At 40.9% G+C, this 288,358-nt stretch overlaps 2 protein-coding genes across 2 annotated transcripts; one reads left to right on the forward strand and one right to left on the reverse strand.

Annotated features, from left to right (window-relative positions):
• Positions 1-82,143: 82,143 nt before the first annotated feature.
• ADCYAP1R1 (ADCYAP receptor type I) lies at positions 82,144-227,656 on the forward strand. The gene is made up of 16 exons (XM_041408592.1): positions 82,144-82,242; positions 112,914-113,062; positions 140,755-140,860; positions 171,057-171,164; positions 184,590-184,625; positions 185,244-185,285; positions 187,039-187,142; positions 188,137-188,234; positions 188,696-188,828; positions 191,548-191,701; positions 196,587-196,647; positions 201,949-202,018; positions 204,584-204,675; positions 223,834-223,963; positions 224,552-224,593; positions 227,455-227,656. Exons 2-16 carry the CDS (start codon positions 112,979-112,981, stop codon positions 227,641-227,643), a joined length of 1,449 nt encoding a protein of 482 aa, XP_041264526.1. The 5' UTR covers positions 82,144-82,242; positions 112,914-112,978; the 3' UTR covers positions 227,644-227,656.
• Positions 227,657-241,213: 13,557 nt separating this feature from the next.
• LOC121338018 (vasoactive intestinal polypeptide receptor 1-like) lies at positions 241,214-273,652 on the reverse strand. The gene is made up of 14 exons (XM_041408562.1): positions 273,547-273,652; positions 267,787-267,942; positions 258,315-258,407; positions 254,796-254,903; positions 253,869-253,978; positions 251,527-251,624; positions 249,518-249,650; positions 248,944-249,097; positions 247,220-247,280; positions 246,322-246,391; positions 245,712-245,803; positions 244,990-245,119; positions 244,105-244,146; positions 241,214-241,402 (listed from the first exon to the last, which is right to left on the reverse strand). Exons 1-14 carry the CDS (start codon positions 273,650-273,652, stop codon positions 241,214-241,216), a joined length of 1,542 nt encoding a protein of 513 aa, XP_041264496.1.
• Positions 273,653-288,358: the final 14,706 nt, after the last annotated feature.

Here is a 288,358-nt window from a genome sequence, read left to right on the forward strand (position 1 = left end):
CCAGAACCCTCTTTGCTGAAATTTTTCTGTCTAGGCTAGAGGCTCCAGCATTTGGGTAATGTGATTTTCTTCTGATAGACACAGATGAGTTTAGCCAGTACAAAACTTAACTTGTGCCCCAATCATTGCAATGAGACTCTGCGTGCTCTCAGATATTTCAAAAGGCACGTGTAAATTTTTCTTTTTGCAGACACAGTTGCAAAGCAGCTGGGAAGAAAATCTGTCTTCCTAGAGTGTCTAGATTGTCGGATCAGAGAATGGTTTGGGTTGAAAAGTACCTTAAAGATCATCCAGTCCCACCCCTGCCATGGCAGGGACACCTTCCACTGTCCCAGGATGCTCTCCAACTTGGCCTTGGGCACTTCCAGGGATAGATTTGCTGTGGTCTGTGAGGTCACCACTGGGCATTCTAGTATCCCATGCTACGGGGAAACTCATAGACTGGTCAGTACTCTTCTTAGCTCTTGGAAGCTCAGTTGATATTCCTTAGGCTGCTCTTCCTTTTTAAAGGGTAAAGCATATTTCATAAATGCAGCTTTATGAGTGAAACATGTCATTTGATGTGCACAAGCAGTCAGACCTTGTGGTTCTGACAGTGCAACTTATTTCGGAAATTAAAATTCTTGCAGCACTGAGCTGCAGGGACAAAAAAGGACCCCACAGTTCAGTAACTAAAAAGCAGCAGCTTTGCAAAATTGCTGGAGAAAATTCCAGCCTCCACTTGGAAGGTGTGCTGACTTCCTTTGGCTGAGGTGCACAATAACAATAAAATAAGAATTTTCATCTTATACCAAGTTTCCCATCAGAGAATAAAACAGTGACCATACTGTTGCCCTTTGCTTTCTTTTTTTGCTTGATGTGATAACTGTGAGTGAGCAAGACCAACGTTTTCTCTGTGTTTTCTTACTTTTTACCTTCTCTCTGGTAGCAGAAAGATCTTGTTGCTGTGAGTTGCTTTTTTGCTGCCAGGTTGGTCATGATGATCTTGTATGCTGTGGGTCTGAATTGTCTTATGGAAAGCAGTCACACTTTGAAAAGTAGCTGATTTTAGCTGCCTGAAATTTAAGCAGACATCATTTACAGATCAGAAGTGCACTCTGAAAGTGACTCTCCCAATTCTCCATGGTTCCCATGCTGTCTTGTCACATCATGGAGCCATGTCAGAGTAAATCAGCTGAATTTCTTTTGGGTGCAAATTAACTGGAAGATGCAATTCTGACAAACATGTAAAATGCCAGTGGACAGTAGGATGGCATATTTCAAAATAAAACCTTCTGAAAAGCACACAGTGTGAACACCGACTCTTCAACACTAATTATTTTGCTCAACAGAGTTTCTCTCTCCAGAGCTGCAGGACTTGTTAAACTAGACACGGGCTGGAGAGAAAACATGTCAAGAGAAATGGTGGCAATTAAAGTGGAAACAGAGCAGTAAATTGAAGTGCTGTGCTTATAAAAGAATACCTGACTTAAAAACTTGCCAGCTGTACAAAAAGTGGCTGTGTGATTGACCTCTGCTGTAATCAGCAGATCCGATTAAGAATTTTTCACTGGACTTCTCATGTTGTCTTTGAAGACTTGGGCAAGATTATTCTTCTACTGAACTGAATCCCTGTCACCAGTCCAGAGAGGGAGGAAAAAAAAAAAAAAAAGACAATTACTTAGAGCTTTCACTAAAGATGAAAGGACTTAGAAGTATCTCTGTTATTCTGCTTTCAAAGGAACATTTCAGAAGAGCTGGGCTGATTTCTGGCTCTCAGTTTCACAGGGAAGTGAGCACATCTCAGCACGGAGTAGGGCTTGCCTGGCTTGGAGGTCATGAGTTACTTCTGAGTAAACTGAGTAAATAAAACAAATTACACAGCTGCCACTTTTTACACTTTTTTGCACTTTACACTGTGGCATTCACATTCTCTGAAAAATCTCTTTGCCTGGGATTTTTCTCCTGGGAAGCTGAGGAGCCTCAGAGGAAAAGGAAAACAATTCTTATCTCATTTGCTTTTCCTGTGTTTTGCTCATGTGGAATGTGTTTGGAGATTGTTTACCCACAGGTGATTGTTTCATTGGATTCTGCTGTGAGTTGTTTTGTCTTATTGGCCAATCAATGCCAAGTTGTGTCGGGACCCTGGAAAGAGTCCTGAGTTTTGTTATTATCTTTTTAGCAATCAGTAAGTATCCTTTCTGTATTCTTTAGTATAGTATAGTATTCTTTAATATGATATAGTATTATAAAATAATAAATTAGCCTTCTGAGAACATGGAGACAGATTCATTATTCCTCCCTGCCACGAGGGTCCCTGCAAATACAATATTACGCTGTTCAAGTCACCCTCGTGCTTATTGTGGCATCTGACAGCACAAGCCCACTGCCAACCTCAAGGGAAAAAAGCCCAGAAATTCCAGTTCTTTGAGCACTTGCCCTTTAGGATACACAAGGGCTGAGTGCCACTTGTGGGTGATGATACTTCAACCAGCCCAAGCACTTGCCCTTTGTGTTGAGAAGCAGGAGAAGCTTTGCTCATCTTGTTCAGCTGCTCAAGCATCTTTCAGAATTTCTCAGGTGCCATGTGGTTTGTGAATATGTGGGAGTGCCTTTCACAACCTGGAAACACCACTGAGGACAAAGGTAGAAAGCCTTGGCACACCCAAGCATAAGATCTTCTTCCCAGGAAATAGCACAGCTCTCAACAGCCTGGAAAAGTAACCCTGTGCTGTGGCTCATCACACTGAGACAACAAGTATTGATTAGACACAGCCTTACTAATTAGTTTAGTTTAGACCCTTTAGTCACTTAGGTGGCTTAAATGATCTTTTTCATCTTTAAAATCACTTGTATAATTTATTTTAAAAATCATGAGGCTATATTTTTAATATGATTTTTGCTCAAATTTCTTTTATTTCCATAAAAATTGGGTAAATCACTCTGAGACCCAGAGCTGCAGGACACAATGTCACTAATTCATTTTGTGAGAAAGTCACTTTCAATTAAATCGTGAGTCTTCAGCAACTTTGTGTTTGCAGCTTATTTCCCTCAAGCCCTATCCATGGTGCTGTTAATCTTTTTATGGCATTACTGATGTCTGCAAGTCAAAATGGACTTTTGAACAGCAAAAATCCTGATCCAGCTGCATTTATCACTTCAGTTCCCAGCTAAGAACAGAGAGAAGCCTATTTAAAAAAAAAAAATTGAAGTGTTTTGATTTTGCCAGTTTGATTATTAAAATGAGAGAAAAAAATGTCATGAAATATTGAGATCTGGCAGAATTGTGTTTAGAATTTGACTGGGAATGTGCAGCTCCAAAGTTCTGATACTTCTTGGCTGCACTGCCATGGCCTCTGTGCTGTGGGACACCTGATAAATCACAGTCAGTGCTGAGTATGTAAAAGTGGGATGTGTTCTGTGCTTTACACTGCCTTAATTACTCAAATTGTGCCTTTATTTCATTTAAATTGTCAGTTTAAAAAAAATTACTTAATTTGATTTTGCAAACACTTCTTTATTAGAGGAGGGAGGAGAAGAATGGGGAAGGAATACAGTGATATTTGCATCTAAACCTAGTCCCAAAAACAAAACAAGAAAAATCCCTTCATTTTTCTGCAAATAAATGACAATTTAGCCCTTTTTTTCTGGTGAGGAGGTATTACAGTTCTAGATTTCAAGACCTCAGTCTTAGGGTATATTGGGTTTCTTGATGCAAATTTCCCTGTGAATACTTTGGTCAGCATTTTCAAAGCTTTTCCTCGTCAGTTTAGGGATTCAGATTGTAAATGTAGTTGGATTTTCAATTTGAATACCCATTATCTATCGGTTATCTCATCCTTTTATCCCCAAAATGTTGCAGTGGATTCCACAACTTCCACAATTATTCCATAATTAAAATCTTACTGAGTAAATACACAGTAAAAGTGAGGTTTTACTGTCAGTTTTCTCCATTTTCAGTTTGGATAAGTAGGAACCATGTCCTGAGTCGAGGTGGACTGGTCTATTTATCCATAAATTCCTAATTTGTTCTTAATTGGTTACTTTCTTTTTCCTTTGAATTAGTTTTAACTCTTTGGCTGCTGTAGCTAATTTACCTGTCTAGATCCATTTTTTTTTTGTCTGTAGGATTCTTTTTCTCCCCAGGCCAGGACCTTGTAAATTCACCATTCCCTGCCTAGGATTTTCTGTGCTGAGATGAGCTCCTGCTAAGGGCAGTCAGGATCTTCAAAGACAGGGTGAGATCAAAGCCTCTCCCTTCCAGCCATTCCCAAATCCTCTCTGATGAGTTTGGCTGCCCAAGAGGAACAAAATCCTTCAGATTCTGTCCCTGAGCTCTCTGGAAGGGCGTGGAGGACAGGACCACTGGAGCAATAACCCCAAGGGAATCTGCTGCTTGTGGGTTCTTCCTCCACAGAAATCCTGGTCAAACTCATAACTAATAATATTCAAACTGAAAGTTTTGGGTTTAGTGTGAAAGTTTTAACAAAATCTTTTGTTATTCACTGCCTTGACTTCTGGTTTCTTTGAAAAAGATCCTAAGAGGTGCTTTGAGAGCTCTGCTAACACCTCAAATAAATCACACTGAGCTGCAGAAGAGCTTGACAAGGAGGGTGTTGGAGAGAGGGGGGACCTGAGCTTCAGGCAGGACTTGAACGAGCCCCTGGTTTTATTCACATTAACAGCTGGTCCACTGAGCTGCAGAAGAGCTTGACAAGGAGGGTCTTTGAGAGAGGGGGGGAACCTGAACTTCAGGCAGGACTTGAATGAGCCCCTGCTTTTATTCACATTAACAGCTGGTTCAGAATGAGCTTTCATTCCAGCTAGAGAGAAAGATTTCACATTTTTCCACTTTCAGTTTGCATATTTCAATGATTTCCTCGTGTGTGTGTATGTATACACATATACACATGAAATTTGAAAAGTGTATGAAATTATATATAAACATAAAATAGTATATTAATATATGAAAACAAACACATTGTTTTGTTTCTATATAAATAATATATTTTATATCTCTTATATATTTGTTTGTTTACATATAAACAAAGGTGTTTTATTTACCACTATAATTTCAGTAGACTTTCAGTAGCCTTGAGGCTTCTGTTTCCAAATCAGAAGCAGATGTAGGTCTTTATCTTTCCTATACAACTCATTAAAGCAGATTTGGGAACTAAAAAATTCCAAACACACCATTTTTGAAACACAGTCCCTTGGGATTTTTTTAACTCAGTTATCTGAGTTTTTGTTGGTTTTTTTTCTATCCAGACAGTATAAAGATACTGAAATCGGTGTCTTGAGTCTGGAGTATTTAATGACAGATACTGTGAGACAAGTCTTAAATAGGTTCAAAAACTTCCTCCAAGCTTCAGAAATTTTAATTTTCTTATTAGCAATTTTCAACCTAAGTAAGAACCTGTAGCAGATTTTGTTTGGTGTATGTGGGACAGGCTGAGGGATTTCTCCTCTCCACCAGTAAAGCGTTTTGCTCTTGGGTTTTCATCCTTGTTGTGTGATTGTGTTTGTGAAAAGCCATTTCTTTGTGCTTTTTTGCATTGTCTCAAGCACTCTGGAGCTGCCTGAGCACATGGTGATCCAGTGTTCCTCGGGCTGCCATGAAAACATCCCATTATCCCAAAGGAAAAGCTGCTCTTGCAGGGGTGCCAGAGTTCAGTGCAACCTTTAATGCGCATTTCAGGCCCAAGGGTTCTCCTGCTGCTGCTTTGAGGCCACACTGCGTTGATTTTGCAGCCGTTCCCCAAGCCCTGCAGGGCTCTGCTGTGCATTGTGTCTGCTGGGGATGAGCAGAATTATCTTTCTGATCCCTTAAATGGCTGTAGGAGCAGATGCAGCATGTGAGGGGTAATAGCAAATGTGGCTGATGTGAGCTCCTCTGATCTGCTCTGACAGCATGAAAGGGATGCTGGCAGTCTGGATGCTGTCCTGCATTTCCTCTGCTGGGGTAAACCAGCAGCCAAGGTGAATAGCATGGGAGCAATCAAAAAATTTCAAATATATATTGAAAATTTATGTTTTCAAAGAAATTAATTGTCAGGAAGTCGAGAGAGTTTGGTGATTGGGTTTGTGTTTTGTTTGCTTCTTTTTAATTGAAATGGAGGAGGTGAAAGAGACTCAGGTAAGAGTGCCTGCATTTGCTTTCACTATTAACTTGTTGCAGTAAGGTAGAAAAATCATAAAGAAAAGCTTCATAAAATCAAGCCTGCTCTCCTGGAATCAGTGGCTGGCCTTGTCAAAGCTGACATTTTGCAAATTCCCATGTGAAAGCAATCCTGGTGTGAGCAGTTCTTTAATATAATAATCTATTCCTGGGTAAAAAAATACAACTGGCACCTGTATAAACTGTTTTTACACCATTAGGTAGAGAAATAAAAACTATTTCTTACAAACAACTGTCCCTGCACATAGACACCAAGAGTGTGAGTGACCAATCAATACAGAATAACAACTTGTAAAAGTAATTGGCAATAAAACTACTGACCAACTGGAGTCCCACATGAGGTCTGAAAAACTGAATAAAAAGGAGTTATTTGAATAAAGAAGGGGCTTTTCCCACCATGAATAAAATGGAGTTTTGTGTGATTTTAATATTAACTTATTATTTGGAAAGCTGTGCAATGAATCTGTGTGTACAGAGTTTGGTGATTGGGTTTGTGTTTTGTTTGCTTCTTTTAAATTTAAATGGAGGAGGTGAAAGAGACTCAGGTAAGAGTGCCTGCATTTGCTTTCACTATTAACTTGTTGCAGTAAGGTAGAAAAATCATAAAGAAAAGCTTCATAAAATCAAGCCTGCTCTCCTGGAATCAGTGGCTGGCCTTGTCAAAGCTGGCATTTTGCAAATTCCCATGTGAAAGCAATCCTGGTGTGAGCAGTTCTTTAATATAACAATCTATTCCTGGGTAAAAAAAATACAACTGGCACCTGTATAAACTGTTTTTACACCATTAGGTAGAGAAATAAAAACTATTTCTTACAAACAACTGTCCCTGCACATAGACACCAAGAGTGTGAGTGACCAATCAATACAGAATAACAACTTGTAAAAGTAATTGGCAATAAAACTACTGACCAACTGGAGTCCCACATGAGGTCTGAAAAACTGAATAAAAAGGAGTTATTTGAATAAAGAAGGGGCTTTTTCCACCATGAATAAAATGGAGTTTTGTGTGATTTTAATATTAACTTATTATTTGGAAAGCTGTGCAATGAATATTCTCTTTCTGTGTGTATAGGCACAGAAACACAAAGAATCAGCCTGTGCTCAACATGAACCATAAACTTAATTCATAAGGACCAAAGCTTTCTTTTTTTAAATCATATTTCTCTTGTCCTGTGCTCTCTTCTGCCCTTTGTTTTCTGCAATGGCATGGAGACAAGAGCTAAGTCTAACCAAATACCCAACACTGCACTGCTCTGTGTCTTTCTAGTCTTCCAGAAAAATGGATGCACACAAAAGCTGAGTTTCTAAGGGAAGGTTTGTGCAGGTTGTATGTCATGGGAGAGGAAACATGCCTTGCTTTTCAAGACTCACCTTTTGTACCCTGAAACTGGGAGAAAGGCTGCCTCTGTGTGGCACGATGGAGTTAGCAAAATTCAGCACTGAGAGTGGGCTGCTGGTGTCAGGATCTTGGGTATTTTCACTGCCAAGCAGGAAACCTTAATTCCAAGTCTATCTTGGACACAGTTTGGGAAGCAAGGTTCCCTTCTGCTTAAATTCAGGAGGATTTTTGAAGGGACTGGAGAAAAGACCCTTTGCATTTCTGAACTGGGATACAAACAAAGAGCTTGGGTCATGGATCTGTTCTGAAACCAATAATCAAATTCTCTTGTTTGGGTGAGGGGATATTCCAGTATTAAAAACTTGACTTCTAGACATTAGTGTGTACTTTCAGTCATGGTGTCGGTGAAAGAAGTGCCCAGATCAGGCTCCAAGTGGCTGGGAAATGTATAGTGGATGTGAGAGATGACAGATTGCTGGTGTCTGGACAAATATTTTTTCCTTATGGTGAGAATTCTTTGTTTTACCTGCCCACCCTGCTCACCTTGTGAATGAACAGAGACAAGATAATATTATTAAATCATAGTCAATCTGAGAAAATTTTCTCCTGAGCACTGGAAAAAATCTCAACCAGTGCAGTTTGAGTATTTTATAATGTCTGTCTTGCTAATGTCTCTCTTTTCCCCTAAAAGATAATGGAAAAAAACTTGACTTGAAAATTATAATGAACATGTCCTGAGAACATCCTCAGTCCTAGACATGGGAGCTTTGTGTTTGCTCTTTTCCCTGAATATGACTGAGATTCATCCCTTAGGAATATTTGAGGCATCAAGTGGATGTGAGGGAAATGCAGGAGAGATCCTGAACTCGTTTTTGGGGTCCCTTTAAAGCAGGGCTGAGGAAATCTTCAGCTGATGTGCCAAAAACTGCACAATGCACAGTTCTCCTTTCCATTGCCTGTGACCCCATCAGAGCAAACATCACTTTCTTGACCTGCTTTTCTCATAGTGGAACAAGGCAGTAGCAGCTGAATTCTGAGAATTTTAGGAACAGAGCTGTAAAAATTCCTAGTCATTCTTGTCATGATGGTACAAATCAGTCAATGTATCTTGAAAAAGTGATCAGTTTCTCACCAGGGGATCAGAGACCATGAGTGATGCTGGTTTCTTGTTAAGGTTTGAGTAGTCTACTACTTGCAGTGGCAAACTCACACTTCTGAAAGTTTGTAGTTTCCCTTCCATGTACTTGCAAGATGATTTTAATCTCCTTGCAGCAATAGCTTCAAAATTTGTTTCAAGTTTATTCAAAAATATCTCCTCGTTTGATCCTCCCATCGCTCTCCAGCCCATACTGGGATCGATATAAATTTGGTTTACATTAAAAGCCAATATATAAATGATGGCTTTGTGTTCTCACTACTATTCTTTACCTTCTCCTTCTAGTGGAAAAAAATTTTCCAGTTTTGGAAATGTGACACCTGTAAGGATGATTGCTCAAACCAAAATGTTATATGACAACAGAAGATGTCCAGATATTTTTTTTTTTTAGTTAGATGAATACCTAATTGTTCACTTCTGAAGAGGATCATAAAATTTCTGCCTTAAAATACCCAGACCCGTATGGTTGTATTCAGTTTTACTAGTATTATGTTGCTAAGATTTCATTAAAACAATTTAAAGACAATCAAAATTCCTCTAAATTATGAAATACACAAGAACTGCTTGAGGTAGGTGCTACTACAGCTTTGCAAAGACTTGATATTTAATGATTGTTGTGTTGTCAGCCAGTCTGGGCACACACCTCAGCCTGGGCAGAGTTCATGAAAGGGAAACACCAAGGGTAGGATGAGCTGCAGGCCTAATCAGGACATGGAATCAGAGGGAAAATCTGGGGAAATCTGAGACCACAACAGGGCAAGAGGCTGGAAGACAACATCTGAAAGATCAGGTTTTGTAGAGCCTGGAAATGCCATGGGCAGCCTTCACAAGCCTCTTTATTTTAAACATCTCAGAACGTGTCACCCACTTCACACAGCCACTGTTTATGGAAAATTAAATCCTCGACTCCACTCTCCTCCAGCACAATGCAGGCCTTGCAACCCACCCAAACTGCAGATACATCTAACCCCTAATTAATTAATATCTCTTCTTGTTCATAATTTTTTTTCCTGGAGATGGAACATCCCCTACATGTTTAGGAGCAATGCTTTAAGGCAGACATGGCACAAAGGCAGCTCTGCCTCAGGTTTAGCTTTTATATTTTCAGATTCTGTGCTGCTTTAGTGTGTGGGTCTGGGCTTCACATCAGGGCATGGTGAGCTCTCTGCACAGAGCAGGGAGACAAAACAATTTCTGCTCCAGCTGGGCACCAAGGACAAATGATCCAAATCTCAGCCCAAGAGCACAAACCCCGTGGGCTGGAGAGAGAAAAACAAGCAGGATGGGAGTGCAGGGGCTGAGCTGGAATTGGACACTGAACTGCAATGTGCACATGGAGCAGAGCTGATCCCAGGGAGAGACCCCGTGAGCGCTCGTGCATTTTGGGACCATTTGGGTTCATCTTGGGTGCAGCCCTGGCTGGGCTCTTGTGCTGCCCAAGGTAGATCCATGGAGGAGATCCTTTGAATCAATCCCTGCTTTATTCTTTAGCTCTGTCCAGCCTCTGTTCTAGGTCAGCCTTCACAAGGCATCACCACTGGAATGGACACTGGCTTGTGTTGATTTCCTGATTAATCCCTTTTCCTTTGTGTCTGGTACTGATGGGAATGGCCCGAGGTTCATGGCTGAGACAGTCCCAGGCAGCCAAGGGGATCACTGCTGATCATTTTGTGTTAATCTCAGGAATTTCTCTCAATGAGCATGGGAACTCAAGGATCTTTACAGAAAAAAAACCCAAAATATTTACATCTTGTATTTAACACTGAAGCCAATCTTTCTCCCAACAAGGCATCCACAGAAATCCCCTTTCTTTTCACAAAGTAAATTCTTTTGTGCCCAAAGGGATGTAATAAACCTGGAGCTTTTATGGATGTGAAAACATCATATTGTGTGTGCATACACATTAATAAAATAGCATTCGTTTGACACATGAAAGCTCTTAGAATATTTAAAAAAATCCAAATCAAGGCTCCTTAGAAACCAGCCAGGAATTCAAACACAGAGAAATATTGAAAAAGTCAAGGACTCATGTTGGGAAAAAGGAATTGTAAAAAGGAAGTGACAAACATTATCATGCTCTTGAGTTTCAGCCTCTATACATCCTGGCCAAGAGAAAAATACTAATTTATTGTCTGTAATGCCTCTAATTTTCTTCAATATAGCAAAAATGAAACCACCAGCTTGTTACTGTCATTTGAGTCTTCACGCTCCTTTGAGCTCCTGAGTGTCTTTCTTGATGCTCACAGTGTCCCCTGGAGGACATCTGCAATTTCTGGAATCACCAGATATTGCAGACTTCCTGACTCAAAGTGCCATCCTGGAATTTGATCTTCACTTTGATTATTTCAGTCAAGCAGATTCTGAGCTTACCCACAGGATATTATCTTTTTGGGGACATGGAGCTGACTTTGTTCTTTGGCACAGTAAAAAGTGTAAAACCTCCCTTTTTTTCCAACAATAAACAAGGTCATTTCTGATGAAAACATTTGCTTTTCTTTCTGGTCACATGAAGCATCAATTTTTCTTCATTTTCAATTTTTAAATCATACTTCCCTTGTCTGTAAGGTTTATTAAGGTTATTGTTTATTTTCAAGGCGTATTAAATGTGTATAGTATGATCACAATTTTGCTTTTAATTTCAGCTACACACCTAATTAAGTCTTTCCCTGCATTTCTTGCCATATGATCACATTCTTTTCAATTCCTTCCCGTTTTCCTACCTGGGTGTTTGGAGGGCTCAGGAAGAAGAGGTTTTCCACCCTGCTCCTCCCCAGGCAAAGCTGTTCCAAAAATGACCTTTGAAGCCCAGAGGCTACTTCCTTTCATTTGCAATAAATGCTCCTTATTAAGGTCCTTCCTTTTCTGTTGCTCACAGCAACATTCTCAAAAAGGGAAAATGCAGAACATGGAAAACAGGGAGGCTTTGCCTTTGTTCCCTTTGATGCCTTGTGCAGGCTGACCTAGAACAGAGGCTGGACAGAGTTAAAGAATAAAGCAGGGATTGATTCAAAGGATCTCCTGCATGGATCCACCTTGGGCAGCACAAGAGCCCAGCCAGGGCTGCAGCCAAGATGAACCCAAATGGCCCCAAAATGCACGAGCGCTCACGGGGTCTCTCCCTGGGATCAGCTCTGCTCCATGTGCACATTGCAGTTCAGTGTCCAATTCCAGCTCAGCCCCTGCACTCCCATCCTGCTTGTTTTTCTCTCTCCAGCCCACGGGGTTTGTGCTCTTGGGCTGAGATTGGGATCATTTGTCCTTGGTGCCCAGCTGGAGCAGGATTTTTTTTTCTCCCTGCTCTGTGCACAGAGCTCACCATGCCCTGATGTGAAGCCCAGACCCACACACCAAAGCAGCACAGAATGTGAAAATAGAAAAGCTGAAACCTGAGGCATCACCTTCTTGGAGGGAGTTTGTTTCACAACGAGAATACAGAGATGCTCCAACCCCTCCAGTCATCATCCTCTCCCCTCTCCTCTTCCCAGGAGTTCTTTGAGTTCTTTGCCTGTCCTGACCTGGAGAGAGCCCAGAACTGGCCACAGGTCCAGGACAGAGCAGAGGGGCAGGGTCAGCTCCCCCCAGCTGCTGGTCACTCTTCCTGAAGAACCCCAGCATCCCAGTGACCTTCTTGTCCACATGGGCACACTGTTGGCTCATGACTGACCTGCTGGCCGCCACGACCCCCAAGTCCTTCTCCTGTTCTCCATCAGTTTATCCTCCAACCTGTTCTCATGCCTGGAGTTATTTCTCCCCAGGGACTGCACCTACAACAGGCACTAAGACAATGCAACAATCCCATTTATCAATTTTGCTTCATTTTCAATTTTTTTAAATCATTATTTCCTTGTCTCTAATGTTTATTAAGGTTATTGTTTCTTTTCAAGGCATATGAAATGTGTATGGTATGGTCATAATTTTGCTTTTAATTTCAGCTACACACCTAAAAAATATGGTTGCATTTATTTTTTCTTCCTTTTAATATGCATTCTGGTCAGTTAGAGTTACAAAAGGATTCTCAAGCTGTCTTCAGCATAACTAAATCTGTCAGAAAAATCCCTGAAAGTGAATGGTTTTTATTTGTACCTTCTTCTGGAATTAGCAGAAAAGGGATTTACATTGGTCCTCCAGTTTCCAGTCTTGTGAAGTCAATGAAGGGAAAGTAGAATAGCCCATGATCTAATGAGGAGTTGCTATTATTTCAAAATGCCAGATTATACACCTGATCGTTTTACAGCCTTAAAGGTGACAACAGTTAGAACCTATTTGGTGTGAAATGCACCTGTTGGAGCACAAAAGGCTGAAAACCAGATGCTTTTTGAAGCAACATGATCATGTGCAGCAAAATGCACTTTGAATTCTTAACAGTGCTGAGAATAAAACTGGCAGATTGAATCTTGATTGCGTTTTGTGCCATGCATAAATGCATCTTGTCGGCTTTTATTGTTAACAGATGTTTGCATCTGGGTCCTGGTTTTTTGGTTTTTTTTCTGAAGTTGCTATTTTAAGTGCATGGAGCTGCTGTCCATCTCTTGGGTAGATCTTATCCTGTTTTTTTTTTTTTTTTCTGAAGTTGCTATTTTGAGTACATGGAGCTGCTGTCCATCTCTTGGGTAGATCTTATCCTGCTGTTTTCACTCCTGAGAGCTAAAGCCTCCTTGGCATCATGTTTTGTAAATACCAGGTAATTTCCACAGCTCCACCCCTGCTGGGGGCTGTCTAGCTGCAATTTTAATCTGGTGGGATGTGCGTCACCCCTGAAGAACCCTGCTCAAAACCAGGTACCAATTTGTTCTCTTCATGCCTGCATCTCCAGTCTGCTGATCTGGTCTGTTTTCCAGCCACCTGGAAGTTCATTGGCAAAAAAAGAAAAAGTTTGTTTTTTGGGTTTTTTTTAATTTTTGTTCAGGATCCAGCAGTTTAATTTTAGGAGCCAAAGTTTAGCCACTAAAAATTCCCTGCCAAAAATTTTGAAGAGTTTCTCTCTCCAATCTGGAGCTTCCAACAATAGTGATACTCTCCAAAGGCATAGAATTGTCAGCAAAAAAAATGTTCTCCTCCACTCCAGGAGTGCAGCAGTACAGTGATAAATAGTAAACCTCCTTCCAGCTTTGTGACAGCCTCTTCTTCGTGGATAAGGGATTTAAAAGATGCTATCAAAGCTAATTTACAGAAAAATGAAGCTGACACCAGCCACACACTTTCCCCCAGTGTCTGACTTGCTGAATTCACCAGTGTGCTGGATACAATTTTTGGATGCTGGGTTGCTGATGTTGCTAGGCTACAGCCTGATGCAGAAGTTTGCATGTAAAATTCACATCATTGCCTCAATTGCTTTCCCCCCCCCAAAAAAAAAATCTCATAAAGGCCTTACAAAACATAAAGTTCTGCAGACATTGCCAGTCTATTTCCTTTTCCTTGCAAAGGGAATTGTGCCATGAAAATCAGATGGCACAATCTGCAAGGTGTCAGAGCTGTTTTCCTTCACTGGAGTAGCAATGTGGGCTGAAATGTCTTGTGTCTGAAAAACATCCATAAAACTGACTCTAATCTAAGTCTCTCCTCATTTAGTTTAAAACCACTAAAGCCAGGAGTCACAAAAGACAGTGGTTGTCCTGTTATCATTGGACAGGGAAACAACCCTGGAAAAGAAAGAATTTATCTATTTATTATTTGTCCTCCAAGTCTACACATGCATTACAAAATTTTGACACAATCACAGAATATTCTGAGCTGGAAGGAACACAAGAACCATCAAGTCCAACTCTTGCAATGGCCTGGGCAGGGATGGAACAGCAATCTTGGCATTTTTAAGTCCTAGGCTCCAACTGAGCTCAGTGACACCTCTGCCCCTTCCTCATGCCTTAGATTAGTTATAACAAATAAATTCTTCAATATGAGGGTGGTGAGGCACTGGAATAGGCTGCCTGTAAACACTGTGGGATGCCCCATCTCTGGAATTTTCCAAGACAAGGCTTTATGAAGCCCTCAGCAACCTGATCTGGTGGGTGGCATTCCTGACCACGGCAGGGGATTGGAACTGAATGATCTTTAAAGGTCTCCTCAAACCCAGCCATTCTGTGATTCTGTGATTTGGTACAGACTCACTCTTCCTCTTTAAGAGAGGAAATCTCTCTTCAGTTCTTGGACTTCTTGAAAAGGTACCTTTGTTGTACAGATTTGTGCAACATCCAATACCTCTGCAGATAATTCCTGTATGGACACCCCGTGCTACATATGTTGCATATTTCCACACTGGCATTTGTCACAAGCCTGGTGTGAGTATTAATTCCTGTATTTTTCACACCTGTGAATACACAACACATGGTTCAACTACAGCTGTCACTTCTATTAGAGTTTACAGTGATGTTTTCACTCTCTGTCCTATGGGGAATGAAACTGCAGTCCACATACAATCTTTTCCATCCAGTCCCACAGTAAAACACATTTTATGTCTTTCTCATGTCTGATTCTTGTTGTTTATCCCTGTCACTTTTTTTTTAAAAGGTTTTTAAGCAGCATCAGCTTTTTCCCATGTGCCACTCTCTTAGCAGGATCACATTCCTCGAGGTGAAGCAAAGGGAAGCTGGTGGAAAGAAGGAAACTTTCAGACAGAAAGTGTGGAAGTTTCTTTCTTCCTTATGAACCATTGAACATGGCCACTGAGACCTCACAGTCTGCGCCAGAAGTTCCAAAATCATGTTGCATAAAAACCAACTGATGCCCAGCCAGTCCCCAGGCAGTTATCCCTGGACAACCTTTCCCTGAGTTTTATTGCTGAGCATGATGCCACGTGGCCTGGATATCCCTTGGATCAGCTGGGGCCAGCTGTGCCAGCTGCTTCCCCTCCCAATTCCCTGTGCACCCCCAGCCCCATCCCTGGTGGGGTGCGTGAGAGGCACAAAAGGCTCTGTCCAAGCTCTGCTCAGCCACAACAAAACCATCCCAGAATATTCCACACCATTTCCAGCACAAACCCAAAACTTAGCCCCATATGAAGGAAATAAGCCATACCCAATGGTCCAATGTTTTTCCAGGATGTAGGCACTGATGTGCCTTCTCTAGAGGGGACATTGCTCAAGAGATGTGCATGATTTTGGGGAGAAAATCATGTCACCTCTTATGTTTGAAGTGTCACCAAGGAGCCTCTCACAAAGAAAACATGGTAGGTTTTCTTTCTGCCTTATATTCAGCCTGCCACTGGCTCTGCTTGCCTGACTGGGAGTAAAAAGCTTTTCCATTTATTTGAGAAACTCTGGATTTTAAACTTTTCTTTACTTCAGGGGCAGAAATCCAGCCCTAGGAGACAAAGCTGTCTCAGAACATGCACTTGCCATTTGACATGAATATTTTGGGGTTCCAGAGGGATTTTTTTTTTTGTCTTTCAGAAACCAGCTTCCACAAATCATCTTTTTCTTCTTCCATTTTCTTCCTGTGGCTCATTGAGCCAGTGGATCAATGCCATAGTCAGTACATTATAAATTATATTCTTCCAGATCAGCCTTGATGGACTGGAGATTATTCCTGTGGCAGCAGTCACTGGATGATTTTGGCAAACCTGTGGCTATATGGGACAGCAAAAAATGAGGCAGAACTGAAGGGTGAGGGCCAGATGGGCATTAATCCTAATTCTGACTTTGACAATGGCCATTCCTGTGACCTGAGGAATTTTCCACAGTTTCTTCCCTCATCTCCAAAGCAAGCACAGAAGTGAAAGCCTCATCTCCCAGCCCTCCTTCTGAGCTAGCATCCTCAGCCCCAAAAAGCAGCATATGCAGAGGAAAATCTGTTGGCAGCGCCTGCAACACTTGCTCTTTTCAGAGGTTTGTGTGTTGGGTATGGATCAGTCTCTCTGCCACGCCGTGCTCAGAGTAAAAGTTCAATTTTTTGTTTTTTGGCCAAGGTATAAATGAATCCCTTTGCACTCTTCATTCCAGTTCACCCCTGCTTTGCATCCCAGTGTATATTTTTCCCATTTTCTCCTCATGGCAATTTTTTGCTGTTCCCATCCTGACTCCCTTTGCTCAGCTCTTGATTGATTGTCATTTAGCTTCTCCTTCTGCACATCACTTTATTTTCCTTCCAATTTCCCAGCTGACAGCCTCTGCCTTCCCCTGCTACAGGAGGGTGACAGAGCCTGTGCTGAGCTTCACCAGCGAGTTTTTGCTTTGTCACTCTGCAGTGACAAGGTTAACTTTCCCCCAAAGCCAATTCAGCTTTTCAGAACACCCTTGTGCTGCGGAATTGATATGTGCACTTAGATATTTTCACTTTTAAAGTGTGGCTCCCAGCAGAGCTGTGCTAACGGGGTCAGCAGTCTTCAAATGCCTTGAATTCACAGGGGGAAAGAAAGATGCACAGGCTGAACACTGAGCATGGAGTGAAAACATGTTCATTTTTCTTTCTTTTTTTTTTTTTTTTTGGTGAGAGTATTCATGCTGTTGCCTAGGATTATTATTAACTAGCAATCTAAAAAAGCCATTAGACGCGACAAGGAGAACAAGTAAATTTTGAAGTGTTGGGAGTTGTTGTTATGGGATTCAGTGTGCTGTACAAGTGGATGGAATAATGAACCATGAAAGCCATTACAGCACAGCACAAAGTTTCAAATGGAGCTGATGAAAAAATAAAAGTACTGGAGGAATATCTGCAGTGTAATTTTCCAGGAGATGATTCCCGGCTGTCTGCAAGGGTGTTCTCAAGGCTTTCTAAGAAGCAGAGGATTCCATGAGGGAGACAAGTCTTTTCTAGTCCTAATACCTTGTCCAAGCAGTATCTGATGAGCAGGGAATGTGAAATGCAGGTCTTGGGAGGAGCATCCTCATGTTGTAGGATCCCCCTCTCTTTGGTTTGCTGTCTCCTACATATCAGGGAATATCCTGAGCTGGAAGAAACCCACCAGGATCATCACAGGCCAACTGCTGGCCCTGTACAGGTCAGCTCCAAGAATCACACCATGCATAAATTTATATATTAATATATATACAGTACCTTGAAAATATTTTTTTTTTCTTTTGCTTGGAAGAGGAGATCCAGGCAGGTGTAGTAGTTCCTGGACCTTCTCTATTACCCTCTAGAACCTCCTATTCCTTACCCACAGAGATGTGGATTGAGATGTGGAGCAGCACACAAACCAAACTGATTTCCCACCAAAGCTGGGAGAAGAGCAGCAGCTTGGTTTCACTGCCTCTGAAGGAATGCAAGGGGTAGGAATCAGGATCCTCATCAGTGCCCTCTGAAACACTGATTTCACTGAGTCTAGAAAAACACCACTTCATTCGTGCAGGAGACCAGGTTGCACTTACAACTGAGTTTGGCATAACTTTTAATTTAATTGTTAATTGTAATTTAATTGTTGTGCATACATTTTAATTTATCCATATATTCCTGCTCTGAAAAAGGCTTACAGAAGAGTCAGTGTATCTTGAAGGACAAAGTTGTTGAATGAGAGAAAGAGAATTTGGAAGATAAATTTTGTACCAGTATTTACTGCCCTTTTGCAGGACCCATGATATTATATCAACACAGAAATATGGAAATATAAAGCCTTTGATAGCAGGAATTTGATGACCATGTGCTGTGGAAGGAGCATTTATTATCCCACTATTTGAAAATTATCTTTAAGAAACTGCTTGTGGGAGTTCACTGATGGAGAAAATTACTTTAAAGGAGTGTTATTCCTTTCAGCTGGTGCTGAATGAAGATGAGCTCAAGCTCTTTGTATTCCCACAATTTGTATTGTGTGAATCAGTACCATGGAAGAGCTCTCAGGTAGAGGTGCACATTAGGAATTCAAACTGCAGCAGGACTCAGCAAGGTGGTGTGTCCAGAGTGGCCTTTATTTTATAGTTCTTACCCACCAAAACCTGCATATAGCTCAAACTAAAGTAGATTGTAAGAAAACTTTTTGTGTATTTTGTTCATTTTGTTTCAAGACAATGGAGATGCCCTTGTTCTTCTACCTCTCATTTCTCTTAAGAATAGACCTGATGTAAATTCAAGTTTCAATACATGAACCAGTCCTCAAGAAGCCTAAAATTAAATCATTAGCCAGTTTCTGAGCTTGCTCTGAGTCTTCAATGCTTTTAGAGCCTGAGGGGGAGAATTAATAGCCTCTAGTCTGTCCTCCTGTGTACAGTGGGTCACATCATTTTACCCAGCATTATAACTTTTATAAGACTTTGAAAAATGAATCAAGATTTCAAAATTACAAGGAAAAAAATGCTTGTAAAAGCATCTGTGATATCTCTGCCTATTACTTTAAGAAAATTCAAGTCTGGAGAATAGACTGATTATAGCAGAGAGGTTCTTGAGGATGAGGTAACTGGCAGGTTTGGAAATGGAGCCCTTATATTTGAAAAGCAAGTAGACTTGGATGGAATTTTTTTGTGCCACAAACTGCTCTCTAATGACAGTCACAGAGGGAGGTGGGAGGTATTTTTGCAAATGGCAGTGCTGTTACAGTGTGCACCCTACTTTCCTATCTCTTTTCTTCTTTTCCTTCTCACTAATGTGCAGGAGACGAGTGAAGTAAGAGGTGCATTTTGCGTAAAATAATCCTGAATGATGGGTGGCATTCACTGAGAGCACCTGGGCTCTCCTCTTGAAATGGAGTTGTTGATGTGATGTGCAGGCAGTGATGGATTAATGACTGGACTTGATGGTCTTAGAGGTCTTTTCCGACCTAAATTATTATCTCATTCTGTGTTCACCCCCTCTTTTTCCTTGCTGCTTCCAGCTCTGTTCCTTTGTAAAGCACAAAGAGAACAAAACACATGGGAAGAGTTTGATCTTGTTTAATTACACAAGTATGACATACAAATATGAAAGAAATTCCTTTCAGAAGCATTTTATTAGAAATAAAACTGGCTGAAGGGCCTTTAGGAGAGCTTGGGCACACAGAGCCTGGCCTAGAAAGTGAGACAGCGGTGCTCTGCAGAGGCTCAGTGTGACCTGTCACCTGCACAGGCAGGAGCACCTTTGAACATCACATGGCAGCAAGCTTTCGAACCCATTCTATGCAAACTTAGAGTTCTCTCTTAATTTATCTATTCTCTCTCACCTTTTGTCCCTCTTTGCACTCCTTATCTGATCTTCACACCCCAGTGACTTCAGTTCTGTAGCAATAGTACCTCAGTGGTTTGCTCAAGGTTTGGTTGAGTTTTCATTCTCCAGAATATTTTTTCGCCGCTTCAGCTGGATCCTGCTGTGATCCACAGGGGGCCAGAGCTGGGCACAGCACTCAAGGATGGTTCCTGTCTAAAAAGTCTGGGTTAGTGCAAGACAGGTGTTTTTCAGCAATACGACAAAACTGGATGGCATGGAAGATGGGAGACCCCAGTATCACCAGTGCAACCTCCAGGGAAAGTTTGCTGTGGGTTTTTTTCTAAGTTAGAGCTGCTGAAGATGGGATGATAAGGATTACGAAATCCCTGATTGAAAAAATAAATGCCTTTGAAAGCAGCAAATAAAATAGTCCTGTACACACTGCTCAGTAGTGATACTGATGTTGATCTCCCAATTTTGATGTTCCTGTGTGTGTGAGGGAACCAAAGTGGATCATCTCCTACAGACAGATAAAGACATTCACTACTCCTGGAAGTATTTAAAAGGCATGCAGGTGTGGTACTTAGGGACCTGGTTTAGTGGTGGACATGGCAGAGTTAGGTTAAACATTGGACTTGATCTTAAGGGTCTTTTCCAACATAAATTATTCCCTGACTCATTTCCCATGACCTCCTTGCATTGTTAGTGCTGAGATCATGACTTGATTAGAGAAGGAGCATTAGCCCTTGCTAGTTGGGATGTTTCTATCAGAATGGAAGAGGAACCTATGGAGAATATGCAAAATCCAGTGAAAACCTGGGTAATAATCTTTCTGGCACAAAATCCTACTGCAAATCTATCAAATATATTAGAAGTTAGTGAAAACCTGCATTAGATGGTAAATTATGCAATTCCTTCCCCTATCTTCTGATTTTAAGGTTCTGGTGTCTGGACAGAGCGAGATCATAACCCTAAAAGTCAAGTTCTCCTACCTTTCACTTTGTTCTGCAGGACTTTGGCAGCATGAAATTTTGCTCGTGGTTTTGGATGTTGCCTTTGGTATGAAATTGTCCTTGCAAAAGCTTTTCAGATGGCTGAAATTACTGGAACAGGGTCTCTATTTTCTTTATAGTGTTATTAAAATTGAGTCATTTGATAGCACAGCACCGTGATCTGTAATGAGCTCAATTATTGGCAGAATTAATGGGCCAGCAATTCTCTCACCTCTGATTTGATAATGGCTTTACCATCATGTCACTGAATATTCTGCTATGGACAAAAAGCTACTGTATGTGAGGCTCTTGACCATTTTCTCTTTGTGATCCAAAAAACCACTGGTGTGTCAAGATTTGCGGCAGCACTGCTCAGTACTGGCTTTGCAGATGAACCAGTTTATGTTCCATTTTGTTCCAAGGTATTTGCTTGGTATATATCTTCTATGATAATGAACTGAGTGAATGGGGATTCCCAGATTGCTAGGGCAGACTTGTGTGTGCAGGAGATGTCCAATAGCATCAAGCCTTTGTTTAGGCTGGTAAATCTGAAGGTATATTATTTTTTCAGTTCTCTCCACATCTGCCTGACTAGAGAATTATGTTAACCTAATCCTGATGCACTGACATCCCAGAAATTTTTTAGTCTTTTGAGCAACTCTATTGCCCATTATCCCCCCGAGGATTTATGTAACAGCATGAGGAATGAGGTAGCAGGATGGTTATCACAGTGTGAGCTGTCACCTTTCTGTTCATGGAAGTGGATGATGTTTGCATCCCGGGGTGCCTGAGCAATGATCCTGTTATCCCAGCTGACAGTAAACAACTGCACGACTTCTCTGCAAAAGCAGACGTGTTCCTACGTGTCAGCCTGTGCCTCCTGCTCCTTCACCCTCTCACACAGAGCTCAGCACTTCTGCTGCTGCTCTGCTGGTTGCTGGCTGCTTCCCACTGGAAAAATTGGAAGTTGCAGTCAGTGCATCAGGAAAAAAGGCAGGGGGAGTAAAAAGGCAAGGAGGGAGCTTCCAAAATGCTTGCAGAAGAAACAGATCTGTTTAACAGCTTGTCTCTCTTCAGTGAAAATTAGGAAAGGCTTTAGGAATGTTTTTACAAGTTGGAGGGGGTTTAATTAATTTTTTCATGCTGTTTTTATTTCATGCCATACCTGTGGTACCTGCTGAGCTGCAGCATTGCTGACTGCAGGGCTGGGTGGGGCAGGGAGAAATGCCTGGCATTAAAATTTGCTGTAGCAGAGCAGAGTTGTCATTCAACAGGAACCTCAGTCCTGTTTCTCTTGTCACCTGGCAGCTTGTATGAGTGATGTTCTCTTCAAATAGGAAAAGTTTCAGAGGAAGGTTTCACTTCAGAGGAAGTGCTGAGAACTGAGATGGAGTACTCAACATCATCGATGTGCTCACAGCCATACTTCACATTAAAGTGGTTTGCCAGGAGAAATTGTTATGGATCTGGAGAATCAGATGGAAAGCTGCTAAAAATCAAAGAGGAAATATCAGTGTGTGGCTAATAGGAAATTTTTCAGATGTTCTCTCATCCATGTGGCAAAAAACTTCCCTGGAAGACTTCGAAAGGTGTTTGGATGTGGCACTTGGGGACAGGGTTCAGTGGTGAACATGGCAACACTGGGTTAACTCTTGGAAAATCAATGATCTTGGAGGGCTTTTTGGATTCTATTACTCTAATCAGTTTTGGGATAATCCCTTCATGTGCTACACCCTTCACCTTTACACAGCATGGACTAGATTTTGTCCTGAACACCAGTGAAGTGCCTGACAAGTGGAAGTCAAGGATGTTTAGATGTGGTAAATACTCCTTAAAACTGACAGGACACACAGACTCCTTTGTTCTGTAGCTGAGGGATGTCGCTTGTAGGTGCCTTGTGTTTTGGGAGACCTTTCATAGAAAGATGTTCTTTAAAATTTTCCCAGTTTTATGAGGCTATGTTTGCTTTTACACTCAGAAGAAAAGGAAACCACTTTTATCCATGACTTCTATACACGTGGCTCTCTTGCTTGTAGAACTCCCCTGAGAGCAGACGCATCAGTGCCCAAATGCCCTTGAAAGGCATTTGCTCAGAACAGGGATTTTGACACAAACAAGATGTACTAAAGGAACCTGAAATCTTCCACTTAGTTTAATATGAATCTCACTGCCTGGGATATTCCCCAGCTGCCTCCCTGCTGCTTTCATAGTCCCACTGTGGAAGCCCAGAGCACTGGGAATATTTCTGTGTCTGCTCTGGGGTGCCCTGACCCCCAGGGGAGCACTGACTCTGACCCTCATTCATGGTGAAAGTTTCCTGGACTTCAAGATAGACCAGAACCCACAAAAGTGTGAAATAGATTATAGAGAGCAGTGTAGGTGTGTCACTTGGTGAGACATTTAGGTTTTGGGATTTTTAGTATGTTGTGGATGGAAGGAAGATGGAGGGCACAGGGTGTTGTCCTGGGTTTCTTCTTCATGCTGCTTCTTCCTTTTCTTCATGGGTTTGGGTGGCATTTTGTACTTGGGCAGAAAAGTCCACACTGGGGGCTCTTTGGGATCAGTTATTGGGTCAAAAGGGAAAATAATCTAAATGTTAGTTCTTAATTGGATAGTTTAGTCCTAAAAAGACTTGGAACAAGAGATTGTTGGCCATTTTTTGCTTTTCCAGCGCGCTGAGCCTGGTGTGGACAGCGTGCAAAACTCTAGATAAGATAACAATAAACAAGAACCTGAAGACTGAAAAAAATCCAGTGTGTCTCTCTTTCCTGACTCAAGACCACTCCAGGAGGGTCTCCCCTGACAGGGGAGCCCCAGGGAGGGCCCAGCCTGAGACCCAGAAGTCGAGGAATAGGCAACAGGTACCCGACATCCCACCAGAGAGCTGAGGAGCTCAGTGCCTACAGGAGCAGCTTCATTCCTTGCCAGAGCTGGTTTCTCACCTAGATCTAGCTCAGTGTGTGGAGGAGGCACCATCAGCCACTACCCTGTTCAATAAGCTCCAGCAGGATCAGGAGAGGTGGGGGATTCTTTGGAGCAGCTATTGATGTTTCCTAGGCAATGCTGACAAAACCACACTGCCTCTAATTGGCTCCACTACAAATATTTACAGCTGTGAAAAGAAGTTTGCTGATCCCATGACGGTAGCCATGGTTGCCTATCTTTTTAGCTGCTGTTGTGCTGGTGAGAAACATGAATAGGTTGCAAGAATCCCTCACTGGCTTTGTAGCAGGAACATTTGCTGACCCAAATGTAGAAGCCAATTAAGCTCTAAAGCTTCTGTGTGTTTTTCTGGTGAGCTTTGCCATTTGTTCTGTTTATTAGTGAAAAACCCAAAGCTAAAAACAACCAATGTGGTGAGGGCTTGCAACAAATTCAGGTCTTGTTACCATTTATATTGGTTGTGTTACCATTTTTGTTGGTTGTGTGGATATAAATAAAATGTTATGTTTAAACATCATATTAATGTATTACTCTGTGAATTTGAATTCCCATGCTGGTAGTGTCTGTTTGCAGCCCTCAATCAAACCCTTGAAGTAGAAATGTTGATGCAATATGTTCTAATATTTGTTCTGAAATTGCCTTTCAGATTGAATGTGTACTTACTTCTGTTGGGAGGAAGGGAAGAAAGTGGAGCCAGGCTCTTCCCAGTGGTGTTCAGTGACAGGACAAAAGGTAATAGGCACAAAAAGAAATACTGGGAATGGCTTTTAAATGCAAGAAAAGATTCCTTACTATGTGGGTGGTCTAAGACTGTGACAGGTTTCCCAGAGTGGTTCTGGAGTCCCCATCCTTGGAGACATTCAAAACCTTCCTGGACACTGTCCTGGAACAGCTGCTGTAGCTAATCCTGCTGGAGAAGAGTGGTTGGAGTAGGTTGGAGCAGGAAACCCTGCCAAGCTCAAATATTTCCTGAATATGAAGTGAAATCTATGTTTTCGGTTTGAGTCTTATTGTCTGTTTGGTTTGATGTGTGTCTCATTTTAAATAAATCATGGATCTATAAGTCCCACAGCAGGAACCTGCAGGCACAGGACGTACATTGACTACTTCTTCTAATGGAGAAGGGACGTGTTCAGGCTTTAAATTGCAAGAGAGCAGGTTGAGATTAGGTACTGGGAATAATATAGGTGAGGCCCTGGCACAGGGTGCCCAGAGAAGCCGTGGCTGCCCCTGGATCCCTGAAAGTGTCCAAGGCCAGGTTGGATGGGACTTGGAGCAACCTGGGATAGTGGAAATTGTCCCTGCCCTTGGCAGGGGTGGGACTGGATGATCTTTAGGGTCCCTTCCAACCCAAACCATTCCATGACCCCATAATTCTATGAAATTTTTCGTTCTGCTTTCAAGATTCTGAAATAACACCTCATTTTTCAACAGAGGAGTATCCCTGAGGGTTGCTATTCCTCCCATGCTTCAGGCTTCAGAAAAAAAAATCACTTTTTTTTTTTTTTTTTAAAATCCAGGCTGCAGAATTGCTTGGCAGACTTAAGAGCCTTGCTTGCTAATCAAGGACTGTTAGATTGAATGTTTACATGAGCTTGTCACAGGCACTGTGAAAGGCAAGACTTCACATTGCCACTCAGTACTGAACGTGTTTCCTTTCAGTCAGGTAAAATGTGGGCTGCTGCATTGTGCTGGTGTCTGTTCCCCCTTTCCCAGGTACTTCTTGAAAGCAGCTCATGAATTCACAGTGAATTATTTACTGTTTACTTCCAGCAGAGCTCCAGAAGTTTTTGGTGAGGTTTGTTCTTCCCTGCCCAATGTTGTGCTTGGATGGGCCCTGTTTTTGTGTCATTGCTGAGTCTTGAGCTGAGCCTGATGCTGCTGAAGCCTCCACACGTGACAGGATGAGAGTTTTCTGTAAATATTTGTTGTCCTCCCAGACAGCAAATGGAAGATTAAGGCCATGCATTGGTTTTGTATGGCAGCAATCTGTCAGGAGGGAGTTCAAGAGTGATTTAGGATGCATCTACTTGGGGAAATTGTGAGTTAGGGTTTAACTGGTGATGGATGATCCAAAAGCTGCCCGTGTGAGCAACCATGATTTTGGTGGTGACTCAGAGCGTGAACAAATGAGATCATAATGTTGGTTATCTCTTTGAGTAATTAACAAGATTGCACTCCATTTTTCCCTAGGCTTCTATTAATCTATTCATATGTCTAATGGCATTGGAACACTTGGGAGTTTTTCACAAAACCACAATTCTGCCTTGGCTATGTGGGGCTGCATTTACTTCTTTCCTTTGTCTCTTGGACTGTCAACCAGCAAGCAGAGGACTTCAGGGACTTAAAAAATTCATCATCCTCTTTATTATTTAATTTTTTTTCATTTTTATTGTGATCCCCCCCCCCCCCCCCCCCCCAATATTCCAGTTTCGTTGTTCCTCTGCCTTGAATTCATTCCATTCAAAATCAAGACTTAAATGATATCTTTGGCTTGAGGATCTCCAAATGATCCATGCTGCTGGAAGGCCTAACTCTTCCAGTGTAATTTAAATGGAAATAGAAACCAATTTTACTGGAGGGAGAATATGTCTTGATAACAATCTTTGCTGATCTTAAAATGGTTGTTGTACTTGCTGCTGTGGGAGAATGAGAAATCATGTTTTTTGGGTGTATTTGCATGTCCTTTGTGAGGAACATCCTATCTGTCTGCTAAAGGTGATCCCCTTTCTGTCCCATTATATTTGCTCTGGCTGAAGAATTTGCTTGATATTCGGTAATTCCCAATTTTGTTTAAGTATCTGCCACATGCTCAGCAGGTTTTTTGTTACAAAACAAATACAGAGAATGAGCTCAAAGTAGACTTTTAAAAGGTTAAAATAATGGGGATCGAACACAGCTTTAGATGCACACAAAGATCCATTATAGCAATGAAAGACCAATACATTTTGATTCAGACAATGTATAAAGAAAGCATCCTGATTGTGGAAGGAAGGAGAGAAGAAAAGCAGTGCAGATTTTCATATGTTGCAACTTGATATTTCTGTTGTGGTTGAGTTATGATTTTTGTCTTGAATTTAGATGTTAGGTACCTCTCAAATCTCACTGAGGCAAGACCACATGGAGGGATGGTGGAATTTAATACTTCATAGAGGAATTTAATAACATCTGAAGGCGATTCTGAATGATTCTGAGTTTGATGAAAATCACCTCATCTCACAACACCAGAAGTTCTCTGTCTTCATTTATAAAACAGACAATAAATACACTTCAGTGCACAATTGGATTTTAGCAGCTTTTCAAGCAAGGTGACTTCAGTGCTGGGAAATCACCTTTTTTTTCCCTTTTTTCTTCTTTTCTTCTGTAAGAAAACTCTGTGACTGGGCAATTGAAACTAAAACCTGTTGTGGGTCTTCAGAAAGCAGAGAGAAAAGCTTTTGAAAGGCCAATGCCAAGTGGAGGCATTCCACAGCAGCACAGAGAGGCCTTTGCAACAGAGCCTTGCTTCCTCCAGAGAGGCAATCCTGGGAACCAGGGAAAAGGAGAACGACTTACAAACCACAGGAGAGAAATCAATACATGAGAGGCAGCACGGTGAAAACCAACAGCAAATTTTTTCTGACTCGGTTGTCTGAGCAAGGCCAACAACAACATTATTGGAAAGGCAGGATGGCGTATGAACGGTTCATGGAAAGATGGGATTTTCCAAGTTGTGGAAGCAAACTGCTGCCTGCAGCTGAATTTCTACACGTGAAAAAAAAAAAAAAAAAAATCAGGCTGGTAGGAGAAGGCAGAGCCAGGACCTGGGCTTTTCAGAAGACATTGTTTTTTGGTACACAACTATAGCAGATATTACCAAATATCCGTTTTTAGAAAATTTAAAAATATTAATGAGTCTGTAAATACTTTTTCAGGTGCCGTTTTTACTTCTGCACTCATGGGGAAACACCAAATTATGCTTATTAACATTTTTTACAAAATATGTCAGAGTATACCCTTTTCTGACCCAGAGCTGGGGCAACTGAGAGGTGTTTTTAAAACTTTTATTCCATTTTCAGTCTCAGGTGAACGGTGGGACAATACAGATGTTATAATTCACACTAGCACAATCAGAAGCCAATTATTTCCTAATTACAATATATTATAAGTGTTTCTTGGCCTATCAGCTTTAGCCACACAGTGATGAAAATGCCTTAAAGACAATCATCTAAAATTACCCCTTGTGGGTGCTGCTACAATATGTTTTTCATTTTCTCTATTTTCTCTAGCTCTATTTCTCTAAAATATCTAATCTTATTTACAAAGCTATCCTCTAAAACTTGTTTCTAATTCAATTTCTCCCTCAACAATGTCTATCCTATTCCATAACATTTCTAAGTCAGCATTTTTTATCTCAAAATTTACATACAAATGCATACTATGCAAACCTTCTGTCAAAACTTTAAAATTTCTATAAATCCAGTTCCCACAGATAAGACCCTTAAGAACAGTGGCCATGCAGTATGAACAGCTTAATTAGGATAGAAATAATCCAGGTCTTGATCTTATCTTGGATACGTCTCTTTCTGTGCCCAGTGCTGGTGTCAGAAGTTTTGTTGCAGAGCTCTGCACAGATGTGGGGTAATTATTTCATTTGTGAATCTTTCAGTCTCATCGTTCAGACTAATCATCTCCCCAGCTATTTATAGATTTCAGCTGTCAACTGGAAAACCAGCAAAGATGGGAATGGGAGAGGAAAAAACATCTTTTCTTAAGTTCCTGTGGGCTGCAGCTGAATGCTTTAACTGATCTTGAGACAGAGGTAGCTGTTCCCTTGAAGCACAGTTTTCTTGCCAAAAAAGAGCTTGTGGTAACACCACAATAATCCCTACTGCAAAACACAATTTTGAAGTTATCCTTCCTTTAGTAATATATATTTCTTTACTCTTTCTCATGTAAGGACAATGTGCGATCAGAAAAGAATCACACAGAGGAGTAGTAGTTAAAGAAATTTCCTCTATCATTGCAGTTGATGGGAAAATGCAAACATAAAGATGGATGATTTTTTTTATTATGTTTCATAACTACACATTGTGTTTGCCAGGAAGGTAAGGGATTCATGCAGAAGTGCTACATCAAAATGCCTTTGTGTTATGTCCTTCCAAAGAAATTGGAAGGGAATGCTTTTGGGTTTTTTTGCTGTGGGAAATGATTTTCAGGACCAGCGTCTGAAAATTACCGTTTTTTCTTCAAAACATATCAAAATCATAGAATGACTTGGGTTGCAAGGGACCTTAAAGGTCACCTATTTACAAACCCTGCCATGGGCAGGGACACCTTCCATTATCCCAGGTTGCTCCCAGCCCCATCCAGCCTGGCCCTGGACACCTCCAGGGATCCAGAGGTGGATCAGTTTCTCTGGGCACCCTGTGCCAGGGCCTCAGCACCTTCACAGGAAAGAATTTGTTCCAAATATCCCATCTGTCCCTGCCCTCCTTCAGTTTGAAGCCATTCCCCCTTGACCTGTCACTCCAGACCCTTGTCCCCCAGTCCCTCTCCAGCTCTCTTTGAGCCCCTTTAGGCCCTGGAAGGGGCTCTAAGGTCCCCCCAGAGCCTTTTCCTCTCCGGGCTGAACAAACCAAGCTGACAATCCAGAATGCTGATTTTGAAGATTACCTTTTTGTGAAGGGCAGTGCTGCTGCACTGCCAGTCCGTGTCAGGACTTCTGAAATTCCTTGGCAAGTCTCAGAAGCTCTACCCGAAGCACTAAACCTAGACACTGTTATTTTGAACCTTTTCTTCCTCAACTGGAAGGAACAATCACCATAATTTCTTTTGTTTCTGTTCATACTTGAACAACTGGTACAGGAATCAGACTCAGTCCCTCTTCCTTCTTTGACTTTCCATTCCTTTCTTTGTTGTGTGACAAAGAAAGACATAACCAAATCTGCTCATACTTGCATTCAGTAGATCAGATCAAAAGAGGTTTAATATCTTCTAGAAACTTCTTTCCCTTACTGACACAAGTGTTTGGCACTAGGAGATAAATCTGTATTTATCTACCAGATAAGAGAGATAAGACTGAGCCTGGTTCTGGGACTGGGAAGAAAAACAGGAAAAATTTTTGGAGAGGCAGTCCAAGAGGGGAGATATATCTGCAAGAAATCAGCTGGTGGGGTTTTTGTTTTGGGTTTTGTCTGGTTTTTGGGGTTATTTTTGGGTGATGTCTTGCTTAAAGCAGAATTAAGGTTTCCCTGCTCTCTGCTTCTCCCAAAGAAATTGTCATGGTAGTAGGCAGGACTTATTTATTCCCATTCAATGTGGGCAGCTTCAGATCTCTGGTGGCATCACCACCATTTCTATTTTTACCTCGAGACACTACCACCAAGCTGATGAGTCAAACCAACAGAGAGGTGAACCAAACTCATCCAAAATCCAAACCAAATCCACCCGTGTGAGCCAAAATCTTGAACTTGGCCTTATAACCTGGCACTTCTCCCTGCTGTTGTTTTCATTTCTGCCTCTACAAGGTGCCTGTGGATGCTGGGCTGAATCAATCAATGGCTTTCTAGGCACTGACTAACGACCTCCTGCCTGGCTGTGAGGGGAGAAAGTCAATTATTTTGTTAAGTGGGAACTCAGTACCGTGTCACCACACCTGCTGTGTTCTTCCTTCTCTTAGGAGCTGTCCAGAAGTTCCCACAACTCTTGGGCTCAGTGTCTGACTATGTGACACGTAGGGTGGAATCAGTTTATCCCAAATTCAGGAACTTGAAAGTTAAATGCCAGTTTTAAAGTTCACTTTAGAGACAGATTTTTCTTTTTTTTTTTTTTTTTTTTTTTTTTTTTTTTGAGGAGGCAGTTTCTCTTCAAAACAGGTTTTGAAGAAATCCGCCAAATCAGCTCTAGCAGTAATTATTCCAGTGACTATAAATTAAGTCTCTATTGAAAATTCAATATCAACTAATAAACCAGCTGTGCTGTTGTTTTTTCTTGCTTGTCATGTCTGAATCCTTCAGGAAAAACTTGCAGACTAATAGCTTTTTTGCTTAAAAATACTTGTTAAGCAGTGAAGATACACATGCCTTTTGTTCGTTCCCTTTTTCAACAAAAGGGATGATGTTCATAATTTTAATCTACTGATGATAATTTTATCTGCTTTTGATCATAATTTTATCTATTCTTTCTGTAGATCACAACTCTGTCTCACAATTTATATTGGGAATACCACAGTGGGAGAAGAAGCAGATCTGACCAATTTCCTTGTGTGTCTGAAAACGGAATAGGATCCACAAGACTTAATGATGCTCTCAACATTTCTCTTCCTGTAGTGAGGCTCAGTACTTTGTTTCTTCATTGTTTATTCATAGCAAGGACCATGTGTTCAATGTGCAAAATAAAAAAATACATCAACGTATTTATAAATTTAATAATTAAATAAAATTTTAAAATAAGCAAAGAAAAAAAAAGTAAAAATCATAAAAAAAAAAAAACCAATGGCAAAATGTGTATTTATTTTTAAAGGTACTGTGGATCAATAGCCTTCACATAATACTGTTGCTGTGCCAACATATCAGGCCGCTAAAGATGCTGGTTTGTCTGCTTTAAATATTATTCCTGAGCTCCTATTAATAGCTGTACTCATCAGAGAGATGAGTTGAGTACCAACACAGGCAAGTGTGGGCTGGTTGTACAGTCAGGCAGGGGAATGAGCAGGGCACACACTCCCTGTGTTTCTCAGTCAGTAGAGGCTTGTTTGTGACACAAATGGGAAGGTGAAGATGCTCTCCTGTCTTGGTTTGAAAAGACAGGTGTCTGCCTTCAAGGCAGGAGCCTCCCTTGAAATGGAAAATGTAAACCCCCTCCCTCCGAATTATTTTAATTTTGAAATTAAGGGGCTCTCAGGCAAAGATATGGGAATAGGAATAACAGCTCTTTATTATGGAAGAAAATAAAAATAAAAATGCAGTAATACAGAACACCACAGCCAGAGTGAGAGCAGGAGCTGAGCCCTGTGGGTCAGGGTGGTGGCACAGTCCCATCCCATGGGGGCTCAGCCCTCCTGCAGTGCCAGCTGTGGTTCTGCTGGAGCAGGGATCCTGCACAAGGCTGCAGTTTTCCTCTGAAGCTCCAGGGCTGCTGGAGATGGGCCTGCTCTTCCTCTGGGAATGCAGGGCAGAAGAAAGCTGCTCCTCTGGGAATGCAGTGGGCAAAGGCTGCTGTGCTGTTCCAGGCTCAGATTGTATCCAGGTAGGAATGCTTGGCTCCTGCCCTGGGCGGAGCATCTCCCCATGGGATGCTGGAATTTGATCAGCCCTGTAGGGACACTCAGTGGCCATGGACAGCAGAGATCTCCTGGAGGGAGGATTGGCTGTGGGAGAGATAAAGAAAACTGCCCCATGAACAGCAGAGAACTGCCCCAGTGATGACAGATGGTAATTGAATACACACCCAGCTAAATCTGAGACATCTCCAAATAAATGAAGGCTCTCCCTGGAAGGATTGTCCACCTGGCATCCAACACTTCCCGGCCCTTAAAGCTGGCAACCATGCCCAAAGGATGTGCAAGTCCAGGGCAAGGTATGGCATCAAACTTAGGGATCCAGCTACCCTCAGCAGGTTTTTGAGCCTATAGGAGGTTGATTTTATTTTTCAGGATAGAGAGAAAACATCCACTCTTCACATCTCCACCATCCATGATATTCTGATCCATGAGCTTTCCACCCCGTGTCTGCCAAAAGCCTTCGCCAGGTGCCTGTGCTCATTGCTGAAGATCCAGTTTGTTCACTGCTTTATGGGGCCACTCAAGAGTGGGATTCACCTGAATGAAGGTAGATGTCCCTATCTCAGGTATCTGCAGTGGGTTCTTTCACAGCAAAGGACTGATCAGCATCACCAGTGATTTCCAGGGTGGGATTTTTCTCAGCTGTGTGGAGATGTAGAGAACTCAATACCATTTAAGTGTTCTTCAAGCCAGAGGTTCACACACTGTAAGTGAAGAGGCTTCTCTCTCCTTGTACATCTTCTTTGGGAATCTGTTTATAAATTCCAATGAAAAGGGCTTAGTGGGTTTGCTTTTCTCATTGATGAGAGTGCTTTTCTCAGCTAAACAAAAATTCCTCTGGGGAAACCTCTTTTGATGGCTGGGAAAGATAAGTTTGCCTTGTAAAGAAATTAGCATTGTAAACATGCTTATAAATGTTTGATATGTGATACAGCTAAAGAGGGATTGTAATGTGAACCAGCATTATGTCAGGATTTTCAATCTGGCTGCAGGCTCTGTGGGATGTGGGCTTGAAAAAGACCACCCAAGTTATGGCTGAGAAGTGCTGCACACGATTTGGGAATGACTCCTACAAACTAGTGTTTGAAGAAAAGCATTACATCCAGCAAGAAAAATACCAAAATTACTCCAAAAGTAACTCACTTGCTGCAGTGTGTTCAGGGAGGCCAGCAAGGGGATCTCCACCAGGGAGGAAGAACCAGATCTCGGAGATCTCCCTTTTAGAGAAGCTCCAGGGATTTATTTTTTGATCTCTTTCTTTGTGGCTTCATCCCTGCCTTAACCTCAGCGTTTTTTGCTTTATCTGTTTGTTTTTGTTTGTTTGTTTGTTTGTTTTTGTTTGGTTTGGATTTCTTTGTTGTTGTTGTTGTTTGGGTTTTTTGATGGTTTGGGAGGTTTTTTTGTGGCATTACATCCAGCAAGAAAAATACCAAAATTACTCCAAAAGTCACCCACTTGCTGCAGTGTGTTCAGGGAGACCAGCAAGGGGATCTCTACCAGGGAGGGAGAACCAGATCTCGGAGATCTCCCTTTTAGAGAAGTTCCAGGGATGTCTTTTTTGATCTCTTTGTGGCTTCATCCCTGCCTTAACCTCAGGGTTTTTTGCTTTGTCTGTTTGGGTTTTTTTGTTTGTTTGTTTTTGTTTCGTTTGGATTTTTTTTGTTGTTGTTGTTTGGGTTTTTTTTTTTTTTTATAGTTTGGGAGGTTTTTTTGTGCTTTTGTCAAAATTACTCCAAAAGTCACCCACTTGCTGCAGTGTGTTCAGGGAGACCAGCAAGGGGATCTCTACCAGGGAGGGAGAACCAGATCTCGGAGATCTCCCTTTTAGAGAAGCTCCAGGGATTTATTTTTTGATCTCTTTCTTTGTGGCTTCATCCCTGCCTTAACCTCAGCGTTTTTTGCTTTATCTGTTTGTTTTTGTTTGTTTGTTTGTTTGTTTTTGTTTGGTTTGGATTTCTTTGTTGTTGTTGTTGTTTGGGTTTTTTGATGGTTTGGGAGGTTTTTTTGTGCTTTTTTTTCCTTTTTCCCCTGTATTTGTGAAGGTTAGTCCTACTGTGGGCAACACAACACAGGATTGATTGACATCTAGTGACATATCTGACATATCTTCAGGGCATGATTAGCACATCAAGTGTTTCTTCCCCAGTCTATTCCAATTTTTCGTACCCTAGCTAAATTTCCCTATAATGCCTCACAAATTGTAGCTGCAGCAGGAGCTGATCTTTGTATTATTATTGTTAAAATGAAGCAAAAATAATTAGATAAATGCATCATACCAAGGCTAAGTTACTATGCTGGAAATGAAATTGGATCCCTTGTTCACTTTGGACATCATAAAGAATGGCTGTGGATCTGGAAATGAAAAGTATTTGGGGAGTGAAGCAAAAGCTGAAGGGAAGAATCTGCTGAGCTAATAACTGTGGTATGGTCCATAACCCAGATATCAATCCCAGTGGCTCAGTGCTTGGCTTAGGTGTGTGCTAACACAGCATGGAGGCTGAGGCTTTGTTTAGCAGGGAGCCCTAAGTCAGCCTGTTTGTGCCTGTTTGCATCCACATTCCCTTTACTCTCTGAATATTCTCCCTGCACAATTTCAGCACCACAAATGCCTTGCTGGTATTGAGCAGGGGAATGCAATCTGTCCCCATGCAAGAAACAAACAGAACAGGCTCACAGCAGAAAACAGCAGCACAGGGAAGAATAAACAAACCCGGGCACAATGACCCCACTTTATTCCCTCCCTGCCACTCCAAGGAGTTCTTCCTTCTCAGCTCATCCCAGGGACAGGCAGAATAAAAATACTGCTCCAGGAATATTGAAGTCAAGTTGTTCCCTTCTTCTGCTTCCTCTTTTGCACATTACTTGGAAGAGGAAAGGAGTTGGAACAGGGCCAGGTGTCACTGCAGAGAGGAGTCCTTAGCTGGCAGGGAGCCTGCAAAACATTTCCTACAACCTGTTTTTTTTGGTTTGATTTTTTTTTCTGATGGGATTCATCTTCCCTAACCTTCACCACCCAATAATTAGGCGTCTAATCCAAGCCCTTCATTATGTCTCTCTGGAGCTGATGCAGAGAGGTTGGATGAATTGCCCTCTGGGGTTACTTGTCTCTGTGTGTTGACAACAGAGACAGCCTAAAAGGCTGGCTCAGAACACACAGCAAACTTGTTGGCAGCTAAAATTAACTGGGATGAGTCCGAGCATCAGCTGCACCCCTGTGACTGGCAGACTGACTCAGAGCAAGGCACAGCTCACTACAGCACTGGAAATGCTCAACAGGAGCCTGTGTATGCCTGCCTCTGCCTCACTGTGTACATCCTCAGCTCTGCAAAGGCTGGATTTTACATACATTCTTTACATACACTGGCACGGTTTGTCCAGAGAAGCTCTGGCTGTCCCTGGATCCCTGGAAGTGTTCAAGGTCAGGTTGGATGGGGATGGGAGCAACCTGGGATAGAGGAAGGTGTTCCTGCCCATGGCAGGAAGGTTGGAACTGGATGGTCTTTAAGATCCTTTCTAACCCAAACCATTCTATGATTCTATTATTCTTTGATATTCAACTTTTTGGGGCAGCTGATCAGATCCAGGAGCAAATCAGCGAGCAAAGATTCAAGGACTATGACCATATGAACAGGGAATATAAATATACAGTGAGGTGGACTGAAAATGGGCTGAGATAGTGAGATCAAAGGGATGTGATCACAGCAGGAAGCTGGGCAGGAGGCAAGAGGAATGCAGCACCACAGGTGTTGGTTTTGGGATGGATACCGTGTAGTATTTTTATTAGCCTTATAAATGACTGGGACATCTGCAAGTCTGGAGAAAGTAACAATCCAGAGGGAGTGGTTGTTTTGCCATTCAGAGAACCCTGTTGATCTGGGGAAATGGGCAGAGAGGATTCTCATGAAGGTCACTGAAGGGAAATGCTGATCCTTCACCTGGGGAGGAATAAACTGGTGCAGTGGGCTGGCAAGCAGCTTTGCAGAGAAGCCCTGAGGGGTCCCAGGTGACCATAAAACAGCAGTATGTCCTCAGACCAAAGTAAATTACAAGCCCCTCAGGCTGCATTATGAATGACACCAGCAGCAGGCGGAGAGAAGGGATCCTTCCCCCTGCTCATCCCCACTGGGATGTTCCTGGGGTCTGTGCCCTGTGCTGGCTTAGAGGTGCAAACCAAGCATGGACAGCCTCAACTGAGGCTGCTGCAGTCCACAAAGGTGTTGAAAACCTCAGTCCCAGAGAGCTGGGCCAGTATAAAGAACAGAAGGGAATTTATTCCCATTTTATGAATGATATTTATTCCCATTTTATGAATGGGGATAAATATCTTCTGGGGGGAAGAAAGAAGACATAGCCAGGGTACTCTAAATAACACCAAGAGAAGAACAACCTGAACCTGCAAGAAGAGGAAATCCCATCTGATTTTTTTCCCAAAGCACATTTAATGTCAGAGAGATCAGTCACAGTTTGTCGAGAGAGGTGGTGCAGCATCCGTCCTGTGGAAGAGGTTTTAGAGTGACTTTTGTGAGCCAGAGAGCAGCTGGATAAGAGGATCCATGAATTTTTTCCCAAAGCACATTTAATGTCAGAGAGATCAGTCACAGTTTGTCCAGAGAGGTTGTGCAGCATCCATCCCGTGGAAGAGGTTTTACAGTGAGTTCTGTGAGCCAGAGAGAAGCTGGATAAGAGGATCTATGTTAACCCCTGAAAGAATTTTCCAGCAAGGTTGTTGACATAGGAACCAAGAAAGAAAGAGGGATAAATAGGAGAAACCTGCAACTGCCTGTTCCAATGAACACTTTGTTTGTCTCTTCTGACCAATGAGTAAAGTTTAAACTTAGGAATTTTTTAAGAATGTATAAAAAGCATGCATGCCAGCATAGAACCAGTTTTGAAACCTCCTGAAAATGGAGTGTGTTGGTTTGTTTGGTCTCCGTCTCAACTACGACACCATCCCTGGAGATATTCATAATCCAACTGGAAAAAATCCTGGACAACTGTTCTCTGAAGAGATGGGGTGACCTGGACGTTCTCCAGAAGTCCCTGACAATTTCAACCATCTCTGTCTGTCAAATATCCTTGCTGCATAAATCAGAATCCCAAAATGGTTTTGTTTGGAAGGGACCTTAAAGATCATCCAGTTCCAACCTCTGCCAGGGGCAGGGACACCTTGCACTCTGATGATTCTTCCATGAATGTTCACTTCCATGAACAAAGAATCAGCTGAATGGATCTGACATATTTCACACTTTGCAAAAAGTCAATTATTTTAATGCCAGTTTTATGGAGTGTGGATAAAAATATGCTCACAGCCACTGCTTCCTTTGGGTCCCTGCCTGATCTTCTCTAATTGTTCAAAGCTGGTACAGCACTGGGGCATGAAAACCTGATGCAGATGACAATGAAACTAATGAATCCCATCTAGAACACGATGCAAATGACATCACAGATATTTTGGCAGAGTTAATACCAGAACTTATTCTGACAGGTCCTTGTACATATTTTAAATGTTTTTCCTTTCAGCTCTGAAGTTTGTGATCCAGAAATTCCTGTCTGAATTAATTCATGCTACGAGGATATTTTTTTAAATTATTTTTTAACTAATCCTCTCCCAAATTGTTTATCTCAGCTTGTCATATATTTGCAGACAACACTTTTAGTGTTGTCTGCAAATATAAACCAAACTCCCTTCTAACCTAAACCATTCTATGATTCTGTTCTTCTCTTTCTGTTGGGTGTAGAATGCACCCCAAGACATTAGAGATGTAATATCTACAGTTTACTTCATTCAGTGATTCATTTAAGCCTTTAAACTCTGACCTGAGGGAGTTTTTCCCAAAACATTTTATTTCAAGACTCAGAAATGTTTCCTTTTCTCCTTCAGGGTTTAAGTATTCACTTAAACTCATTAAAGCACTTGTAGAAAAGATTATATGGAACAGGCTAATGGTGAATCATTTTTGGCTAAGGATAGCTGTGGCTCTAATGTTTGAATTCCTATTTTTAAATTGTAAGAACAGTTTTAATTCCATATTGCTGTATATATAATTTTAAGATAATTATATAATGAGTAGATTAGGCTCTTATTTGCTTATCGTGCCTGAAGTTGTCATTTAACAATTATTTAATACTCACCTAATGTAGAACTGCCTTATTAATTTGGTGCTGAGCAGAAAAAGACCTTTCATAAAAGAAAACATTCACAACTTTATGAAATAATAGAATTGTCAGAAGTGTGAAACACACAGTTTTTATCTATGACAAATTAGCTTGGTTTACTTAAAAAAAAAAAAAAAGAAAAAAAAAAGCATGTGATGTGTATTTATTGGTACTGAGGCTGACTAAAGGGATTGCAGAACCAATCCCTTCCCATTTTTATGGGGTGTGTGATATGTGAGCTCCCAGCCATAGCACAGAAACACCTCTGACACTGTCCAGGGGCAAGGAGTGACCAACTCTTTGCCCTTTGAACCATCCAAAAACTCCTCTCTGAAGGGCTTTTCCACTCATATAAGGAGCATAGAGACCAAGCAACAGCTTCCCTAGTAATCACCTAAGGAGAAGAAACCATCTGTCTTGGTTTGAAAAGACAGGTGTCTGCTAAGGAAGGCAGGAGCCTCCCTTAAAATGGAAAATGTAAACCCCCTCTCTTCAAATTATTTTAATTTTGAAATTAAGGGGCTCTCAGGCAAAGATATGGGAGTAGGAATAACAGTTCTTTATTAGGGAAAAAATAAAAATAAAAAAATGCAGTAATACAGAACATCACTGCCAGAGTGAGAACAGGAGCTGAGCCCTGTGTGTCAGGGTGGTGGCACAGTCCCATCCCATGGGGGCTCAGCCCTCCTGCAGTGCCAGCTGTGCTTCTGCTGGAGCAGGGATCCTGCACAAGGCTGCAGTTTTCCTCTGCAGCTCCAGGGCTGCTGGAGATGGGCCTGCTCTTCCTCTGGGAATGCAGGCCAGGAGAAAGCTGCTCCTCTGGGAATGCAGTGGGCAAAGGCTGCTGTGCTGTTCCAGGCTCAGATTGTATCCAGGTAGGAATGCTTGGCTCCTGCCCTGGGCAGAGCATCTCCCCATGGGATGCTGGAATTTGATCAGCCCTGCAGGGACACTCAGTGGCCATGGACAGCAGAGATCTCCTGGAGGGAGGATTGGCTGTGGGAGAGATAAAGAAAACTGCCCCATGAACAGAGGAGAACCGCCCCAGCTCTGACAGATGGAGATAGAATACACACCCCAGCCACATCTTGCAACCCAGGACATCATCTCAAGATTAATAAACACCCTTTTAGGGGAGGCAAACTCCAAATACACAAAAGGAGGTGATGCAGGTGATCAGGGCACTGCCATTTTCCCACTGCTGTTCCACAGATCAATATCTAATCTTCCTTCACGTTATCCTGCAGGCTGTGTCTGAAAGGTGCCTCCAAATCTCCCAAGGACTGGAGGGGGATGCAGTAAAGCAGGTGAATGGTATAAATTTCTAGGTGTTTATCCCTGGAGGATTAGTGCCTACTATGAAAAGAAAAGCAAACTGAAACCCTGGCGTATTTTTGAGGCATTGAATGCTCAAGAAATAAGCAGAATTTCACATCCTCTTTTTTGGGGGCTTTATGCCAGGTAGTCTATAGGTGAACAAAAGCACACTGTGATCAATAGAGTGCTCATGGCTCAGATTTTTTTTTTTTTTTTAAGTACATGGGCAAATTCTAGTCTGAGTGTTTCAGAATTTCAGTGATGTGAAGCATCCAAAGTTTTCCGTAAAATAGGGAGCTGTTTTTTGGGGTTTTTTTGTTTGTTTGTTTGTTTGTTTTGTTTTTGTGGGGGGTTTTTTGTGGTTTTTTTATGTTTTTTGTTTTTTGTTTTGTTTTGTTTTTTTTGTTTTTTTTTTTTTTTTTTTTAAGCCAGCCACTTCTATCAAAGAGCTCAAGTACATAAACTTAAAAAAAAAATCATTATTAGCACAAATAGGATGCAGATTTTGCACTTTAGTTGTGTTTTGGCTCTATACAATCCCAGATATGATAAACAGTCCTGACTTATTTTTAGGGCTTATTTACTTTTTCTGCAATTTAGATTGTTGAATGAATCCTTTAAGCAGATGACAGCTGTGAGGAAAGATCTACGAGCAGCAGGACTTTTCTTCTGATTACACTGGAGCCTGCAGTCCTGATTTGTGTTTTACATATAAGTAGTCTACTAAGCCACTATTCACTGACAGTGGCTAAAGGACTTAATTAACCAATTAATTCAAGTTTTTTTCTTTCAGAGAATAATTTAAATCCTGGTGATCTATGGCCATACCTCTAAACCTTGAACAAATAGCCATGCATCAGCACAAACCAGGCCTGTCCTGTTTCTTTCCTGCAGGCACAGGACTTGTTGACTCAGTTTTTTGTGCAGGCTAAGCCTCCCAAATCATGTTTTCTTGAAACAAAGAGGGCAACCCAAGCATTCAGAGCAGGAAGCACAAACTAATTTATAATAGGATTAACTTTGCTCCATCACCCTCCCTGTGGCATTGCTGGATTTTCTGCGCTGAGATCTCTCCTGCAGCTGCTCTGATTGCAATTCTGTCCATGTTGCCTCTCTCCTGCAAGGCAGGGGCTGTTTTTGTGTTTATTTGGGTTGCTTTGTTTACCCCACTGACCATACACAGCCACCTCTACAACAGATGAACGTCTCTTAGCAATGCTGGGGAAAATGGTGATATTCACACAGAGCTCCTTGGGAGGCACAAGTGATGCTCTCCTAATTTGCCATGCATGGCACTGAGTTCAGGGAGTTTCTCCACGCAGAGGAAATCCAGCCCTGGGAGCTGCTGAGGGTGTTGAGCTTGGATCTGCCTGCGTGACCCTAGAGGTACAACAAGTGTGGTGGGATTCAGCCAAAGACAAAAACAACTAAATTTAATTAAAGATTCACGTATTAGGTGCATGTATCCATTCTCTCTGTGCTCAGCAGACATCACAGTCTGATTTATTTGTTTCCATTTTTCTGTCTGTTTGTCATATCCTGCCCGAACTTCACTTGAATTTCAAGAGGACGTGGATCTTTCCTATCTGTGGTGGATCTGCCCCCTCTGTGGGGCTGTCTAATCTATCCCAGCCACAAAAGCTGGTATAAGTAAATAAACCTACACCCTGATCAGGGTAGTTCAGCTGCCCAAATTCCAGCCTTGCCAAGAGCAAAATTAAAAATTTAATTAAAAATTAAAAATAATCTCTTTGGTTGAAAAAATTCTTTGGTAAAATTTCAAAGTGCTGGCAAACATGGTCTTACTTCAGATCTTTTTTGATTTTGTCTGTTGGCTCATGAGAAATTATGACAAGGGAAGTATGGTTGCTACTTTTTTACTAACCAGGGATGAATTTTTGGTTCACCAAAAGTAAAAGCCTGTGAAATATCCTAAATTATCTTACATTGTGTGTGAATTTAGCAGTGGCATACAGCAGTTGTATGTAATATGGCATTTGGTGCCAGGGTTCAGTTGAGCTGTTGGGGCTGGGTTGGACTCGATGATCTTGAAGGTCTCCTCCAACCTGGTCATTCTGTGAATTCTGTGAATTCTGTAAGAGTTAACTCTTAGCAATACTGTTCTTCTGTAAAGGCCTTAGAAGAGTGAAAAATCTGTGTTAATAGAAAATATGCAAGTAAAGGCTTTGTTGGGGTTTTTGAGCACCACATCTCATCCTAACTCATGTCTCATCCCCACTTCATGATTGCTATAAAATGAATAAAGGGTTTCCATGGGCTTTTGCCACTGACACCGGTGTTTAAAGGATTTTTTGAGGCACTGTAGGAATATTTGCTCTGCTCAGATGGAAGTTCTGTCTAACTCAGCATTGTGTCTGACAAAGTTCTAAAGAAACAGGGTAAACATGACCTTGTCTTTGTGGTGTTCTTCAGATATTTAGGGAAGACGCCATGTGCTTTTATACAAGAAAATTGATTATTTGAAAGTATTGTTTGAATTCTGCAATTCAGAGCCTAAATAACCTTCCTCTGTCTGTAGCCTGAAAATGCATTTTCAGAGAAGAAAACTGAATTCCCCTTTTGTTATGTATTGAAACTACCAGGACACCAAAGAATCCAAGAAAATTCTAATGGCAAATGTTTAGTCTTTATTTTTTTTCCCTGAAAAATAACATAACAACTATGCCTGTCAATAACTGGTTATCATAGAAACATAGTTATTTTCATTGTACTTGTATCAACACTATCACTGTGAATCCACAGATTTTGTTCTTTCAGAATTTCTATTTAAAATGTAGCATGGATGGATCTTTAGTAACCTTTTAAATTTCTTTTTTTCCAGTACTGCAGCTAGAAACTAAACCAAAATTATTTCACTGAAGGACATGAACAGCACGTGGGCTCATCTCCTGGAGATATACTCCACCAATTCTCAGTCATAATTCTGGAGTAGGACTGATATAACCCTGCACAACTGTTCAATATTTGAGTTAGTATGATAGAATCATCTTACAGTTAAATAATCGCCAACAGAAAATATTTCAGGTCGTGCTAACCCGAGTACCAAAGACACCAACAGACTTTTAGGTACCCTACATATCTCCTTTTATTAATTAAAAGGGAGTCAGGAATCGTTATCCCTTAAATAGAGACATACCTTTTAGGAACCCACCTTGCAATAGCTAAATCTCATCTTTGGCAACATCACAATATGGAATTAAAAGAGCACTTTGACCACCTAATGTAGCAAAATGAGGGAGCCACCTGAGTGTAGGAGTGGAGATAATAAAAGGAAAAGTTTCTTGTCAGTCACTGTGCAGAGCGCATTAAGCAGAAAAGAGCCTTAAAGAGATTTTTTTTTTTTTCAAGGCAAGCAGAGCAAAAAAATCAAATAAAATTGACTTGAAGATGGGAAAAAAAGGGAGGGAGAGAATAAAAGGAAGGCTGGATCAGAGGAGAAGGTTTTAGAAATGCTTGAAGAACTGCCCATACTGATGAGGAATATAAGGCAGGAAAAACGCCTGCTCCTGGAATAAATTAATTTATCTTTTATACTACTTGAATGGAAGTAATTAGGCTTGGAATGAAGTGTGAAGTGCCATGCATGAACAACCTTAAATGTGTCTCCCACTGAAGTTTTGGGGATGGACAAGGTGAAACTTCACAGACTCGCAGAGGGGAGCCTTTGTTCTGTGGAGAAGCACGAAAAGGTTCATCATTACTGTTCTACAGCCTGGTCAGGCCCAAGGAATGTAGGAGGGGACAATAAAGAATCCCCATCACCACAAACCAGGACCATGGTTGAATTAGGAAAGCTCTGTTCTGGTTGTGTCCTCTTTTTGGGCAACTTCAGCTGCATTATCTCCCTGTGAGCCCACAGTTATCTCTGGCTGATGGCAGTGAATGTGAAAAATTACCATTATTATTGTGATAAAAACGCGTGTCTCTCTCTCTCAGTGAGCAGAGTTTCTTCTTTAATAATCTCTTTGGAGGAAGACATGCACATTCCACACCTTTAAAGCCTCCAAGTTTCATTTCAAATTCATGACCATAGCATCTGTCTGCCCAGCATCTCCTCCAGCTCCATTTGTAGGGTTGAAAAGGAGCAGACGCTCCAAGGAGATGCTGCCATGAGGGACAGCTTCTAAGATTTCTGCTGAGAGCTGGTTTTCTGCAGAATAAACACAGAGATATCACCATGCCAGCCACCAGCACCTGATCTCCTGACACCACAGCCACTGGCTCAGAATTTGAGGACACCAGGTGTTCCTCCTGCCAAACCATGGTCCCAGTGACAGACCAGGAGTCCTCTGCAGAACTGAGTCCTGATGTGTATGAAAAGCACGCACTGGAACATTTTAAAATTTCCCAAACAGGGATGAGTGGGAGATTCCTGCAATCTACAGCCATGGTCAGTGCAGCACATGGAAACAGTTAATTTCTTTTTGTACAGCAGAGACTGCCTTGTCAAATTCACTCTTTGCTGTGTTTCTAGGGCAACATCTCTGCTGCTGAGGCAAGGCATGAAGAACACAGCTCCTCCTGTTCCACAGGACTTTCCTTTTTAAAAGGTATTCTGGTTTGGGCCCTGAGGGTAATCCCAGAGTTACCCAAAATTAGTGATATATTCAAAAAAGGTTCTTTTAGTTGTTTCTTATTCTTTTTTATTGTCCATAAAACCTAGGAAGTTCTCTAGATTCAGCCTACCCACAGTGTCAGAGCTGCAGATCAGACCAAGCATGTCCTAGTGCTCATTAGTTTGAAAATGTGACAATGGATAGCAAAGCAAACCCAGTGCTCTGTCATCTGTGCTACCACAGTTCTCTGGGGCTATTTGAATAATGATCATATTTATTGGGCCACTTTTTGCAGCATTGCTTCAGCTGTTCTCCTTCAGCTCTGTTTTGACTGGTATAGCCTTGTACTCATTGAGAATAATGAAATTAATTTTAAATACCTCTTACAGAAACCTGGAATGGTTTGCATTGGAAGGAACCTTAGAGCTCATCTCATTCCAGCTTCCTGCCATGGACAGGGGCACCTTCCACTATCCCAGGCTTCTCCAAGTCCTGTCCAACCTGGCCTTGGACACTTCCAGGGATCCAGGGGCAGCCACAGCTTCTCTGGACAACACATTGAAGTACCTTCATCTGTGGATCTCAGGCAATTAACAAGTATAAAATATTCTCTTTTAATTCAGTGCTGTCTGTGAGACTAATTACCATAATGGCTCAAGAGAATCTTTTGATCACTGAAGGTGAGAAGGGACACCAATTTCTTATAATTCTGAAGGAATAAAGTACAACAAGCCCTCCACAAAATCAGACCTTTCAATTGCAAGACCAATATGCTGAAGTTCATTTGCCCCAGAGGGGTATTTTGTGACTTTTATTATTCAGAAAATACTTAAACAGATTCCTGAGATGGGAGACTTATAGTCAAATAACACTTTAATTTTTCTATTTCTCTTTCGGTTAATGAAATAGACATTTAAAATAATTTCTGAGAACCAAGAGATAAATGGATTGGAATTAAAATTTTAATATTTATTGTTCCTGGTAATTACTTTTAGCTGAGAATACAAAGCAGTCCGGGTTCTAAACACGATGAATGCAGTGGGTCAGGTAAATGATTCAGTAAATACTGAGGGTTTCATGTGGCAGCATGAGGAGCACAAGAGGACAGAGGCACCAAAGAATTTGTTTTACTCAGTCCATAAATAAGGGCTTATTTTTCATGTTCAGCTCAGTTCCCCTGGTGCCCCTTATCATCAATGTGTAAGGAAAGGCAGAATTTCAATCCCAAGATTTGCTCAAAAACAGTTGTGTACCAACAGAGCTCAGGTGGAAAAAGCAGACCGAGCAAGGAATGATGAATGGATGGATAAAACTGCAAACATCTGGACAGGTCTTGCAGTAGGATCTGCTTGGCAAGAGCAGCCCAATATTTATGTTCCTAGCACTGAAGGAAGATTATCCTTTGCTATCTTATCAAGGTGTATTGATCTCTTTGCTTCACACTTAATCACAACAACAGAGGCAAAGCAAAATCTAAACCTAAAAAATGATCAGAAAAACTATAACTGAGGCTGATACATCTTTTTTGTGATCTTTTTGAGAGAACTTTTCTGACAAATTCCAAGTTATTTGAGTGCTAAAAATTACCCTTGGGCTGGGAGTTTCTGAGCTTTGAAGCAGAATGTATGCAAATAACTTTTTGTGGCAGATTCTTTATCTGGAAAATTGATTTAATGATACTTTTTTTCTCTCTTTTCTTTCAGTTCTGGCATTGAAATGTTTACGTGATGGTTCATATTAAATCACTGGGACAGGATCAGGCCTCTTGAGATGTAAATAATAAGTCCTATGTCTTTACTAAGTGACCATGTCAGTGTGTTATCTTTCCTCCTGAATGATCTTCTAATTATTATTATTTTTTAAAACACACTTAATGGTAAAGGGGAACAAATGTTTCAGCCTTGGGATCTCATCTCAAGGTTGCACATTGCACAAAAGTGCATTATGAAAACCCTTTTGTACCAACTGTAATTAGAGATAATTGCCAGGAGCCTGGCTGTTCATTTTCAGGAACTAGGCACAGGTTATCTCTGCTCAAAATGCCCATTTCATTGTGCCTGCTCTTGTATTTTCATAGCAAGGACCTCTCCAGTTTTCCTTCAGGATGTGAAGGGATAATTTATAACCTGGATGAACACAGGGCACGTACAAATGTGCAGTGTGGAGAACCCACTCCAGCTCTGCTGCTTGGGCGGTGAGAGTGGTGCTGCTGCATAAAATCAGATTGTGCCTGATCAAATGAATCAAGCTATTGATTCTATTTTATGGGGGCTGTCCTGGGTTGTAAGATATGGTTTGGGGTGTGTATTCTGTTTGCTACCTGTCAGAGGTTACACACCTGTCTTTTCAAACCAAGACAGGGTCTCAGGAAAGGAACTTTTCTCTTTGTGTACCTTGAATAAAGCTACTCAATTTTGCCAGTATTAATTTGCATGCTGTGGAAAAGTCAGGTTGTACCTCCTGGACTTCTTGTGGGGATAATCGTAGTTGAGGATTTTGTGATGATGTTGATTAGGAGATAACATTGTGTAGTTATATAGTGATATATAACAATCATAACAACCTCCAGTAGAATATTATCTATTTTTCCTTCCAGTCTCTTTGGCATGCTATGAAAATAAAACAATAAACACAATGTGAAATTGCACATGTAAAATACATTTTTACCTGTTTTTACATCTCTGCCTGGGTATAGAATCATCGAATCCTGGAGTCATGAAAGTTGGAAAAACTCTCCAGCATCACTGAGCCCAGGCATTAACCTTGCCCTGCCAGGCCCTATCTCTAACCCATGTCTCTAAGTGCCACATCTAAAAATGTGGCAATATCTACTTAAAAACACAATACTACACCTCATCTTTCTGCTTTCACTGGATTTTCAATGTAATTAAATTTCAGATCAAGCTCTTACAGTTGTGAAAATGAAAAAAAGTAGCAACCTTAAAGAACAGCCAAATCATGTAGTCATTATTCTGGTTGATATTTGTTTGTTTTACTTTACAGGAGGAGGAACTCCTGTTTCCTGTGAGGTGTATTTTAAGCTAAGAAATCTAAAAAAAAAAAAGTTAAAAGTTAATAACAATAATTAATAAAATAATCTAAAATTATAAAAAAATCTTTGAAAATTAATCTAAAAAGTTAGACTGTTATCTTGAGAAAAAAATCTATTACAAATGTGTGCTCAGGAAATGAAGAGCTCAGCGACTGGAATGAGAAATGGAGACACAACCTGTGCCTTACGAGGTATTGGCAACAGAAAGGTGAAATTTCACATCCCTTTGTGAGTACCCTTTTATCTTTGCCCTTAGGAAAGATCAAAGGGAGTTCATATTATTTTATTCATGCTCACAGCTTTATAAGTTGTACAAATATTTTGCCTAATGCAGTGTTTGAGGCCTTTGGGAGCTGGACTGGGTCCACTCAACACATTGCTCATGATAATTTTGTCCATGCTTTTTAATCTTTTTATGAAACAGTTCTTGGTCCTCAGGACAAAATATTTACCATATTTTTGTACAGAGCCAGCAGCCAAGAAAAGCAGTAATTAAACAGAAGATGAGCACATTATTTAGAATTTATTTGCATAAGATTTTTAAAAAGTAAGAGCCTAAAAATCAATCCCCAAGATTCACATCTTGAGTATTGCAAGAGCTCTTGCCATCATGACTTTCAGAGTACAACACTCCTGGAAGCTTCTAAGACAAACAGGTCCTGATTCCTGTCTTTAATTAATTAAAGATCCTTAAATGAACTGCTTTCTGCTGGGAATGTCCTTGAGATTCATGCTGGTTCAACACTGACACTGGATACTTCAGTTTTTTGCAAGATGTTGCACAGCAAGGGGCAAAATGCAACCTGAAATTTCTAGTCCTTGCAGTCACAGAGAATCAGTAACATTTGTGCAAAGAAGCCAAAGAATCACATTTATTTAATATGTCAAATACTGCTAGAGCCAAATTATCTGTGTCTGCCTCCCTCTCCTGTGACATGGTGAACCTTTGGCTGCTCCACTGCTTTATTCTGCATTCCAGTCAGCCCAGCTATTCATTTGTGCTTGAAAAGGATTATTTTTGTCCATTAGCCCCCTTTATCTCCATGTGAGAAATATCAGATCTTGAAATCCCGTCCACCCTCGATACATGAAAAGGTTGCTTAATGAAAGCTTTAGTAAGACACTAATTATCCAGTTGGATTTCTAACTTGTGCTTGAAGTTCAGCTGCAGGAGGAAGTTGAAAACTGCAGCACAGAACAGAATTTGTGACTCTGGTTCAAAAGGAAGAATAATCTACTGAGCAAATGCTTAAAGTCTGGTTGTGCATTTGCTTGAGGCTGCACACAGGTTGTGGTGGCCTGAGGAATCACGTGTGGAAAACAATCCCTTCATCATTTAATTTCCTCATTCAGCCAAGTGAAATGTTTTCTGCATTCTTGTCACTGGAAAGAGCAGTTCAAAAAAATACACAATCATCTTTTTTTCTTTTAAAATTAAGAAATCCTCTGTTTAACAGAGAGGAGTTTTTATTATGTTAAGCAATGCAGTTAATTAAATTTATGGTAATTTTTACTTACATGACCACACTATTACCTTTCACACTAAAATATAAATTCATGGAAGAAATGGACTTCATGAAATTACTGAAAATGGCTTTCTTAATGATTTTCATTCCAAGTGTCTTTGAAAACAACCTTGATAGCATTTTGAATGGGTTTTAAATATTCCATAGCAATAATAGAAGACTTAGCCCTACACTGTAAAGAAAGGGGAGATTATGTAGTTAGAGAAAAAACGAGAACCTTTGAGGTAATTCTGGTTTCTGTGTCTATGCTGAAGGAGTGAATATTGTTAAGCTTTAAGTAACTGCTTCAGTTTAATGAAAGGAGGAATATAATATACTGACAAATTAAATGTATCTTGATGTGGTTTTAACAACTTTAGGGAACAGGGTAATTAAACACATAACTTTATTTATACAAAATGAAAAACAACAACAAGTTTAACCATAGAAATGTTCACCAGATTGTGCTGGTTGCCCAGGGGATTTAAAAAGAAAAGAATAAAGATCTCATTAGCAAAAGGCCTTGCAAAATCTGGTTTATTTTCCATTCTGAAGATTCTCTGGTGTCAAATATTATGATTAAAATCCTGAATATCCAATTCTTATAATTGCAACACCAGCTGTTGCCCATCTCCTCTTTCTTCCTAACCATCCTTAGCAGACTTTAATATCCTTGAAGCATTTACCCCTTGTCTAATGATGATTGAACCTGGCCAAGGTATTTGATGAATAGTGGGGACTGGCAGACATGAAGCAGGGTTGCAGAAACTTCCTTTCCCTTAGGAAACCAATTAAAAAATGATGAAGACTTTGTTTGTGCCTTGCCTTTTATGTGCTGGTGGTGCTGGGCAGGTGAAAATGGAACAGGAAGCAAAGTTTGTTACGGCATCTGAGAGAAAAGAGGGGTCCCAAGTTGTATGGAAGAGTTGGAGGCCAGCAACCTGGTCTAGGGGAAGGTGTCCTTGCCCAGGGCAGGGGGTGGGAACTGGGTGGTGTTTGAGGTCCCTTCCAACCCAAACCAGTCTGTATTTTCATGCCATGGCTCTCCTTCCAGGCCAACAAACACGAGGAGGTGCAGGGACTGACTAAAGTGTGTGTGCCTGCAAGAACACCTCACCTGAGCAAGAACCACTTCCTAAAGGCCAAGGGAGAGGATGGCTGAGAAGGCAGACAGGTTTTTAAAGTCTCTGCCAGCTCCTTTCAGCCATGGGAGCCCTGCAGGAACAGCTGCTGCTTTCAAGCCCTGACATTTCAGAGCTCACACAGCCCCGGTGCTGGGCAGCCCGAGAGCAGCTGCTCTGAGCAGCCTCCCCAGAGGCAGGAACACCTGCAGAAGGTTCTGTTTAACTGGCATAAAAAAGAGAAAAAAACCAGAACAAAACGGGGTGGAGAATCAAAACCTGTCAGACACATCTGCTCCTCAGCTACTGAACCCTTCTGCAGTTTCCTCTCTCTCATGTTGACCTTAATAGGTTGGCTTAAGAGGAGAAGAAAAATGGAAAGGTTTATCTGACATCCAGGTGGTTCCCATCATTTCAGCACGGAAACACACATCCTGGGATGTCTGTGAAGCAGCCATTCCATTAGAATTCCTATACTGCTGTCTCAAAAAACGTTTGTGTTTCCCTGTTTAGTCCATTCCTCGGGTGTGGAAATTGCTTCCGTTCCATTCCACTAAATAAAAAATCCCCAAAATATAAAGAGTTTGGTTCATGCCATAGCCAGAGATAAAGATTTCCTGCTGTTTGAGACTCTTTTTGCCACCTGCATGTAAACAACTGTAATGATCTTGAAGGGTTGATAGCTTAATCTCCTGGGAATAGTAAAGGTGAAAGGAAAATGTCAGGCTCTGACAGTAATTGCATAAGTATGATTAAGCTAAACTGCTGCCTACAAACTTTGATTGTGGTACAGCAAAGCAAAATGAAAATTATTTCCTGCTTCTGAGCAGCATGGAGGGAAAAATACATCCTAATTTTTAATATATCAAATGACAGAGGAATGATACCTCAGCAGTTTATTTCTACAAATCCATTTGGGGATTTAGAATCATTGCTCAAGGAGAGTATTTTCATTGTGCATTACCCAAAGCCATCAAGGCTATAATTTAATTTGGGAGAATGGATAGAAGAGGAAAATGTGGATTAAAGTGGTGCTGTGTGTGTAAATAAAGCAGTGCATAGTGCTAAATTACAGCAGTATTAGGAGTAAACCATGATTATTTTGGAAGCTGTGGAAAGACAGCAGAAACATGACCTGTTTTTCTTCTCTGTTCTGGAGGGCAGTGGGAATAGTTAGTTCAGTTCAGCAGTGTTTTCATCTGCCTGTGATTCAGCAGTGCTCTCATGTCCTTATCCTCTTCATCCAGATCCACAGCTCACATTAATCTGACCCAGCACCACTGACTTTACTGGAATCTCACCAATTTACTCTGAGAATTCGGCCTGCCCTGATTTCTTCTTCTTCCTGTAGCAGTTTGTGGTCTCTTGTTGCCTTGACTCTTTTTTTTTTTAAATTAAATATGTTCTTTCGCAGCTATTAAACTCTCTTTTTTTGCAAACATTTAAGGCAACAAAGGTTAATGTGTCAAATTTTTCTTCCTGATACAAGACTTTAGGCTTGACCATGGACACCAGGGAATTACTTTTACAAATTGCTCATTGTTTCTGTGAAAAAAACCTAATAACTTCAGAAGAATTCAGCTAATACATATCAAATAAATATCCCCATGGTAAAACAAATGGTTGATAAAAAAAACACAGAACACACTCTCTGCTGGAAGATGAAAATAGCTCATAGTTTTACCCAGTCTGATCAGCTTTGTGTGTGCTGGAATGCTCAGAATCAAATGTATCAGACAAAAGTGCAAGAAAATCTGAAGCTGACAAACGTAGCACAATTTCAATTGTTTAAAGAGGTCCTGACCTTTTTTCCTGGAACTCTGTTATCCATAAGTTTTCCTCAAAATTCTCAGCTCCTTATCCTGCAAAGGGCAGCTGGGTTGATAAAGAGCTGGGAAAGTGCAGAAGCATTTGCTAACTGATTTATATTACACCCAAATTACTGGTTTTAATTTTGCTTTTACAAGAAAGACAAATATCCATAGAAGAAGCTTGTAAAATGTGAATATAAATCCGAGAAAAATAAATCACAAAGCCTGATTCAAAAGGAAAAGGTCAAAATGTCTTTTTTGAGGGAGAGAAGAAGGAGAGAAGGAGACAATCCTGTCAGGGGAGAGAGGAGTCCTCCTTTTCCTTTCCTGAGCAGCTGAGGTTTGATCTGGAGCTTATTATTTCATTTGCATTTCCAAATGTCTTGGAATGAAATAATTACATCCTTGGCCCAATTTCTGTGTGTTGCAGCATTCAAAATAAGGCAATTTTATGACAGTGTCATATTCTGGTAGTTTTTTCCAGCAACCTTTGACAGGGCTTGGAGCAGCCTGGTCCAGTGGAAGGTGTCCCTGCCCATGGCAGGGGGTGGAACTGGATGATCCTGGAGCTCCCTTCCAACCAAACCATTCTGGGACTCCGTGAAACACGAGGCATGAGGAGAGGTGGTATCACATTTTTATCTTCTTTTTCTGCCTGGTCAGGGTTGGGATAAAAGCACTTGAGACAATATTTCATGTTGAGACTCAGATGTTTATTAGTTCTTATCTATATTACAGTCTTACAAAGGGTGAGTTCTACAGCATTTCACTAACAAGCTACAGAATGGCCTCATATCTATCTCTACAAGGTCTTCTAAGGATAAACTGCCCAATTAAGAAATAACACCTAAATTATTTTTAGTTTCAACCCAATAACCAACCACATGTGGCTGCAATGGGGACTTTTTTATCCAATTACACAAAACCACCCAAACCCATGGGGAAGAAGGTGAAGGAGAAGGACCAGCCTCTGCCCCAAAACCTCCATCTTGCTTTATCTATATTACTGTATTCTAAACCCCTAAACTCTGAGTTTCCCACCCTGTGATATCACACACTTCTATTCAAACTCCACAGCCACAATCCCAGTTCTGTCATTCCATTTTGGAAGCTTCTCCAGGGCCTCAGGTCAGTGCAGTGTTCTCTTGGGGGTCAGTGCCTGGCAGCACAGAAAGTCTGGAATTCTCAGCAGCCAGGGTTCCATCAAGGTGGCACTGATTAACCTGTTTTATAAAGTGTCAATTGCTTGGCCCTGCTCTCTTTCCCCTGGTGGGATTTTTCTCCCCTCTCCTCAGATGCCTGAGGCACAGATGTGGGTGGGAATTTCATCCCCCTGACCATCAGTGGACAAATCCAGGCAGTTTTTTAGCATGGCTTTTGTCACCTACCCTGGATGTCTAATTGAGGATGAGAGGATTGGATCTCACTGTGCATTGACTGAATTGATCAGAGTTTCTCAAGGAGCCCCTCGGGAGCAGCTCAGGCAGAAATATCTATTTTTTTCAGGTGCTTATGAATACTAAAACTAAATCCTTTGTGATAGATCTTGTCTCCTTTTTTTTTATCACACAGATACCCAAAATAAGCTTTTTAGCCCAGAACCTTCTGTTTGCTTATCTTTTTTTCCCCCATTTTTTCTCTCATTTTTTTAATTATTAAAAAAAATCTGTACACAAGACCTGTGTTACTCTGGGAATTTCTCTCTTTCTTTTCCATATCCCCACCTAGAATTGCCTTGTTTTTTTTTTTTTTTTTCCTCGAGGACTCATCATTATTTCCACAGCAACCAATGAAAATTCTCAAACAAAGTGTTGTTAAAATCAGCAGCAGAAGCAGATCCATGACTGCAGCAGCAAAGTCTGCTCTCCTTTTCAGTGTTTGAGCATCCCTTGTCCTGTTTTATTCAAAAGGTATGACTACAATGTCAGCCTGAGTGAATAAATGTTTTCTTACTTATCCTTGCAACTAAAATCTATAATTCAATAGACTCTGGGGGAAAAAAAGCTCTTAAATCCTAAAATATTAACTTGAAATTTAAATGTGGACTTCTTTTTCCCTTAAGCAAGAAAACTAAGGATAATCCTCCATCAGTATGGAATGGGTTTCATCCATTTTATTTTCTGATATGGTCTGGAAGGGGTAAGTTATGATGCTGGTGCCAAACATTTATTAGACATGAAAGGTCTAATAAAAAAATTAAAAAGATATCATTCTAACATTTCACCAGAATGACAATGAAGGAAAAATTGCTTGCCATGGGTGAGGAAACCAGAGTGTTCCCAGTTGTTGTGTTATTTATTAATTATAAGTCCTAGAAAGGAGAGTGAAATTAATTTCACTCAACTCCACAAAAGCATCCAAGCCACCTTCCTCAGCTCCCTCCATAGTCACTGAAAGAAAAAAGGCATCTCCAGGGTGTGATTTTACCTAGACACCTTATATATCATATAAATTTATCCTGTGATATGAAGGACTAAATTTAAATGAATGCCCAAATTATATTTTTTCCCTTTAAAAATCCAGTTCCTGTGTCAATATGAAGAGAGGAAAAAAAGAAAAAAACCCCTATAATTGAAAAGGAAAATAAAAATTTACCCCTTTCCTGATTGTCACAGGACAGCTTTAAAGCATGTTGTGATGTCTCTGTAGAAATTAAGAAGCAAAATCCAATGTTTTAATTGCTTTGAAGGTTTTAATATTTATTGACATCTGTGAGGGATTTCATACCAAGTAATTCAGATCCTAAGGAAAAAGTGATAGGACAAGAGGAAATGGCTTCAGTTTGGCCAGGGGAGGTTTAGATTGGATATTAGAAAAAAATTCTTCATGGAAAGGGTTGTCAAGTGTTGAAACAGGTGCCCAAGGAGTCATCAGCCTTGAGGGTATTTAAATGATGTGGCACTTGAGGACAGGGCTCAGTGGTGACCCCCACATCACTGGAGCAAACGCTTTTGACCAAGACACTCTTTCAACTCAAATTTACCAGATTTCTCCCAAAAAGTTTGCTCCTGGGATTTCCTGTCCAGCTGGCAGCGTGGTGACCTGGCTGGGGACATGAGTGGGGACACGAGTCCAGGATCGGGTGAAGGTTGGAGGGGGCACCCATTTTACGAGGAACAGCAATTATCTGTCCTTGTATGTCTGTGGTCGTTATTAAATGTGGCAAATTAAATAAAACAGCTGCTGAGATGCAGCTTTGCTGGAGCTTTGCCCAGGGTGAAATTTCATGTGGAGGGATGGTGGATGGATGCTTTGAGGCCAGAGCACCCCAAGTGTCTGTGGTTGGAGAAGTTTCCATGTTCTGTAGCACAGCTGGCTGTGCATGCTGTCACTCCAGTGATGTGCAGCCCAAATCGGCCACATCAGGACCAAAATGTCCCATTTTACTTTGAAATTCCAGGAATTAGGGCTGGACACGTCACCCATATTCACTCCTTGGCTGTTAAGGGGGTTCATCAGCTCAGATTTTGTGTGGGTCTGTGACGGGACACCATGGGCACTCCTCAGAGAATGGGATGTGCTCATTTCTCAGCTCCCACTCTTTCCATCCATGTTTCCATCCAAATTCATGAGCTTGACAGACCAAGCAAAAGACCCTTGAGAATCCCACACCTCTTCTTGATGCCTCAGGTATTAGCTTTTATATTTTTCAGATTCTGTACTGCTTCAGTTTGTAGTTCTGAGCTTCACATCAGGGGATGGTGAGCTCTGTGCACAGAGCAGGGAGACAAAACAATTCCTGCTCCAGCTGGGCACCAAGGACAAATGATCCAAATCTCAGCCCAAGAGCACAAACCCCGTGGGCTGCAGAGAGAAAAACAAGCAGGATGGGAGTGCAGGGGCTGAGCTGGAATTGGACAATGAACTGCAATGTGCACATGGAGCAGAGCTGATCCCAGGGAGAGACCCCGTGAGCGCTCATGCATTTTGGGACCATTTGGGTTCATCTTGGCTGCAGCCCTGGCTGGGGTCTTGGGCTGCCCAAGGTGGATCCATGGAGGAGATCCTTTGAATCAATCCCTGCTTTATTCTTTAGCTCTGTCCAGCCTCTGTTGTAGGCCTGCCTGCACAAGACATCATCCTGAGCTGCTGAAGGAAGTCTGGCAGAGTGGAAGCAGGGGGTGGTTTATTATAAAACACTCAAAATCTTCAAAAGAGTGAGGTCAAGGAGAAGGAAATCAAGAACAATGAGAAACAGAAACAGGTTCCCTCAGTGCTGCATTGTCCAATCTAAGACGGCAGCAATCAGGTGGCCAGACTGTGTTTCTTCTCATCACAGCTGCGTTTTGTAGCCTGTGCATATTTTAAGACAGGAGAACTTGGAGAAACATGCATTTCCCAGGAGGAGAGGGGTAAACTAGAACTGTGGAGCTCCTGGAGCAGGTCCAGAGGAGGAGTATGAAGGTGATGAAGGGGCTGGAGCATCTCTGTGGTGAGCAAAGGCTCAGACAACTGGGGCTGCTCAGAAGAAATGACTGAGAGGGACCCGTCCCTGTGTGTCCCTGTCTGCAGGGACCAGGCCCTGCTCTGTGGGGCCCAGCAATGGCACCAAAGGAATGGGCAGAGACTGATCCCAGAAACTTCCCCCTGGACATGAGGCAGAACTTCTTGTCTGGTGATCATGGGAGGGTTTGCTTCATTCCCAGGGATTGTGGTAAGTCAAGTGCCACACAGCTTCTGAACCCTCTTTAGGTTTTTTTTTTAATTTTATTTACGCTTGTCACACCTCTTTAGCACAGCAAACTTCCAGTGAGGATGGGAAGTGGCAGTATTTTGTCAGCCAGCTCCCTGCTGGATACATCCCATCCAGCTCCAGCACTTCTACATGTCCAATTTACCAGGAGCAGGGTTTTACTGTTTTACCCAGATCCTCAACCCAGTCCTTAAATGTCCTTCTCTCTGAGAAGAGAGACATTTTTTTTTGTTCCTCTCTGAATCCATCAACCTAATTATTATGAACAGCTACAGCTGAGGCAAACAGCATCTACAACATTTCAATTAATGCTCTATTGAAAACACTTAGGACTATATGTATCCACTCCAACCCTCCCATCCAGTCGCATTTTTCTCCTCCCAGCCTTCAAACAAGCCAGATGGAACAAAAAATTGTGTGCAGCAAAGCTCCAGGTCAGCACCGTGGGGCATGGAAAATGGATTGACATTGCACACAGCACAACAAAAGCTGATTTTGCTCATCTCTTTAGTCCCTACTGAGCAGCCAAATCTGTGCCTGACAGAAAACAGTTCATGGTCACAAGTGGCTTTGTCTCTCAGTGTGGCGTTGTTGTGATAAGGCACAAAATGATGACACAGACACTGCTGCTCTCGAGGGGAACAAAAAAGAAGAACCTTTATTTTCTGACTCCAACATTTATAGTTTTCCAAAGGTGACAGTGGATTGGAGGGTGACAGTGCCACCTCTCCAATGCCACTGGACAGACCAAGGGTCCATCAATTCTCTCCACCTCCATGAAAGAATGCAAAACATAGGTTATTTACAGAACTGTGTGTGAGAAAGTTTGTTGAAAGAATGCAAACATCAGAAGGCTTTACAAAGTCTTACAAAATCAGGGCGACATGGCTTGATGTTTAGCTCACCCTTGCTCAGTCCAAATATTTATTCAGAACCAGCAAGGATTGTGGATGCTGTTGTTGATGAAGATTTGAGGATTCCGTGAAATTTTCTAGTCCCAGCTGGCGTGTAGCCCTCAAAGGCTGTTGGAGACCCAAAAAAAGTCATGAAGTGCAGCTCAGCCTGGAAAGGGAGCTCCTCATCTTCCTGAAAGGAGGTTGGAATGATGTGGGATTGATCTCTTCTCCCAGGTAACAAGAGACAGAACGAGAGGAAATTATCTCAAGTTGCATCAGACGATGTTTAGTTTGGATTTTAGGAAATATTTCTTCACAGAAGGAGTGGTCAGACATTGGAACAGGCTGCCCATGGGAGTGATGAAGTCACCATCTCTGGAGGGATTTAAAAGATGTGTGGATGTGGCACTTGGGGAGAGGGTTTAGTGGTGGACTTGGCAGTGCTAGGTTAATATTTGAACTCAGTGATTTTATAGGTCCCTTCCAACTTAAATAATTCTTTGACTCCATGAAATCTCACCTTTTTTTTTTGGCTTGGGACATCGTGGAGAAAGCAACAACAATATTATTTCCTGATATGAAGGGAAAGAGAAGTACTGGAGCACAGCACATTTACTTCACTCCAGAAAATAACCTCCCTGAGGTGAAGAATTCTCAGATTAAGTGGCTTCATCCTCTGTGCCAAAGCTGCAGACTGAAAGGGCCAAAGCTAAAGAGGAATCTGCTCCATCACCAGATGATGTTTTGTACAGTTGGAAGTTGGGGATGAGCAGGATCCAGCTCAGTAAAAATTAACACTTACAGACATTTCATTCTGGGGTGGGCACCAGATTTAGGATAGGGTTCTCATTCCTAAACAAAATTTATTGTCCTGTCAGCTTCACAGCTGTGCTGCAGAAGGACATAAAATTCCTCCACATCCTGCCAGGTTTGCCAAGCCTCTGTGGATGCCTGGTACCCACAACAGGTGAGCATCTCCAATGCCAACAGGCACTTCCAAGAAGGTAAATAAATGGATTTCTCCCCTAAAGTCTGGCAAGATAAATCTTACCCATGTGGACTCATTCAGTCCCATTCCTGGCTGTGTTTTTATTCAGTCCCCACAGCGTTGGAATAAAATTCTTGTTTTGTCAGAAGAGACAAAAAAATTGCTCCTTGTTCAAGACATGACTTTATTCCATTCCCTAAATGAAAACAAGCTGAAAAATTAACAATGACAAATGTGAGTAATATGTTGGAAGAGCTGGTAGTTTTATTGTCCATTGGAAAAACTTTTTCATCCAAATAATGGAATGAATTTTGAAATACATTTTTGGTGAAAAATTAGTCGGTGGTACAGTTCTAACCAGCTTCCTTTTCCTTCCTAGAAACATTTTTTTTTCATAAAAAGGGGGGGGGGGAAGAGGGGAATTATTTGTTTCTTTGTCTTTCTAGTTCATAATTTCATATTTTTATAACACACTGAGTCATTTGCCTGTCATGGGAACGAGATATTAAGTGCATTACAAGAAAATGCTTGCAAGCAACATCTTACAATACTGGTTATTTACTTTAGTGAACTCCTTAGGAAAACCTCACAGGAAGATTAAATCAAACCTCCCAAGCAATTTGAACAAGGTTCCCTGATAAGCACAAAAAACAGACAACAGTAAAATTCACTTCTACTTAAGGACCCTATAAATACTACCAAACAACAGTTGGATTTTTATTCTTCATCCTTCAATTATTTCAAGAAGGGTCCTGATTTTTTTTTTTATTTTTAAATTGTGATGATGATGATGATCCCTAGTTCCATAGGGATCTACATCCCAAATAACCCAGGGTGCTGAAAAAACATTGGAATCTTGCATTAGGAACAAAGCTCTGTGATTTTAAAGTGTGTTAAATGTATTAAACTTTTAGAAAAAAAATGTTTGTTAGTCTAATAGAGAGCCTGATCAGAAGGGATTAAGAAAAAATAATAAAAACAAAATGTATGGAAAAGTTAAAAATTCAAAATTAGGTCAGGCTGGAAAACTATATTTAAAGAGGGTGTGCTCACGGGCTCTGTGTATTAGACAAACCTTTTGAAAATCTTATTTTCCTCCAGAACAGGACTTGAGTTTGACAAGAAGACACAAGTGAGAGGAAGGTCTTCAAGGGAAAGCAGCAACAACCTGCCACAAGGTAGAGATAGGAACCAAGGTGATGACGAAAACTTCCTGTACATGTGAAGAAGTTGGCAATATAAATGTTATTTATGGAGCACAGGGGTGTCTGGAGTGCTGACCATAATTAAGCACTGTGCTGTCAATTTATTGGCTTTTAATGAACAAAGTATGAAACCACAAAAGCCATTTCCTTCCAACAAACTTCCAGCTCATTTGATTTGATATCTATTCTGCACCTGTTTGTTCGCAATAAAAATGTTGTGCCCAGCATGGACTGAATAAAACCACTCACTTCTGGATGAGGTTTCCAACCTTCTCTGGTTAAAGTCACCTTTTCTTAAGCATAGAATCCTAAACACCAGAAAATATTTTCAGGTAAATTTTCCTTTTATTGGGAAATGGCCTTGAAAGCCATAATTTGAATTTTTCATGACAGAAAGATGTCTGATAAATTGAGAACATTCTGTAAAGGTATGACAACATTTTTTTTCTTTTTTAGACTAGGGAAAAATAGAGGAAGAAAGGGAGAGGAGAAATAATATGAGCAGAAGCTCTTGTTATATGGTCATAAGTATAAATCCAAACCTTGGGACAGTAAGGTCTTAAGATCCATCAACTTATTCTGCAAAAGGAGTGAAAAGTCTGGTTTTTGTAGGAAAAGAGTGAACTTGATCTCCAAAATTCACATGTGGAGGCCATCACCCAGAAATCTTCACAAAGATTTACAGTGACCTTCCCCTGTGATCTTTTGCTTGGGCTCTCCCTTGTGCTTGGAAAGAAGTTCTTGTAAGGATCCACAGTATCTCATTATCTTGCTATAAATGTTCATTTCACAGACACCTGCAAATATTTTGTTAGTCCAGTCAGCTGGGGATCATGACCCTTGCTGCTGATATTTACTATTGACTAATGACTTATGTAGAAATTAAATAATCTTCAAATAAGGTTTTCTCTGTGTTCCACTCTTTCCATCATACAGTCCTAAAACAGCAGTGTCATGGGAATGGAGGGGACCAGGCAGAGGCAGCCAAAGTCTGCATTTCTTGTTTTCACAGGAGTTTTAGTAAACACTCAGCTCTCAGCAGTGCAAAAAGCTGTAAAATATTCCTGCAGGCAAGGGACAGATAACCTTGTTTATGGTGATGTTAGAGTTTGCTGGATAATGGGACAGAACACACACATTCCTCTAACAAGGCTAATGGGTTTGACAAAATGGGAGAACCAGTCTTGTCAGACATGAGGCTGTGTTCCTAATTAATAATTTATAGCAGTTTAGAGGAGATTTTATAACACCAGCCAGCGACAGAAGGGAGAAGAAGTAGATGTTTCACTGAGACTTTGAGATATGTGTAAGTGGAATGGGCATTACCCAAACTGGGGGGTTTAATTAGTCAAAAATACTTTGTGGATCTCTGCAGCCTCTGAGGATTAATAGGTAATGCTGAGCTGTGAGCAGTACCAAAATTCCTTCCCTGAAGGTCAGGGAAGATGCAGAATGTGAGCTTCTGCTCCAGACTCAGTGAAGACACTGGTCCTAATCAGAGCAACAATCCCTAAAGCTTTGCCAGATTTTGTGGCAACCACTAAATCTGCCAAATACACAGCATGTAAAGTTCATATTTTGTATTGTCCTTTTAAAATGTGAACCATGTAGAGAATAAGAGCCTGCTTAGTGATTCACTTCTCTTTAAACCTACACTATAAAGTTTTTTATTTGCTTTTAGTTTCTTCTGAGCATTGTTACATTCCACGGTTTAATATATATATTTTTAAAAACTCCAAACCCAGAAATAAAAACAAATCAAAAATAAAACAACATGACAACTTCTTGTAAATGAAGAAAAAATATTTTCTATGAATAAGCAAAATGACCTGACCCATTTCTGTTACACACCATGTAAAGAAGAGAGAAGTATGAAAAAGAGCAAAAGTTGTGAAGAAAAACTCAATCTTCTTTATTTCAGGCAACAGTATTTGACAATGTTGAAGAAGAAATGTAACACTTTGGTTTTTAACCATGACTACAGGAGAACGACACAGAAGAAGGGGCTCAGGAGGGACCTTCTGGCTCTGCACAACTCCCTGACAGGAGGAGGCAGCCAGGGGTAGGTCAGGCTCTGCTCCCAGGGAACAAATGATAAAACAAAAGCAAATGGCCCCAAGTTGCACCAGGGAAGGTTTAGTTTGAATATTAGGAAAAATTTCTCCCTGGAAAGAGTTGTCATGCATTGGGAGAGGCTGCTCAGGGCACTGGTGGTGATGCCTCAGGTATTAGCTTTTATATTTTTCACATTCTGTGCTGCTTTAGTGTGTGGGTCTGAGCTTCACATCAGGGCATGGTGAGCTCTGTGCACAGAGCAGGGAGACAAAACAATTCCTGCTCCAGCTGGGCACCAAGGACAAATGATCCAAATCTCAGCCCAGGAGCACAAACCCCGTGGGCTGGAGAGAGAAAAACAAGCAGGATGGGAGTGCAGGGGCTGAGCTGGAATTGGACACTGAACTGCAATGTGCACATGGAGCAGAGCTGATCCCAGGGAGAGACCCCGTGAGCGCTCGCGCATTTTGGGACCATTTGGGTTCATCTTGGCTGCAGCCCTGGCTGGGCTCTTGTGCTGCCCAAGGGGGATCCATGGAGGAGATCCTTTGAATCAATCCCTGCTTTATTCTTTTGCTCTTTCCAATCTCGGTTCTAGGTCAGCCTGCACAAGCCATCAGATCCCTGGAGGGATTTGAGGAAGGTGTGGATGTGGCACTTGGAACACGGCTCTGTAATGGGCTTGGCACTGTTGAGTTCATGTCCAGCCTCAACAATCTTGGGGGTCTTCTCCAAACTTAGTAATTCTGTAATTCTCTGACATTGAACCCACGCTGAGCCTGTGCTCACTGATGTGTCCTGGCTGAAATATCTACTTCAGAAAGACATTCTATGTTTATCTGAAGGCATCAGAAAGGAAGAATATATGCCTCAACTTGGAGTTGTTTACTGAGTACTAAAAACATGCTTTATTTCTAATGTGAACTAATCTGGCTTCAACTTCCAGCTACTCCTCCTCTGTATTTTGCAATTAGGTCAAAGAGTTTATCAGGAGGCCTTATTTCCTTCCAAGATGTTATATTCATATATTATCTAACAATTATTAATCTGATCTAAGTCATGTTGTGATCACCAAAATGGATTTTTTTTTTTTTTTTGGTTTGTCTTTCAGACTATGATTTATACAACTAAATACAAATTTTTTAAAATAGAAATATCTCTACTGGAGTTATTCCCTCTTGACTCTTGGCAGCCACTGAAGAGCCACTGAAAAGAGTCAGTGGAAACAAGAACACAATTTATATCACCCTAAAATAAATATCTGAAATATGCCACGTGACTCACACCTGAAAAGGGCCTGTTCCTCCCTACTGACTATAAAATGAGCTGGGCCTGACCTGCTCAGCAGCAAATGCCAGTTTTGCAGACAAATAGTGCTAAACATGTTCCGTATCTTTAGTAATTTTTTTTTTCAGCAGCAGTGTACAACGACGTGCAGTTTTCCTGGATGAATTCCACAGGAACAGTATAGAGAGCAAAAATAACACATTATTCTCCTCTTCACACAGCCAATAACCACTCCCACTCTTTTTTTTTCTTGCACAGACAGACAAAGAGCCTTACAATGAATCTTCTCTCCCTCTGCAACCTTTTTTAAATAACTGCTTGTCAAAATGCACGCATACACACACACTCTTCTTCCATTCCTAATTCTCAGGTGTGGAACTCTCCAAATTACAAGGAACCATTGCACTGGTCCTCTTGGATTCAAGTGCCTCATTTACTGTTATTTGATTATTTGCTGGGAAAGAAACCACATTTAGAAGTAACTCTTCTTCCCTCTTTCCATGAAAGCCCAGATTTAATAATGGTCAGCATCATTGTTAATGCTGGTCATTAGAGTTATCTTGTTCCATCTGTCTCTGGGCCTGCATTTCATCTTCCATCAGCTCTTATCAGGATGCTGCAGCTGTCAATTAACCTCATTATCTGCCAGGGGAAGATAGACCCAGAACTGCTGGCTCATGAGATATCTGCAGTGGTGATTGAAAGAAGATTTGGCCATGTGAAAACAACTTTGTTTACAAGTCAAGAGTCTGCATTTTGTATTGCAGTGCTGAGCTCCCTCCCTAATCAATCCCTTTGTGTGAGGCTGGGGCTACCTCTGCACTCTTTGAAATCATGTCCACATTTATCATCAGTGAGAGGAGAGGAGCTTTCCAACCCTTCCTCTTCAAGCCCTTTTATTTGTTGGCTTATGAACCGAAATGCTTTCCACATCCTTAATCTCCTTTAATAGATTTTTAAGGCTGCCTGCTGCCAGTTAGGATAGACAGTTGCAGTATTTTAATATTTATTATATTTAGAAAAACCTCCCCATTTTGCTTTAATGGGAATGACGTCTTTGATTCCTTCCAGACGTCACCCTTACATCACTGGACCTCTAAACACAGCAAGTAAATGATGGTACTACTCATGAGTGATGTGAAAAAGGAAAAAAAAAACACCAGAACCACAAACCAAACCTGTCTGGGGCTTGGGGCCCCAGGCAGGACTTTGTGCCATCGTTGCTCTGCCCTTGCTCACGCTGAGCTGCACAGGCTCATGATGTGCAGCTCAGGGATGTGGCCAGGCAGAGATAACAAACCCAGCTTGAAACTGCCAGGAAGCAGACAAGCAAAACCCCCTGTAACAAATCCCAGGTGCTCAGGGACAGCCCAGCTTCCATTTGCTGTGTGTCAGAGCTGTTGGCTGTTCCAGAGTGGCTGCAGGGATAATTCCCTGGTTTTAGGGATGATGTTTTTCACAGTGAGGGTGGTGAGGCCCTGGCACAGGGTGTCCAGAGAAGCTGTGGCTGCCCCTGGATCCCTGGAAGTGTCCTAGGCCAGGTTGGAGCACCCTGGTCCAGTGGAGATGGTCCCTGCTCATGGCAAAGATTTGGATGAGATGATCCTCAAAGCACAAATTCTTCCATCATTTCCATTATTCTTTCTCCATCCATCAGCTGCCTGAGATAAAAGAGGCTTTTGTGATATTTGGCACATTTGCCAGGCCTTTGGAGGACAAATGGATATTTTTCATATTCTCCTGATGCAGATGCTGGTGCACATGTCCTTTGCTTACAGTCTCACCACTACCCACCTCAGGAAGGGTTTCGTTGTGGGTGAGGAGTTATTGCCCAGAAAAGCACAGCTGGATGTCACAAATTATTCTGCAAAATAAACTGGAAAGAGGTGAAGATTCTCAGGCCTGACTGCAAGATTGAAAAACTCCTTGAAAAATAAATTTGCCAGAGGGAGAGGTTTAGAATCATAGAAACATTGAGGTTGGAAGAGACCTCTGAGACCATCGAGTCCAATGGTTAATCCAACACCATATCCTGCACTAAACCCTGTCCCAAGTGCCACATCCACATGTTTTTTGAACACTTCTAGAAATGATGGCTCCACCACAGCCCTGGGCAGCCTGGTCCAATACCTGACCATCCTTTCAGAGAAGAAAATTTTCAGAATATCCAATTTAAACCTCCTGTGATGCAACTTGAGGCCATTTCCTCTCATCCTGCCACTTCTTACCTGGGAGAAGAGACTTGACTCCCACCTTATTACAACCTCCTTTCAGGTACATTATTAGATGCTAGGAAATTAAACCTATTTGATTGGCATTTCTTTGAGATCAGTATGTTCAGAATGCTCAGAAAACAGAGGCTGTAGGAAAATATGTTTGGAACGAGCTGTTTTTCCAATGAAGAGATGATGAAGAGATGAAGTTGGGTTCCTAAGTTACACTACTGAACAAATGTTACTTGATAAGACGCTTTTTTCCCCAGAGAAAATTTGCTATTCTCAAAAGCTGTCTCAAATGTTATGTATCCTCTCAATGACTTGGGTTCTGGAGTTTTCTCTCCCCCCACCACCTTTTAATTAGCTAATGTTCAGATTATGTTGCTCCTTCCTTCCAGTCTGAATGTGATTAATTTGAAAATGCAGCTTAATTGTCCCTTGGACACACCAGCCACAGCCATTACACTGAAGAGAGTGTGTTTGAGCCCAGAGGATTTGTTAGCATTGAGCCAGAAGGAAGGGAGTGATGTTCCTGATGCCTCCAGGGTCACCTCTGGTCCAGGAGATTATTGGAGCCCAGGCTTATACATCTGGAGGGCCAAATCTCTTGGTAAATCCTTTCTGTTATCTGGAGGAGGAAAAAAAGAAAGAAAAAACCAACCAGGCAGTCTTCCTCCCTCCTTTCCTGGCCTTCCTGATAATTTTTCCCTTGGAAAAAAAATGATACTCAGCTGTTTTGAAGGGGTGTTTTCCATGCACATGGACCTGAGACCCTTGAAGGACTGGCACAGGGGCTGGCACCATCATTTTCTCATCTAGTCTTCATCCCTTCCAACTTTTCCACTTATTAAATGATTGCTCCTTCCACTCTCCATGCAGCCACGAATATACAGTTCCCAATTTCCACACAAAACGTGACTTTGAACAGAGTTCAATCCATCTCTGGTTCGTTGGCACCCAAGGCCTCCCTGTCCTGAAGGTGGGGTTGGTATCATTGTACTCTTCCTTTCCTGCCTCTGCAGTTTTCCAGTGGCCTGGAAAGTAATAATTTTGAATTACTCTAAAATTACTTCCCACCCATTTTCCCTGATTGTGGCAATTACACAGCTGAGATGTTTTTTAGGCTTAAATTTGCTACATAGCACTGGAGAGGGAAAAAATTACCCAGGGGTTCACAGATGATCAGATACTGAAAATCACTGCTGAAAAAACACACAGAAGGAAACAAGAAAATTGGCAAACTGCTTTCTTGGGTTTTCTAGGCTCATTCCTGATGAAAATTAAACATGGGCAGCATTACGTCTGGTTTCCAAGGCCAGGCTACTTAGGAAATTCTAGGCCTCTAAATGCCTTTTCCAAAAGGAAATGGCCTCTTGGTTCAGGTGGGATTTCAGGGAGAATTTCTGCCTTGAAAAGGTGGCCAGGTACTGGAAGGGGCTGCCAGGGAAGGGGTGGAGTCCCCATCCCTGGAAGTGTTCAAGAAAACTGGACGTGGCACTCTGTGCTGTGGTTTGGTTGACAAGGGGGTGTTTGTTCAAAGACTGGGCTTGATTTTGGATGTCTTTTCCTAACTAAAAATTATATGAATCTTTGAAATAATTTTCTGATCATCAGCAATCTCAAATCCATCAAACACTGCCTTCTCTTGCTGTTTTCATTCTCTACCACATCAACATTTATACTCATCTGTGCAGGGAAGGTACTTTTCCTTTCAGAATGAATCAAAGCACAAAAGAAAGAGGGCGTGGGGCTGTCAGAGCTTCACCTTGACCCTCTATCCCTTCTCTAACACTGAATTATCCGTGTGCTGAAGTGCTGCTTGCAGCTTCTGTGCTTCTCTTCCCAGACAGAGAGCAGAACACAAACCCTGCTCTGGCTGCCTGAGGGCACTGCAGGGCTCTGTGCTGAGCCATCTCCCAGGCACTCAGGGTAATAATTATTATTTCACCAACACTTTGTTTGTTATTCAGGAATCCCCAGGCTGTTTTGCTTCCCCCATAGAGCCAATTCCCAATCTTATTGCAAATTTCTGCTTAGGATTTCTGAGGAGATGCTCTGAAGTGCTTCAAATGAGAATGATCGCTGGCAATTTTAGTGGGAGACAATTCCATGCAATTTAAATGATTGTGCTAAACCAGCCTGCTTGCCTGTCATGATTTGGAAAGCTGTTTAAAAAAAAAAAAAAGACCTGAAAGAGATGCCCACAAAAATTGCAGCTCTAAGGCTTATACTGGTTATTACCAGTGCTGACTTTTCTGATTGGTTTTTTCCTAGATTTCCAATCCTTGTTCATTCAGAGCATTTCATTATGGCCCTGAAGTGTAAGACAGTAGAATTGATACAATGATGATTTTTATTGCTCTTAAAAAAAGAACTAGAAATGAATAAAAGGAGCATTCAGAGGCTCAGTAGCTGGGTTGCGTTTCTGTAGCTCGTAGCTGAAAACTGGTTCCATGGTTTGTGGAAATATCTTCCAGGAGAGCAGATCCTTCAGAATTATCTGGGATAGTCACAAATATATAGAAAACCAACTTCAACTTTGGCCTCTCCATGCTGATGGTAAAGCCTTAATTAAATGTGGGTGACCCTGGGCTGAAGTGTCCTGGGAAAACATCTGGGGAAATGCATCCAGGGATTGTGCAGTTAAAAGTCACATGTGTGTCACCATCTGCTTCCAAGAGATGGAGGAAAAACACTCCGGAGTTCAGAGCTGTGTTGTTGGTGTTTTCCAGGGGAGACCAGTACCATGATTGCCATTTCCAAATGGGGAAACTGAGGAAGAGAAGGAGAAATGAGATCACACCATCACTGTCACAACTTCAGCTCAGGTTTTCTATTCACCAACACAGCTACCCCTGAGAAAAAAGAACAACCTCAGCTTAATTCTTAATGTATTTGCAGGGATTATATTTATTACTTTAAAAAAAAAAATCACATGGAGAAGTTGTTTTGAGAGATGAAATGGTGCTATAGCAATTTTGCAATATGTAAATTCCTGCTGCCTGTAGATCTAATGGTATTAAGTCTGCACGTACTTGGTGAAAAGCCAAGGATGTCATGGGAGACATCTGAGGGATGTACTTTATCTTTGGCTGTAAAAGCACTTAAAATCAGCATGAGCAATGTGTATTATTACAGGAATTATTGACCTTATTTGCACTGGGTGGATGTACATATGGAAGAGGAGGCTGTAGTGATAGTCCTTCCACATTTATAAATGTAAACATTTATACTGCAGACATCTTCGCTTGGTGGAATAAACTCATATTTTTACTTTCAGCAGAGACAAGATATTTTAAGAATCTCTTCACGAAGAGAAAATGGGTTGAATCCCAGACTTTTATCTTTGCCAACGTTTCTAAACCTTTCATTCACCACTTGTAAGGATGGAGTAAGTTTGCTCCTGAGGGTTGTGAGACACGCAGTTACCATGGAACCATAGAAATACAGAATGGTTTGGGTTGGAAGGGACCTGAAAAAACATTCAGTCCCACCATGAGCAGGGACACATTCCACCATCCCAAGCTGCTCCAAGCCCCATCCAGCCTGGCCTTGGACACTTCCAGGGATCCAGGGGCAGCCACAGCTTCCCTGGGCACCCTGTGCCAGGGCCTCCTCACTCTCCCAGGGAACAATTTATTCCTAATATTCCCATCTAAATCTACCCTATTTCAGTTTAAAATCATTCCACTTTATCACTATCTGCCCATGTAAAAAATCTGATTAAATGACAAAAGCAGCATCTTCAAAGCAGCAGCACAGGTGGGGAGAAGCCAGAGGAATGAAAAAGAGAAATGCAAACGGCTGCAATTGGATGAAGTGCAAAGATCAGAGCTGGTTTGAGAAAGGATGCTGCAACCTTTGTACAAGGGTTTAGACTAAATCGGGTAGGAGAGGAATTGGATTTTAAGGCAGGCATTAAATGAATTTGTGGTATGCTGATGGGATAAAATAAAAAGACAAAAAGTATTTGTCTCGGGCATAGGCAGATCTGACTCTTGCTAATCTTGCTAGTGCAGGGGGGAAAAAAAACACAACTCATAAACCACCAATTTTTAGGATGAGGATGTGTTATATCCACCTTCTGTTGTGTCAGCATCTTAGAATCAGACAATGCTTTGATTGAACAGAGAGCAGAAACAAAGCTGGTATTTAAAATAAGCAATATGTGAGGAACTGTTAATTTCAAATGTAAAATATGTGCAGAGTTACAGTGAATTCTGAGACAGTCTTGCTGTGACAAAAATACAAAAGAAGTTATATTAAACCCGTTGAATTTATTCACTGTTTATTGTAAGGCTATGTAAAGCAAGTATAAATGATTAATAGAAATGGAAGTGAGGCAGTTCCAAGATAAAAGAAAGTGCTAAAGAATCATTTTTGGGGAGTTTTCCCTGAAGTGACACTGCACCATGTCTTTCTGCCACGTGAAATATGAGGCCTTTTGTTCTGCATGACTTTGATTTTTGTAATTAACTCATTCTCTGATTTGCTTTCTGTAACAGGTATTTCTCTGTGTAACTCTAATAATGTTCCTTGTTCCTGTTGAAGAAATGCCAAAATCAGGTTATCCACCACCTGCTTTACAAAACCAAGAAACTCAAAAAGTGAAGTGATAAATTTCAAATTTCATAATAGAGTGGAAATCCAGATCCAAATAAGAAGAGAGGGTGGTGGTTTTGTTTATTTGCCTGTTTGAATATTAATGACCTCAAAAATTAGGATGAATGGATTTTCTTTTTAATATTTTTATAATATAGGATATTATTGAGAATATTTTGAGAGTATTCATCAGATCCTTTTCTTGTCTAATCCCATCTTCTCTTTGCCCAGAAAAGGTAAATTAGATTAAAAAGTAAGAATCTCACATCTAGGATAATATAATTTGTTATTTTTGCCTTGACCTTTAGCAATTGCAGACTGATTAAAGCTGTCAAGTTGTAACACACCCTACTAAATTTATTTCAATATTATTAATGTTTCCTCTGGATAATCTTGACTTTTAAAAGAAAATTTCCAGTTCCTTTGGCTTTAAACTGTACTCTTGCTCTCTGTCATTTTTTATGGAAATGTCTTCCATCACTGAAAATTGTCTCATGAAGTATTTCCCTTTATCAGGGTTAAGTTCCACACCTTCATATTCATCTGGCATTAGAAGCCATTACAGTTCATTCGTTTATTGAGGCCAGTGATTTATTTTTGAATAAAGCACATCTCCTTTAAGTGGTAAACAGACTTGTCTTGGAGATATCCAGAATGGGATTCCCCTCACCCACCTTTAGATGTTGACAACACAGGTTCCTTTAAAGGCAGTGCAGAAACAGCACTTTTAGGATATGATTTTTCTAGTTTATTTGGCATGCCTGCCTTAGGTTGATGCAATTCCTGCACTGGTTTCTGGTGACTATAAAGGAGATTTCTGTGGCTAGGAAGGAAACAAGGATTAGCTCAGCTGCAGGCACCTCCTCTGCAGATATATCCAACCTTTGATTAGGTGAATCCCTTAGCTATTACAAACCTTCCTCTTTCTCTGGTACTTTATTGCAGTGGTTACTTTTCCTACTTCTTTAAGAAGATTCTTCTTCTTAAGATTTTTTTATTTCTGAAATGCATTTGCTTGGCCCTTGTTTCATAACTTTGGCTTTTGCTTTTCTCTTCTAGGTTTGACAGAGACAGAGGAGAAAGTGTTCTCCTGTTGTGAATATTTTATCTAATTCCATGTTTTTGTTATGTTCATGTTAGAGGAGATGAAGACAGAAATTTTGGATGAACCTGCCTTTGGTTGTTTGCACAGATTTTTGTGGCTTCCCCATCCCTGGAAGTGTCCAAGCCCAGGCTGGACAGGGCTTGGAGCAGCCTGGGATAGTGGAAGGTGTCTGGCCATGACAGGAGGTGGAACTGGGTGATCCTTAATGTCCTTTCAAACCCCAAACATTCAGTAATTCTGTGATTTTCAGGCTCAAAGAAGGGAAGAGACGCCACAGTCTCCTGCAGGAGATCAGATTTTATATCAATGCAAAGGGTTTTGTGCAGCATGGGAACAGCAGAAGAGATCTCTACAAGAGAAGGAAAAATGATTTTTAGCTTTGTCATATTCCATTTAAGAAAACTGGCTTTCAGCCAAATGCAGGGGAAGAAAATTTGCACAGAAAATAAAAAAAAACACAGGGAAAAAGCAGGAGGAAAAAAAGAACATATCTGAATGCAATTAACAGTTACACTCCAGTGACAAAGCATATTCTTTATTTTGCAGTCTGGCTTACTAAATGATGATAAACTACCAGCAGCAGCAGACACAGCTACTCCCTTTGTGTAAGCACAAGTAGTAGATATTTTGTAATGGCTAAAGCTGCATTTTGAGACCCTGACTTATCTTGGAAGATGCTATTTCACATATAAATCCTAGATACATGCAGCACCCAGGACCCAAGGCAACATATTAAGGAAAAAAAATATATGTAATAAAAGGAGTAAGAAATTAAGACAATGAAGTTCTGAGAGAAATATGAAACAAAGACATTTTTCTCTCCAGATAAAAGATTATTCCCTCATTCCACATAAAGAATTGCAGCAGATTAAACAGCAGAGGCATCAGTTCCTCAAGAGAAAACTGCAAGAGTTGCATTTGCAAATGTAGCCACGAGCTCCTTCCATTTAAAGCTCTTCATGATGGCTTGGCTAACCCAGACTTGATGCCCAGGCCAATCACAAACTTTTGCAGTCCTCTCTGGAGACTCATTTGTTTCCATTTGAAGGAAAAGAGATTTTTTTGATCTTCTATAGCTGAAATTTTTTCCACTTGTCCTCCTTCAGCAGTGGAGAATCTCCCTCCAAAGTGTTTCATGCAAGAAGAGAAGACCAGATGTAAAACTGAAGGTATTTTGGGAATCAAAGACCTTGAGCTGTTGGATAATCCTCACCTCTCCAGGCATGCAGCAAGGAATGAACTCAAGACATCCTGTCAGAGAAATTAAAAGAAGAACACTTGACTGCAGGGTTAAGGGAGCAATCTGTCTGTGCCTGCAGATGAAGGAAGGCAGAACTGTCCCAAGTGGCAAAACCAGTTCATAAATCAAGAGAGTTCAGACGGGGAGCACGACCTTTGAATTTAGCCACAAGTTGGTCATTAGTAATTGTAGCAGCAACTGTCTAAGAAGGACGTACTGCATCTTCCAGCTGCTGAAGACAAGCCTGAAGACCCTTTAATTTTGCTTACAATGCATTATATACTTTTCGTTGCTGAGAATCTTAATACATAAGAACCAATCTATACCTTCATTTTTACCTATAGCCTATCACAACTACTATAATTATCATATTCATGTTACTGTTCTCCAATCATTAAAAGTTAGTACATTACAGTTTAAGCTAGAAGTTATTTGTCAGTTTTCTTGCAGTGGAAAATTCTGAGACCTTTTTTCTACTTGCAACATCAGCAGTCTTGTTTGCCTGTGTAATTATTTTGCTTGGTAAAAGCATCATATTTGAGGTGTGTTTATCCTTTGCTCTAAGCCATAAAAACCCCTTCTAACTCAAATACCCTTTGCCTTTTTAGTTATCCAGTAAGACTGGCTCAGCAATTCTTTTCTTCTAGATCAAAACTTGCTTCCATCTCTATTCCTTGTTCAGATTCTACATTCAAAATTCTTTCTGCAAAGCACACATATCTGTGAGACTTTCTTGTCAAACTTTCATCCTTCCCAACAAGCTGCTGAAAAACGTGGCTGGAAGATGAGGGAAGGCGTGTGAGTGAGTTGGAGATGGGAGCTGGAGAGATCAGTGACCTCTTCCTCAAATCTGCTTCATTACTGTCTTTATCGTGCTTTCATTGAGGAAAAATTGTCTCAGCCACAAACCCTCAGAGATCAATGTGCAGCACAAAAATTCTCAGGTGGAATCCCCTTCAATCATCTTCAAGCTTTGAAAGTGAGTATTTTATTGGGTGCCTTTTAAAGGAGGATTTAATAGATTCTGATAGACATCCACACTCTTTGGATAGATTAATGCACCTGCAAGGAGACTTCTGCTCATCAGTCACACTCAGATAAATATGCAGGAATGTCTGAATGCTTGGTGGAAGGATTTTTCCATGCTGGCTGGCAAGCAGGAACCACAGACAACTTTCAGCCTTCAAAGAACATTTATTTCTTCAAAAATTTCTAGTTTAAGCTCCTTATCTCACTACAATCAATATCCGTATCTCACTAAATCAATATCCATCTTTCTAAGAACTGATAAGGAGTACTGCTTAGGCCTGTATTTATTTATAGTTTCTTTTCTTTAGAAAAAATCACAAATTCTTATTAAACACAAAAGATTTATGTATATTGAACTTCTTTACAGTTGTAGGTGAGAATTCAGAGTAATCAATCAATCCTTTTGAAGATCACTCATTATTAATAAGTGATAAGGCACAGATTTGCATTCCTTGTTATTTTAATGCTGTTTTTTCCAATTCTTTCTACAGTGTCAAAAAACTTCTGTTGAGAAATGTATCGATGTAGTAGAACTTTTAGAGAAAAAAAAGGTTTTGAAATTCTGTTCTGAGAAATAACACACAATATTTTTTTTTATTTGGGGCTTTTATTTTATTTTAGGGGCTTTTAAAATTAAATATATGTTTGGGAATTTGGAAATATCCCTGATCAAATCACTGACTTTGGTGCTATTTAAGGACAAGCCTCTCATTTTTCTATTTCACCACTCCTCCTGCAACCACCAGCCCCTAACAAAAAAACAAGGCAAGAAAAACAAGAAGATATAATATTTCACTGGAAATGTCAATTTTCTCTTTCAAATGTCCTGCTGACCCTTAGAGGGACATAAGTGACAGCTCAGAGCTTGTCCCTTAGAGCTTCTCAGCACTTTGTTGTGCTTTCCATTCCTAGCCAGTGCTGACAACACCCAGATCTCCTCTGTGTTCCTACAGACTGCCCAGAAAAGTGGGAGAGCCCCCATTCCTGGAATTGTCCAAAACTCATGTGTACTGGCAACTGAGGACACAGTTCAGTGGAGAACACGGTGTTGTGTTGGTAACTGTGACTGATTTTGAAGGTCTTTTCCTACCTTAATGACTCCATGATTCCTAGAAAACTCCAGGCAGAAAACTTCGCTCAGCGGTGATTGTTTGTCCTTGGATGTGAATGGTTGGAGAATTGGACTTCCAGGAACAAAGCAGCTTTAGAGAAAGCAGTGGGCTGGCTCTCACCTCAGCTGTGGGAGTAGCTGGTGTCTTCCATGTGAAACCTGAATATCACTTCAGATATGACAACAGGAGGTCCACAGGCTCCTCATGACAAAATCCAGAGCCTCAGCTTTGGCTTGAAGTGCAGTTTGAACAGCAGACTCCTTCCACACTCCCATGGAACTGGAAGTTCTCATCATCAGCTTTATTTTCTGTCAGACATAAAGAACCTTTTTGTGCTCTTTGAGACTCTGCCTGCCTTTTCCTCCTGATAAAGAGGTGCTGTCAGATAACAATACACAATTCCTTCAGTGAGTGCCAAGTATGTAAACACAGTGTGAACATTGTTGGTCTCCCATCCAACTGCAGTTTTATCCAGGTTTTGGAAGTAGAGAAATTCCCAGATGTTTCTGAAACCCCTGATGGTCACAGGAGGGCTCAGTCCTCAGAAACAGAGGACATAGAACACAGAAATCCCTCAAAAATTCATCCATGTAAACATCTAACGTGTGGTAAGATGAATCTTGGCCATGTAGCAATAGAGGAGTTATAAGCAGAACTGAAAGAATTCTGCAGCTTTTGGCTCAGATCTAAACAGAAATTTATATAATAGATTACATAACACATATTTAAGGGTATATTAATAAAATGTATTCCTGTAAATTACATATTTATCTGACAGTCAAGTGAAGTCCTTGGTGAATGGGAAGTCCTTTGGAATGCGAAAATTTTTAAAAAAGGTAGAAAGGAGGACCCTGGGAACTCCTCACCTGTCAGCCTCACCTCTGTGCCTGGGAAGATCACGGAACAGATCCTCCTGGAAGCTGTGCTGAGGCTCCTGGAGAACAGGGAAGGGATTCAGGACAGCTTTGACAAAGGCAGATCATGCCTGACTAGCCCAGTGTCCTTCCCTGATGGGGTGACTCCATCAGTGGACAAGGGGAGGGCTGCAGACATCATTTATCTGTAATTCTGTAAATCATTTTATCTGTAATTCTGTAAAGCCTTTTGGCACATCTCCCCAACACCCTTCTCAGATAATAGCAAGAGGTGGATTTGATGAGTGGATAAGGAATTGATCACATCCAGAGGGTTGTGGTCAGTGGTTCAATGTTCTAATGGCCATCAGAGGTGTCCCCCAGTGGTTTTATTGGGGTCAGCACTGATGAAAATCTTCATTAATGACACAGACAGTGACACTGAGCACAGCCCCAGCTAATTTGCAGCTGGCACCAAGCTGAGGCTGCAGAGACCTTCCTGAAGGATGGGGCCATGCAGGGGGACCTGGAAAAGCTCACCCAGGCCAGCAGCCATTGGCCTCCTTGGCCACCAGGACACACCGATGTGACCCATGTGGACCTCATGAGGTCCAACAAGGCCAAGTGTAAGGTCCTGCAGGTGTTTGAGACAACCCCTGGTATCAATAGAGGCTGGCAGGAGAATGGATTAGGAGCAGCCCTGTGGAGAAGGATTCGGGAGTGCTGGTGGGTGACAAGGTGTGATAACACAAAATGTAGGAATGTCTGCTCTGAATTAGACCAGAAATCAGCAAGTCTAGCACAGTCCTACATAGAATATTATCAACGGAAAAGAATTAACATAGAACTGCCCTAAAATATCTCCCAGAATTTACTGAAGAGTGTTTCAGAAACTTTCTGAGCTGGAAGTGGTCTCATGATATTTAATTGCCTTTATGGACTTTTTCCTCCATGAAGTAGCTTTGAATTCTTGGAAGCTTATAACATCTGTCAGGTCATGTCACATTTTTAGTTTAAAACTTTTTTGTTGCTTTGAACCAGGCCTCCCTGATTTTTTTTCTTTTCTGGCATCTTTCCATCCTTGCATTAGGAAGGACAGTGGATGCCTTTTTCCTTATTTACCTTTTTATATGTTGACACCATTTTCTGTCTCAGTTGTCTCCATTGAAAGTTGAAGGCTCCTAATCCAGAACAGTTCCACAGGTATAATTCCACAATTATGGCCTTCTGATGTGTCTTGTGGATCACTGCTTTGCCTGGTTTTACTCTCTCAGAGGAGCTCACACACATTCTCTTCTGCTGACTCCCTTCAGTGGGGATGTATCTTCCATTGGAAGGATGATTCACACAATGTAATTTCTTTAAACAGCTGATCATGAATCACAAGGGGTTGTCAAAGGGCATCTGTAGCTTATTTACCTGAGAAGAGGAAAGAACAAATTCTGTCTTCATGCCAAGCTGGAGCTCCAGAAAGAGGAGGGAGGTCAGGTAGGGAAAAGAATTCTGAATTTATTGGTGACTGTACTCTTGACTTCAAGAGCAGTGGGACACTAGAGGCTTGTACCTGAACTATTCCCTCTTTCAGTAGATTTTTGTGGATCTAAAACATTCCTAGAGGAGATGCATAACTGTATACAGGGTTTTGTTTCAAATAAGTTCCTTTTGAGCGTATTGAGTTCAAGATCCTCACATCCATCCAGCTGGGATGAAATTTCCAGCATTCAGCTCTCACTGGTGGCTGCTCTGACACCTTCTAGCATCTGGATGTGCACAGCTTTTGCGGGATAAACTACTTTATCCAGCACTCAGCTCTCACTGGTGGCTGCTCTGACACCTTCCAGCATCTGGAGGTGCACAGCTCTGCGGGATAAACTACTTTACATTTGCTAAAAAGTAAAAGTAGTCACCCAACAGGATACCTGCTGCTCTTCAGGTTCAGGGTTTGAGGCACTGCCTTTTAATACAGTCTTTGTCTACCCACAAGGAACGTCCCAGGGGACCACAGCGGGTGAGGGATTTAGGATACTGCATCCCTCTGGATAGATTTCTAGGAGCTCCTAGTTCTAGGAGCAGAAATGTCATCAAACAGTGCAGCTCATTTACATGGCTAAACAGAGAACAAGTGACTGCACTGTCTGCGTAATCCTCCCAGCAGATCTTGTCCTCAGGAACCAGGAAATGTCTCTTTCTGACTGTTGGGAATCTTCTGGTTGGTGGGAAGTGACTGAAGAATAGCAGGCCACAGGGTCTCACCTGTCAAGAGGTATTTTTCAACCTCACACTGCACAAGAGAATTTTACTTTCCTCTGGGTTTCCTTTGCATGCCCAGCACAGCTCGGCCATCACAGCAGAGGATCTGCAGGCCAGTCAGGCCTGGCAGGAGGATCTCAGCATGGGTGGGAAGCTGTGGCACTCTTGGGGGCAGTTCTTGTCCCGCAGAGCAGAACAAGCCACCTGGGAGAGCCTCAACGTTCCAGGCTGGCCAAACCTGATAGTGAAAGAGGGATTAATCTCATTAACCCTCAGAGGTCTAGAGTGGAGAGAAACAGGCACATCTAGGACACAGCTCCTTGGAGCTGCTTCCAGCATCTCCTTGGGCTGGGATGGATAGATGGATGGATGGATGGAGGGATGGATGGATGATGGATGGATGGATGGATGGATGGATGATGCATGGATGGATGTCGAGGCCATCAGTAGGAACTCACACTTTGCCCTCAGGAAGCCTACTCCTGCCCCCCTCAGTGCTTGACACCAGCCAAAAATGGTTATTGTGCTTTGCACACACTTAAATAATAAAGACCTATTTAATAGACTGCTCAGGAGGATAACAATAAAACACCACTTGTCTGCAAGTGGCTTAATTGTTTTTCTACTCATAAAAATGGACTTCTTTGGGGAACAAAGTTCTTGGACAGCCTCTCGTCACTACTTCAGTAAGAAATCTGATACTAAAATCAGCTGAGATCATCTAAGGCAGTCCAACTGCTGCTGGATATGGGCCACTAGATGATTCTCTTGGCCCACTGCCCTTCTCCTGGGAAAGATAGGGAGCAGATGTTGGATCAGCACATAATAATTGAACACCTGGGAGTCTTCTTCCCTGCTTAGCAAGCTAAGGCAGCATCTCACTGTGGGGCTTTTGAGGTAGGACTGCCATAAATTCTGGACGTTTTGAGAGAACACAGATAGGGTTTTGTTTTTGTCTTCTTGGGAGTTTTTTTGAGCGGAGGAAGAGATTCTTTAAGTCCGAAGAATGAACACAGATGACTTTTTGTGGGAAGAACAAACATTTTGCTCTGAAGTTTTTTTCTGTCCTGTATCATCTAATGCCCTCATCATTATCGAGTGCATCCTCAGGAATTTGGCCAGTGACAGTGAGCTGGTGGTGTGGTGGACATGTAGGAGGGAAGGGATGGCTCCAAAGGGGCCTGGACAGGCTGGAGAGGTGGGGCTGTGCAAACCTTGTGGAGGGCAACAAGGCCAAGTGCAGGGTGCTGCACCAGGGTTGGGGCACTCCCAAACATAAAAACAAAAGGCTGGGCAGGGAATGGATTGGAAGCAGCCCTGAGAAGACCTGAGAAGTGGTGAGAGGCTGGACAGGACCAAAGCACTGAGCACTCTCAGCCCAGAAAGTCAGTCGTGCCCTGGCTGCATCAAAAGAAGAGTGGGCAGCAAGTCGAGGGAGGTGATTCTGTCCCTCCACTCGGCTCTGGAGAATCCCCACCTGGAGTTCTGGTTCCAGCTCTGGGATCTCCAACATAAGGAGGATGTGGACCTGTTGGAGAGAGTCCAGGGGAGCACACAAATTTGATCTAAGGGCTGAACACCCTCTGCTCTGAAACAGGCTGGGAGAGCTGGGGGTGTTCAACTGGAGAAGAGATGGATCCAGGGAGAGCTCAGAGCCCCTTCCAGGGCCTAAAGGGGCTCCAGGAGAGCTGGAGAGGGACTTTGGAAAACAACTGGAGTGACAGGACAAAGGGAATGGCTTTAAACTGAAAGAGGACAGGGTTAGAGGGGATATTGGGAAGAAATTTTTTACTATGGGGGGGATGAGGGCCTGGCACAGGGTGCCCAGAGAAGCTGGGGCTGCCCATGGATCCCTAAAGTGTCCAAGGCCAGGCTGGATGGGGCTTGGAGCAACTTGGGATAGTGGAAGTTGTCCCTGCCCATGGCAAGGAGGTGCAACAGGATGGTTTCTAAGGTCTCTTCCAGCACAAATCATTCTATTATTCTATAATCTTTAATTTATTGTCTTTGGGAGTTGTGACAAGAGAAGATGACAGACCTGCAGGAAAATCCACAAAGCAAAGCCTTGTTAGCTCTAGTTGATTCTTTAGCCTGTTCCATGGTGCTGGAACAAAACCAGAGCTGAGTGCATTCACAGCGTGTCTGTACAAGGTTTTCTCAGAGGAGGCATCTGTGCAGCCATGGGGCTGTGGCTATGCCAAGGCACTGCAGCAGGGCTGGCCGGGCTGCTGCTCTGCTGTGGGGCTGTGCCCCACGTGGGCTCAGAGCCACAGGGACAGTACAGCAACTGGGACAGGGCTTTTCATGCTGGACAGGTCATAGATTTAGTTCATTTTATTATAAAATTGCCTTTTTTTTTTTCCTCTCGTTTGTTTAAAGGAAGTAGGGTGTGTTGATTTTCTTATCTTTTACAGAGATAACTGAGAGGCATTTTAAAAGATTTTATTCTGTTATCACTCTCGATGAATAGTGAGACACAAGAGATGTAAAACTCAATGCCATTCTATCAATATCTGACTTATTTCTTGGTTACAATACCTTATAAATGTTTTTCAGCCTCTTACCTTTTGCTACACAATGCTGCCATTTCTTCTAACACCAATTATTTATATTTTTTCCCCACGCAGCCCTTCTACAATGCATCTTTCACAGTTCTAATTCTCTAAAATATCTGGTCTTTATACAAAGTCATATTCTGAAACTTGTTGAAACTTATTTCTAGTTCTCAATCTCTCTCTCAAAAATGTCATCTCTATTCCATAGTCTTCCTAAGTCAACACCTTGACTTAGGTGTTTACATACAGACGTACAAGACTGTGTGAAATTTCTGTCAAGTTTTAAAAATTCATTACAAATCCATTTCTCACAAGGGTGAAGGCAAGGAAGATTTGAAATTAATTTACATGCTATGGGAAATAGAGGATGGGAGATGCAGAAAATGAAGGGGAAGGGGTAAAAACCTGGAGAAAAGGAGGCTCAGGAGAAACCTTATCAGTCTCAAAAACTCGCTGAAAGAAGGTTGTAGCCAGGTGGAGATTGGTCTCTTCTCCCTGGCAACAAGCCCCTGGACAGGAGGAAAAGGCCTCAAGCTGTGCCAGGGCAGGCTGGACATCAGAAAGAATTTCTTCACTGAAAGGGTGGTCAAGCACTGGAATGGGCTGCCCAGAGGAGTGGTGGACTCTCCTTCCCTGGAGGTGTCCAAGGAATGACTGATGTGGTACTCAGTGCTGTTTGATTGACAAGGGGGTGTTTGGTCAGAGGTTGGCATCAGTGATCTTGAGATCTTTTCCAATCCCAGTTATTCTGTGATCCTATGAAAAGATAAGCAGAGGAAAGGGCTTCCACAGCTGGAAGAGCCTAGGCATATAGGTGTCATGGAATTTCAGGGTAATTAGAAGAACTTCATTAGCAGGCAGCTGCTCTTCCAGCACATCTCACAGGATTTGGGTAAGGATGTGGGCATTCAGCACCTCAAATTCTTGACAGGGATCTGTGGGGCCTGAGGGCAGCAAAATCAGCATGGGGCCAAGTGTCTCCATGGGACATCGTGGCAGAGGACTCCTCTGGGCCTGCTGTGGCTGTTCAGGCTCCTTTAGTGGTCATTTTCCAGGTCTGGAGAGCCTCCCCTCCAGCACTGTGCAGCACGGAGCAGTGTCTGGATGCTCTTGTGCAGGGGACAGGGGCCACCTTGCTCTTCTGCAGGTACTGGACACAGAACCACAGAATTCACAGAATTCCCAGAATAGCCAGGTTGGAAGACACCTTCAAGATCATTGAGTCCAACCCAGTCCCAACAGCTCAACTCAACCCTGGCCCCCAGTGCCACATCCAGGCTTTGTTAAACACACCCAGGGATGGTGACTGCACCACCTCCCCAGGCAGCCATTCCAGAACTTTATCACTCTTTCTGTAAAAACTTTTTCCCAATATCCAGCCTGTATTTCTCTTGACTCAGCTTGAGACTGGACACCCCTTCCCCTCTCTCCAACCCTCCCTGCAGCTCCTCTCCAGTCATTTTCCAGCAACAGGCGCCACTCCTGCAGGGCTGTTCCGGGGGTCCCGTGGCTCTGTGGCACTGCAGGACAGTGCAGGTGCTGCTGTTCTGTGCTGGCATTTCCCTCTTTACGTGTGCATCTCCCGTAGGAGATGAGAGAATCCTTTCCCCAAGCTCAGAGGGCTCAGCCCGGACACAGGCCACCAGCCCATCTGCACACGCCATCAGCAAAATGGTGTTTCCAGCTGAAATTCCTGCTCTGCTCCCCCTCAGTTCTCCTCCCTGACAACTCCAGCTACTTTATCGCTTCCCTTTGCAATCAACTCTGCAGGTCCGGGAGAAATTGGCTCCTTTCATCCTCCCTCGCACAGCCCCCTCTCCCTCCCAGCAGCGATGCCGTCCTCCCTCCCATCGCCGTGTGCTGCTGACCCTGCCACGGAAATAAAATAAGAAATTAAAATTTCTGTGACAACAAAAGCGGGGCTAAGGCGACAGGGAGAAGGCAGATTTGGGGTACGTGGGAAAAGGAAAGAGAAAAAAGGGAGAAAGGGTGTTCGATTCGGGAAATTTGATTTGAATAAATCCCTCCTCCCGCTCCTCCTCATTGGTTTCTTTTTCTCCTCCATATTAATGAGAGCAGCCAAGGAGAAGCTATTGGTTCCATATCGCTTTCCCTTTGCTCAGGCACTCGGGGGAGGAGGTGTTTGCATTTCTCCGCAGGACCAGCTCGCTTTGCAGAGCATTGTCTGGGTATGAGAGTCACACACAGGCACAGGGGAGCATCTCAGCCAGGCACAGCATCTCAGCCAGGCACAGCATCTCAGCCAGCCTGAGCACCCCTCTCATTCCCCGCCCCGCCCGAGCACCGACAACCCCCTTAAAAAAAAAACAAAAAACCAGAGAGGGGAGAAAAAAAGTTTTAAAATATCCCACCAAAAAAAACGCTTTTATTTTGTTGTTTTTGTTGTTTGGTTTTGGTTTTGGGTTTGTTAGGGGTTTTTTTTTTTAATTTTTTTTTATTTAGCGATGGCAAATTCCTTCACGGCCAGGAGCTGGCCTATCCCCTGAGCAAAGGCAGCCTGGACATGACCGGCAGGCGAGGGAGGAGGAATTTGGATTCCCTTGGGAGGCGCCGACCCCTCCTGCGGCCGGGGGGAGCGCGGCCGCGGCCGCTCGGAGCCAGCGCGGGCAGCGGGGCCGGCCCGCTCCCCCGGCCACTGAGCCCCCGCGCCCGCCCGCGGGCATGCGGCATCGCCAGCGCCGGGACGGAGCCCTGCTGCAATGGTGAGTCCTTCCCCGGCCTCCCCCAGCTCCTCCCGGGGCAGCCCCATCCCCCGAGCCCGGGGATGCCACAGCGGCGCTGCCGCAGCCGGCGAGGGGAGAGGAACCGGCGGCTTGTCTGCGAGTGACATTGATCGCTGGTTTAGCGGCTCGTCCCTCCGCGTCCCCGGGTCCTGGGGACACTTCTTCAGGGGGGAATCGCCTGCGGGCTTCCTGCCTTCGGCAGGCTCGGAGGATGCGTCCTCCAGATGGATTTGGTTCTCTGCAAACAAATCAATCTCCCTTTGCCGGCGGTGACAGGTTGAGGCGCTCGGTATGGCAATCACGTCTGGTTTTAACACAATATGGCTGGTAAATAAAACCTGATTGCTAACAGCCCCGCCGCTGCTGTCGGCGTTTCCGAGCCCAAGGCTCCCGATGCAGCTCTGCATCCTCACCTGCCGCAGAAACTCTGATCCACCCTCCGAGCAGCGCGGCAGGACTTGCTTGTTTTTACTGTGGGGTAGCAGGGAGAAACTGCGGTTCGTGTGCCTTTGACCTCTGCTCGTGTGCCTCTGGGCACTTCTTATCAGTGTTTGAACAGCTGGCTCTAATAATACCATCTTCATGCAGAGCACATCTCCAGTCAGGGGGATGGCACGCAGGACAGGCTCTTTCCCGCTGTGCTCTGAATTTAGGATGCGGAGCGTTCAGGTATGTGTTGGAATCTGAGGAGTTTGCAGCCAGGGAGAGAACGATAATGTGATAATGCAGCTTGCTGTGCAGAACTGGAAAATGCATGGAAAAAAAAGGGAGATTTGATTAGTGGCACAGTGGTGTTTATGGTTGCATGATCATCCCACTTACACAGCATCAGATCTGGAAGAACTCCCTGGAAGTCAGTGGATTTCTTCTGCGTCTGATCTGCAGGTAAACAGAATCTGGCCTTTAGCTTGAAGGATGCATTGGAGTAGCACTGGAGGTAGCTGTAATAAGGAGAAAATCTTAACTAAAGTGAATAAGGCAGCAAAGTGATATGATTCTTTCTCAGGGAATTATCAATTACCATCCGTCTGGTGCATGTTAATTACAGTGCGACTGGTGGACTGGTACAGCAGTATGTAACTGAAGCAGCTTGTTGGATTTTTTAATTTCATCTGCTGGAGTCAAAAACAACAAATGGATTTGCACTTGCTGTTTTTTGGGTACACAGCCCCCTCACTCCTCTGCTCAGCCTATGCAGCACTGGTCAGGTACAGCAGGGAAATGCTTCCGTGGCTAATCCAAGGGAATGTTTGATTACTGGAGGTTCGTGATAGCAGGGAGGCAAACTCCTAAAAGTGCTCCTGGTCTAGCTGCAGAGAAAGAACGTGTTATACAAGCATCTCTCTTTGGCTAATGCCAAACACCCTGGAGCTGGCTTGGAAGAAGTTGTCCTGTAGGATGGGTAAGGCAACATTGGAATTTGGTGAATAATTAAGGAGTGCTGGTCAAGGCAGTAAGGGGAGTTGGATTAGAGTTGATGTGTCTGCTTGGTCTTCCAGTTCTATTCCCACCTGTTTCCATGTGCTCTGGGCCAGGGTTGCTGCTTTGCTGTCATTCAGGACAGCTCCAATTGATCTTATTTTGTCCCGGGCATTTATCTCAAGATTTCCGCTGTTTTGTTCTCTCCAACCAAAGGCATGTGAATGGCTGGGAGGATAACCACAGCCTTCAAGGTCACGAGGAGGGGGCTTTTTGTGGGATACATACATTTATTTCTCTTTAAACAGGCTTTGCGTTCACTCCTCGGCTTTAGCTTTTCCATCATCCATGGGGGTCCCTGCAGGAAAACCGGAGGGCTCCTTCCTCACAGTGGGTTTAGGAATTCTGCTGCTGGGGCTCTTTCCTCACTGTGGGTTTAGGAATTCTGCTGCTGGGGCTCTTTCCTCACTGTGGGTTTAGGAATTCTGCTGCTGGCACAGTGGTGCCCCAGCCCCACGGAGCTGCCCAGACCTGCTGCTGCTGTTTGTGAGGCTCACAAACAGGGAAGCACGAGCTCTGTTGTAGGATGCTACCAGGGAGAGAGAAACTGAGATTTCTGAGCTGGTGGGCTGCACTGCTGAGCACATTCAGACCTTTGTTCATCACATCTCTCCTCGTTTGGCTGACTGAGACAGCATCCTGGAGATATTTTTTTCCTGGGGTTGAGTTCCATATGTGCCTGTGCCTTTGCTAAGTTGAGCCCCGTGTCCCTGAGCTGATTCATTCCAATGTAGCAGATTTTGTTTGCCTTTCCTTCCTTCTGAGCACACTTAGTACAAACAGTCTAATTCCTAAATTAGCTCAGATTATCTTTTAATGAAAGCAGAGTATCTGAGTTAAGAAGCGCTGAGAAAAAAGTGAACTCAGGGCAGAATCATGCTGCAGCTCATGCCTGGTGGAGAAACCTGCAGAAATATCAGGTCTTGCACTTAGTCCTGATTCAACAGAGAAATTGCTTATTTGCCACTGCTCCCAAGAGAGGAAAACTGATCTGAGGATGTGGAAGTCAGTGGAGATGCTCAATTTTATTTCACCCCCTTCCTTGGCCCAGAGAGTGTAGCCGCAATCTTTAAGTCAAGCAGGGGAATTTTTTTGTTGGCTTGTGTTTGCTTGTTTCCATTTCCTCTGCTCCTGTCACATCCAGCCAATCCCATACCATCTGTGCTTCAGCACACACTGCAGTCAACAGGATTTTGGAGTGAATTTTCCACATCAGGACAGAAGTGGAACAGCTCTGCTGAAAGGGAGGTAAATGCAGCAGTGAGGAACTCTCTCTTCTTTTGCTATCCACAACTTGAAAGTCATCTTTGCTGACAGTGTCTGGTCAGGGTGAGCTGTGGCATCGCTGAAAGAGGCTGCTCAGAGTATCCCTGAGGAGACTTTCCCAGTTCCCTTGGTGCTGAACTTGTTCTGTTCTTAGGGAATGCTTTGCATACAGAAAGGTGTTTGGTAGTTTTCCACAGCACTAACAAGTTCTAGAATTCCTGTGTCTGTTGTGGCTGCTGAAACGCTGTTTGGATTGTAATTGAGTGGGCACAAATATATGGGGAAAAAAGGCAGATTTTTTTTTCTTTTTTCAGGAGCTTTGTGGCAGAATGTCCACCCCTCACCCCATTGCTTTGCTGGTGTTTTATTCTCTGACCACCTTTTGCTCTCTCAATTTATGATCTGTCTCCTTAGGCTTGCACTTTTAGCTGCACAAGGCAAAGTAGGAATGAGTATAAAACTCGCTGGGTTGTTCAAGCCGTGTTTATGTAACTCACTGCAGCTCACTGATTGTGTTCCCCTGCAAGCTCATCTCCAGAGTAGCCAGATTAATAATTTCAGTGCTGAACTTCATGGGACAAGCAAAACCATTCCATCTCGTAAAGAAAAGGTGGAAGCATCACCACACAGAGGATTTAAAGGCAGAGTGGCTGTTCTGCTAAGGAATATTTCCTCAGAAGGGAAAATACACAGAAATACGCAGCTGCAGGGACTCTTGTTTGCTGCTCTGTTAAATACAAATCCTTCCATTTATCTGCCCTGGAGACACCCTGACTGTCTCATCCCTGCTCATTCAGATGTCATATCTTACTCCTTGATAGAGAGCTACAATCTGAAACTACATTGATCTGACTGCCATAGTTTGAGTTTGTTTTTTGTTTGGTTTTTTTTTTTTTTTTAAAGTTTTTAAAGGTGGAAAAACCTCTGCTTAATGGTATTGTTAAAAAAAAAACCCAAACTAAAACAAGCACCAAAATATTCAAAAAATGACTCAATAATTTTAATTTTTGTTAATGTAATTCATAATTCACTCTAAAACTGAGAGAAAAGGGGATGAGTATGTATATGGTCAAATTCTTCTTAATAATAATTATGGCTATAGCAATAATAATAATTTATTTTGTAACACATTGGGAGTATTGATGTCTAAGGGCTCCTTACTGAACATACATTAAACATCTGCCAGGTCTGTTTTCTGGTTTGTCCATTCAGTTTGAGGCATTTCACAAGACATGTGCCTCAATAACAGTGGCTTTTGCACCCCATTAGAGATGCTTGGGTCACGATTGCTCAGGAGCTGCAAATGGAAGGATAATTATGGTCTGTTATCTATGATTTGTTGCTTTGCTAAATGGAGCTGAGGGTTAGGGCAGGAAAAGATGTTTTAATCTGTGTGGTGGGTTAATAGCCTGGATTTTTTATTTTTATTCATTTGTGGCTCAGAATCAGGCAAATTTTGCTACTTTCTGTCCCTGCAAGGCACAGTGCATTGTCCAGTCTGATTCTGTGAGGATGCTTAAGGAGAAAAAAATGTGTTGAATGGAAATGTGACTGAATTAAGCAGGTGCATCATTAGGTCCATCTCTCAGGGGTGGAGGATGTATAAATTCACTCATTCTCAAGAGGAAACTTGTCCCCAAAGGATCCCCTGGCAAAACTATTGCTCATTTCTTGTGGCGGGAAGGCTTTCTCACTCGGAAGTGTTTGGCTGCCTGGGTGCTGCTCAACTACTCTCTGAAAGCATCTGAAAACTAAATTCTCACATCCAAGCCAATCACCCTAATTCACTGTGTGAGGGATGAGCAGAGTGCTTCATGCCATCCTGGAGGGGGCCAGGTGAATCAGCCCGTGGAGGTTCCTGCAGCAGCTGACTCAGACACACATCCACAATCAGCCTGATGGAGCCTCCCATGGTATCTCAGAGGCATCCCCAGGAGTGAAATGCCTTTTTCCTCATCTTTCTTTGGAGGGGAAGGCTGGTGATGTTTTGCTAGCTCACAAATTTTGATCGCTGGCAAGCTTTATGAAAAGCCCAAGTTTTATGGAAAGCCCAAGACTGCTGTGATGGGCTCCACATCTTCCTCACCCACATCTTCCTCACTCTCATCTTCCCTTTATTCCATGGAGGGCAGACACAGCTGCTGGAGAATTCATGCCACATGTCCCAGACAATATCCTACCTAGTTTTGTTTTGTTTGTTTGTTTGTTTTTTAATTATTCATTGATTTTTTGAAATTTGATAGGCTTCCTTGGTGTTATCAACACCTTCTTCCTTTGTCCAGTGACTCTGAGGGATTTGCCAGCTGAAGCTGGGATGTGATTTTGTGGTTACACCAGCACAGGGACACATCTAGGACAGTGACATGATTTTCTGCAGGCACACACAAGCTGGCTCTGCCTGTTCCCTGAGCCAGGCAGGAGCTGTGAAAGCTCCAGATTCATCTGCTCTACCCTGGGTGGGAATGGCTGCACTGGAAGTTGCACGGAGCTGGAGATGAATGCTGACCAGACCTCATTAGCTCAGGGCTGGCACCTTGTGAAATACATTTTGACCAGCTTGGCGCCCTTGTGCTCAGAACTAGGTGACCTAAAAGGCATCTTTTTGCCATGTATCAATAGCTCACTGCTCTTTTATTCTAATGCTTTCACCCTCTGTCCTAAGCCAACAAAGTCCACTCATAAATAGATTTAACTAACATCTTCCTCCTTCGCTATTGCCTTTAAAATTATTTACTGAAAATGAAATAATGCAGAAAATAAAAACATGAACCTCTCAGAACACATTGATACATAGACTGGAGGCAAATTGTAGCAGTAAGGGGTACATTTCTCCACAGCAGAAATAAATTATATATATTTGGAAAGGGAGTTTAAAATAGCTAAGATATCTTTAACTCTGAATTCCTTTTCCTGGAATGGAAAGACTTTATTAAATCACAACATTTCTGTTTCTGCTCTTACTGGCACATTTTTGAAGTAGGTTTAGAGAAGGTGCTTTTTGTTTCTAGTAAAAACACAAAATGACACAGTCATGGTCAAAAGTAAAAAAACCATTTCCTTCTAAAACAAAATATTTGTATTAATGACATTTTACATGCAACTGCATTCTTAAGTTGATGCAATTAGTACCAAAAGCCAAATATGAGCTTGGGCTTAATTTGCAATCTAAGATTTTGGACACACAACAGAACTTTCTCTTGGCCTAGAAACAAATTCTATAAAGAAGCCAGCACAAGTTAAAGTTAGTGAAGTTACTCATTTCCTGTGTTTTAGAGAGCTGGATCTTTGGATTCCTTCCAGGAGTTTTGTGCTCTAGCTTAAAATGCAGAGGAGATGAGAGAGCATCCGAAATACCGCAGATGCTTGAGCTCTTCATGACTAAGGCTGGGAATGTGTCACAGCTGTCACTGCAGCCTTGGATGGCACAAGCCCCGCTCATTCATTGGGGTTTCGTGGCTTCTGACAGCCTGGATGGGGTTTTTGTGCTGCTGAATGGGTTTGTGAGCCGAGATGATTACATACAGTGGGCGAACAGCTGGAATGAGCTTCATTAGAGAATAATTCTCGGTGGCTGCAGGGAGGGAGCAGAGTGGAAAGGCAATATTAGCCATGTGGAAGTTGTTTCTCTGCATCATCCAAGCCTCTGGATGCTGCTCTGTGCTCTCCAGCTCTTTGTTCTCTGGCTTGTTGCTTGTTCCACAGCTGGATGTAGCAATGATTGTCATAGAAAAAAAGGCTTCACAGGCTACCAAAGTCTGAATTTCATTCAGAAGAGGAGAAGAAAAACACATCACAGCCTTTTTGGTGCCTCTAGCAAGTGTATTCCTGGCAGATTTTCACCTCTAGTACTCAGATAATTCCCTTTTCTCTGTATGGAACTTGCAGGTCCCTTTTGCTACGACAATTTTTATGATGTTAACCCGAAATGGGATCCAGCTCTCAGATCAAGACGGGTTTTGAAGTGTCTGCTGTAACTGGGTGCAGAAACTCCTGTAAAATAAAAGGAGATTTAGGACATGATTCAGCCACTTAAACAGAGGTGTTAAGTGCCATTTGAGATCCCCTGGGGTGTCTAACATGCATCAGGGATTTGTCAGTGTGGTGTTTATCTACAGCACATCATTTCTTCTCTTCCTCAGGGCAGGTTAAATACCCTGGGGTGTTGCTGCACCAAACACCAGAGTTTCAGCTACTGATTCTGGCCTCTGGCCAGTGCCCAGTCAATGTGGATAAATACACTTATCTACTACAGACTGAGCTCTGTAGCTCTTTAGCCCAAAAAAATCTTCCATAAATGCCACTGAGATGGTTTCATCTGCTGTGTGAGTCCTGTCCTGGCTTTCTGATCCCTCCTGCTGGTGGTGTAGAATGAGACTGATCAAATCTTGGCCTCAGTGCTCTCACCAAACACACAAAGAATGGGTTGATTTTCATATACTCATGCAGGGCTTGAAAATACCATTTTGAATTTCTGTCTTGAATTACAGTTAATAAACTGGGGCAAAAGAAAAAAAAAACCCAAAAACCAAAACCAAAAACCCCAAACACCATATATATATATATATATATGGACACATTTTAGGTGTATCTATTAGCTCCAAATCATTCCTGGAATAATTTTTTCATGAGACAGCCTTGAGACTGCATTTGACTTTCTCCAGATTCAGCTACCACTGACAGCTCCTGGCTTTTGTTGCCCAGGTTGCTCTCTCAATCTAGGGTGAGAAAGAACTTCTGGAGTCTTTGAATGTTTGTGATTCACCAGCTCCACTCTGGAGTTTTTCTTTGCAACTCCTTTTCCCAACTTCCTTGAGATGTAGGTTCCATCTGCATATAGTTTTGCATTTTTAATGTGAAAAGACCTTTCTGTCCAGGTTCCAAAGTGCTGCTGGCTTTACTACCAGGTTGTTTCATTTTCTCCAAACTCTCCTGTTTGGAATGAACAACGTCAACTACACACTTTCTCTGGGGAAGGTTTGTGTGGCTTTTGTCTGCTTTCATTTTTTCTGGCATGTTCTCTGTCTCCAGAGAACACAGAGGTGGGTCCAAGGTGATTAAAGTAAAACATGGCCTATTTAGAGCAAAACTCTTCAAAGAACCAGGCTTTAATATTCTTCTGATAGACTCAGCATCTTCCAGATCCTCTGGGGAGCTTTATGTGCATCAGTTTGGAAAACAACTCTTGAAACTCTCCCTGAAAGAAAAATGGTTTTTTATCTTTCCAGGATCCATCTGGAAAAGTAAGTCTCACATCTTCATAGCAGAAATAAAAATGGTTTCTCCATACTAAAAGTCTCCTTTCTGACATAATATTATGTCAAATTATTAATATTTTTTCTCCTGATGGATCATGGCATCGACCTCTTGCTTTCCTTCCCATTGTCCCTACTGAATTAGAACAAGGACATAATTTAGTTACTCTGTTATTTCCAAAGAGCTTCTGAGGCAGACCTCAATAAATAGATTATGCATACTTTCATGTACTCTACATTATGCAGTACCATGGGTGTGACCCTTTGCCAAATCCATTCACAGCCAGAAGAAGTTTAGTCTGTAAAATGCCATGAAAAATATGGGTATGAAACCAGCAATATATCTCAACCAGACCACTTAGATCAGATAATTTGGAACTCAGAGTTATTTTCTAAAAGGGTGAGAAGGAAGTTCACCTGAACATTAACATGCAGCTCATTTCTTCACTGACTGCAGAAACTCTAACCTGATATTCTGCTTAATGAACTGACAGACTGTTCCATAATGAATGTCATTCACTGAAATGTCGAAGTTTAAAAATGCTTTCGTTTAAACCAGGGGTTGTCTGAATTTTCTGGCAATCATATGTAATTTTATGTAATTTCCTTTTTGCTTCTTTTATACCTGCTTACTGTAAAATGCAACCTTTTTATGTCTGCAGATGTCTGGGTGGAACTAAATGGTGTTTATTAAATGTTGTCTTTACAACAGTGGAACCTGTGGAATCCAGATTTAAATTCTTTTGATCCTAAATCAGGGTTCTAAAATAATTCATTGGGTTGGACATCCTTTTTACCTCCATTAACTATGGGGGAATACTGGGCAGTGAGTGCTGTCTGTGGAAGAGCCAGATAAGCCAGATATGATGATCTGAAAAAAGAAAAGTTAACAGATCTCCCCATTCCATGTAGACTGGCCAGACTGGAAGGAAATGCAGGCATGAGTGCATGGCCAGGATAATCCATATCACTCTCTTCAGCAGCATGTTCAAACTGGCATTTTATAAATCACCTCTGAGAGCTTTAACCCAAAATATTACAGCTTCTGATTCACGGGCTGGTTTCAACATGCCAAAATTTTCTGTACTTGTGCCACGTCCTTGCCATTTCCAAAATGCATCCCTGTAATGTGCTACTGCTTCTGTGTGACTGAAGAATCACCACCTCTAGTGGCTTTGTGTTTGCATATAGCCTGCAACAGACAGAAGATCAGACCACAAAGCAAGACCTGAATTTATCATTTTAGTGCATTTTTATCAGGAATGGCAAAGGTAAAGAAACAGACATGAGGGTGGCTGAGTCCACCTTGTTCTTGCACATCTCTGCAATTGCATTCAACATGGAATCAGAGAATCAGTCATAGAATCAGAGATTCAAGGAATGGTTTGGGCTGGAAGGGAGCTCAAAGCCCATCCAATCCCACCCCTATCATGGGCAGGGACACCTTCCACTGTCCCAGGTTGCTCCAAGCCCTGTCCAACCTGGCCTTGGACACTTCCAGAGAAAGGAAATCCATAACTCTGGGCAGCCTGTTCCAGTGTCCCACCATGCTCTGAGTAAAGAAGGCAATTAATCTCTAAGGATTTCCTAACTTAATGTAATAATTTCCATCTTTCCTCAAAATGCATCTCAGGACTTTGCTTCCTTTGCTGCTGGAGAAACATAAACCAGGGTGCTGTCCTGACATTCCCCTGCCTTTCTTTTCAGCCCTTCTAAACATTGTATTAATCTTTGAGGTAATTTTTTTCTCCTCTTAAGTTGAAGAAGGCTAAGAAAATCACGGATGTAAGGGAACATGAAGAAAGAAAAAAATACTAATGTGCTCTAAATGGGGCAGATCATATTGACACCATCTGAAGCTGAACTTAGCCTTCAACAAAATTCTAATCTCTAAGAAAGACGTAAACTCTTTCACTCGCAGCAAAAGGAACCACAGTGATTTGCCAGTCCATTTAATAATGAAATGTGCAAAAGAATAAAACAAACGCACGTTCCTCCAAGCGCTTTCCACTCCCCTCTGTGCCATCATCATCCTCTACCCTTTTATGCTGTGTTCCCTCTTTGTCCACTTGGGATTCAGGCTGTTCTTACCATGAACAGCCAGCCATCACCATGATCTCCATGGCTGGAAGCTCTGTGTTTTCAAGCCTGGTTTTATAAAATGTTCTATAGGATCCCACACTGGATTGCCTCTCTCAGCAGACTGCAGCCTTCAGTGACCCATGAATTACAATACGAAGCAGCAGGAGCACAGTGTGACCTACACCTTTCTCCATCTGCTCTTTTGAGTTTTCCCCTCTTGAGTTTCCTGTGAGCAGCTCCGGAAGAGCTCCTACTCGATGTTGTGCAATGAGCTCAGGGAAGGAACCCATGCTATTAATGTCAGCAGTGCTGAAATGTCTGTCAGGTGTATTTGTCCTGCTTGTTGCAACTTGGCCTTTCAACAATACTGTGGCATAAACAAGACATGACCCCAAGTTCTTAATATGTCTCTTAGCAAATATTCTACTGGCGTTCTTTGAATTCTTTTACAATAAATCATTTAGAGGAATCAGTCTAAGTATTGAAACTTGTTTGTTCATTTGGGGATTTATTCAATGTGCTGCTCCAGTAGCAATGAAGTTCCATTCAAAAACCACAACACCCGTCACAAGGCACCTGGAAAGCTACACTTTGAGTAAATTCTACAATATATCATTGTCCTGGAATCACAGAATGTTTTGGGTTGGAAGAGACCTTGAAGATCATCCCCTTACACCCCCTACCACAGGCTGGGACAAATTCCACTATCCCAGGCTGCTCCAAGCCCCATCCAGCCTGGCCTTGGACACTTCCAGGGATGGGACATCCACAACTTCTTTGAGAAACCTGTTCCAGCACCTCAGCACCCTCAAGGGAACAATGTCTTCCTGATAATCTGATTTCATTCCATTTAAAATCGTTCCCCCTTGTCCTAGCACTATGTGCCCTTGTAAATAGACTCTCTTCATCACATCTACATAGACATAAATTTCTACACTGTATCTAAGGAGTGTAAGAATATAAAGTTCAATTAATTTCTTTTTTCCTGAAGCAAAAATTTTAAATAAATCAGATGTCTTGTGCCGCATAATAGCTTCCTCCCCGCTTCCCCTCACCACTGTCCTTTACAGGAGTCTAAGATGACTTGGTTATCTATAAACATCCACAAAGTACATGTCTAAATCTACTGCAGGAAAATCCACTCTGTTTTGTAAAACACTCTCTTAACTCCCCTTATGGATTTACAAAACAAAGGCTTTCCATGTCAAGGATGGGACATAGGGTTAATAGATTTGAAGTAAAAAAAAAAAAAAAGATCAAAATATTTCCTTCAGAAGTTTATAGAATTTAAAAGCGAATACTTACTCTTCTCCCAGAAGATTTCTTAAAAGTGTCGCTGTCATTATCCTAAATTGGTAGTTAAGGAATTATCTGAGGGAAACTCACGTCAGAGTTCTTGTGTGCTCAGACAGGCACAGACTCGTCGTCAAATATTTTTCAGTTGCTTGGGTTTTGCATTTGTGCCTTTTTTATCTCCACGCTGCACAGTGACAGAAATTTCTGTTGTCTTCTCGAGATGAAATGAATCCCCCTAGATGAGGGGAAACTGTTTTCATTAAGATCTCTTCAGCAGAGGTGCTTTGGCTTGACAGCACTGGCATGAATACCAATGAGCCTGGAAATGGTGAGGAAGGCAGAAAATCATTTACAGGGCTCTGAAGGGAGGGAAACAGCAAGAATCTGCAGTAGCCTGGGACAATCTGATTTCCAAACTCTTTATGCAATATTTAAATAAGGTGTTTAACAAATGAAGGCAAATAGGAGCTGCAAACCTTGTGGCTCAGAGAGTGTTTTCGCAGGCACTTGGTATGAGGCTGTTCTGGTTGGTGGTGAAGCAGTTTATCAGAATGAACAAGAGCGATGGCAAAGGCATTATTTGACCTCAGGGCCAAGGAAGGTTCCAAACCTGGTGTATTTCATGTTGTAGTTACAATATTAAAGACATTTTCTTGCGTCTGCTATGAAACCACCACTGGTGGTTGTTGGCTACTCCCTTGAGCTCCCTCTTGTTCACAAAGAGGTAGCTGGGAAATCACTTCTGCTCCAAAGGTGGGTGATGAGTTTAACATAAAAGCAAAGGCTCCTTGCTGGCTGCACAGAGATTTTTACCCCGGTAGGGGATTGCTTCGTGGTTATTGATTTGTTGCCATTGACAGATGGATTCACTGAGGTCCAGCTGTTGGCTTGGACAGAACAGCTTTGCTTTTAGACTTTTAAGCACTTTTCGTCCACATAGCTCAGAAATGAGAGCCTTAAAGAGAGCCAGATTACTCTTTTACTCAAGGAGAAGGGGAATAGAAGACTAGAGACTGCAAGAAGATAAGGACACACTAGAAATGAACTTGTCTACAAAGACACGTTCTGCTTCTTGGATAAAAGTGCTTTAGTCCTCCAAGGAGCCTTTGAAGTCTGATCTGACAAGAACACCTGTCCATGGTAATGAGAAGATATTTTCAAACTTCAAATGGTCTGAAATGATTTTATATTAGTGAAGCCCTTACACGGATTCTATTTAACCAGTTTTCTTTACAACTTGTCTTAGTCTCCAGTAATTAAAAAAAATATTCTCTTCCTTAGTTGCTGCCTGTTCTGTGCTGTCTCTTCAATTCATTTAACCACTGTTTGCTCCTTAGTCTGCAGCAGAACTGGTGACAGGGAATATCTGCTCTGCGTCTCCTGTTGGAATGTATTTCAGCAGAATTTGTTATCAAGCTTTTTGGAATATGAGGAACTTCACAGTTCAGGAAAACATTGGCTGTGCTGATGCTGGGAAATTGAACACCACTAGGGAACATCGTAAACTCTGGAAATTTGGTCACTAAACTGTTATTAAATTATTATTAAATGAATGATAAATAATTTGCATGTTGAATGGGTTTGCAGGTGAGTTGAGATTCTTCTTTACAATGCCTGGGCTCAAATCAGAGATGATCCAATCTTGCACATCATTCCCAGCAGTCAGTGTGCAGATGGCCACGCTGCTTGAAGGGCTGAAGAGGTTAAACAATTCCTACAAACCCATTTGCCTCAATCCAAACCCAGCACACATCTCAGTCACTGTGTGTGTGGGGGTGTGTGTGAAGTGTGGCTGAAAAAAAACACCCCAAATGAACAGACAGAAAAAATTCTGCCTTGTGCCTCCCACATTCCCCAGCTCCTGTGCTATTCGAGCTCTCCTGGCAGTGCTGTTGGATTGCAGAAGTATCTTAAGGCAAAATCCCTCAGTTTAGTCGTGGCTCTGTGCTTTGATATTTTGTGTTGTGGCAAATCTGGATTATGGCTTTTCTGGAGCATCAGAGTTCAAACCCTGCACGAAGTGAGGCCTCAGCTGAGACAGGGCTGGAGAGATCTCCCTTGGTGGACAGACCTGATTCACCAGAGACTGAGAAGTGTGCTGGAAAGAGTGTTGGCTGCACATCAAAGAGCCTGTATCCTCAACTTGCAGATTCCTGGGAAGTTGTTTCCTTAGTGACAATAACAACAAGAGCAATTTTAGAGTATTTTCTTCATGTCTGTTTTTAGTGCTTTGGAGATGCTCAGAAGTCAGAGTACAACTGGCACTTCTCTTCAGAAGGGCGGTTTTTTTCACTCCATTGTCTTTCTTTTCTCTTTTTGTAGCTCACGTTGACATGCCAGAATTTTTGTTTATCATAGGGATCTGTCTTAAAACTGTTGGCATTTTTAAATCCACAGGCACCCTGGGAGCAGAAGGAACAGATCTTGCAGGAGTTTCAAAATGTCCAGTGAATGGTAGCAGGTTGGGAGGTTATCCCTGTGACATCAGTGCTGGGGGGCATGGAGGGTGGACACTCTTTAAAGCCAATCCCACTGCCATGGAAGGGACTCACCCACCCCCAAAACTAGGCTTGTAAAAGGAAAAATTAAGGAAATGAAATGGAAAAAAAAACCCAACATAAAATCATGCTTATGACACAGATCTTGACAAAAGTCATCAACCTCCATATTTGTCAACATCCACAGTAAATTTTGAAAAATAATTAATTTGTAACATGCTCTGGGGGGTGGAGGGAAGAAAATACCATAGAATCCCAGAATGGTGTGGGGTGAAAGGGACCTTAAAGTTCATCTCATGCCAAACCCCTGCCATGGGCGGGGACATCTCCCAGTGTCCCACTATCTCCAAGCTCTGTCCCACCTGGCATTGGACACTTCCAGGGGTGGGATGTCCTTGCAATGACCTGGAATGAGCTGAAAAATGGGACTGTTGTAGCAGTAAGACCAATTTCTCAGTCTTTTCTGAGGAAACCATGCAGGGTGAACACCACTCTTCATCCTGGCAATTAAAGATCCTGAGCACACTCACAGGAATTTAATTTTGATTTCCAAGAAACCAAGGCTGACTGAAACCCTCATGAAAATATGCAATCTGGAAGCTGGGAGAACATTTAGAGGTCACGACATGTTGTGAAACTGAGGTGGAACATGGAAAAAAAAGTCCAAACTCTATTATTTCTGAATTAGAAGGGCAGTCGGTACTGGCTTCATCTTTAAAAAACAGACCAAAGAGTGACTGAAGTCAAAATATGATTCATGCCACGGAGGTGTCAGGCTCTTTTTATTAACAGCAGAAAGAGACTAAAATATCTCTGCTTATAATTTAAATGCTAATAATTAACTGGGAAGAACTCTTTGTCCAGGAGCAGTACAGTCAATTCACTAACACCACACGATTCTTTCTTTGTTCAGGGCATCACATAATTCTCAATAAATTTCAATGTCGTGAGCAACTTGGTTTTCCCTTCCTCAGTCAGGGCAGGGAGTCTTAGAACATCGTGTGTGTGCACTTCCAAATGTGCTTTTAATTTCTGTTCAATTCTTAGACAGTAATTCTTAATTAAATTATGAATTGCTAGAAACTAAATCAGAATGAACCATATGGCATGGTCCAATGTGGAAAAATCAATGAAAAAATAGAAATTAGAATGTATATACACTTAAAATGTTCCTGAAATACCTTCACCAGTTATAAAAAAAAAAATTGCCAGGCTTAGTCTCCCAACTCAGTTATGATCAACCTTTCTTCAGGGTGGGGAAAACAAAAGCTATAAATGTAAATGACAAACAGAAATAGCATTTATGGTTAAATATAGATTGTCCATTTGCTATTTTAACACTTTCATTTGGATCATTAATTCAAATGGAGATCCCTAATAATGAAGCTGCAAGGTTAATTAAGTTCTAAGTTCTGCTTTGGACAGCTTGTGCTGGTGTCCACATTTCACACCAGTGCTTTGGAGCCAGATTTCAGTCTCTCTTGTGAACTGTTCCTTGCTGTTATGCAACTGCATTTTCTTCAGTATCTCACCATTATTAAGTGGTCCTTGCCTAGACTTGAATCTTTATCCCTTCATCAAAAACCTGATCAGGTTTGACTCAGCTCTGCAACACGTGGTTGATAAAATCTGAGATCACAAACTGTGCACTGCATGTGTATTTTACATTAAACCACTCGATAGTATCTGAGAAAATGAAAGTGATTTTTCTTAGCTCTAGCCTTCCGGGCTCTTTTCATGGGTGAATCTATTAGAGCAGAATACCGAATTAGGAATTAAAAGATTTACTAGGTTAAAGCAGAGAAATCCCACATGGGATGCAAAATGATACGTTGGTTATGTACTGGGGAGGGGGGAAGCAAGGAGGGGTGAAAACAAGTAGCAACACAAGAGTTGATCAAATTGAACTGACAGTGCACCATTTACTGAGCATGATGCGAACACATCGATTAAATGGCAAATTAAAGAGCAGGAGAATTTGATGCATATTTTATTACTGGAAAATGTTTCCAGTCAGAAAATTAGAATATATGCATTGCTAAGACCCAACTTCACCTGCTCTGTTAAGAGTGACAAAATGAATCTGCTGTTTGAGAGTTAAAATCATAAACATCAAGAGTAAGGAGTAGCACAAACAAGAAAAAAGGGGAAAAAAATTCCCACAGGATCATAGGAAGATCTTGGGTCTATGAGTTTTGAGATCCATGAAGTTGTTTTGGAGCCCTGCAGCTCCCTGAAGACACCAGGACCTCCAGCCAGCTGCACCATCTCATCATCACTTCTTGAATCTCCCCAGTGAGCTGCTGAGGAGAGTTCCTGACCCGATCGTATCGCACTGCCCGTGGCTGGCAAAGATTCATTAATTCATAGAATCACAGAAAGTTTTGGGTTGGAAGAGACCTTAAAGGTCATCCACTTCCACCTCCTGCCACGGGCAGGGACATCTCCCACTATCCCAGAGTGCTCCAAACCCATCCAGCCAAGCCTTGGACACTTCCAGGAATCCAGGGGCAGCCACAGCTTCTCTGGGCACCCTGTGCCAGGGCCTCAGCACCCTGACAGGGAATAATTTCTTCCTAATATCCAATCTAAATCAACCCAATATGTAAGCAAACTCACCTGGAGTGACCTGGGTGTCTTGGTCTGGAAAGACAGGTGTCTGCTAAGGAAGGCAGGAGCCTCCCTCCATGAACAGAGGAGAACTGCCCCACCTTTGACAGACGGTGACAGAATACACAGCCCCACTAACATCTTTCAACCTGAGACACTGGGTCAGGCAGTGATCCTGCAAGGAGTTTGATGTGCAGCACAGATTGGTGTCTCTAGGCTAACTGGGGGTAATGTCCTTTCCAGCACAGCCAGAGTTGGGGACAGGAGTGTCTATAGCCCCCTTGAGATCTTTGAAACATTCCTATGGAATTTGTACACAATGGTGGACACCTCATTTCTGCAGAGGGTCAGCAGAAGGAAAGAATCCACACCTTCTAACGAAGAAATTTCAGTTTTCCTCCCAGCTAATGAAAGCAAATGCCCTTAACTTAAAAATAGCTGAAAAGAAAAACACTGTGAAAGAGTAAAAAAGAGAATTTGGTGTTATTCCCTTTGCTGGTGATCAGAAGAGGTACAGCAGGTGCTTGGTGCTAAATTAATCCTGTGTGGATCTGTAATACTGAGTTTACCTAGATGTGAAGTACTCCATGTCCTCCTTTCTCACTCAAGGCACTCAGCAGAAGTTGCTGCTTTTGTCTTTAGAGATGAAGATTGCCTTGAGGAGGCCTCTACATGTGGAGAAAGCTGGGGAGTTTTGTTTGCTTTGGGAAACACATTAAAAACGCAGGAGAAAGAGAAGAACACATTAATTTCCATTTTAGAGAGATGCTAATCACGGCCTTTTGGACTGGAGCTGGATGACTGTCACTGAATTACTATTAGGTTTTTTGTCACCTGCTTATTTATGACCTGTGAGCCCTAATGTTCTGATTTGGGTTTGGGATTTGTTTATTAGTTTGTTTTGCTTTTTGGAAGGGTTGTTTTCATGTTATCCTACATTATTTTGGTTTACAAACTGTCATTATTTTCATTGCTGACTTGAAGATAACACAGAATACCACACTCCTTTGCAGAACATGAGCCAGAATTATTTTTATAAAAACCTGTGATTATTGTCCATCAAGGAGGATTTTGTGATCAATCAGAGTCAAGCAGTGCTGGATAGAATTAAACAATCCAAAAGATATCTAATCCATGCCACAACATTTTGGTTTCATCTAAGTTGGAGACCTACACACCCAAAATGTGCAAAGTATTACTGGAAAAATTATTCTCTGCCTCACACAGCATTTTCATTTCATGTCTGTTTCTGAATAAAACAATCTTCAATAAAATAACCAATTCTCTGGACATGTCTAATAGCAGCCAAGCTGTGCCCTGGAGAGTCCTCTGTGCACCATCCTATCCAGACTCCAGCACAAAATTTATTCTGCTTGTCCAAAACAGGCTCCCACTGTGCTGACTCCAGGTTATCACACATTTCGTTTTATTTGCTGAGAGAAGATCATTCTCTTCCTTTCCTTTCTGTGTCCCTACCCTGCTTTCCCCAGTGAGTTGCATGTTTCAGAAAAACATACAAACTCATCCCATGCCTCATTTGCTGCAGCTGGCAACAAACTCCAGGGACAGAAGTGAACTCTGGGATATGAGGGAGGAAATAGCATAAAATACTGATTCACCTTTTCTACTGCATGTAGAGGATTTGGTTGGGGTTTGTTTGTTTTGGGGTGGGGGTTTTTGGGGTTTTGGTTGTTTGTGGGGGGGGGGTTTTTTGGTTTGGTTTTTTTTTTTTTTTTTTTTTTCCCTTTTGGTTGGTTGGTCAGCTTTGGAGGTTTTATTTGAGTGGTGCCTTAAAAGAAAAGCTGGTCTTTGGTGCAGAATACATTCTCAGGGAAAAACAAAAAAAAAGACTGAGATGCCTGAACCAGAAAATATTGTGAATATAACTCAAAGCTGTTCTGTGCTACCAGTACCTAATTCCTAGGATTGCTTCCATGTTTAAACACAAGGATATTTCCAAGGTCAGCCAAAGAACGGATAAACCACTAAAATTTGCCCCAGGTTTTGCCAGCTACTCTCACATATCATTGATGGTTTCTCCTTTATTTTCTGGTCCTGGTCTACCTTTAATCCTCTCTTTAATCCTCTGTTTGGATGAGGAAGCCCAAGGAGGCCACTTGAATGCAGCTCTGTGCCATCTGCAGCCATGAGGGTCATCAATAATGCAGCCTGCAGAAATGAGGGCTTTGGGACAGCTGGATTTCTTGTCTTAATAAATTGCATCCTTTGGAGGCTGCTGAAGTGGATCTCCCAGTTCTGGAGATCAATTAAGCTCTCTCTTTCTTAGGTTGCTTTTCTTTAGATTGGATATTAGGAAGCATTCTGATAATTTTAAAAAGTTTTTGTCAGATGCAGACCAGCATGGGCAGATCCTGTGTTTCCATGAGAAACCAGCCTGGGAAGCTGTCCCTGTCTACAGCATGGTTCTTTGTAGTTATTCCAAGAGTTTAGAAGAAACCCCAACTCCACAGAATATCCATTGAAATAGGGGAATAATGTAGAACTGATAAATTATGCACCATGATGAAATTGTGAAATCTGTGGCCAAAATCCTTTGTCCTAAAGAATTTCTGAAGGATCAAACCTTCATTACCTGACATGCTTGAAAGGCACATGGTGATGATCACATTTTTTCAGTGCCATTTCAGCTGAGCTTAAAACATGTATTAAACTCAAGGTGGGTGCAAATGAAGACCTGAACAGAATTTACATTTGATCTGATGTGAGGAAAGTAAAAGGAGGAGGTTGGAGCAGCAAGAAAAAAAACTGTTGCTAAACATTATTTAACCTCAATTTGCTGCCCACTATAAGATGCTAGTCATCAGCTGAGTGTAGCTTTGGCAACTTTTAATGTTTGGACTGAATCTTTTAATGTTGTTTCTCAAATCCTTCTCTTTCTCTCCCTTCCTCCTGATAGAAAATATAGAGAAATAGGATGTAATTAATCTGTTGCTTTGAAATACATAATTTAGGATAATCTAACATATGCTGTGAACTCTATGGGATGTGCTGATTACATCTCAGGGACTATACAAGGAATCTGTGGAAATTATCTTGTGTTTAGAGGTACACATTTTAATGAGATAACTCTCACCCAGGGCTCTGAAGGACTCCCCGTGGGGAGGGAGGCATTTTCACAGTGTCTTTGAGACATGAGTCAGCTTATTTCAAACTGAGCAGTGGGCACGTTGGAGAAGAAGGGATTTCAGCTTGATTGGATTTACGTGTTTATATCCTGGGTTTTACTGGGGTGCATGACAATAAAATGACAAAGCTATCCAGTGGAAAGGAACAGCACTTTGATTGTTTTCTGGGCCACAGGGGATATTCCAGTTCCACGTGACACCTAAAGGGAAATGTGAATCATAGCAAGTTGGGTTGAGTCTGATCTGATGACCATCCTGTCAATTTGTAAACTTCCTCATCAGACAGCTTAATATCTGTGTATCTAATATCTATAATCAAGATTTCCAGCTTTCACTACAACAGACACATCCAAGAGAGGAAAATTACCCATTTCTTTAAGTTTCTGTTGTCTCCTGTTCACACAGGATCTCCTGTTCTACAGAATCTGTAGATATGATTGCTGCTGTAACAGCTTGGAATTTGACAGGAGTATTAACAATGCTATAATAGATCCAACTGACATCTTCTAGTTGTGTTTTGATGAGTTTCTTTTGGGGTTTTTTTGACATGTCTAGAATTGATGAAATAAGACATCATTTATTGGCCAATAAGTTCTGCACGTACTTGTATGTCTGTGTGTGTGTGTTCACATGAAATCTGTTTGATCCTGCATTGTTCTGACCTTAGGGCCATATTCTGCCACCCTATGGAGCACCATAGAGCCAGCTCATCTTCTAGAACTCTCATATGCAGATCCATGAGCAGATAATGAAGATGAATAGAGAGGTAGTCTTAATCACTGGCTGAAAAGATGATTGCATGGAAATGAATCACTTCTGTTCATTTGTATTTGGTATTTTTTTCTGGAAGTGGTAAAGCTACTTTATTCATAATAATAGTGAAGTGGTGATGTATGAATTAAGCTGAATATTTACATGATCTAGAGGGAGAAAAGGAAGGAAGGAAGGAAGGAAGGAAGGAAAAAGGAAGGAAAAAGGAAAAAATACAAAAGAAAAAAGAGAAAGAAAATTTTATCTAGACTCTTTTCTCTAGACAATCTTTTCTCTAGACTAATTTATTTTGGTGTCAGGCTATGACTGCCATTTGTGTCAGAGCTTTTAGAATCATAGAACCTTTTAGGCTGGAGAAGACCTCCAAGATCATTGAGTCCAATTATTAACTCAGCATCACAGGTTCATCACTAAACCCTGTCCTCAAGTGCCACATCCATACACCCTTGAAACACCTCCAGGGATGCAATTTTCCTCATCAATGTTTTCCTTATTGCAGGGACATGAGTTTACTCCATGCTTTAAGGTGAAAGGTGGGATCTGGCTCTGAGTCAGAGCCATGTGGTTGGGAATCTATATCTATTAACACTGCAGTGTCTCCATGTGTCAGAGAAATTGGTTTACAAAGTAATCACATTTTATGGAGTCCCCTCAAAATTCTAACTTTATTTTTACTTTCCTCCTCTCTCTGGAAGGCACTTACAGATCTTTTTTTCTGCTGATGGTCCAAAGCTTGCTTCTAATTAACCTCTTGACCCAACAGTGACTTTTAATTCAATCACTTTCCTTCCTCTTTAGTTTGATGCTTCTGCCCTTCTCAGGGCTGTGCCTATTCCACACAGGCAGTCCTGAGCTAATCAAACTGATTTGGTGCTTTATTACCCCTCTGTTTGCCAATATGAGCAGCACATTGTCCGGGAGCAAGGCAAAGCCATGCGCTGCTGAGGACAATTACTCGTTTTCCATTCACTGTGGAATCAGCTGAGAGGAGCCAGCGTGGATAGAGATGGTTCCTTTTCAGACAGCCAGATTTATGTGCTTTGGATTCCATCCCTGGTGTGGCAAGAACACGTGCTGTGGAAGGTCCTAATACTGTCCAAACGTAATGAGTTTATTAAGCACAATATGGGACACAGCTGGGAGCCCAGGCTGTCAGAAATGCAATAGGAAAGGAGGACAATAGGAATTGTGGAGAGGAAAAAAATTACTCAGTTTCTGAGTGCTCATGCAGTGTCTTAACCTTGTCTTTCAGTGTAGTAGAAAAGAGTGAAACTGTTACAATAAATGGGATTTTCACCTCCCTAAGGATGGAAGAGACAGGATTGTAGCCCCAGGCCTGCTCTGGGATACTTCTCCTTGACAATATTTGCTTCAGGAATCATAATAGTAGAGGTATCTTTTTCTCTGCCCAGTGAGAAGTTGGGAAACACATTTTATCTGTCCCTTTATCAAACTGGGCTGGAGTTTGGCCCTTGAAAGCTTTTGATGTTGGTTAGAAGTGGATGAAGGAGTGTGGATGATCATCTGGGCCCTCACCACAGATTGCCAGCTCAGAGTGCTCACTGAAGTCCAAGCTGTTGTGTTCAGAATGCCTCTGACTTTGCACTGGAAAATGACAAGGAATTGTACACCTGAGGCAAGGAAAGATCGTTTGATCATCCTCTCTGAACAACTTGGCAATTTCTCCACACTCCCAAGCACCCTTTTCTCAGTACCAAGGTTGTGTCAGACTGGTTTCTTTCACATACTGAAGAAACCAGTATGCCAAAGGAATACATATTCTCCACACTCCCAAGCACCCTTTTCTCAGTACCAAGGTTGTGTCAGACTGGTTTCTTCACACCATCTTGTATGTATTCCTTTGGCATCAGGAAATACAATTAGTTACTCATTGTATTCACCACCTTCCAAACCATTTCCTATTTTATTACTCGTTCCTGCTCTGAAACAGGAAGGGTAGTCTTTTTTCCCAGGGTTAATAAGAGTTTGCTGTGCTGTTGCTGGAGCTCCAAGACTGGAGTCAGTCTTGCCCTTGGGTCCAACACCAGCTCCAGGAACACTCCTGTGGAGTCTGCCCATGCTAAATAAAGAGTGGAATGTTTTCTTAAAGATACTTTTGGCTTTTCCTCACAGCTGAGAGCACCTTGCTTGGAGCCTGGCTCAGGTCTGGGAGCAATGGTGGCTTTATCGTGGCAGTTTGATCTTAAGATAACCAGCTCAGCACATCAGGAGGGCTAATTGTGGGTGTTAACAGTGGCATCACACTCTCATACATAGAATATTTTGAGTTTAGGAGTAGTTTTGAAGGTACTGTCTGAGACAATGGGAATAAAAGTCTTTGGTCCAGAGCTGAATTTTCTGCTCTGCTCTTACTCTTTGCCTGTGAGAGATGTCTGCTTCACATGTGCTGGGCAGGTTCAAAGCAGAGCCTGATGGACAGGTTACATCAAAACCAATATTTACGCCTACAACCAGGGAAGGAAACACAGACCGCCGGTCAAGGAAATCAGATTAATCAGGGAGCTCTTGCAAAGCGTTGATATGCTTGGTAGAGAATGTGTTTTCCTGGTTGTGGAGTAATAATTCTGAAGGCCCTCACCAAGCAGCACTTAAAGCCCTGCTGGAATGGAGCAGCACATCATTATCTTTATGATCCCAGTATTAATTTCATATTAGCAATGAAGTATCACATATAGCACAGATGCTTAAAAAGGATAATTGATCTGTCTTGTGGGAAAAGGGAATCTTTTTCCACTTTTTTTTTTTTTTTTTTTTTTTTTTTTTGCTTTGCCTAAGGCTTCCTGAATGTGTGGTAGTTTGCAATTATTTCCCTGCATTGGAGTGTCTGTGGTCTTTAGTTAAGAAGTTTTGTCATTTCACCAGTCCTCTGGGGACATCAATAACATAAGGGCACAATAAATCTGATGGATAATGCAATAGAGAAAATAATGCCAATCAAGGCAAGAATTTTATTGATGGTCTTATGTAGGAGACCTGCCACGAGAAGCAGTTCTCTGCCCAGGGAGGGATGAATTGAGCTCCATAGCCTCTCCTATCATGAGTCTATCACTGCAAAGATAAGCTAGAAAATCTTGATCTCTGGATGCATGATCCACTCATGTCCACTTGAATTTTCAGAGAGCCTGAAGCAACACCTCCATCAAACAGACATTCAAAGTTATTACAGTGTCAAAATACTCAGATATCCAGAACTGAGATGTCATTAACCTTCAATGTTTCATCGTATCTGTACTCTTGAAGCAGGATAATATGAAGAAGAATTTTTATATTGTGTGAATTTCTTTTATTTATAAAATTCAGGCATTTTAAATGGAGTTTGTTTAAAAAATATATCAAGTCTTGTTTAGTTTTATATTTATACCCCAGAAAAGTATAAACTTTCAAAGCTCAGGAAAGGCTGGGCTTTATGACCACACCTGTGAAGGGATGAGATAGAGAGGATTAGGACTTTCAAAGTTTTTGATAATTTGCAGATATTCAAGAAATTAATCAGATCTTCATATAGTGTAAATTTGGATATCTTTCTTGAACTGGCTGAGCAACACTTTGGAATAGCTTTAGATAGGTTTTTTTTTTTAATATGTTAGGAAAATTCTATAAAACTAGAGGACTACAAAATGCAGGAGCTGTCAGGTTATACAGAAGTGATAAAGAGTGTACTTTGTAAGGACAAATTATAATGCTCATATCTTCAGGGAATTTCAATTTAATTGAAACCACTCAAAAGGAAAATAATAAAACCAAAAACCAACACTCCACCAAAATTGTAATGGGGACAGCTGAAGTAAATCATACATGGGAGTTATTAGGCTGTGTTAATAAAAGGAACTAAGATAATACTGAAAGTAAGAAAAGGCAGCATCATAAAGGGAAGCCAGGGCTCTGTTTTGCTTACCATTAATGCTTTGGTGTCTTAAACTTTGGGAATGGAATTTTCTGTGTTTGCCCTCATCAGGCCTGAACAAACAGAGGAAAAGAAAACTGGTTCTTGCAAAGCAGTAATTCACTTTGTCCAGAATTAGGCATAGAGTCACAGAACCATAGAATGGTTTAAAGGGGAAGGGACCTTTCAAAAGTCACCCAGTCCCAGCCCCTGCCATGGCAGGGGCACTTTCCACTAGACCAGGTGCCTCCTATCTATATTTAGGATATAGAAATTGCTCCCTGAGCTTACCTACATCTCCCCTGACTGTAGAGAGAGCTGGGCTCAGCTATAAAGATCTTTTTGATGTGGCAATGCTGGTTAATGCTTTCACTAATGATCAGGATGATGGGACAGAGTGCACCTGCAAGAAGGTTGAAGGTTACACAAATTTAAGAGGAGTGGTTGATAGACCAAGAGGTTGATTGTGCTGCTGCTCAGAGGGAACCAGAGAGATTTGAGAAATAGGCAGAAAGATGATGAAGAAGAAGGAGACGTGCAAAGTCCTGAACTGGGAGAGGAATAATTCCATGCACAAGGGCAGGCTGGGAATCAGCTGCTGGGAAGCAGTTCTACAGAGAAGGACCTAAAGCTCTGGGTGGACACAAAGTTGATCCTGAGCCAGCCAAGTGCCCTTGCAGCGATGAAATCCAAAAGCATCATCAGCTGCACGAGGAAGAGCCTTGGCAGCATGTCAAGGGAGGTGATAATTCCTCTCTCTCAGCCCTGGAGTGCCTGGTCCAGGGCTGGGCTGCTGAGAGCATGAAAACAGTGGGCTCTGTGAGGAGCCACAAAGATTATTAAGGAATTACAAGAGATTTGGGGGGATTTTATCAATATGTAGAAATCCCTGATGAGAGGGTGCAGAAGAAATGGACCCAGGCTCTTCTCTGTGCTGACAAGAGGCAACAAGCACAGACACACAGGAAATTCAGCTGTAAGATAACACTTTGTTATTGTTAGAATGGTGAAATACTGAAAGGGGTTGATCAGATAAGTTGTTGAGTCCCAACATTTGAGATACTCAGAAACTGATTTGAGAATGGGTTTTGAATAATAGACAATCTGCAGAGGTCCTTCCTACCCCCAGTTCTGTGAATCCTCTTTAGCAGTCATTCTTCTTGCAAAACCACATTGCTTTGGTTTATTTCCTACTCAAGTCCTAGTGGAAGCAAATGAAATTGATAATTCTACTTCATATAGAAATATTTGGACACTTGAACTCTCGTTTGCATATGGGAGACTCAGCATCTGCAGTTTACAATTTCCTACTTTTCTAGTCACACCTTTATCTTCACTTTTAGAAAGGGAGTTCTAGTAAAATTCACAGGTGTTTTCTGAGTTTTATGCAAGGACAAAAATACCAAAATCCTATTCCTCCAGAAAGTAAAAGATTATTACTGAGTATTGCTAATAGACTTGGGTATTCATTATCTAGGCATATTCTTATATGCAGTTGAATCTCTTTCAAATATATCCATGCAAAATTGTTTTAGTGCTGTATCAGCTCCCTTTTAAATGTTGTTTTCTTAAGTAGCAGTTTTCCTGCACAGTGAAAAAACTGGATACCAACAGTCTGCCTGATTGTATCTGTAATGAATGGATATTTTTCAGCCTGTGATTCCCACACCAGCTCACATATTGGAACAATGGACAGCTTGCATCCATCCTTGTGGACCATTCTGTGAAAAAAATTCCACCTTGTTTGTTGACAACTCTTTCAGGCAAAGGTGTGCCATTTTTGGCACACCTCAAGACATTCATGTGCAGCTGAAAAGGGTTTTGTCCTCTGTAGCAGTAAATCCTGTCTGAAAATCCACTTCTTAGACCCCCTGATGTAGTGATCCTTTGAGTCCTGTTTTGTCTTTGACAACAGACTTGGTGAGTGGGAACAAGGACTTGGGGGACTTTCCCAATTAATTACATAAAGGGGGAATAAAAGTCTTGGTTTATAAAAGAAAGTAGATTCAGACCCTTGGCTGCTATGACCCTATGAAGAAGTTTTAATTGCAGCAAATTCAGAAAGTAGGTAAACAAAATCAACCCAAAATATTTAAATTTCAAAAAATAATAACTACTGTATTAAATATACTGGAAAGATCATTATGTTCTTTTCCTTTGCCTTAATAGAGTTGCTCTTTGTGGAGTATTTTCCATGGAAAGCTTTAGAGTTCTTGCTGTCTGGTATTCAATCTTCTTTTAGCTTTTCTGTTGCCATAAATATATCAGCATCAATTTATTGACACCCAAAATAATCCAATTCCTTCTCAATCCTTTGAGGTAGGTGACACTTCACTGTTTTGGGTTTCATATTGCTGATCCATACATTTCATACTGGAGGTGGGATTATTTTGTCCAGATTTAGATTCCCACAGTGGAGATGTCAACAAACAAGCTGGTTGCTCAGAATTCCTTTACACCCTGGGAGAGGAGCTGGAAGTTTAAAGGAGATGGTTAAAATAGGTCAGACAAAACACTTCCTTCACATGTCTGCTTCTCTCTGCTGATATAAAAAGAGACTTGACAATGAGCTCATGTGTGAGGATGTCTCTCCCAGGTTTCTAAAATTAGGAGACATGTCCTAGGTCACTGAGGGGTCAATTTCCTGATTCTGCTCATAGCTGGTGAGCATGAATGTGAGGAAGGGGCACTGTGCCTTTTCAATAAATGATGTAGCTGGAATACCACATTTAGGAACTTACAGGAGGAGAATAATAAAATGCAGTGTTTTACTGAAAGCCTAAAGATACAACAATATTGGGTGCATAATGAAAAGTGATCCAGCCCTCAGGAGAGCTGGTCAGAGAGGTGGAACACCTCTCCTGTGAATTCAGGCTGAGAGTTGGGACTGCACATCCTGGAGGAGAGAAGTCTCCAGGGAGACCTTAGGGCACCTTCCAGTGCCTAAAGAGGGGTTAAAAGAAGTCTGGAGAGGGACTTTTTGTGTCATGAAAGTCCAAGGGGGGATGGCCTTAAATTGAAGGAGGGTAGATTGAGATTAGATATTATGAAGAAATTCTTTGCTCTGATGTTGGGGAGGCACTGGAACAGGCTGCCCAGAGAGGTTGTGGTCTCCAAGGCCAGAAATCTGCTCTAGTGGAAGGTATCCCTGTCCATGGCAGGAGGTTGGAATGATCATCTTTAAAGTTCCTTCCAGCCCCAGGCCATTCTAGGATTTCATGATAATTACCTGTTCGTATATTTTGCACCCAGTAATTCTCCACCTGTGTTTATTCTTCATAGGGAAATGTCCTTCATGTCTCTAGGAAGCATTGGAGGAACTGTACATGGGGTGGTTGACTTTCCTGAAATGTATTCAGTCTACAAAACCTCAGTTTCTCTGCATGTTGTCAGAAGCTTTCAGATTTCCTCACCGGGGCAGGAGCTTGGTCATGGGGCAGGAAGAGGATGTGGTGCCTGGACACTGAAGTGAGATAATAAATTAAGTGATAAATTCCCATTTGTTCATCACTGGTCTAAACCATTGTGGGTCAGCTTTGAATTGTGTTGGTTTCCTTTCAAACCACTGGCACACGTCCCAGAGGACCACAGCAAGGAGCCCAGCAGATCAGGTGGTTTCTTTTGGGTGAGATCTCAGTAAGAACTTGTAACTGCCTTGGAAAGCCACAAAAAAATCCTCTTTCATTCATCAAAAAAATTCCTCAACTTCATTCATCCAGTGGGTGCACTCTGAGATGCTGTGTAACAATTTCACCCATATTTATTTTTGTGTTACTTTATATTTTATCTTTTTGAGCAGTGATTTATTACCTTTTTATGCCTCCCTGAGAGTAGTCCCATTGCACCTGGGAAGGTCTCACTGTGTGGTTTTGTTCATTGGTGGCATCAGATTGTGCACTTGGCACTTGTAGGTCTCTCGTGGAGGAATTGTCCTCACCAGCCTCCAGAGACCTTTTCAGATGGAGAAAGAAGTGGGGACTTGCAGCAGAACAAGTTTTGCCAGAGCTTTTCCAGCCTGTCCTTGAAGCAGCTCAGATGCTTTCATAAAGAATCTGCTGTGGCACTGAAAGTGTTTCCAGTGGACAAATTCACCTTCAGAGGGAATGAATTATTTTCTCAAGTCACTAGGTGACCAGAACAATGTTCTTTTTCTTTTTTCTTCTTCCTGTATATCAGCCATGCTTGAAATAAACCCCTGAAATCCATTCTGTTCTAGCAACAATCAGCTGATTTTCAGAGTCTCAGACACTTCTACTGCCCTTCTGTTTCACCAGAGATAACTGAAGATTATTTTGAGGAGCTGCTTATCCGTAATTGAAAGGTGCAACCCCTCTGTTATTGGCTCTTCTGACTTCACTAATTTTAATTACAGTGGCAGATGCAGATGAAACAACAACATGAGGCATCAGTAATGAAATTACAGCAGTTATCAACCAGTGACATCAGAAGAAAATATAATCATTCAAGCTTCCCTTCCAAATCCAATACTCATATAATTATTTCTTTTTCTCAGTACTGAATGGTAATGTTTATCAGCATTACCTATATATTTTTTAAAAGTTTCTTTTTCTACTATAACATAGCTGATAATAGTTATTTGGGAGATAGCTGGGCTTTAATTGGTGCTAGAGATAACTATCCTTTAATTGATAATAGAGATAAGTAGCACTTAAGTAGTAATAGGTAGACTCTGAATGTATGTATAACATACATGACAGGAACAGCTCAACAATATAAAAGGTTCTGCTGCAGGTCCAGGGCAGAAGTTCTGGTAGCTGTTATTCCCTAATAAACACTCCAGTCTCCCTGGATGACACGAAGGCCTCAGCCCAGTATTTGGTGCAGGTTTCCATGACTACCTTGAAGGCAAAAAATGAAGTAGATTCTTTTATTTTCCCCGCAATATGTGAGTGAAAAGCCATTAAATGGTTTGCAGATGTTCTTGTTGTCTCTTTAGAAGCTCCTTTGAAACTCAGACAAGACAGAAAACAGCCACCCTCCGCTTTCCAAACCTAGGGATTGCCAGGTTAAAGTAAAAAGAGTGTTCTAAAGGTCACCCCTTTTCCCCCAGGGAATCTGTATGTGTCCATCTCTTAGCCAGGCATCTCCCACCCTTCCACTGCAGTTTGATCATTTCCTGATGATCAGTGACAAGAATGAAAGGACAGAATCCAAGCTCCACACGCCTCTCTGGCTTTTCTGGACTGAGCTGCACACAGGAGTGCAAATGATCAGGAAATAATTTCAAATCCAAGGGCTGCTAACGCATCTGTCTGGTTTTGTCTTGCTGCTGTTAATGGAATTCCAAGTCCTCACGGCTGAATGTCACCAGGGATGTTTGCTGTCCTCCTCAGCTGAGATCTTATCACTGGCTCATTATTTGATAAACCATCACAAGTACAGTTAAGTAATTAAATTCAGTGCCAGAACAGAGCGTGAGCGACTGATCAAGTGAGGGTAGAAGAAAACAGATCAGTTTAGAGTGAATTTCATGAATCATTGTTCTCCCAAAATTTAGAGAGAGATTAATTTTTCTTTTTTTTATTTTTTGATTGAAAGACTCTCTCCTTTCTAGATGCTGATGTCCTGGCAGTGTGTTGCAGTCCATATAAAACTTGAGTGTCCTTTGGTTCTAAAAGTCCTTTTACAAATCATTCCTTTACAAATCAAAGTAGGATAATGAGAAATAAATCCAAATCTTAAGGCACATTCATTCCTCCCAGTCCTCAGTTATTTCAGGGCAGAGGTCAAGCAATGGAAGTCACAGATATGGATGACATTGTTGTTCGTACAAATAATTCCTGATTATGTCTTGGATGAATCTTTAGCCTGAGACTACAACTCCTTCTTTTGCCCCACTCCTGCCAAGTTCTCAGAAAGGTTATTAACAAGCCTATTAACAGGTTATTAACAAGCCTATTAAAATATTACTAACAAGTAATGGATTTTGTTATCTGGACAAACTATATTGGGAACCAGACCCCTAAAAAGATCCCATGAAATCATGAAAATTATGAAGTGTGAACCACAACTTCAGAGATGATGCAGAAAGGTCTTTTTTTTTGTTCAAAATAATCCACCCTTCCTCCTCCCCTGAGTACAATTCAGGTGTTTACAGCTGCAGTACCTGTTCCAGCATTTCTTTGACACAAGTTACTGATCACACAAAGTCCTTTGCCTTTAAATTAGATGTCCAAGACCACCTTTAAAACCTGCAGAAGCCTGGCTGATCTCTAACTAAAGTGCCAGTTGCAGTTCAAGTGTTGGGTTTTCTGTTTTCTGTCCATTTCTTTTTCATTCTCTCTGTGATTTACATATTTATAATAATTTTTCTCTTTTGTTGCAGAGATATTGATGTGAAGACCTCAAAATACCAGCAGAGCCTGTGATTCAGTCCTAATCTCAGTGTTAATGAGCAAAACTTGTCCAAAATTAGAAGAGAAGATGGCCATCAACTGGAAGGTCTGCTTCTTCAGCCTCGTATTGCTTCCTGTGGTAAGGAAAAATGATTTTATTTGCATTGTTCTGCTATAAATACATGTTCTCCAGGCCAGCACTTGCCAAGAGGGAAGGATCTGCTGCTGACACTGATTCTGGATTTTTCTGGGTGGTCTCGTAGTTTGGGTTGAGACTTTTCCAGCCTCCTTTGTTAATGAATTAGGACTGTGATCATTGCTCATCCTGAGAAGGGCAAGTCCATCCCTTGAGGGCATTTGTTCACTGTTTTTAACCGAGATTCAAAATAAAATAAAGTCATAATTAGAAAAAACCCCAGTGTGTCTTCTGTTTCAAATCCATTGGTTTAAAAATATTTTTTTTTTCCAGACAGAGGGATAAAATAAAAGATTCCCTTCATCCTCCCACCATGAAACCTAAACTTTGAGATATTCCAGGCAGTGCTTTTGGAGCCCTCCATTTTCAGAGGAGCAATTTTAAGAAGCAATACAAATGGGCCTCTAAAGATACTAAAGGCACTTCAAGTCATCCATCATCTTTCTGAAGATATTTGACTCTTTATGAAGATGACAGGGATTAATTTTCCCCACAAGTCTTTACCTAATTTACTTTACTTACTTTACTTTACTTTACTTACAATGTTCTCTTCCATTAATAACTCCATGTAAACGTGTTTGGGGATTGTAACTCCCTCTCCATTGTCCCTACACACAATGACTGCACATCTCCTCACATAACAGCCACAAAAACAATGAAAAAAGATCTTTTTTCCCCACTTTGTAGCTGTGAGGAGTCGCACACAAGCCCTGCAATAACCTCTTGTGGCATTCAGCACAATTCTGTGTGAAACCATTGCTCACAAATGTGTTTTTCAGCTCTTCTCCAGGAGCTTTGCTCACAGGGATGCATTGACAAACTGCACCAGGATTTCAATCCTCCAGCTCATTCCCCCAAAGAGCCTTCTACAACTTCCATGCAAATGCTTTACACTTGCTTCATACTCAGATATTTTCACATTAGTGCACTTTCATAGCCAGTATTTGAAAGAATTCGTGACATTTAGTTGGTTTTATTTTTAAATGGCAGCTGTTTATTGTGGTGGTGGTGTGACCAGAGCATCTTTTAGCACTTTTTGCAGTTTTTTGCTCTTTTGTATCAATTATGTGGCCTGTCTTCTACAATGCATAGCAGGAAGCACAGAGAAGTTGTTTTTACTTTGGCACACAAAAATACATATATTTTTTTCTTTTGGTTCTTATTTAGAGTCCATTTCACTGCACATCTGAAATGTGGAATAATTCAGCTAAATTCTGTAGAATTGGGTTGGAACTGGTACCATACTTGTGTTCATCCAAATTATACAGTCCTTTACATACAAATACATGGCCTTGGAATTTTTATCTAGAGCATGGCTCCTGTTACTCTTCCTTAGATTTCCTGCTCAGGTAGAAATGATTACTTATTAAAAAAACTGAGTATGTTTAATTTTTATAATACTTCTCTAAAAGTACTAATGAAAACTTCCTCTAAGCTAATGGGGAGGGGGAAAAGCCCCCAAATTTACCCTGATTTAGGTACTGTAAGTTTCCTGACTATAAAAGGAACTCAGCTCAAATTCAGATGCTGGTGTTTTGGACATAGAAGTGTTGATGACATGGATCCTGCCCTGGGAGAAACTGGAAAGCTGAATTCCTGGCTGTGCAAGCATATTTTTCAGACTGCAACCAAAATAATGAAATTATCATAAGACAAAAGGCATTTCTGTTAAATGACCAACAGCCTTCATTACTTCAAGATTTTTGGTGCTCAGCTCAAGACCCTTGAAAGGTGTCTTGTTATTTAGAGGTGAACAGTTTTTAATTAAGGGAAATAAATGAACAAATCTCTTGAGCTCTCAGATGGGTGACCTTCCTGGCAGATGGAGAAGGACAGAAAATTCCCAGTTGCTCACGTTTCAGGACATAACTGTGGTTGCTGAGCTGGATAATTAGTGATCAGCTCCAGCTTGTGGAAAGAACAGTTCTTAATGAAATACCAAATAGCAAACCAGAGCTAATAAGAAAAAAAAGTCTTTTTTTTTTTTTTCTGCTTCTGTGAAGTTTGTGATCTTCTTTATGATTATAAGGTTTTACTGCAGTCTTTTGCAGGAATCCAGACATAAAGTTACCCATTTAATACACATGAATTTGTGTGTTTGCACACACAGAGCCCACCACAGAGATGATACAATGATTTATGTATAAGTATTCATTTCACATTAAATCCCTACATTTCTTTTCACAGACCAAATTATTTATGTTTCTTCCCTTGCTGTCATTCTTTTGCAGTTCTTGTGGTAACACATTTCTCTCCACTGGGGCACTCCCTTTCCCTGTGAACCATCTGTAATGTGCTGTGCTGGTGACCTCAAATTGGCACTTTCCTGTCATGCAGATTTTCCAATTTTCTACCAAGGGGGTGGATGTGACTTTTAAAATAATTAAGAGTAATTGAAAGTCATCTTAGACTCCACAATGTTCCTGGAAAAAGCTGTTTATACACTGCTTTCCTACAAGCACATCTGGTCAGACCCATTTTACCCACAAAAGCCCCCAAACTGATGTCCACGCCCATAAACAAACCAAGAAAAGACAAAAAGAGAACCAAATATGAATGGGAAATTCCAGGTGGCTTCAAGTATAGGCTCCAACCAGACAACAACAATACAATATGCTAAGAAATAGTTAGAAATGAGCATTTTGAGCCAGTTCTAACTGTCAGAGTCAAGGGTGGTTCAGCTTTTCATGTGTTTTACAGGCTGCTCTGCATTAACCTAACCTCTGAATTCCTCAGGACTGAAGGCACCACGATGCCTGCAAGGCCTTTAGAGGAATTCTTGAGCTTTACTTTTTTTCTGCCATTTTAAGTGCTTTCCTGGATTTAAATACCTGTGTTGCTATTTTAGCTGGTTTTAACTGATTTCTTCTGGCTGAGCTCTTCCCAGTAATTTCCATTCTTTGCTTTGGATGAAACTCTGCACAGCCTGGGGTAGTGGGAGGAGTCCCTGTCCATGGCAGGGGGTTGGAACAGGATGATCTTTGAGGTCTCTTCCAACCCAAACCTTTCTAGGATTCCATGATGTCTTTTTTTTTTTTTTTTTTGGCCATTTTGATTTTTCTGACTGGCATTTTGATTGACTTTGCATTCCATCCATCTGTGATAACACTGGGTTATGTGTTGTTTTTTTTTTTTTTTTAAATGGAAAATATTAACAAAAGTCATCATAAAATTATGGAGAAGAAAGGATCCTAAACCACCATTCCTTTGTCTGGTTCCAAATGTACTTGAGAAACAATGAGTTTCATGACTCACAAAGTTGGCTTGGTGTATGAACTGAATTTTAAATGTAACTGCAATGCAGGTGTTCTAACTGTCCAGAATAATTCCATCTGATGTATTTCTTCACCTAATACTTGGAATTTCTTGTGGGTATGTATCTAATTAAATGTTTCCAGTGGTAGAATATTCAGTGTAATGTTTGATCAGCTGGGAAGAATGTTCTCCTTTAAAAAAAAACGAGAGAAATGTGGAAAAAGGGAAGGTGTAAGTGGTGCCTCTTGTGTAACAACATTGGAGTGTGATCTCTGAGTGAGAGTCAGGTGGGCAAACACAGATTTGGATGTGCAGGCAGCACCTTGCAGAGCAGAGAATGAAACCTGCATCTGATGATAGATAAGTAATTCATGAGGAGCTGAGGAGAGAAACTGAAGTGTTTGCTCAGCCCCTGTTTGCTGCAGGGGGAATATTTCTCGATCTTCTCAGGGTGTGTAGGGGCCACAGAGCAGAGAACTCTCTGTGTCCCCATTGTTCATCCCTGGCTGTCGCTCCCAGAGCCAGGCTACCTTCAAATAGCATCCTCTACCTTCCAGCCTCTGTTATTTTTAAAAGATGAGGCACAGTGCATTCAGACACAAAATTCTGCAAGTTTCTCTCCCAGCCTGCAATGTTTTTAAGCACAGCCCAAAATGTGAGGCTCCTCAGGCACAGACATAAAAACTTGGGTTGGACCCTGCTCTTTAAGCAAAGCATTTTTTTCTATTCCAGGGCTTAATGAGAGAGCTTTTAATGAGTTTACCTGCCTGGTGATTTGTAGCATCTCATAACCCTGTTAGAGAAGTCAAGCTCTCTGTAGGACTGCAGGTTTCTCCAACACAGTGCACAGTTGCATGCGACTTCCCTGTTATTTATGTAATGAAAATATAAATATTTTATATACAAACACAGCCTGGGGACTGCTGGGAATGTTCTCCTTAGAAGATAAAGACTCAGCTAACCAAGGCATTAATGCTGCTGGAGCTTTTCCATTTTAATAGGAGGAGCTGGTGCTGGGGGCAATCTGGAGAAAATAGCAACCTCTTAAAAGCCTCGTTTAAAATAGAAAAACAAAGTCTTTGAATGTGTAATACTGGGTAAAACAGTTTCAAAGAACAGGTTCAGAATTCTGGTGTCACAAAAAATCATCTGAGAAAACCAGTGTGGCCAAACCACAGAGGCCTTGGTACCAACCAACTTCAAGGACATTCCAGAGGCACAAAAATTAGGATTTCAAGGCCCAGATGGTTGTTACCTTGTCAGTTAGGTGGGATAGGAACTTACAGAGAGTGCCAGAGTGGGAGTGGGATTTCCTCCTGCCGTATCTCTAAGTCTCTGTGGATTTTTTTTCTGAGAAAACTCAGTGTTTTTACACTCCTGAAGGTGGTGGGAGCCCTGGATATTGTGTTGGTGCTGTGTCTGTGCACTGGCACTTGTAACCTCAGCTGGGCACCTCAGGTGCCAGTCAGGATTATTGCAGAAGCTAAAGAAGGCGCCTGGTTAAAATGTTAAAAAGCTTTTCGTAGGATGGTTTCTGTTGGAAGGGACCTTAGGTCATGTCAGGTGTCCTGGGCAGGGATACCTCCCATTAGACAGAGATTTTCAGAGCCCTGACCAGCCTGGCCTTGAAGATATTTAATCTTTTTAAGCTGATTTGCACAAAAAGATGAATGACAGGGGGAGAAAAAAATCCAAAAATACACATATTCTACCAAAATGGGGTTCACAACACTGTGGAAAAACACAGGCATCTATGACGACTTTATTTAATCTTTTTAAGCTGATTTGCACAAAAAGATGAATGACAGGGGGAGAAAATAATTACAAAAATACACATATTCTACCAAAATGTGGTTCACAACACTGTGAAAAACACAGGTATCTACCACAACTTCCCTTTAGACAAACAAGATATCTCAGTCTTAGAAATGCAAAGCAGCAGGTAACAAAGCAAAAAATATTTGCCCTATTTTATATTAAAATGTTCCTTTTTTTGCCCTCTGGAAGTAGCAATAATTTCTGTGAGAGGCAAATAAAATGATGACAACACTGATATAAAGGCATTTATTAATGTGATTTTTTTTTCCCTGCTGGTTTTGCATTCATGAGCTTGCAGGAGGGTTGGATGAGCAGTCAAATAGCAAATTGAGCATTAGAAAGAGTTCTTAAAAAGGAGGCTGTAAAAAAAAAAAAGAAAAAAGTAAAATCAGAGTCAGTGATTTTTTGTGTTGCTCAGCTGTTAATACCCAGCTCCTAGAGGGATAGTTTTCAAGTCTCTAGACTTCAAGAAGAGTGTTGCCTGCAATTCCTTGGGTTTACTGACTCAGCAGCCCAGGAGGATTTCCTGTGCAGGCAGCTTGAGGAGAGAGCTGTGATGCAGAACCAAAGCTGCATGGAGAGGAGGGGGAAATGGAAGCAAAAGAGCAGGAAGAGAGGACAAAAATATGAAAAAACATCACATTTACAACACTATTCCTCTGTTAGGAATTTGTCTGTTGTATTCCCTCCTGCCCCTCTCACCAGGGCTTGCAATAAAGATTTTTTTTTTCCCAATCTGTGGAATAAACCCTGCTGAGTGTGGATCCTATAGCAGGGACTGAGCCCTGCCTGGGGCTCAGAGAATGATGCTGGAATCCTTTCTGGGGGAGCACCTGGGGTCAGTGGCTCCCATCCCACAAACTCTGCAGACCAAACTCCCGAAGATCATCTGAGCCCAGCTGTGGGGCTGGGAAAGCAGAGTTTGCCAGGCTTGAGGGGGCTTCCAGGGCTTCTTTTCCAAAGCAATAACAACCTGGCTTTTTAACCTCTTGGGCTTAAAAGGCCCCTTAGAAAGCAGTGCCAGCCCTAAAACCCACGTGCTGCTGTCACTGCGGCCCCCAGGGCCACAGAACCCAACCCCACAAACCTTCTGTGTTCCCCTGGGCAAGGGGTGAGTTGCTCACTCCAGGGAAACCTGTGCTCCTGACAAGATGGTTGTGTTTGTCTCAGGTTTATTTTCCCTATGTGGAAGTGCAGATTTTGCACCTGTGGATCCCGTCTGTACCAAAATCTGATGAGCTCTGTGATCTTTTTCTTCCGTGCCATGTTGTTGCTATAGGACATGAAATAACATGACGTGGACACCTTGAGCTCTCTCAAGGTAAAAAAGGGAGTTTATTTTCTGACTCCAACATTTATAGATTGCCAAAAGTGACAGCGGATTGGAGGGTGACAGTGCCACCTCTCCAATGACACTGGACAGACCAACTGTCCATCAAATCTCTCCTCCTCCATAAAAGAATGCAAAACAATTCATTATTTACAGAAAGTGTGTGAGAAAGTGCGTTACAAGAATGTAAATATCAGAAGGCTTAGAAGAACTTTAAAAATCAGGGTGACAGCATATAATGCCAGTTTTGCCTAAAAGGATGCCATGAATGAATCAGAGCTGCCTCTGAACTTTCCTGTGTGTGTGTTAGAGCTGAGTTCTGCACATAAATAAGTCAGGAAATTCACTTAGAGCATTAATTAGCTCTCTGAATGCTGGATATCTTGAATTAGAATAATAGAATCCCAGAATGGTTTGGGTTGGAAGGGACCTTAAAGCCCATCCAGTGCCACCCCTGCCATGGCAGGGACACCTTCCACTGTCCCAGGCTGCTCCAAGCCCTGTCCAACCCAGCCTTGGACACTTCCAGGGATCCAGGGGCAGCCACAGCTTCTCTTGCCAACCTCTGCCAGGGCCTCAGATGAAGATATTTATCTATATTTATATACAATTTTGTTTCTTCCATATTTAGTGTTCTTCTGTACTTGGTGTTAGACACTTCTAGACATTGTTATAACCCATCCTAAAATCCCCTTAATGCTGTCTTTACTGCAGGGCCCTAAAAGAAAAACCTATTTTAGACTAAACTTTGGTCTCTTTAGTTTTTAGAAATCTCATTTTTATTGGGCATGTATAATAAATGTTATGTGCATCAGGAATAGATGACAGTAACTCACCCCTGCCCAATTGATTGTCTTGAATTTTCAGTGTCTTGCGACTCATCTTGGTAGGGAGGTTTGTAAGGTTATCACAAATGCTGTTTACTACTCTTGGTTCCTGGAAGACATTTTTAAAATTCAATATTAAATGTATGTTCTTGTACAAGTGAGGGCAAATGCCAATGGATCTTTGTGTCTGGAGAAAAAAAATACTATAAATACATCCATTAATTACTTCAGAATCATCATAAAAACACCCCAAACCCAAAGAAGATCTATTTTAAACAAAACAGGAGAAATATTTTCCCCACAGAACAAGATTTAAAAAATATTCTCTAGTACTTTCACAGAATTATTACTTCCAATAGAGTTCAAAGAATCCAATCTCAATTTAAACCACTTTTCTCCCTTTCTTTTTGCATCTAAGATTTCTAAATAGTTATTTTCTTCAAACAAGAAACAATATGGAAATGAACACTCCTTAACACTCCTCAGCTCTTTTTAAAAGGAACAAATGCCAGATGCTTGTGGTTTTTGTTTTTGGGGGTTTTTTTTGGGGGGGGGGTTGTTTGTTTATTTGGGTTTTTAATGGATTTTTGTGGGGTTTTTTTGGGTTTTTGGTTTTTTGGCTATCAATCCAATCAACATGTTGAGGGAAAATGGTCTCAAGGAACATCTTTGAGGCAGATTTAATTTGTGCTGGGGAGTTTGAGGTTTCCCAACCTTTGTGCACGTTCAGTGCCTGACCCCACTGCTCCAGCCCCCTCTAGATCTGGATTTCTCTGGAGGATTTCCGAGTGATAAAGGATTTTCCTGTTCCTGCCCTTCCCAATAACACATTTCTGCAGTGCTCTTTTCTTGCTCTGTGGGCTCCTTTTGGAGTGCAACATTCTCTAAGGGAATATTAATTCTCAAAGAGCTTTAGACAGAAGAAAACACTTTATCTGCTGTGTCCTCTTTCCAAATGATTTTGCCCCACAGTCTCTCTCCAACTTAAAATCTGTGACCAAAATGTGTTATTGAGGGGTTACTTAGGCTTAAATCCAGGCTTTGCTTGGGTTTGAAGACTTCTACAACAGTTTGTCAATAATTTCACCCACTGCTAATTGCACATTTGGGAAGGGGCAGTCCAGAGATTTTAATTTGTTTTTTTCTTCCCTGATAGCCACATCCGAACATTTTTGATATTTGGCATAAAACTGTTTTTTAAACCTTTACCTTATGCTTTCTTGTTTGCAAGAGGCTTGCAAGATAACTGATAATGCAAAATGGAGATTGGGTAGGATTAGAGATACACTAAAGCTCAAGGGTAGCAAGTTTTCCCTTCCTCAGAGATAGTAAAATGTTCTTTTTCCTGCTGCCCTCTGGCTGAGCTGGTTTTAGTTACTAGGTCTCTGTTAGCCAGTTATGATAATTTTCTCCATTATTAAAAAAAAAAAAAAGAAATAACAGATTTGCTCTGCAACAGCAATTAAATTCTCATGTAATTTCAATTCAAATCCATTTCAGCACCTCTTCCAGCAACATAAATGTGTCAGATCTAAACCTTTGGGCCATCATATGTTGTTTATTGGGTCTGAACTCATTCAGAAACACCAGGTGAACAAACTGCATCTCGTTTGAAATAACCGTCTACTCTCACTGTGTGTTTTTAGTTTAAAAGGTTTGCCCCCCAAAATGATGAATTTACTGTTCATCCACAAGTGGCTGTAGCTGTAGGAATTCCCAGGAACTCTTCATTTGCAGAGCAGCTCTGGGAGAGCCAGGAATTTTGTACAGCATCAGTGGGAATGGGTAGAAAGATGCTGAAGGGTTCTTAATACCCTAAAGAAAGCAAATTAATATGATCACTTATATGGAAATATATTGATTTTTCTATTCCTCCATGTGCCCTTCAAACCTGAATGCTGTGGGTCAGTTCAACTGAATTTGACAGAAGAACCACATTCTTAGAAAAATTAAGTTTCTAAGAGTTTAATGCAAGATTTTAGGCAGAGATTTTTTCTGAATTCCTTACAGAAAGTTAAATTTCACAAGAAACTCAATAAACTGCAGCTGTGGGAGAGCCAGGAATATTGTACTGGATCAGTGGGAATGGGCTGAAAGATGCTGAAGGGCTCCTAATAACTTTAGGATGGTCACATATGGTCACATACATGGAAATATACTGATTTTTCTATTCCTCCATGTACCTTCAAACCTGAATGCTGTGGGTCAGTTCAACTAAATTTGACAGAAGAACCACAATCTCAGAAAAATTAATTTTCTAACAGTTTCATGTGAATGTTTAGGCAGAGATTTTTTTCTTGATTCCTTACAGAAAAATAAATTTCATTAAAAACTCAATAAACCTGTTAGACAGAAGAGTGTCCAGACTGGAGCTCATCTCAGGACAAGGGTTGATGGCTTTAAACTCAAAGAGAGGAGATTAAATGAGATATTAGGAAGAAATTCTTCCATGTTAATGTGGTGGGGCCCTTTTGTCCAGGGGTAAGGAGCTCTCAGACATTCTGAGCTTTGTATCTTCAGTATCCTGAAATGAAATTTAAGGAAAAAAAAAGGGAATGTTGGGTTGTGTATTCCATCTCTTTTGTAGCTCAAACCCTTAAAATATGTCATTGGTTGGATCTGATGACCTCAGGTCATTATTTCATTGCACATCTCTATTTTTCTGCTTTTCCCCACACATTTCCTTGCACATGACCTGGTATCTAAATTATTCCATCCCCCAAAACCCATGTCCATGGATAGCACATGGCAGAGCAGCTTGGGGACACCCTGGGTGTTGCTGCAAAGCAATGCCTTCACTTTTGCATTGATACTTTTTCTTTCTCCACAGCAGTTTGTTTGTTCTATTTATCCAGCTGTTTGCTGATTCTGTTTTAATATTTAAGGATTTTTTTTTCTGTGAATTAAAGCAGAAGATGGGGACAAAAAATAATAAAGCTTATTTTCCATTGGTTTTCACCTTCTGGTGATAACATGAATTCTGCATCTTAGCTTATTTCACTTAGGGAATAAAAAGATAGAAATGAAACTTCTTTTCCCTTTTGTATCCCTGGATTTTTTGCTACACCTCTGTTAACAAAATCCAAAATGATGCCTTGGGAATGACAATCAGTATTTAAGGGCAGCTCATCTTGTACTGAGGGCAGCTCCCCTCTACATGGTGCTGCCTGCAAAGGGAAAATTTGGGAAAAAAACCCAAACACCAACCAGCTGCAAAGATGGCAGAAGCCATTGTAAAATAGCTGCTGAAAGTGGGGAAAAATTCAATCATATTTAATGTACTGCAAGGAAGAACAAAGGGAGTTTGACAGAGATGTGTACAGGGATGTTTGACAGGAATAACATTAATCTAGAGAAAATTCTGTTTTCAGTACTGCTTTTGGGGCATTGCTTGTATTATTCAGAACTTTGTGATTTTTCTTCCATGTGTGAAAATGTGAAATGTTTATCTGTTATCAATGGTGTAATGTAGAAATTCTGAACACAGTAACCCTGAGGATCAAATAAATGAGTTAACATATTGGAGTCACCCAGAATAATCCATGAGGGACAATATAAAAGAGGTTCCACCAGTTTTGCTTTCAATTCTTTGTTTAGCTGAAGTATGACAGCAATTTGCTCACCTGGCAGAGGAATCCCTGTTCTGTTTCTCTCTTCAGCATGGATTACACAGAGAGTATTTACATGTGTTAATGTTTTCTTCTGAGAGCAGGGAAATCAGAGCAGCCAAAAGAGCTGCTCCCATTTCTGATCCTGTCATTTTCCCTGGAAAATGAAACTTTCTTCCTTCTATTAGCTTCAATCTGAATAGATTAGAACATTACCACAATTTTAACCTTACAATTTCAGGGACTTTGGTATATATATATATATATATAATCTTTTTTTCATCACATAGAAATTCAGAAATAAGTGGAGAAGAAGTGCTCTGCATGTCTTTATTCCATTGCACGTGTCTGGTTCTGTGATGGACAATTATCAAAAAAATCAGAGAATCAGAGAATTATGGAATGATTTGGGTTGGAAGGGAACTTAAATCATCCTATTCCACCCCTGAAATGGGCAGGGACACCTTCCACTGACCCAGGCTGCTCCAAGCCCCATCCAACCTGGCCTTGGACACTTCCAGGGATCCAGAGGCAGCCACAGCTGCTCTGGGCATGCTGTGCCAGGACCTCACCACCCTCCCAGGGAAGAATTTCTTCCCAATATCCCACCTAATCCTGCCCTCTGACAGGTTAAAATCATCCCCCTGTGTCCTCCATGCCTTGTCCCCAGTCCCTCTCCAGCTCTCCTGGAGCCCCTTTAGGCCCTGGAAAGGCTCTGAGCTCTCCCTGGATCCATCTCTTCTCCAGGTGAACATTCCCTGCTGTCCCAGCCTGTACCTGAGCTCCCTGAGAAGTAAAATTAATGGGCATGGTTTAACTGAGTTTTTTTTCGGTAACTCATCAGTAATTTCTTTCTGAAATTCATCAGCAGAAGAGAAATTAGCACCTGGATATGAGCAGGGAGGTGAAGATGAAGCTGGTAAAGGTCAATAACTGAGAAATTCTGGGCACTTCAGGTCCTGGGCAGGAATTTATTTAGGGAAATCCAGCAGAAACTGAGCGACAACCTTTTCTGAGGTTTTGGTTTACTGAGAACAAGACACAAGTACAAACTCAGGGCTGTCCTGCCAGGCAGGGGAGGTGTTCTGAGGTTGGATTGCTTTTTTTTTTTGTGTGGCTCTCAGCAGCCACCACTGAGAAAGAAGCAGAATTTGGCTTGTGCTGCTGGGGTGGGGAATAGGTCAAGACACACCAAGGGATGTGGGAATCAAGGGTGGCTGAGCATTCCAGAGCCAGGATCAGTGAGGTTATGATGGGGTTGGATATCAGGAAAAGTTTCTTCCTCCCAGAGGTTTGTCAGGCACTGGAACAGGTTTCTTAGAGAAGTTGTGGTGGCACCAAGCCCAGCAGAGCTCAAGAAATTTTTGGACAATTCTCTTACCTGGTGGGATTTTTGGGGTGTCCTGTGCAGGTCCAGCAGCTGGACTCAGTGATCCTTGTGTGTCCCTTCCAACTGAGGATATTCTGTAATTCCATGTCACACAAGAAGTAGGATCTGGCATTTTCAAGCTCAAACACGTAAGATTGGGCTCTCTTAGTTGACAGTCAGGGACCCCACTGATATGGCATGCACAAAAACCCCAGCAGAACTCTCACCTCTTTTCCAGGGTGCCAACTTATTGACACTTCTCACCTTTAGCACATTAAATTTAGGAAGAGATGCTTGAATATATCAGCCAGCACTTCTTATCTGTCATGTAGAGCTGCAGCCATTTATACTTTGGCTCTAAACCCTATTTTTTTTCCCTTACTTGAAGAAGAAAAATTGTCTCTTGTTTAAATATGTAAAAAGGTTCTGATTTTCAAAGGCTGTGCATTGCAGTCAGCTGCAAACAGCACAGCTGAGGCTTCTGCTACCCTGGGCAAAGCCCCTGTGCCACCAGCTCTGCATCCACAATGTCCCTGTACCTGCCAACACTTCAGAAATGTCTTTTCATTAATTTACTATGAAAAAAAAAAACTTTTTATTTTTCATTATTATTAATTTTTTCCTTATTCTTCTTGTGAAATGCAGATTAACTGCTGTAACAGTCAAGAACAGCATGACTTGTGCTGCCAGGTTAACAAAACCCATCCTGTTATTCTGTTATTTAGCAACATATCCCTTTTCTGAGGAGATTTCAGTGTGGCACAAAAGGCAGAAGATGCTGGAGCAGAATCTGGGTCATGACAAGGCTCTGACAGCGGGACCTGTGGCTTATCTGTCGGGGTCTGAAAGGCAGCCAAGCCCTGCTGGTTTGTTTGGAGTGAAGTCACCCTTTAAGGGGGAGATCTGGTGGCAACACCAAACCATCTCAATCCCTGCATGTTGTCCCTCCTTAAATCAAACCCCACCCCGCAGTGGTATAAGAGTGAAACAGGGATTTGAGGGTGGTTGTGCAATCTGGCACTGGGTTGGGTTTGGTGTGGTTTCTAGTAATTCTGCAGTGCTGTTTTGTAATGTTCTGTTTTTTTTTTTTTTTTCATTTCTGAACTTTTTGATACCTCTTAGAGGTTCAGCTCAGGAAATGTTGTGTAGGGCTTCCTAAGGAAGCCTCATGAGCAGTGCACGGGTGATAAATTCATTTTGGCACACCTTTTATGTTCCTATCCTGACACCATGTGAAGTAAAGCATTCAGATAAAGAATCACACGTGGATAGGAAATGCAATCTTTTCAGGATTAAGTAATAAGTTGCAATTTTACACCACGGTTCATAAGAACTTTGAGTTGCAGTTTGTAATGGCAGAGTATTCTTGATACAGCAATAGTAAATAATTATATTAACTCATAAAATGTTAGGAAAAGGTAAAAAGAAAAGGAAAAAATTTGGAAAGAAAGAGTGAGCTGGATGTATAACACAGCTGCAGCAAGAACTGCTCTCAAATATGTTGTTCCATGCTAGTCCAGATTTTTATACATTAGGTTATCCTTCCAAAACTTCAACTTTTGAGGATCTCATCCCATAGCAATGTGAATAAAATTAAAAAAAAAAAAATCAGGAGTGTTCAGGGTCGACTTCAACCAGGGAAGATTTTCCAGGGTATAGGAAGGCTCCAGCTGTTAATAGGAAACATTTCTGGATATTCTGCCAAGGCTGTGATGTGGACCAGAGGTTTCGTCTGGTTTTTTTTTTGGTCATTTGCTGTTCCATCTCTTCTCTCCTCCTATATCAGCTGTTCTCAACTCCTCAGAAAAGGAATTGAGGGTGATGTGACTGAATTTTTCATAATGTGTAAAAAGAAAAGCCCTCTAATTGTCACACCTTGTCTGAGATGTTCTGCAGTTCAGCTCTTGTGACTGAAGAAAGGAACTGGGTGTGATTGTGTTTTCCTGTCTCTCAAGCTCCTGTGAAAATGTCACTAATTAATTACTGCTTATTTTGGTTTTATTATGGCTAATGCACAGGTCCCTGCTGACTGTGAGTCCGGGCCACTCTTTTATAGCATCTCTAAAAGAATTGTGTGGCTTTATTGTTCCTTTGAAACATCAGGGATGGGGAATCGAGGTCCAAAGTTATTTTTCATCCCCTGTTCACTGCATGTCCTTGAGAGGGGCACATTTGTGCTGCATCCAGATCATGAGGCATGATCCTAATTCAGAGATGGATGTTCTCAGGCTCTGAAAATATATATATAAAATAGAAATAATATTATTATAATGTAGGTTATAGGGTTAACGACAAAGGCCAAATCTCCCACTGAAAGTCATTATTTGTTAATATGCATTAATGGAGACACTGAAACATTTAATGAGTTAAATACTATAAAACAGGTAATGTGTCTTCCTAATCTCAGTGGTGTCCAAATCATCATTATAAATGACATCAAATTGTCATTTTAAGCATACAGATGCCCAAGACAGAAATGCTGCATGTGGTTAAACAACAATGAATTACAAACATACCAAATCCCTTCTGCTGCACTGGGGGGGAATTGTGTTGGTGGAACTGATCACTCCTCTGGCAGGGATTTATCTGCCCAGAGCTTGGTTATTCACTGTCAGGATGCTGCTGTGCACCATCAGAGGTTTTGTTTCTTGACAATTGCATTGAAATGTTTCTGTTCAAGAACTCTTTCCAGATGTTTAAATGCTGGTGCTCAACCCTGTGCCCATTGCTTCCACTGGCCTGATGCCTTGTGCAGGCTGACCTAGAACAGAGGCTGGACAGAGCTAAAGAATAAAGCAGGGATTGATTCAAAGGATCTCCTCCATGGATCCACCTTGGGCAGCACAAGAGCCCAGCCAGGGCTGCACCCAAGATGAACCCAAATGGTCCCAAAATGCACGAGCGCTCACGGGGTCTCTCCCTGGGATCAGCTCTGCTCCATGTGCACAATGCAGTTCAGTGTCCAATTCCAGCTCAGCCCCTGCACTCCCATCCTGCTTGTTTTTCTCTCTCCAGCCCACGGGGTTTGTGCTCTTGGGCTGAGATTTGGATCATTTGTCCTTGGTGCCCAGCTGGAGCAGGAATTGTTTTGTCTCCCTGCTCTGTGCACAGAGCTCATAATGCCCTGATGTGAAGCTCAGACCCACACACTAAAGCAGCACAGAATCTGAAAATATAAACTCTAAAACCTGAGGTATCAGGTCCATACAGTCTGGGGTGCTGAAGGTGAAAGAATGATGCACAAATCAGAGTTTCCAAAAAGGAAGATGGGGATGGGATCCACCAGAGCTGGATCTGAAGCCACTCAATTCACCTTGGGATCCCATTTTTGTTACCAGAAGGACACAAACACTGACACAAACACTGGCACTGCAAGTCTCCTTCTCTCTTTTTTTTCACCCTGATAACTTAAGTCATAAATATTGATCAAAACCAACTGTCCAAAGCATTAACTGGCTGTGAGAGGAGTTTCCTGATGCTCCTCAGCAGCACAGCCATGGGACAGCCCTAAAAACAGAGATAAGGTGGCTGTCAGTAGGCAGACAAGCCAGAAAGCAGGATCTCTGCTTTGCTAGATCATCTAATAAAAGTGGCATTATTCACACTCTGTGTGGTATAAACTCAGACTGAGGGACCACGGTGGATGGAATTTGGAGTTCTCTGTTTTGTGGGAAATTCAGTTGTTTCAATATCATTTGTCATCCTGCAGGAGTGTCTTAATATATCTCAACTTTTTTTCTTCCTCATTTTTTTCTCTTTTTTCTCTATTTGTTTTGGGGTTTTTGTTTGTTTGTTTGTTTGTTTGTTTTTAGGGTTTTGTTTGTGCATGGAGGAGATTACATCACCTTTTAAAACTCAAAGTAAAAAATTTCCTTACCCTTAAACCAGATTACTTGAATGCCACCTCATGGGGCCTCTAAGAGAGCTGGAGAGAGACTTTTGACAAGGGTTTGTAGTGATAGAACAAGAGGAAATGGATTCAAACTAACAGAGGGCAGGTTTAGACGGGATAAAAGGAAGAAATTCTTCCCTGTGAGGGTGGTGAGGTGCTGGCACAGGATGCCCAGAGAAGCTGTGGATGCCCCATCTTTTCCTTTCTGATCCCTTTAGCTGAACTTCACACTGGTGTTCTGAAACTCTATTCAGTTTTCAGAAAAAATGTACTTTATTCACCTCCTTGAGTTTTTACAGCAAAATAGTGATGAAACCTTCCAGAAACAAGAAGGGGAAATAAAGGCTAGCTGAGAAAACAACACTAAGCACAACCTTTTGTACAAATATTTGATTGCTTTGGGATTTTTCCAGTTGTGATTTGTTTTTCATCCTCCACTTCAGCACAATACCCAACCCAGTGTCTCTGAGCACTGAAAGGAGAAGGAGGGAATTTGAGAATAAGCTCAAGCACTCCCAATTACTGCTGTAATGAGCTTTTTACCTTCCTTCTCCAGTGGTCTCCCCATTCCCAGAGCCCCTCTGGGGAATACTGGAGTAAGAGCTGCAGCACGAGGCACTCACTGGAGCTGCCTGCAGGGAGGAGGGAAAGGGAAGAGTGTGTGTGCTAGCTGAGGGCAAATAGCTTTAATTTAATTAGCAGATTAATTAAAGCTTCCTCCCCTGGGCAGGGTATGTGTGTGCAGAAAGTGTTTCTGCAGCCTCCCGTAGCTGTTCATCAACGCGTTCCTGTTCCAAGTGTGACTCAGATGGGGCTCCTGAACTTGCTGGGAGCCTCTACAAAACAAATTTCCTGTCGGGGACCTTTTCTCTTCAGGGTTTTGTTTAAATGTGCTGAAGTATAAACGGACAAATAATAACAAGTAACGCCAAGAGCTTGCTTTGCAAATGAACGCGGCATCCAGCAGCACGACAGCTGCAGAGCTGCTGAAAGCTTCTCAGTGAGAGAGCCCTGATGTCAGCACAGATTCCCTCAGTGAAAGTCCTCAAGAGTTCTTTGCAGTGTGAAAAAAATGCTCAAGAAATTCTGGGAGCCTTGAGCCTGCACACTTTGCACGGGTGCTGAGGAAAGCAGAGAAGGCCAGTAGTGTCCTGGGCTGGATTAAGAGCAAAGGCAGTAGGTACAAGGAAATGTTTGTCCCCATCTACTCAGCACTTGATGGATCACTTGTACATCATAGAATCACAGAATGGTGTGGGTCAGAGGGGAACTTAAAGATCATCCCATCCCACCTCTGTCATGGCAGGGACACCTTCCACTGTCCCAGGGCTCCAAGCCCCATCCAGCCTGGCCTTGGGCACTTCCAGGGATCCAGGGGCAGCCACAGCTTCTCTGGGCACCCTGTGCCAGGGCCTGCCCACCCTCACAGGAGATTTTTTTTCAAATATCTCATCTAAATCTACTACTTGTAGAATATTAAATCCAGTTTTAGGCTCCTCAATACATGAGTCAGCTGTAGCAAGTTCAAAGGAGGGACACTGAGATTGCCTGGGAGGAGAGGATGAGGAAATTTAGCTTTTTTCCAGGTGGAAGGAGAGAAAATTAAGGGTCAACCTTATAGAAGCCTTGTGGTATTTATGAGGAGAGCATCAGGAGGAAAGAGCCAGGGTTCTCATCGTGATGTGTGGCAGGAGAACAGCAGAATGTTGATGTAACCTCAAACAAGGGAGATGTGTGGCAGGAGAACAGCAGAATGTTGGTGTAAACAACAGAATGTTGGTGTAACCTCAAACAAGGGAAGTTCATGTTGGAGAGAATCCTTTTTACTCTGAGAATAAGTGAGCACTGGGGTTAGTTCCACCAAAGATGTGCAGTCTTCAAAACTTCTTCAGAGTTTTCCAAAATGCAGGTGGAAAAAACCCAATTAAATCCATATTGGCGAATTGGAATTAACCAATTCCATTGCTGCCCCTGCTTCCAGTGGAAGCTTGAGCTGGATTCTTCTGGAGGTCCCTTCCAACCTGAATTATCCTGCACTTCCATGGTTCTCCCTGGAAGGCACATGTGATATTTGACATCAATCAGGGAAAGCCACCAGAGACAGGGATGCCTGGGTGGAGGCAAAGAGTGGGAGAGACTGAAGCTTTCAACATAAAATATGTAGACCAGGAAGAGAAGGGTAAAGCTCTAGGTTATCTTTTACATCCTATTGACTTTGGGTTGCTCTGGTAGCTGATACAGACTCTGCTTTAAACAGGGGGCATTCCTGTATTGCCAGTGCTGCCTAAATAGTGAAAAAGGTGTGCTTTTCCTGAAAATCCTCTGGAGAAAATAGAGGAGAAGATGCCTTTCCAGCTGTTGCTGTTGCTGGCATAAAATATAGCTGTAAAAATGATGGTCCAGGACCTTCTTAAGGATCACCTTATTCACAGTTTATGTGGCAATTTCAGGGTTCAGAGTAACCAGTAGTTTTGCCCAGACAGCAGATTGATTTAACAGAGAAAATCTGGGAGCTGAAAAATCAACATTATTGTCACCTACAGGTTTACCCCTCCACATCAGCAGTTCCTCAGATTATATGGACAGTGTGTCCCAGATTGCTCAGAAATTAAAGTGTTTCTATTTCAGCTCCCTCGTTTCAGGTGTTCAGCTGACTCTGAAAATCTCATCCCAGATTTATGCTGATAGAAATCCTCATTTCACAGCCAGGCACAATGTGTTAAAAAACACAGATCCCACCCTCCAGCTTCCTCTCCAGTCATTTTTATTGATTGATTGATCTGAACTTCTGTGCTAAATCTGAAATGGTTACCTGAGGCTGGAGTAGTAGGAACACAGAGGAAAAAAATAGTCATAATTTTTCCTCCTTTGTCAGTCACAAATTCCAGCAATTTACATATGCATGACTTGCCTGTAACCCAATCCAGGAAATCTCTTGCTGTGACAGAGACTTGGCCAAACCCTGGATCCACACTGGGCTGTTCTCTTGCCAACAGCTCTGCCGTGTCACAACCTGTGTCAGGAGCTGGAAAATGTCCTTGGAAGAGATTGTCAGTGATATTTGCGAGTCCTGCAGCCCTGATATCCTGCAGTGAGGCCATGCAACCCAATCTTGCTCCAAGCTAAAAGCTCTCAAAGTGGTGAGAATCTGCCCATAAAGTTTGGTAAGGGAGTAGAGACCCCGATTTGAACACCTAAATTCCCTTTCTTTTGCACAATTTGAAAAATAAGTGGGAATTGCAATGCTGGCAGGAGGTTATCAGCATTTCAGACTGACGCTGGCCTCTGAGGAATGAAGGAAAGATCCAAACTGGAAGTTGTACTTCAGGATTTTATCTTTGGAGAGGAAATTCCCAGGAATTGCTGGAGAAAGCCATTTTTATGCAATATAAAATCAGCAATCAGAAGGGCTATTAAAGCCTTAGTTTCACCTCAAGCACATTATGTCTAGCAGGATTTTTAATCGCTTTTCCAGTGAGTGGTTCATCCTGCCAGTACAAGGTTTTGAGAAGCATCCCCTGCTATTAGAGATAGGGTGAAGGGATATGATGGTTCAATCCAAGATGACACTTCCCATGGAAGTCCTCAGCTATCCTGAGAATGTTTCACAACACTCACAGAGTGCATTTACAGCTGATTTCCAAAGTAAGGGAGCTTGCAAAAAGTTATAAAGAGGTTATTTACAAGAACACGTGGTGACAGGACAAAGGGAAATGGCTTCAAACTAAAAGGGAGGAGGTTTAGATTGAATATTGGGAAAGAATTGTTCCCTGTGAGGGTGGGCAGGCCCTGGCACAGGTGCCCAGAGAAACTGTGGCTGCCCCTGGATCCCTGAAAGTGTCCAAGGCCAGGTTGGATGGGGCTTGGAGCACCCTGGGATGGTGGAAGGTGTCCCTGCCCATGGCAGGAAAATTAGGAAAATATCTCTAAGGTCCCTCCCAACCCAAGCCATCCCATAATTCTATGATACTACAAAAAGCCAGTTCAGGCAAACTCCATAATAGTCTTACCCCATGTTGTGTAACAACATCTTTTGTCCAGCATTCACTTTAGAAAGCATACACTGAGAGAAGGGTGCTGTTGATTGTGCTGCTGCTATTTTCCAACCTGCAGTGGGATGTGCATCTCTCCAGCAGTGGCAGAAGGTACCCAGATCTTGATTTTTCAGCCACTTAGAAAGGGATCAATGCCTTTTCCTGGCAGTGTGTTCTGCTGGTGTTTTTTTTTTTTTTTTTTTTTCCCTGCACAATTTGTTTAAAGCGTGGTGTCCAAGCTCTGCTGCAGATTGTACATTTGTGGCTGGGGTTGAAGGGGCTCCCAGGGGCTTTGCCCTTTCACTCAGTGTGGAGTGTTCTGAAATCACAGCAGTTTGGATGCCATTTGCATATCACTGGCTGGGTTTATGTACAAATCACGAACGGGATGGGACTGCTGAGGAATGCATCTCGAGCTGTTTTATTTTCCAGCACCACTCTCATTCCATGGTTGTGACAATGGGAAGATGCCAGCAGCTCACATCCCAGGCAGCAGACCAAGAACTCAGTGTTACAACTCACTTTAAAAATTTTTTGGCCAATCACACAAAGCAAAAGCATATTGACAGTAATTCCATCCAATCACTATAAGCACACATACCTTCAGTTAAACAGTGTTTACTTATTTTGAATACAATACCTGCTTGTAACAATGCACAGAGCTCCATTATTAAGCTTAGAACTTCTTAATATCTCACTAGATATACTTTTCTGCAGCTTAGGGAGTTATTCTAGACATGCATTAATAGATCATTAATGCAGACCTTTGTATTTGTCCCTACTTTTCTACTTCTTATATAATTTTTCTGCTGACCAATCTTACGGCTGCTGCTTAGCTCTAATCACAGTTCTGCTGTCTCTGAGGCTTGCCTTTAGCAGCTTTCCCAAAACCCTCTGATTTTTTGGATTCCCACATTTGCACAAGAAGGCAAAAAACGCAATCAAGTGGCAAACCTGAGACATTTCTGGGGACAGCAACCTGTTGGGCTGCCAAGCCAGTGTTGTGGGGCCCAGCAATGATGCAATCAGTTCTGGAAAAATATCCAGATAGTCAGAGCTCCTTCCCAAACCCCTCTATTTTTAACAGAGCTTTTTGCAAGTCTTGGCCCTGGTGTGACCAGTTGAATCATTGCTTGGTGGGAGCAGGGACTCAACGGTGTTGTTTCCATGACAAAGTGAGCCTCTTTTGGCAATGCTCGCGGAACAATTTGTCATTTTTTGAAGCTAACTTTTCAATACTGGAAGTCATAATAGAATTAGTAAAATGTGTGTAATTCAGCTTGAAGTGAGTGATCTCATCTACCTTGTGGATTAAACTCCTCTCTTGCATTATTTTGGGAATAACACTTAGGCAAAAGTTGAATCACACTCTAATTCATCTTTGTGTTGATGTAAAACCATGACCATGAAAGATTTAATGAAGATTTGCTGTTGTTTTTGATTCTTATCTGTCCCCTCATTACCCCTCTCATTGCCACAGTGCCTGATATGGCATATCCTGAATTGAGTAGAAATGTTCCCATTTACCTAAAAAAAAAAAAAAAAAAAGGAAAAAAAAACAAGGTCTTTACAAACTTAACAAAAAAATGCAGAAGAGAAAAGAACAGCTAGTGGTACTGAATTGCCATGTTTGATCTGGTCTTTATAGAAATGCCAAGTGAATTCCCATCTCACCATCACATCATCACATTTAACAAAAAAAAAAAAAAAAAAAAAAAGGAAAAAAAAACCAGGACTTTACAGACTTAACACAAAAATGCAGAAGAGGAAAGAACAGCTAGTGGTACTGAATTGCCATGTTTGATCTGGTCTTTATAGAAATGCCAAGTGAATTCCCATCTCACCATCACATCATCACTAAGACTTCAAAGCAGATTTTTTTATCCTGAAGGTTCTCAGGCATGCTGGGGACATCTCAGTTCTGAGTAAACTCATGTAGAGAAATCAAGATTTATAGCAGTTGTGAATATTCTTACTGAGAACAAAATGAGCAAAATTATGTTTTTTGAATAACTGAATGTAGTCAGACCTGGTTGCTGAGAATTTTAGACTTTCTGTGGTGACAGACTCTGACCCCCAAGAGAACACTGACTTTGACCTGAGGCCATCAGATCAAATGAGCAAAATGAGAAAAATGGTGTTTTGTGAATAACTGAATGTAGTCAAAGACAGTTCAGGTTTCTTTGGCTGGACTGTTCTGCATGGTTGGTGTGTATATAAAATTATATAGACCAAATCTATATTATATAAATATATATGAAAAATATAATTCTATCTACCAGATTTATTGTAAATACGTAAGTTGTAATATAACATGATTGTTATTAATTTTACCATAAGTTAAGGGAACAACAAAGAGTTAAGTACTGGAATTTGCACAAAGCACATACCAGTTTATATTTGTGGTGGCCACCTTAATAAAAACCACGTGAGGGAAATGACAGCTCTGAATTTGCTGTACCTCTATATGTCCTGCCAGCTTCTTGTGTTCTCTCAGAAACAAACAGATATTGACTGTCTTTTACTGTCTCTGTATCTAAGTGAATATACACATTTTCTAAACTGATGTGAGTCAGAGTCTTTCACTTCATTGAGAGTAATAAATTTTTCAAAGACCTGTGAATTTCATGCACTATCGACTTGGATTCTTGATTTTTTCTGGTACGTGTCAAAACATTCTTTAACTGCACATATCACTGATCTCTTCTGGGAAACTGAGACCAGGCTGTCTCTGCTGAGCACAGGAAATTGCAAATGTCCTCGAGGCAGAAGAAATGGGATCTCAAAGCCTGGAGCTCAGGCTTGCACTGCCATTGGAATCGGGCTCTGCCTTCGCTTGCTGAAGCCTGACTTGGCAGATTAAAGGTTCTGCCACTCCATGGCCAGTGGAGAAACATCAAACCCCTGGATCCTTTCAGGAAAATGTGATGACATTGAAGCATCTCTGCATTCAACAGACAAACCTTTTTGTGGGAATGGAAAAACAGAAACTTCCACAGGCATGGGAGGGTTTGATTTGCAGTCTTATAAGAAGCTTGGATTAATATAAAAATACAGTACACAGACATAAAGCAGGAAAATCATAAACTTATGTTTCTGTAGTTGTAAGTAACAATATGCCTTCAGTAAGTTAAAAAATGTATTAAGATGGTGAAGGGTTTATAATGTAGTAATGTGGGTGTATAAGAGTTCAGAGGCTGTAATAGAAGCTCATGTAAGTGTGATAGCATCCCATTAGATGAAATTATCTGCAGTGCAGCAAAATTAAGGTGATGGGTTAGAAAAGCAAAATAAACTGTCCATTGGGTTAGAAAGTTCTACATTGTCTTGTAACAGAGAACTTGTGACTACTATGGCTGACTGCTTTCTCCTCTAAAATCTCACGGCCTCTGAGACTGATATTTATCTGGGCAATAAATAGGTTTTTTGTGGTGCCATCCCTTCAATTAAAGCAGCAATAATAATGTCTTTTGTTATGAACAATTCAAGCCTTTTTGATTTTTCCAGATACGGAATTGCTTGTCAGCAGGGATGGCAGGCAGCTCCTGTTCTCTCCTCTGACACCGAGGTTGATGCTTCCTCCTTTCCTTTCCAAGTTTGGTTTGGTTTCCACGTTCCCCAGAATTAATTTTTTTAAACCTGTTGATGGAGTGCTATGAAATGGCACAAAGATGGTGATGGGAAGTCATGTCAGAAAATGTGGCAGAAATGTTCCTCAGAGTGAATCTGGAGGAAAGCTGCAGGGACAGGAGAAGCACGTGGCTCTCTCTGTCCACACCTGAGCCTCCTAAGCCAAACTTCCTGGGATCCAGTTGACTAAATTTAATCAGTTAGAGACCTCTGACTAGATGTGCCAGTCTGCAAGGAGAACATTAAAGTCTGAGCTTTAAACCCTTGGCTTTCTTTACAATAAGTCATGTCCTGACTTTTATTCACCTCTAGCAAAGAAGATACCAAAAGAAAGTAAGGATAAATCACACTTTTTTTGTCTTTTTACTGTAGATTGAACCGAAATTTTCTTATCAAATCTGTCTGAGAACAGGGGCATGGTGGGTTTCTTAATCTAGAGTTCAATCATAGCATGGTTTGGGTTGGAAGCGACCTGAAAGCTCATCCAGTTCCACCCCTGCCATGGCAGGGACAACTTCCACTATCCCAGATTGCTCCAAGCCCTGTCCAGCCTGGCCTTGGACACTTCCAGGGATCCAGGGGCAGCTGGATAACCTGGAATAATCTGTTCTGGTGTCTCACTAGCCTCCATCATTTGATGGACTTTGGACAAATATATCCATCTATGTGTGGCACTGATCATTCACAATTTCAAGCTGAAGAGTTCTGCAAGTTAACAGGAAGTGTGTGAAGAAATATTTCCTTTTTAGTCACATCCTGCTTGCATAGACAATGCATTATTATTATTATTATTATTGTTAACAATAGTAATAATAATAACTATTATTACAAAATTATCAATTTTCTTGTCTGTGCCTGGTGAACTGCATAGGAACTGCCACATTTGTGTGTTGAGACAACCCCTGGATGCTCCAGGCCTGGGCAACTGTGGAGGGTGAACCTTCACTAACAGCAGAACTCTGTTTTTCTTGCTATTTCCATTTTTTTTAATATATTCTAAGAACAGCCGTGTCAGCCAGTGCAGTTTTCTCTATCTTTGGGGATGCTTAGGGGATGATATAGCAAAAGCCCTTCTGTTCTTGGGAGATCCTGGAGATCTGTGACAATTTATCTTTTCCAGGCACTTGGGAGCCCTTAAAACAGAACTGTGTTTGTTTTGAAGACAAACAAATCTAATATGGTTGTGCCTGGTGTGTCCCCTGGGGGAAAAAGGCTGAAATTTATTACTGGGATCTTGGAGTTGATGAAACTGTGCAGCATTATGAGTTCCTACAAATGGTGAGGAAAACTTTCCAGGAGAGTTGATCAGGAAACCCTCTCCGTCCTTGAAATAGCAGTGGTGGCTTTTAACATTTCCAAAAAAAAACAAAAAGAAAAAGTGTGCAGATGGTTCAGAGCATCATCACACAAACAAAAGCACAACACAAGCACCATCAAACTGGATTATTAGAGAGTCACTGAACTGTGTGGGTTAGAAAGGATCTTGCAGATAAATCTTATTCCACCCCCTGCCATGGGCAGGGACACCTTCCACTATCCCAGGCTGCTCCAAGCCCCATCCAGCCTGGCCTTGGGCAATTCCAGGGATCCAGGGGCAGCCACAGCTTCTCTGGGCCCCTGTGCCAGGTTCCCACCCTCACCGTGAACAATTCCTCCCTAAGTCTTGATCTGAATCTCCCCTCTTTTATTTTAAAACCATTCCCCTTCTCCTGTGGCTATCTGCCTGTGCAGAAGTTCCTCTCCCTGTTTTTTATAAGCCACTTCAGCTGCTGAAAGGATTTCACCACGAGATTTGCTCTCAGGTTTTGTTGGGTGATGCATCCCTGATCCAAACTGTTCATTCCCTGGCATGTGAGGGAAGGAAAGCTGAACTGTACACATGGGGCTCCAAAAGAACCCAGAGTTTATTAAATTCGGGGATTTCTGTCCCTGTTTGCTTAGCAGATAAAGGAGTCAAGAGTGAAGGAAATGGGATGGAAAATAAAATAACAAGAGTGTTCCAGTGAACCACAGTATTATAGTTATTATAGCTTTTATTAAAAATTCACTTTTTTTAAATTGGGATAATACTTTTTTTTATTATTGTGATGGGGTTTTGTATTATAAAGGGGTGGATGCTTGTTGGGTTTTTTTGAGGGATTTGTAACAGTAATTATGAAAATTTTTGTTGTAGATATAAGGTAGCTTTTTAAATTTTTTGAGAGAGTATTTTGTGTGTTACTAAATTTTAATTTATTGAGAAATTATAGTGATGTTTGGTTTTGTGTTTAGTATACTTGTAATATGAATTGTTTTACTAAAGTGTGTTGGAATGTCTGTTAGATTTGTTTGTTGATTGCTGCTACATTTCATCTAAAGGACATTAGGTATTGGGTTAACGTTTTTACAAGGTATTTTTTGGTATATAACTTGCTTATTTATATTTATTGCTAATGCAGTAGTAATAGTTATTGTTGTATTTGGTTGAATTATTACTGGAGTCTTGTAAGTAAGAGCTGAAATTATCAGCTCTTCATTATAATTTGTTGAGATGACAGTTGGAAAAATTGAAAGTCTAAGAATTTTATTACTGTCTTTGTTTATAATTAGAAAGTCGTGTTTTTGTTGTGAAGTATTAGTAATTCTTGTGGGAATGCATTTATGTTAAAAGTGTTTTAAAAATATATATTAATTTGCAAGTTGTAATTCTGATTGTGATGGTGTGAATGATAACATCTGTATTGTCTCACCCTTCTCATGACAATGAAAATGGAATAAAAGATTTAAAAACACCTCTCAGTTGCCCCAGCTCTGGGTCAAAAAAGGGAATAATCCAACAAATCACCCTCAGCCAGGGCACTGATTTTCATGGTCTTTTCCACTGGGTGGGATTTGAACTTCAGCCATGCCCCTGTAAAGTGATCTCATGAAATCTGAGGTTTTATTTTCCTTTAATTGATATTCCCTGGCCACTGTCTGCTATAGGATTGAAATCCTGTATTGATTTCCAGAAATGGGTCGCATCCTTATTTTGCTGCTGCTTTGGGATTGCCTGGATTGTGTTGGCTGCAATGTTCCTCTCATAAACGAATTTTTTTATTCCCTTCCTTTTTTCCCCCTTTAATTTTTTTCTTGTACTTGGCTGTACTAGAGAGTTAAAGATAGAAAACAGAAAAAAAAAAAGAAAATATTTGGATCAAGTCAACCTGATTTATTTGACATTGCATTATTTTTGACAAAAGAATTTGCCTTGAGTTCTCTGGAAATAAATAAAGGTAACACTGAGGAGTTAACAGGGTGACAGAATAAGAGAAACAGCTTTTAATTTGGTTTAGATTCCAGAGAGATTTTAATGAATTGTGCAAAAACTCATAAGAAACTGGTGGAAGATCAAGCCAAGCCAACATTTATTCCCAATTCTTCTTTAAATTATTTTTATTTTATTTATATTTATTTATTTATTTATTTAGAGACACCCTTGTTCAGCTTTATGTGAAGAAGGAATTCAGTAAAATAAAAAAAAAAAATATTAGAAATCACATTTTGACAGGAAGAACAATATAAAACTCCCAAATAATTTATGAAAATTTTAATTACTGAATTAGGCCTTAGATCTGCTAGGGAAAAAAAAAAAGTAGTAAAAGTAAAGAAGAAAAAAGGGAAAGAAAATGAAGTTTGTTACAGTTTATTTCTCAAAAGTAAATGATATTTTTCTTTCTTCTTTTTTCTTTTTTTCTTGCAATGGGTTCTTAAAACTTACTGACACTTCCTGATTTCTTCTTTTTTCTTTTTTTCTTGCAATGGGTTCTTAAAACTTACTGGCACTTCACCTCAGTAACTGATTTATTTCTGTAACTGGGTTTTTTATTTACTCGTTTTCCCCCGTATTTCAGGTTGCAGCTACCCATTCCAACTGCATCATTAAAAAGGAGCAAGAGACTTGTCTGGAGAAGATCCGGAGGGCCACAGCCCTGAACCCTCTCAATGACTCTTCTCCGGGTGAGTTTCAGTCCCTGCACCTTGAGCTGACCATTTAAAGTGGTTTTCACCATTCCCTGGGATGCCTGGAGGGGTTTTCAGCTCTGTCAAAGCAGACACTTTGTGGTGAGTGGAGCATCACTGCTGCTGAATGAGCTTGGGGAAATTAAAACTAAAAATTCAATCAGTGGGGGTGCATAAGAACCATTCCTGGTTATTATCAGAGGTCAGGAATTTGTTTCTTTGCTTAAGGTTACAATATGTCTGCAAAACTAATAATAAAAAAAAAGGAGTAGATTAAAAAGAAAGGATGCCTGGATGATTTTTGCCTTTATGACAGCAGCTTTGGGGACAGGGTGTGACACAAAGAGCTGCTCTGGAGCAGCAGCTCATTTTCCTTCCTCACCTCAGCAATAATTTGGGTACCTCTCACATGATCTGAGGCCCTTTGCAGGGATTATCCTTGTGGTGTCTGTAATCTTGATGAAGGATACTCGTGCTTTTGCTGAGATAAGAAACTGAGGCAGCGAGCAAAGAAATTTATAGTTTAATATCCTGTCCTATTTCCTCCTGGCTGCAGCAGGAGCTGCCTGTGGCCAGCACCAAGCACAGAAGGGCAAAGAATGACAAAGAAACTAATTGGAAATCAGGGTCCATTTACTGAGCCCTGTCCAAACTGCTTCTGCTGTGACTGGAATTGATAAAACCGCAGAGAAAAGCTGATAAAACACGTTGTGTGTGATAAAAGAGGGGAGCTTTGTCTCCCCTTTTCCTCACAGCACATTTTAGTGCAGGAGCACAGGAGGTCAGAGTGCAGGTGTCTGTGTTGTCAGTGTCCTCTAAAGCAGCCCATTCCTGCATTTTAGCTGCTGGGAGTATTTCCACCAGAGAGGAGGGCTTCCATCAGGGTCCTGCTATTCTTCTCACGCATAAATTCATTTCTGTTCTGCTGCCCAGCTCTGGGCAGAGGAACTGTGGGGTGTGGTGGAAGTGAGGAAAGCTCAGTGTACCCCGGGCAGTTCATTCCACCCCCAGGGATGTGTTTTTGACACCCTCTTTGTGCTCTACAGAAGAGCTTCCCAACTTTTCCCTGGTCCAGAAGTGGCATGAGCAAGGAAAAAAGGGGGAAAAAGCCTTTTTCTTGCCTCCTACCCTCAGAATGGTGCTGGAAGCTGATCATGAGACCTATTCCTTATGCTTTATGCAATGGCTATTGCTTGGATTCAGGAATTCATAGAACTCCCCAGGTGAGAAGAGACCATTTCACGAGCCAGCTTTTATTTCTTTATCACCCAAATCCAGAATAACCCTGACAGCTGGGGACTATTCACACAGAGCTCCTCTTCCTGCCTGTTCCAAATGGAAAGGACACAGCTCAGGGATGGAGGAAGCCCAGAGCCATTGGAAAAGGCTTTTGCATCTCAATGTGATGAAATTGTATCACCCACTCAGGCAGGAAGGGACTGGATCCTTTCAGGCTCTCACTCCGAGCAGAACCCAGCTGCTCCCTGTTCTGCTCCCCCAGTATTTGCAGGCTGAATCACTGGGAAGATTTTCCCAGGCTTATTGAGCATCTTTTAGTTGTTCCCCACATCCTGTGGCAACGAGTTCCACAGCTGACGTGGCTTAGAGTAAAACAAAAAACTTATTCCCTCCATGAGATGAATCTTCCACTGGAGGATTCTGGTGTATTTCTTGTTTGAAAGCCCTTTCATTCCATGGATCCTGCTTGCTGGCCTTTTTCTCTGCATTTTAATTTTTTTTTAAAATTTTTTGTAGACACGTTTTAAATGTATTTCATTTCACCTCTGGGTCTACAGCATTTCACTCTAAGTCCTGACCTTTGACTCACCTTTCATTATTTCATGATACTTATTTCAAGCCAGATCCTGCATCCTCATTCTCAACAAATCTTGATCTCCTTAATTAGAGGATATCAGCAAAATTCTACCATTTCCTTACTGGTTGAATTTGTGGGAGATGTTTCACCACAAAACTCCCTGGAGATGCAGTAACCCTCCAGAAATTAAGCAGTCATAAGTGCAGAGTGTTGATTCCTCTTGAATTTCTCCTGCTGCACACATTTTTTTTTTTTTATTTGGGAAAAATGAAAATTGCCCCATATTTTTTTTTTATATTCAGCACTAAGACTGAATGATGACAGTGGAAAAATGTTATCAGCTTTCTTTCAAAGAAAGAGAAATATAGAGAATAACTCCCTTGCTTGTCAGGAAGAGCTGAAAGAAGGGAATTTTTTTTTTTTTTTTGTTCACCTCCTGACTGGTGAACAAAATTCTGTTTATTCAGAGGAGAAGCACCTCTGAACAAATTACCTCTTTGACTATTCCTGTATGAAAATTCCCATAGACAAATTCAATGTATAAAATTTTTGAGAGTTTATTTCTCCTCAGTGGAGCTGCAAGGTCTGAGATGGGATCATGAACTTTTAGGAAGTCTGTATGTTCTTGTGAAGATGGTCAAGTTACTCTGACTTTAAAGAAAAATCCACCTATTATGGCAGGTGACACAAAGAGAGTCTGGGGCATGAACAGTCCTTGTAGTCTGTATTTCTACAGTATCTAGAACAATATTATAAAATATTAGGGTGCTTCTCCAAGGTGCCACCCTGGTGCAAAATGTGCCAGTGGTAAAGTCTCTGCTCTTTAGGGACTTTGTTTTCTGTGCTGGTGATTCTCTGCATGGGAAGCCCCATCCTTGGGTTGCAAGAGAGGAACAACAACTTCTGGTTCCTACATTTTGCAGGAATTCAGCTCTGCTGCCTTTGCTTTACCCCCTTGCTGTGTTCAGTGAACACAAACATCGACCAAATGGGGTTTCTGATGTTTCCTCCTCTCTCTCCCACTCTACCTCTCATGCCCAGATGTTCTGCTCATTATTTCTTTATTCTTCACAGCAGTTTCCTCTCCTTCTGCTGCTGGGCCATGCCTTTAATGCTTCAGAGGCAATGATTGCCTTGAGATTTTCTGTTTGGTTTATTTTTTTTTCCATTAGTTTTATGATGGATTCTTCCTCTTAAATACTTTAAATTCTTTAGAAAACTTTATATGAGAAGAAATAGGGGGCATGCACTGACCCTATGTGTCCATTCCCGTTCAGTCATCACTAACAGCCTGAATGGAAAAGAGAATTTGAAGGAAATGAAATCTCAGCAGGACCCAGAATCTGACTCCCTTGCTCCGGAGGAGGAATAAACTGATAAAGGGGAGTAATGAAAGCCAGAGGCAGACGAGAGAGGAAGGAGAGCAGTGATTACTTCATACTCAACTTCCCCAGGCAGTGGTGCCAGGCTATTTCTTACATCAGTGTTTCCAATTTCCTTGGTTTGAGTTTTTATCCCTGTCCTACTGTGGAGCTGCCCCAGTTTGTGCTGGACCCTCTTCTAGCTCTCACCAGCCCTCCAGGTGTTTTCTGCCAGATCAGAACTGATAAATCTCACTGCTGATCCATATGCAACCCATTTTTATTTATATTTCTCCCATCCAGACTCTTCTGACCTGTTCCCAACCCTGGGGCTAGGAAAGACTGACACAGGAGTTACTCAGAATTAATGACAGTTTCCTGGGTTAGGTGTATTTAGCAAGGGATTTATCTAATTAAATGTTGATACCTGCAATTGCATCTGCACTACCAATGGGCAAGTCACCTTCCTCAGTTTGTAGCTCTGGATGTCTACCAGGCAGAGCCTGAGACATAATTAATTTCATCCTCAACAGAGGTTAGATGATGTCTATTTTTTCTCTCTGGACACATGGAATAAAGGCTGACGGTGTCAGCTCTAAATAATCACATTTAGGTGTCTACATTTGATCAGAAATATCCCACCTTTAGCTTGTGTCTTTGTCTGCCCCAGTTTGTGCTGGACCCTCTTCTAGCTCTCACCAGCCCTCCAGGTGTTTTCTGCCAGATCAGAACTGATAAATCTCACTGCTGATCCATATGCAACCCATTTTTATTTATATTTCTCCCATCCAGACTCTTCTGACCTGTTCCCAACCCTGGGGCTAGGAAAGACTGACACAGGAGTTACTCAGAATTAATGACAGTTTCCTGGGTTAGGTGTATTTAGCAAGGGATTTATCTAATTAAATGTTGATACCTGCAATTGCATCTGCACTACCAATGGGCAAGTCACCTTCCTCAGTTTGTAGCTCTGGATGTCTACCAGGCAGAGCCTGAGACATAATTAATTTCATCCTCAACAGAGGTTAGATGATGTCTATTTTTTCTCTCTGGACACATGGAATAAAGGCTGACGGTGTCAGCTCTAAATAATCACATTTAGGTGTCTACATTTGATCAGAAATATCCCACCTTTAGATTCTGTCTTCAGCTTCTGTCCTATATTGAGTAGGTCATGCTGGAGGTCTGGATTACCCCAAAAATCTGCATTGTGATGGAAAGAACCCTGCTGATGAAATGGAGAACCATAGATTGGCGTAAAGTACTTTTCCCAGCCTTTTCCCTGTCTTGCTTTCCACTGTTGGATCCAGATATTCCAGATTTGTTCCTTGAGTGTGTCTCTCTCTCAAGTCATGGGAGAGTTCCTTGAGTGATTTGCAGATTTGTGTTTACAATTTAGTGTTCAAAGTGCTTAAAATGCTCTAACCTGGAATGAGCCAAGGGGTGACAAAAGTGAACTCAGCACAAGAATTTGAGTAGAAGAAGTGATGAGGCCTCGTTGGTGATTATGTGGTTCATGACTCACTGTCAAACCAATCTTTAACTTCACAACTCCATCATCTGTTGTTTTCCAGTCCCACTCCTCCTGTCCTTCCTCTGAAAAATGTAGAGAGGAAGCAACATTCCCAGGCATGTCAAAGAATTGAAAGGAAAGAAGGATTTGAAGGGATGTGATGGTTCCTGCAAGGAATCACATTGAATCCTTGTTAAAAGTTACCCTGTAAATCAACAGGAAAGCAACTGGTAAGGGCACCAGGGGGTAGGAGATGGTAACTAGGAAGCAGTGTTGTGATGCAAGGAGAGATTTTGAATTATGTTTCCATCACACAAAGATGATGGAGCAGGTTTTTTTTTCAGTTTCACATTTTTTATTGAGTGCCTCATCAGCCTCTTGTTCTTTCAGAGCCTTTGAATTATCTGTTGTTATTTCCCCTGGCACCACTGGGAAGACATTACTTCACTGTGTCTCCCTTACTGAAGCAGCTGTGCCCAAGAACAACAGGACTAGGATTGAATCCAAGCTGATGAATTCCTAGAGTTGGAAGGGCATAGATAAGAAAATGTCTCTACAACCTGAAAGTTTTCTCTGTGGCTCCTTTTAAAGTAGAATACAGACCTAGATAGCTTTGATATCTATGGATACATCTCCCCTTGGTCAAAGATGCTTTTTTTGGGCACTGAGGGATTTATCCATGTGACTTCTACTAAGTTCATATTGGAGCTGGTAGGAACAAGGAGGAAGTTCAAGGGAGAAGCCAGGGGCATGTGATGACAGACACGGGGTCTGTGCTTATTTCTGTATCCATTCTGTAGAGCCTTTGTCTGAACAAGTCTCCTGTGCACCCTTTGGGACCCAAGCTGTGATCAAACTTTGGTTTTTCTCAGGCAAATGCAAGGAAAAGTACTTCTCTTATCTCTGTGTTCCAAGCATTGATTCATTTTTTAACTCTTTGGTGAATTTCTCTGACTTTATCGTCGTACTTTTTAGATGTTTTTGGGAAAGGGGGAATAGTTTAAAGTGAAAAAGGGGAGATTTAGATTAAATATTGGGAGGAAATTCTTCCCTGTGAGGGTGGTGAGGCCCTGGCACAGGGTGCCCAGAGCAGCTGTGGCAATCCCTGGATCCCTGAAAGTGTTCAAAGCCAGGTAGGATGGGGATTTGAGCAGTTTGGGATAGTGGAAGGTGTCCCCATAGCAGGGGGTGGGAACTGGATGAACTTCAAGGTCCCTTCCAACCCAAACCATTCTAGGATTCTAAAAGTTTGTTCACCTGATAGAGTGAGTGGATGAATTCATACCACCTCAATATGGGTTTATAAAGTAAAGAGATCTTTATCAGTGCTAGATACTGAAACTGCATTTATAGTCAAGGTCAAAAACAGAACTTGGAAGTCCCTGACACAAATACTTACAGAAGTTCCACTTGCCCTATTTTTGCATCCACCTTCTGCTGAGAAGGTTGTATGATACATGCCCATTTTTGTGCTTTGCCTATTAACACAATCATTGTGGAGGTCTGAAGTTGGGTTGAAAGAATTCTGTTGGTGATAATGACCAAAATTTTCATTTTCCAGGCATAAACCAAGCTTCTGGCTCCATAAAGAATCTTTTCCTTAAATGGAGCAGCTGGAGCTAAAATGGCTGATGCTGACCTACTGTGAATTCATATCAGTGAGGCTGAAAGCCTGGAAGTGCATTGCCATTGGAAAAATTCAGGATCAGCTTAGCAAGGGGAAAGAAAGGTGTCACAGTCAAACCGCCTTGGAATAATTTAAGGAAAGGTTTTTTGCTAGACACAGCTGCAGACAGGACAAACCTCAAATGAATGAACCACGACATTTCTTGGAAAAGCCTCCAGGATGTTTCTTTCTCATCCCACTTTATTACACAGCCAGGCTGTATTTACCTAGATGCTCTGCCTGAGGAGGAAAACAGTACAACAATGTTTTTTCTGGTGAAGAATTCCTGGAAAGAGGGATTCAAATGCCATCCAAATTGAACCCTAGACATAATATTAATAGCAGATGAGCAGGGATATTCCCTTGGTATTGTGGCTCTCATGGAGCTGGGAGAAATAGAGTTTGTGTCATCCTACAGATTTTGCTTCCATGCCCAGCTGGATTGCCACTAGACTGGGAATCTCTGAACCATTCTCCATCAGGGATCACAGTGTGGTTGGCATCGTATTGTTGGAACCCTGGCTGCTGAGAATTCCAGACTTTCTGTGCTGCCAGGCACTGACCCCCAGGAGAACACTGCATTGACTTGAGGCCGTGGAGAAGCTTCCAAAATGGAATGACAGAACTGGGATTGCGGGTGTGGAGTTTGAATAGAAGTGTGTGATACCACAGGGTGGAAAACTTTGAGTTTAAGGGTTTAGAATACAATAATAGAGATAAAGCAAGATGGAGGTTTTGGGGTAGAGACTGGTCCTTCTTCTTCACCTTCTTCTCCATGGGTTTGGGTGGTTTTGTGTAATTGGATAAAAACTCCACATTGCAGCCACAGGTGGTTGGTTATTGGGTTAAAAGTGAAAATAATTTAGGTGTCATTTCTTAAATGGACAGTTGATCCTTCAAAGGCCTTGTAGGGAGAGAGATGGGGCTCCATTTTTAGTTTGTTAGAGTGAAGTGCTGCAGAACCCTGATGTAGAGTGATGTAGAACATCTGAGTCCCAACATGAAATACTTTCTCACAATTTAATCCCGATCCTGACAAAAGGAAGCAAAGACTCCTTTTTCAAGAAAATCATTCCTAAATATTGTGTCCCCTTGCCTTCAGAGCTGTGTGCCATCCATGGTTAACTAAGCCATGGCAAAGGGGTGGAGTTTGCAGGGCCACAGGTGTGTCCTGCACCACCTGGGCACAGCTCTGCTGTGGGTTTCCCACAGCACACAGGATACATGCTTACTTCAGTCTCTGCCATAAGAATCTTCACCTCAAACCTTACAAGTTCTTTTTCACTGCTTTGTCTTCAGGGATGGAATTTGTCTCTCTGGATTTTAGCGAATGACACCTCAAATCTCTGACCTAAACAATGTCTGAACCCTGTAGAGCTGTGGGTCCTTCCTTGGAGCTGCTCCTCTCCAGCTCTGGGTTCCTGACATTTGGGGATAAATCATTCCCTGTAATGGCCTTTTCTGTCTCTCCTGATTCAAGAAGAGGATGAGTTGAGCCCTATGGATACTCTAACCTGGTTAAAGCTTAGGCCAGGTGATCATCAGCCTGGGGATGGTCAGTGAAGATGACTCAGAGAAAAAAGATGCAAAAATTGCTGTAATGGGGCAGAAATTTCCTCCTGCCGCAACAGGAACACACTTTAGTGGTTTAAACAAGGACTGCCACCTTTGCATGCCCTGCTGATAAATCTGAGTTTAGTCATCTTCTCAGCATTTGCTGGACTTCCATTCAGAAAAAAAAAAGGGAAAGAAATGTACTGGAATTTAATAACTATGTCTCTGAAAACACCATTAGCTGTGAAACATGCATATGAGCTGCTGTTCCCATCCCATATTGTATTCATTGTGATAATTCCCACCTGGTTCTTTCAAAACCATTACTTTTGTCATCTCCAGAACTGCCAGGAAGTCCTACTGTAATAGTCAAGGAACATGAGTTAAAAGAAAATGAAAGGTGAATTAGAATTTGTCCAGGCAGCTGGGTAAGATAATGACTCGGATAAGATGAGTTTCTGGGAACCAGATTGAATAAAAATATTTCTCTGCGAGCAGTTTAGTCATTGAAAAATGCAGGTTCAGGTTACATGTTAAAATAATTAAGGCTGAAAAAATAGCAGCCATTAACAAATTTGGAGAATGAAAACATATGGCCATTTCATACTGTTCTGTTCAACAGAACATTGTTTCAGAGGTATTGGTACTTAAATTGAATTAGGGATAAGAAGTAAAGAAATGATAAAATTCAAGATAAGAAGCTAAAAATGAAATTTCCTCTCTGCCTGTCTGGCTCTGTGTTTTCATGACAGACAAGATGAAGGAAAAACTCTCACTTAATTGAACAAAATGGGATTTTTGTGCATGGTGTGTTTAAAAATAAAATATGCATTGTTTACACAGTGCCACCTGTGAGTTCCTTGTTTCTATGGTGATATCCAGTTTATCAAATCCTCTCTTTTATTTAGTCCGGACTTAAATATTATCAAGAAGACCACTCTGACCATCTAGTTCATAGTGTCCACGATGATCTAGAGCAAAGGGAGCAGTTTCTTTCCAGTTTATACAGAGATTGTTAAAGCATGAGGGTTTTCCTCATCTGTTGTTTACTTTCAGTGGGGTTTTTAATTTGTGTTTTGTTTATTTTTTGCTTGGTTGGTTGGTTTGGGGTTTTTAATGAACATTTTCAAATACACAGCATAGTAGATGCAGCCTGGTCTAGTGTAAAATGTCCCTGCCCATGGTGGGGTGGAATGAGGTGATCTTTAAGGTCCCTTCCAACCCAAACCATTCCATAATTCCTTGATTTTAGATGCCTTTGCAACTGATTTTACTTCTGGGACGTGGGTACTTTTCTAATTTATGTTGTCCCAAGCAATTGTGAGCAGCACATGTAATTGCAATCATGTTCTACCAGGCCACTGCAGTTAGAAGATTAATGATGAGGAGCAATAAAACTTACCCAATTAATGAGTGATGGTTTAATCTGTTAGTATCTGTAGAGGCATGAGCAGCTGGAAGCTGTGACAACATGCACTCATCGGATTTTTAATATCTGTAGTACCACAGCTAAAAAAAATCCCCCAAAAATTGTTGAGTCATCTGCATTATAAGTGAATGATAATTGATAAGTGACTTATAAGTGAGTGATAATTGATGAGTGATCTGTGATGGTCAATTCCTTTTAAACTACTGCTCTATCCCAGCAGGCAGCTGCTGCACTCTTCCACAGTGCTGGAAAAAAAGAGTTTCCTTGCATGGAGATTGTGTTTTCCTAAAGGTCCTGCACATGTGTTGTGCTTCTAGAAATGTTGTAGAAATGGACAGAAAAAACACACTGAGCAATGTATCAAAGGCTTTTTTTAATGCTGCATGTTCTCCCTTTTCATACCATTTTACAGACTCCAATTGTTTAGTAGCTTTCTTGCCAATTACTTTGTTGGTTAGTAAAAGGTATTTTTCTCATCCACCAAATCCCTCTATTCTTAAATTGTTTACGTATTCTTCATAATTGTTTACATTTCTTCACTGATTATCATGGCATAGATTTAATGTCCATGCAGGTTTTAGGTGTTTTTCACCCAGAAATAGATTGTTACATTAACAAACTGTTCACACCAGGATTGTTTTCACATGGAAACTTGCAAAGTGCCAGCTTGACAAGGCCAGCCTAACAGAGCAGGCCTGATTTTGAGGCCTTTCTTTGATAATTTTTCTACCTTACTGCAACATGTAAAAATGAGTGAGTCAGGTGTCAGAAAACTGGATCTTCTCTTCAAATGGAATTCAGTGAAAATCCCTTTTGTTCCTATTCCCATTGCTTGTTTTGTGGCTGGCTGCTGGATTTTCTGACGAAGCCAGGCTTTATGGCTGCTTCAGACTGTTTGTGTCCCTGAGAAAACACAGCAGTGAGAGAGAGAGATCCATCCTGGCTGGAGGCAATGGCACAGTTTGGTTCCTAGGATCTTTATTTCCAGGGATGAGACTTGGAGCCAGACAGCACTGATGGACTTTGGGTTTCACCTCTCTGGCAACGATTACATTTCAGAGGAACCCTGGATGAACCCTAGACTTTGCCTGTAAATTGCTTTCTAGTGTCCAATAAGCTCCTGAAGCAAGAGAAATAGGGAATTGCTGTGGAGATTTTTAGGACCAGATGCAGGTTCACATAAACAAGAATCCCTGTATTCCTTAGGGCATCCAGACATTCTGACATGGAGTCTTGAGAAGATTTGTGTCTCTCCAGACTGGAAACTCAGTCCCCTGAAAAATCTAGGGTTGCAGTAAAACCTTAGCTTTGTTAAAATAAATTAAATCCTCAGAGTCAAGAGCTTCCTAAAAACCCCATGTCCAGTCTAAGTCAGTCACCCAGACTCCCTGAATAACCAGTGATGGAAAATAGAGGACTTCAAAGTGCAGATCACTGGCCAAAGACATCTTCATTTTATCCCTGGAATTGCCTTCAAATCTTCAGTAAATACATTGATTTCATGGACTGGAGTGGAAGGTGAGACACTGAAGATGTAGTTAAAGATGTCTCTGATTATTGCAGCAGATTTGGACTAGGTGATCTTTCAAGGTCCCTTCCAACCCAAACCCATCCATGATTCTCTGAATCTCAGGGAAAAGAGATAAGCATTTCCAGAGAGGTTGTCATGTTTCCTAAGAAAATCCTCAAAAAAAACCCCAAAAAAAACCCCAAAACCAAAAAAAAACCCCAAGCTATAAAAAAATGGACTGATTGTAGACACACACACACATTTATTCCTAAAGTGAATAATTCTGAGCACCTGTTGTTTGTAACAGGGAAAACAGGATTACTGCACAGCACATCCAGGAAATTTGGTTGTTTTAGTCAAATTACCCAAAGGCAAGGAGAGGACAATAAGTAGGCAATAAAGGACTGTACAGCAAAAGTTTATGATCCCTACTTGAGCTTATAAAAGCCTAGAAGGATGTAAAAGATGCTGATATACACATTAATATAGACAAAACACAGATTTTGATTCTTTCCTTAATTCTTCAGCTTTGGGCTTCTGCAGCTAATTAATGAATATGGCCAGTGAGTATAACACTAATTCTTCAGCTTTGGGCTTCTGCAGCTAATTAGTTAATTGAATATGGCCAGTGAGTATAACAGGATCTACCAATACAGACTGAAATTAGGACTGAAATTAGAAATTAGGACTCTGGGCTGTGTTAAGGGCATGTTTATCCTCCCTGGTGTGAGGGTAAATCCTTAATACCTGCCCATTCCCATTGTGCCATGCAAGGGCTCCCCATTTATAATGAGGTTCTCTATTGCTGATGAGTGATGACAATCAGGATCCCAGCTCCTCTGGCCTTGTGTTGGGCAGGAGCACAGAAAGGATGAGAGTCACTGCAGCAGCGACTCAGTGTGTGACACTGGTTTGTCAACAGCTGGCAGGGCCAGCAGCTGGACTCCATAATGCCTGTGTGTCCCTTCTAACTTGGGATATTCTGGGATTCTCTGAGTTTTCCTCACAGAACTTGAGGTTTCTGTGCCTTTGGTGTTTCCATCTTGGCTATTGCCCCAAAGCTGCCCTCCCAGTCCAAGGACAAAAGCTGCTTTTTGGGGGAGTGACTCAGGAGATGCATTTTGAACATCTGCTTTGCAGTGAGGACAGTGTTCTCCAGAGCTGCCTGTTCCTATCTGATCCTAAAGAGGCTGACCTGGAACAGAGGCTGGACAGAGTTAAAGGAATAAAGTAGGGATTTATTAAAAAGGCTTTCAAAGGATACACCTTGGGCAGTACAAGAGCCTGGCCGTGGCTCCACCCAGGATGTACACAAGATGGACTCCAGGTCATGAGTTTTCACACTTTTATAAGTTTTGGTCCATTTCCATATTGGGGTTAATTGTCCAATTACAGCTTCAGGTTATGCATTCCCATCCTCCCAGTTTCTCTCCTCAATTCACTGTTGTTTGTATATTTGGGCCTGAAGCTGCAATGATGTCCTTGCTTCTGGGGCTGGAAAAGGATTGTTTTATCTGACTAAACTTGAGGAGAACTTGCTAGCACTCTATATGAAGTTCAGAGTCACACACTAAGGCAGTACAGAATCTGAAAAATACGACAGATAAACTTAAGGCATCATTCTATCCCCATAAAAACGTTGAGGGCCATTCAAATGTAGATGTTGGCAGTGATCCATTAAATCCCACTCTGGAAAGCACATTTGCCAGGTGCTGCTTCCTTTGTTCACAGGAATGGCTGTCTGTACTTAGACCACTGCTGGAGAACAATAAAAGGATGGGAGCAAGAAATGGGTTGGAAGAAATTCCCATGGCATTTTGTTGATAATTTTGAGGATTTCTTTTGAGAACTTTGATTGGAAGATTTTTCTGTGCCCACTTAAGAATCACCTCTTCACCAGCACTTGTATTTCTGGAGGAACATTCTGACATTTTGTTTAAAATCACTTCTTTTTCCATTTGCCTGTACTCTAGGATCCCTTGGAAAATTCTAGCTGTGAATAAAATGTTGTTAGACCAAAGACTCAAGAGAGTCTTCTTAGCCTGTTCTCACCATGAAATGTTTTTTTTCTTAGGAGATTTCACCACACACTGATATTCTCACAGAGGTGGCCAGTGCTTAAAACTGCCCAACTGTACAATTTCATTTCTTGTTGCAGCTTCTTCTGTGCTACATCCACTACTTCTTAATATACCTCACAAACTTAAGCCAAGAACTTCATTACAGGGAACTGCCTACTCAATAATACATGCAGCTGAATAAGTGTAATAATTTGGACTCCTGACAGGCTTTGCATATTGATTTTTCCTCAGCAAAATAAAACTGAAGCCCAGTAAGTTAAATCATCTTCAGATGGACGAGCAAGTTACAGTGCTGTAACAAGTCTTTAACTGCTCTGTCTGCTAAGTGGTAGAAAAATCTCTGTATATACTTATCTCAGCATGGCAAAAATGAGATAATTCAGCACTATTTACCCTCAAAAGCAGCTGCACAAAGTCACATTCATATATTCTGTGCCCATGGCAGGGGAATTGGAGTTAAATGGTCCTCAAGGTTCTTTCCAGTCCAAATTGTTCCATAAATATCAACTCCCTGATCCCTTGTTAAGCTTTACTTTTTTCCACAAAGTTCTTGGCCTTTTCCACCAGTGGAAGAACAAGGGAGGAGGACCTGTGGGTCCTTCCACAAAGTTCTTGGCCTTTTCCACCAGTGGAAGAACAAGGGAGGAGGAGCTGTGGGTCCAGTCTTGTATTCTTTTTTTGTAGTTTTTGTGCAGAGGAGAGTGAGGTTGGGGAAGGCAGATCCTTGGCTGGAAGAAAAAGGGAGGAGGACCTGTGGGTCCAGTTTTTATTGGTTTTTTTTTTTTTTTGTAGTTTTTGTGCAGAGGAGGGTGAGGTTGGGGAAGGCAGATCCTTGGCATTGCCCATGAGCTGCTATCCAGCACTGCTGGCTCAGAGGGGACCTGGTAATTTGCTCCTGGAAAGAGGCAGGGAATGAAAAATGTCCAATTCCTTCCCCAAATTCCTCAAAAAAAAAAAAAATAAATAAAAGGAGGGAACAGGGAAGTACAAAGGGAAAACTCTGTCATGTGATTTTTCCTGTCCTTTGTAACAGAAATGAGGGAAAAAACTCATATTTCATTTTGGGAATCACAAAGCTTAATGAGGCAATATTTCCTTCCAGAGAGGAGAATTTTGCATTGTGTGCAAGAAAACAAATTAACTTGGCCTGTGCTGTTCTGCTTCCCAGCTTGAGATTTCATTTTCTAATATGAGTTCCACCACAGAAAGAAGTTATTCTGTGGTGCAGGAATTCTTCAGCAATGTTACTCTTGGGTTTAAAGGTGAAATTAGCCTCACTTTAGCTGGATGAAAGCAGAATATTTGTCTAAAGTGGACGTGTAGGCTCTCCTATGAAAAAAAGAAAAATTAAAAAAAAAAAAAGAGGAAAAAAGTTGATTTGACCAGCCTATGTTTTTTAAATTATTTTAAGAAAATATATTAATTTAGGATACTTCAGAAATAAGGTAGAAGACTTTCTGCCCTATCAATCTGTCATCTGATTTTCCTTCATTTCCTGTCAACTGGAATGTTGAACATTGGAATCCATTTTCTTCCCAGTATAACCATTATTTCTGCAAAATAGTTAGAAAGGAATAGAATTTAGAAAACCTGCCAACAAGACTTCAAATTGATCTGTTAAAATAAATGTTCTTTCCTTCTGTTTTTTCTTTTGTGAATTTTGCTCCCGGATGCCATGAAGGCTCACGATTTTGACAGCTCAATGAATGTATCATGTCTTATAAATTATTTACAGATGAATCAAAGCAATTACCTGTCTCTTGCACAACATTGTAAACATGGAGTTTAGAGGCATTTTCAGTTTTAACTGGAATATTTTTGAGCCTCAAGCCATGTGGAAATACCCAAAAAACCTCACTTCCCAGCTAATAAAATATTTATAGCTATGATTAGCTTGTTTTTTAAAAAAGATCTTTGACAAGTCACACCTTTAAAATTTTGATGATTCCTTAAGTAAACACATTTTTTACCAAGATGAGAGCAGTCAATCCCCAGCTGGCAGTGGAAGGGTTCTGCTGTCAGCACCAAGAACAGGTGGAATTCTGCTGCTCTCAATCCCATCTCAACTCCCACTGAATCCAACAGGCATTTTTGGCATGTGTTTCAGTGAAGATAACTCTGCTGGGCTCCATATTTAGGGAAAAAATGCCCCCATTGGGGAAAAATTGCATCACTGGAATCTAGACATCTAAATTATTGGCTAAATTAGCTGGTGAGTCTCCCAAGACTCCTTGTAGAGTTGATAGATACAGAGATTTACATCCAGTTTGCATATTAAAAAACTTAAATTAAGGTGCCTTAATAAGCAAGCTGAGTCCCATTGAAGGTGTATCCCTAATCTCAGAGAGCTGAGCTGCCTGTTTCACTTCCCAGTCCTGGAATTCCTCTTATTTTCAGTGTTCTTAGAGATTGTTTTGTTTTTCTGGCTGGTGTTTTGGTTGTAGGATTGTTTGGGGTATTTTGTTTCGTTGGGTTTTTTTGGGGGGGTTGTTTTGTTTTTTGGGGCTGGTAGGTTTCATTTGGTTTTCTATGGGGTTTTTTTGCTTGGTTTTTTGGGGTTTTTTGCTTTTGTTGTTGTATTTTTTGGGTTTTTTTTTTTTGGTAAACCAAATGGGAACCTTTCACAAATAGTTGGACATTGATTGAACAACGTCATTTTCACCCTTCAAGAGCAGATAGCTGAGTCTTGAGGACAAGCACCTGCAGATGTTTTCTTTATTGATCCTTTTCCTTGCCTTTCTGATTATCCTAAAAGCCATTTCAGACTTCCATGGCAGCTTGCACTTTTGGTAATCAAGCCATACATTTCCTGCTCCCACAACTGCTGGAATCGATTGGTTTGTGTCCTTTTGCAGCAAAACAAATCGAAGGGAGCAAGAGTGAAACAACACGAGTGCAAATCACAGCCCAAACAAAAGGCAACTGAGTGACCAGCCAGGACCTGGCTGGAAAAATTGCTGGACACAGAAGTCAATGCACAAGGAAATGCTTTAGAGGGGAAAAAACAATTATTGGAGTGTGTAATGAGTATGCCCAAGCCATATGCCAAGAGTGAAGCCAAATTGAAATAATGAACACAAACAATTAATAAAATGCTCTGAAGGATTGCTGGGTGTATTTTAAGAACTTGTCTCCTCCGTATTCTCAAGACAGGAAAGGGCTTGAGTCTGCTCCAGGTTTTTGGCCATAAAAAATAATGACTGATGGAATTGCACCCCTTCTCTGCTAACCTGCAAACTGCCCACAGCAGAACCCAGTGTTATCACAACTGAATAATCCTGAACAGAATGTTTAAACAGAGTGCTCCCAGTCAGCAAGAACATTTCATAATTGTCTTCATGCTGGGCAGACCAGAATCATTGATTTGTTTCCCATTATTCCATTTGATTGGGAACTGATAAAGAGATTTTCCACTGGTGTGGTTAGAGCAGCTGAGCATTCCTGCTCACATGGGTCAGATTTCTTACTTGGGTTATAAACTGAGTGGATTTTGTGTACTTCCTAATTTTTCTTCTACCTGTGTCTCAAATAGACTGTGGACAGATAAATCTGTCTGAAGATAAATAGAAATCTATACTCTATATCTGCATAAAAACACATCTACAGCTGTAAAAACTTGTGAGCATTCCTGCTCACATGGGTCAGATTTCTTACTTGGGTTATAAACTGAGTGGATTTTGTGTACTTCCTAATTTTTCTTCTACCTGTGTCTCAAACAGATTGTGGACAGAAAAATCTATCTGAAGATAAATATAAATAGAAATCTGTACTCTATACCTGCATAAAAACACACCTACAGCTGTAAAAACTTACATCTAAATGAGGTTTGCATCAGGATTTATTTGTAAATCTGCTAAATAGCACAACATGTTCATTCATAGAATATCAGGAAGAAATTTATTCTTGTCTTTATATATGACGCTGAAATTATTGCATCCCTGTAAGTCAAAAATTCTCAAGGGACTGAACATAAAGAAGTTTCTGGATCTTTGTAACTCAAGCACACAGAATTGTGCCCTGTCATACTTTATTTTTTTTTTTTATGCTTTGTCCAGCTAATAAAAAAGTCACAGACAATGAGAACTCCCCAAATTCCTTTTAGATACTTCAGTTATGGTTTCTTTTGCCTGGGTGCAAGGAAGGATCTCTGAACTCCACAGGTCCCTTTAGGATTATTTTCTACTTTTCCATAATGATTCCATATTCCAATTAAAAAATATTGATTAGTTGTATGCAAATTTTATAGTTATTTATTACTTCATATGGGAGGGTAATTACCTGCCCACACATATTTGTGAGAAAGACTACAGAATCATTTCATTCTTACTTATCTTTAACTCTTTCTAATAATAAGAGAGGGAGAAAGAATAATAATATACTTATTTTAATATTTCTGTTTTAACCCATTTCTAAATTTTCTAAATCAATTAATCTCTGACTTATAGCAGCTTTGGACATGGAGAAACTTATAAGCTCTTTTAGAATTAACTCTTTATTTACAGGAGTAAACCACATGAAATCGAGAATGTGCAGACTTTTTTTTTTTCACAAATATTTTAAAAATCCACATTATTTCCAAAATACTTCTTCCTTCAATGGAGATAGTGACTTCCTTTTATGGAGGTAGTGACTAACCCAGCACTGTTGGAGATTTGATCCATATCTCTTTATGTTGCTGTTACTGCTGCTGTAAATTGACCATAAATTGTCAAGTCCTCCTGGCAGCCATTTCCCATTTCTTCCTGTATCCTGCCAGCCTTTAGGCAAAGAAAGCCAGACCCATCACACTCCTTCTGCTCCAAAGACAAGCAAAGAGGAATCATCTTGTCTCTATTTATTCAGGTTTTGTATTAACACAACTGTAATTTTGGGTCTTCCTGTGGTTTTCTGGGCATTTTGCCCTAATGTGTTCCTGCACCTAAACATCAGAAATACCTCTGTCATCTTCTATGCTGTTCATACCATTTCCAGTGAGGCTGGATCACACTGAACTTGCAGTGTTATTTTTTTTTTCCACTCTCTGAGTAAGTTGTGGGCACTCAGAGAAGTTCAATGTGGAAGAGGAGAGAGGTTTTGTTAAACTCTGTGTTAAATTGTGTTCCTGTTCAGGAACATGAAATGCAGCATGTGCACATCCCCTCACAGGGGCTGGACTGGCTGTTGGTAATGGATTTATTTCCTTTGTTTCCTCCACTAGACCATGAGGTCCCACGAGCTCTGATAAGGAGTTATTTGACTCACCACTAGAACAATTTCCAGGACAGATTATGGAATTTGCACGCTGGAAGAAATTAAATTCTTTAATTCAGTCGTGTCTCATCCTCCGAAGGCTTGAAGGAGTAAACAAGGAACAAATGCCTCTCAGGGGTGTCCCCACTGCCGTCACTCTGCTTACATCAGGAGTGGATTTGGCCCAAGATCAGTTAGAAGTTATCTTCTCCTGCATTTTCCACTGAGATAATTCTATTTATAAACACCAGAAAAGCAAGAAGGTGGGGAGCAGAAGTCAGAATATGAAGAGAAAACTTGATTTTACAGTTCTGGCTCTGGAGAGCCATTTAGATTTCAGTGTCACCATTTGTTGTGGTTTGTTTGGTTTTGTTTTCCAGCTGTAAAAAAGAGCAGAAAATCTTTCTAACACTAGAGCTACCCTGAAACAAAAATAGTAATAATTTGTAAATTCCTTTTGAGGCATCTTAATATATGTGTACCACAATTTAATTTAATTTCTGAAATTATCCATCATATAAACCTGAGGTCATTTGCTCTTTTCAGTTGTTTATTGCTTGCCTGTTTTCTTTGGTCTGTTTATCCTTTTAGAAACAAGACAAAATTCCTGACAAATGTCATTGACTGGGCAATTATTAACCACAGGCTTTGCCTGAATAATTCCCATTGAAAATCCCGTTCTCTTGTGTTGGGATATTTTTAAGACTCAGAGACTGCTGCAAGGTTTGTGTCCCATTTTAGTCCCACTCCAGTGCTGTTGTGGGATTAGTTGGAAATGAACAAATCAAAGAAAGATGTTATCATTCTTCTCCTTTGAGACAGAAAAGGTTTGGAGCCGTGAATTTATTATTGTGAATAATAAAGGCTCAAGGCTCAAGAGACCTGCTGTTAAATTTGCTCCTCATCTCCCTCCATGCCATTAAATCCTGTCTCCATTTTCAAAGGAATTCAGACTCCAAATTACCAGAAAGACAGTCTGAAAAAATTTCTACTTTCTCTGTCTCCATGGCAACTGTTTATCCCAGAGATCTTTCCAGATGTCTTCTTCACAGACCCATAAATCTCATAACGGGCCAAATATCACTCCAAGGGTGGCAAAACTGTCAGTGGACTGTTCAGCTCTCCAGCTTTGGAAGATTTTTTACCTTTTTAGCCGTAGCTAAGAGCCAGGTTCACTGTGAGGCACATTAATACATGTGGGAAAAAATATATTAAATATATATAATATTTTATATATATGTATTTATTTCTATCCAGGTACTTCAACACCACAACCAGTTGCATGCTTAGATAATATTAATTAAAACTATTAACAAACACAGGCTACAGCTGACAGTGCTCTACCCTACTGTCCTTGGTCAATCCCTTTTTATGGCAAGGTTGTAGCCATAGGATGTGACCAAGGAAAAGGTGAGGCTGTGTGGAAGAGCAACACTTTTTTACGGTTATTAACCCATCTTCTCAAACTCTGCCTTGACTTTCCAACATTCAGGCAGGGTTTTTTATGATGCTTTTCCCAGAAATTACTCTGAGCCCAGCCATGTAAGGATTAAAATTTGTGGCAGTGTGATGTATGGAGCAGCTCGCTCTCCCCATCTGTCTCAGCCTGGAGAATTAATGAAAGACAGAGCTGAAATAGTGCAGGATGCCTTCTCCTGGGAGGGAAGTGAGTCAGAACTGGTGCTGGGGGAGAATGATGATGTTCTGGTGCCCCCAAAAATAAGGGAGGAGGACTGTTGGAACCCTGGCTGTTGAGAATTTCAGATTTTCTGTGCTGCCAGGCACTGACCCCCAAGAGAACACTGCACTGACCTGAGGCCATGGAGAAGCTTCCAAAATGGAATGACAGAACTGGGATTGTGGGTGTGGAGTTTGAATAGAAGTGTGTGATATCACAGGGTGGAAAACTTACAGTTTAAGGTTTTAGAATACAGTAATATAGATAAAAGCAAGATGGTCTTAGGGCAGAGGCTGGTCCTTCTTCTTCACCTTCTTCTCCACTTTCTTCTCCATGGGTTTGGGTGGTTTTGTGAAATTGGGCAGAAAAGTCAACATTGAGGATTTCGAGTGATTAGTTATTGGGTTAAAAGTGAAAATAATTTAGGTGTCATTTCTTAATTTGACTGTTCAGCCTTAAAAGACTTTGTACATAAGGATAGTTAGCCACTTTGTAGCTTGTTAGTAGAATGCTGTAGAACTCCAGCTGCACCAAGGGAAGTTTAGGTTGGATATCAGGAAGAAGTTTTTCCCAGAAAGGGTGATAAAGTTCTGGAATGGCTGCCCGGGGAGGTGGTGCAGTCCCCATCCCTGGGTGTGTTTAACAAAGCCTGGATGTGGCACTGGGGGCCACGGTTCAGTTGAGCTGTTGGGGCTGGGCTGGACTCGATGACCTTGAAGGTCTCTTCCAACCTGACCATTCTGGGAATTCTGTGAATTCTGAGAATTCTGAAAATTCTGTGAACTCACAATTTGTAATATAGATTAGAAGTAATAAACATCCAAGCCTGAATGTGAAATATCAACTCCAGTGCCTTCAATCCCAGCCTTGACAGAGGCAGAACAGAAGCTGAGAACCAGCAGGGTGGTCCAGCAGCTCCCGTGGTCTCCCACATCCCATGTCCTGAGCAAAGCTAGATTTTCTGCAGCCGCTGAGCCTGGCACTGCCTCGGCTTCTGCCAGCTTGGAAGTGTCATCCTGTCCTCCAGCAGTGATGGGAAAAGAATCAAACCTCCTGATTTTTTAAATAATTTCACAGAGTCTCCCTGCCTCCAGCGCAGCAAGGTGGGGACTTTCTCAGAGGGGACCAGCCAATCCTTTTTATTATATTTAAAGCAGGTTTAGAAAAAACAACAGCTCCGCTCGATTTCCCAGCTTATTGGCTTTTTACTCTGCTGCCTAATTAGACAAAGAAATGTTCTAGAGATTTTTGCCAAATTGAAGTTTTCCTTTAAAACTCTTCAAAGCTCACCTAAGGCCAGTTGGCTGGCAGCACGTAAAAGATTCTGGAGATTTTCTTGGATGAGGTTTTCTTGGCAGGTATCAGTGCAAAAGGAGAAATAAGTGTGACCTTAGAAACAAATATCCTGTGACTGCAAAGAATTAAACAGCTTTAAAAACAGGAAAAGAATTTACACCTCTCTGATTATAAATAACAGCTCCTGTAATTTAAAAGCTGATCTTTGCCATGTAAAAAATCTTCAAGGAATAAAAAAGTTTGAAAATACAGCATATTTATAATATATTTTGTAAAATATGTCATAATATTTATAATATAAAATTATTAGATATATAATATAAAATATTTAAACAATATAATTGGAAAATAATATACAATAAATGTGTCTTTATAATTAAAATATATCTTGAATTTATCACAAAGTCATATTTTTATAATAGTATAATATCTATTTTATGAAAATAACGTGCTATAATATCCATTATTCCAGTCAAAAAACCCTCAGTGTTTTGAGTGTTTTCTCTTTTAGTTTTTAATGGAATCTATTATTAACAAAGTACTATACACTGGAAGTGAAAGTAACAAAGTACTAGATATTGGAAGTGAAATATCTCAAATTATTTTTTCTAACATTCTCTTTTATTAATTAAGATGATTTAAAAAGTTCTCTGCAAACAATGCTGCACTTGGATCTCTGAGAATGTCATCCCATAAAACAAGTCACTTTACTGATACTGCTGCACCAGTAGATATTGCTTTGCTGGTTTGTAGGTCTCATTACATAAAGAATGGATTCTAAATAATCATTGTATAGTTCTGAGTAACTTTATATTAAGGACAGCTGATGGAAAATATTGAGGTGGGTCAAGTGCTGGTGAGTTGGATTACAGTTTATTGTTGTTCACATACCACTCTGGCAGAGAAACTTGGACTATACCTGTGGAATTCCTCTGATACCAGTTGGTTTAAACTTAAAATTAGGCTTTCTCTCATTGCCTTTTCTAACTAGGGGAAGAAAATATGCATCCCTAGCTGATAATTTATCTTGGAACAGGTTATCCAGAGAAGTGGTGGATGTCCCTGGATGCCTGGAAGTGTCCAAGGCTAGGCTGGATGGGGCTTGGAGTGATGCCTCAGGTTTCAGCATTTATGTTTTCAGATTCTGTGCTGCTTTAGTGTGTGGGTCTGAGCTTCACATCAGGGCATGGTGAGCTCTGTGCACAGAGCAGGGAGACAAAACAATTCCTGCTCCAGCTGGGCACCAAGGACAAATGATCCAAATCTCAGCCCAAGAGCACAAACCCCGTGGGCTGGAGAGAGAAAAACAAGCAGGATGGGAGTGCAGGGGCTGAGCTGAAATTGGACACTGAACTGCAATGTGCACATGGAGCAGAGCTGATCCCAGGGAGAGACCCCGTGAGCGCTCGTGCATTTTGGGACCGTTTGGGTTCATCTTGTGTGCAGCCCTGGCTGGGCTCTTGTGCTGCCCAAGGTGCATCCATGGAGGAGATCCTTTGAATCAATCCCTGCTTTATTCTTTAGCTCTGTTCAGCCACTGCTCTAGGTCAGCCATCACAAGACATCAGGAGCACCCTGGGACGGTGGAATGAGATGATTTTTAAGGTCCCTCCTGACCCAAACCATTCCATGATTCTGTGGTTCTGTGGTAATTAGAAACTTTCTATCAGTGCCATCCGCAGTTGTCTGGGATTTTTTTGGTTTTATTTTTTTTTTTTTTTTGCACTGTAAAAGAAATGCAGAACTTCCCTTAGAGGTCCACAAAGCTTTTATGCTGATGAGGTGAATGAATATCAGGTTAGACAGCATAAGGTGCTTCGTGGGCAGCAGCAGCTTTACTTGGATAGAAAAAATACTTCGTGGTGTAATAACTGGGCCAAATGACCAGATGAAAGAACAGACACGGTTCTCATAATTCCAAAATTTATCAGGAACAGAACTGGGAAGGAAAAAAACAACTTTCTGTCTCTTATAAGTTACTCTGAAATTCCAGTTGGTGTTACATTTCTACTCTGTTATGGTCTGGGCTTTCAAATGTAACTGAAGAATCCGAGAACCCCAGAATGGTTTGGGTTGGAAGGGAGCTCAAAGATCATCTCATCCCACCCCCTGCCATGGGCAGGGATACCTTCCACCATCCCAGGCTGCTCCAAGCCCCATCCAGCCTGGCCTTGGACACTTCCAGGGATCCAGGGGCAGCCACAGCTTCTCTGGGAACGTCTTCCAGTGTCCCACAGTAAAGAATGTCTAACACCTTGCCCATCCCTGCCCTCTGGCAGTGGGAGCCATTCCCTGTGTCCTGTCCCTCCATCCTTGTCCCCAGTCCCTCTCCAGCTCTCCTGGAACCCCTTCAGGCCCTGGCAGGGCTCTGACCTCTCCCTGGATCCTTCTCCTCTCCAAGTGAACATTCCCAGCTCTCCCAGCCTGGCTCCAGAGGGGCTCCAGCCCTGCAGCATCTCCGTGGCCTCCTCTGGTTTCATTCCAGCAGCTCCACATCTTTCTGTGCTGGAGGTGGGATCTCACCAGAGCAGAGCAGAGCTGCAGAATCCCCTCCCTTGTCCTGCTGCCCATCCTGCTTTTGGCTCTCGGGGCTGGGAGTGCACAGTGCTGGGTCTGACAGAGTTCCAGGGTTGGTGCCCAGCTCCAAACACCTCCAGGAACAACATTTCTGTGACAGGAACTCCTCAAAGACACCCTCACTTTGAAATGTCAATTACTTTCGGAAATCATATCCCCATACCCAGGCCATGCTCAAGCCCTTATTTATTTTGGTATTTACCCAGATTTATGAAGGAACAGAGAGCTCTATCTCATATTCCCCTCTCTCTGAAAGGCTTTATATGTAGTGTGCCCTTTAGAAGTTATTGTGCGCCACATAATTCAGTTTAATATGCTGGTTTGTTACATTACGTTTCCTTTGATATTACTCTCCTGAAGGCAATACGACCTTGAAGGTGATATTTTAAACCAATAAATGAAGAGAGGAACTGAAAATCAAACTGAATGTTGTAAGCCAGAAGGATGAATTTTCATCTCAGGCCTTTATTTCCCTACATGAAAAATACAGAAGTCTAACATTCATGTAATTACATTTTTTCTTGATTTACCAAGGGAAGAAATTTTATGCAAATTCTTGTCTATTATCTCCTGTCTATGTACGAATCCATAAATTCCATTGCCCATTGCACTATTACTCCTTTGTTCAGCCCTCCATTTTTGAAAAAGAGGTGCTGGAGATAAGAAAAATGTCAAAATAATAATTTTGATAAGAAGGAGACAGGTAGGAATTACCCACTTTATTCAGAGGATGGAATGAGTAAATAGTGAGTTACTACACAGGGATTTGCCATAAAAAAAAAAAAAAAATACTGCTTTGCACCTTCTCTTGCCAAAAAGTTGTCGGGGATGAGAGGAAGTATTTTGCACTAGGGCAAGATGAGCACATGGGAGGATGCTAAGAGGATGTCAAGAGGATTTTAATATAGAGATTGTTAATAGGAGATTGAGATATAGGCACCATAAGAAAAAGGACTTAAATCTACAAAGAACCTAAGAAAACAGGACACAAATCTACCAAAAAGAGAAGTTTTTACACAGTCCTGGTGACACAGTGACTCCGTGGTGATGAAAGATAACAGGCCTTGTTCTCAGGTGGTTTAAAATTAGGCCCATTCCTTCAACTCAGTGAACTTCACCATGGGGCTGCTTAAAATCTAGATAGATATATAAATATCTACTTAATAAATATTTGTAGTGGATATCTATCTAGTAAACTGTGACTCTCAAGACAGTCCTAGACAGAGGAGAAGAGGAATGTGAGGGATGAATGCCTTAAGATTTTTACCTTTTTTATAGATTGCAGCTTTGTGGACTTTTAATGTCTAGTTGTAGATTTTCTAGCACTTTCTTACACTTGAGAACAGTAGTTGCCCTCTCTCACACATTGTGTCACCTTCCTGAAATTCTGTTTAATCTCAGGGACCCCCTCCACTATCCCAGGGTGCTCCAAGCCCCATCCAACTTGGTCCTGGACCTTTCCAGGGACAGGACATCCACTTCTTCTCTGGGCAACCTGTTCTAAGATAAATTATCAGCTGGAGATCATTTTCTTCCCCTGGTTAGAAAAGGCAATGAAAGAAAGCCTAACTTGAGAATTTCTAGATAAAAGAATTTTAGAATTTCTGGAAGAAAACAATTTCTAGCAAGTTAATTGCCCTGTTTTGCACCAGCACTTGGGAGACATAACAAGATTTAGGGTTAAGAACCCCTTGGAGGGACTCCAGCGGGGCAGGGTGGGTCACCAGGACACCCCATCCTATGGGATGTCATTTCTAGATGTCCTAATTAATGAAACTTACAAAAATTGTGAAAATCCAATGCCATGCCTCCTCGTAGAGATATTTTATGCACCTGAAAGTTTTCATTAAAAAGACTGCTCTTGATGTTATCAATCCTAATATTGTTTTGAGGGTTTTTCTTCTGATTCTGAGCAACAGGACCATCAGCAATTTCAGAAGAGCTGTTTATCACTGCTCTCCTGCCAGCATGGCTTGCTTTGGGGATTTTTTTTTTTTCCTCCCTCTTGGTGCTTGTCCAGACATTTCAGGCAAGTGGGAGCCTTTCAGCTGCCAGGAGTAGCAGGTTAGGAAGAGTGTGAAATGAAAATAGGGAGCAAGGTTTGTGAGGACCTCTATGGAGGCAGGATGACTAGAATGGTTTTAATGCTGGGTAGAATTTTAAAAATGCATCAGAACACTGTGCAATGATAAATAATTATATACAATCCACAATATAAAACCCACAATTTGAAATTCACATGGAAATTCATTTAAAATTTACAGAAACATTGTGCTTCAGCAGAAAGGACTGTTTTTTGAAGTAAAAGCACAAAGTAGATCCAGTCCCAGGGAGCTCACAGTCTGAACATGAATTTTATTCCCCTTCTACAAGTAGAAGTTTGAGGCAGAGATATAGGGAATGATCATGAGGGCTTTTAAAAGCAGCCTGTGGTTCAGGTTCATCAGGGACGTGTCCCAGCCCTCAGCTGGACTCCTTTTCCCAGGCTTGGGAAGTGTTTAAAGGAGATTGTGGAGCCACTGGAGATGCCTCTAACCAGAGAACAGAGTTGGTTCATTTCTACTCCAGAAGACCACATATCACCTGTAGGAAACACAAACATTTTAAAAACCATTTCAAAGGCAGCTGTCCAAGCTAAGCTTCTTCCTACCCCCCTTCAACCTAGTGTAGTCAGTGGGGAGATGCAAGTCCACTTCACAGGGTGATTCCCCACCAGTGCCACCTGAAAATGGGATTATTCCTGTCTGGAAAGTCTCTCTGTCTGAGCTACAGAGGAAACTTTCCTTTTCTGAGTAGGGCAAATGGGTAAGGAAAAGAAAAGTTAGACATCTGAAGTTCAACTAATCCAGATTTAACCTATAGTTGAATGATTTTGTGCTTCCTCAAAAGTCAGCAGCACAGAATCGGGATCCCAGAGGATCATCCATCCCTCAAAGGAGAGCAGTGAATTGGTGGAATAACTGAATAAGTGGAAGCATTTTTCTTCTATGAGAAGGACAGAAGCACTTACTCAGGACCAGCTGGCAAGTTCTGCACCACATCTGTTATCTGGGGTGAATCCCACAGTGTTCCCCAAATTCCAGCTGCAGGTTGCAGTGCACACACGGGAAGGGAAGGCAGGATTTTTAATTTCTGCAAACAGCCTTGGGTTGTGCCAGGGGAGGTTTAGGTTGGATATTGGGGAAAATGTCTTCACTGGAAAGGTGGTCAAGCATTGGAAAGGCTGAACAGGGAAGCGATGGAATCACCATTCCTAAAAGTGTCCAAAAAACACATGGATGTGGTACCTGGGGTTAGGGTTTCGTGGTGGACTTGGCAGTGCTGGTTTGATGTGCTGAGAAGGCTTTTCCAACCCTAATGACTCTCTAAATCTGTGATTATTTTGATTCCAACACCATCCATCAGCAACACCACCATCTGTAATTTTTTTCTTCATTCCGTCCCACGTGAAATCTTATTTTTAAAACTAATCCTTGTTATTACTGATTTCCTAAAATGCTAAAAACTAGGAAAATTTGTCCAGCTTCAATTGGAGTGTAGGAACCACCTCTTCCCAAGCCTTCTTGGGCATCCCTACGTCACTGGGCAGTGGGGAGACCCCGTCAGTGCCAGAGGAGACCCTGCTGGGCAGTTTCACACTCAAGTCACTTTGATTTCCGTGGGCAGATTTCACCCAGCAGGAATTGCTGGCTGCAGCGTGGTTTACAAATGTAGAGAGATTGTGCACGCTACCCTTTATTCCATTTAATTTTTATTTATATTTTTGTTCTCATCCTTTTCTTTGCTCTTTTTAATTATTTGTTTCAAATACGCTTTTCCAAGCGGGATCAGACAATGTTCTTATTGATGGGGAATTCTTTACAATCTCCATCTCTCCCCTATTTTAAGGTAAATTACTTGCTGCTTCTCTCTCCCCTCTCTGCCAATGTCAGCACATCAGTGTTTTCTAACACAATGAACTTGTAATTTCTTTTTAAATGGGGCTGGTTTTATCTCTGCATGGAATTACCACAAAATCAGCCACCTGCTATAACTGAATTTCCTCCACACTGCCTTGGGATATTTATACTCTGGATGTTCCTGTTCTGCAGCCTGAGGATATCCTTGCATTTCTCTGGTTTGCATTATCCATTGCTGGATAATATCTACATATTGGAAGATATCTCTGTTGAAATAATAAGAAGAAATAAGAAAGTTTTTCCTATTGCTATTCAACACAGTTAACTCAAGCAAGACCAACAGGTGTTTCTCCAAAGATCTCATTAAGCACTGATTATCTCCAGCATCCCTTGTAAGCAAATTCTCATTAACGTGGATGTTCACACATAATTTACTTTTGTACATAGTGCCACACTTCAGTGAGCTATAAACCTGTTGCTGCACATCCTCAGATTTTCATGGAAAATGCATTTCCTGCTGCATGAACACACAAAAAATATCAAAGATAATAAAATCTAACAGCACTCAATGTGGTCTTGATTTCTATCTTTGGTACATAAACAGTATCACAAAATTATAAAATCAGAATATCCTGAGCTGGAAGGAACCCACAAGGATCATTGAGTCCAACTTCTGGTACAGGATACCCCAGTGTCCCCACTGTGTGTTGAGAGTGCCCAAACCTTTCAAATCCCTTATAAATATTCTAGTGAATTACAGCACTCATGGGATGAGATCCTCATCTGGCAAAGGAAACAATCTGGGACAGGAGTGGGAAAAGAAAGGTATAGGAGCAAATGTAAAGATTCCTTTATTTTTTTCCAGCTCCCGTGATGATTTAATGAGCATTTTTGCCACAATTTTGTATTTTGGTGGGTCTTGTTATTGTGACGTTGAACATCACAACAACGTTGTTTGACACTGACCTAATTCTTTAAACACCAACTTACACAGAGCTGCTCTACTCACCACACGTGGTGCTCTCAGCCTTCCATTTTTGTGAGAAAAACAAAACATAGGACTGTGGAAAAAAAAAAAAAAAAAAAAAAAAAGAAGAGTGGAGAACATCCCTCCTCCACTGATGGGGACCTGCTGAGTCACCAGAGCTCGTGGAGCCCACGCAGCTTTTACGAGTTCAGCACCCACGTCTCGTTATATTGGATTCATGCCAGGCAGAAATCCTTGGAAGTATTATCTGCTTTTCCTGAAGGTTTTATTTCCCTTGGCACGCAGTCGAAGGGAGAGAATTTTGACAGAAAACCTCGTAGAAAATCATGGAGCTGGAGGCTCTTTTTCAGTTGATAGGATTATTTGCTCAATCCCAACATCAAATGCAAAACAGCAGTGGAAATATTTAGGTTTGGTTCTCCTTTCTTTTCCTGCTGAGGCAAAAGATTATTTTTATTTGAGATTCACTCGCTAAGTATTTTTTTTTAAATATTCGTAGTAAATTTGAGATATTTCTCTGAGTTTTTGTGTACTCAGGATAAGCCTTCTAGGTTTGTAAGATGGTAAAATGGTTTTTGCAGGATTACAGGAAGATTTATTCTTCTTGAAAGCCAGTTTTTCACACCTCTGGCACAGAGACAAGAAAGAAGCAGGAACTCGGTTCCTTTACTCTATTTACAATAAATTTTAAATTAATTTTTCTTTTATCCCAAGAGAAGACAGCTCCCACCCATGGTCCCATCATCTTCTCTTCCTATATTCATGTAGCAGAAAATTGGGATTTTTTACCACTCAGAACTTCTAAGTTTGCTTCTAAGTTTGTTACCTGAAGCCTCATCTTTGAACTGTTATTAAAGAGCTGAATCTATTTTTAGCTTAAGCAAGAAATCATTAGAGGTCAAAAAAATCCTCTTAATCCTCTTTTGACATTGTGATTTTATATTCTCTAGAGCAAAGGCTGCAGTAAAAATAATGAATGTTAGGACAGGTTTTTGGTAAGGAAGGACATTTTTTTAAGAAATTAAGTGGGATGGAAGAGTGAGTTTGTCTCACATATCCACACAAATGGCTTCAGGATGAAGCAGAAACTGCTTTTCAGTTTTCAGACACATTCCAAAATGAGTGAGTTCCCAAACCTTTACAAGGATTAAAGCCAACCAAAATTCATGGAACTTAATCAAAGATATGATCCATAAGATTTTCTGTTGCTTTTTTTGGGGTTTTGTTTTTTGTTTTTAATTATTAACCCAGCCCTTCTGAAAGATATTTAAATGGCAGTAGGTTTCATACTGAATGGAAAATTTGTTTCTGGCATGTTGGAAATTGGGACTAAGGCACAGAAATTAGAAATTGGGACTAATGGCATCTTCTAGGAGAGTAAAGTCTGGCCATTACTGTGTGATGCCACTAAGGATTTTATGCTATTCCTGTAAATGGAAAATATTTTTTTCTCAGGGAAATTGATACTGTTTATTATTCTAAACAAGAATATTTTTATTTATAGGAGGAAGAACTAACCACAAAGCTCAGTAACAGTGTGAGGAAAGGGATGGATTTGCACCACTAACATATTTTATCCCTCCTTCTCTTCCACAGGGTGCCCAGGAATGTGGGACAATATCACATGCTGGAAACCTGCAAGTGTGGGAGAAATTGTCTTTGTCAAATGTCCTGCACTCTTCAGATTTATCATCTCTGAAGATGGTAAAGTATTTTCTCTTTCTTCTTCACCTCTGCCTGGTAAAGCCTCATGATCATCACAAGTGTAAAACCTCACTTAGATCCTCAGGATAAAGAGACATCAAAAACTCTCCAGCTGGGCTCCAGCTATAAATAAATTGCAAAAAACCAGGATATTTGTGTGTAGATACAGGAGTGTGCACGGGGTGGGAGGGAAGGTGTGAAAAAAAAGCCTTCACAGACTACACAACATGAAAATACCACAAATTTGAGCTGTTAAAGGGAATATTCAGCCGTTGGGTCTCACTGAATTCAGTGGGGATCCAAATCTGTGTTTGGGTCTTGGGTAATACAGTTGGAATCAGTTTTAGGAAATAATTAAAATGTAGAGCAGGTTCTGCCTGTGCTGAAGGAGAACTTGAGATGAGCAGTGAGGAGCTCCATGTTGGGGTTCAGGGGGGAATTAAAGATTTCTGGAGAGAAGCAGAAGTTCCATCACATTTTTGTGTGTGATGATTTTTGTTTATGTCTCATTAAACATAAAAATAAACACAGACATAAACATCCTTCTGTCCCTGTGCTGGTAATTAGCACAGATTGGTCCATTTGCTCCCAGCACCCACTGCAAATCCCTTAATTAGCACTCTCCTTTGAGGAACAAGTTCATCACCGTGGATCCTTTTTCCCAAAGTTTATTTTATCAATTAATTATTCATTTACAGCCTCGAGTCCAAAGTCTGGGTTTTTTGCATTGCCACACACTCAGAGCACCATTTTTAGGCGACAGTGTTTTATACACAGCTCCAGGAATTCTGAAATCCTCACTTTTAACACATCCATTCCAGCGTGTCCAAGGACAGGCATCACCAATGTCACCTAAGCCATGACCCACTTTAGAAAAAAGATCAACTCAATTTGATCTGTTCCAGGTCTTAAGTAAATAGTTAGCTGTTAATGGAAAAAATACTTTTAAATAGAAATATTTTTAAAATTTGAATTAAATTATTTAAATTAAAAATTAGATTTTTAAAATTACATTTATTTTATGTTTACCTAAAAAAAATTATATATTTAAATAAAATCAGGATTTTTAGTGTATTTATTATATTCATATGTAAATAAATAAAGATTTTATTTATTTACATGAATTATTTAAACAAAAGCAATACAAAATGTTTGCATTAAAATATAATTTCGTTCAATAAAAATGATAGAGGGTTTAGAAGAGCAAATATATATATAATAGATTATATAATATATAATATATAACATATAACATATAACATATTATATATTATATATTATATGTTATATATTATATGTTATATATATGTTTACTGGCATTGTGTATCTGGAGGAATGCAGCAATAAACCTGCTCTTCCCACATAACCTGCTGGATTTCTTGGTTTTACAATCTTTTGGGTTTGAGCCCTTATTTTACTGTTAGATGTTATGTTATGCATATTTTATATAAATATTATATATAATGTATAATATATATTGTATTTTATATATTATATATTATGATAATATACATATACATTATATAAGCTTAATATATAAATGTATATATATAAACTCTGTTTATTTATTTATTTATTTACTGCTCTATTTATTTTATCTGTGTAACATAAAGGGTTGAAATAACATTTTAAAATCATTTTCCCGGGATTTACAGATCTCCTCACACACTGTATTTCCCATTTGGCCTGTGGCAGGGTGACAGTACGACCCTAAGGGGAGAATTTTCCATCCAGTGGAAACATGTGTCCCATTCCTTTATCTGCTCATGGGATCCCCAATAAAAGTGACAGCTGTTACCTCGTGTAGGGCTGGGTTTGAGGGGTTTTTGGACTTCTGTTCACCAGGAACACACCCAAGATTCATCATTCATTAGAGAAACAAATAAACATTTAACCTGGAGTAGCTGGAAATCTTGGGATTGCGCTGCTGACCTCAAGGTGGAATTACCAATATCCCAGTTATCAACATCCCATTCACTCTCCTGGGTGGATCAGCATCAGCTTCGCCATCATTGCTGCTAATTTTAATTAGCCAAGTGTATTTGTTCAATGAGGGTTTAATGAAAAAAGCCACATTTCATGATGGTTCCCTAAGTAATGGGTTATTAGAGAACGATAATGTTTCTAAGACATGGATAATCATATTTTAGGGATTGTTATAGTGTCCTCTGGCTGCTGCTCTGTTTCTAGAATATGGAGCTAGGCTGGGCATGGACACTAATATTTATTAATAGCAAAATCATTCCTAGTACAGCAACATTTTTATATGGCCATAGATAATTTTTACAAATGCAGCAATAACTTTAAATCATACTTTTGAAAAGTTTGTGCTCTGAAGCACCTGTAGGTACAACGTAATCCCAGGGCAATCATAGGGTGTGCTGATCTTAAAGAGTGGGTGGGAAATATCTCACCTGGCTTTGGATATTTAAATTTACATGTGAATTTATGAAGTCATTACATGGATTTCTGGTTCAGTGAACAGAAATCAATGGGCTCTTGTAGAAGATGCTTTCTCTGACCCCTCTCAAATGCTTGTCTGGAGGTGAGCAAAGTCACTGCTTGTTTTGTGAATTTCAGAAAGGAATCTGACTGCCTTTACTTAGATGTCTGATTTCCATACGGAGCAAAATGGGGGAAAAAAAAAAAGAGACTACAAGAGAAAAATTAACTAACTAAGCTGTCATCTGGAGGGATGCTTTTTGGAAAAATTAGCTGTGTATTTAGCTAAAAATACCAGCTGTTGCTGGTTTTAATCTGCTCTGCTTTAACCTTCACTGCAATTAAACCAAAGAGTAATTTTTGGGCTGCTGTCACCATCCTGCAGAAAGTTCAAAGTGAAATTCTGTGTGCTTGGCAACCGTGCCTTCTAAAATTTCATTTCACCTCTATGATCCTCCAGAATCACAAGAATTTTTCATTCCTTTCAGATGCAGGCTGTGAACGAAAGCATTGCTCTTAAAATCTCTCCACTGGAGATTCCTCTCCTCCAATGGAAAAAAGCTTATTAGTTCCTGAGTCTTTTCTCATCTTGTAAATTAGTGATTACAGTGTTTTTCCTTCTAGATAGTTCCCAAAAAATATTTTTTCCCTCTTCCACATGGATTTCTGTGATTGATATGCATCAATCATTATTTCCACCAGGAAATAATGCTTCCATGCCCTCTCTGTTGCATGTTACCATTTCTCCAGTGGCTTCCCAGCACTGGCTCCAGAAACACCCACTCCACAACAGGACATATTTAAAGCATTCTAAGGCATATTTGAAGAGGTAAAAAGAAGAAAACCACGCCAAGCTGTCATGTTACCTTTCAGTAGGACACAGCAAGACCTGGAGATAGTTCTACCATAGTGATCTGCACTCCCACCTGGAGAATTTTCTCTTCTTTGTTTTTTTTTTGGGGGGGGTTTTTTCCCTTTTTTTTTTTTTTTTTTTTTTTTTTTTTGGAAATTCACAGCGAGATTTTTGAGCATGAGAAGTCTTAGCACCTGGACTGCAATGCAGGAAGTTTTTTTTTTTTTTTTTTTTTTTTTTTTTTTTTTTTTTTCCCAGGCAGAGGTGATATTGCCTGGCAATGGAAAGCTACAGAAGCAAAATCTGTGGCTTTTTCTGCTTGGCACTGTACAGCTGAAATATTCTGGAATGTATAAACACACCCAAATGAAACTCAATAACCACATCAGAAATGAACATATTTTCAGTCCTTTGATTTGCAGTAAGAAATAATACAAAGGATAATTGACAGTTTCTGAGCATTGCCATATGCTCCACATTTGGAAAATGCTTTCATTCACAAATCCTAATAATAAATATGAGCAGCTCTTACTGAATCTTCCAGCAATTCAAGTAGTTTATCTGGTGCTCAGTTAGAATGCTCCCTGCTACATTCACCACAAAACATGGTTCACTATGTACAACAGAGAAAATTCTCCTAATTTTTACCAAAGGCATAAAACCTATCCTAAACTGACACCATGATTAAGGGTTCCTAATTAAAATCCAGTAGAATAAAGAATGTAATCAGGTGTTAGGGAGTTTAAGAGGGAATTACATCCTCTGCTCACATTTCAGAACCAAACTCTTTGGCTTGTTGCTTCTCTTCGTTGAACACAATCAGTGCTCAGGCAACGAGCTCTGTTATCCCAAGAAATTGGAAACAGTCTGTCACTAATCCCATTTAAAACACAGGGAAACACTCAAGTACTTTGTTGTACTAATTAATTGATTAATTGATTGTGTGAGAAACCCAAGCCTCATAAGTGCTGCACTAGAGATGCTGAGGGTGGACAGTGGGATTAATGAACACGGGGTTAATTGGATTTGGGAAGCAGTCTGTGCCTGAGTTTAGATTTATCCCTAATCAATTAGAATAGGATGACAAGAGAAGAGTTAATGAGAGGGAAAGTGATGCTCTATCTCCAAATCCTTTCGTGTCCTTTCTGGGGAGACAGTCCTGGTAAAGCCTTTAAAAGCTGACATGGGAAAATGGTACAAAACCCCCTGAGTGGGTGAAAAGACAATAAAAGTCATTTCCCAAAGACAATAAAAGTAATTTCCCATTTCATTTCCCAAAGTGAAAGCTGTTGGAAATATTTGCAAGTTACAGTTTCTATTAGTTTATGTATTGAAAATTTTTTGTTTAGACAGGAAGAAAAAGCGACTGATAAAGATCAGGGGCCTCCTGAAAACCCAAATATCCCTGGAAGATTGTGTGCTTATTTTTACTGAGGTAAAAGATGCAGGGTTTTGTTGCTACTGCTGAAATTAAGGTCAGCATTGCAGCAGAGGGAAATTGGAAATTGCATTAGCCTGTCAAAAAGGCAAAAGATCAATGCAAAGGTCCAGATTTCTCTTCAAGGATGTTTTGCCTGGATAAGTATTCCAACATCCTGCTTGGAAATAGAGGGAAGGAAAGCCCTGTAACCAAGTTTTCTCTGGAAAACATGTATGACCCATCCCAGCATTCTCATCGTGGGAATAATGAGCCATTGGAGCTTATTTGTATTTATTTATTTATTGAAGCAACCAGGACTTTGTTTCATCTTTAATTTTATATAAGATTCTACATAGCAGTCATAATTAAGTTCTGTGCAAAGGCATCCATTTTATATATAAACCATTTAAAAAAATTAAAAAGAAAGAAAGAAAAATATATATAAAATGGCACTTGATAGATAACAAGTCATTTCCAGCTGGTTTTCATCTATGGGCTTTGCACAGGCAGTAAAGCCATGAGATTACTCCAGCTTTTCCAAAGAGAGGAAGACAAGCTATAATTAAGCCTTTGTGGTCACAACATCATGAAGTCCATCTGCAATGCAGAGAAAATGGGAGGAAAATGCTGTCATCAAAGAATAGTAACTGGATCTACAATTCTATTCAAGTGGCTGAGCCTCTCAGATGAGTCTTTTCTAGAAGAAAAAAAAGACATTTTATGGCCTTTCCCACCAAATTATGGGGACATAAGGCTCTGTGCCTCCAATACTCAAATGTGCAGCACAAGCAAGAGCTTTTCAGCTGAAGATCAAGTCCTTGGTCCTCTGCAGGGGGACATCCTGCAGTGGTCAGGGGAGAGCTGCAACACAGCTTAAGAACTTTGTCACTGATCTGAGAGCTAATTTGGCCTTGGTGGGAAAAAATGTCCTGCATCTTCGGGAAGAATGCAAGGGTGGAAGATGCTGAGAGCTGCTGAGTGGTTTGGAGAACACTTGGACTGCAAATGTAATAGATTGAAGTATCATTGCAGGGGCAACATGAGCAGATGCTTGAACCTTTCTTAATAATCTTTACTCTGTTCATCTTTCTCCTCTTGACCCAAATGACTGGGAAAAGAGTTCCAGGTGACTGCAGGATTTTAGGTGTGGTGGGCACACATTGATGCTTACCTTTGAGCAAGGCATTTAACTTGCTTTCTTCTCTAGGAGTTATTTCAGAACTGACAACCTCTTTTGGGCGATGTTCCAATTTTTTCATGAGTCTTGTTTGAAAAAAAACTTTTGTTTTTTTCTCAGTTATCATCCCTGCCCTCTTCAGAGCTAGGAGACCCTTCAATGGTAATTGCATTGATCCTGCACTCTGATGGATGCTCCTGTGACAACCAGACTCAAAGGAAGGACTCACATAACGTTTAGATGATGCTTAGTTGCTATGGTGACCTCAGTCCACTTCTAGTTTCACATCCTTTAACAGGAAAGAGGAAGAAAAGAATAAAGCCATAATTTCCCTTAAATGTTATTGATCATATCTGTGCATCAGTCCTACCTTAGCCAGCCCTGTGTGCTCTGACCTTTCTGTTCTCCATGTGGGACCTCACTGGAATTCTCCCATGATTTCTGGATCTTGTTCTTGTGCCCTGAATGTAAACTGGGATAAAGAAATGAATTATGTATCAGTCTGTCCCTGCCTTTACTGCAATGTCTTGCACAAACCTCTGGGTAACAAAGACTTTGCTGAAGCTTTTTCCTCTCATGGTAGGACAGATATCTAAACACAACCATCCTCTGGAAATTCCAGCATCTCTGCCCCTTATGGGAGAAGACTTAGAAACCAGGGGAACTTATCTTCAGGTAGATAAACTGGATGGAATGAGTTTGCCCCACAGGATCAGTTACTCAGATGTCCTTAGGCACCAGGTCTTACTCAAACACACAAATACGCAAAAGGCTTCCAGATCTTACTCATGATTATCCTCTGCCCCAATTGTGTTATTTTCTGAATAAAACAAACACCCCTTCATTTTGTACTGTCTCTGTGTAAGCATTCGGTTCACAAATTCCTTTGTCAAGGCAAATGGAGATCTACAGTAAATGATAGAATACTAGAAACCCAGAATGGTTTGGGTAAGAAGGGACCTTAAAACTCTTCTCAGTTCCACCCTCTGGTATGGGCAGAACACCTTCCACCATCCCAGGGTACTCCAAGCCCCATCCAGCCTGGCCTTGGACACTTCCAGCGATCCAGGAGCAGCCACAGCTTTTCTGGGCACCCTGTGCCAGGGCCTCCCCACCCTCACAGAAGAGAATTTCTTCCTAATATCCCATTTAACCCTGCCCTCTGTCAGTTTGAAGCCATTATTCCGTGTCCTGTCACCTCCTGCTCTTGTATAAATTACTTTTAATCTGTAGTTAAAAATATTGGCTATGGGGCATGAGGCTGGAGAGACCCAAACCCCTGGAAATTGTTGTGGGAAGCATTTAACACAGGGAAAGGTGTGTGCACCTGTAGGGCCAGCTGCTCTGTGACCTTGCCTGCCTGCCACTTCCTACAGATCCAGCTAATGAAACTGTAAAGCCCAAGCAGGTAACCCTGGATTAATCAATCAATTATGGAATCACAGAATGGTTTCTATTGCAAATGACTTTAAAGATCACCCAATTCCTACTCCCTGCCATGGGCAGGGATGCCTTCCACTATCCCAGTGATGCCTTGTGCAGATTTACAGGCATCCAGGGGCAGCCACAGCTTCTCTGGAAAACACAAAGAGCCATAACAAAGGAGCTGGGATGGTTGGATAACGTGTGTGTGGGATCGCGTGTGTGCAGCACAGGACTGGCAGAGGGCTGATGTCCCTTCTAGGGACACAGCGGGCAGGGTATGGAACCAGAACCCGTGTGGTGAGCTCAGGGAGTGCAGAAAAGCTGCTAAGTAGCCTGCTGCTCCTGACTGTGGCTTTGCCAGCCGGCTGAACAGATTGCTGGAGCAGGAGAGCAGCAGGCAGCCATGGGGAAGGCAGAGAGGAGGCTCAGCGTGGTGGATGCCGCGGATTCGGGCGCGAGAGCTCACTGGTTTGTTTTGTATTTAGAAATTGAATGTAAAACTTCTAATCAGTGCTGTATAAGGCAGGAATGAAAAAATTAAACTCCTGCCCAGCCAACTTGTTATCCACAGCTGGACAGCAGAGAGGAGGTTCAGGGTGGTGGATGCTGCAGATTAGGGCGTGAGAGCTTGCTGGTTTGTTTTGTGTTTAGAAATTGAATGTTAATCTTCTAATCAGTGCTATGTAAAGCAGGAATGAAAAAATTAAACTCCTCCCCAGCCACCTCGTTCTCCACATAGCTGGACAGCAGGATAACAAGGGGTTGTTAAGTGTTTTCTACAGCCTCTCTCTGCCCCGATGGCTGCACCTTCTGCAGGGACACAATGTGCAGTAAAAACAGTTCAGGCTCTGCATGTTGATCTTAATGCTGTCAAAATCCAAAACCTTTTGTAGAATTACCTTTGTGGAGCAGCCCTCCGACCCACAATACAGAGATGAGCACAACAGGACTATTGGAGAAGTGTGGGCAAGCCAATTCAGGACTGAAGAGCTTTGGAAGCCTTTCATCCCCTCCCGCCCCGCCACTAATAAGGGACAAATGCTGGAACAAAAGGGTTAAATGCGAGCTGTGTTCAGATAAACAAAGCCACGGGAGGCCAGGCAGGTGGAGAGCAGCCAGCACAGATTTGGCACCAAGGAGGAGATCTAAAAGGCTCTGAGGCTCATGGTGCACAGGCTGGTTCTTGGCTTCAGCTTCCCTCTCCACTTTAAATCAGGAGCAACTGCTGTCGTCGAGTTTCTCATCAGTTGTTGCATAGTGAGGGGTGAATTATGAGTTCTGGATCTCAATAAATAAAAATCAAAGAGGAAAGTCTGATAAATGTGCAAGAAAAGGGCAGGAAAGGTCTGGGTTTCTGCCACCAACTCTGTGGGGAGCCATTGGCAAGTCCTTGGATTTTTTTCCCCCCTCTGTTACTTCTTCCTGCAGAAAATAGAAATAAGGAGTATTTTCTGTACTTGGTCTTTTGAATTGGTAACTCTGCATTCTGATAGATCTTCTCTAGGATGTCTGAGCAGTACTGCAAATAACATCTAATTAACAATGTCAATTAAAGCATTAATTGTAGATTTGCTTCCCAAAGAGTGATGCTTACTTAAGTCTGGTCAAATGGCAAATAACACAACCTGTCAATACACTGGATAAACCATCCTGTGTTGAGGATAACAGCAGCTTCCTCAGGAGTTTATTGATTGATAAGAGCAATTATTGATTTAATAAGTGCTGTTCTAAGGCACTGTAGTGTCTGCTGTGGTGTCCATATTTCCATAATTTGGGTTTAACAACACGTGAGACGCACAGGTGTCATTCAAGTAAGTCATAAAATCGTGATATTTAAGATGTTGTCATCATGGAATAATAGAATTATGGAATGGTTTGGGTTGGAAAAGATCTTAAAGCTCATCCAGTGCCAACCCCTGTCACGGGCAGGGACACCTTCCACTGTCCCAGGCTGCTCCAAGCCCTGTCCAGCCTGGCCTTGGACATTTCCAGGGATCCAGGGGCAGCCACAGCTGCTCTGGGAACCTGTGCCAGGGCCTGTCCGCCCTTTGAGTAAAAAATTTCTTCCTAATACCCAACCTAAACCTGCCCACTTCCAGTTTGAAGCCATTCCTCCTCATCCTGTCACTACACTCTCTCCTCAGGAGTCCCTTGTAAATGTAACCCTTGAACGAAACCCCTGAAAAATGTGCTTCCAGTGGAAATGCAGATGAAAATCATATTTTGTTTATTCTTCGTTTCTGAGAGAGCAATGCATTTCATTAGACCGTTGCATAATCATATTAAAGGGCTTTCTCTTCTTCATCAGTGAGGTCAAACACACCCATTTCTCATTGTTTGTGTCCTAAGAGTAGGAAAGCAAGAAGGTTTGTGAGAAAGCCGAAGCAGTGAGGGGTCCTGGAGTCCTGCCCACCCCATCACTGACAGCAGAGTAAAATTACTGAGGTCACTCTAGAGTCTTAAAGGCACTAAGGTGAAAATATAAACCAGAAAAAGAATGTTTTGAGGTAATATTTTGAAAAATGAGAGTGTGTCTGGGATTCCTTACAACCCTTTAGAGGCGAGGTCAGGTCTTGTCTCTCTCTATGTAAAAATGTTAAATGTGCACAAAACAAATTAATTTGAACTCTATTTCATTCTCAGACATGTGAAGAAGCAGCACCAATGCCATGGATTTCTGTCAAATAAATATCCATATTTTGCTGCAGAACACAGAAACTTGCACTGTCTGAGGGCAGGGCAGCAGCTGCAGCATGCAGGAATTCAAAGGCATGTGGTGGCTCTATGTTCCCTCATGTCCTTGTATATATAACAAAATATATCTGCTTGTATATATATAATTAATATAATATAATATAATATAATATAATATAATATAATATAATATAATATAATATTTATATTTATTTATTATATAGATTATAGAATATAGAATATATTTATTTATGTATATAAAATATCTGTTTCTATATATATAAAATATATGTGTATATAAAATATGAAAATATAAAATATAAATATATATTTTTTATTTATTATAATTTAATATATATTATATATATTCTATTATATACTATATGTGTTTATATTTTCTATATACTTATATATAAAATATAAACTACAATATAAATATAAAGTATAAATAATATAAATATAAATGTATATATACAGATGTACAGAAATATTTTATATTTATAAAATACATATTTTTAAATAATTGCAAAGAAATAAAAAAAATTATATCCACACACCCACAAATATAATTGTATACATGTTCATTTTATCCCAACACTCAATAGATGAGTGTTGGGATAAAATGAACATATATACAATAGAAATCTATTGTATATATGTTCATTTTATCCCAACACTCAATAGATGAATTTTGACATTTTTGTTGTAATTCAGGGCATGATGTTCAATGTAAATCTAATTAACTTCCCAGTATCTTAACTTATTAGTGAAAATTGAGTTGATGAATCAAGTCTAAAAGCCTGTACAGACAAATGTACTGGAGCTTTTTTCAGTACATTAGTTAGGACTCAGATATAAAAGTATATGTTAATGAAAGGCTTGCTTGCTACTACAAATCAGAAAATTAATGTTGTTAGAAAAGTGAGTCCCTTCATAATGTCCAAACACGGTGAAATGTAAAAATAATTTCAGTACATATACAAAAATATTTCTATAACAAGCTTATTCCTTTCAGAAAAACTGCATTAATATGTTTTAACTGTTATTATGGATGTCATGAAATTAAAAATTGACTAAAATTTATTATTTTAATATCAATGAGACTAACTGCTATATCTGTTTAGAATTAAATAATGATTATTTTTATGACATGCTTTTTAGATTGCAGGGGAAAAAACAGATGCATTCAAAACATTGAAATTTAAGAGAAATGTCTTTTTTACAGCCATCACTGTAATAAGCAGGAACATCAGGCATCAATCTACTTAATACTGGTCTTTCTCCAGAAAGAATTTTGCACAGTTTTAAGGTCAAATTACTCTACCAATGCTAAACTAAAACTGGATTTTCATGAGTCAAAGGGGTTTTGGGGAGTTTTTCTTGCAGCTTTTTCCACCCTGCTGGTGTGGGTCAGTGTGAGGCACAGGCTGCTGAGCTGGGTGACCTCACTCAGGGGACAGGTTCCATCTGAGCTGCTGGCTGGAGTGGCAGGTGCTGTGGAAAGCACCATGAAAGAAGTGATAAAGGAGTGCTGGTTTGCTCTTTGATCCTCTGATACACCCACAGATAAAAATTCCCACACCGCGACCTGACATCCGTGTTCTGAATTCAGATTTTGGCAACGCATCCTGATTTTAGCAACAAATTCCTAAAACTGAACTACATGGCTGGTAGCTGGGGTTTGGTGGATTTAGGAGGACAAAAGGTCTCGCCAAACTATTCTGCAGAGCAGAACAGATAAATATTCTATTATTTAATATTCTAATATTGGCCATCACTGAACCCACCACACCATCCCTGATATTCTGCCAGGAATGTGGAGCACGGGCTCAGCACTGCTGCAGCATCTGCCAGCTCAGCCCTGTGCAGCAGCTGAACCACCTTGGCTGCAGGAAAATGTTTGGTCCTCAGAATTCAGAGATCTGCCCAACATCTGCAGACACCCAGGAATTAGAGTCACAGAATATTCCGAGTTGCAAGGGACCCACAAAATCATCCTGTCCCCGCACAAAACCCCAGCCTGTGCATCCCTGGGAGAGGTGTCCAGTCTCTCCTGGAGCTCTGGCAGCCTTGGGAATGTGAACATTCCATGGGTCAGCAACCCACCACCCTCTGGGAGAAGAACCTTTCCCTAAAATCCAGGCTAAATTCTTCCTGTGGAATCCTGGGAGCAGCTGGAGTTGGGCAGAGAAGGATGGACACTGTGGGTGTTGTCACCGTGGCTTCCAGGATCAACCCCCCAAGGTCCCCAGTGTGTTGGATGTGTAGGATTGATGCTTAATAATCCATCCAAAGTTATAAAACAGCCTGCCTGATGCTTCAGATGAGTTTTCTATACTCTTACCATCATTTTCACATTAAACCCTCTTTTTTATGTCTGAAAAGGTATAAAAGCACATCAGATTTACTTTAGAGGAGAGTCAGAAATTAAGGAATTTCAAATTATTATGTGAATTAGAAAATAAAACCCCCATATTTTATGCCATGCTGAAAAGCCTTCTGTTATTTTATTTCTTTAGATGCTTTCTCCTCTCCCATAGGATCAAAATCAGTCTTTGTTTGGATTTCACTTTTAACAAAACCCTTCTCATACAATTTGGTGAAGGTTTTTCCAATCCCTAATTAACATTTGACCACTGGGGTTAAAAGGGGAACAACCTGAAGCTCTATTGGGGCTGAATAAGACGCAGAACTAAACTGAAGTGAATATTTCAGCTGCTGCAATGGTCAGTGAGGTGCTGGAAATGTTTTTGAGGGCGATTTGCAGCAGCTCCCTGAGGCTCCTCTGTGCACGGTGCAGCAGCTCCACTCCCTGGCTCCAGGCAGCTCCTCCTGCATCCCCAGCTGAGCCAGAACCCACCCAGGACCCAGGAAAACCTGATTTCAGCCCAATTCTGATTAAATATTGAGCACAGGGGGTTGGGAGGTTGGTTTGGCATCATTCCAACAATTTATTTTTTTTTTAAGAATGAAAGAAAGGGAGATTTCTAATGTGAGCCCAAAGTTTTATCATTTCCCACTGTGATAGTTGTGGTTTTAGGATATTTAGGATATTAGGATATAAGCAGCATGGGTTTGGATACAGTGTTTTGGAAATGTGTGAGTCTTTCTTACTTCAGAACATCCCCTAAAAAATAATTCTTAAAAAAATCCACAAAAATGCTCCTACATCCATTTTTCTTATTCTTCCTACAGTCTGATGAAAATTCATGAAACCAGATATTTAACAATATCCCATCTTCTGAAAACCTTTTCCCACTCATAAATATGCAGGATTAATACAAAAGTAAAGATTTAAACCTGCAGTTCTCCTCTGGGCTCTGCTACATCCATTCTTTTACAGGAGTCAAACTTTTAGCAAAATTGCAACCTATTATCATTATGAATTAATCATTTTCATTCTTCTAATTGCAGGTTGGGAAGTGGATAATTTGGGGCAAACCCATGCAGGTAAGAACCAGTTGTGGTGCTTATCTCCTCTGTACTTCTCTTCTCCAAAATGGTGTGCACATGTTAAATTCAGATTATTAAAAAGTTGTCTGTGCATCAACAACTATGACAATGATACATTGGTACTTAACTATAATACTTGCACAAAAAGTGAAATTAAAAATCTCATAAGTCTCTATAAATCAGTGTGATTTTGCCTAAAACCACAAAATTATATTATCTTATTTAAAGCAATTAATTACTGCTCTTTGTCATTGATGGATGGAAAGAATTTTTCATTAATCTTCTGAAAGCTGGTCATATTTAAATACCTGAGGATTGTAAATGCAAATTCCTATAGAAATCATATTTGACTTCCATATTTTTGCTATAAAGTTTGCCCCTGTTTACTGTTTGTGGTTTTAATTCTAAATTTAGAGGTTCAGCTTTGATTTAAACTCTCAAGTAAAGCTGTGTTTACTTCCTGAGAAGACAGCACCAAGTATTTATTGCCTTTGGGCCTGATCTAAACAAATAAAAATCAATTGCACTCCATTCACTGCTTTCCACTGAGACCAGTTTGGGCTCTAATAGAAAACACAATCAAAACAATTTCATACCCAATTTCCACTTTCCTAGGTGATTATGACCTGCTGGAAAGCACAGCCCAGTCTCTCCTAGGTAAGAAACAGAACCATGGAAATTTTTGCCTCTCTTTTTATTTATCTCTCTTTTAAAAAGGAAGCTCTCAGCTCTTTTTCCCTGCAATTTTGGTATTATTTTCTAATCAGTTTTAATTATTATGACATATTTTCTGCTCTGTTACTTCTAGCAATATTATGAAAATTTATTCCTCTTCTATTAATCCTTGCAATCTAAGAAGTGTGCTGCTATAAATTATATCTACCTGCTTAACAGTAATTACTAAATGGTGTTAAAGGAAGTCAGCACCATGATTCAGTGCCTTTTTTCCATAGAAAACTAGGGATGAATCTGCAAGAGTAATTTAAAAAATTTGCTGACTAATGCAATGTTCTTAAATGAATGCTGTGATTAAAGAGATATATTATGCTGCATGGATGGCAAACAGATTCTCTTAAATAAGGTTAAAAATAAGGTTAGGAGAGACTAAACTGCTCTAAGAATGCAAAGCAGCACAACTTTAACAGCAAAGAGCAAACTCAAAACTTGGAAATTTCCATCAGTTTTGGTCTAGGTGCAACTGAAGCTCCAAAAAAGTGTGATAATTTGGTAAATTGAGGCTCTTCCTTTGTGCTGGAAAGGAAGAATTGCAGCAGCAACCCATCCCTAATTTTTTGGAAAAGCCATTGAGCTTTGGGAAGAATAATGGTGCTTCTAAAGAGCCCCACAGGGGCTGTCCTGCCTCAGGCAGTTTTGTAGGTAAATGAGTGTCAGGAGACTCTTCCTCTTCTGCCCCCAACCCTTCACTCCCAGTATGGTTTTAAAGCCTAAGTTTATCAGCGAAACAATTGAGGAGCTGCTTTTTATATGAAATTAGCAAAAAAATTCTGGTATTTAAGCCAATATTTGCTTAAAATTAAGGTTGTAAACCAGGATTGGAATAATTAATAGACAGAGGAAAGTGAGAAGCTTTGAATTCACCAACTGAGGCCACCCTGGGCATCTGGAGATAGAAAAGAACACATTGCCATGAAGAAAGGGATGGGAGAGAAATTCCCAGTCTATGTTCCTTTGTTTTCTCCAAACACTTCCCACAAAGTCATTCTGAGATCAGAGCCTGGGCTTGGAGATAAACGAGTGGGATGTCTTATCTGCCTACAGGAGAGCAATCCAGCTGCCTCTCCATGATTATCAACAAGTGGGATGTGTCTTATCTGCCTACAGGAGAGCAATCCAGCTGCCTCTCCATGGGTATATAACCCATGATTATTTGAGATATCCCACAGCATCCTGATTGGCTTCCAGCACGTGGACCAAAAAAAATCATGTCAGTCTGGTGTTTCTCACCAGTCCCATGCATGTGCCTCAGACATAAACCATTTAAAATAGCACAAAGGGCCTGGCTTTAATCACTGGATTTCTCCTTTGGCCATGTGGAGTGATGATATCTCCATCAAAGCTGGAGTCACCAGATGCCTTTTTGAAAGAAATGGACATTTCGCTGACCCCTGGTTTAGGAACCTTCTTGAGAATGAGATTTTTGGTGGCCTAGAGACACTGAATGTACTGATTAAATATTTTTGCTCTCTGGTGACCAACTGTGGTAATAGCCATGCCTGTTGTAGGACTGGGTCATTAAAGACATCTATAAATTTCCAGAATTAAATCTATGGACAGGCAGATAAACAGAGCTTCCAGTACAACTGTGGGGTTTTCTTTACACCTAGGGGAGGGAAGGGATGTCCTGGGTTTTTTTCTTGGGATGTGACATTCCCACTTGCCCTTGGCACAGGGGACATCAGCAGGAATTGCACTGAAGATGGCTGGTCTGAACCTTTCCCTCATTATTACGATGCCTGCGGCTTCGATGAGAACGAAACAGAGTCTGATAACCAGGTGGGAATTAATCTCATAATTAAAAACAAATGAAGGGGGGAGGTGGGAAGCAGCAGACTGCTCTCTGTCCAGCCTCTGGTCATGTTCTGATTTGATAGTGATTCGAACAAACAATCAGATGTACATGGGTATGGGAATAAATCACACAGACTCCATTTTCTTCATGGTGGAAAAAAGCCCATTCTTTATTCACTTAACTCCTTTTTGTACAGTTTTTCAGACCTCATGTGGGACTCCTATTGGTTAGGAGCTTTCTTGCCAATTACTTTATTGCTTAGTAACAAGTTGTTATTCTGTATTGATTGGTCACTCAAACCCCTGGTGTGTACCTGTAGGAAAAGTTGTTTGAAGAGATAGTTTTCATTTTTCTATCTAACAGTGCAAAAGGAGTTTATACAGGTGCCAGTTGTTTTTCACCCACGAATATGTTGAATATGTTGTTATTTGTTATGTTAACAAATTGCTCACACCAGGATTGCTTTCACATGGGAACTTGCAAAGTGCCAGCTTGCCTCAGAAGAAATGCCAGGCTAGCCAGAGCAGGCCTGACTTTATGAAGCCTTTTTTTTATGATTTTTCTACCTTTACTGCAACACATGGATATAAAACTGTGAGAAGTGAGACCTGAATTCTTCCAGGGCACGTATTGAATTTTTATAGAAGATGAGCTTTTAGTGTTGATGTAGCTTGGAACTTCTAGAATTGCAGGCTAACCCTCAATTCCCCCCTGCTGATAAAGAATCTCTTAGCCAAGTGGGTTTTTTTCTACAGATACTTATAAAAAAAATATATAGATAGCCTTTGCGAGCTCAGTGATAAATAACCTCATGGTGTGCAGACCCAGCTACAGAGCAGAGCTTGGTGCACAGTGAGATCTCAGAGGAAATTAGGAGAAACCAGGCTGTGCAAAGACACAGATCCTGCTTCCTCCTGCACACTGGCAGCTGTGTGGCTGTGAATAAACCCTTTAACCCTGCGTTTTTTGCCTCCCAAGGATTACTACTATCTCTCAGTGAAGGCTCTGTACACGGTGGGATACAGCACTTCCCTGGTTTCCCTCACCACTGCCATGGTCATCCTGTGTCGCTTCAGGTGAGTGGAGCTGCTCAGGCCCTGGAGGAAGGAAGCTGGAGCTCAGCTGCCCCAAACTGAGCTAAAGGTTTTGTCTCACCAGAGGTAGAACAAGGAGGGGAAAATGCTTTAGCTGAGTTGCTCCCGCAGCTTGGACATGCTCCAGAAGTCACATTTCAGCAGAGTGTAAATGCAGCAGGACAAGCTGTGGGTCTGGTTTATGAAACTTCACAAGCTGCACTGGGCTTGTTCTGTTGTCTATTTTATGCTTCTCTGCATCCTTTTATGACAAAATCCCCAAATCCTCCTCTCTCAGGTTTAGGACCTGGACTAACATAGTCTTGGCTTAGATGTTGCTGTTCTTGGCACCAAGGTGCTCTGGTAAAGTGTGTTCAGGCCCAGTGTGACATTTCCACGAAATAAAACTATTTTCTTCTTTATTTCTCTTTTTCCTCCCCACTCCCTTCCTCTTTCCTCTCCAGGAAGCTTCACTGCACTCGGAATTTCATCCACATGAACCTTTTTGTTTCATTCATCCTCCGTGCCATATCTGTGTTCATCAAGGACGGGGTTCTTTATGCTGAGCAGGATGGAAACCACTGCTTTATCTCCACGGTGAGTCAAACTGAAACCAAATCCTTCTCCTTCACTTTTTTTCAGCTCAAGATAACAAAAAGCTGTGGGGCAGGCAGCAGTCTCTGGAGTATCATGAGTTATTAGGGGTTAAGGTAGTTGGTGTTTAACTTCCCTCCCAGTTCTCAGCCAGACTGGATGTTTCATCTCGTGATGTCACCAGCGTCCTTCAGAACAAACCTACAGCTTTTATTTTCTGACTCTGCCCTGATTGTTCCTCCCTTTCCCAGATCTGCTCAGTGATAGGCGGGATGAGGGCAGACACAAGCAATTTCCTCCATCTGAAGGTCTGGTTTTTCTCCAGAGCCTCGTTTGTTCTGGATGTCAGGCAGAGTCACGTGGAAACAGGGTGACCATTCAGACACAGAGAGTACACCTGATGGCCACACTCTCAGAAAATCATCAGCATTACCCACATCTTTGTCTCTTAAATATGTAGTTTCACGCAGAGCACCCTTTCACTGATGCATTTAGCATTTATTATGTGTAAATCCCAATTCCTTTCACATTTAAGGCTAGTATTTGATATGATAAATCAGCTCACTGGGTGTAATTATGATAGAATTACAAACTGAGCTCTCCTTTATCCATCCAGTTATGAGCTAAATTCCCTGTGAGTCACTTCCACAAGGCAAGTGCAGCTGTGGAGTTTCTTAGTCAGCCTTTTCTTTGTCATTGAAACTAGTTTTTGCTCTCAATTCTTCTCCAGGAGAAAGCTGAAGCCATGTTAGGTCTGTAGTTTGCTCCCGCCATTCTTCCAATGGTGGCATCTGCCTCTTTGTTTGGAAAGAGTTAAAGCATAAAGCACATTAAAATCAGCCATTTTATGACCAGATCTTCAGCCTGGGTAGAGCTTCCATGAAGAAACTTGAGATCTGATGGTTTAAATACCTTGATGGTAGATTTGGCCCAGAGGATGAAGTCAAAGTGGGAGCTAATCGCTGCCTCCAGCAGTGATTATACATAGATTTATTATACACAGATTTATTTATACACAGATTCTGCTTGGATTTGTCAGATTATGTCCTTTTTCCTCACACAAAAAGCCAATTTATCAAAATACACCCTTTTCTAACTCACAAATAAAACAACTAAAAAGCATTTTAAAAACTTTTATTATATTTTCAGTTTCATGTAAAAAGTAAAACAATATAAATATTATAATTCACACCATCACAATCAAAAACCATCTATTTCCTAATTACAATACATTATAAACATTTCTTAACCTATCTACTTTTACCACACCCTATTATAAATACCTTAAAACAAATAATCTACAATTCCCCCTCATAAATCCTACTACAATGCATATTTCATAATTCTATTTCTCCAAAATATCTAATCTTATTTACAAAACACTCTTTAAAACTTATTTCTAATTCCATTTCTCTCTCAACCATATCTATCCTATTCCATAACAAGTCTAAATCAACATTTCTTACCTCAAAATTTACATACAAATCCATACTCTCTAAATCTTCTGTCAAACTTTAAAAATTGTCCACAAATTCAGTTTCCACAGGATTTGTTGGAAAATCCTACTTTTGTAGGACTAATGGCATCTCACTGGGGTGCAGCACTGGAAAGACCAGGATGTCCCAGTCTCAGAGGGTAGAGCTTGGTTGCCACCTTAAGCCTTTGTCACAGAATCATTTAGGTTAAAAAACCCTCTGAAACTGAGTCCAACCATTCCCAAGCACTGCCAAATTCATCCCTAAACCTCATCCCCAAGTGCCACATTTCCACGTCTTTTAAACACCTCCATGCATGGTGACTCCACCACTGACCTGGACACTGTTCCAGTGATTGACAACCTTGTCAGGAAAGAAATTGTCCTTAATATCCAAAATAAACCTCCCTTGATGCAATTTAAGACAATTTCCTCTTGTCCTAGCATTTGTTACCTGGAAGAAGAGACCGACCTTGTTACCACCTCCTGTCAGGGAGTTACAGAAAGCAATAATATCCTCCCTGAGCTTTTCTCCTGCTTAAACAAACTCCGTTCCTTAATTTTTTTTTATATTCTATTTTTAAATTTTATTTTAATTTTATTCTATTCCTATTTATATTCTATATTAATTTTATTTCTAGTTTTCATTTTTCTTTAATTTGCTGCTTCCCCTTCCTGTCCATAAATGAAAGCTCCCATCTTTTTTTTTTACAGCTGATCACTCAGCCTCCTTTTTCCTCACACTTACTTGCATTTTCTGTCCTTGAGTAACAACACTGATGATGGATGGCAAGGAAGAGCAATTCCCAGCTGCACACAGGAGGGTTCATCCTTTCAGATCCCACTCTCAGGGCTTTCTGCAGTCATCCTGCCATTTCACATCCTTCTCTGGGTTTCTCGGTACAGAACTGGATTTTCTTCTTCCCTGCATTTAATCCTGGAAAGGGGCTTAAGTCCAGCAATTGGTGTTCACTGGGGCTGTGAGCCCTCAGCAATACAGGATGTGCTCAAGCTGCTCTGAAATGCTCCTTGACCACTTCCCACTGGTAAAATTGGCTTCCTCCCCATCCAGGCTTTGCTGTCTAAGTGATACCTGCCTTTCTTCACATTCTTTAAAACCTCTACCATTAAAAGTGTGTAATACCAGCCCCAGCTCTTTCTTCTGAGAGATCTGGAGAGGTTGAAAGCATTTTTTCTTTTAGGCTTAAGCAATGCAGAAATAACTTTGCTCTTCTCCATCCCCTGCAGGTGGAATGCAAAGCAGTGATGGTGTTTTTTCACTACTGCGTCATGTCCAACTACTTCTGGCTGTTCATCGAGGGGTTGTACCTCTTCACTTTGCTGGTGGAGACCTTCTTCCCAGAGAGGAGATATTTCTACTGGTACACAATCATTGGCTGGGGTACGTGGCACTTCTTGTCTCCAGCGTGTCTCGGTGTGCAGGATGGCTCCACAAACCACGGGTGGTGTTTCCACGTCGGGTTTCAAACTATGGTTTTAGTCTTGATGATGTTGAAGTTATGTTGGAATGGTGCTGGAATTCAAAATGCAAGGAACTCTCAGAGCTTTGGGCCTGTAAGCCAAAGCTTAGGATTAAACCCAGGGTTTGATCTGAGACCTTGGAAAAGGCTTCCAAAATGAGGTGCTGGAAGAGAGAATGTGGATTTAGAGTTTAAAGCAAAGACACATTAAACTAATAAAGGAAAGTTTACAGTTTTAAAGTTTAAAATATATAAAAATAAAAGCAGTTACAAGGGTAAACAAGGGGTTTAGAATGCAATACTGTAGGTTTGTATATCATAACATGATTGGTTAAGAAACACATGGACTCATGCTTACACTGTAGCATGGCTGCATAAGACAAAATATTTAAGGATTGGGTCAAAAACATAAATATCCTTGTTGGCAGTGTTTTATTGGTCAATAACTCCTTAAAAGGTCTTTAACTAAGGGTCTTGTGACCTTCTGAACCATGCAGTAAAGATGTGAGCTGAACTCACCCTTCCTACCTATGTAGAGGATAAGAAAAATGAACTACATCATCAAAACCAATTCAGAGGTCCCATCTCAAATTCTTTCCAAAATTCTCCACAAGTGAATTATCACAGCACAGAATTACACTGCAGCCCAAGCTGTGTTGTGGTTTTTTACATTAATAGAGTTGCACTGAAATCTGGAGGACACCACATTTCTTGCAGAACTGTAATCTGCAACAGAAAATTGCCTCCTGCAAGATATGATCTTAACATCAACTTCTTCAGCTTAATCAAATCTGCAAGACTAAGTCCAGTCCATTTTCTAAGGCTTCATTTGTGCCTTTCTTTCAGATAATAACTAAATTGAAAATGTATCCAAAGGGTATTCACATCTGCTTATCCTACCTGGGTGGGAAATAAAATTTTGCACTGGGAAGGAACAATATTTATTTCAGAAAAGCCAGTTAAATGATGATAACCGTGGTAATTATTTTTCATTCTAGCCTTCTGGATATAAATTGATTCCTATGATGTGTTAATGCAAGCAATTCTTTGCAGATGTTTTTTTGTGCAGAAATCAGATGGTGAATGCAGAAGAATACATTCAATTAAAATGTTCCCTGGGAATGTTAAACTCAATTTTTATATTTACAGACACTTTTGAAATAGGAATAAACCTGTATAGTCATGTGTAAAATCCAGACACAAACCCCATGCCTTAAACCACTCTCGTTTGAAAAAACATTCTTATGTAGCCTAAACCTTCAAGAAATCAACAGATGGTCTTGTTTTTTCTGTCCTGAAGCAGCTGTACACAAACCAAAATTTTCATCTCCTGGCAAAGACTCCATACAGTAGGGAGAGAAAATGTTTCAGAAGGTGTAGAGGTAGAGAAGGTATAGAGAGAAAGGAGTCAACAAATCATCATAAATAATCTGTGCCATAAAAAGGCTGTTGGAAATGGATAGTTACTGGAAAAGGCGTCGGAAAAGAAACTGTTGGAAAGAAGGTTCAGGGTTCATTTTTTACCCTCTACAGCTGTGAAATCACATTATAGCTGAGAGAAAAGTGTGTTTCTAAGGAGAAATTGGGGATTATGTACATGGAAATCTGACAATTAGAAAAGAAAACAATGCAAAATGGCAATTTGTAAAACCTTTGTAATCTGAACATAAATCAGAGGTTGAGTTCCTTTAATTAAGTTTGCACAGTTTTCATACCTGTGGATTTGTCTGAATGTGAGAATATTTAAAACCAGCATATATTAACTGACTTCAGTACTTTTTTAAATCAGTCCTTGTAATGAATGAGCTGCCCAGATGGATTCATTCTGTAATGCAACCTCAAAATATTTAGTTTTTAGTTGAGTGCCACAGATGATAACCAGCATTGAGCTGAATACTGGACTTCACAGAATCCCAGAATGGTTTGGGTTTGAAGGGTCATTAAAGATCATCTATTGCACTCCCTGCCATGGCAGGGACACCTCCCACTATCCCAGGCTGCTCCAAGCCCTGTCCAGCCTGGCCTTGGACACTGCCAGGGATCCAGAGGCAGCCACAGCTTTTCTGGGAATTCCATCCCAGCCCCTCCCCACCCTCCCAGCCAGGAATTCCTTCCCAATCTCCCATCCATCCCTGCCCTCTGGCAGTGGGAGCCATTCCCTGTGTCCTGTCCCTCCATGCCTTGTCCCCAGTCCCTCTCCAGCTCTCCTTGAGCCCCTTCAGGCCCTGGAAGGGCTCTGAGCTCTCCCTGGAGCCTTCTTCTCTCCAGGTGAACATTCCCAGCGCTCCCAGCTTTTCTCCCCAGTAAAGGGGCTCCAGCCCTTGGAGTATGTCTGTGGCCTCCTCTGTATTCATTCCAGCAGGTCCATGCCCAGCTTGGATATCTGGTCCAGGTCCAGCTTGTGTTGGTGGGCACAAGAATCCAATCACTTCAGATTCAAAGCAGCATCAGCAATATCCAGCTTTGGATGGTTCTGGTTTATTATTTGGATGGTTCTGGTTTATTATATTTTTAAGCACAATTATTTTCTCATCTCCCGCATGTTTCAGCTGGACCTGCAGCTCCCCAATCTGGTGGGAACAATTGGCAATTTGCAAAGCCAACAGAGGCACTTCCAGACTGTGGATTCCATCCCTGGAGGGCAAAAGCAGCCCCTGAGCTCAGGGCTGGTGGGGAGGGAGCTGCACTGAAGCAGTGAGAAAGAAGAGCTCAGCACTTTGCAGCATCTGGATGTTGATGTATTTCTCCAAATGTGCTGAGACCTTGGTGTCCTCATCTTGAGGGATTAATGAGAACCACATATGGCTCTGTTGATCCAGGCAGTTTTTCCTTCCTAAATCTGAAATGTGCTGGTGAATTCTCTGGATGGCCTGCTGTCTTCCTGAGCTCCCTGCTAATGCCTGCTCCTAATGATGCCTCAGGTTTCAGCTTTTTTGAATCAATCCCTGCTTTATTCTTTAGTTCTGTTCAGTCTCTGTTCTAGGCCAGCTTTCATAAGACATCACTTAGTCAGGGCAGCACAAAGTCATCAAGAATAAATCTCAGCCTTCAGGGCTTCTCTGTTTCCTAACCTTCCTCAGAAGCTGAAAAGGAGGCGATGGAGAGATGGAAATCTTTTCATGTAAAGAAAAGTAGTGTGAGGATTTGTATATTCATACAGCAGATGGTTCAAAGCTCCAAGCTGATCTGAAACATGGGGTTTTTAAATGCATTTTTATGACACATTTAGTTTTAATTCTGCCTTCCTGCGCATTTTACAGATTTGGAACATTATTCATAGCATCAAAATTTATATAGAGGAAACTAAATAAAACATGAGACCAATGTTTTATAGAATCAAAGAATGGTTTGGATTGGAAAAGACCTTAAAACTCATCTCATTCCCACCCCCCTTCCCTGGACACTTTGCACCATCCCTGGTTGCTCCAAGCCTCATCCAACCCAGCCTTGGACACTTCCAAGGATGGGGCACCCACAGATTCTCTGGGCAAATATTTGATATTTAAAGGTTAAATTGATAAAATTAAAATTAAAGTTTGATATTTAAAAATTTATCTTAACTGCTTTAAGGTCAAAAAGGGTTTTTCTCATTGTTTTCTAGGTATTCACCTGTGAGAAATGCAGACTTCAACTGAAATTTAATATGCATGATTTCTTCTCCCCAAAGCCTGTCATTTTTTTCTTAATACCATTTTCCTTTCAAATTCTTTTCAGTGTGGTTTTTTGAAGGAGAAGGGCTCCATCAATCTCCCAGGTCTAACAGGGATATTTTTATTTTTGATGGTGGGAATTTGATTAGACAGAGTCTCGTCTAAGTGGGTTCAAATGATTGACTAATTACTGTGACATCAACACAGCCATGCAAAGTATATTAAATATAATTGTTCCTGTCAATTCACTACAGTCTTGTTCACTGCTGGGAGCTGGGGTTATCAAGGCCCTTGTTTTGTTTGGTTTTTAGCACTTTATTTTTTCAGTGGTGCCTGAACAGATGTCAGCAGTTTCTTAGTCAAAGATTTTATTTACTGTACTGTGGAGATCCAACTTACCCAGGGTTTTCTTGCATAAATGCATTATTTTTAAAAAATATTTCCACTGAAAAAAAATTGCACTTCTAGGATTTTCAGAAAGGAAAATAAATCCAGATTTCTCATTGGGTTCTTACTGTTTTAATTAAATTTGCATTTTACATGCATTTTTTGAAAGTGAAGAAATGTCTGAAATAGGAATTAAATCCTTACTCCAGTACTCTTTTTTTTGGAGTCTGTTGTTTTGTTCTGGTATTTTTTTAATGGGAAAAAAAATATTCCTGTGAACAGAGGAAACTTCTCATCTGTGAATAATTAAAGAAAAAACGGTTATTTACACAGAAACAGAGAAAATGCAACATACGTAAATAATTTACAATGAAACCACTGAAGAATACACAGAATCCAATAATGCCATTCCAGCTCAACTTCTGGCAATGCAATTCTTGCATGATTCCAGTAGCTCTAGACAGGGATGTGGCTGATTCTCTTCTGTCTAGACTTTGTTTTATTCTTCATGCAGCAAGATGCAGCAAAGCGCCGAGCAATAATGACCTGGCACAGCATCATTCTTTCCTGCTCCCAGTTCTGCTCCTACAATCCCACCCCTGACTGACAGGGATATTTCTGGAGATCTGAATTAACTCAATAAATTGCTTTATGCCATGCACAAGTCCTGTCAGGAAACAAAACCTCAGTGGAGAGGTTGCATAAATGCTCATTGTTGAATATTAAGTACGTCTGGACTGTTCATGTGTCACTGTCTTGTCCTCTGCAGGTACCCCAACAATTTGTGTCACTGTCTGGGCAGTGCTGAGGCTCCACTTCGATGACACTGGGTAGGTGTTGCTGTGTGGGAAGTGGTTCCAGGTACATCCAGCACCATGGCAAGGGTGCCAGGAGTGAGGTGACTGGAGAAGAATCACAGATGAAAGAATCATTTAGGTTGGGAAAGACCTCCAAGGTCACCAAGTCCAAGCTGTGACTGATCCCCACCTTGTCCCCAGCCCAGAGCACTGAGTGCCACCTCCAGATCTTCCCTGGACACCTCCAGGGGTGGTGTCTTGGTGTGAAAAGCCAGGTGTCTGCTAAGGAAGGCAGGAGCCTCCCTTGAAATGGAAAATGTAAACCCCCCTCCCTCTGAATTATTATAATTTTGGAATTAAGGTGCTCTCAGGCAAAGATATGGGAATAGGAATAACAGTTCTTTATTAGGGAAAAAAATAAAAATACAAGTGCAATAGTACAAACAAAAAAAATAATAAAATGACTGCCAGAGTGAGAGCAGGAGCTGAGCCCTGTGTGTCAGGGTGGTGGCACAGTCCCATCCCATGGGGGCTCAGCCCTCCTGCAGTGCCAGCTGTGCTTCTGCTGGAGCAGGGATCCTGCACAAGGCTGCAGTTTTCCTCTGCAGCTCCAGGGCTGCTGGAGATGGGCCTGCTCTTCCTCTGGGAATGCAGGGCAGGAGAAAGCTGCACCTCTGGGAATGCAGTGGGCAAAGGCTGCTGTGCTGTTCCAGGCTCAGATTGTATCCAGGTAGGAATGCTTGGCTCCTCCCCTGGGCAGAGCATCTCCCCATGGGATGATGGAATTTGATCAGCCCTGCAGGGACACTCAGTGGCCATGGACAGCAGAGATCTGCTGGAGGGAGGATTGGCTGTGGGAGAGATAAAGAAAACTGCCCATGAACAGAGGAGAACTGCCCCACCTCTGACAGATGGGGATATAATATCCCTATTTCCAACCTAAGACATAGGGGGACTCCAAACCTCCCTGGGCAGCCCCATCCCAAGTTCAAAAACCCTTTTAGTGAAAAAATTCTTCCTGATGTCCAGCCTGAACCTCCTGTGGCACAACTTGAGGCCATTTCATGTTGCTCTGTTTTATCCTTTCATTTCTAACATCTATTTGTGTGCTAACACAATTTAGGTCCAGAGCTCAAGTACTTTTCTGTTCACAGAGTTACAGTTTGATGTCTGTGCCACCACTGCAGTGGGGAATTCCTGAAAGATTCAGGCATCAAACCTGTAAAACTGCAGCTGACCCCATTCCCTTCTCCATTAAATTACTGGAGTCCAGGATATGGTTTGTCTCATCTTGCAAGTGGAATCCCTTGTAATTCTTTGCTTCTTTCCCACTGATTGTGGAGGAAGATGAAGGTGTTGAGCTCAGCTGTAGAAATTATTGGAGATAAATCCAGTACAATGAAGGAAATCTGCACAAGGCATTGTTGAGCTTCGGTTTGCCAGGGCAATTAGGAGTTTAGCTTCCCACTGAGGAGGGTTTTCCATGAATTTTGCAGGGGAGATAAATAGAGATGAAACAGAAATCCGCATTCTGTCTTCTGTGTGGAAAAAAGATATTTCATAAAGAATTCAAAAGGGTAGGTCCTTTCCAAATTGTCTCGTTTGGTAGAGAAAAAAAAAAGCTGCAAATATCCTGTTCTAAAGAAGCAGAAGGAAAAGCTGCTCCCACAGCTGGACCTGCATATTTTGGTAGTCAGTATCTGCTCCCATAGAGCAGCAGGCATAGCAGGTAGGAATGGATGTGTATTTACACCCTGAAAAGACAAACTTGGCAATGCTTTTTCATGAGAGCTGTGCTTGAACCTGGTGAAATGTCAGAAAAAATGAGGTAGACTGAGCAAAATTTCAAAAATCAGTCAGTGGTTCTTTGAAAACACAGAACTGAGGGAAAGGCACTTAGTACCAAAATCCCATTTCCAAGTCGTTGAGGCTTATGCTTCAGTTTTGCCTAATACTGGAAATACCTTGATGAAAAATTTCCACAAAACTCGTTGGTCTATCAGGTTTTCTTCCTCCTTGTTCTTTCAGAATCTCTCTGGAAAGCAAATAAAGCCTTTCCTCCACTGGGGATGCCAGTGCTGTGACCCAATGTTCTAATTTGACATTAAGACAAATTAAATCATTTATTTCCATGAAAAACAAGCCAGAAACCCCTGTTGTGTCATTATTAGGATTACAGAACTGGTCCTGAAAGCACTAATTTCTCTTACAAGTCCAAACAGCCTTTGCATTTTTCAGGTAGGGAGAATGTCTCGCAGAGGGAAAAAGAAGAAAAAGAAACAAAAAACCAAAGCAACCAAAAACATTCCTATTATTTAGAGAAGCTATTTAGCATGCAAGACATTTAGACAGGTTCTAGCTGAGAGTCTCAGTGGTTACTTTTTAAAAATCAGCCAGCATTGTTCTGGGAGTGGAGGAGAAGCCAGCGTGAGCCCGAAAACGTTGTGGAAATTACTGAACTGGAAAACCACAGTGGCAAAGGCAGGGGCTGAAATACAGGCTCGGAACCTGAGTCCCCTCCTGCTTGTTCCTTATAAAACTGGCAGAGCTCCCTCGACTTCAGCTCCTGACTTCCATCACTGTAAGTGACAGGATTCAGGAGATAAATGCAGCTGTCTGTTGATCCAGAGCTCTGCTCCTGATTTAAGTGGAGTTATTCCAGATGTGCCCCAGAGATCAGCCTCTGGCCTCTGCAGATGGAAATCACATCCCTTCCCCAGCCCCCTGGCTCCCTTTCCTTCATCCATCCTGGAAAAGAATAATTTCTTTTCATCCTGCACTGTAGGGAAGCATTTGACAGAAATTAGGGGAGCTTGTTTACATAGTGCAGAAAATTCCAAACGTTCTGTCATGTTTTCCCACTTTTTTTATCTGAGGAGGAGATGGTTCCTTCCCCCACATTTATCCTGTAGGTGTCACAGGGACTGCACACCCTTGAAAGCCCTTGAAAAAAATCTCTGTGAGCTTGATCTGATTCATTGTTGACATCTACAAGGTGGAAGTTGGAAATTGAGCTCCTGGAAAAACAGGGGAGTGATTTAAGTAGAATAAAAGGTCTAAGAAGAGGAGAAGAAAAAAGCAGAGAGGTCTAAGAATAAGAATTTGTAGGGGGTGATGTATCAGAGAGCACATTTAAAGTGCCTCAGTGTGGGAAAAAGAAACCCAAAACAACCTCCAAGTGTCTCTTTGTCCCAGCCAGATTCTGGGATAATTAACTGGGCTGTTGGTCTCTACAGTCCAGAGATCTGGAATTAGAGGTGGATTCCTATCCCTGTAATTCCTCATTCCTACACAGACAAATTGCCATTCCTCAATGACTACTTTTACAGCTAAATTAATAATTAATAATTTGTCCAGATTATTCCAGTATTGGTCAATTCACTAAAGATTTTCAGGGCAGATTTAATGTTCATTATAAAGAGGCTGAGCTCTGCAAGTAATTGGTAATTTTCAGTAGATAGCACCTAATTATAAATGCATAAAAAGAATTTAAAAGATAATTGGTGATTTTAGGTCCATACCATTGTTGATCACTGACAACAAGCCTGATTTCCACACTGTGGGTGAGGAGATCCCTCTGAGCATTTATCCTCTTTCAAATATTTTAAGTAAGTTGGGCATCCAAAGTGAGATAACTAGGAAATATTAATTTGCACTTGAAAATCTCAGTCATCAGCCCCTTAGATTTTGGGTGATTTCAGGTTTCCATGCTGTGCAAAGAGAAGCAAAATTACATAATTTTGTGCAAATTTTCTCACTTCTCGCCAGCTGTACCATACAAATCCTTAATGTTGGTTTTATGGGAATCCAGTGAAATATTGTCCATCTGAAAGGAATAAATGTTGTTCAACTGAAAAGAATGAAAGAATGAAAAGAATGAGAAAGAATGAAAAGAGTAACAAAGAATGAAAAGAATGTATATTGTTCAACTGCAAATATAAGTTTAAATGAAAATTCTAAACCAGGCATCACTCAGCCCTTTGGGATTTCTCTCACACACACTTTGATGATGGGATTTTAGCTCTGCCTCCTCACTTTTACACATGTATATAGTTTTGTTTAAAGATTTTCCCTTTTCCCCCAGATGCTGCCACACAACCATTTAAATGACACTGAAGTTGTAGTAAGCTCTCATGAGACCAGCAGTGTTTTATTCCTGTATGTTCTTCCCAATTGTTTTTTGGCATTTGACAAATGCACCATGACAGCCTCCGCTGGGACTTTGGCTCATTTCCCAGTGGGAAAGAAAAAACTCCTTCTCAGAACTGCAAGTACAATTTAGACAGATTTCCATGGTTTTATATTTTCTTGGGAGAAAATCAGGGGAAGAAAGTGGAGGCAAATGAAAGACAATTTTTCATTGACAAATTCTTGATGACTTAAAAAAGTCATGAAGACATTTCTCAATAATAAATAGTAGTCATTATAATAGTGTAGCAGGGCCTGAAAAATAAGATTGTTTTCATTATTATTGGTTTTCTAGCTCTAAAAATGTATGTTAACATTAAAACTCTCCATGAATATAAGCCATATATTTGAATGTCTATGTGCATCTGGGTGAAATAACCATCTGCAGAATCCTTTGGTGATTTCAGAGGAAGATATTCAATTCTGGGGTAGAAATGTCATTTTATTTATGTCATTTACTAGCAACAACTTAACAAAGGAGCTGACCCCAACTGTTGTCCAGTATTTGATCGTTCTCAGATGAATCCTGGATAGGACTTGCAACCCAGGGACTGGAAAATCGTTCCAATATGTGAATACAACCAGGATCCTGGTGTACTGGAAATGTGTAAAAATCCTTGTATCAGGGCCAGAAACCAACATTCATATCTGCTAACCCTGGAAAAGCAAGTGAAACATCAAACTGGAATAACCAGTTTGGAATAACCATCAATAACTGGAATAACCAGTTTGGAATAACTTTGGAATAACCGTCAAAAAAAAACCCCCATCCATTTACTTATCTTTTTTAATCTCTTTTTTTCTTTTTATTTTTAAAGGGACAACTTTACAGTTGGATTATAGATACAGAAACATAATTAAAGGGTTTTTCCAAAATATCTAAGCTGTTTAATAGGAATAAGATGGAAACTGCCACAAAAATAGTCATTTTACTTCCAAATGATTGTGGAAATTCTATAAAAGAAAGCTGCAATAAGACAAAGTAGAGACCTATCACTTTGAACTTAGATAAAATAATTTAGCTGAGAAACCAATCTCCCACATTCTGCCCCCTTAAAAAAAAGTTGTAATTTCATTAATTTCATTGTTGTGTCTTGTTTTCTTTCCTTCTCTTTCCCCATCCCATTCTTTCCTCAACGTCTGCAGCTGCTGGGACATGAATGACAACACTGCCTTGTGGTGGGTGATCAAGGGTCCCGTGGTTGGGTCAATCATGGTGAGTAGAACCTGGAGGAGACCCTTTCTCAGCTCTCCTGAGGACAAATTTAAACATCTTCAAATGTTTTACAAACTGTGCTGCGCCCCTGTGCTGGACTGGTGGGCAAATTCTCTAAATTTCCATCGTTTGCCGCTCACAAAGCCAAGGAATTTCATTATTAAGAAGGATGAATACAAATTAAATGATGGAGCACTGCCTGCAAGCAAAGGAGTTATTTAGTTGCTTAAACACAGACAAAAATGCCAGAATTAAGACTCCGGAACATGTGGAACATTTGTCTGGGGCTGGCAGACATGTCATAGGATGTATGGAAATTCTGGGCTGATTGGGGTGGCAGCTGAAGGCCAAGTGGGACAATCCAGGGCACCTAAAACAATAGTAAATTTTAAATAGTAAATTTAGTAATTTAAATTTAGTAAATTTAGTAAATTTAAATAGTAAAACAGTAAATTTTTTCCTCGTCAGTGAAGGGAAATGCACTCTGTCTACTGAATGGGATTAACTTCACACCTACATTTATTTATCCAATATTAGATTTAAAATAGTATTTGATCATAGTGCATATTGTCAGCAAGTTGTCTGAGCTCTCTTTAACTATGAAACTCTTGGATTTGGCTCAAATTTTGTCAGATACCTGCACATGGAGGACTGAGAGGTTCTAAAGTGCCCTGTTTGGGCTTCACAGAATAGCTAAAATTGGAAAGGATCACTGGAAGTCATTTAGTCCAACCTCCCTGTTTAGACAGGATTCCCTAGGACATAGAATTCAGGATTATGTACACATGGATTTGAATATCTGAAGAGAAGGAGATATTCTGGTGCTCAAAAGAATACAAGAATTTTTAAAAAGCTGTTGGGCTCCTGCATTTAGGAAAATAAATTGAACCCCTGGCCAATATGGTCAGTGGCAGCTGAAAATCTGTCAGTGTCTTGTTCTGGGCATTCTGAGTTGCTCTCCACACTCCACAGACAGAATTAAGCAGGTTTGCAGTGGGTTTTGTGGGAATTGAGACATCCACATCACAGGTAACCAATAAACAGGAAGTTTTATCAGATTTGGTGTTTGTCCATTGAAATCTTTGGACAGCAACTGCCAGATGAATGAAAGGAAATTCAGCCAATTTCAGCACCAAAACAGAGAGGGTTCAATGATCCAAGGCTTTTGTGCATGTGTGAATTTCTATGTTTTGCAGGCACAGTCTATGAAGGAACATGTTCTGCTTGGGGAATCAGTTAAATCTGGTTTCTGTTAAAGGCATTAAAGAACCAAACAATCAGCAAGGGACAAGTGGGGCTTCTCCATCCCTTTGGAGTCCTCAGATCAGACAGAAACTGCTGGAAGAGAGTTCTAGATGCTGAGAATTTTAGACTTTCTGTACTGACAGACTCTAACTCCCAAGAAATCCCTTCATTTGACCTGAAACTGTAGAAAAAGCTTCCAAAATTGATTGATAACACTAGGATTACAAGTGTGTAGTTTAATTAGAAGTGTATAGTATCACAAGGTGGAAAACTTAGAGTTTGGGGTTTTAGAATATAGTAATATATATAGAACAAGACAGAAGTCTTAAAACAGAGACTAGTCCTTCTTCTTCACCTTCTTCTTCATAAGTTTGAGTAGTATTTTAAAATTAAACAGAAAAGTCTACATTGTGGACTTTGAGTGATTAGTTATTAAGTGAAAAGTGAAAATAATTTAAATGTAATTTCTTAATTAGGCAGTTTAACCTTAAAAAAACTTATAACAAAAAATAATTAACCATTTTATACCTTGTTAGTAGAATACTACAGAACTCCCTGGCTGTGGGACTATAAAATAAATAAGAAAAAATAAACATTTGAGTCAAGTGCCTTCAGGTGCCTTCAATCCCAATCTCAACCAAAAAAAACCAAACCAAACCAAAACAAAACAGAAACAAACAAACAAACAAAAAAAAACAAAAAAAAAAACCCACGAAAAAAAAACAAACAAAAAACCCCAAAAAAAAAAACAGAAAAACCAAAAAATCAAAAACAAAACAAAACCCAACATTATAATGGTGCCCCATGTGAGGATCCAACTCACAACCTTCAGATTATGAGACTGATGCTGATGCTCATGTTCGGTTCTTGAACAAACTAATTTTATCATTCTCTAATTTTATCAGTTTTTTTAAGTGATGGAAATTGTTAAACTGAGAAGTCTGTTGGTCAGAGAATGGGAGTTAAAAATGCCTTTACTCTCAAGGTTTTTATTTTATGATTTTTTTTTTTTTTTCAGGGATCTTTCTTTTTGCTCTGTGCACGTTGATAATGGAAAATGTTGAAACTTTTCCATTTATGTTTCTCTTCTCTTATCTTGAAACTGCAGAAATTCTGCCTCATTTTAGCTGCAGCAAAGGGGATAAGACCCTTGTGAACTTTCCCCATGGCTCCTGACCCTATAAAACTTTTAGACTGTGGTTTGGAGAAGAAAAAGGGAATGTAATCGGCAAGTCACTGGAAATATCTCATTGTCATACTTTGTAAAAATATGAAAAAAAATCATTGTCACCATTTTTCCCTTTTTCTTCTTTCCCCCAGATAAACTTTGTGCTTTTTATTGGCATAATTGTGATACTTGTGCAGAAACTCCAGTCACCTGACATCGGGGGCAATGAATCCAGCATTTACTTGTAAGTACAAATAAAGCAGTAATCAATTTAAATTACTGATATACACATAGGAAAAACCCACAAACTAAAAAAGAAACCTCAGTTGAACTAGGCTGACATTTGAAAAGAGTTGCAAGGTCCATTAAATTATTTTAGTTGATTTTTACTTTAATTTTTCAAACTATCAGCTGTGAAAGTGCATTTTAATGCCAGCTTTCACATTTCTTTAAAAGGCCTATTAAATAAGCATAAATACAAGATAAAAAAACAAACCCAAGCCAAATCTAATGTTTTTACGTGTCAGTTATCTGAAAATTTACATGTTGGTATAAAAATTGTTATCCTCATGGGATGGTTGGCTGTGCTTCTTAAGTTCTAGGAAATGGTTCAAAGTCCACTGAAATCAATGAGATTTGGTGAAAAGGTTTAATTAACTTCAGGCAGAATTATAGTGTAGGCAGATCCCCTAGACATGCTTATGTCCATGTTTCTTCTAAACTTAAATGCATTCCACTTAAGCTAAACATTTCACACACACTCCCTTAAAATGGTTTTAAAATCCTAAAAACACGAATCCTAAAATTTTCCTCTAGATGTTTGCAGCTTTGTGATTTATTTGGGTTTTTTTTAAGCTGGAATCTTTTTTATGAGTTTCCACTTCATAAGAGGCCAGAGGTTGGCCAGTTGAGGTGGTTGTCATCATGATTTTGAGTGCATGCAGTCATTCTCCGTATAAAAATTATATAATCCTCTGGAATAACTAGGATATGGGTGTTGGCCTCTGGTGTTGGCCTAAACACCACACACATTTGGTTTTGGGATTTTTTTGTGACCTTGAGTGTTTTCTTGCACACATAGACATAGGTAGGACTGTTTAATTTAGTACTAAATTCCTGATGAAAATAGACAAGCTATGAACACCTTAAATAAAACTAAAAGATGTTAGGGTAAAGTAGGAGATGCTTATTTGGTAGCAAATACAATTATCCAGTGATTAGTTTTACCCTAAGTAACCACAATCATAATATAATGATGGCATTCATCTAAATGACAATTTTCAGCGAAAAATATGTCCTCCAGCTGTCTATTTTTCTATTTTTCCCCCTGTTATCTAGTTTAGATTTGCATTAAATAATAATATTTTCTACATGAATTTTCATGTCTGTAGCCAGACATCCACGTACTGAAAGCGCTGCCCCTTTCATCTTGCTCTAAACTATGTTTCCACAGCCAAAAATAATGTTTTAAATTGATTCTGTGGTAGCATTTACCTCAGAAATAAAACTGAGGATGTGACTTCGTGACTAGGTTAACTTGTGCATGGTCTGCCTAGGGCTTGCATGAAGGCTTGGATGTTCTGCTAGGAAGTCATCCCTGAGTCCTAAACTTTAATTAACACCTGAGATGTGCAGAGCTCGTTCTGAGTCTGAATTTTGAAGTGCATGTTTGGTGTCTGCTGCACATCTCACGGGTGAAGCAAAGCATGCCACGGACTCCAGAGATTTAACTGGATTATCAAACATCCCTTGTCATCTTGGATCAATATGGTGACTGGGTTTTGCTGGTGTTTTTCCTATGTGTATAGTTAGCCACCAAAACCAAGAGAAAAAAAACATCATATTTTCTGTTCCATTCGCTGCCATTATTTTTTTCCTCATGTTTTTTTGCAACTTTTATAAGCGGGTGTGTACAAACTGATCTCGCATTGATGTGTGTGTTATGGAGTGGAGTGTTGTTTATCCAAACAGATTGGACAGCAGAAAAGTTCACACAGGGATGATGAAAAGGAATGGAATTGATAATTCTGTGCAGATATACACCAGACACAGTCAATATTTGTGCACACATACCCTGTAAAAAGAGAGTTTGTAAGGAAGGAAGACGATAGATCATAATCTGGTTCTGTCACCATATTGAAATATCTCACTTTAGACTGTGGCTCATATTAAGCATTTTTCCATGTTCTATTTTGCTGTTTCAACCTATTGTAGCATCATTCCATCAGACCAAAATCCTCATCCAGATCTTCATTCCGGAACATCTTTAAGCACTTTCCCTTTAGTAGGTGAGGAACAGTGAGGTTGAGGAAGGATTTTCAGCCTGTTTCTGAAGGTAATACCTCATGGATCTGCAGCAGGGATTGAGATTTATTCTAATACCATTCTTCCATTTTTTGGAATAACCAGACAGCTGGTACTTCCATCATCCAAAAAAGAAAATGAAAGACCCCAAAAACTTGGCTACTGACTTTTAGCAGGATTTCTTTTTTTACATGTTTGGTACATGTTTAGGTTAAGGTCCTTTTAATGACTGTTTTTGTTAGAAAAGTCTACCTCTGGTTCTACTTCATAGACATGGTGGTGATGGTTCTGCAAAACACTTAAGCCTGTATTTGATTTTTAAAGCCCTGGGGATGGGCTGAAATTCAAAGATTAATCATTCATTGCTACCACTGTGCATTCATTATTAAAATCTCCCACTGGAGAAGTTGGCTGGGAGCTGTGACAGGACCATGGCAGAAGAGAGCACTGCAGGGGAGCTGAGGCTTAATTAATGCAGTGTAGCCACTGGAGAATATAAGATTTACCTTAAAATAAATCAAACAATCATTTCTGTTACTTGGCACACATTACATTACCAGGGCTTTACTTCCACAAAAAAAAAAAATCTAGACTTTCTCTCTAAACAACCTGACCATTGTGTGCAACAGCCTTTGCCTTTAGGCTGACAAAAACTTGGAAACACATTGTTAATTCCTCACAATTTTCCTGGAGTGGCCAAGTGCTTCAGTGCTTATAAAATTCCATTTTATCCACTTGTATGTGCAGTCATCCATCACCAGTCTCATGCCCCCCCAGCCTCTCCTGATGCCTTTAGTTCCCCTCAGAGCTGCCTGCATGATGCTGACACCCCAAAATCCCACCAGGTTCTGGGAGAGCAGTCACTCCATCTTTCTTTTGCTGATGTTTTTGAGAGAAACTCCTCTTTACTGCTGAAAATATTGGAGATCTATAAAATACAGATTCATCAAAATGTCTAAGCAGCTGAGGTAGGAATTTTAAAAAGACATTGACGACACCCCTTTAATGATCATTTTAATTCTATTGTTATTTTGGGCTATTTTTCTATTTTGGGCTATTTTTCACACTTCCTCCCAATAATCATCATAACCATGAGTTACTTTTTAGTGTGAGGAGTGCCAAAGATGTAAGATTTTTTTTTCTCGAAACCTGTCTGGTTTCAGTTAATCTTGTGTCAGTCCTGAATAATTCTGTCAAATTAAGCATTGAACTGAAGCAAGATCACTAATGCAAATGGAATAGATTTTTATCTGAGGGACAAGTTCTGAGATCCCCAGGAGGTGGGGAAGCATTAAGAGCTATTGATCGTATTCTTAGAGTAATTAAGACAGCTATTAACGAAGTTCAGGCAGGTTTCTCACCCCAGCTGGTGAAATAAACAGCAGTAATGTCCCATCATTACAGAGATAAAATGGTTTGGGTTGGAAGGGGCCTTCAAATCATCCAGTGCCACCCCTGTCATGGCCAGGGACACCTTCCCCTATCCCAGGGTGCCCCAAGCCCTGTTCAACCTGGTTTTGAACATTTCCAGGGCTGGAGCAGCTACAGCTTCTCTGGGAACCTGTGCCAGGGCCTCACCTCCCTCACAGTAAATAAGTTTTCCCTAATATCCAATCTGAACCCACTGTCTTTCCATTTAAAGCCATTTTACCTCATGACGTGTCCTCTTTAATCTCACAGAAAAAACAACCATGTCTTGAATTGGTGCCAGTATTTTCCACGCAGTTATAAATTAATTAACATGATTCCAAACAGAAAGAAACTCCTGATTTTAGCAATCTTCAATTGCAGTTTGTAAATATCAGTTATGGTTGACCTAGAACAGAGGCTGGACAGAGCTAAGAATAAAGCAGGGATTGATTCAAAGGATCTCCTCCATGGATCCACCTTGGGCAGCACAAGAGCCCAGCCAGGGCTGCACCCAGGATGAACCCAAATGGTCCCAAAATGCATGAGCGCTCACGGGGTCTCTCCCTGGGATCAGCTCTGCTCCATGTGCACATTGCAGTTCATTGTCCAATTCCAGCTCAGCCCCTGCACTCCCATCCTGCTTGTTTTTCTCTCTCCAGCCCACGGGGTTTGCGCTCTGGGGCTGAGATTTGGATCATTTGTCCTTGGTGCCCAGCTGGAGCAGGAATTGTTTTGTCTCCCTGCTCTGTGCACAGAGCTCACCATGCCCTGATGTGAAGCTCAGCCCCACACACTAAAGCAGCAAGGAATCTGAAACTATAAAAGCTAAAACCTGAGGCATCAGAAGTAGCAGATTATTTAGGGATAGTTACCCCTTATGCTGAGAGCCAAGGAGCACCACATCAGGAATCCATGAATTAAATGGGATCTCACAGTCCTGGGGACTGCAAACACATATCCACAACCCTACAATGGCTGCTTCAGCACCCAGAGCAGACCATCAGGCCCACATTATGTGCATGGATTTATCATCTATCAGTTTCTTCCCTGGAATTTTAGGAAATGGACAGTAAACTGATCTGGCAAGACTTCACTGTTTTTACCATGAAAAATCCAGCCAATAGTGTGTAACCTGGTATGTCAGAATCTGTTTTCACACATTCTGGTTTTGGTCAAGCTGTTGTAGAGAGCGTACATCACCCCCCAAGAGAAAAACAACCATATTTCTACAGAAATGCCTACCTAAAGCTTAAATTCACACTGTTATTTTCACAAGCATTGTTGTGTTGCTGAAATACTCACTCTAGAGAGAAAATCATCAGCATCACTACCAAGAAACACCACTATTATATTTAGTAGGTGCATGACTTAGATGCATGCTGGAATAACCCTTAAGATTAAAAAGACCCACACATTTCCATCAAATCTTTGTTTTTTCATTCATTTTCAAGTATCAAGCACATATAACTGAAAAAAAAAATCTTCTTTTTATTTTATTATGATTTCCAGTTTATCACGACTGGTGTAATTTGGGAGGGGGAAGCTTGTTTCTGCTTTTGCTTTGACAGATTCTTCATAAATTTTGTATCACATGTTGAAAGCTCAATGAAAAGAAAACAAACCCCACATATATATCTAGCTAATTCAGGTCTATGTCATTCCTCCAATCAGCATCTTGCTGGAAAGAAAGGAGAATCATGGCATATATCATAGGTAGGTATGATTTTACCTATGGTGCAACCTAGAGGGTTTAGGGCAGCAAAAGCAATGTTGTAACCCAGATGTTTTGGTAAACAACACTCCTCTAAAATTCACCTCCAAAGTCACTGGACATGCAGTGATTCATTCTGCTACCGCTTTGTCTTGCTGCAAATGCTCAGAGTGCCAGAGTTGATAATTATTGACAAGTTCTTGGTGCCAAAAGGGTGACTTTTTGACAAGCAAAAGGCAGATGTTGGATGGCCAGTGTGTTCTCTAGGAGGACACTGCAGTTTCTGACCCCCAGGTACTGCCAGCTGGGTGCTGGGGCACCCAAGGACCCAGCAACAAAAGGAACTTTTATCCTTGGGTTGATCCTTTCCCACCACAAGAAAACACACTGGGAAACACAGATGATGGTCATTGATGTCAGTGCATGATCAGCAAGGACCTAGTGCTCATTCCTGAGGAATGCCAGGGGAGTAGATACTTGCTGCTTTGATCAATACTAATTCTTGATTTCTTTATTTAAAGTTCTAGAAAAACGAGCTCATGCACTACTATACTTTTCATGTGCATTGCCCAAGGCAAATTATTACTTTGGGTGCTGCTTTGATTTTTTTTTTTGTGGTGTTTTTTTACTTTGGAAGTTTTGGGTGGAAAGGATGGGGGTGTTCATTTGTGCCAGTCTTTTCAGGTAGGGATTGGAAAAAAACCTGAGTGTACTCATTAGGAATGTAAGATCATGCAGGCTATGTACCATAATTAGCAGGAGTGTAATTAACAGGGATTTATTTATTTTCAGATAAAATAATCAAAAGCCCTGTTCTGCTTTGATTGCCTATCTGTGGTTTCAATTGCTGGAAAATCAAACAGCACAGGGTATTTAATGTGTTTATAATGTCCCTGGGCGCTGTTAATGCTACTGAACAACTCGGGGTAAAATGCACCAAAATCCCTCAGGTGCCTGTGGCAAGGACAGGAAGGTGAATTTTTGGTTGTCAAATCTACTTTCCCAACCTAAACATTACATTTCATCCAGTGCATCCTTTACATTCTTACATAAATTATGAAATTAGACCTAAAACTATTTCTGCCTTGAAAGAGGGTTTGTTATTTCATGGGCCCCCAGCCAGAGGAATATTCCAGAAGAGCAAATCAATATTTTCAAAGGAAATTCCATTCCATTTCCAATCATATACAAGCACCTGACCAGAGCTTTGGCAGGATCTGATTTTGAAATCATGGATAACAAGTCTTATTTCTTGTTCATGAAAAAGGGTTCTGCTTCTATTATTTGGAAGTCTTTAGAAGGCAGATTTTAGGGTGCAAGGCCTTGGCCTTCACAGGTGGTGTCTGTGTGGTGGAGGCTGACTCCTGTCCTTTTTCCTCTTGCAGTAGTATTGAAAAATAGGCTGACTTTGTCTTTAAACACTCTTTCTGTGGCTGTAAGGCATTTTAATGGGAAATTTTATGGTTTAAATGGATATACAGACAGAGAAAAGGATACAATGGTGATTTTTGTTGTTGATGAACTCATGAGATTTTGAAATCTGCCTGGGTTAAAATTTCTCCTTGGCTCCATGATCTGTGGCAGCCTTAAAGAGCAATGTTCCTTGTCCACAAACTGCATCCTAAAAGAGCAAACCACAGACTTTTCCCCCCCATCTGTCACAAGAGCAAGCCATGAACTGAAAAAGAACAATTTTGCATTAGAAGAGGAGCCATTAAAAGATGCTCCCTCTCTTGAAAGATCAAGGAGGTGTGCAGGTTAGTGAGGGAGAGAATAATGCCAGGTTTTATCCAACACTGCAATTCTCTTTATAGAAATTATTTTATTTTTTTTTAAACACAGCAAAGCTTGCTGGACACCCAACAGTTCTGTCAAGGGTTGGATTAGCCCTAACAGCCCTGTTTTTACAGAGTTTGAGGCACCAAAAAAAAGGCTAAAGAGTGTTTTATGAGTTCCCATTGAAATGTTAGCGGCATGCATCTGGAAATTTCAGATATAAAGACAGCACCAAAGCCATCATGGCTTGATTGCCATAACTGGTATGGAACAGAACTCAGAACAGCCAGAGGCTCAACCAGAGGGATTTATACATAAGTGCTTGTGTCTGTAGGGTGCCTGTGTAAATATAGGATTTTTGCCCACGCATGTGCTGTCTGAAACACTTTAAATATCTAAAATTGTTCCAGCCTTGCTGCTTAAAAGGCCACAAATACTTTAGCAACGTGCACAATATAAAGCTTCATATTGTAAAAGGAGAGTGGCTGCACTTCACTAAATTTGCTGTAACCTTGTCAATTTTGCAACACACTGGAGCTTCCTGGTTAGCAAAAATAAGGTAGCTTTCAGGAAGAAAATGCAGAACGGATCTCAGATGTGCTTCTGAAGTCACTCCACTTGGTCAGAGTGAAAAACCTAATTTTGATGTGTATTGATATGCTTCAGTTGTCATGGAGATCAGCAGGATAGGGAACGTCCAGTGCCCAAGGCCACTTGACTTTTTGAATTAGCCACGGGTTTGGGTGCAGGATCTTTTATCAGAGTAGCTTGCTTAGATCCTGGGAAATATAATGGGTTTGGAGAATCAGAAAAAAAATTTCAGGAGTTTCAAATTGAGCATTAACTTGGGAATATCCAAAGTAGACCATTCTGGCTGTTTGTCCTTTTCCTCATGCATTGCTCATGTGTCAGGTTGCTGGTTTGAGTGCACTGCTAGACTGAAAGGGATAGATCTGAATTTTTCTTCATCCCCAAATCAGTTTGCACCTCTGATTCTTTGAATCAGTTACTTAATGTAAAGGTGAAGGTGGAGCTGAAGCAACTGGTCACGCAGCAGTTAATGTGAGACTGCAGGAAATGGGGAATAATTCTGACATCTCTGATCCTGAGCCTGCTTTCAGTTTATACCAAGGCTTGATGCCCATCAGCAACCATGGTCTTCCACTTAGTTTTCCCACCATTTACACTTTTGCCTCTATCATATGAGGACAACAGGAATTTACTTTCCCCTCAGTGTCTGTTTCTCCTTGCCATTGATTTATTGTGTCTCACTTCAGCAGCTGGCATTGTTTCACATCAAGTGGGGTTAGTTTTACATCTGGAGAACTTTTAGGACGTACTCCAGGCAAGTACACAGCCTGAGGTAGGGAAGGGACAAGGAAGATGGTGCTGTCCCAATGCAGAAGGTTTTTGATCTGGAAAGACAAATTTCTTGTGAGGATCGTGGGAGTAACAGTGTGTGTCCAAGGAGCTGTGTGGTGCAAAGCAGGCCATCAGTTTTGTAAGAACAAACTCTGCCTGCCTTGGACAGTAAAAGAACATCCTCAAAGGCCACCAGGCTACAGATGCTTAATACAGAATGAAGCCTCAATGTAGGTTGTTGAAACAAATGCAAACTACCCCAAGACAGGACCAATCCAAAGCCATGTGTAAGGTTCATATCACAGTCTTAGTCCCACCTGTGTCATTATTGTGGGACTTCCAAGCTGTAATTCCTCTTTGTATTTCCAATGGAAACACTGGAGTTGTTCAGCTGATTAAGTGTCTGCAAGCCCAGGGTTTTTTAACAAAGGCTGTGCTCTCTTTTTTTTCACGAAGGAGAGTTGTAGAGATGGGTTGTACCATGAATCTGCAGGGATATTGTAGAACATGTAAGGCAGGTGAGTCAAAACAGTGTAACTGAAGCTTCAGAGCTGCAAATTATATAAACCCAGTGTAGTTATAGTGATGCTGATCTCTGCCAGCTGACAGGAATCAAAACCTGTCTGTAATGCTTGAAAATCCACTTCTTGTGTCAGCCTGGGACAATAAACTGTCAGTGGGCTTTGCTCGTTTGCTTTCTTCCAAGGACAATGAGCTAAATCTCATTGTCAGGTATTTATGCCTGGGTTTGGATATTCATAACAGTAAAGTATTCAAAATGTTAATTTATGTAAGAATCTCATTTGGCATGGTACATTTTTCTCATTGAACCTCCTATTGTCTGCTGCACCTCAGTGATGTTACTGCACCTCCAGCAGAATTATTCCACAGTGCACGACTTGGATCTGTTCCCTGCACTCAGAGACAATAACCCAGCTTGGGAAAACAGGAGCTCCAGAATTAATACAGGGCAAGAATCAGGACACAGGACCTTGAAGCTACAGTTGTTTTTGTTGGAAGAATTCTGCCCTCTGCTACCAGCTTTATTCTCTAGAGCACAGGCAAATATTGGGCTTAATCTCTTCAGTATTTAACTCCAAGTATAGCAATGGTGTTCTTCTTCATTTTATGTCCACTCTGCAGAAGTTAGAAAAAGGCAAGAATGAGCACTGTAGATAGAATTTTTTGCTCTCTTTGACCATTCTGTTTCACCTTAAATGTTCAGATCTACTCAAGGGTCAGATTTACTGGACAAAAAGTTCCAGTCCAAATTCATGTTTGTTAAACATTTGTTTTTAACCACAGCATTAATCTGCAAGCAGTCATTCAGCTCCTTATTTTGGTGCCATTAGCAAGGAAAAGTAGAACTCTAGGTAACAAGACTAAGAATTTGGGATTTGTTTTCCATTAAAGGCTAGAGACACAGTTTCTTTTTTTTTTTTTTTTTAAATTTGGTTTGGTTTGGTTTGGTTTTCTTTCATGAAGAGCACAATATTTGTTGTATTTTTAGCAAGACAGCAGGGCATCTACCTGGTTTAACAAATCAATCCTGCTGGGCTCCTTCCACAGTCAGTAGAGACCTACCCAGTCCAGAGAAGAAAATCCTTTAGTACAGGATTTTCACTTTAAACAACTTTGTTTCACTCCTTATTTCACTTTAAACAACAATTTTAAAATAGGTCAGGTAAATCTCACTTTATGGCCGGTTTCTCACCAGTGACTGCCAAGCTAGCATGGGGTGACAAGGAAAAAGGCATGCAGCTAAAAAAATTAGGGGAGATAGAACTAAAAGACAACTTTGCTGAGGAGCACCTGGGCTTAGTCTGTGTCTGGATGAGAGGGTGAATGGCTCTGCCTGCACACAGTGGGTCAGAGCTGCAGCCACTGCAGTGGGATGGAACTGTAGAATCTGTTTGTTGTTCACAAAATAAGTTCTGCTTTTCAAACTATGCCATCTGATCTGTAAGGGCGTGGGGTTTGTAAATGTAGTTGGTGTTTTGAAGGCAAACAAGTGCAGCTTCAGGGAATCCTCAGCTCCTGAGCAGCAAGGAGGAGATTTCTCCCAGCCTAGAGAAGTATCAGCTGAGGGGAGGAGGGTGTGTGATATAAATAATATATTAGACAGATCTACTTTTCAGTTTTCTCCTCTCTCTCCCATACAATCCCTCTGCTTACACTTTGGTTAACTTTCTACTGTATTTTCAATGCTTTATTTCATTGGTTTGTTTCTGCATTCCTTCTCCTGCTACTACACAGCTGCCAATCCTACTCATGGTGGGGTTACATAGACTTTCTTGAGCAGGGTGCACAAAAGATTCTCCACGAGGAGCAGTTTAATTTGCATGAATCAAGTTCTACCTTGACTGAGTTTCCCAAAGGATTCCCCTTCAGCACATTCAGAGACAAGGCACAAACCTCATCATTCCCCACGTGTTGGTAGCGACCTAAATCCAGGACCGTGACCATTTTCATGATGGATGTACTTGGATAATGCAGCAAAACCTGGATCAGCATGCTCGTTTCCCTCCTCTTAAGCACCTCTGAGACATCTAGACTGGAATTACAACTCCTTTTGCCTCAGATTTGTGTTCTCTCTCATTTGCATCGAGACGTCCCGGTGTTCAGTGGCCTTCAGCCACATCATCCATGGCTCATTTCACCCCGGGAGTGTTTAACTTTTTCTTTCCCCTTCCACCCTAGCACCCTCCCTCTTCCTCCCAGATGCAGCTGCAGTCCCTGCCCAGGACACTTGCGGTGAGACTCAGCTTGTTTGCCTTTAGCTGTCTAAAGTCTCGTGCTCGATCTGAGCAGTCCAGTCGTCGTCTGTGGCCACTCGGGGACACCAGGGCACCTCCGTCAGACAGAGCATCCCCTGTGCCTTAGATGTCTCTGTCACACAGGCCAGCTCAGCCTGGAAGTCCCTGCTCTTTCCCTGAGTGAGCTCAAGGTGATAGTTCAGTTTGGAATCTGTCTTTGGCACGTAGAGTTAGATGTGACCGACTCTGTCCTCTGTGTGCCTACAGAGGTCTGAGGATCCTGCCCTGATTCGTGCAGTGTTTTCGTAGCCATGCTCTCATTTAAATTCATTTTCTTATATTTGTCTATTTTTTTTTTTTACTCCTTTATATTTTTTTTTTCTGGTTCCTGCCTCCTCTGTCTCCTCTCTCTTTCTCCCTTTCCTTCCACCAACGTCTCTACTTGGATAATAAATAAAGTTTGCAAAATAAAAGGGGAGGGAGAAAGGAAAGAAAATGTCTATAAATTCTGTACTCTAAAGATCTGGGACACTTTACACCATCTAAAATCAGAGAGGTGACTATATCAAAATTAGCAATGGCAGAAAATAAATGCTAACAGCACAAAAATATTAAGGTTTTCCTAAGAAGTTCTAGCATTGTTTTCCATCACAAACCCGTGTGTCAATGTCCCCTCACTAGGTGTGGAGAAGCAGTTAATCCATAGATAATATTTTCAAAATCAAGTCTGTTTTTTTCAATAATTCTAGTAAATACCACGTGCTGTCACATTAGATCTCTTCACCAGGAAAACCTATAAAAAAATCAATCCCTGTCAAATGAAACAGGACATAAGCAGTAAAGGAAACATGGATGGGAATTTATTTCAGGTTGCCATGGCAACATTAAGTATATCATTGAAGACCACAAACCTCTACAACAGCCCATGGCTAAGACTTTTCAAAGTGATTATTGATTTTTAGATGTTTCCTTTTCAGGTTCTGAACTTTAATATCCCTCATAAGTGCTTCTTTTCAACACGGGCTGAGCAGCCCTCTTGTGGTAAAAATTGGTCTGAGAAATGTGTTTCAGATCAAGTGATCAAAAAAAGGAGTGGCACTCAAAATCCGTAGTCACTTCTGAAAGGCTCAGTCACAATAAAATGGAACTATCCCTTAAACCTCCTTGCTCATTTTTGATCAGTCTAAGTGGACAATTAATCCCTAAATCAGCTCTGTGAAAAGCAGGTGGTATGAAAATTTAGCACAGAAATTCTAGTGTAAAAGGAGCAGTCATTTTCATGTTTACATCCCCAGCAACATCCAAAAAATGAAATTAATTTTATGAGTTGAAACACGGTTGCTATACTCATTTGCTGGATGTGTCCATGCACCAAGACTGTGTTCTTTCCAGCTCTTATACTGTAATATTTAATAACAAGACAATTATCAGGCTTTAATTATCCCAAAGGAAGCAAAACATAACTCCAGAAATGGGGATTGACTTAAAGGAGTTAAAAATAGGGGGAAATGCGTGTTTTCAATTCAACCTGGTTTACTGTTCAGATTATAACTTCCATGAGTTGTGAACACAGATCTTAGACTGTGTAACAGAAACAGAGTTGGGTTTGTTTGAACAAACTTAAATGTTTGCCTTGAAGGCAATTGCTTTAAAAATCAACTTTATTATCCTTTATATTAATGGAGATTTATCCTTTATTGTCCTTTACATTAATGGAGATTTAGTCAGGGTACTCAGTGGTGTTTGGTGTTCATCTCATCCTACAGTGGACATCTAAAAACAGCTCAGATGTACCTGTTTTAAATAAATAAACGGGCATTAATAAATGGGCATTTCTCTCTCAACTGTTTATTCTGATGATTCTCAGGGTCCTAAGGATGTCCATTTTGCTTACACATCTGTTCTGTAAACATCCAGCCTCTCCTGAGGTGAATCCCACCAAAACAACCACGTGTTGAAAACAAAACAAAAACTCTCCCCTTGAAAGAGGACAAGAAATCACTGTTTTCAATTTTCGTATTCTTCAGCGCAGATATAAAACCTCTTATAGGATCCCTCCAAATGCCTCCATGTTTCAGATTTCCCTTCTGATTGATTCATGTAAATGAGCCTCTCCTGGCTGGTTGGAAAGGAACTATTTTGTTCTTTGTTCCTAGAATCCAGCATGCAGGGATCAAGGTCCTCTGCTCTACGGTGTGTGAGCCTGCTGCTTTGATGAGCACACTGTCTTAGTGTGTGTGACAAAAAATAAGTGGGCACCTCCAAAACTACCAGCCAGATTCCATACTGAGCTCCCTCCCCATCACTGAGGAAGATGGAAAAACAGCTTTGGTGTCCTTACTAGAACTCTTTGTTAAAAAACAAGGGATCCACACTACAATGGAAATGAGGAACACCTGATCCAATTCACCTTAGATTGATCCCCATCCTACGAGTTTATGTTACTCTCTGATTGTTCTCCATGAGCATGCAGTCAACTCTCATTTAATCTATTGTTCTGTGACCCCCTGTACAAAACCTTGCGGGTCCTGTGTATTTTGGATGCCTTAGCGCTGCCCCCCTGCCCTCAGGGTGTTTGAGTTTTGGTTTGTCCGTGAATCAGCACATCAAAACGGCCAGCAACAGCCAGTGCACTTTAATTTTTATTTAATCTTTTAATTTCTGCTTCAGTCAAGCAGCTGGTTTGTGCTGTGAGTCCATCCTGTCGTGTCTGCTTTCCATCTTTGTGACGTGTCTCATGAAATGTGTTGAAAGTGACCTACCTTGGCCTGTTCACGATATGCTGAAAAAAATGCTAATCTTGTCATATTTAGCAGCTGCGTTCAGAAATGCTACTGTAAGCCTAAGAGGGCTAACCAGCACTCTTGCAAGATGTCAGAACTATCAACCATTACCCTGTAAGTGTACGCACTCCTGTGACATTACTGTGTGTGTATGACGCATGTTGCAGTTAAATGAGTGGATGAGAGCAGAGGGGAAAGCAGAGAGCAAAGCATTCATTTAGTTCTTGTTGCATGTAGAATTTTTTCTTTGTTCTTGTTCTGTGCTTTTGCCAATGCGCCACGATTGAGGATTTTAAGGTTGATTTAATTTTTTTCTTTTTTTCTTTTTTTTCTTGTAATTATGGCTGATGCAATTGATGGTTTTGGGTAGTGTCTGTACAGAATTAATAGCTGCTCTTTATTGTACAGCAATTGTGCCTTCATACTGAGAGAAAATAACCTGAAAGTTTCCTAGAAAAACTGTGTGAGGTTAAGTCAATCAGACCCTCAGTGGATATAAAACATCTTTTGTCCATTGAACTGAGTGAAGTTAATTTCATAAACACCCAGGGGTGAGGAAAGGCTAAAGCTGACCTCATATCAAAATGAATTGTGTCCATCAGAAGTTATAGAATCATAGAATCACTGAGCTGGAAAAGACCTGCAAGATCATCAAGTTCAGTCCAATATTGTCAAATATCATCAAATATAGAGTGAGGCATCCAGAAGAGTGAATAAAAGCCATTCATCCAAGAGTTGTGTGAATTAATCACTATCCTATAGTCCATGTGACCCCTTGCTCCTTGCACAAGAAGCCCACAGGTTTTCACAGATTCATGGAATCATTAAGGTTGGAAAAGAGCTCCAAGGTCATCCTCTCGTTTTGTTTAGATGAGGTGCAATTTCAGACATCTGTAATATGTTTCCAGGTGATCTGTCTCCTGAATTTCACAGCAGTTCTATAATTGTGTATCAACATTCTCTCACGTGTCCTGACACACAGACCCAAAACTCCAGAATTTTGCTAAAGAATATTTAGTAGTTATCTTCAACACCATTAAGGAAGAAAGATTGGTTTGTAACTTAACTGCATATTTGGTTATGTTTTTTTAGTTAAGAAAAATAAATTAAAGTGAATTTTCTGTGAGATTTCATATATCTTTGAGGTATTTAAGAAATAGAACAATGAAGATGCTGAAAAATATTCAGTCAACCGACTGGAACTGTGCAAAAGCAGATAGAAATAGAGAAGACAAAAAGGAGCAGCTCCATCTTCTACACAGAGAGCAGCTGAAGACTAAGAACAGTTAGGTAAAACTAGGATTTAGGTTTAGGAGGAGATAGTTTGAAATTTAAAGTTCAGTGCCTAATGAACATCCTGATGCAGCACAGATGTCATGTTGGGTCTTTGCAAAGAACCAAGGTTTACATTAAATGCAGCATTTCTGAAAGATGGGAGACTGATAACTCTCTAAGGTGAAATTCTCTACCTAGTCAAGGGCAAGAAGAGTTCAGCCTAAACAGGAGGTATTTTAACCCATGTTTTTTCTGTCTGTTGAAGTAAGAAAGTCTTGGTAATCTTCCCTGTTTTTCAAGTCCTAGGTCTGAATATGTGGTTTATGCATGGGAAAATTAAAAATCTGGAATTAGTCAGGTGTTACCTCAGGTGTTTTAGAAGTGATGCTGCAGACCTAATTAAATTTTGGAAAAGATCTGTCAAGGAGATTACTGAGGTTCCTGAAAGTCACTTTAATATGTTCAGCATTTTGTGATAAAATAGATCCTTCAGTTTATTAAACATGAGCTGTGTTGAACATTTCATTATAATGACATCCTGTGCATTCATGGTTTGCTCTTTATCCTTCAGTTTGAAATATTGTCACGATTCTTTTTTGCACAGATTTATCACGGACATGATGAATGAACCATTGCCCAGAGAAATTGGGTTCCTCTAATCTAAACCTCACAAATCTACAGAGCTGAAATTTGTGTGACAAACTCACTCCAGGTTCCCTTTGAGATCAATGGATAGATTTTAGAATGTGATAAGAATTTCCTTAAGGGCAGAAGATTTGTCCTTTTGTGTCAGTGGTTCTTGCTCGTCATTGACAATAAAGGGAATTTAAATCTGCATTTAATTTAACTAAAAATAGATGCCTTCATTGCAGATATGTCACAGAATTAAGTTAATCAATATATACATAAATAGATGTACTCAATACCCACAGGGTTTACAACAGGAGTCACCTTTTGTTAAAAAGACATCTGTAGTGCACAAGAATTATGTTATAAAAGTGTATTTTTCTCTGCATTGGCTTTAGAGACATTTTAAAAATAATTTCATTATCAATATCTACACTATATAGTGTCCAAACCTCGGTGAGGTAAATGTTGCTTTTCAAGACTACACACCTTTATGTCTTCATTGCAAAAGTTTATATTTGATCAAAGTATTTCATTTAGGACAGCTTTTGAACTGGGCAAATCCCTTACTGCAGAGAGGCAGGACTAAAAGGCAAAAAAAAATCTAATTTTCCTTCAAAGTCTATGGTTTCAAGATTTTTGCTTCTTTTTTGATTTTTTCTCTCAAAAAGGTTCAGAGGTTGAAACTTCAGCAGTCTCCTTAATAAATGTGGACGTGCAATGGAAATATAAAAGCACAATTCTTTCAAATACTGGTCAAATTAGACAACATTCGTATTTAGGGTTTCTTTTAACATAAAATTCTAATTTCATTATTCCATAGAGGAGTGAGGGAGAACAGAGGACACCATTATTTGTTTGTACTAACACTTAATGGAAATTTCACATTCATAGCCATGCTACTGGAGAAAGTCTTATGTTTGAAGGGATTTTAAGGAAGATAACAGCTGGAAAACAGAGTGTCAGCCTCAACAAAAATTGATATTCAAATTGCTTTTGGGTTTTTTTTAAGTAACCTTAAGACTTTACTCTCTCTGGGGGAATATGAGCAAGGCTTTTGCTAGACCTTTTGGAGAACATTATGTTCCCAACAACTGAACAGTTATTGTCCTCAGAACTTCTAGATCCACCCCCTGCAAGTTTCTTGCCTGTCTGAAAGAGCGGGGAAGAAAAGAGGATTAATATCTTTGGCTGTCACACACCTGAGAATTCCACTGTATCCTTTAAGATTTTCATTCCCTGTTGCACATAAACTGATACATCTCACAGGACCTGCTTTAAGTCTTCTCTCTTCCCAGTGTTCATGAAAAAAAAACCAATTTATCATCAGCATTTATAAGCATTAATGTCTCTCAAGGTTTTTCTTATCATTAAGATCTTCTTTTCCTCTTTATTGATCTTTGTGTTATTTAATGCATTTTCTTCCTCGCTTTTATGACAATATTGAAGACAACACCTCAAATAAGTTGATGATGGCATTATATTTCCACATCCTACAAACTAATTATGTGATTAATCAGGTATGATTAATGCCAGAAAACTGACAATAAAAAAGACTTCCTCTGCATCTTCCCCTGAATTAATCTCCCAAGAGTGCAGCGAGACAGAACATATTAATAGACAATTCTATTCTGACTTTTAGATCAAAACAACATTTGTCCTTTTGTTGTTGTTGTCATTAAGTCTGAATATAAATGATAGAAGATATGGAGAGATTATTTTTTTTGTCCAGTTTATTACCTTTAGCTTGTTTTTTTTTCTTTTAAATTCCACTACTACTTTATGACACTTACATTCTTTACATCCCTTTTTTACAGAGATGGCATTATTCTTTAATCTCTTCCTCAAAGTTTCTGTTCCTTTTTATTAACCTGATTGTATGTCCATAGAGAAAAAGGACTAGAAAGGACTCCAAAAGCTCTTTTACACTGGCTCACTCCTGTAGAGATTACTTTTTTAGATATCACCAAAGCTGGACACTGAATGCTCTTCATCACCCTGCTCTGAGGTTGTTCCTCTCTTTTCAAAAGATTTTGGCCAATGTCTAATTTTATCACCCACAAGAAGTGTGTTCTCTGCTTGGTGGGGTCTTCCACCAAGACCTGAGGTTTGGTGTCCATCAGATTTCTGGCTCAGGTGTGTCCAGTGCAGTCTCCAGGCAAGAGATGGGGTGAATTTATCCCCACTGGGGCCCAAAGTCTGACTGAGAGACACCAGCACTGCACTCATTTCCCATTCCCAGATCACTACTGAAGATAATTGTGCTCACAAAATTCTTGAAAGTGTGTTAATTAAATCTTCTAAAACAAACACATCAGTTTGGGTTATCACTGAGCATGAATTAGAAATTCAAACCTGTCTGCAATGAAGCAAGTAGATAAAAGCAGAGGGACACTGAGTTTGAACAAATATGCAGCTCTTTGAAAAATCTTTGCAGTTTTTTGCCTTCCTTTGTCCTCCATCTGCCTTCTTCACTTACCTGAACATAATCAATTATATTCTTCCCCTCTGAAAATGTCTTGGAGGTTTTTTAGGTCACTTTGTTTGTAATAAAGAACTTGCCTTATTTTCAGAACAGTTGCTTTCTCTTTGCTCTTTCTTTTGCTGCTCAATCAGACAGTGACGCTCACCAAAACATGTACAAGTCTTTGCTGGCCCCTGATTTGGGTCAATTTCACCAGTAATGTGCTCACATGTAAAGCATTCATTTCCAACCCTTTGGTTTATATCAGCTGAGCTTAATTTCCCTTTAAAATCTCTTTATACTGAAGCAGTGAAATAGTTAAACAGTGGAATTGCACTTAGGTTTCCAACAGTGTAAATTAAGGACAAAATCAAACCTACAGGAATAGTTGTGAGTACAGGAACATGCAGGGGGATTAACTTTTACTTGTATGGCTGTAGGTTTTTTTAGCTTTTTTTGTGTGGTTGTTTTGGATTTTTTTTTTCTGTGCAGAAACATATTCACACACACACACAGAAATCAACAAAAAGAAGTGATTTCAAACACTCCACTGGGATTAAGCAATTGGGTGAGAGGTTTATAATTGTACCATAGTAGCAGTCTGAATCCCTTAGCAAAATTCCCTTCATTTTTTGGCATGGTAGGAGAAAATTCCTGCTTATAATAATGCAAATAAAAATAGCAGCAGTGAGCATTAAGCATAATTAATGTGCCATTACTGTAGCAGTGTGAAGAAGGGGGAGCAAACTGCAGTGTGTGTGCAAAGAGTCTTTGGGAACAATTAGGAATGTTGCATATTTGTTTGTATAATTACGCGGTGTACGTATTTCCCAAAAGTCTGTCAGCAAAATATTTTCTGTGCTTTCTTCTTTAATTAAAGTGCAGGTTGCTAGTTGCAAGGCTGCATTAAAGTTCTTTCCCTCTGTTGTGACAGGAGACTGGCTCGCTCCACCCTGCTGCTGATCCCTCTGTTTGGAATTCACTACACGGTGTTTGCCTTTTCTCCTGAGAATGTCAGTAAGAGGGAGAGGCTGGTGTTTGAACTGGGACTGGGATCCTTCCAGGTGATTATACACTGAATTCAGCTTTCCTTAGAACCAAACCCCTGTTCTTTATAACTACTTTGCATGCACAGCTCTCAGAGTGTGTCTCTGCTCATTTATGGGTATGTTTTGCATACCAGGATTTTGGGTTTGTTTGTTTGCTTCTTGTTTGTTTTTTTTTTTTTTAACTCCACCTATTTTGTATTGAATGCTCTATTAAAACTATACTATAGTCTATATTACATTAATACTATATTACAACTGTACTAAAGATATACTAAAAGATACTAAAGAAAAACCTGTGGCTGCCTTCAGGCAGTCAGGCTCAGCTTTGAGTGATTGGTTAAGGAAACAAAACAATCCTCAGCAGAATCCAACTGACAAATCCCTTCAGGTAAACAATCTTCCTAACACATTCCACATGTGCAAAAACAACAGGAGCAGCAAGTAGAGATAAGAATTGTTTTCTCTTCTCCTCTCTGTGCTTCTCCAGGAAAAACCCTGGGAGAGAGAATTTTCTCTCTGTTCAGAGAATGTGAATTCCACAGTTTTCTGTCATTCCTTCAAGATTTGAATTACTTTCTTTTTTTTCCTCTCCCATTTCCCTAGGGTTTTGTTGTTGCTGTTCTCTACTGCTTCTTGAATGGGGAGGTAAGATTTTTAATATTAAATGTCCTTCACCTGTCATCCACATCCCATTTTCTTGTGGGAGTAACTGCTGTTCCAACTGTCCATTCTAACTCATTATCTACCATAATCCCTGATACTTTAGTCTGAATCTCACAATTCTCAGAAAAAAAGAAAAAAAAAAAAAGAAGAAGAAAAAGTATTTATGATATTCAGGATTGATTTCTATTTCATTGTGGTGTGATTAATGTATCAAAAAAAAAAAAAAAAGAAGAAGTATTTATGATACCTTTATCAAACCAAAACATTGGCCTTACCAGAGATGTTGGCTCAGATTAAGGCTTCCTGACAGGTAGGATATGGACAGGTCTCTTTTGACATGTCATCCCAGGTACAGAATTTTGCTCTGATTTTGTTGAATTTTGCACTGTTCTTGCCAGCCCACTCTCCCAGCCTGTGCAGCTCTCTCCAAGAGGTCTGACATGTCTCTGTCCCCACCCAGTTTGGAGCCATCAGCCAAATTGGTGATGGTGCTTTCAATATGAGATTCATCAGAAGATGGTGAGGGCCTGGCACACGTGAAGCTGTGGCTGCCCCTGGATTCCTGGAAGTGTCCAAGGCCAGGCTGGACAGGGTTTGGAGCACCCTGGAGTAGTGGAAGGTGTCCCTGCCATGGCAGGGGGTGGAAGAGATGACCTTTACGGTCTCTTCCAGCCCAAACCATTCCATGCCCTGTGGAACAGTGTGGGCTCCAATATCAATACCTGGAGGACACCATTAGTGATAAAGTGCCAGGCTAAATAAAAAACCATTGTCCACCTCTGAGTGTGGTCTCCTTCCCCTCTTGCAGATCATCTACCCACCCTAAATCTTGCCAGCTTTCATAGGAAAAGGCTGAGGAGAACAGTGTCAAACCCTCCACTGAAGGCTGAGTTTTCTTGGGCACCACCCAACTGGTGCCAGCTTCTCTCCTGAGCTCTGCCACCTTCACCCCTACACACACACAGCCCAAAGGTGTCAGGTGCCCAGAGCCATCCCCCAGACACCACCTGGGTGCCTTGCAAGCCTCACACTCCTCTCAGCACATGGCAACTGCTGCTGGCCACATCTGTGGTTTCTTCTGCTTCTCCTGTTCCAATCTGCATTTCCCTGCCTGTTTGACTGAACAGCTGAAGTAATTTCTGAATTGATGGAAAAGGTTTCCCTGCTCAGTGTTGCCTTAAGAGGAGCATGGAATGTCTGGAGTTTATCCATTCTCTCCTCCACTGCTACACATCTTTTGGGCAGCACAACAGTTGGAGTCTTCTCCTAAAATCAACTTCTTTCCTCCTTTTCAAGGGGGCTGACTGCTGGTATAGCCTGGCATTGCTGATCTCTGGTACAAAGAGGTCTCAAACTCCTTAATCCAAGTGATTCCCTCTCAGATAAACCACAACAAACTCCAAGCTCATCAAACAAACTTATGGGTTGTCTTTGCTCATGGGCATAGTCAAGGTCTCCTGAATCCCCTTGGAAGGAGTGTGGGGGGGTGGTTCTTAGCCAAACCAACACAACCAAGTTAATTAAAGCTATTTTCCCTCTCAAGATATCAGAAAATGGTAATTAGAGAATGTCTTGTGCCTCCACTAAATTTCCTACAGCAAGAAAATGTTTGGAATATCACACTCTTGCGGGTGCAAACACTATTCCCTTTTTACAGAGAAAATATAACTCAATTCTCTATCTAATTTTTAAATAGCTATGTTTTAGACAACTTCAACCCAAATAGGAATTTGTAGGTCTTAGAAGGAAAATGTAAGTTTTCCAGTTGGATTTTTCCTCCCTGTAGTTTTTTGGGGTTTTTTTTTTTTTTTTTTTTTTTTTTTTTTTTTTTTTTTGTTTTGTTTTGTTTTTTGGTTTTTTTTGTTTTTTTGGTTTTTTTCTCCATACAGTTGAAGCCCTTGTTGAGCATTTTGACTTATACTCATCCATTTTGACAATATCAATCCAGGAAAATTCATCAATAACTGTTACAGACACGACAAACATCTTTGACACAGAAGCTCATTGGAGATTGGAAAAATATCTTGGGAAAACATCTCTACATATTTTCTTGTTCTTACACTATTTCATTCAGAAATACAATACAGGAATGAGTAATCAAGTAAATGTTGGCCCGAGTTACTACAACCTCTCTTATATTAAATCTTTACTACTTTATATATTTATACACTTGTGCACACCCCAGAGTGTTGTCAGGAAACTCGTAATGAGTGAAAAGTAGAAAAGCTGTAGGATTATTTACTTATTGCCTGATTGAACTTCTGACCTTGAATTGTTTTACTCTTGGTGATTTACTGTGGATGCCAATAAAAAAATAACCTCTCAAGAAAAGGAGGGTGGCACAGATGTGCATTAATCCCAGAGCTGGTCTGCTTGGAGAGGATCTGAAAGCAAGAGGCAAAATTTTGTGTAAACATCCATCCATTAATGGCAGCTGAGAGAAGCTGCCTCTGTGGACAGGGTGTTTCAATATTATCCAGTATTTTTGATTGCTGTTTTCTTTGGCTCCTTGCTGTATCTTTGGTACTGGCCAATGAAGAAAACAGGCTATTTTTTTCCTCCAGGTAGTGTTGATCAGGTCTTCCATGCACCTCTGGGCTGATCCTAAATTATCTGAAATCAGACACAGAACCTGGGCTAGGCTGTAGTTCCTCACTACACGCCCAGACCTCTTACCAGCCATGGAAAAGTAATTTCAGATTTCGCTGAACTGAGGAGTTTAATAATAAGCTTAAAACCAGTTCTGTCGAATTGTGGGATTTTTTCTAATCTTGATAATTTGTCAGCATGTCCTCGAGCGGCTAAGTACATAAAAAATGACCTTTTGAAGTTTCTCCCTAAAGGTGCAATCAGAAATAAAGAGAAAATGGAGGAGCTGGAAAGTCAACCGGTATTTTGCTGTGGATTTCAAACATCGCCATCCTTCTCTAGCGAGCAGCGGAGTGAACGGGGGGACACAACTCTCCATTCTGAGCAAGAGCAGCTCTCAGATTCGGATGTCCAGCATAAATGCAGAGAACCTGGCGACATGAGCAGCTGAGGAGAGCAAAGCAACCAACGAGCAAACCAAAAACCATCCCTTGGAAAAGAAAAAAAAAAGGAAATAATAGTTTTGGTGGTGGTGCAGGTCTCGCTCCCTTTCCTTTCCTTTCCTTTCCTTCCCTTCCCTTCCGTTCCCTTCCCTTCCCTTTCCTTCCCTTTCCTGTTTCCTCTTTCCTCTTTCCTTTCCTTCTTTCCTCTCCTCTCTTCTCCTTCTCCTTTCTTCTCCTTTCCTTTCCTCTTTCCTCTCCTACCCTGAGGTGAAAAAGAAAATGAAATTTGTAAATATCTCTTTTTAACAGTCACTGTAAATACCCAGCTGTACTCAAGGCCATTAATGGAGAATGTTTAAAAGACAAACAAGAGGCCAAACCCACCCACTCAACTATTCCCATTTCAGAGCATCTGCGAGTAATCCGTGTCCGTCCAAAGTAACAAGTGATTGCTGTGCAGTTGTGATCCTTGGTTGCCAAACTGATCCTACTCTGTGAATGGACATGACCGTTGTCATTTTCCCACTGGGTTTCCATTTTGGGTTGGATTTGCCTATTTTTGTTTTTTCCTGGTCCAACATGTCTTAGCCTGTCCCTGTCTTTTGGCACGTGAATTTCCGCCGTGTTTCTCTTTGGAGTCTTAGGATGGAGCAAATGTGCTTGGGTGGATCAATCCAGCTGATTCAGGAGGACCTCCAGAAAATTGAGTTTATGGCTGGATTCAGACATTCCCAATGGATTTAGAGGAACAGCTGTGCCAACACCAAACTGCACATCAGTGCAGGAGCTTCAGGCGAGAGCAGTGGGACCTGCTGTGCTTTCCATCCCCAGGGACACTCCCAGGAATGCTTTCTGTTCTAGCTAAGCTGTGAATTTTCTAAAAGGGCCATGCAGTTGAGATATAGCTCTATTTTTGGCATTGATTGATAGATTGATCATTTGGACTCTATAACACAAATAACTGTCCCTCCTCTCCCTCCTTAAGAGCAAGAGGCAGTTCCAGGGTGGCCTTTCCCTCCAGATGACCTTGAACCCTCTGCTCCAGTGGCCACACGTGCCATGGGTGGCTTGGGGGGCAGTGCTGTCACACAGAGTGCCGTGCCTTTGCAGCCTGGTTGACTTCGGAGTGCTGACTCTTCCCTGCCAGAGCAAAGAGGCATGAGAAGGACCTGGTGGGATCACCCTGGAAGGTAAAAAAAAAAAATCACCTGAATTTGGTGAGGGAAAAAAAACCAACTAAACTGAACACTAGGATGGCACGGAAGGAAAGGATAAAGACTTTGGATGACTTCCCACACCTGGCAGTTCTCTCTCTCTTGGGATATTCTGTTTGTTTCACCACCAATGGTCTTACTGCTTTTCTTGGAGAGGAGCTTGAATGTTCTTTCAACCTTTGCCTTGTAGTTAAAGCCACGACTGCTACAAATCTACTTCAACCCAATGTCGATGATGTCAATTCTTAAGAGTCTTTATACAGCGCAAAAAAAAAAGCCTCAAAGGCCATCCTAGCGCTCCCTTCATCTTGGATTTATGGATTTATGAACTGAGAAATATATATATATATATCAAATATATATATATGTGCGTGTATGTGTATGCATATATTACAAACAAAGATGAAAATGACATTTTAAATGTGAAGTTTTTGACTGAAACTAATAGTAACCAGGAAATTCAAAATTCAGGCTTGTTCTTCGATGTTAGTTGACATGATCATAACTAAAAACAGAAAAAAAAAGTGAAATACTTGGAATTTTTAGTGTCAGCTGAGTGTGAGCTTTTAATTTCACTGGTTTTTGTTAGTTTAAGTACAAAAGAAAAAAGAGTTTTGGTGTCATTTTAAGCAGAGATTTTTAAAGATAATCATAGTTTACTTATTTTTAAAAGGAGAAAAAAAGAAAGCTCTCAGAAAGTTGTGAAAGAAATAATAATTATAGTAATACTTAACACTTATATAATCCTTTACGGGAATATTCTGCTCTTAGCTGGAGCCATCTAAATGAATGTAAATTAAATTGAAAACAGACAGAAATGTTGTTTGAGGTCATATTGATAGAAGATCATGCTCTTAAGTGATGGGTACAGCCCTGTCATGTGAAATCTGCCGTGGCACAGAGGACCAGCAAAACAGCTGAAACCACTTCCACTGCACTCCAGGTTCACAGATGGGATTTATATGATCCAAACACCTTTTTTTCCCAAGTTTACAGCACCAATTTGCTGCTCTGAGAGCAGAATTTTTTTCCCCTCTTCCCAGCTCTCTGTAAAAGTCAAAGTGTTTTTAACTGATAGATTGTCCCTTTGTCTTTCTTCAGATGTTTCTTAAAGCTATTTTAGAATGTTTCTCCAGGAATCAGGTACTTTGCTGTCCAGACACAGCTGGGGAAAGGCAGATTTATCAGGTAAATGAAATTTGGAAATTTTATGTAGGGCTTTCACAAGGATTATATTGCCAAAACTGTAAATGTATTATTTGAAAAAAAAAAAAAAAAAAAAAAAAGCTATTTTTTTGCATGAATGGCTATTAGCCAGTTTTCAGTCATTAATAAATTAGAATTGTGGAGAAAAAGATGTCAAAAAACTGCCTCTAGATGGAGACTTTTTCTTGTTTTAGCCCAGAGCAAGAAGGTGTTTGGATATTTTTTTTTTCTTTTTTTTTTTTTTTTTTCTGTTGTTGAAATTATTCTGAGCTTACTTCTGGTTTTTGTTGTTTTCCTGGCCATCCTAGAGTGCTCTGCAGTTTGAGTTGGTGGATCTCAGTCCAGTGCCTTGTGGGCAAATGTCCACATCACCAAAACCACCCTCTGACCCTGCACACTGGAGACCAGGTCCTCAGCTAAATTAAATCACTACAGAAAACTGCTGTTATTGTTAGAATAAACTGCTTCACCTGGAATTGGGATTTGGCCTCAGCACATTGTTATTACCTTTAAGTTTTGGTGGTCCCAGATAGAGAGTCCAAGGATGGAAAAGTTGTGAAAAGTTGGATTTGCTCCTTAATTCCTTGAGCCAATGCTCAGGAGTTTGGAGAACAGTGGAAGAGAAATTTCTGCTGTTGCAGACATTGTGTTTCTTGTTCAGTAGAAAAATTGAATCTGTTCACCAGCACTGAATTTACCAGAAGAAATGGGATCTTCAACATATTAAATACAAAATATAGTACACAAAAAAAAAAAAAAAATAAAATAAAAAAAAAAATAAAAAGAGAGAAAGAAAACATTCTATTATGATTTTATTTATCTGAATAGAAGTGTTGATGCACTGGCAGATTTTTTTGGCTTTTCCTGAGTCGCTGGAACTTTCCCAGTGTCCCTGGAAGGGACAGGTCACACTTGAGGTGGACACAGTTATGGGACCCAGACTCTGATGCCATGGCACAAATGAGCTCTCCACAAATCTCTCTGTTGAATGTAAGCTGCAGGTGCTGGCCAGGCGTGGCCACCCCACAGTGGCTGTTTTTCCATTTGTTTCAGGAGGGAAGAATCCAACAGGCAGTTTGCTTCTCTGTGTGTGTAAATATCAACTGAGTGTAACAGTGCTTTGTTTGATTTTTCACTGTGAAATATATTTTGGAGCTAGAAAGGCTGTGTTATTAAAAACAGTACACAATTAAAACAAACAAACAAAAAAAAGTGTGCAGTGCTCCCTGAGCCATTTTTTCTATCATGTCCATAATGTATTTCCTGTCTAATTTTCTTATTTTGCTTTTATAAATGTACAGAAAACTTTTTGTGCTGCAGGTTTTGTGACTATTTACTGTATCTAACCACTGTTTTGATTATTGACTTGTCAGTGTGGAGTGCTGGTACTGCAGGACAATTCACATCCCAAAAATGAAAACTACAACCTAAATTGTAAAGGACGAAGCTGTTTCATTGCTGCATGGTGATGTCACCTCCTTTTACTTTCACTTTTAGTATTTCTGGAACTCAGAGCCCAGGGAAAGATCCTTAAATGCTTAGTTCTGGGGAGTTTTGAATCATAGAGGAAAAACACTCAAATTCCCCTGCATTATTTCTATATTTGCATTTGAAAACCAGGTGTTTTCAGATGCAAATATTGAAAGGGATGAAGGCAGGTGAGTCCAGAGAAAAATGCAGTTTGGAAGTTAAATCCAAACACTTTATTGGGTGTTTGACTGCTCCCTTTCAGCATCTGTCTCTCATTGCACCTTAAGGAGAGTGCCCTCCAATGACAAGGCTAAATAACAACCAGCAGTGGCCGTGAACTGATAATTTGAGTTTACCTTTGCAAAGATGACTCTCCCTGGCCTCTCTCCATCATCAATGGCAAGTGTGAGATACCTTCCAGAAGGGAATGAAGTTCACAGAATCAATAGCCAAGGCTGGAGGTGACCTTGAATGACAAATTTGGTCCAACCTTTCATGAGAAAGGGAGCCAGGATGAGTTTGTCCCACACCCTGTCCAGCCACTTCTTGCAAACCTCCCCTGACAGGGACCACACCACACCTCTGGGGAGGTTCTTCCCACAAATGGCTGTTCTCACTCTAAAAAAATGTCTTTCTTTTGTCAAGATGATCCCTCTCCTGGTGCAGCTTGCCGCCCTTGTGCTCTCCATGTGGATCCTTGTGGAGAAGAGAACCTTCATCCTCTTTCTGACCACTCTTTTTGGTGAGGTCTCCACTTCTTTTCTCCAGGGAAAAATTCCCCCATTGTCCATCCCTCTGATGATCTTCATGGTCCTCCTTGTGACCTTCTCCAGTCTGGCCACTTCTTTCTTGCAGTTTGAGGACCAGAATGGGACACAAGGGTGAGTTTCTTGGACTCATGCTAAAAACCTGACTCCGATCCTCCTCAGCAGTGACAGAAGGATTAGTTGCCATAATTTGCCTTGCCCATGTATTATAAAATTGTAGCTTTTCATAATATTTTCATATCAAAGGTGAATGAAATTCCACTTCTGCTTGCATATGAAGGAACTTCTGTTCAGCTCAAAAATTCAGGGTTTTTTTTCAAAAGCCCCACAGACAAAAGAAACCAGTAACTAAAAAAAGCAAAGCCAAAATGATTAAGAACAAAACATATTCCCTCACTATGAAGGAAGCTCTTTAGTTGCTATTATTTTCATATTATTTTACTCCTAAAACTAATTCCTAAACTGATCAGCTCTCCTTTTAAAATTCAGCATCTTTTTTTCACCTTCTCTTCCCACTGGAAAGTTACTGTAAAACTTTTTTGGCAGTTAAAAACCTTTATCTGAACCTGGAGTTGAAATAACTCCTGGCTCACTTGGATTCCTTGTCATACTGATCTTGCCTCCATTTTCCTTCTCTTTTCCTGAGATATAAACAGCTTTATTTCAGATGAAGTCTACAGTTTGTCTTTGATCATGCAGCTGCAAGATAAGACTAAAAATAATCATGCTATTAAGCTGCATTTCTCTCAGATCTAATCCAAATTTGGACAGCAAAACCAGTGCAAAGAATCAAATACAGACAGACATGGATTAATTAAAAATAGCAGGAAAATTACCTGGAAGCTGCTGGCCAAGCATCTTGGGGGAAAAAGGAAATTAAAAAGGAACAATAAAAAAATTAAGAGAAAGATTTCCAGTTCTTGAAAATGTATAAATGAGATTTGGGGGTTGAGCAATTTTTCTTCAGCCAAATCTAAAAGGAAAATAACTCCAATATTTTGCTTTTCTATTTTCAGTTTTAATCGTGCAAGGGAAGCTTTTCCCATCAAATAGATGGGACACACATTCAGTCAAAATACTGCAGGAAATCATGATTAAAATAGGTTAAAATACACTGATGGTGTCAGTTTGGGAGGTTTCAGTGCTTTTGTCTGACACTACTACTAAATCTCTACTAAATGTGGCCTGTGAACCATACAAATATCTAACTTTACACTATTCTTCCAGCCCAATCCTGACAGAAATTAGATATCAAAATTTCAGAGTATTAGCAAAAAAAAAAAAAAAAAAAAAAAAAAAAATTGTTCACAGTGAATTTAACAAACAGTAGCAACAAAAGAAATGCAAACCCCATTCATTCAATTGGATTTATTTGCCTTGCTATTTGAACTTGGGTTTCAAGAGTGTTTCAGAAACAATTGCCCATGTCTGAAGTTTTCAGTCTGTGGCCTGTGGAGGCTCCAGAGCCCAGAGGTGGTTTTTGAAGTGTCCATGGATGATTCATAAGGAAATAATTAATTCTTTGTATAGCAATAGGTTTTTCAAGGCTATTGAAGAGCTTTAGTCCTTTCTGTATTTATGCAAAGGCTCCCAAAGATCAAAAACCTAGAAAATTCAATAAATTAAGATTTTCCCCATAAGATTATGTGATCCCATGATACCAGATGTTCTCTTTTGTTCTGAGATTTTTCTCATGTGGGCAAGGCTTCCAGAGCAAGGTGTGGTTATATTATTAATATTGTTCTTCTGTGACCTCAGCAGAGCTGTGACAGCATGAGAGGTCTAAAGGCTTGGTGAGAACGGGATATATGGACACCACATGGGATCCTGCCTGGCATCCAGACAGGATTAGTGTCTGCTGTAGCTCCTAAGTCATATCTGTGGATATATAGGAAAAAGATAAACTCACAGAGGGGGGTTCAGTCCAAACTCAGACTTTATCACCTCAGTGGAGGCAGTGTTCCTTGGGCTCCCGTTTCTGGAACTGTAGAAACATACATAAAGCAAAAATACAACCAAATATCTGTTCTTAAGTAGTTTTCTTCCTTAGGAGTTGAATACCAAGGGCTGTATTAGATGTGTCCCTTTCAACATCATCTGGCACTACTGGCATGAGGTATTCTGGCTCAGAGTTACACCTCTGGGAGAGATCTTGAGCAGAAGGCCAAGGACACACCCACGTCACTTAGACACCAAAAGGGAAGATTTCGTCCTTTAATCTGGTTTCTCCACTTTGCCTTTTTGGTCACAAGAGAGAAATGAGCAATTTCAGAGGACAAACATCAAACATTTTTGATGTCTGCTCCAGGGTGAGATGAGTCACACTTTGCAAGTGGCTGTTTCTCTCCTCCAGGACATCTCCCTGACCAGATTAGAGACAGATGCTGACCCTGGGGAGGCCAAGATAGAAATTAATTTTCCCTGGCAACTTTGCCCAGTCATTATTGTTCTGTCTCTTGCATGCTGAGAAATGATGGTCTTGAAAAGCTTTGAGCTGGCTCCTGTTGGGTGTTACCAACCAGATTTGGGGGAGGTGGATGCCTGGCAAAGAGTTAGGAGCTCTCATGGAGAGTTTTCAGTATGCTGTGTCAGATTGTGTCCACACAACCAGCACTTCTGTGTCCAGGAACAAACCATAGTAACAGTGCACGTGCAGTAAAAAAATAAAACAGAAAGGATTTTACCCCCTGATTTTAGCAGTCAGGCACATGCAACCAGTTCAGAATTGCATTTGAGAACAAGTTAGGAGGATATGAAGGATGCAGTAGCAGCTGAGGATGCTCTGATGTTAATGATGCTCCGTGTATATCTGTACTAAAGAGCTAAGTTCAGCTAAATACACATTGTATTTTGTGTATGAAAACACACCAGCAGAGCTTGAACAATGTTTTGAACCTCATGGTCTTTCACCTTCTTATGATTCAAATTGCAATTTCCCATTGGCTTTCTTTTGGGGAATTCATCCATGTGAAGAATTACTGTGTGATATGACACTGTGTGATATGACACTCTTCAGTGTCTGAAATTACTTAGGCTTCTGCATATGCCTTTCCCAATGGACTTTGTGCTTGCAGAGAAGTCTCAAGAGGCCTTTGTGTATCAGTATAATCTGTAAAAAAACAAATATTTGGTGTGCTCATTCTCTTTCCCTTCTACTTGTCAATTTAGTGGCAATGCACCCTGCTATAGCTCTGAGAAGAACCAAGTTGTCGGATGGAAAGCTGTATTTTGGCTTTTGACTGTGTCAAGGTACAAAGTTACTGGCCTGTTGGGTCTAATACTGACCTTTTTTGGTCAAAATTGGTTTAAATGGTAATGGGATCTGGGGTTATTCAGCTTTGTTATGAGGTGGAAACACAGATATCAACTGCTGCTTTCTAACCTTTTTTGTGTTTTGAGAAATTGTTTTTAACATGTATACTGCTGTAGATGACACAATAAATGTATTATCATTTTGTAAAAGTCTGTTCTGATATAAAATTGCACCAAAGAGAACTTTTTGTCTGTGAACTTACAGGGTAGTGTATTCTTTTCCTGCAGCAGAAGCTCTTTGGGCTAAAAGGGTTCTTCATGGGAAGGAGACCCTGGAATCTGCTGGGCAAAGTCAGTCCAGGACCAACCAGGGGTGAGGTCTTTGCCTTGCAGTGTTCCTTCTCCATAAACCACTGGTGTTTATCTCCCTGCATCAGTATCAGACAGGACTGGGGGCCAATATCACCAAACCAAATGTAACACACTGTCTAAAAACCCCTGTATTTCTGGGTTTGATCCACAGAACCAAATAATATTCCTACAAGGTATAAACGGGAGCAGAAATTTTGTTGTCCTCAAACAATGACCTTGCCAGCTGCCAGAGGTGGAAATTGGTCTCTGTAACACCAGATGTGCTTCCTTTCTTTTATAGCCAAAGCAAACCTGAAGAGTTTTATCATCAGGGTAATTTTTAAAGCAGCAACTAAAAATTTTTAAAGCAGAACCAGAGGAGACACTCTCAAACTGCACCAAGGGAAATACAGGTTGGATATTAGGAAGAAGTTTTTCACAGAAAGAGTGATAAAGCTCTGGAATGGCTACCCGGGGAGGTGGTGCAGTCACCATCCCTGGGTGTGTTTAACAAAGCCTGGATGTGGCACTGGGCGCCAGGGTTCAGTTGAGCTGTTGGGGCTGGCTTGGACTCGATGGCCTTGAAGGTCTCTTCCAACCTGGTCATTCTGGGAATGCTGTGAAGTACATTCAAACTCCTGAAACAGAGGATTCCACAGGAGATGAACTATTTCTGGTATTTTCCCCATTTTGTTCCATCAGTTACCATAGACCTTTGCCTGTCCCTCATGAATCCCCCCCACAGGCTGCACATTTTAACTCATTATTGGGCCACAGTACAGGTGTTTGGAGCCACGTGCTTTGATGGGAAAATGGACACACCTTTAGTGAAATTGAGGTCAGAGCTGTGCCAGGGAGCAGCAGGGCTGGAGATCACACCTTACAGCATCACTGAGGCAGGACCTGGGAGCAAAGGGAGCCACGGGCAGGTGGGGATTGGGAAGGACAGGGCAGATCTATGTATTTTCATTTTTTCTGCATTTCAATTCACTCTAAGTGCCCTTCACATGGATTTCCACTGTGACCTGAGGCAGCCTCAGCCCTTTATTTTTTGAGGGCTGGATAACGGGGCACAGGATGTGTTTCCCCTTCCCACCATGTGCAGAATGTCTGCACCAGTCAGTGTCTCCCTAATCACAGAAATCAAATTTAAAAAAAAACAGGGAGTTTGGAAAAACTCTGATTTCTAAACGTTTTATGCAGCCTAAGTGATTTTTTTTTTTTTTTTTTTTTTTTTTTTTTTTAGGCAGAGAAAGAAAAGGCACCTCCAAAAGTTTTTTAGCCACTCTACAAGCTGTGTGTAAATATTCACTATTTCAAAGAAAAAATACCACACAAGAGCATATTTGCTCCAAACCCCAGACACCTGATTTCAATGAAGAAAACTTCATTTAGTCAAGGAGCAACTACCTTGAATTGAATTGTATTTTCTGCAGTTGAACAAATCCTCCTCAGATACTCAAATTATTCCTGCTCTGGGTGCATCAGGCAGCCTCAGGGAAGCTCTCAATGTGCAAAATAGCTAAAGCTGCCTGCTGGAAGGATTTCTTTTAATTTAGAGCCCAATAAATCAAACTTTCTGAAAAAATCATGCTGACATTATTAGAGTCAGAAATCTACTCTCAGTTAGAAATTTCAGTTACCGTAATAAACTGTCTTTGCTGCAACACCATAAAAACAGCTGAAAAAGTAGATTTTGGTCTTTTCGGGGTGTAATGTAGTTTGTAAAGGGATTTAAAAAGAATTGTTGGACAGTTAAACTCTGCAAAAGACAGCAGGGGGTTAGAAGAGGAGAAAGCAGCTGATGTAATTTAATTGTCTCTCGCAGCTGCCCTTGGGGAGTGGTTTAAAACTCACCCAGGAGAGGTTTGGGAGCCCTGCCTGGCTTTGTGGCTGCACACATCCAGCTCCAGGAGGTGGCAGTGGCTCCACACAGAACACACAGCACAGCTAAGCACGGCTTGGGACACTTTTGCTGCTTTCCCAGGCTTTCTAAAAAGCAAAGTATCCCTGTCTGAAGCATTCCCGACTCATAAACACACCCACACCAACTCAGGTGTGTCACCAAAAAGGGATCAGGGTTCCTTTCACAGCCCAAATCAAATATTTCTCCGAGAAATTTTAGCACTCCTCAGGATTATTAACCATTTGTTTTATGAAGCCTCACATGAAATATTCAAACTGACACAAATTAAATGTGCAAACTCAAATGAAATATCCAAACTGACACAAAGTAAATGTACAAACTCACAACAGCTGTAATTGCCACTTGCATTTTACAGAGGGACATCATACATTTGGTATACAAATTCTCATTACTGTGCTCAGCAACAAAACACAGGAACAGAGGTTACTTTTACAAGAAAAGCTGATAAGAAAGTCAGAATAGACAAAATTATTCCTTACAACAACCATATGACATTGTGACAGATGGGTTGAATGCCTAATTAATAAATAACTTATTAGAATCATATTTATAGAAGCCTGGACAATTAACCTCTGCTCTAATAGAACTAAAGATTAAGCATTTAAATCAGCAAAGAGATTTCCTGGAGTCAAATGTTTCCTGACCTAAATAATTACCCAAGAGCAGAGCAAACTGAGGGGATGGAATAGTGGTTTTTTAAAAGCTGAATAGATTCTGGAACTTTGAGAGCGAATGCATGGCTGTGTTCTCCAAGCCTGATGCAGGTTCTCCTGGGAATGCTCCTGTCTTGACCCACCTCATGCTCCTCCTGCGCCTTTTCTTTGCTTTTGGAGAGGTTGAGGTGGAGTCCAGCTTGGCCCTGAAGAAAGAGGAAGGTCACCCAAAGAATGGTGCAAGCACAGCTCTGGCTCTCTCTGCTTCACCAGCCCTCAGGCTGGGTGTGCATCCTGATCCATCCCTGAACCAAAGGTGGAATATTTACCTGCCATTGTCAGCAATCTCACTCTGGCTCTGATTATGATCTGAGCTGTCATCCCTAATCTTGTAAAAATTGGTTTTGGAGATCTGTAGGATAAGGAAATCCATCTGACTGTCAGCAAAGGAGCTCTCTTTGAGGAGTTCCATTGAAATACGAGACCATACAATTGCATTTTTTTCTCCTAACACTGCAAGAAGGAATGGTTGTGACATTGCATAACCACGTGCTTGTCTTTGTTGAAGGGCCTCAGCAACTTTCTCAAGGGCTTCTTGGGCCTCAGCTGTGAGGGTTCTGGGAGATTTAGTGTTGCAGTCTCCTCTCAATAAATTGAAAATTGGTGCAAGTTCATCATTGGTGATCCCCAAAATTGGCCTGATCCACTCGATTTCTCCTAAAAGCCACTGTAAATCCTGGAAATTGCTGACATTGGCTCTAAGTTGTACATTCTGTGGCCTAATTGTTTCGCGATTCTCCACCCAAGTATTTCCAAGGAGATATTTCTTGGACTTTTGATGTAGAGACTTCCAGTCCTGCATTTTGAACTTCTGCAATCACGCTGTCAGGAGCCTCTTGCATTTCTTTGTGTGTTGGTGCTGCAATGAGCAGATCATCCATTCTTCAGTTCTGTCACTTCACTGGGTGTGGTGACAATGAGCTGAGAAATGCTGGGGGGGACTGAGACTTCAGTCCTCAAAGGCAGGTCCTCAAAAAGCACAAAATTACCCTTTATTTGGATGTCTCACTGATTGAGCTTCAAGGTTTTGAAGTCTGTCCCACAAAAAAAAAAAAAAAAAAAAAAAAAAAAAACAAAAAAACACCCAACATTTGGGCACTAAGTTTGGGTCTGTAAGTCATTCTGAGCACAAGGTAGCTCAGCTGGCACCTGGCATTGGGGTTGCTTTGATTAATTCCTTCCCACATCTTCTGTCTAATATTTGGCTGCTCCATATTTTCCTTTGGACAAGAAAAGGTTTGGGGTCTTCTGGCCTAATTTAATCTCCGTTCAACAGGCTTAGAAGAAAAAACAAATCAAGCTTTGTGTCACTTGTTTGTGTCACTGAAGAGCCTTTGAGTTTCCTTAAAGCAGATTACTGTTCTATAGGTAAGTGCTTTTCAGGTTTCTGTGCTTAATTTCCATTAGATTGTCTCAAGACATCTCAAAACCAGTAGGAAAACATCAGAAGTCATTATGGCAAGGCATGGCCAGCAAACAACCCTTTCAAATGATGGTTAGGAATCGTGGGCTTGGAAACTGGAAATTTTGGTAAATGCTAACAAAAATAGGACAAACATTCTGGGCCTGGGAGGAGTTAATGTTTTAGGGGGATTTTTTGGTTTTGGGGTTTTTTTTTGTTGTTTTTTTATTGTTTTTTGTTTTGATTGGTTGGTTTTTGTTGTTGTTTTTGTGGGTTTGGGGTTTTTTTTTTTTTTGGTTTTTTTTTTTTTTTTGTTTTGTTTTTTTTTTGTTGTTGTTTTTGTGGGTTTGGGGTTTTTTTTTTTTTTGGTTTTTTTTTTTTTTTTGTTTTGTTTTTTTTTTGTTGTTGTTTTTGTGGGTTTGGGGTTTTTTTTGTTGTTGGTTTTTGTTTGTTGTTTTTTGTTTTGTTTTGTTTTTTTTTTTTTTTTGCTACTCTGTCGATTCACTCTAGCTCAAAGTCTGGCTTTTCACAACAAAACAAGGGTGTTTTATGCTTCAGGAGAGAGAGAGCCAGGGTTGTGATGCAGATCTGTGCCAGGTGAGAAAAGCAGCTCCTGTTCAGGACAGGGGATTTACAGGAGGCTCCTTGTGGGAAATAGAAAGACAGAAACTTCCACAGAGCCAGGAGGGTTTGATCTGCAGCCTTGGAAGGAGCTTGGATTGATGTAAAAATAAAGTACAGAGACATTAAGCAGAAAAATCATAAACTTATGTCTCTGTAGCTGTAAATAAGAATATGCCTTAAGTAAGTAAAAAACTGTATTGATAAGATGGTGAAGGTTTTATACTGTAGGAGTGTGGTTGTATAGGATAAACTAAGAGTTTAGAAATTATAATAGAAGCTGATGTGTGTAAGTGTGACAGAAGCCCACTGGATGAAGGTATCTGCAGTGCAGTAAAATTAAGTAAAAGTGATAGGTCAGAAAAGCAAAATCAACCGTCTATTGGATTAGAAAATTCTATATTGCCTTGTAACAAAGAAATTATGACTACTCTGAGCTAGGGCCTACTGCTTGCTCCTCTAAAATCTCAGCCTCTGAGACTGATGTTTATCTGAGCAATAAATTGTTCTTAGCCCAAAAATAGTCCTATCCCTTCATTTATTAGGGGTGATAGCTCCTAACACTATGGAAAGCCACAAAGGACCCAGCTGGCCACCTCATGGGTGGAACATTGCAGTGTGACAGCAGCTGGTGCTGCTGGAAGCCCTCAGACAGTGGTGACACCATCCTGGAGCACAGAGGTTCTCCTTTTGGGGCTGATTTTGTCCAGCAGGGAGAGCTGAGTGACGTAGTTGACTGGGCTGGTTTCTCTGGACAAAGCCCCGTGCTTGTGGGTGAAGGTCAGGTACTCCTGGTACTGCCACTTGCACAGTTGTTTCTTCAGCTCAGTTTGAACCTACAGGAAGTTACAAAAAAAGAGAAAATTAAGGCTTAATGAACACTGGAGGTAAAACATGCCCAAAGGTCTGCCTGAGTACTTAGCCCAGATAAGCCAGGATTAAACCTTAACACATTTTTAGAGGAACTTGATCTCTGTCCTTATTCTTTTTGAAAAAAAAAAAAAAAAAAAAAAAAAAAAAATTAATTTCAAAAATTCAGAGGATGGCATGCAGAAGTACATTTGGCCACCAGGGCAGGTCACTGGCAATATTTATCACTTTGGTGGCACCTATTCTGCCTTAATTTTCCCTGTTAACCACAAGACACGCTGACAACCCCTGAGTACAACTTCATGCGTGGCTCTCTGGATCTTCCAAGAATCGAATAAATAAGAGGTCATCAAAAGTCATCTATTTCAGAAATGTAAGTTGAAAGTTTTGTTGGCTGCAATCCCACAGTATGTCTTCTGAAAATTATAATTTCTACCCTCTATTTTTGACATGATTTATAGTCAGGTTATAAGGTTTCAAAGTGGATCTCAGAACAGAAAATGCTGAGAGTGGCTTGTGTTCATGGTGAAAGGCTTTTTGGAACCAGTTCTGTTTTTTTTGAGGAAAAAGGCTGCTCAGAAGTAAAGCAATATGAATGGTCTGGTTTTGGGATCAAATGCTGCTCCTGTTGAAGTAGAAATGGAAACTAAAGGCTGTGACAGTTACAGGAATCCATCAAAGAATTTGTAAACATTTTCAAAGATATGAAAACAAAAACCTTGAAGATGGAATTATTTACTGCATAATTATTGAACATTCATGAAATGTTGATCTGCTGTGGCGTGTTGTGTGCAGATACTGAAAATGTATGAACGTTGTGAGTTTATAGCTAGTAAGTGGTGAAAGAATACAGTTCCAGGTGCATCATTTCCTCCACCAATCCAGTATCCCAGCTCTATCCCAGCAAACCCAAAGCCCTCCAGCACTCTCAGTTTCATCCATACTCATAACACCTGGCCTGGCAGCAGCACAGTCTCTCACATTGTCACAGACACTCAAAACTGAAGAAACACACACACAGAGAAAACAATAATTAGTTTTTATGCTTGCAAGGAACCACAACACATGCACTGCCAAGTGGTCATGAGTGGCCAAGCTGCTCCAGGAGCAGTTATCCCTAAGAAACGTGGAAAAAAGCCAACCCAGCTTCATCCTGGGGCCAGAGATCAGGCTCTGCCTGTCCTGTTTTTAACGCCTACTGGATTTCTGTGTTGTGGGGTGCAATATGCAAGCCATTAAAAGGCTGTTGGAGCAATTAAAAGGCTGCTGGCAAGGAGTCTGTGATACAGAAGGCAGGTTGCAAGGAGAGCTTTCACAGCTGAGTCTTGAAGGCACTCTCTCAGCATGGCCATTATAAATTGTTTTGCTAAGTAACAAACGTATTTTAGGAATTACTCATCCTTGGGTAGGGTTGCTTGCACCTTGCACCTCCTTTTAGCCATTCCTGTGAGGTGCTGGAGTGTGTCCAGTGAGGGGCAATGGAGGGATTGGAGAGTAAATCCCATGAGGAGCAGCTGAGGGGCTCAGCCTGGAGAAAAGGAGTCTCAGGGGGGACTTTCTTGGTCTCCACAACTCCCTGAGATGAGGTTGTGGGTGGGAGTTGGCCTCTTCTCCCAGGGAACAGGGACAGGAGGAGAGGGAACGGCCTCCAGTTGTTCCAGGGAAGGCTCAGTAGGACACCAGCAGGAATTTCCCCATGGAAAGGGTGCTCAGGCCATGGAAGGGGCTGCCCAGGGAGGTTTGGAGTCTCCATCCCTGGAGGTGACCAAGGAAGGTCTGAAGGTGGCACTCAGTGCTCTGGGCTGGGGACAAGGTGGGCATTGGGCACAGCTGGGACTTGACAATCTTGGAGGCCTTTTCCAACATTAATAATTCCATGCTCTATGAGAATTGTCCAAGTTTAAGCCACTGCAGAGACTGAGGCACCATTAGTGTGTCATTCTCAACTAATTTATTCACTTTGCTGAGGATGACATGCAGTTTTACATTTTCTCATCAGTTTTGATTTGTTCATTTCTTTTGGGGGAAAGTGCCAGCAAATTTAGTGAGGTTTTTAAATTATAAGCTCACTACATTTTACTGCAGGGAGTGTACCCAAATTCTTCCATTGTTATAAAAATAGGAAATAAAGTATTTGAACAAAAGTCCTGATTGCATGACCAGACCTGGGAAAGGGAAAGGGGAAAAGGGAAAGGGGAAAGGGAGAATGAGGAAAGAGAAAGGAGAAAAAGTAAAGGGAGAAGGGGAAAAAGAAAGAGGAAAGGAGAAAGGAAAGCGAAAAGGGGGGAAGAAAGGGAAGGGGGAAATGAAGAAAGTCACCAGGAGAAAATAAACCTAGAGAAAGTGAGGAGCTCTACAAGTTTTCCATTGAGCTATCATGATGATAGCTATCAAACATAAATCAGGACAAAAGTGCCCTGACAGGAGACTCAGCAACCATTTTTAAAGGGTCATTGCTTTAAAGTTTATTTTGTGTCCTGCTGCCAGAACTGAATGAATACAAACAAAGTCAACAAAGCTACCAAGGGACAAAAAAAGATACGGGGATGTCATGGTTTCAGGAGCAGATCAAAGACAGATCTGTTCTGAAAATAGGAAAAGAAATTAAAAAATGAGAGGGAACTGTGAGTTATAAAGGTTTTGATAATCTGATGTACTTGCTACTCACCTCTGCATTTGAGAAGCAATATAGGAGAGCAACAACAAAACCCTAGGACAGGGAGGGCAGGGAGAGAAAAAACATGGATTTAAAATCTGGAATCAATAACAGACATCAAGTTTCATTCTCAGTGCATGTAAGACAACAAAGAATGCATATTTCCCAGTTTTCTATTGGAGTTCAGGCAGTGTGACACTATTTACTGAGTTTTCATAATAGAATTATATTTCTCAGTGGACTGGTGACATTTTATATTTATTATTGCCCTTGTACAGAAACAAAAAAAGATAAACTTGCTGTTCACTGTATCCTACAAACCAATTCTCCCTCAGATAAGGCAAGCATGGAAGAGGCATCATTTGCAACACATGTCAATGTGAACAAGTTGTGCTGGGGTACAGGAGAAAGAGGGTGGGAAAAGAAATCAGCTGTTCAGTACAAAATGTACCAGACATGGGCCCTGACCCTCTCAAATGCATGTTCTGAGTAGTGGAACAGCAAAATAAACAATGAGATACTAACATGGTTCACTCCTCCTGAAGGGTAAGGGCAGAGCAGGTGGTTATGTACTCTTATTTACCAACCCTCTTATCGTTATTACATGTGAAATCATTTTCAATCAGTTCACCTTAATCCACAGACTGGTCTTCATGGTGTTCTGGCATTGTTATTCAATAAACACAGATGTTTTATTTATTTGGTGATTATTCATACAAAGTCTGACCCAGAGATTTCAAATAATAAGGGAGCAAGCAACAGAAGAGCTCGTGAAGGAGCGAGACGGGATGCGTGCATTGAATTTGGATGCATTAATAAATCCTGCTCTAATAACCAGCCTGAAGTGTGGTGGTACAGACCAAACATCTCAGGGCTGTTAAATTTTGTCCATCTTACCTGAAATGAGCCCAGGCCAAGCTCGATGTACAGCCGAGCCTCCAGACCTGTGCTCTCTGGGAAAAATGCAAATACAATGTAGTGCACCCCAAAGAGGGGGATCAAAAGTAACGTGGACTTTGCAAGTCTCCTGAAAAAGCAAGAATTGAAGGACAATGCACTGTTAGCAACAGGGAATAAGGAACAGAAATTATATGTAGGAACATTTTAAAATTCAGAGAACAGCTCCAAATGGAGGCAGCTGCATCCATTTGGATGAAGAAATTTGGAGAAGTTATGGAAAGGTCCTGTGACTGCGCTGATGGGATCCCCAGTGATTGTGAGGGGTTTGTAAACAGCCAGGACCAGGCTTGGTTACAGGTTTATCCTGTTACTGCAAAGAATTTATCCTCTTACTGCACCTTTTTCTATGTGGCCATCTGTGTGGACAGGGCTGGGAGTCAGATGGATTAATCACCTGACATTTGGTGTTTACGCTTTCAAGCTTTTGAAGTTTCATACTTTATTATTTTACTTTTCTCTTTGTCCCTGACATATGCACCCCACCCTTTCTGCCCTGAAATAAAAAATGAGATGTGATATTTGAGGTGAAAAAGAAAGTTCACATTGTCATTTCTTCTATTTCTATTAAAAGAGGAGTAGAACACTCTGTTCTCCTGCCCATAAAAAATTTCTTACAGCAGTTAGAACAGGTCAGTCCTAAGAGACCCAGAAATACTTACACAAAGTGGCTTGAATGGCTCCCTCCTCCCTCCTGGGATTTCAATTTATGGACTAGAATCCTGATCACATTAATGAATATAATAAAGTTAATCTGTAAAGACAAGACGAAGTCTTTAAATTTACTACAATCCAGGACATGCCTCCAGTTGATACAAATAACTAAAAATCCCCACTTTTAGGAGCTGCATTGCTATAAACCAATGCTCATCCCTTCTCAGCTCAGATCAATAGCTTTAGAAATAATAATTATATTTCCCACCAAAATACAGTTGTACATAAAATATGGTGACAGTCAAGTTGAATTATTGTAAACCATCTTAATATCATTTTATGGCTGATATTAATGCCTTGTGCTTCTGGTCAGAACTTTAAATTTAGATTTTAAATTTAGATTTTAAAAGGTCTAAAAAATCCCCCCTGTTCTCATCATTATTTATGACAGGGATTATACCAGATACAGACTTAAAAACCAGATTGCTCCTCCCTATAAATTTGTGGATAAGGGAGATTTTTCTGTCTTAAGCTACAATCATAAGGACTCATTTTAAAAGCACACTAGATAAAATTATCTATTTGCAGAAACTTAAAGGAAAATAAAAAAAACCTTACTAATACAGTCAGCAGGATTGGGCCTTTAATGATCCATAACACCACTCCATTTTCATCATCATCCCAACATCTGGAACAACAAACAAAATCAGGTTTTTCATCGGTCCCATGGGAGCTCCCCGTGACACACAAAAGCACTTCTGCCACAGGAAAGGAAAGTGGTGGACACTAAGTTTATATCACTGTCTGAATGTCCCTGGTTTCCCTGCAGTCTAATCTAAAGAAAATTTTAATCATCAAGAATCACAGATTAAAGACTAAAGCAAAGTAAAAAAATCATATTTGTATTTTTAAGCTTCTTTCCTACTCTTCTTACCATTCTCAAGTCAACTTCTTACTCAACTCTCCTGAGTTCTGAGCAGGTGGGTATAAAATAGTATATTTTCCAGCTGATGTGAAATGATCTGAAAGCCTTCAGGATAGCTTACAGCAAACAATATTTCTATCAGGAGCTCATGTTAAAAGATACAGATAAAAATAAAATAAAATAATTGAATGGAAACAAAAGAAGAAATTACTGGAGTCAATCTTGATTGTTTGGGAAGTTCTCATTTGAAGAGATTAGGGTTAGTTATTTATGGTTGAATTTATACAGAAACAGCAATTTTCTTGAAATACAATTATTTCAAGGACTGGAATTAGGGAACTTAAATGAAATTTCAATAGTTAATATGATATTATCAGGTTTTCTTTTCTTTTATGTATGGACATAAAAATCACAAGACTGAAAAGTATTTTCTCACTTATGTACAAGCTGTAAGAATTAGAGGTACAACTTTGAATCATGAGAGTTTTTTCCCCTTACCTTTCCCTGTACACATCTTTTTTCCCCCTCAGAAAAACAGAACACAATAAAAAACCAGGATTATTGGTGTTCTTTATCCCAGCTCTGACTTACCCAGTGTTCTGTTGATGGATTCGTGTGAGGACCCAAGCAAACATCACAGCAGTGGGAGCTCCTGAGCAAATCAACAGGAACACAAGAATTGGTTTGAATATCCTGTCCCATGGAATCTTTATTCCAGTAGGTTCACAGTGCAGCAGGTTGGATTAAAGGTCAATTTATGGGTCAAACAATTTTCAATTGCTTCATGAAAGAATTTAATTTGCAGTTCAGGGAAAGGAAAAAAAAAAAAAGAAAGGAATAAAAGGGCAGGAGAATGAAATCATAACAAAGGAGAATAGGGGATGTTGTGAAACTATGTTTTCAGAAATAAATGTAAAGAATTACTTGAAGGCTGGGATAGGAACTGCAAGCACTTATGAAGCTGGAGTAAGCATTTGTTTAGCTGGGGCTCTTTTATCTTGTGGATTATGGCCAGCAAACACCCTTTGTACAGCAGCTGGAAAAGTTCATAATTTTGTCCTAAAGACTCTAATCACCCCAGACCAATCAGTTGATAAGAATTCCATGAAAATTTATCTGAATCCAGTGATTTCTAACCTTGCTTTATCACTGCTCATCCTTCTGTCCTTCTACATTTTTTGACTGGGGTTTTTTAAGGCCTATAAAGCAGAAATTGCTTTTTCTCTCCTCCCGTGGAATTGAATTTCCAAAGACTAAGTGACTTTCAAAGCTGCTACAAAAGGGACTCTAATGTGAAACAGGTGACATTTTCACTGGTGAACCTACAGAAATACAGGGAATTTCTTTCTAAGTATCATTTGAGATGTGTGGGAAGGGCTCAGAATTTGTCCTTCCAAATTTTTGCCTTTTGCTCAACGCCTTTAAGCTGGGACCTTGTTAAATTCAACTTGGCTTTTTAATTAATGAAAATAAATATTCTCCTGCACATCACCTAAGATGAGAGCTACCCCTGAGGTATCTCTCACCTCCCATTGATTGCAGAAGGAGATGAGGATTTCCACATTATTAATTGAGTTGTTTGCTTTCTTATCTCAAGTTGGCCATGATTAATTAAGAGCTGAGAGTCTACTTTCAGACAACCCTATTTGGAACAGCTCCAAAAAAATTTAATTACATTAAAAAAATCTAAAAATCTGAAGGTGAAGGATAAATTAATATTTATTCAGGGTAATTTGGATTTCACTTCTAAGTCAAAAAATGTCATTGTAACTACTCAGTTTGGGTGCCTGCATTTTAGACCAGCCAAGAGAGTCATAATCAACATTTCTGAGCAGTGAAAGAAATCCTATTTATTTCCCATTCCTATTCTGAGTATCAGAGATAACTTCAATTGCTGTATCACCTCAAAAGACTCCTTAAAGTCAGGAGATCTCTGAAAATAAAATATGTAATTGTTTGATTCCTAGGCCTGGACTGACACGATTTAATATTCATCTGTCAAATTCTGCTTGCTAAAAACAAAAGGCAACTTAGTCACCCAAACTTCTTTAGTCAGCGGAGGAATTCAACATATTTTTAGGATATTATCCAGCCATATCACTCATCCTCCTGAGGCCTGGATTATTCACCACCATGGTGCAAATAACTGAGACATAAAAGCGAATACAATGATGCAGCAGTACTGGATGAACGGGCAACTTCCCTCAGAAAAGTGTCACCTTTGACAGGCTCCTTTCACCTCAAAACACAGATTTCACCCAGTTCTGCAAGCAACCAGAAATACTGAATGGCACGAAGAGGAAGGGAGTACTAACCCCAGCCAGTATATACGAACCACCACACAAACTTCTTGTTGGAAACAAAGGTCAGCAGCAGCAGGGTTTGCAGGTAGATCCCTTCGATGAGAAGCCAGAAGAAATTGGCTAAAATACTGAACTGGAAGAAGGCCACAGCAGCCTTGCAAGCAACCTGGAAGTGCAGAGGAAGAAAAAACCTTTTAGGTCTTGTTATGGCTGGTTTCTATAGAACTGTAGGCAAAATTCAATGTTGCCACACAAGAATGAAGAAACAACAGAATTTCTGTATGTTTAGGTCTTCATAATTTAAATTAATTTTATTTTAGATTTTTGAAAGGGAAATATTGGGTTTTTTTTCTCTCAGATTAAATTCTTTTCTGGTAGAAATTGTCAGAGCTTCATTAGAGTCAACAGACCTAAACATCAAAGTTGAGTGCAGCCTTAGCACTTTGTTTATGGGTTTGCATAATACTGTTTGTTTAAAGATTTCAAGTTTAGCAATAGGAGAAATAGGATGAAAATATCTCCCTGTTGCCTTCAGGTAAAGAATTAAATGCTCACTCAAGGGTGAGAGCCAGGGGAAGTTCAGTACCGTTGACATGAGGCAGTGGTCCATAGTTTCATCTGCAAACAAAACAGCATCTTTGGTGAAAACAGCAACTGCTCTCAAGATAAAGGAGACAAACAGGTGCATGTGGATGTAATTCCGTGTGCAGTGGAATTTTCTGGCATGGAAAGAGAAAATAAAAATTGTTCTTTGAGAGAAGTTTCTCAGAGTCTCATCAAAAGTCAAACAGGGGCACATAAGACTGCAGACACCTTGCAAAGCAATAAATGATCTGTTACTATTCTAGAGGCAGCGAGACAGGAGGGAGCAGAGAAGCTGTTACCTTTTTCAGCTAATAAAAATTCCAGGCTAATTGTCCTTGGATCACCACACATTTAAAGGAGATGCCAGAAGCAGAGAGTAACTGTGGGAGTCTTGGGCTCGATTATGATAATACCTCTTAATCATTTTTGATAACTTTTTTTGTTGAAGAAGCTTGCATCAGGCTTTTCAGCCCCTTTTGGGTCAAAGAAAGGACTGCATTGGTATCAGTCCATGGTATGGGATGGCTCCAGAGCAGTTGCCCTGACTGCTTTAATCTGATGAGAAGCAGCTGAGGGAGCTGGGAAGGGGCTCAGCCTGGAGAAAAGGGGGTTCAGGGGGGACCTTGTGGCTCTGCACAACTCCTGACAGGAGGGGACAGCCAGATGGAGCTGGGCTCTTCGCCCTTGTAACAAGGACAAGACAAGAGGAGAAGGCCCCAGGTTGTGGCAGAGGAGGTTGACATTGGATATTAGGGAAAATGTCTTTATGGAAAGGGTTGTCAATACTGGCACAAGCTGCCCAGGAAAGTGGTTGTGATACCTGAAGTTTTAGTTTTCATGTTTTCCAGATTCTGTACTGCATTGGTATATATCTCTGAACTTCATATGAAATGTTAGCAAGTTCTCCTCAGTCCAGTCAGACAAAACAATCCTTTTCCAAGGAGAACCAAGGACACTGCTGCAGCTTCAGGCCCAAAATGTGTAAACAATGGGGAATTAAAGAGAGCAAACTGGGAGGATGGGACTGCATAACCTGAAGCTGTAATTGGACAATTAACCCCAACATGGAAATGGACCAAAACTTATAAAAGTGTGAAAACTTGTGATCCAGCATCCATCTTGGGTCCACCCTGGGTGGAGCCATGGCCAGGCTCTTGTACTGCCCAAGGTGTATCCTTTGAAGGCCTTTTAATAAATCTCTATTTTGTTCCTTTAACACTGTCTAGCCTCTGTTCCAGGGAGCCTCACAAGGCATCAGTTGAGTCCCCAACTCTCTGGGAATTTAAAACACACAGAGCTGAAGTGCTTGGGGTCCTGGGTTAGGGATGGACTTGGCAGTACTGGGTTAATGGTTGGACTTGATCTTAAACGTCTTTTCCAGCCCAATATTCCTGTGATTCCCTTTTCCTAGACTGCCCTGTGCACATTTTGCCTTGAGCTGAAGGAATCTCCCTCAAGGTTTGGACACATCAACCTCGTGCTCCTGGGTCCCTCTGTAAGGACCATGAGACTGCCAACTCACTCCAGTCAAGAGAGAGCTCTGTGCTCTGCCTCAACCAAACCCACTTCCTAATAACCAACACCATCAAATAAGGCATTGAAATTTAATTAAATATCACTTTTATAGCTCTCAGTTATGAAAGCAATGGCCTTTCACAGAGAGAATGGGCAATTTAGGAAGACTCTGGTTCTGGGACATGGGACAATGTTTATGCAGAGTCTGTCTTGCTGCGCACTGTAGGAATAATCAAAAAATGTTTAAAGTTATCGAAAGTTAGGGCATTTTCACTGTATGGTGTCATCAAGGAGATTAACAGAGACTGCCCAGCTTGTTTTAACATCTGCAGGGAAACACTGCAGCATGAGTAGAGAAGGACCCACCACCATCAAAGGAGTTATGTCTTAGAATGATTAGAAAACAACCATAAAAAAATCCCACAAAACAAAAGCACAGAGGATCTGAGAGAAATTGTCTTTAGGCATGCTGAGAAAAAGCCCATTTGTAGTTACCTGAAGGCAGCAAAGACAATTAGAGCTGTAATGAGTGAAGTCACGGATGCTGCATAGCCAGCGGTGTAGACACGCCAAAACGCAGAATAATAGGATTTCTGTGGGAAAAAGAGACACAGCCCAATGCAGGTGGTTGTGCTGGATGCATCCTGGGGTGCTCATTCCACTGGGACACATTTCCCTCACTGGTCAGTCCCACAATCTCTGTTTTTCATGTTCAAGATCTGTTTCAGGATTTTCCCTCCACCATTAATAAAAGTCTTCCTTTTGAGTCTTACTTAACCCTACACAGGAGAGAAGTTTCACACCCCACAGGCTCATCTGACCCCTCTGAGCACGTTCTGCAGGAAAATGTTAACTGTGATGTGTAACCACCTTTTCTCATGTCAGTATACAAAAACTCTGGAGCACTGAAACGTTCTGGTGGGAGATTTGTGAAGCTGTTACTTTAGACCTGAGCCAAATTCAATAAGCATTGATTTCCATAAAAAGCTGTAGCTGAAAGAGAAATAAAACTCTCAATTTGCAGGTGAGGAAGCTAAAACATTGATAGAGTTACATCAGGTTGTGAAGGTAATTAAAAGCCAAGCATATCACCTCACAGTCCTTAATTCTCTGGACAAACAGTTCATTCCTTTCTGTGTATTGTAGCACTGTAAATTCTTTTTCATTCACTTGTTTTCAGTTAAGATCTATATCCTAAGAAATACTAATCCTCTGTCCTAAAAAAAAATAAATAAATAAACCTTGTTTACTTGCCTTTAACTATGCAAATTTTATTCTGATTCACTACAAGATCACCTAATTATTTAAAATCCCACGACACTAAATTCTCTGAACCCAGGCAAATTTCCTCCTTATAAACCCGGTGGACACTTTGTTCTCTAATTGATCCCAAATCTGTTTATACAAAAGGCTGAAATTCTAGGTTGAGACAACAAATTAGCAATTTTAAATAGATCCATAAAGAGATCTTGTAACCCTGACGTGATAGGAATCATCCTGGTGTTTCTGCAATAGTCCTGATCTTTTATACAGTATTTTCAAAACACAGATGAAAATTAGAAATTAGGTGATTTAATTTAATATAAAGACTTTGAATTATTTTATCTGTTTTTGTAGGATGGATTAAGAAACAATACTAAGCACAAAAGACATCATAAGTGCTCACTGCACATACAAAATACAAAGCAAGTGGTTCTATTAGGACACAATTGAGATTTTTACTCACTTCCCTATGTGTGCAGTGCAGCAGAGATTGCTGATTTTATCTTCCTTTTGTAGTCAAACATTGTGGATTTGACTGGAATAATAAGCTAAACACAGGCAGAGCACAGGCAGCAGCTCTGTGCAGAAATCTGCTATCATTGTGAAATATAAATACAGCTCCTGGCTTGACTTTAGCCTAGACCAGCCAGAAATTATGCCTGGCTTAGCACAATCCAGGGACTGCTTGGAGGAAGCCACCTGGAGAGTGAGTTTAGCCCTGTGGGAGAACCCCATGGGGGCTGCAGATCTGTGCTCCAGAATACACCTCCTTTTATCAATCCTACATCCCTCTGAACTGTTCAGATTATTTCCAGCATCTTTCTAGAAGGTTTTTAAGCAGTTAATTAAATTTTCTAAGCATTTATTTAAGCTTTAAAAACATCTCTCTTTCCCCAAAGTGCAAAACAGAAATATTCTTATTTATAGGTCACTGAACTCCAGATATGAACTCCAGTAGGATGAGGAGGAATGCGGAAATTTAAATCATATCAAGATGCAGATGTGAAAGAAATTCTGAATCTTAATTGAGCATGAATTATGGTTTTCAGACAGAAAAAATATTCACTTCCTGCTCCACTGAATACCTGAGATAAAGTGGGGAAATACTCAGTGGCATCCAAGAGTTCCCTCCTAAGGATGTGTGTTGCCCACCAGGCTATAAAGTTAAGAAATATTTTCTTCTGTGACTCAAAGAAAATCTGGAAAAAAATTCAAATAGGAGGGATACAAAGGAATTTTCCCTGAAAAAAATCTCTGAGGACAGATGGGTAGGGCTTCCCTGGGAGATGTGTGCATGATCAGGATTTACATCACCTCTGTCAGGGAAACAAATCTTAGTTTGGACAGGTAAACTGAGCATGAGTTTAACCAAGAGGAGGCTTTTGGATGAAGAGGAAAGTGCTGACTGCTGCTCACTTGCTTTATGTTGAGCCTAATTTGTTAATCAAGTTCTAAGTATACCGAAAATTTTGGGTTTAGCACTGAAAATGGGTAATTTTCAGATGTGTGGAGCATCCAGCTGCTCAGGAGGGGCTGCTCTGGAGATGTTCAGAAGCAGGAAATGAAAGTCCCACCTGATCCTCAGGTCCTTTACTGGAACCTTCATCAAAGCCACAGGCAATGGTGTATGGTGGGAATGGCTCTGACCAATATTCCTCCTGTGTACAGTTCCTCTGAAGGAAACCTTCAACGGGAAAACACAGCAGAGAATTAATTAGGGGTGCTGCTGCTGCTGCTCTTTAAGTTTTGATGAGTAGCAACAATTTCTTATTACCCCTTTGATTCCTAATTTAGGGACTTAGGGGCTGAGTCATGTTCAGAGAGATTAGCTATAAGAATGACAATATTCTCCACATCTACCCTTTAAAAATTGAGGGACATCTTCTCAGTCATTTCAAGATGCAGTGGGACTTGTGCATTTCATATGGGAAATCAACTGTAAATTCATTCCCTCCACAGAGGAAATTAAATTGTAGATTTACTACATTTTTTGGGATTTTGGGCAAAGCCCTGGGCCATCTTTTCCAGGCTGGGAAAGCTTTATAAATCCATATAAGTTTCATAAATCCAAGTTTTAATCTTGGTCCTGCTTTGACTGGAGGATTGGACTGGCTGACCTTAGGATGTTCTTTTTAATATTAATTTATGTACAGTTTTATAAATCAGTGATTCTAGGACATATCCCTTTATAAATTTAGCAGCATGGTGCAATTGTCCATTGTATTTACATCAACAAAGGGATTAAATAATTCAGTAGAGCACAACACAGAAGTGTCGATATTGACCCCAAGCCCAGCTGTGTATCTGGATAATTACTGAATGCTGGCTGACATAAGAGCATTGTAAATCAGGAAAATATGAAGGAATCTTCAACTACTAGAATTCATTTAAAACAAAATTTAAAAAAAATAGGGAAGGAATCTTCAACTACTAGAATTCATTTAAAACGAAATTTAAAAAAAAAAAATAGGGATAAGAAGAACAGGAAAAAAAAATCTTGCCATGTGTACTGGTGAATTCTTCAAAAAATCGTGGGCAGGGAATTTTAACCACTTCCCCAAAAGTGGCTCTGGGCCAGCAGGTTAAACCATCCCAATCTCTGGCACATCCTGTAAAAAAAGAAAAGTGCCTCTAAATAAAGAAAATCAGGGAGAACATCACACATTTGATCTTCCATAATGAGATTGTCTGTGGCTTTCCCACTCATTCACATGCAAGAAGAGCCACAGCAGGACGTGCAGCTCTGCAAATGAAGGAGTGGAGCGTTTTCCTTTTCTCCTTGAATGCATCCTTGCTCACACTTGGTATTCCAGCTGGACTTTCCCCCTCCTTATCTCATGAGAGAATGTACCTGAAATTCAAGCAGACAATCCAAAAGTCAAATCAATTTGAGCTCTTTTCTGTTGTCAAAACAAAAGCCACTGAAATAAAAGTACTGAATAATGATTAGCACTTGAGATTTCTCATTACTCCTTTCTCATTACTTGAGATTCCTCATTACAGAGTCTAACTGAAATGCACCAGACTTAAAATTCAGCCTTAACCTCTTTATTTCATGTTTAAAAATCTACCAATTTCACCTGGCTTAAAGGAAATAAGAGCTGAAGTCCCAGTCTTAGGCAATCAATGGCATTTTTGTGATGGATTTCCCAAGGGATTAAATTCATCCCAAACCAGAACATCCCAGCATTATAATGAACGACCCTCACTGGGAGTGGGTCTGACTGTAGAATTCAAGAGGTTCCCTAAAGCAGAGACTGCTGGCTGATGACACAGGGTGTGCTACTGGCTCTGAGTTCCCTAAAAAGGCTTTTCAGGAGTTTCAGTGAATCACAGCTTTGTCACAGCTGCCTCACACTGAGACCTCAAGCTGTTGGCAAGTGGGCGTAGGGGCAGCTCAGAAAAATGGCCAGCATGTAAATGTGCCTGAAACAATAAAAAAAAAGCATCAGGCTCTAACCAAAACTAATCTCTAGGTAGTCATAAGGGGGGATATAAAGAAGGGGGTTGGGTTGGGAGCTGTTATTTCCTTCCATGGTTCTTCTCTGCGATGGATGACGAGGCAAATCTGAAGTTGTCAAGTTGAAATGTGGAAGCAATACTTGCCTGTAGCTGAGCAAAGTCACTGACTGACTTACAAAAGGATAGTCCTGAGAATCTCCCACAGCATTATCCTCACATCACCCTTGGGAGCATGAAATTCCTGGTATACCAAATTTTCCAGGGAAAATAGAGGCCCTCATTCATTAGCTGTAATTTTAATTATGTCACCTACTCTCTGTTATGTTCCCTTTGGGATCAACAGAAAGAGACAGAGCCTTCCAGAGCTGATTCATCCCAAATATTGGTGCCTTCTTCCTGAGGACAGGATGAATCACACCCTGCAAACACCTGGCTCTCACTGATGATTACAGCCTAAATTCAGCTGCTAATTGTCAAATTTATGAAGCCACGTAATATCAGCCCCACTTAGACATGCAGTGGCCCCCACACTTACACTTAGCCCCTGAAGTGCTCCTTCTTAGAAAAGCCTGGCAAATTTGAGGGCCTGGGGCTAAAAATCTATTTTATTTGGCAATGTGGACTTAAAAATTCTATTTGTGTTATCTCCTGTAGGAACAGAACCTGCATGTCTTAAGTCTTAGAAATGATTTATTTCCAGTGATTTATTTCTACAGTTTATAGCAAAGAAACTGCTGAGGGCAGGGGATGAAACGGAATTTTTCATGCCAAGGTTTTCAAGAGCCTGGTAGTGTCCAAGTCACCCAAGACACCACAAAGGAAAGTGCTGTAGAGGTTGTATCTGTGAATGTTGACACCATAGATATTTGAGTCTTGTTCAGTAATCCAGGAATTTTTAGATAGTGAAGGAAAAAAAAAAAAAAAAAAAAAAAAAAAAAGTGGGGGGAGTTAGGACATGATTAATTTGACATATTTTACACATGTGATCTGCTCCAAAATTAGATTAATTTCACCCTGGGTTCTGCTGGTGGCATTCATTGGACTCTGCTGTGTACAAGAATAATGTGGAACTACTTCAGAGTAAAATCTCTGCCACACAGATTGATCCCAGCACAGATCCTCTGTGACTGCTGAGGTTTGACTCTACAAACTGTGATCCCTCTGTTTGTCTCACTGAGTTCCTGAAAACTGAAACACAAGCAATGGACTTTTACCTATCTTAGTGTAGCTTTATCCTCTGGATAAAATACTTGGAATAAATGAATTTTAAATTAAACTTAAATGATGTTCACAGTTTCTGGATTTCCACATATTTACCAACAGGCCAAAAAATTTTTTGCAAATTTTCCCCAGCTCTAATATTTAATCCCAAACTACATTGAGAAAGGCTGTAAACACCAGAACAGACTTTTCATTAAGTGGAGAATAAAAGGTGGAAAGGGGAGCTTTGAAAAGCTCAGAGAGGACAAGGCTGAAGATTTTTAAAAAGTTTAACAGAACTCTCAGAAATTTTTATTTATTTTGCTACAAACAGGATTTTAAAACCATGTCATTATTTTTTATGTTGAAGAGGAAGATGCCTGGAATGACATCCTGTAATGCAAGTAACAAACAATTTTTGAAAATGCCTAATTTATACCAGAATTTTTTGTGGTGGGTTACTGTGTGTTCTAGGTGCAAAATGTGTCCAAGAGGTATTTTGGACTTTATTCAAGTCCAAAAGCATGCAAATTAAAGTCCAAAAGTGTAAAAAAACTTTATTAAAGTGTGTGTGAGAAATAGCACCAAAATAAAATAAGAAACTACAAGAGGAACATGAAACATGGGAGTGATTGGAAATTCTGCAGAATAACATTAAAGACAAAGGAAATATTTTGGGGTCAGACTCTGATTTTCACCAAGCTGCTAAAGGCAGATTTCCAAGGGGTTCCAATAATTCTATCCCAACCAAATGCACAAGGTATCTTTGTCTCACAATTCCTCTGCAGTGAACAAACATCTTAAAATTCGTGGAACTGAAAAATCTCAGTGAGGTGAATTCAAATTTTTCTAAAGAAAGCTGACCAGAATAAAATATGACTGAATTTTTGAAAAAGTCTGAACATTATGAAATTCCATGTTGAGTTATTTCTAAGCATGTTTCCAAAATGCCAGGAGGGATCACCTTACACAGCATTCTAAATATATTATATTATAAATATAATAAATATACTATATTATAAATGTATTTTACAGGTTTTGTTTGTTGTTCATTTTACTTTTCAAAATTTGTATCACGTGATAGGCTTCTGAACACCACCACAATAAATCTTTACAAGCAAATAAATAATGTTTGAAATTGTGAAAATGTAATATTTTGAAGAACTTGGGATTTTCTTTAACCCCTTCTTCTTTTTTCTCCCCCAAAGAATATTTTCACCAGACTGGAATGATTCCCAATGTGACAGAATTTCAGTAGGGTCTTCTGGGGGAGTTTCTTTGGGGTTTTCGATGTAAATAAAGAGTACTTCAGTGAAGTGAGACATTCCAAGGCAGGGGATGCCCATCAGGACCTTTACCTTTAAGATCAGGTGAGGCAGATTCGTTGTGTTCCAAGCAGAGAGCCTCCTCTTTGACCACCTGCTGGAATATTTTGCATTCTGGGTGGATTCACCAAACCCCAAAAACAATAAAACATCCCAACCAAACAAAAACAAACAAAACCACAAAAAAACCCCACAAAAATCCCCAGAACAAACAAACAAATGAGAAAAAAAAACAACCAACCAAAAGCAAAAGGAAAAAAAACCCACAAAAAAAGAAAAAAAAAAAAAAAGAAAAGGAAGGACTTCTGTGATTATCAGAATGAGAAAAGCCAGTTTGTACCTCATGGTTTATATCTTGAGATCTGTGAATGTGAAATCTCCAGCTGAAGCTGGGTTTCTTTTTTTTACAAATAGAACATATACAGCACCTCTTCTCCAGTCTGGATATTTTTATCCCCTTTCCTTTGCAGTTATATTTTCCACAAAACTTCAATGTTCACAGTTTTTGGAACACAGTTCATATATTTACCAACTAATTTGTCTTATTAAAATTGGATATATATATATATATATATATATAAAATTGGATGAATCCACCAGCTGTGGGATTATTCACATCAAGTTTTCCAGACTTAAACACAGCCTGACCACAGAAATATTTCCTCCCCATAAACCAACTACAATTAAATACATTTATTTAAAGAATGCTAGTCTTGGCCATAGTTTAATCTGAATGATTGAAAAAATTCTAGAAATGTGTTGTCTGAGGATGTTGCACACACCTTAGACTGAGGAGCTGATTCCATTTTAACAGATGAAGAAATGAGAAATAAAAAAATTAATGATTTGACTGGGAATCTTAAGGAATATTTTTCTCTTATAGGTAAGGGTACATGTAAGCAGCTAAATGGATTTCTAGACAGCAGCTGTTGATCAGGGTCTAAATTCACCCTCTTAGTCACAGGTATTTAGTCCCATTTATTGCCATGTATTTTGCTTGCCCTCCATCTCCCCCTCCAGAAGGTTTCACGTCCCCTGTAGTCCTGTGTCATCACTCCTGTGATTGTGAGATGTTCTTAATGCTCTAAATTACATCATCATTAATGTTCTTAATTAATGTTCTTAATAACCTACACAACCCCAAAACAGCTTCCTCTGCAAAGAAATTCTGAGAAAGAAACTACATGTCAGCGTCTACACTTGATTTATCTCATCTTTTTCAGTCCTTGGGAATTTCAAGGATGTCTCAGTCCCCCAGTTAGATCTCAAGGATGTAAAATATCCCTCAGATGGAACCCACAGTGCAGAAATGGTTGGTGCTGTTTGGGATGTTAGAAAATATCTCAGCCCTCTTGTGTAGACTCTGAATTAATTTTGCCAGCCCTGTGTAGAAGTATCAAATGCATTATTTGAAATGTCAAATGTGTTATTTGATGTCTCAAATGCTTCTACACCTTTAGGAAACTGAATTAAACTGAGTAAAGAAAGCCACTGAACTGTATTCAGAGAACTGGATACTGGACCAAATATTGGGATATTGAGATCTTCAAGATTTAGGGAGTCTCATATGGAATAGAAGTTCTGTTTTTTTTTGTTCTGGTGCTTGCTTCTTCCTAACCTATGCTATTTAACACAAAGCCAGGGGCTCAGTTAGCAGGGATTTTAATGGAAAAGGATGGAATGAAGACTTTCCAACATGTTTTTGAGGAAGACTGCAGGCCCTTTCAACCTCTAATGACTTTGAAAAGTCAGTGCAGAAGTAAACATCATTTCAAAATTGCCTTTTCAATCTCGGAAAACTGATTTATTGGCTTTCAAAATGTTTTCAGTGAGCAGAGCAACCAGGATTTCTTTCAGCTTGCACAGAAATGTTACTGGAAGTCATGCAGACTATTCCATCTCAGTAATAATATCTGCCAAGGGGCAAAAATTAGAGCACAATTTTATCTTTAAAAACCCTTAGAAATTCTGCCTACATTTGGGTTTTGAAGTAGCATAGACAGACTTGTCTCAATTATGAGGCCCCAGAGATGGTTCATGCATGCTAATATTAGAACAGAAAGAGGATTAGGGGCACTGTTTGAAAAGAAGTTAAGACACTGTGCTTTTTCATGCCTTATATTACTCCAGTGGGTAATTCAAAATACATTTTATAAATCAGCATGAGTGACTCTTAAAATAGTACTTTTTGCTCTTCAACTATAGTAACTCAATACTGAAAAGAAATTTTTCAGGTATTAAGAGGATCCCTGCTCATCGCTTTGCATTTAAACAGACATTTCATTTTGCAGTTTGCCCACATAACAAATGAACTCTCTGAGTAGAAATAACAAAATAATTGCTCCATAAATCTCTCAGTATTTCAGTTCATAAAGGTGGATTCAGCTGGACAGGAAAAATGCCATTCCTCTACTTCCTGGAATTCCTGGATTCTTTTACAGTGATAATTTTATATTTGGAATATTCTAAGATTTGGTGTTTAAAAGCCATGACAATTTGAGATGATGCTCTACCATCTACTCTGAGTCCTCTTATGCTAAAAAGCATAACCCAAAATGCAAACAAACCCCAAAATTTGAAATGTCTTAGAAAAAAAGCACTGAGGAGTGGTGGCTTAAATTAACTCCCACCTTGTGCCAGAAAATCCTAGAAACACACATAATCAGTTCTGAAAAAATAAAAAAAAAATCAGAGGAGGAAGAGTTATATTTTCTGCAGAAGTCAGTCTGAGACACAGGCAGGTGAAATGAGGGGCACGGAGGGAGTGTGCCAGACTCCTGCTGCTCAAAGCAGGCTGCATCTTCTCTCCCTTGGCAAATCCACACCTGCTGAACCAGAGCTTCAATCACCATCATTCATCAGAGCTGGTGGAAAAACGGAGTTCTTCATTTGCAGTGGCTGAGGAAGCTCACACCCCAGCCCTGGGGAGGTGGTACTGCCTTGGTGTTACACACAAACAGAGGAATTGCTAAAACAGGTCCAGGTAGTCCTGCCTCTGAAATTTATCTTGTGGGAAATCATCACCAGAAAAAAAATATTTGATGAATTTTTTTTGGAAATCCTGATCCACTGGTAGTGATACCCAGAGTCTGGGCTGGCACAGGGTGCCCAGAGAAGCTGTGGCTGGTTCTGGAAGTGTCCAAGGCCAGGCTGGACAGGGCTTGGAGCACCCTGGGATAGTGGAAGATGTTGGGGGTGGAACTGGCTGACCTTTAAGGTCCCTTCCAAGCCAGCCCACTCTGGGATTCTTTGATACTCATGGTGATACTGCAGTAAATCCCACTCACACTCATAGATAGAGCAATTAACCAGTGGCTCAAATTTGTTTCCTTCTGGGTTATGGATTTGGGGTGGGCAGGACTACAACTACAGGAGCCCAGACATGTCATCACAGACCAGTGACATTAAATATTAAATATCACTGACACTTCAGGGTTTAAAAATCAACATCAAGCCCTATTTCAGATGTAACCTGCAGACTGTCCCAGCAGAAGCCAAAACAGGGCTGGTGTTATTAATTTATAAACATACAGACTCACTCAAAGTCATCCTACTGCTGGACAGAAAAAAAATTTAAAAAAAGGACACAAGAAATATATACAAGAAATACAAGAAATACAAGGATATACAAGAAATCAAGAGCAGTGATGATGCTTCAATTTTCTCACACTTTGAGAAAAAGAAAGCCATCAAACTATTGTACAGTTAAAGAAAAGCCTTGTGGGCAGAGCATTACTTGTGATTTGTTGTCTATGGCTTATTTTCTGCTATTAATCTCACAGTGCCTTGAGTGAAAAGTTTTTGCTCTGATCTGCCTGCAAGTGTTGGGTGATGGGGCTTTCTAAAAGAGCAGGAGCTCTGCATTTGGTGCAGGGACATTTTATGGCAATTTGGGAGGCATCTGCTGAAAAGGTGGCTTTTGTAGGAAAAGAGTGGCTCCTGCTCACCATAAAAAAGGGAAAATTTAGGAACCAAAGCAGAGCAGAGCTTTCTGAGGCAGACAAGTCCAGCGTGGCACAGTGTTCCCTGCCACAGCAAGAGCTGTAGGAGGCTGATTTAAGATGTTATTCCTTGGATCAATATTTCCCTGTATCTCAGCAGTAACCTGGCCTGACTCTCACCAGAAATCACAGCGGGGTGCTTTCATTCCAAGATTCACACATAAAACTTTGAAATTTCAGGAAATATTGTGGACAATCCTCAAGGAATTGAGCTTTGCATTCCTGAGCATCATAACACAAAGGGGTTTTTTTAGTGGATTGAATGTTACTGACCAGTTTGAGTCCAAGTTCACAGGGGTGTTCTGACTCCTAGTCCTCACCACAAAAACAGTCTTGCCTGGAACACAGTGAACACTAAAAAATTACCTATGACAACCATGAGCATGCCAAAAACCTGAGACACTTTAGAGAGACAGATGCTGGGCTTGCATTTAATTTTAGACTTCATTTTCTTCATATCTTGTAAGGTTATTGCACTGAAATCTTAAGTGGCTTATTCACTGAGAGTAGTATAACATTCTTTTTGATTTCCTCTGTTCCATGATAGTTTATTTATTTCCCCAAATCTGCACAGAAAAATCAAAGTAATGGCACTTGGAGCTTTGATATACTCATGCTGGACAACAGGAAATTTAGCAAGCACTGGGAGGAGTATTTCTAGCAACATCCTCATGCCACACGTAGTGCAATTTAATTAAAAGCAATCTTTCGTGAGAGTCCATTCAAAAGTGATGCCCCTAAGCTGCTGTGGGGGTAGAAAAACTGTAATTTAGATGTCACACAAAAGACAGATGTTCACTCATTAAGAAGTCTATTAGCACACTTGGGGAAAAGTAGGGACATTTTCTATGCTCTCTGAAAATTAGGGAAGTGCTTCAAAGCTGGGCACTGAATATATTATTCACCTTTGAAAAGGCAATTCCAGGGGATCAAAGAGCCAGCAGTAACACTCAGTCTTTTTTTGAAAATTAATCAAAGCTCGAAGAATTGGCTGAATTCATTGACAAGATGAGAAGGCTTCAAGAACTTGAAGGCTCTTTCCAGTGATCTGTTTCACTTCCCATGCCCTGCAATCCTAAAGCCTCACAAACAGGTTTTACGTCAAGTACATAAATCATTGACTGAAAATATTCATCACTGTTCTTTCTGCCTCTGCCTCCTCAGCTTACATTCACTCAGATCCCATCTCAGATATGCTCTGGAATTAATCCTGTACTCCCAGTTCCCTCTATCTGTGCTTCCCCAGCTCCTCTGATATGACTCTGATGCCTGAATATTTTAGTTCTCCCTCACACAGAGTTGTCTGCCATTCCTGTCACACACGGACTCATGCCTTGGACAGTAGTGAGACTGTTTTACTGATAAGGAATAATAAACACCTGAGTAAAACATGAAACTACCATCTTAAGTGCCTTCAATCCAGACCCAGAGAAACTGATACTGGAGGATTAAAACTCACCTGGTATTTTAGAATACAGAAAAGCACAGCAAAGACAACTCCTGCATCCCCATTTTTAAGTGTGGAATTAAGTGTTCTGTCAGTCCTGAGAGTTGGCCAGGATTGTCAAAGACATCAGGAAGGAGAATCAGCATATGCTTTGAAATACACACATTTTTTCAGTGAAATTTTGATGGGCAAGAAAGGCTTTTAGGATGGAGGAAGTCTCATGGAAAAAAGCAAAAAGTTGAAGACAGGCTGAATAACAGACAAAGAAAACCTCAGCCTTTTTCATAAACTTTCTAGTCTGTTGAATGTGTCTCATCTAAACTGTCCATCTGCTGAATTCCTTCTTAAAAAGCCAAGTGCCAATTAAAAATCTTTGAAACTGGGGAGTGCAGGACACTGAGGACAATTTTCCTATGTGCTTTGGAGGGATCTGGGCCCCATCCTGAGCTCCATGAGCTCCTGTCCATTTCATACCACATTCCCAGTCTCTGCCCAAAAACCCTCCTGTCCAAGCCCTGGCCTATGAGTAATTCTTGGATATTTATAATGCCATATGCAGAGTGTTGTGTCCTGTCAGAAAACAAGAAAGAATAAAAAAATAAAGACTGCTTATGCAGTAAAAATAGTCAGCTCAACTGCTACGAGCTCAGTTGCATCCATTTAGGTTTTTTTCCACCATCCCCAAGGCATGTTTGCCACTTTGGGCTCTGGGAAGCACCAGGAGACCCCAGCAGCGACAGAACTCCAGTGCCCAGCCCTGAATTCAGCTCTCACACCAAGTCCTGCCCTCAGCCTCCAGCTCTGACACCGTCCTGATCCCAGAAGCTTCCAACCCCCAAGCTAAAGCCTCATTTCCAATCCTTCTCTTCAGTCAGTTAAATAGATTATTTCACGAGTCTTTTTGGCTGAAAATGACTACCTAGAGGATATTTTCTGTGTTTGTTTTCTGCCTCTAACTCGATTACCTATGGAAGAAGGGAAGCTGAGACACTGATTGCCTCACAGTCATTTAGAGGAACATATTTACATATTTTCAATATTGTTTTCAAGACATTGAAGCAATTCTTGAATGCTCCTCTGTGGATTGGACTGTATTTATATTACTGTGTTTAACTGCATGACCTTACAGAGAACAGCACTTGCTAAACATATTTATCCATTTATATCATTATATTTATTCACTCATAGGTATTCTTTATGAGACAACACAGCCATACAAACAATTTATTTTGTTTATGAATGCTGTGTAATTAGTATTACCTTGAGAAAAATTAATTTATCATCACTCTGCTAAATTGGGTAGAGCATTTAATTATTACAAATGCTTGAAGAATAACAGAACACTAATAATTGATCCCCATTTTCTGCTATTGCAAGTATCCCTGTAAATTAAAGAGAAATTTCTTCTTTTTGGTATCATTTTTTTGCCTGCAGGAGGGATTCATGTCATCTAATCCCAAAGTCCTGAAACCTGGAAGTCAAAGTCCTACAGCAAGTTCATTTAATTGATCTGTATTCTTGGAGTGCTTCCATCTCTCCCCAGCAATACTGAAGAAGGCTCAATGAGTAGCTTTAGACCAGATTCCTAATTTTAGACGGTTAATTGTAGATGATTAATACAAATTCCCCCATCAAGCCTCCCTTAATGATCAGTGAAAGCAGACAAGCAGCTCCAGGGAAGGATTCCTCCTACTTTGCTCAGACACCTGTTTGAGGACAGTGACTGCCTGTACAGGAGCCTGTCTCCCTTCATTAACTCCCTCCAGGCTTAAAAAAAAATTTAAAACACATTATCCCACACATCCAGCCCCCCAAGGAGAGGAATTGAAGGTCTGCAGGGACCAGGCTGATAGAGGAAGCACAAATTAAACACGGAAATGGAGACACACAGGTTTGTTTTACTGGGAGCTCAGCATCTTGCCATGGGTTTGGATCTCTATGTCCACAATTCTTTATTGTTTTCTTTTATATTTGTTTATAATATTTATTATTATTCAGCACAATACTTTGCTGAAGGGATTGTACAGCTCAGTGGTGACCCACCTGTGTTTCCACTCTCACCTCCATTCATCAGATCAGACCAAAGCCCTTCCCAGAAATGGGAAATGTAGGTGTTTGGAGAGGAAAGCAGTTTAGCACAGCAGGGAGAGCAGTGAAGGCAGAGTCTTTTCTGCTCTTTGTCCTCTTCTTCCTGAGACTCTGCACTCTTTAAGGCATGAAAAGTCATTTTTAGGCATTTCAGCCTCCTCTGCTCTCTGTTCCTTGTCACTTACCAGTGAATGGTAATTCTTTTATTGTCAAGGACTCTATTCTGCAAGGCACAAATACATCCCTGTGGAGCTGACAGGAGGTAACAGTACCCAGCTCCACAGAGGAAGTTTTCAGGATTAGCCCTCTGCTTTATTTTCGTATCTGATTAATGACTTATTTGCAGAATGCATACAGGAATTATTCCTCTGTCCAGACATGATCCTTTGAAACAGGAAGGGATTATTTCCTCAGTACATCCTAGGGGTCTCAGGCCTTCTCTCACCCACTGAACATGCAAGGAGACCTAGACTGAGACACAAACCCCACTGACATTCAGAGCACTGCCTCTCACATGGAGCTGATGTTCATATTTTGAGGCCAAAAGCTGTGTAGATCACGCAGTTTATAGAATTCCTCTTGTTATGGGCACAGCCTGCTGCAATATGCTGCAGTATTAAAATGATGTATGGCAGGCCCCAGATGTGCACAATCCATCACTTTGGATCAGCTCCACTCTGCTGACAGCTGCAAGAATGAGCTGTGCCTCCTTTAGGTGTAAAAAAGGCTGGCCCAGATGCCAAAATCACTTCACCTGCAGCAGTCTAAGCCTTTAGGCTGCCTGGTTTTGCATGGAAGAACAGCATTACACATGATAATAGCTGCACTGGTGAGGTTTGCCTTGCAAGAACCCCCAAGATATCCCTTGTGCATAAATCTGTGTAAATACAGAGGAAATTACAAGATCCAGGGGTTGTGCAGGTGTGAAAATTTACATCCCACCTCCCACCATTTGGAAATGAAAGGTCAGGATCAGTCTGTCCTTTAGGCTCTCACAGTTACCCACAGAGGAAGGCAGGCCCTAGAGAAGCACCCACTGCATCTGGCTTTCTCAGGACAAGATGGAATGTTTCCTGGGAAGGTGACTCTCTCCTTCCTGACTCCTGCTGAATCCCTGCCCACGCTGAACACTTCACTGTGAAATGAGCAAAGTTTGAATTAACGAGTCCCTGGTAATCACACTCAGAGGAAAGGGTCCAAACTCTTCCCTGAGTCTGACCATTGAGGGCAAAGAAGAGAAATTTCTGAGCTTGGATTTGCAGCAATTTTTGTTAAGCATCACAGGCAATGCCAGTAGCGGAGTGTGGAGATCAGGGAGGATTGTGCCTGGATTGTGTCCCTGTGCTCATCCATCTTCCCTGGTGTCCAGTGGCACAGGCTCACCTGCTGCCCTCAGTGCACACAGACACGAGACAGTTCATGCTCCTGCTTGGTGATATTAGAAACCTCCAGCTCTGAAAACATCCCTGCCCCTCCCAGAGAGGTAACTGTCCCCATCCATCAGCAGGAACTACTCCTTTCTAGCTATCCTCCTTGTCCTGCAAAGTTGCCTTTTTCAGGACAGCTGGGACAGTGACATGTCCCCTCCTGTCTGTCTGAAGCCCTGCCACATCCATTCTGATTTGGGGATGCTCTTCTGTCCTCTGCAAACAGCAGTTCTAAAGAACAGAAAAGTCATTTATTAACAGCATCTTGAGGCTGGAAATTTTTAATGAAAGGAGCTCGGTCAACACATTCACTCAGGGATATTTTTTTTTCTTTCCTTCCCTCTAACATCTCTGCCTCATTTTATATTTTTCTTCTTAATCTTTCCTCGTTTTTCTTTCTTTCTGCCCGGCTCCCCATTAGGAGAAAAGTTACCCAGCTCCTGCTGACTTTCCCCCACCCTGGCTGCGGTGGGGCAGCAGCAGCGGAGCCATCCAGCTGTGGCCGGGCTCCAGATGTGCGCTCCCCCCACCCCAGCGGTTCTCACTCACCAGCGGCAGCAGCAGCCAGCGCAAAGTTCGCATCCTCCGCAGCAGCCGCCGGCTCCTGCCGCTGCCTCTGCCTGTTGTGATGCTGCCAAAAGCCGAGGCTCTGCCCGCCCCCACATGCCCAAGGCCCGCCCCGAGATCCCCGAAGCTCCCTGAGCATCCCCCCGCGGGATGGGAGCCGAGGGAAAAGGATTCTCCCGTGTGGAATCCCAGGGCACTGGGAATATTCCTGTCTGCTCTGGGGTGCCCTGACCCCCTGAGGAGCACTGACTCTGACCCTCACTCAGAGTTTCCTGGACTTCAAGATAGACCAGAATCCACAAAAGTGTGAAATAGATTATGGAGAGCAGTGTAGGTGTGTCACTTGGTGAGACATTTAGGGTTTGGGATTTTTAGTATGTTGTGGATGGAAGCAAGATGGAGGGCACAGGGTGCTGTCCTGGGTTTCTTCTTCATGCTGCTTCTTCCTTCTTCTTCATGTGTTTGGGTGGCATTTTGTACTTGGGCAGAAAAGTCCACACTGAGGTTCTTTGGGATCAGTTATTGGGTTAAAAGGGAAAATAATCTAGGTGTCAGTTCTTAATTGGATAGTTTAGTCTCAAAGACCTTGGAACAAGAGATTGTGGCCATTTTGTGCCTTCTGATGAAAAGCTGAACTCACAGTAGTGAGACTGTTTTACTGATAAGGAATAATAAACACCTGAGTAAAACATGAAATACTGCCTCAAGTGCCTTCAATCCAGACCCCAAGAAACTGATACCCCGGGGTGTTGGATTCACCTCTGTGCACCTGGCCAGTGCAAAATGATGAACATATCCCAGAAAAACAAGCAAAGCAGGGAGCTGGGACACTAGTGTGGGTTTTGGGGTGGTTTTGGAAGCAGGAATTATCTGTGCTGCATTCACCCCTCTTGGTTTTACAAGGATTTAGGTCTGAGTGGGTCTGGCAGTGTGGGATTCCCTTTGGGACTGTCAGAGATGGAGTTTCTGGGTTTTTGCATCCCCATCCTCACAGACGGGAAAGTTTGTGCAATGGCAGAATTTCCTCCACAACTTGAACAAGATCTTTTGGCCCTTGTATCACAAAGGAGTCTTGGGTTCAGGTTTATTTCTTGGTGCTAAGAAAGTTCAAGATTTTCTTGCCTACAGATTAGTCTTTTTGGGGAAAAAAATAAATTTAAGTGTCAGGTTCTTAGGGCCCAGGCACCAGCTCTGGTTTTTGCCCCACTGAATATTGCACCAAGATATCTTCAGGACCTGAGAGAACTAAAATTATGAACATAGCAATTTTCCTTGGTAAGACTGAACTGCTGTTTCATATCCTGTTTATCATTCATTAGTTCCCAGTGGTGTTAAGCACATGAGTTCTGTACAGTGAGAGGAGATTCAGGGCTTGCTTAAGTTACCCCAAAATAGGAATTCAATGCCACTAGAAAAAATACTTATTTCTGCAGCTTTCTCCATAGGTGTACAGCTCTCCTACAAGTCCTGTGTCTGGTTTTCCAGCTCCACCTAAATATTTCAGATATACATATATAACATTTGAAACTAAATTCTCATTTAATCTGCTCTTCTCTATACGTTTGTCTTTCATTACTGCAAAATGGCATCTGATTCCTGACCTGCACAGCCTCAGATGTTACTCCAAAAATCAGATTTGTGAGAAAATAAAGAGATTAAACCTTAGGGGGGAAAAAAATAAAAATTAAAGTCTGATTTTGACTCTTTCCCCATCTGTAATGGATAAGTTAAAACTGTGGCCACTTTCACTAGTCAGCAAGGTTGTTCCTGTCACACTGGAATAATTTTTAGGATCCCATTACAAGGCAGGCAACATAGAGTGTCAGGCAGTTCCTGCTTCTAATGCAAAGGAAAATGCAGAGTGCAGACCTGTCAAACACCCCCAGGACAGGAACAGTTCACAATCCCTGCTGAACTTTATCCAGCCAACTCAAATATCCAAGATCAGAGAATAACAGAATAATTTGGGTCAGGGGATGGAGCTCTGGCCCCAAGCCTCTTCTCTCACAACTGAAATTTCACGGTCAGGAATTTGTGTTTCAAAGGGAATTGCTCTCAGGAGCCACACTGTAAACATAAAAATGCCACTGAAAGAACACATGTGGCATTCCAGCCTCCAATATTTCACCTGGATTCTATTATTTAATGCCTTGAAGGTCACTTAAACGAGGTTTTTTTAGGTCATCACCATCAGCTTGGAGCAAACCCAAGTGTGAGCCACTTTTTTTAAAAATTTTTTAATGTAGTTTTTTGCTATGGGTATTTGCAAGCAGTTTTTAGGAGAAGGCATTGCCTGATGGAGCAGACCTGATCTCTCAATATTTGCTTTCTCATACATTTTTGTCCTCCATCTGCTTTTCCTATCTCATCTCCAGCTGATCAAAAAAGCAGTCCATGTTCCCATCCTTGAGATTTAAATTAATTACCTGGCAATTCCTCTTGTAAGAATATTTTTCCATCCTAATAAGGAAATCAAGCCTGTGTTTATTGGGTTTTTGAAACATCTCACTGTAGTTAATGTTATAAACCTCACCTACATTAAAGTCTCTTATTTCATCAGTCTTCTCACATCTCTTCATTATTTTAAACACATCCTTAAAACCTTATTTAGTCTAAAAACTAATTTCTGTTCATCATATTAATTTGCATTATTCATTTTACTTTTTGCTGTTTCTCTGTATGTACCCAAAGCTCCAATAACAAAAAATGCAGGGAAAAAAATCATACTTATTTCTCATAATATTTTCATATGCTTTGATGCATTTTGCTACTTTTTGTCACAAAATAGATTCTTGCCTCCTAAGCTGCCTTGAACTAAGCATTATTATTTTATTTTCTCCAAGAATTACAGGATAACTAATCAAAGATAAGAACCACCTTTGTTTTCCTGCTGCTCCACAACATCAGCCTGGGCTCAGAATTCAACAGATGTGCATAAAAACCTTCTCTTGTTAACAACAACAAGCCATTGTGTTGGTATGAAACTTAATCAATGAGGCAACAGACCTGAGATTCCTCCTAATCCCTCTCATGGATATTCTGAATCAATTGGTGCCATTTAATGAAAATTACTTGACATTTGCTGAGCTGCTGAGCACCTTTGTGGAAGCTGGAGAATGGGGTTTCGATACCATATGTTACCTGAAAATGGGTTTTTCATAATAAAAATCTTCCTGAAACACACCTGAATTTCTTCCAGCAGCACTTCAGGCTGGAAAATGGGATGTCTTAGCCCCATGCTGCAGCATGAGCCATCAGCCAGAGCATAAAGGTGAATTTACTGACATTTCTAAACAATCTTGTGACAAATCTGACTAAAGATGCAAAACAAAAAGCCCTGGGATTAGCAGAAGGAGGCTGCAATTACAGAGAGTACATAACTCAGTGCTCAGGCAGAACATGGTGTTACTGAGAAACATATTGTGACTTTAATTAACACCAAAACTTCACGGTCTTTAGGAAAAGGAGGGTATAAAAAAAACGCTGGAGGTTTTATTACTGACAGTGATCTCTGTGGGGTGTTTCAAACAGAGGGGTGAGAGCAGGGAAATCAAACAACTGAAGGCAAAAGGCCGTCTTTGAGATACTAAAAAGGGAAGGCACTAAATATCAGACAGGTGCCTGGAGCTGCATGAGGATAATTTGTCCAACTGATGTTCTCTGTAAGCCCTCCCTGTGTTATCTCCTCACTGTTTTTCTTGGATAAAATTGACTCCTGCCATGTCCTGGGGCTCTGACTCCATATGTGCCCATATTCTGTTACTCAGCCTGGGCCCAGGGACACCTGGGACACAAAATAAAGACAAAAGTTACAGACCCTTGGATTACATGGATTCTGTCCTACCTGTTTGATCTGTAAATTTAATTTCATCCAAGTATCTGAAGCACTTGGTGAATTTGAAAAACATATCTTGACTTGTACTCGTCTTCCACAAATATATCATTTAACTCCTTTAAAAATAAACTCCTTTAATCTTTTCAGCATTGAAAAAAACAAATCTGTCAGCAATCCCTTCTCTACTTCCATTGTATTTTATTCAAGAATAAGGAAGTTATTTTTCCCAACCTAAGGGAAGTTGCTTTTCCCAGTGACACACAATGAAATCTTCATTCCTATTAATAGTCTCTAAAGAGTTGACAGACCAGCTGTTCCTGTCTCAGAAATTGTTTTATGCATTGTATTATTCATTGGTTTTCTTGCTTTCCTCTGGCCACTTCAACTCAATTTCAATTCTGTTTCTTTTCCAAGAGAAGGAGAACAACCCTGATTTTTATTCACTAAAATGCAGGTTTAAGACTAAGCTTTCTCCCTTCCTAAGGGCAAAGAAAATATTCATATTTCTCCTAGGTATAGACTGAGCCTATAAAATTCAATTTGGGTAAACAGGAATAAGCTATTTTTAACAACACTGAAGTCTAGTTACTGGTGTATACTAGTATTTGTTTCTTTTATATTTAAAAGAGAGAGTCATGGAATTCCAGGATGGTTTGGTTTGAAAAGCCAGGTGTCTGCTAAGGAAGGCAAGAGCCTCCCTTGAAATGGAAAATGTAAACCTCCTCCCTCTAAATTATTATAATTTTAAAATTAAGGGGCTCTCAGGCAAAGATATGGGAGTAGGAATAACAGTTCTTTACTATGGGGAAAAAAAATAGAAATGAAGTAATAGATAACACCACTGCCAGGGTGAGAGCAGGAGCTGAGCCCTGTGTGTCAGGGTGGTGGCACAGTCCCATCCCAGGGTGGCTCAGCCCTCCTGCAGTGCCAGCTGTGCTTCTGCTGGAGCAGGGATCCTGCACAAGGCTGCAGTTTTCCTCTGCAGCTCCAGGGCTGCTGGAGATGGGCCTGCTCTTCCTCTGGGAATGCAGGGCAGGAGAAAGCTGCTCCTCTGGGAATGCAGTGGGCAAAGGCTGCTGTGCTGTTCCAGGCTCAGATTGTATCCAGGGAGGAATGCTTGGCTCCTGCCCTGGGCGGAGCATCTCCCCATGGGATGCTGGAATTTGATCAGCCCTGCAGGGACACTCAGTGGCCATGGACAGCAGAGATCTCCTGGAGGGAGGATTGGCTGTGGGAGAGATAAAGAAAACTGCCCCGTGAACAGAGGAGAACTGCCCCACCTCTGACAGATGGTGACAGAATACACAGTCCAGCCACATCTTGCAACCCCATGACATTTGCGTTGGCAGGAATCTTAAAACTGATCTCATTCCACACCCCTGCCTAGGGCAGGGACACCTCCCACTATCCCAGGCTGCTCTAAGCCCTGTCCAACCTGGCCTTGGACACTTCCAGGGATTCAGGGGCAGCCACAGCTTCTCTGGATACTCTGTGCCAGGGCCTCCCCACCAAAAGGACATCTTTTTTTCCATACTTTTCCCTGTGATTATCCCAATTTTTCCACTGAGACTGCAGGGGGGACTCACCTCACCCTCCTACAGCAGTACTCGTCTCACCCAATCTCAGACATTAAGAATGTAAATGTGAACTGATTACTCAGGGTTATTTTCCCAGTCACAGGCACTGCTGAACGCAATCTGCCTGACATAATTTGGATGTCTATGGAGGACAAGATAATAATTTCCTCGGGGTGTACTCCTCTCCATCACCATCTCTGAAAGGAGAGAAGGATGAGCGCTCAGCTCTGGATGTTTGCTTGGGGGTGAAATTCCACACACTTCACACGTTGGGTTGTGAATACCTAATGTAGGCTGGGTAAGCTGGAAAAATGAGCACTCACTGTGGTTAATCACCAGCCTAAGGTAATTAGTCAGTTTGCCCTTCATGTTCCTGTTAGAACCTCCTTTGTGCTGTGCTGTGGTAGGAGACCCTGTGTCCAACGCCATCCTGTTTCTTTTAGTGCCTTCAAAGGCAGGTGTGAGGTGGAGTTTGTTAAAGACACTGGAAAATTTAGACATCAGCGTGTTGGTGTCCAGATGCAAACTGGATGTTTCAGCTTCCTTTGGGGTCAACAATCACCTAAAAGGGAATCTTTTATCAGTTTAGCCCACTGAATGGTTCTTTAGAGTAGAGTATTGGCCAAGATCCTGCATAAATCACACACTTCAAGGCTCAGTTGTTTCCCAATAAGAGGAGACCATAACCAATTAAGATCCTTTATAATATAATATAAACATCTATATTTTAAGTATTTGCAGTGGGGGGTCAGATGTTAGACCAGGCTTTGCCCCGTGGGCCCCAGCAAAGGCACAGGAGGAATGGGCAGGAATTGATGCCCAAGAAATTCCACCTGATCATGAGGAAGAACTTCTTCCCTGTGCAGTGACTGACCTCTGGATTGTCCAGACAGGGCACGGAGTGCCCCTCATTGGAGATATTAAAAAACAATCTGGACGCAACCCTGAGTATCCTGTTCTGGGGCGCCCTGCTGGAGCAGGAGCTTGGACCACACACCCCCAGTCTCCATTCCAACCTTCCCCAGTTTGTGATTCCCTGATTCAACACTCTCAGGAGCTGCCAGCTGTGACACAGGGACACTGAAGGCATGGCAGGTGGAGGCTGCCTGGGCAAAGGGAACCAGATTCCTCTGAGGGGAGAAATGAATCAAACTCTGAAATCAAATAAGATAAATCCCAGCCAGACCAGATATCTGATTTTGGCTGACTTTTCTCATTCATCTTCAGTAAAAGGAATCCCTTGCCATGTGTTTCTCAATGATTAATTGAATTGCAAAGCCTGACTTCCTTTATCAAAACCTATTTTCCTTTCTACCTAAACTCCTTGCCTAAACCTATTGTCCCCACCATCCCAGGCTGTTTTTCCTCAGGACACAAAGCTTCTTGTGTAATTGTATCATCAGGTGGAAGATTTCTTTTCCTCTATTTAAAGTAAATTCTTTCATTTCACATAGAGAAAAAAATAAGTGTTTCGCTGAGGGAAGATTATAATAAGATCCTTGTTTTTTACTTGTATTTCTGCATATTACAATGAACCACACAACTAAATCTTCCATTATTTAAGGTTGGACTCACAATGAGAAAGCATTTATGTCTGTGACTTTACAAGCACATTGTAATTCCCTTATTAAAGAGCTCAAAACATGTAAAGAATCACAAAGTTTATCCTTGAGTTTTCTGGGTGTGGTAAAACACCCACTACTAAGAGAAAGCAGTTTCTGTGGTAATTTTAAAGACAGATGTCAATACAAACACTACATCAAACTACCCTGGGAAGGAAGGTGATAAAAAAGCAGATTTGTGACAAGAGCTGGTTCAGGAGATCTGTGGGATCTCCAGAACTTTCATGTTGGTGGGAAGCCAGAGTGCTGTGCTGCCAAAAATTACTGGAGATCAGTTGTTTCTGTGCCCTCATGTGTTACTCTTCACCTTAACCATAAGGAAATGTGCCCAGCTCTGTTATAGATGAGACAAACCTTTCTCTGAGCAATGAACAGAAGACTCTTTCCACCACTGTTTTCTCTAAAAAACAACCACAAAGTTCTTGGTGTGTTCCAGTTCTTCCTGTCATTCAACACAACTTTTTTTTTTTTCATTTCTCCCCTAGAGTTTCAGCTCTGTGGAAATATCCCATTTTGCTCAGTTTAACCCAAACCCCAAACTGCTGGGAAGGACCAACTTCTTAATAGTCATGGGACAGTGTAAATAGAGCCATCTAAGAGGACAATTAGCTAAGGATTGATTGCCTTTTAATTAGCTAAAGACTGCACACAGAGCAAGACTGCAAGATGTAAATACTCCAATTTTTTAAAAATACTTGTTATTTATTGGTTTTATTACCTGTTATTAGTGGTTTTGGCTTGTTAATTTGAGATTTTGTTAATTTTGAGATTTCTTGGTTAACGTAGTAAAGAGTATGGCACGTTTGTTGTTGGTTAATTACTAATGTATTTACTTTTTGTTGTGAGATAGGATTAGGAGAAAGTAGGTTTAAAATTTCAAGAAGGTATAAAGAAAAAGGTATTAATAGTAACAAAAAGAGTAATAAGAATTAGAATAAAACTTTTAGAGTACTTCCCTTTTTATATAATATTTTTCTCACTGATAATGTAGAAAGAAGAAAAGAAAAAAGAAGAAACAAACCTAAAATTTTAGTCAGTTTACTTTTTCATAATAGTCTTAAATTTACTTTGGGAGAGAAGTTTAGTTTACTTAGGGAGAGAATTTTTATGAATAGTAGTAAAACCATGACATTTAAAAAATAATATAAAATATCTAAATAGAAGTAAATACAGACACAAATCTGATGTATTGACAACCATCATTCCTCATTGATTAATTCATTCATCCCTGATCCTAGAAAGAATGAGGTTCTTCTCTCCTTCTTCAAGTTTTTTGTGGTATATATGTACACCTGAAATTCTCAAGCCATACTTTTATTTATAATGAAAGAAGAAAAGAGGACATGAAAAATGAAATTTTTTTCATGAGCATTTCCTGATTTTTATTTTACCATTTACCAACATTCTTTTTACCATTAGTCCAACCGGATCCTTTATGCGACTGCATTCCTTACAAAAGGAATCCAACACATAAATCCTTTATGTGATCTGCTCACTGGAGACTCATTATTCTGAGTGTTGGCACTTTGTGAAAGAAGAATGAAAGAAAAAGGAAATCATAACAGGAACCAAAATCTTCCCCACGAGGGAAACTTGGTCAGCTCAAAGCCAAGCACTGCAAGTTGTACATAGGGGAAAATAATTGATTCGATTTCTGAGAGGGCAAAATGTTGTAACTAAAGATTTCTGAGTCAGAACCCTCAAATGAGACAGAATCTTGTCTTACAGGGATGAAACTTTCTTGTAGGTCTTCCAGCTCAAGCTGTGGTCATCAGAGCACTGGTATTTGCCCGGAAATGTAATTACCTCAGGGAAACAGGAGGTCCATCAGTCTCTGGCATTAAAATCAAAACCAAAACCAGAGGGAATTCAACCACAAAGTGGTTTTGGTTTTGTTTTTTTAGAGAACAGTGCAATAGCGAGTGTATTACACAATCATAATCAGAGAATGAGTCTACTTCCTGCAGTGTAGTGCAATATTGTATTGAATAATGTGAGAAAATTCATACTGCAAAATCCCAATGAAAATAGCTGGGAGAAAACCACATCGGCCTTAGGACTGATCTGTACTGAAAAACTCACAAACAGAACGTACATAAAAACTAACTCAGGGTTACAACTGATTTACACCCAGGAGAGCAGGAATAAATAAATATTTCATGAAGCACAGACAGGGGAAACTTTGAGATTTAGAGCCTTTGCCTATTGAAATATCCTATTGTGTTAAATTCTTTTATTTGTCAAAAATTCCTTTTATATTTAAAGACAGTTTTGTTTGCCTTTCTCTTCTTTCTCTGCCAGTATGTCAAAAACTGTAAGAAAAACTCTGGAATTATAGTAGTCAGACCAGAAAACATAAACTCATAAATTTCCTATTGAAAAGAGACAATTCCATTTATATTTTTAACAGAGAGTTTTCTGTGCTGAGCAGTTTGTCATTTCTACACATCCACTGATCTCCTTTTCCTGGTAGATGATTCTGTATAAAGAGATTTTAATTCTCCCAGATGAACTGTTTGGAAAATTGATGAATAATTCTTGCATACTGACAAAATAACTGTGACTTGAAACTTCAGGCACATGGTACCTTTACATGCTCTAATCACACCAATTTTGCTTATGCTTTTGGTTTCCTGGTGCAAAAAATTATAGTGACTATTTCAATATTTGGCTATTTTTTTTGTGTGTGTGTGAGATCATGAAAGTAGTTATTTCCCTGAGTTTTCTTCTCTCCCAGAGAAAAGAATTGTGAAAAACGAAATCAGAAAACAAGATAACAAAATCCCTGAAATAGTGGTGGTGAAAAAAATCCTCTAATCTGTGAGGAGAGTCAAGATTTACACATAGGGCAACGGAAATATCAGAAATTCAGGATGGTGATGGTGCAAACAGATTAAAGAATGAAATCAGACACCATCCTTTACAAATAGCTCCTTTTAGCAGCAGTCAATATCCATTTCTAGGGTCAAATGGATCAGCAGGCACCCAAATGTGACCAGCTCAGCCTAAACCATTGTGCTGAAAGCAACTGACCAATGGAAACAGCCACAAAACCATTCTCAGATTTGGCCCAGAATATTTTTCAGGAGCTGTTAAGCTGCAGATTTGCTGGAAATCAGCCAGGTATTCTTGGAAGGATCGCTGCATGTTTGTGGTGCTCTTTTATCTTTTTGCTACAGCCGCTCTCAGAGTTGTTTTCATGTTCTAAAGCTTTAAAAAGCAGGAAACAAACAAAAAAAACCTCAAACCCAACAACCAACAAAGCAATGTCTTTTCTCATTTTAAACATTTCAGGACTGGAAGGTTGATTCTGCTATTGAAATAAACGCTCTTGGAGCAATAATGTTTTATTGTAATGATTGCCATTAAGAGACCCTGATTTTTTTTCTCCGAGATGTTATTAAGGGAATAACAACATAACAACACTCCTATTTACACTTGCTGCTGGATCTAATTCTGGCTGGAAGTACTAACAGCAAATCAAATTACACAGAGGTAGAAGGTGGGCGAGGATGAATGAAGAAAGCAACGTGGACTTTTCCACATTGGCAGTTTATTCCTGGAATTGCTTTTCGGGCAGGGAGATGAATCCTGAAAAGAGCCATGATTACATCCTCGGCCTGAACACACATCCCCAGAGCTCTTCCTGGAAGCTTCAGCACCTCAATTCAGGTTGAAATGAGGTGATTGGTGGGTTATTTCTGCAGCTCCTATTACAAGAGGTATAAACTATCAGCTGCAAATAAAATTCTCTTCCCAGAGGGACAAAAACAGCTCCCATGGCCTCTGCTAATTAATAGATGGCAGTGAGCTTGGCTTGGAGGGCTTAAATGTTTCCTCCTAATGCAGAGCTTGTTGTTATTATTGTTTCTCCTCCTGACAGGGAAGGCTTATTATAGTGGAAAAACTACTAAAAAGGTAGAATCACCATAATTAAAAAGACATTTCATGGAACACGAGGCAGCAAGAGCGAGATTGTCTTTTTTTTCTTCTGGCTAAATGTGCAAATACTTCATGGCCTGAGGTTCTTTCATATTGGAGGTGACACAGTGCTGTTGGTTGGGAAGAAAAAGGAAAAGAGTGTCTAAGTCCAGGCACCACAGAACTGAGATTTTTGAAGTGGAGGAGCAGAAATGATTGGTATTTCATCTTGCTGTTGTTTCTTAAAAATGGAAAAGATATTCAGGCTGCCCTGGTTGTGTTTCTCCCATTCCAACACACCACTGAACCAAAAAAACCCAAACATCAAACGAGTAGGAATAGTGTGCTTAGATTTTATGAAATCTTTCTTTTTTAAGTGAAGTTCATGGAAAATCCCAAATTGCCTGAGGTAACATGGTAGGTATCAACATTATAAAAGAGCAACCATCCCCAAAACCCTCTGTGATGTTTTTGTCACCTTAATTTATCTCCTTATTTCTCTGCAAATCTAGAACAGGTTAAGGAGGGGCCAAATACTGAAAAGTGTTAGAATATAAATGCTACACTTATGTCAGCACAGAGGCAAGTCAAGCCCTTGGAGATGTCTTTTGAGCTGAGAAAAGTGTAAGAAAATCGAAGATTTATTAGCATTCAGACCTTAATAGAAACCACATGGACAGATTTTAAATCTTCATTGAAATCTTCATTTTCATCATGGAACCCATACAGAAATGTGGGTACACCAAGAAATGTCTGTGTAATGCACATTTATAAACTTGGCAAATGCTTGTACAAAGCCAACTCTTTAAAGGACTGCTGCTGCATAAATTTTAATGAGAATCCTATGACAAATGAAAAAACAACGGATAAAATGAATTCAGAAATAAAAGAATTCTAAATAATGTTTAGGTTTTGTTCTTGGGGTTTCTTTTCTTGTTGGGTTTTTTTTTTTTTTTTTTGGTCTGGGTTGGGGTTTTCTTTGAGCAGAGACAATTACCTTATTTAAAAAAATATATACATAATCAGGTTTTATTGTTGTCTGGGCTTCTGAGAAAGGGTAGAACATCCCCAAAAAGTGTTTGCTCACACTTTGAATCCAATATTTGCAACCAGACCAGCAAGGTGATATCTGGGGAGACGCTCTGTGATCTCTGCATTGCTCATAACTGGGCCTCAAAGTATTAATGTCATTCCCATGGAATATCCAGCGTTAGACCTGAAGGCAGTGGAAATTGGTTATTTCCTCGTGGATCACAAATTCTGGAAGCAGAATGCCACCAGATTAAGGCAGTCTGTAATTATAAATTAAGTGTGCTTTCATTCTCACCCCACTTCCAAAAAAATCCTACTGTTATTTAAAATTATTTCAAAAATTTTTCAAATAGGTGTAACTTTCTTTTCTGCCCAAAATACCATGATTATATGTGTGTGATTTTTATGAGGTTTTTTTTTTTAATACAAAAACAGTTTAAATGTTTTACTCAAACCCTCCAAGTCAAAACAAACAAAAAAAGCCCTATTTCTATAGTGAATCTGATAAAATAATAATTTTTTTCTTTTCCCCAGGCAGCTACATAAAGAATAATTTAAATGCTCAAGGATGAACATCTGGCCTCATTTGAGAATTTTGGGGACATTCTGCCTGGTCTTCAGCTGCTGCTCCAAGAAGACAAAATCTGTGAGCAAAATACAGCTCTGCAAATAGTGATGTGGAACATCTGAAAATGAAATCCCTCTGTGAACACTTCAGTGGTTTCATGGAGGACGAAATCTGTGATTTCTGTGTATCTGTCTACCCTCAATGGTTTTCCTCTCCAAAAAACTGAAATCCAATGTCCCTCTTCCGTCACTCTTGAGAAAGAGGCAGTCTAGATGAAACAATAAAAATAAGGTTTTGTAGAGTGGAGCATGAACTTTTCATCACTTTTTATTGTGCACGAACAGTGCATGAGACCAACACTTAGAAAACACAGAAATCACATGATAGTTCAAATTTTCTGGCTCATTTTCATTAAAAAATAAAAAAAGCCATCACTGTTTCCACTAATCACAGATCTACCTGCATTATTCTGGATCTAAAAGATCTGAACACTGAGTAAAAGGTGATTTTTTTTTATGCCCTGCTGGCACAGAAAAAGATCACATTGCACTGTTGTATATGTCAGTAAATAAAGCTTTGTGTTTCAACAGTAATTTCGAGTTTGGTCCTCACATTTTCATAATTTTTCTTTGAAATGCAACTCTCTGGAATATATTCTTATGAGCATCTCTAGCCCTTGGAGACATCAATTATCCCTTTCAAAACTCTGGGAAAAAAATAAAATAAAATAAAAGCACCTGTAGTTGCAATGTGCTAACAATACAACCCTTCCCAAAAGACCAAGCCCTTTCCTACCCTTGCTAGCTTCACATCCTGTTGGTTCTTGGCTTCTTTTCTCTGTCAGGGTCGGGATTGAAAGTGTTTGAGATGGTATCTCATGTTTAGACTCAGGTGTTTATTATTTCTTGTATCACAGTCTTACAAGCTGTGGGTTTTGTTGTATTTCACTGATAAGGTATAACAAGGTGCAAGAGCTACCCACCACCCTAAAACTTCTATCTTGTTTTATATATACTACCATATTCTAAAACTCTAAGTTTTTTACTACATAATATAACACGTAATTAACTACACATCTATAATCCTAGTTTTATCATTCAATTTTGGAAGCTTTCTCTACAACCTCAGATCAACTACAGTATTCTCTTATATGTCTATATCTTTCATCACAAAAAATTTAAAATTCTCAGTATCTGAGATTCTTACATCTCAAAGATTTTTCTGGTGGTATTTCCAACTCTTTCCTCTCTCTCTCTCAGCTGTGGGGCACTAGATGGAGCTGCAGACCTGCTGGAGGCTCCGTGCTCCATCCCTCTCCTCCTGCCCGCAGAGGGACCCCGAGCTCTTTCCATCTCCCACCAGCCCATCCCAGCCAAAAAATCCCTCTGAGATTTGGAGGCGTGGCACAGGCAGCGGCTTTGGTTCAGTCTTTCTGATTTATAGTTGTCCCAAATGGGAATTTTATTTCTGTATTTATTTATTTAACTGAGTTTTGAGAAACGTGAATTTTTTGGAAGTAGGCAGAGATGTGATGGTCAAAGATGTGCAGCAAAGAGTTTGGGAATGTTTTTGTGCCATGGTTTAACCAACCTGGCAAATAAGGACAGGTTCTCACCCCTTCCTTCCCCTGAGATGGGGAGAAGAATCAGGAGAGTGCAAGCAAGAAAACTCATGGGTGGAAAAAATAATGGTTTAATACCAGGAAAACCAAAAGTTCCACCCACAAGCAAAGCCAAATGAGGATTTCATTCCCTGCTCCCCATGGGAAGGCAAGGGTTCAGCCCCCCTTGGAAATCAGGGATCCATCAGGTGTAAAAGCGACTTGAAGGCAAACACTATCACTCAAAATTCCCTTTCTCCTTCTCCCCCAGGTCTATATGCTGAGCAATTTATAAAGTGTGGAATATCCCTCAAATCAATTTAAGTTCAGCTGTCCCAGCTGTATCACCTTAAACCTCCTGTGGACCCCAAGCCTCCTCTCTGGGTCAGAGACAAGCGAAAAGGCCTTAAGAGTGTCCAACTCAGCCAGAACAAAAACATCCCTGTGTTACCACAGCCCCACAGCACAAAGGAAATGAAATCTGTTTCAGCCAGACCCAATGGAAACCCACGAGCCTGTTGAGGAGAAGGCAATGGCAATGCCCTGGAGAGATGCATGGTAGGATAGGGTGAGGAAAGAGGCTTCTCCCATGGGGCTCTGCAGCACTATGTTAATTAAAGTAATTAAGAGGCTTCTGCCATGGGGCTCTGCAACACTATGTTAATTTGTTCCAGTTCTGTCCTGCCATTGGCCCATTGGCCTTCCCTACCCCTTTTACCCTTATATGTTCGTGTTCTAGCGACTTCTCCATTATTTGTCTTCCCATTGGTTTGTGCAACCCCACCCATCCACCTTGGCATTCCCTATTGGTCCCTTCCCTGTGTACTGCCCCCAGCCCTCAGACCATTGGTTTCCTGATGCTCTGCTCCGCCCCCTCTTTCCCTGGATTTATACCCTGGACCCTCATTTGTCTGCGTCGTTAGTCCTTTGCCCCTTTCAGTGTTGAAGTCCTAGGCGTCCCTGTTGGACCCCAATATACTCTCGTTAGAACCCCATGCCTGGACCCTCCTGTGCCTTCCCAGCCAAGCTGTTCTGTGGGTGTGGGTGTCTGTCTGTCTGTCTGTGGGTGGCTCTGCTGGTGCTCTCATGGCTCCTGCCTGTTGGCACAAAATGCTCTCAGGGAAAATTGTTGGTTGCATCTACCACAACCACAGACCAACGCAACACCCTGTGCTGAGCACGGCTTTGGGATGCTGTCCCCAGGTCAGGAATGTGGGATGGGAATGCAAAGATGGGATTGCTGTTTTCTCCAGGTGAGCACCCCCAGCTCCCTCAGGGGTTCCTCACATGGCTTGAGAAGCTGCGTTCTCCAGAAGCACAGGAGAGACTGATGGATCTCTACTCACTGCTTCTCACCCCCAATGTGGCCGTGGGGACAGCCCTGACATGTCATCCCCACACCTCTGATATTCCATTCGCTCTTCTCCCTCACTTTTCAGCAAATTACAGACCCAGCTCATGTGGTCTAACACTCACCCTCAGTTCCTTTACCTGTGCACAAGGTTTCCTGAAATTCCAGATGCTCTCCCTGACAAATCCCAGGACTGTCTCAGAACCATCCCAGAACTGTCCCATTCCAAACCAAAATGTTTTGCTGATAGCGGCTGCTCATCATTTCTAAACTTCCTGGCATGTAGTTAAGGGAACTCGATAGGAGATGGAGGAGCTTCACCAAGGGACCCACAAGGTGATCAGAGCTGTCAGGTACCATCCTAATAACACCATGCATGGTGATAATAGTTTCCAAAATGATGATTCTGCAGCAATTTAAAAAGTATATTTCACATTTCCAAGGTAAATTGGGCAGATGTACTTTCTCCTTAGCAGCATGGGATTAGATTTAATGCCCCCAGCAATTCATATACCTTGTATAGATCATTGTTTAGAATTTAAATTATATAAAGTATCTCTCTCTGCATTTTTATCCAATATTAGACACACATTAGTTCATATTTGCCTTTCCTTGAAGATAAATTCTGCCATGTTTGCTGCGTATTCAGTCACTAATTAGTTAAGAGAATTAATTGACTCTACTGCTCTATCACTCTCCAAAGCCAGACAAACATGACAGCTCTTGGGGAAAAACTGGTTTTTCTTTTGATCTTTATTCAGAATGATTCCAGTTTAATTTTTGGATTAATGTGGAGGAATCCTCCTTTTGTAGTGCTCAGGCTATGTTTTTTTTTTTCTCTGAGTTCATCTGCAACAGGAGCCTGCCTTGATGAGGTCTGGCTTTGAAAAGGGCAGATTTGTGAGCAGCTTCCTCACGTGTCCATGGTCTGCTTTGTGGCTGATGGCAGCATGAAAACCTGACCTTGGCCAGCAGCGGGATTGCTTCTGGATTTAATGGAGCAAAGCCTGGAAAGGGAGGTGGCACCTTTCATTAGAGTGGCAGAAACGAGGGGGAAAAGCAAAACACAATCTTTCTTTCATGTCTGGGAAAGCAGAAGCCACAATATCCAGCTAAACTGGGCTTGGGGAACTGTTCCATGTTTCATTTAGTGCTGATCAGGCAGAACATAAGTAAAAAGGAGACCTTGGGAAAAGGGAAAAATCATTATTTGATGTGTAAATATTTCTTTATTCATTTGCTGATTAATTAAATGTCTGGAATTTAATTTCCCCCCTAAAAAGCTTTATTTTTGTTATCTATATGGGACAGGTGATGTCATTAATCTATTTAAATCAGCCCAACTTTGGTCTCCTGGCTGGGCCACCAGGGCTGGTTTGTACCAATCGAAGTGGTATTTAAATTCCTGGGATGGAAAGAATGAATCCTATAAACAAAGGTTGTATAGGGAAAGGGAAGGGGAAGGGGAAGGGGAAGGGGAGGGAAAGGAAAGGAAAGGGAGGGAAAGGAAAGGAAAGGAAAGGAAAGGAAAGGGAAAGAGGAAAAGTGAGTGTGAGTTTTTTGTGGGGTTTTTTCTGTTTGTGTGTGGATGGAGATCTTGTCTGTCTTTGGGAACCTTCACCAAATCCTTTAACCTAATAATCCTGGCTAATATTTGGAGGCTCTTTGATCTCCCTTAAACAGCAGGGAACTTTATTTCCTTGGGAGCAGTTTTTCTCTTGGATCTGTCTGAACATTAAACAGCAAAAGCCCAACTCTGAGCAGTCAGTCCAGCAGCGAGTTCATTTTATCAGGCTAATTAAAGGAACAATTTAATAAGCTCACACAGGACATGCTCAGAATGCAAGGATGCTGCAGTCTGTGGGGAGAGGAGTCCATCAAAGGAGTTCTTCAGGAGGGAATGTGGCTTGGTTTGTTACAATTCTGATGGCACATTTCTGCCCTGAGTGGTGACTCTTTCCTTTAAACCTTCCTTCAGAATGCTTTGGATATCTTTCATTTAGCTGCTCGCTGCTGAAGTAGGAAAATATCCTGTGTCAGTATCTTTTCCTCTCATTAAAAAGTGATTTTTGCTTTAATGCAGAGTGACCACTGATGGTAGAGGGAGCAGAATTCAGGCTCTAATTGCGAGAATCCCACGCTGTGACAAGCAGTGGTTTTGCTTGCAAGCAAGCGTGGACGTTTCAGTCCTGGGGGGAGGAGGGGGCTGGCAGAGGATGGTGCTGAGACAGAGCTCAGGCTGATGAGCTGAATCCATAAACCAGCCCAGCTGATTAAAAACAGACTTTAAGTCTTGATTTGTAATTTTCCTTTAATTTTGTAGAGCTTGCTATGAGATGTTTCTGCTCAGCCATTACCATTTTGATGCTTCTTTTTCTTAAGTGAAAGCAATTTTGAAATTTTGTTGGTATTTTTTCTCTGCCTTCACATCTCCCTCGTGTTTTCAGAAAGCTGGTATTTTTTATGGGGATGTAATACTTTTTACTCTTTGATATAGGATCACAGAATGGTTTGGGTTGAAGGGACCTTAAAACTCATCTTGTTCCACCCCATAAGCAAGGACACCTTCCACTATCCCAGGCTGCTCATAATTAAGGGTTATTTATAACTTTTTTTCCAAAATAATTCTAATTACACTTTGATTTTGAGAAGCAGAATTAATGCACATGTCAGCCCTTACTGACAGGGAAGGGGCTGATCTCCCCCTCAGCCCCAGGCAGTATTTGTCCTCAGTGCTTTGATGCTTCTTTCACAGGAGCTGACAATTATTTTATCTCCAGATGTTGACAGACCTCGAGTCCAGCATGTGAAGTGGCCACCAAGCAGCTTTTTGCTGCTGTCATAAAACAAGATATGCATTTCTTCAGTCCTGCAGAATAAATCTCAACGAAAGACACAAAGCAACATCAGATACGTTTTTAGAACAACACCAAAAGTGCCCTACACATTACAACTGGGCAGTTTAAAACCATTCCCCTTTGTCCTGTGATTATTAGCCCATGTAAAAAGTCATTCCTCCTGTTTGTAAGAAGTTTTTATTTACTGGAAAGCCAAAATGAGAGCTCCATCTTGGCTGGGACCTTAAAACTCATCTTGTTCCACCCCATAAGCAAGGACACCTTCCACTATCCCAGGCTGCTCATAATTAAGGGTTATTTATAATTTTTTTTCCAAAATAATCCTAATTACACTTTGATTTTGAGAAGCAGAATTAATGCACATGTCAGCCCTTACTGACAGGGAAGGGGCTGATCTCCCCCTCAGCCCCAGGCAGTATTTGTCCTCAGTGCTTTGATGCTTCTTTCACAGGAGCTGACAATTATTTTATCTCCAGATGTTGACAGACCTCGAGTCCAGCATGTGAAGTGGCCACCAAGCAGCTTTTTGCTGCTGTCATAAAACAAGATATGCATTTCTTCAGTCCTGCAGAATAAATCTCAATGAAAGACACAAAGCAACATCAGATACGTTTTTAGAACAACACCAAAAGTGCCCTACACATTACAACTGGGCAGCTTAAAACCATTCCCCTTTGTCCTGTGATTATTAGCCCATGTAAAAAGTCATTCCTCCTGTTTGTAAGAAGTTTTTATTTACTGGAAAGCCAAAATGAGAGCTCCATGGATCCTTCTTTTCTCCAGGCTGAGCAGTGGCAGCTCTCTCTGTCTCCACAGCAGAGGTTCTTATTACTCTTGCCCTGACAATAAACAGCCTACACTGTTTCTGTTTTGTGCAGTGTTGTTCTCCTAAACATCTGTTGCTTAAAAACCAACATAAGTCAACTGCAGATTTTTCTCTGCCATCCCCACTCGTTAAGAAACATTAGAGCTGCTGCTCATGGCTCTGCCCTTTTGTTTTGCTCTCATTCAGAGAATTCAGGCTCCTGTGCCTTTTGCTGTGCAGCATCCCAGCTGGTGACCCAGATTAGCTGGCTTGCTCCCAGCCTTATCTCATTTCTACCTCATTGGGATAAAACAACCATTTTTGTTAAGGGCATTATATCTCTCTAGCACCATGAGCAAGCTTCTGCTGGGAGCTGCAGGAACTTCCCAGCATTAGCCACAATTTTTTCCCCAAATGAAATCCTGGGGTATTGGAACCCAGGCTGCTGAGAATTCCAGACTTTCTGTGCTGCCAGGCACTGACCCCCAAGAGAACACTGCACTGACCTGAGGCCCTGGAGAAGCTTCCAAAATGGAATGACAGAACTGGGATTGTGGGTGTGGAGTTTGAATAGAAGTGTGTGATATCACAGGGTGGGAAACTCAGAGTTTAAGGGTTTAGAATATAGTAATATAGATAAAGCAAGATGGAGGTTTTGGGGTGGGGGCTGCTCCTTCTTCTTCACCACATTTAATCCTGACCCTGGCAAAAATAAGTTAAGACTTGACATTGGGGAGTTTTCAGAATCATCATTTTCATCCCTGGAAGTATCCAAGGCCAGGCTGGATGGGGCTGGGAGAAACTTGGGACAAGGGAAGGTGTCCCTGCCCAGGGCAGGGGGTGGAACAAAATGATCTTTAAGGTTCTTCCCAACCCAAACCATTCTATAATTCTGTGATATTAAGGAAATATTAGTCCTAGCAATCTGTGTCTGTCTCCCAGTGAGGCTGAAGGAGGAACAGCAAAGATTTCCAACCCATCACTGCAGTATGGACACTGTTTAATTCAGTAGATTAAAACCAAGCAGCCTTCAGCAGACATCCACCACTCACTGCTGCAGCTCAGCCCCACATCCAGCTTTGGCATTTAGATCCCTCAGCTTGCTCTTTTAGCCAAGGAAGTGGTCTTTGCTCTCCCTGAGCTTCTAAATCTGTTACATTCTTTTTTTTTTTTTGATTTACTTGCTCCATTTCCAGCTCTTCATGAGTGTTTTTTCCCCCTCCAGTTGCACTTACATCTCTGACCCAGGGATCTCCCACTTGCAGCCCTCCTCAGACATTTATAATCTGCCCTAGCCAGAGGTTGTGCTTGTTCCCTTCCAGGTTTGAACCAGGGTCAGGGATGATTAGCATGTTGCAGTCCCAAGAATGGATTAATT

This window comes from Onychostruthus taczanowskii, unplaced genomic scaffold (genome assembly GCF_017590055.1).
Source record: "Onychostruthus taczanowskii isolate IOZ18803 unplaced genomic scaffold, ASM1759005v1 scaffold3, whole genome shotgun sequence".
In the NCBI taxonomy this organism is placed as follows: Eukaryota; Metazoa; Chordata; class Aves; order Passeriformes; family Passeridae; genus Onychostruthus; species Onychostruthus taczanowskii.

Coding starts and splice junctions, on each gene's coding strand:
- LOC121338018 (XM_041408562.1), bottom strand. CDS start 273,652: ATGGCGTTGGACACAGGGTCTCCTACCACAGCACAGCACAAAGGAGGT. Junction 249,098..249,517: donor ACCACTGCCTCATGTCAACG/GTACTGAACTTC, acceptor CTGCACTTCCAG/GTTGCTTGCAAGGCTGCTGT. Junction 245,120..245,711: donor AGCCATTCAAGCCACTTTGT/GTAAGTATTTCT, acceptor TTGCTTTTTCAG/GAGACTTGCAAAGTCCACGT.
- ADCYAP1R1 (XM_041408592.1), top strand. CDS start 112,979: ATGAGCAAAACTTGTCCAAAATTAGAAGAGAAGATGGCCATCAACTGG. Junction 188,235..188,695: donor GTCATCCTGTGTCGCTTCAG/GTGAGTGGAGCT, acceptor TTTCCTCTCCAG/GAAGCTTCACTGCACTCGGA. Junction 223,964..224,551: donor TGGGACTGGGATCCTTCCAG/GTGATTATACAC, acceptor CCATTTCCCTAG/GGTTTTGTTGTTGCTGTTCT.